The sequence below is a fragment of the Vipera ursinii genome (assembly GCF_947247035.1).
Source record: "Vipera ursinii genome assembly, chromosome: 3".
Lineage (NCBI taxonomy): Eukaryota > Metazoa > Chordata > Lepidosauria > Squamata > Viperidae > Vipera > Vipera ursinii.
Window position 1 is genome coordinate 176,233,785 of NC_139516.1, and position 237,488 is coordinate 176,471,272.

Sequence of the window (237,488 nt, forward strand, 5' to 3'; positions counted from 1 at the left end):
AGGCAGCTGTCTTTAGGGCCTGAGCTGAGTGAGGGGGAGGAACAGATGGGGCCCGCCCCAGATACGTGTATGTGTAGAGAGGAGAGGAGAGGAGAGGGGAGAGGAGAGGAGAGGAGAGACAACACCTTAACATGTGCTACTTTGAAGCTCAATATATATAGACTATTCAATGTTCAATATTTTTTGCAAAATATTGTGAAGGGTATTTTCTTATCTTCAATTAAAACAATCTCTCCATCACCCATCTCATCCTTTTTGATATAGAAGCACAAGCAATTGCTTGCTGAGGTTGCCTTAGCTGCAGAATGGCTGTGGTTTAAAGAAGTGTGAGCATCCCTTATTGCTAACAGTGAACTATTTAACTTGCGTACAACTATGCCTTTGGTGACCATACAAGAGAAGACAAGCTGGGCTTTGTCTTCCTTCTGAAAGGAAGTTTGTATTGGCTGCATTCAAGTAAATGACACTGTTTCACCCTTAATGATTCTTTTCCCCCCATTATTTTATATTTAACTTTTCAGGAGAATGGTACAATACATGACAAATGCTTCAATACATGACAAATTACTGAATGGCAGGACACAGCTAGATCTGTATCATTAGATTTGTACTACTCAATATGTAGTTTGCAGTCCTGTCCAAGACTTAAGATGTTTTGTGTGTTGGATTTTGACATTACAGTTCATATAGTTTTATGGGTGTTCTTTTCTTACACAGATTTATTAACACAAGCATTGCTTTCTACTTACTTTACAATTTTTTCTAAAATGCAGGAGATATTTGAATCCAGTTTTCTAGGCTGGAATTCGATTTTACTTCACGGTTAACCCTACAGTAAAAAAAAAATAAACATTATAATTACATTTAAAACTTTCTTTTCCTCCAAGCACTTAAGGACACTATTGTAAGTGCTTTATCCTCATTTTTCTGTGCAAAAAAGAAATACAAGCAGAAGGTCAGGTTGGATTTGTTCACAACTAATACATAGCATGTTTTCTGTCTCTTTGCTGTCAACTTCTGGGTGTCTGGGTTTCTGCAGCTGCTGTAATCCTGACAGTTACAGGGTTTATTATATCCATGGCTATTTTTCTTTAAAAGATTGATCTTATGTTTTCTTATGCCGATGCCTGAAAATTAAAACAACCAAAACAAACTATCCATATGCATTCTTTCCTGAAATTTATTTTTTATTTATTTTTTTAATTTGAGAGCCATAAGCTTAGACTGCCACCTAAAGGCCATGAAGGTAATTTTTATTACTGTCTTATGATACCACCACAGTCCTAAGTGTTTACTTTATCTCCATCAAGCAGAAATCTGGCAGTTATCAGTTATCACAATATTATGCAATATGGACATGTGCTCCATCCAGTTTGATTCCTGTTTTGGCAAGCACGTCTGATCAGGATAATAGCAATCATTTTATGCCATATAAAAAAAGAAGGAATCTTCTGTTTGGTATCAGACTTCAGCCTTGCTTGTGCTTTAGTCCATTTAATCAATTGATGAACGTCAGGGAGACTCTGGCTTGAACCAAATGCTTTGATCTGATGGGCTGTTGCAGGAAGCATGTAACAAAACTCTGACAACAGCAATTGTCTTTGGCTAATCTACCAGGACAGCCCTTGGTTGTTTCATCTAGTCAATAACTTATCTAACTTTGTATTTTAATCCTGCTGCTGCCATGATTACTGTCTGTGCATGTAACAGCATATTGTTTTATGTTCTTATCTGTTTTCCCAAATATTGGAAAGACTGCATCCTTCCTGAAAAAAAAGTTACTGATAACTAGACAAAAGAAGGGAAAGTACATTGCATGGTTTTCTTTTAATTATCAGACCAGTGTGGTAATTAAGATGCTGAATGTGGATTGGTGAGTCCAAGGTGCAAAGTTGCCCTCAGTGATGGGAGCTTATTTGAGGGAATGGCTCAGCCAGTTATTCTAAGACCACTTCACAGAATTATAATTCAGGGGAGAAAAATGAAAGACAAAGTGCCCTTGGATGAAATCATAATCATAATAGTAAAGTTGGAAGGGAACTTGGAGGTCATTTAGTCCAGCCCCCTGCTCAGGCAGGAAATCCTATACCATTTCAGACAAATGGCTGTCCAGACTCTTCTTAAAAACTTCCAGTGTTGGAGCATTCACAGCTTCTGGAGGCAGGTTGTTCCACTGGTTAATTGTTCTAACTGTCAGGAAGTTTCTCCTTAGTTCTAGGTTGCTTCTTTCCTTCATTCGTTTCCATCCATTGCTTCTTGTCCTGCCTTCGTGCGCTTTGGAGAATAGCTTGTCTCCATCTTCTTTGTGGCAGCCCCTGAGATATTGGAACACTGCTATCATATCCCCCCTCGTCCTTCTCTTCATTAAACTAGACCTACCCAATTCCAGAAGCCGTTCCTTATATGATTTAGCCTACAGATCTCTAATCATCTTTGTTAAGGTTAAGTATAAATCAACTGATATTAAAATGTTTTAAAGTAAGTGATGTTTGACTAATTGTTTTAATGCAGGGGTATCAAACTGCTAGCCCGTGAGCCGTACGCCTCATCCGGAAGCTGCGCCCACCCCATTGCCAGCAATGGCAAAACTGTCTCGATACGTTGCGCGACATCATGTGACATGTCTGTTTTAATGTAAATAATGTTTTATTCAGATGTTATTAGGAAATTATGTCAACTACTACACAAAACTAATCAGAAATAGACTTGGTCATTATCTGGTTTGGACACCAGGTTTAGGCTGATATGAAAAATTAAAAGATTTTTAAAAAGTCAAGAGGAAAAGAATTTCCCTATTATTAAGAAGAAAACTTCCATGAAATCACCAGGAGCTGAGTTCGATTCAAAGGAAGACAATCTGTTTCAATGGTCCGGTAAAACAAATCAGAACATGAGGCAGAAATGTAATTTGAGAAAAAATCTCTGACACGATTCTATCTAGTTGTCATGGAGGTGAAGGAGAGAATGGTGAAACACATTCAGACTTGCAAGAATCTGTTACTGTAACCTTATAATAAAGTAGTATTGGTATTCATAATTCTGGTGTCCTAATCGTGGTGTATCTTGAAGGTATGTCACCTAATCACCTGCAAATATTATGGATCACATTACTTTTTAAAGCTATTTTTTAAATCAACACCAATTAATGCCTCTTTAAATATGAGTTGAATTTCATAATAATACAGATAATTCTAGGTTATCATCTTGCATTGTAGCATTATCAGTTCTTAACAACAAGAAAGGATTTTATCTACTAATATTAGGATTTGAAGAGATTTTCCATGTTCTATGGCAGGGGATCTTCAAACGTGGCCCTTTTATGACTTGTGGACTTCGACTCCCAGAATTCCTCAGCCAGTGTGTTTGAAGACCCCTGTTCTATGGCAATGTTCTGAACCACTGAACCACATCATTTATGGAAACTGTAATACAAACTATCTGGGGAAGCACTAAATTAAAGAAGAGAAAGTACAGCTAAATGAAAACTGGTGATTTATAAATTAAATTCTGTGGATGCTATGGTGCTGGCAATTACTGTTATAATGTAACTTTTCTTTTTATATACAGATGTCCTAATGACCTTTTTTTTTAAACTTATCAGCATAATAGCTCCAACTAAACAGGACACAAAATACAGTATGTTGAACAATGTTAAAAAGATTGACTTAGTTATACCTCAAGGGAATATCATGTGATTAATCTGTTCAGCCACTGGGTGCCAATGTTGTCTCATATTTCATAAGCTGACATTTTTTTAAAATTAAACCTGAGACGTTCAATCTAAATACATATTCATATATTACAATATTTAGGGATCTAATATGATTAGAGATTTAAGCATTTTAAAGACAGGGCTGACATTCGCTTTTAAATAGGATCCTACCAAGTAGTTGTATTTTGATTTTTGTTTTTCTTCTTGTTCCCTCATTTTAAATAACAGAAAATATGTCTGAGCTTTGATGCGATTCTAGGAAAAATTATTTCAAAAGAAGTGTTTTTCTCCCCCATACTTAATATAGCTATTCTGTAGCTATCTCATGCAAAAATGAACATTGTAAAGGACCGCTAGAGGTCAGTGTATCTCAGTCAAAGGTGTTAACATTGTTAAGTAAGATTTAGCTACAAGTCCAAGCTTTTAAATCCTATCTGTTGTTCTTAATATTTCCGTATGATTTATCCATACACATCTCCCAATAAATTGTAAAACAGGATGCTTATTTAGTTGAATATTAGATTGTATCCCATGAATATCCAATGAAAATTATGCAGTTTGTGATGTTAGTGCAGTAAAAGGTGTTTAGACAAAAGACAAAAATAATATAGTTATGAGGTCAGTGGATTGGTCAAAATGATCACAAAGAGCCTCTTTATTCTTGTAAATGTTTGTCTGAAATCTTGTCTCAGCTTTCTGTAAGTTGAGCAGAGTGAGTTCCCAGAGGCAATGCCTCTTCAAACAGTCAAAGGGAGAGTTGATTGCTCGGATTATGTGTCAATAACCCCAGGATTTGCCCCGTCATGCCCAGGCATCTCCTGGGACTCTTGAATGATAAGTGACTTCTCCTTTTGTATTTCTGAGCAAATGGGAAGGGGACATTTTCTAGCCTGTTTCCCTTGAAATCCTTTGAGATGGAACTGTCTGAAAAAATTCTTTGTACAGTCCTCAACTTACAACTCTTCATTTAGTGACCATTCAAAGTTACAATGGCACTGAAAAAAAGTGAGTTATGAGCATTTTTCACACTTATGACCATGATCATGTGATCAAAATTTAGATGATTGGCAACTGGGCATGTATTTATGATGGCTGCAGTGTCCCGGGATCATGTGATCTCCTTTTGCAAACTTCTGACAAGCAAAGTCAATGGGGAAGCCAGATTCTCTTAACTAGCTTAACGACTCCAATGATTCACTTAATAACTGTGGCAAGAAACATCATAAAGTGGGATTAAACTCACTTAACAAATGTCTTACTTAGCAATTTAGGCTCTATTATGGTCGTAAATTGTGTGAGTTTCAAAAATTTGACAGAAGAATGGGTATTTGTTGGAGAGTAATATGAATTCTTCATTGACTGCTCAGCCTGACCTTGACAATGATTTATATTTTGCAATCCCTAAAACTTCTTGCCTAATGAGAAAGATGGGCTATGACAAATGATCACTATATTGTATTAGAAACATCTTTCCTTGAAAAATCTGCTTAGAATTGGAGGAATTTTTTTAGGAGAGATAGGTTAGAATGAAGAATTTCATGAATAGTTGATAATTTAATAAAGTGGATGTTGAATGGTATATAAAATACTATGAACAAAAGTATTAAATGTATAGTGACTTTATTTGATATATGTTTCTTTCAAGAGTTGCCGAACAGCCTTCTTAGAAATATTCCAGTTCAAAATATACTTAAAAATTTAATTTTTAAAAGCAGTTTCAGAAATAGCATCTTCCTTTACTGTCCTATATCCACAGTTTCTAAAATCTTCCCCTTCACCTGAAATCACTCTCCCCAGCTCTGGCCTCATCTTGGCTCCTGGGAGGGATGAGTGAAGAACATTGGTGGTATTTGCCAATATTCCCAATAGAGATCACCAAGGTGTAAAGGTCGATCCCAGCTGCTCAGATGAAGCAAGCAGGCAGAGCAGTAATGACATAGGAAGATACTGAGGTAAATTATCACTTCAATCCCAGTAAAAAAAAAGGCTAATTCATATTGTGTGAGAGAAAGGGAACTGCTTTTGTGTCTTTACCAAGAAGAAAATCCATATGGATAGAAAATTTAAAATAATATGGTATTAACAATATAGTGTTGGATGATGAGCCCCTTAGGTCAGATGGCACTCAACATGCCATTGATGAAAAACTGAGGATTTTTTGGAATAATGGTGGTGTTTATGGGGTAGGGCTGTATTAAGTCTTGGAAACTGCCAAGAAGATAAAGGTAAAGATTTCTCCTGACCAGTTGTGTCTGACACTTGAAGGCAGTGCTCATTTCCTTTTCTTAGGAGAGGGAGTCAGCATTGTCTGAAGACATTCCCATAGTCATGTGGCCAGCGTAGCTATATGCCAAGGTGCAGGGAATGCTGTTACCTTCCCACCGAAGTGGTATCTATTTATCTACCTGTGTTTGCATGTTTTCAAACTGCTAAGTGGGACAAGTAATGGGCAATCACCCCATTGTGCAACACTTGGGTCTTGAACACAGGCTATCAGCTTTCCAGCAGACAAGCTCAGTGTCTTTAACCACTGAGCAATCTTGCCCCCTTGCCAAGAAGATAGGTAAAAAGGTAAAGGTTCCCCCGCACATGCGTGCTAGTCGTTTCCGACTCTAGGAGGCAGTGCTCATCTCCGTTTCAAAGCCGAAGAGCCAGCGCTTGTCCGAGGACATCTCCATGGTCATGTGGCCGGCATGACTAGACGCCAAAGGCGCACGGAACGCTGTTACCTTCCCACTGTAGTGGTCCCTATTTTTCTACTTGCATTTTTATGTGCTTTCGAACTGCTAGGTTGGCAGAAGCTGGGACGAGGAACAGGCGCTCACTCTGTTATGTGGCACTCAGGATTCGACCCGCCAAACTGCCGACCTTCCAATCTACAAGCTCAGCGTCCTAACCCACTGAGCCACCATGTCCCTGCCAAGAAGATAAGAGAACCCAAAACCAAGAAAGGCAAAAATATTAGAAAGTAACTTAACAAATAATTTCAGAGAATTGTTAGAAGGGGGCAGGAAGCAGTATTACAACATCTGTAAAAACATTAAAGGTGGAAACAAACATGGAAAAACAAGGAAAGTCTTTCAAAAGATCTCCAAACTCAGAAGGCGATCCCAATTTTGAATTGGTATGTTATCGGTGCCAAGTAACAGAGAGCAACTGATTCAAAGGAGATCAAAGGAAGATGGAAGGGTACACTGAAACATTACACAGTAGAGATGTATAATCATATGATATCATAACACCCAAGATTCCTAAATAGATACTCCTTACTTATAGGAATATCTAGTAGTAAATCTTTGAATTAGATCAGCACTTCAGTCATTACCAAAGGGAAACTTAACAGTCTGCAAACTATCATAGAAAACCTTTTATTTCACATGCTAGCAAAATTATCTTAGGTTCATCCAATGCAGATTTAGGATACCTTTAATTATCATTTTACATGTAACAAATCATTTTACACACAACAAATTTTTCATATTATCAATAAAGTATGTTAACTTTTTAACCCTGTGTAAACTATTAACACTGAGGAATCATGGTTCCAATCCGTAGCTATTGTGCATCATTATAGATAGCAAAAACTTAGAGTAGGAACTTGTGGCCTTACACCAGAGAGGCTCTGCTTCAGGCATCACTTTTCATTAAGAAAATTTTGCTCTCCTGCATCATTTTGCAGAAACTATGTCTGACATCATAAATCATTTAACCACAGGGGTCACTGGTATTTCATTCACCACAAAATGAAAGCTGCCTGGTGCTTCTGGTGATCTCCAGGAAGCAATATTACCCACATTAATAAATTCATGCACACAAGAAATTGTGGTAATGATCCATTTAGGTTAAAATTACACAAAAGGCTGACAAATTTACTTATGTATTGCAAAAAAAATCAGAAATACTTCATTTTATGGCTCCCAAAGCAGTGTTTCATATGCAAAATATTATTAACTTTTTTTTAAGTTTCAGAAGAATGGAAACCAAGATGCTGATGTAGCTTATAAAATATAAATGGCATAAATATTGTTGGCATTTCATTCATCAGGGAGATAATACCTTCCATCACTATACATTTAGAAAAAGTAAGGATTATTTTTTTGTTATGGCAAAGCAGTTCCTTTAATTAGAAATTAAGTCTAAACAAGCTTAGATAACAACACAATTTATCCAAGTGTCAATTTCATTAAAACAAATGATACTAATATAGAAAGACTGTAGAGTAAGCAGATCTTCATAGGCTGTACATGCAGTCATCAATTTACAATCACAAGTTGAGATCAGAATTTCTATCATGTCAGTCGAATCATCATGTGACAGGACCTGGCTTTATGACTATTTTACCACAGCCATTAGGCAAATCACTATCATGGGGCTGTTACATGAGGCATGCTGTCATTAAGCAAATCCAGCTTCCCCAATTGACTGCTTGGGAAGGTCACAAATGGTGATCACGTGATCACAAGGCATTGCAGATTGGTTGCCAAGTGCCCACATTGTGATCATGTGTCTGCAGGGGCAATATAATGGGCTTAACTTGGATGGCGGGCGATAAGTCACTGCTGTAACTTTGAACGATTTGTTAAATGAATGTTGTAAGTTGAGAACTATCTATGCTGCCATAAAATGTAAGGAAACCATTTGATTGATTTGTTGTCTTCTTTGCTCAAATTCCCAGTCTTTATTGTGAAGACTCAATGCATTTTTAATAGCTTAAATTAAACCTGTGCAGCCATAGGTCAAAATTCCTTTCTACAGAGATTATTCTAGAGCAGGGGTGCCAAACTGGTGACCTGCAGGCCAGATGCGTCATGCGTAGGCCACGCCCACTCCGCTCCACAAAGGCAAAAAATGTCACAATACGTCACAGTATGTCACATGATGGCATTTGCCTGACTGGACAGCCCTTTGCCTGAAATGGTACAGGGTTTCCTGCCTGACCATGGGGTTGGACTAGATGACCTCCAAGGTCCTTTCCAACTTCTTCTTCTTCTTCTTCTTCTTCTTCTTCTTCTTCTTCTTCTTCTTCTTCTTCTTCTTCTTCTTCTTCTTCTCCTCCTCCTCCTCCTCCTCCTCCTCCTCCTCCTCCTCCTCCTCCTCCTCCTCCTCCTCCTCCTCCTCCTCCTTCTTCTTCTTCTTCTTCTTCTTCTTCTTCTTATTATTATTATTATTATTATTATTATTATTATTATTATTATTATTATTATTATTATTATTAAATCAAGTTTGACACCTGTGTTCTAGAGCTAGCTAGTTGTGAAATTCGGGTAATTAGTCTACACATCTTAAAGTTGCTGATGTTGAGGAACTCTGCTCTGGAGGATGATACAAGTATAACTACATTCTAATAATTTTGGGGCACCTATATTGGGAAATATTAATAAATAAGATTTTTTCAAAAATGTTTTTTAAACAAGGAATAGAAAAAAACTCTTTAAACAAGAATTAAGCAGGAAAGTCACCTTGCTCTGGAGGAAGGGGCAGAGAGACGACCGTCTTTCTGCTCTCTAAATCCAACATTGAATGGGCAAGTGATTATTTCCCAGAAAAATCTGCAAGACCCAGGAGAATCTTTCCATTATTGTAATGACACCCTCATGCATGCTTTTTAAAAGTCAACAGGCGGAAAATCTAGTTCTCTGCCTATCTCCTGATTGATCACAGGGGAGAATTTCCCCTCCTACCATATCTATGAGGATTTTAGAAGATTCCCCCACCTTTTCATTTGCTGCTTTCTTCACTCACATAGACCACATCTTTGCAAGCCAAGGAATGAAAGAGGAGCAAACAAGTTGCAAGTGTGGTCTCATAGCTAATTATTCTGCAGAGCTGTAATTTGAGAGGATAAAGATCCATGGCAATACCCTCATGTTGTCCTAAGCTAAGGATTTGTTTCCGTGGAGAATTTATTTTGTTTATGACTTATTGAATATATTTGTAGAATACTTTTAATTATTACAGCAATTGCAACAATGACACATTTATTTAATTGTTATTTGACTCTGAAGTGATCCACTTCACACTTTTTAAAGAGCAGTAACAGTGGGACAGAAAAGACACTGAGTGACTGAGACACCTATAACTCTGCCTGTGTGTGTGTGTGTGTGTGTGTGTGTGTGTGTGTGTGTGTAGTGGTATAAAAAATCATGATAAGTGGTTGTGCCAGTGTGATTAGAGTTCTGTTTCTTTTTAGGTGTGATACATATGACAAATAGGCACGAATTAAATTACATGGATATGGCTGCTGAGGTAGTATAGGCCCTCCTGCTTGAGCATGGGGGTGGACTAGAAGACCTTCAAGGTCCCTTCCAATCAGTGGTGGGATTCAAATATGCGAACAACCAGTTCTCTGTGTGGATGCCACTTCTGGAAGTCTGTTCTGGGCCTGGGCAACAAAAAATTAGCTACCAGTTCTGCCAAAGTGGTGTGAACAGGCTGAAACCCATCACTGCTTCCAGCTCTATTCTATTCTACTATCTGATTCCTTTGATTTTCCCTGTCAGTGTAAAATTGAATAAATATTTTTCCACTTGTTCAAGAGAAGATCTTTAGCTTATGACTGATCATGTATCTTACATTAAAGAGATTTCTAGTTTCTAAATATAAAGTTATTACTGGGAAATTCTAAAGAGCTGCTGTCAATCTGTACAACCAATAATGATCTACATGGATCAATGGGGTAACTGAATCTTAACTTTTACTGTTTTTATTAACCTCAGTTGCATTTGCTTAATAAGAGAAGAGGAATACCATGGCCTGGGGATATATGAAGACCAAATAGCGTTAATTAGTAAATTTTGCCTCTCCATATAGATATGTAGGCACTCATCAGTCTTGAAAATGCCTTCAGAGCTGTGAAGGGTCCACTATATTTTATTAAATAAAAGGGAAAAAAAGAATGCAACATATCTCAGTTGTGTTGCATAATGTGTTTAATAACAGCATTTACAACTAATGTACTAATAGTTCAGTCATTGTTTTGAATGCAAAAAATTCCAAACCTTCCCTATAAATTCACATTTCAAGCATGCAAAGATCACTCCTAAGGGAGATGGAGGCTAGCATTTCATATCTAGTTTCAGTGATGTTCCTTATTGCTTGTACAACAGGACACTGGACAAAAAAGGTCAAGGGTGTTCCAGCACCCCAGTCCCAACTGTTTCCTTCCCACTGACATTGTGGACCATATGGAAGTACTACAGAGAGACAGAAATAGCCAGGACTCCCAAAAAATCAACAGTTATTAAGGAAAGGACAATAGGAAATGCTAAACAGAGTGGTTGGCAGGGAAAGGAATAAGGATATATTATGCACAAAGTCAGATGGCTGATTTAAAAATCCAGAGTTCAGTAGTAGATGCAAAATGCCTGGTGCATTTAAATTATTTAAGGTGGGGGGTATAATTAGACATAGTGTGTATTGCAATTATGCAAATAGGCTAGGCCAGCATCACAGAAATTTCCAGAGATTCCTTCCTTCCTTCCTTCCTTCCTTCCTTCCTTCCTTCCTTCCTTCCTTCCTTCCTTCCTTCCTTCCTTCCTTCCTTCCTTCCTGAATTTGAGTGGTGGAGTCAGAGAGATTTTCAGGGGATACAAAAAAGGGGATTAGACAAAGGGGACCTGAGATTATAGGATATTCACTCTTAAGACAAAGAGATATATGATTTGCAAAGTGTAGTCCAGAGGTCAAGTGCAAAGCTAAAATATTGAAGCTACTATAAAAAATCAGAGGTGAGATCTATAAGCAGCTGTATGACTATTCCAGCTGGCTGTTGCACAGAAGTCTGTGATTGTGATATTTTCCCCCCCAAGTGAGTTCTAGCTGACTTTCATCTCACAGACTGCCAGTAAAATTGATTGATTTTTCCCTATTGCCATCATGTTTAGAAGAACTATTTGAGGAATGTCAATCACCATAAATGATTGACCATAAAATACTATGGTATGCATCAACCAATCAATTAAGAAATAAATTTATTCAACAAGAATGCTCAGCCTCACCTGGACTGAGTTGGCAAGCTTTGATTTGGCTCTTGTGCTTCCTCCAATTAATGCCTCTTTAGATATGATTTGAAGCTCATAATCATATAGATAATTCTAGATTATCATCTTGAATTGTACCATTATCAGTTTTTAATGAGAAGACAGGATCTTACCTACTAAGAATGGGATTTGGCAATGTTCTGAACCGCTGATCGTTTCGCAAATTAATAGAGAGGAGCACTTTGCTTTTCCATTCCTGGTTTCTTAGAAACCATGGAAAGAAATGCAGTGGCATCTCTAGTGACAGTAAGAGGCTTCAAAATGGAAATATGACAGACAATCAAAACTCTACGCCTTGTTAATGTGCATTGCATGAATGTAAAAAACAACACTTTGCCCAATCATGTCCACCATGTGGAAGCCAGTAACCACAGTTGTGGTTACCCCTAAGACAGGGGTCGGCAACCTAAAAAAGGAAAAGAGCCACTGGGAACCGGTTCCATCACAAATTAAAAAAAGTGGGAGCCGCGTGCGTGTGTCCATGCACACGCATGCGCAAAAAAGTTTTGCGCATGCGCAAAACGGTTTTTTGCGCATGCGCGGACTCACGCGGTTGCCATTTTTTAAAAAAGTGAGATGGAACCGGTTCCCGGTTGCCCGACGGCGACGGCCCGTCTGCAAAGCTGCCACTTTCAGCAGCTTTGCAGACGGGCCGCGGCAGCTTCCTCAAAGAGCGGCATCTCTGCCCGTTCGCGCGGAGGTACGCGCGCACCTATCCAAAGGTTTGGGGAGGTGCACGCGCACCTCCGGTCATTCGGAGACGTGCGCGCGCACCTCTCAGAATGGGCAGGGGCGCTGCTCTTTGAGGAAGCTGCCGCGGCCCGTCTGCAAAGCTGCCGAAAGCGGCAGCTTCGGAGACGGGCTGCGACAGCTTCCTCAAAGAGCGGCACCTCTGCCCGTTCGCGCGGAGGTACGCGCGCACCTCTCCAAAGGTTTGGGGAGGTGCATGCGCACCTCTCCAAAGGTTTGGGGAGGTGCGTGCGCACCTCTCCAAACGGGCAGTGCCACTCTCCATTTGGAGAGGTGCGCGCGCACCACTGCCCGTTCAAAGAGGTGCGCGTGCACCGGGTGGCTGGGAGCCGCAGCAGACGGGTCAAAGAGCCACATGCGGCTCCGGAGCCGTGGGTTGCCGACCCGTGCCCTAAGAGGAAGGTTAGTTAGACATAAATTAGTGCAAAAATGACCCATCCTAAGTAATCCAACCACTCAGTAGTCAGTGGTAACTTAGAAACTTAATAATTAAGATACCGGGCTGGAAATAAGAAAACCTAGATTCAAAACCTATAGCGTTCATTCTACAACCCTTGGGCTTATTGAGAATTCTAACTAAATTTGAACCTGATTAGTTTCGTGAGATCAGCCAAGATAAAAATGAGAGAATTAATTTTCAATCTTAATCTTAATCTTCCTCCTCCTCCTTCTCCTTTCCTCCTCCTCCCCCCTCCTCCCCCCTTATAAACATCATTCCACAAAACAATGCAACCAGCTAATCAAAAACCTATAAAATATTAAACTGATAACACTTCCCTATGTATTGTTATGTGCCACCAGCTTTAACAATATTTAATTTGTTTTGGGGTGCAATGATTACTTTGTAGAAGAAGGAAGGTATTTTGGCTGTTGTCCATGGTGAGAATGATTTGCCTGGTGATAAACCTTTTCAGATAGAGTCAGTTTGGAGTAGTGCTTAAGGTGCTGGCCTAGAAACTAAGAGACCATCAGATCTAATCCCACCTTAGCCATGAAAGCTGCAGGGTGACTTTGGGCCAGTCAGTCCCTCTTAGCCCAATCTACCTCAAAGGGTTGTTGTGGCAAGCAAAATAAGAGGAGGAAGGAGTATCAAGTATCTTTGTAGTCTTGGGTTATTTATAAAAATTATAAAGGTGAGAGATAAAAAAAATCTAAAAACTATTATCTCCCAAGACTGTTTAATTGGCTATCTCCCAATTGTGAGCCCCAGAAATCTGCCTGCTGCCAGATAGTGAGGCTCCTGGCTACTCAGTGAGGGCAGAGTATTGGAAATCAGTAGCACTGTGTATGTTGATTTTCTATTTCTAATCTACCCAAAACCCCAGCTGTCCATCTTCCTCAAGGCAACAGGCAACAGTATTATTTAATGGGTGTGAAAATCTTTCATTTTGCAGCCATTTCCAAATTAGTCAGGTTGGTGGTTTTCTAGTTAACTGGCAAGTCAAACTTTCCTGAGCGCATATGTTATTACAGCTATTGCTAACTTTCTTATTTTTAGTATATTTTCAATTTCTGTTATTTTTTACTAATTCTTGTTCTTCAGAATTGAAGAAGGTGCGAGAAAAGCAGTCATGTGAATTTGTAATACATGCCTCCAGCAGGGCAGTTTAACATTATGCACAATACCATTATGCATCTGGATAATTAATTAGATGATGTTCGTTTCTGAGAAAATGGCTTAACCCCTTATATAAAATAAATTTGCTTCTACAGTACATGAATGAATACCAAGCCGATTAAACATTAAACATGAAGCATTACTGAGAACATACTATTTCCCCAAATGCCTCAATTTTAATTGTAATGTATTTTATTTTGTTGCCAACTAAATTTTGAAGACAGTTTTGAAGTATAGACAGTGCTTTTTTTGTAAAAGAAAAAGGTGCTGGAACTCACACATGTCATACAACCCGCCTTGCCTACACTACAAGGTTCCATCCAAAAAAGTTGCCGGAACTCCGTTCTGAGTGTTCTATGAGAAAAAAAGCCCTGAGTATAGAAATACTTTTATATTGTACATGCTTTCAGCTATACTTTTTTCTAGCAAGCCTGTAAATGACAAATATTCTCACATTTTTATTATGGTGGCTATAGGGTGACGAGGTACCCATCATAGCTTATTTTTCACCATAATGCAGTATCTTTTGACTTCACACAATATCTGAACACAGCGAGTCATAGTTTTAAAACTATGGTATAGGGTATGTTATTAATATAGAGGTAATTAATATTGTGATTATTGTTATGGTCACTAAGCAGTACATCTCAATAAAAGCTATGATATCAATGTAATGATAAAATAATAAACAATAAAGCACTGTACAAATTGATAGTAAAAAATAGAACTAAGGAAAGATAATTAAATTTTATTACCTGGTTCTGCAGGCAATAAAAATAAATGTAACAACATATAAAATGATTGAATGTTATGGTATGATAGTAAATAAATGTAGATAAAATGAGTCTGAATGGCTGAGAACTTAAATGGTAAGACTATGAAACAAATACAGTATAAAGAAACTGAGTCACAAGTTTGACTACATCATATAGCCCTGCTACATGTGGGATTTTTTTTAAAAAAAGTCTTTTCCAGAATAACCATGTTGACATTTTGAATCAAGATAACAATAATATTCATCTAAATTGAGCCACTGTAGTTTCATAAAAAAAATCTAGTCTAGTACTAGCTGGAGTTATTGAATGATTTGTCTAGGGAGTGAAGGTTGGTTCAATTGCTCATCCACATCCAAAAACCATCACCTTAATAATAATTTGGCCAAAATGAAGGTTCTTGGCAAATTCTTAATAAGTGAAAATATTTAAACATATCTCCATCTCCACCTTCTTAGTAGGATATCTTAGTAGGATATCTTAGTAGGATATCTGGAGCAAGGCAGTGGTATATTGCTTAATGAGTTCAATATTAATGAAATAATGGCTTAGCAGGCAAACTCAGTCATAGTCCCAAAACATAGTAAACACAAATCAACACAAATTGTATTAATCTTCAGCTTCTGTTGGCAAACAAAGGGAAGAGAAAGGAATAAGAAGAATTCTGATTAACTTTGACTTTGCTTATCATAGTCTGATAAAAAAGAAATGAATGGAGAAGTTTCTCCTATGGCTTTAAATGTTCATTTTTCTTTGCATTAAGACAGCACCTCTATTCATGAAAATAGCTTGTCCATTTTAGGACTTCTGCACCAGCATGAAAAAGGAACAGTTACTTTAAATTAATTTCTGTGAATCTCTTTCCTATGTAGACTTAATTATTACGAGGAGCATTATTATTAATATTGCTTTATTGTCATTTGTATTTACAATACAAATTGTATATACTGTATAAAGTTCTTCTTGACATACAGAGCCATTCCTGATAATGTTAAATAGAAGCAGCTTGTGTGACTCAAAGAGCAGATTGCTGAAAATGAGTGTAGCAGGGCAAACTCCAAAGGGATGTACATCACAAAGAACAAAGTACTGCATTTCTCTACAGGAGGCAACTAAGAAGACTTCTCTGAATATATAATCGTCATGAGAAAGGAATAAAAAGAATAGCATTGTGGAGCATCGCTATTTGCGCACTTCCTGAAAGGGTAGGTAATACAAAGAATTAAATCTGAGGAATATTATATTGCATATGTTTAACACTGCAATTTGTAAGTGATTTATACTCTTCATTTCAACATCTTCCTTATAAATCTTTTTCCAGTGGATGTAAGAAATTTATATTTGGCTGTATCATTTTAATTAGAGAGGTGGCATGAATTTTATTTTTCCAGATTATTTATTATAAAATTTTATAATAATAATAATAATAATAATAATAATAATAATAATAATAATAATAATAATAATAAAGTTGGAAGGGACCTTGGAGGTCATCTAGTCCAACCCCCTGCTCAGGCAGGAAACCTTATACCATTTCAGGCAAATGGCTGTCCAGTCTCTTCTTAAAAACCTCCAGTGTTGGAGCATTCACCACCTCTGGAGGCAGGTTGTTCCACTGGTTAATTGTTCTAACTGTCAGGAAGTTTCTCCTTAGTTCTAGGTTACTTCTCTCCTTGACTAGTTTCCATCCGTTGCTTCTTGTCCTGCTTTCGGGTGCTTTGGAGAATAGCTTGGCTCCCTCTTCTTTGTGGTAGCCCCTGAGATATTGGAACACTGCTATCATGTCACCCCTCACCCTTCTCTTCGTTAAACTACACATACCCAATTCCAGCAACCGTTCCCTATATGTTTTAGCCTCCAGCCCCCTAATCATCTTTGTTGCTCTTCTCTGTACCCTTTCTAGAGTCTCGACATCTCACAGATAGCTCTGGTGGATTATAACCCACATAAACACTAATAGTTACAAACCATTTTATGTTGTTGTTGTTAGCTGCGAAGTCGTGTCCGACCCATCGCGACCCTATGGACAACGTTCCTCCAGGCCTTCCTGTCCTCTACCATATTCTGGAGTCCATTTAAGCTCACGCCTACTGCTTCAGTGACTCCATCCAGCCACCTCATTCTCTGTCGTCCCCTTCTTCTATTGCCCTCAATCTTTCCCAGCATTAGGTTCCTCTCCAGTGAGTCCTTCCTTCTCATTAGGTGGCCAAAGTATTTGAGTTTTAGCTTCAGGATCTGGCCTTCTAAAGAGCAGTCGGGATTGATCTCCTCTAGGACTGACCGGTTTGATCGCCTTGCAGTCCAAGGGACTCGCAGGAGTCTTCTCCAGCACCATAGTTCAAAGGCCTCAATTCTTTGGCGCTCAGCCTTTCTTATGGTCCAGCTTTCACTGCCATACATTGCAACTGGGAAGACCATAGCCTTGACTATACGCACTTTTGTTGACAGGGTGATGTCTCTGCTTTTTAGTATGCTGTCTAGATTTGCCATGGCTTTCCTCCCCAGGAGCAAGCGTCTTTTAATTTCTTGGCTACAGTCCCCATCTGCAGTGATCTTGGAGCCCAGGAAAATAAAATCTGTCACTACCTCCATTTCTTCCCCATCTATTTGCCAGGAATTGAGAGGGCCAGATGCCATGATCTTGGTTTTCTTAATGTTAAGTTTCAACCCAAGTTTTGCACTCTCCTTCTTCACCCGCAACAAGAGGCTCTTTAGTTCTTCTTCACTTTCTGCCATTAGAGTGGTATCATCTGCGTATCTTAGGTTGTTGATATTTCTTCCGGCAATCTTAATTCCAATTTTTGATTCATCTAGCCCTGCCTTTCTCATGATGTGCTCTGCATATAAGTTAAATAGGCATGGCGACAGTATACAGCCTTGCCGGACTCCTTTCCCAATTTTGAACCAATCAGTGGTTCCATGTCCAGTTCTCACTGTTGCTTCTTGACCCGCATATAGGTTTCTCAAGAGACAAATAAGATGGTCTGGTACGCCCATCTCTTTAAGAACTTGCCACAGTTTGTTATGATCCACACAATCAAAGGCTTTAGCATAGTCAATGAAGCAGAAGTAGATGTTTTTCTGGAACTCCCTAGCTTTCTCCATGATCCAGCGTATGTTGGCAATTTGATCTCTAGTTCCTCTGCCTCTTCGAAATCCTGCCTGTACTTCTGGTAGTTCTCGATCCACATACTGCTGAAGTCTAGCTTGTAAGATTTTAAGCATGACTTTACTAGCATGAGAAATGAGTGCAATGGTGCGATAGTTTGAACATTCTTTGGCACTGCCTTTCTTTGGAATTGGAATGTAAACTGATCTTTTCCAATCCTGTGGCCACTGTTGAGTTTTCCAAATTTGCTGGCAAATTGAGTGTAGCACTTTTACTGCATTGTCTTTTAAGATTTTGAATAGCTCAGCTGGAATACTGTCACCTCCACTAGCTTTGTTGTTGCTCAGCTTTTCTAAGGCCCACTTCACTTCACATTCTAGGATGTCTGGCTCGAGGTCAGTGACCACCTCATTGTGATTACCTGGGATGTTAAGCTCATTCTTGTATAGTTCTTCTGTGTAATTTTGCCACCTCTTCTTAATCTCTTCTGCCTCTGTTAGGTCCCTGCCATTTTGGTCCTTTATCATGCCCATTTTTGCATTAAACGTTCCCTTCATCTCTCCAATTTTCTTGAAAAGATCTCTGGTCCTCCCTATTCTATTGTTTTCTTCTATTTCTTTGCACTGTTCATTTAAGAAGGCATTCTTATCTCTTCTAGCTATTCTCTGGAATTCTGCATTCAATTGGGCATATCTATGTTTTTCTCCCTTGCCTTTCGCTTCCCTCCTTTCCTCAGCTATTTGCAAAGCTTCCTCAGACAGCCATTTTGCTTTCTTGCATTTCTTTTTCTTTGGGATGGTTTTGTTTGCTACCTGTTGTACAATGTCGCGAACCTCTGTCCATAGTTCTTCAGGCACCCTGTCTATCAGATCTAATTCCTTAAATCTATTTGTCACCTCCACTGTATATTCAACAGGGATATGATTTAATTCATACCTGAGTGGCCTAGTGCTTTTCCCTACTTTTTTCAGTTTAAGCCTAAACTTTGCAAGGAGAAGCTCATGGTCTGAGCCACAGTAAGCTCCTGGTCTTGTTTTTACTGACTGTATAGAGCTTCTCCATCTTTGGCTGCAGAGCATATAGTCAATCTGATTTCTGTGTTGACCGTCTGGTGATGTCCATGTGTAGAGCCGTCTCTTGGGTTGTTGGAAAAGAGTGTTTGCTATGACCATCGTATTCTCTTGACAAAATTCTATCAGCCTGTGCCCTGCTTCATTTTGTACTCCAAGGCCAAACTTGCCTGTTATTCCAGTTATCTTTTGGCTTCCTACTTTAGCATTCCAATCCCCCATGATGATAAGGACATCATTTTTGGGTGTTAGTTCTATAAGGTGCTGTAGGGCTTCATAGAACCGGTCAATTTCATCCTCTTCAGCACTGGTGGTTGGGGCATAGACTTGGACTACTGTGATATTGAATGGTTTGCCTTGGATTCGAACTGAGATCATTCTGTCATTTTGAGGATTGTATCCCCGTATTGCTTTTCCTACTCTTTTATTGACTATGAAGGCTACTCCATTTCTTCTGAGGGATTCTTGCCCGCAGTAGTATACCTGATGGTCATCTGAATTAAATTCACCCATTCCTGTCCATTTTAGTTCGCTGATACCTAAGATGTCGATGTTCAGTCTTGTCATCTCTTGTTTGACCACGTCCAGCTTTCCTTGATTCATGGATCTTACATTCCAGGTTCCTATGGAGAAAAAATCTTTACAGCATCGGACTTTCCTTTCACCACCAGACACATCCACAGCTGAGCGTCCTTTCGGCTTTGGCCCAGTCGCTTCATTCTTTCTGGCGCTACTAGTACTAGCCCTCTGCTCTTCCCCAGTAGTATATTGGACGCTTTCCGACCTGAGGGGCTCATCTTCCAGCGTCATATCGTTTTGCCTTTTGGTACTGTCCATAGGGTTTTCATGGCAAAGATACTGGAGTGGGTTGCCATTTTCTTCTCCATAAAATGGTACAATCAACAGCAAAAAGAAAGTTTACAAGCTTCCTGCTAAACTAGGATAAGGAGACAGGCTCCACCTGGACCATAAAAGCGTTAATGCCATCTTTCTCTTTCCACAAATTTGCTTTTATTCCAGAAGTTTGCTTTTATCATTTTATCTTATTACTATATTAATATAATGGAAACCCTTAGGAGTTTAAGTTACATAAATCTTATGCTGAAGAAATTCTGAAAACTTATAAAGGTAAAATGAAAAAAGAAATAATGCCACAATCTCAGTTACCCAATTTTCTTGTTAGTGTATATATACTTTGATATTAGCTATGTATAATCCTCAGTAGTTTGCCAAGTAGTAAGTAGGTTCTGTATGTTGCTGTTTTTTCTTTATTTTCTGCTCAGGAACAAACCGATGGGGGCTTTTAATACATAAACAGAAATTAGAAGGGTAGTGCATGCTACATATTTAATGTATCTTATATTTAAGCTGCCATCACTTACATAAATTCTAGATTATACCATGAGTCTACATATTAAGTGCACTGATGGGAACAAAAGTAAGAAGGGGTTATTTTGCTCAATCCTTTGCTTTTGGATTCTCAACTGGCATCTGTTTGATAACTTTGGTCCTGATATCACATATATGTTTTACACTTGTTGTGAGACTTATATTTCAGATCCTAGATTTTGTGTCTGAAGGAAGCGATAACCAGACAGGCAACAACAGACTTAATAGGCTGTTCCTGATATCAACATTAATCCAGTACTTCTTAAGGAAGACAGTTTCCATATACAGGAGTGAGTCCTCAAAAATGCCTAATCATCTTTTAATTATCTCATAGCATTAGTTGTATTTGTCTGCTTTTGCCTTCCTTCTTTTTTTGGCCAAGATCATGAAGAAGAATGTCAATTAATATAAAAATGTGATATGGCATTTGTTTGATGATGTTATAGGATAATACAGTATACCGAAATGTCTCTCAGCAGTCAATCCATGAGTGTTCATCTCTCTCTGTAAAAGAAGACAAGCTGTAGTCCTTTAAACTCTTTAATTGTGATGCTCCAGTTCCTATAGCATGTCTAGATTTGCAGCTAATTTTTTAAGAGTTTGTTTCCACAGAATGAAGAATTTTTCTCTTGCAACTCTCTGTTGCTCACTATGCTTTTGATACTGAATAAAGGATGGATGGATTGACTGATAGACAGACTCAAATTCTTATTTGTTGGGCTTATGTCTTACCTTTCAATCAGGAATTAAAGGCAATATACAGAGAGCTTATTTTACAACAGCTATAAGGTAAGTGGGGCTGGGAGAGATGGTCTCAAAGTATCAGACACAGTGATGTCTTATGGGGAAAGCTAGTTATTAATGCACTTGACCAGATACATACCTAAGGTTAGCAACACAATAATTTCTGTACCAATGCAAAACATATTCTTTCCCCCAAAGAAAAAAAAAGTTTATTATCATTCTTTACATACAGTGTCTAGGACCAACATCCAACAATGTGATGGAAAACTGCAAAAAATATACAGTATATTCTCTTTTCACAGAATGCACCATTTATCAACACGTCACCTTTCCCCTTATTCATGTCAGGGACAGTATGGAATTATTGGATGAGAATTTGGAAAGAATTTTGCATTACAGAAGGGTGAAATAGATGAAATGTAATGAATGATTATGAATTTGGTACTAGATTCCCTGTCCTATATGAAGAAGACAATTTTGCCACAATTATTAGTGCACGAATGGCATGCATGCTGGAGTAATATAATATGCTATATGTGGACCATATTTGAAAATGTCTGGAAACTTCAGCTAGTGTTGTAGATCCTGATTGTTAGGCTGAAGAGAAACAGTGGCATCAAAGGGGTGGGATAAAAAGTTAAGATGGCACAAAAAGAAGGAGAACGTTTATCCATACTCACAGCCTTCACCTCAATATTTAATAGCTCCATTCCCAGTACCTGTCCCTGAAGAAAAAAAATTAATGCATGAGTCATAACACTGGCAGTGCATTAAAAGTACTCTCTTAAGATTTTAAAACTTGAAAACTATTTTAGAGCCAAGTTACTGAAGGAGCATCATCACCAGTATGAACTTGTATCACATTTTGATATAAGTGATGAATGCTCCTTTTATAAGTTCATTTTTCAGGGCTTCATACTTTATGCATGTCAGAAATACTTTGAAATTATAGACATATAACCTTTAATACTGAGCAAATAAAAATAGGTCATAAAAGTATAACGTGCAAAATGTATGTAAAATAAATAGGATTAAAACCAAATGACATTAGTTCCGTATCAGGTCATGTTGACAGTTATACTGATAAGGGAGGAGGCCTTTGCTATATAGCAATAGCACTTTAACCTATCTCTCTAAGAAGTTTACATAGTCAGCATATTTTCCCCAACAATCTGGGTCCTCATTTTACCAACCTTGAAAGGATGGAAGGCTGAGTCAACTTTGAGCCAGTCAGGCAGGATTGAAGGAATTGAACTCCTGCTGTTGTGAGCAGAGTTAGCCTACAATACTGAATTCTAATCACTGTGCCACCATGGCTCTATATAACTCCCAAAGGTGGAACAATTAGGTTTCATTATCATAAACATTCATAAAAGCATGGAAGATTTCATTCTTACTCTTCTTTGACTGAATTTTATTGGATTGTTGAGGTAGTTAGCTTAGATTTAAATGCTGGCTTGCTTTTTGAAGTAGGCATTTCACAAATGTTTGCTACTTTATTATTTCATAGGCTTAGTGTATTGTTTTGAATTTTATTCATTCAAAACCCTTGAGAGAGTTTTTTATCCTTAAAAGTAGCAGAAAATGTTTAAAATAAATTTCTTTTAAATCTGCAGTAGCCATCTTTAAGGGTTTTGATTTATAGATCAATTATTCACCACCTTGTTTTCACTAGAGCCATTTGCTAATATCCTCTCTCCAAGATTTACCAAAGATGACAAATGAATCCTAGTCTACAGAAACCTAATTACCTTCCAATGACTGTGATACCTTATATGAATTGATAATCAAACAGGTGGAAATCCAAATAATTCAGAGGAGAAATTACAGTCCATAAGAACAAGCTAACAATGAGAAGAAGCTAATAAATAGTACAACAGATGCATACATTCCCTATGTTATTAGAGATTATCCAGCCTTACACTATTTTTAGATCACTCTTACTTTTGTTCAGTTTTATACTGAAATGAGAAAAATCTGATCCAGGTAGCAAAGTGACCAGTAAAAATTCTTAGTGAAATGCTAATGCCTGAATTAGCAAAATATTTCAACGTTAGTACGTCAGGCTATGCTTGTATTTGCCTAAACCGATGCCTACAAAAGAGGAATAAGCTATATTTGTTTAATAATGTACAGATTATTCCATAACACTGAGCTGCAGATAATCAAACTAAACTGCAATGTGATTTTTATCTAAAACTGATGTTTACCTTACAGACACATTTCAAAATAGCATTCATCTACTGTAGCTTTGTGGCTCAGCCTCTCATGCTATTATATTAATTCAGTAATACCAATTCACTAAGCTGTGTGGGTGTATTTGTATTGATTTAGAAAATCAGTAAGGAGGAACCATGACAGTGAAAGGCTAACTTGGGAGGGGGAGCTCTTTCCCCAAAACTAAGAATGATTTAAAAACTACAGTGCCAAATTCCTCCCCTAAACAATTAATCAAATAACAACCAGGAAAAATTGAATGATTAAAGTCTTAGTGAAGTAAAAATGTACAATTTTGAAGATCAACATAGCCAAACATGATAAAGTAAGGATGACTCAGGTAACTACAGATATAGTATAGGGGGTACCTTGCTCAATAGTAGTAACTGTGAAAGGGATCTCAGAGTCCTAGTAGACAATCACTTAAATATGAGCCAGCAGCGTGCTGCAGCTGCCAAAAAAAGCCAACACAGTGCTAGGCTGCATTAACAGAGGGATAGAATCAAGATCGCGTGAAGTATTAATACCACTTTACAATGCCTTGGTAAGGCCACACTTGGAATACTGCATCCAGTTTTGGTCACCACGATGTAAAAAAGATGTTGAGACTCTGGAAAGAGTACAGAGAAGAGCAACAAAGATGATTAGGGGACTGGAGGCTAAGACATTTAAGGAACGGCTGCTGGAATTGGGTATGTCTAATTTAATGAAGAGAAGGACTAGGGATGACATGATAGCAGTGTTCCAATATCTCAGGGGCTGCCACAAAGAAGACGGAGTCAAGCTATTCTCCAAAGCACCCAAAGGCAGGACAAGAAGCAATGGATGAAAACTAATCAAGGAGAGAAGCAACCTAGAACTAAGGAGAAGCTCCCTGACAGTTAGAACAATTAACCAGTGGAACAACCTGCCTCCAGAAGCTGTAAATGCTCCAACACTGGAAGTTTTTAAGAAGAGAATGGACAGCCTTTTGTCTGAAATGGTATAGGGTTTCCTGCCTGAGCAGGGGGTTGGACTAGATGACCTCCAAGGTCCCTTCCAACTTTACTATTATGATTATGATTAAGAGCCCAGTGATGTGCAGACCTTAGTTTGTGTGCATTTTCTTCCATCCTTCATATAAACCTATTTAAAAATGGAAACTTAAGATTGAAAATAATGCAAAACAGTGGGTCAAGAGGTGGAGCTCCAGTATGTGTATTTTATTCATTATTTTGCATATGACCGTGATATGAATACTTAAAATAAGGTGTTCGTAACACAGTCAGATGCAAAATAATGCTTCATGCCTTCCCTAATTTAGGAAACATTTTATTGATTGGTTTTATTGGAACAAGTGGAGTTAATCACCCTGTGGATCTATGAAAATTGCCCAATGATCTTTTCTTGGCTTACCTTCTACTTACCCTGATAACGGTAATATGACCTTAAAATAACCAATAGGAAATAGATTTCTTCACTCTGGACAAAATGGTGAGATAAAAATTGAAACAATAACAATAATTAACACCCAGACTCAACAATTGTCGATAATAGACGCAATGATTGCCTGGGGGAAGAATTTTGGTTATGCACTTCCACTTAAGAAATGGGAAGAGATTTGGTGGATTAATATGAGGCTGGTGGTTTCCACATCATATAAGAAGAACATATACAAAATGCTTTATAGATGGCATCTCCCTCCGGCTAGACTTTCCAAAATGTTTCCCGGATTGTCGGCCGATTGTTGGAAGTGTGGTAAAGGGATTGGCACGTATTACCACTTATGGTGGCCATGTCCAGAAGTGGTTAGATATTGGATAAGGATCCAAAAATGGATAGAGGAAATTACAGGGTGTTTAGTTGATCTTAAAGCAGAGATGTATCTGCTTGGCCTCAGGCCTGGAAATATTAAGAGGGGAATATCGTATTTGGTTTTACATATCTTAACGGTGGCGAGGATGGGGCATGCTCAATTTTGGAAGGCAAATCATACCCCGCCGGATGAAGCTATAATTAGGAGAATACTTGATTGTGCAGAAGCAGACACATTGACCAAGAAGTTGAAAGGTAAAGAAGAGACACCAGCATTTCTATCATGGAATAAATGGTATATTTGGATGGATAAAAGATTAAAGAAATGAGGGTGTCTTGGAGGTTGGTCAAAGATGAAGTGATATAGTTTTTGTTAATGAATAAGCTTTGGAGTTGGATAGTTATAAGAGATTTAGTGAGTGGAATATAATTGTCAGTTTAGAAGTAGATATAATTTGATTTTTTTTTAAAATGGTTTCCAATGTTTTGATTTCTTCGTTTTCTGTATATTGTAAATGGGGTTTTTTGTCTTTGTTGGTGTATGGTGTGTTTTTAACACGAAAGGTAAATAAAGACTTATTTTAAAAAAACAACAACAAACAATTGTCGATAATAAAGACAAAAAGGTTTGGATAGTGGATGTGACAGTACCTGGAAACAGAAGAAGAGAAAAGAAAGAAGTGAAGAAGATTAACAGAATCTAAAGACCTGCAAATAGAACAACTGTAGTAAAAGAAAGGAGAGGTCGTAACAATAGTAGCAGGTGCTTAGGGTACCATCCCAAAACATTTGGAGCACTACTTGAACACCATTGGCATGGATAAATTCAGCATCTGTCAAATGCAAAAGGCTGCATTGCTCAGAACAGCTTATATCCTGTGACGATAGCTGCCTGTCCCAGGTGCTCGAGAAGGACACTATAGACAGACAAAAATACAAATTCAGTCAGAACATCTGGCAGACTGTGTAATGAACCATAATAAAAGGCCATACATACCATTATGCCAAAATTATTGTTTGTGAGAAAGATAACATTCCTTTTATTTCTGTGAAAAATACTTATAGTAATACGGTATCCATCTGAGTCAGGCTTCCATCACTAGAGTTTGACTGTAGCAAGAAGCCTTGCCTGAAAGTCAGTGTTTGGTCTCTCCTTCAATTAGCCTCACCAGATAGTAGATTTCCGCGGTCTTGTCTCCATTCTTTACCTGGCTCTTCACACTGCGTGTTGCTTGTCTTCTACTCTACTCCCTTCCGGGAATAAAATTCAAAATAACGTTGACATACTTGCTTGACGTATAGCATTCTAAGGTATTTTTTTCTCCTTTATTATTCTTTGCACCACACAGAATATAAGAAATAAATGATATAAAGTAGCTGATGACTCTGGATGCCTTTCCTCGGGAAAACTGTGCAGCAATGCGATCAAAAGAAAAACTGAATAGGAATGTAGACTGGATTTAGCAGGGGTTGCAGAGACAAAAATGCAGAAAAATTCCCATAGTGCAGTTTCTCTCTCTCTCTCTCTCTCAGAAAGAAAGCTGGGCAACTGTTCAGGTTGTTGTTGACCACAGATAGTCCTTGATTATGAGTGTAATGAAGCCTGCTCATCAGGGTGATAATTCATAAACCTGGTTGGTCATGTGACTGATCTGATTTTATGAATTTTTTTAAAGCAGTTGTTAAGTAAATCATCATGATTGGAAAACAATATATCTTAAGCAAACCAATTATTTATTATGGGTTCAGTTTTGCAAAAATTGAAAGTAAGTGTGAGTTTTCAGCAATACCATCATAAAACATGGTTACATGACTGCAGGACTCTGCAAATGGTCATAAGTGTAGCCTGGTTGCCAAGTGCCTGAAGTGCAGTCATGTGACTGTGGTGGTGCCCTACCTTAGTACCCTCCAGGTAGGTCTGTTGGAACTTAATAGAATAGAATAGAATAGAATAGAATAGAATAGAATAGAATAGAATAGAATAGAATAGAATAGAATAGAATAGAATAGAATAGAATAGAATAGAATAGAATAGACCTTAGAAGTCTTCTAGTCCAGCTCCCTTCTCAAGCAGGAGAACCTACCATCTCAGACAAGTGACTGTCTAGCCTCTTCTTAACAATCTCCAATGAGGGAGCGGCCATGATTTCTGGAGGCAAGCTGTTCCACTGGTTAAGTATCCTCACTGTCAGGAAGTTTCTTCATAATTCCAGGTTGCTTCTCTCTTTGGTCAGTTTCCAACCATTGTTTCTTGTCCTGCCTTCTGGTGCTTTGGAGAATAGCTTGATGCCCTCTTCTTTGTGGCAGACCCTCAAATACTGGAATACTGCTATCATGTCTCCCCTATTTCTTTTTTTCTTTAGACTAGCTAAACCCAAGTCCTGCAGCCGTTCTTCATAGGTTTTAGCCTCCAGGCCTTTAAACATCTTAGTTGCTCTTCTCTTAATTTTCTCCAAACTCTCAACATCTTTTTTGTGATATTGTAACCAAAACTGGCTGCAGTATTCCAGGGGTGGTCTTACTAGGATTTTATAAAGTGGAACTAATAGTTTGTGTGAACTTGATTCTACAGTATGCCTCTGTTTATGCAATCCAGGATTGTATTAGCTTTTTTGGCGGCTGCTGCACACTGCTGACATACAGGTTGTTCTCAACTTATGACCACCATAGAGCCAATTTTTCTGTTGCTAAGTGAAACATTTGTTAAGTGAGTTTTGATCCATTTGATGACCTTTCTTACCACAATTGTTAAGTGAACCACTGCAGTTGTTAATTTAGTATCACGGTTGTTAAGTTGGTTTCCCCATTGACTTTACTTGTCAGAAGGTTGCAAAAGGTGATCACATGACCCTGGGACATTGTAGCCATCATAAATATGAACCATCTGCCAAGCATCTGAATTTTGATCACATGACTACAGGGATGCTGCAATGTTGTAAAAGTGAAAAATGGTCATAAGTCCCTTTTTTCAGCACCCTTGTAACTTTGAACGGTCATTAAATAAACTGTTGTAAGTCGAGGACTACCTGTATAGTCACCAAGGTGTCTTGTCTTAAGTTGAGGACTTCCTGTATTCCATTCTAAGCTCCCTCCCTCCTTCTGGTTTCATGAGCTTTCATAATTTCAGCAAGCATTACATGCTTTCCCTACGTCCATATTTTTTCACAATTCAATGAATTTTGGGGGAAAAAGAACAGGGGATTCTGGGCTTCCAGTGGCAACTTCTGATGGAAGAGCGATTCAGAAGTCTTTCTTTTTGTCAGCAGAATCCTTCTCCAAAAACTGAACAGAACAGGGTTGACAGACAGGATAATCTAAGCCAGTGTTGTACTAGCTGAGAAATTCTGTGAATTGAAGTCCACACATCTTAAAGTTGCCAAGTTTGAGAAACATTGATCTAAATAGTTCCCCCTTTTTTTCAGGCAGAGTGAAATGTCACACTTTTATGGCTTTGGCCTCTTTTTCTGACTGCCTGTAATGAAACAGCTGAGCAATTTATAAAGATGGAAGCTGCTTACACCACAGTGTTCCCTCCACCACCATGTCTTGGGATCTACTAGTCTGCAGACTTGTAATACTGCCATTCAGAACTCAGGATGATTTAAATCAACTTCATTTTAGCAATTTTAGTTAAACCCAATGTATACCTTCCTGTCTAGGAAAATAAAAATGAATGAATGCTGCCTTGAATTATCTGTAAAATAATAAAGTAGGATACAGATTAAATAATTAAAAATAAATACTAAAAATCTTAATGACTGAAATAACATGTCTAAGATGGAAATGACAATTACAATAACTCCATTGCACTTTCCAGTCTTCAGCTGGAAAATATGGAAAAGCGTCTCACATACCAGCACTAAACCCAAGATATTTATTTGTTTGTTTGTTTGTTTGTTTGCTTGTTAAATTTATTTATCCAATGACTATATTTGAATAGAAGCTAATATGAGTGGAAGTGGAAGAGGTATACTCATATTTAAAATTAGATTGTACATCTTCTTATACAGTGTGAAAGAAATACATTTTGTATACTATATCCTTACTTACTTCCATCAATACAATATTCCTGTTGAATTGCATTTCATACATTTATTCTAATTGGAATACATTATTCCAATTATTCTACGTTAATTTATTTTAAATTGAAAGAACTAAAACACTGGGAAAGAGATTCAGTATTGAACTATCACCTTCATTTCCTGTCCTATGTGGTGTTCTTATGCTGTAGTAGCACATTTATTTGTCCCTAGAGTATGGTAAGGAAAACAAATAATTCCTTAGGAGAGGTAAATCAGTATTGCTTTATTGACTTTCTATGATTTATATGTGAAAAACTGGCACACTGATTCTATTCAGCACAGAAGCTACTCAACCTCAATTGTATGAACTGCAGGGCTTTTTTCAAAAAGGGTCATGTTCTCCATCTGTTCATTTTAGTGGCACAATCCTCGGTATAATACAATCCTTCAACATTTAGCTAAATTGAAACTCTGAATGTGTATTTACATCCACATAAAGGTTTTATCCAGTAATAACTACCATGCTTTCTAAACAAAGCTTCATGAATTTTACAAAGCTCAATCAGTTTTTGGCGATACTGCTTCAAAATCTCTCAGCCACAGCCCAAATTTATCATATATATTGCTTTTATAAACAGCAGATACTGTACATACATTTAAAAATTATACAGTTTTAATTTTAAAATGCAGTTCCCCGGGGCCATTGCACTTCAGAATGCAGGGACATATTTGGGAAGCACCTGGTATAGCTAGCATGTTTTCTGCAGTATTTAGCAAAGAATAGAAAAGGAGCTTATAATCAGATTCCATTCTTCACAATAACTCCATTTGCTGTGACTGTTTTCTTCTCTTTCAGAGACCGGTCTTCCTAGAAAAATCTCCAAAGCACCTTAAATCCTCAGAATGAGTTCTCCTTTTTACTATCAGAGGCTGGAGAACTGTCACAAATACCTGGCTCACACATATATAGGTGTTCCAATGAATTACCTTTCTAGGTGAGTAAAGTATCAAGTTCCAGACAGCAAAAGGACATGAATATTGTTGGATTTAGCCACACAATTGGGAAGCTTCAGAGGAAGAACCATGACTACTTGATTGTAACAACAACAAAAAAAAGGTTTATTGTTCATTTATTTCTAATCTGCCCAATAGCTGAATGGATTGCAAACTAATTAAAAGTACAGAAAATTGCTAAAACATTTGCTAGAAATAGTAATATAGTAAAAATAATAAAAATAGTAAACATCATGAACGCGTCCAGAGGATACTTCAACTTGATCTGAGAAAAAAATACAGATATGTTTGGAAGGAGAGGTGCTAAAGCCACTGCTGTGAGCACCAAGATTACATCAGAGCATTAGCTCTTTTCTATTAACGAAAAACCTCAGCTGAGAAAATCCTTTGGATAATCCTTTTGAATAATTTTATCTGGCAAGGACATTTTTTTCTTCCTCATCTTTTAATACTAAACTAGAATATAAAAATATCATTCAGTCAGAAATTATGAGTGCAGGCAAGTGGGAGGACCATTCCAATACAAATGTGAAAGATCCATTGGTGGCAGGGAGGGTGGCAGCATTCAGGCCAGTGCAAGGGAGTTTGCCACTGTCTTCCCTTCCCATCATTCCACACTTGAAGCTGACAAGGCTATCAAAGAATCTTATTCTAGCCCTGGAGTGTTAGCAATCTGCTCCACTGCATTAAAATGCAGCAAACTAAAACAAGGATTAGGGTTAGGGCTCATACACAGCCTTTTTAGCTTTAAGGTTACTTCCCTCATAATTTGCTGTCTCAGGCAGTTATCCTTACTACGTTTAGGATGTGGAATTTCAAGAAAACCAAAGATTCTGGAAAAAGGAAAGAAGAAGCAGGCACAAACTCAAACTAAAGAATAAGCCAACACAAAATCTGTTCAAGCATTTTACACCTTCCTCATGAATGAAAACAAAGGATGTCAATCATACTTCTACTGTTATTCTAAGTCCAAAATTAAACTTCCAAGTTGTTGAATATCACACAAGATACGATTATCACACTGGAATGCCATCCACCATATGTTGGTCCATCCTCTAATGTAAAGGGATTCTTCAACTCATATTTTATAGGATTTACCATTACCTGAAACACATGTTTTCCTTTCAGAAAATAAGTTCTGGTTATAGTATGAAGGGAGAAAAATACTTTGTTCATCTGACTGGAAATAAAGCACTAAACATTATTCCCATTGCTTGTTGCGTATGTACAGCACACCATATAAGCTTTCCTTAGAATAACTATATTTTATATGCAGTACAATATCCACATATCTTCAAATTAACTTTTCAGGTTTATAATTCCACAGCAAGAAGAAGAAAAATGTCTGAGGCTATAGAATCGGGGTTGAAAATTCTAGATGTGTAGTATATTTGGATTATTTATTAGAAGAGTGGATGCTTCAAAGTAATTCAGGATTGCTTTGAATCTTGTGTAAACACAACATCATTTTACTATTTATTAAAGTGGTTATGAGATTTTTTAAACTTTCCTGACAGACTGAAAAAAGATACAGTTGCTTTAAAGATTTTATTGAAAATGTTTTTATTACTTCATTAAGACAGCATCATCTTTTTCTCAAGCTGAGTTCTTATGAACAGCAAAAAGATATTTGCTTGTACTTCTATGAAATTTAAAGAAATTTTTGAAGCATGGACTGCCATTATTCACTTTTTACTACAACAAACTGATAGTCTTTAAAATGAAACATTCCCTCTTCTGCTTCAGAAGAAGCCAGCGCCTTATTATCATTTGCTTTAGTGCCTTATGTAAAAGAAAAGATGATTAAAAGATGAACAAAAAAAAATCTCTGTAGACATTATCCTTAAGTATGTGTAGTCTTTCAAACTAGACTTGTTAAGACTATAACATTTGTTTTCCCTAACAAATATTTTCCTAAACATAACTCTCCCCAGTTCACTGGAGTTAAATGCCAAATCCAGTCTAAACAACTGGCCAACAGTGCAGCCTACCATAATATAATGTATATGTATTCTATGTATATTTGACAAGATTCAAAATTGCCTACCTACATCTTCTTTCAAAGAATGATGTATTCATGTAATAAGGTGAAAGTCAAATACCATCTGTACACTAAGTAACTCATCCAAGCTTTCAAGAGAAAAAATATGAGAGCAGAATTTGACGAGTATATCAATATTAAGAAAATAAAATGAAACAAAAATCAGTAGCATTATTATTTATTTATTACAATTGCAGCTTAAGTTAAACATACTTTATTTCATATGAGTTTTATATAGTACACTAATATATAGCAAGCCAGTTATTTAAAAATAACAAAGGATCATGGAAAGAAAGAGAAACTCTTTACAGAATTCTATATGCAGATATTTCTATCAAGGCTTGGAATTTTTGCATAATATCAACTGTACACTCAAACCTGATACTCAACTCAGGTTTACTCCTCCTCCTCCTCCTCCTCCTCCTCCTCCTCCTCCTCCTCCTCCTCCTCCTCCTGCTTCTGTATATTTTCTTAATCTTATGCTTCTTTAAGCAGGCATTTGTTAATACTACCTATAGCTTATCATAATATGTGAATCTAATAGTTGTTCTACTATACTGAGTTGAGATTTGGGCCATATTCCTAATTCCAAATAATATTTAATTAAGCATAGATGCCAACAATCATCAAGTTTGCAGGAACAACTTTAGTTCCCATCCTACCTTAGAATCCTGAATATCTACTGGTTTAAGTTTAAAGCAATGTATACCAACTTAAAGAAGATATGAGACCAGGAATGTTCCCTGAATATTAGAAGTGGATCGGATTTGTGGCACATAGACACAATACCCCAACCCCATTATTCAAATATTCCATATTTTAGCAATGTAATTTAGAGTATGGGAATCTTTTTTCATTGTTGTGAAATATAGGGGAGTTGGAAGTCCTTTATGCTACACTGCAAATTAGCCAGAATTCCACCATTAAATTCTGATTTTGGACTAAGGTGGAAATTTATCCCTGTAGGAATTCCTTGCATTTCCCCCCTTCTTTTATCTCTGTATATAGAGACCATGACTCTGATAATACAGCATTCTCCAATCTGATTGTATGAAGAAATTGTGTCTGGGTGAGAACCTGGAAGTTTCTTACTGAAAAAAGGAAGATGCTTTATGGAGATTTAATTTTTTGTCAGCTGCTGAATTTTAATGACATTTTAAATTGCTGGTTCTGAGCAAAATACATCCTTTGGGAACACGCAGTTGCTATGCAGATGGTGGTTTTTCCAGCTTTTTTAGTATTCTTCCTAACATGTAGCAATAAGAAAAAGAGATAATATTTCCATTCTCAGGATCATATCTCCAACTGCTTTAGCTTTAACAACAAACACACACAAACACTGAATTTATAAGAGTCGGACATTCAGCATTGCAGCAACAGGCTCTTTTGCATAAGGGCTCCATTCTCCTTTTTACATATCCCTATATCGTTCTCAGCATCATTCTCATGAACAAGCATTTCTGGAATCGTCTGCCACACAGGTGGGATCTTATTGCCATGTGTGCATTGTGTTCTTCTGTTGTAAGACTGGATTGAAGACAGAAGGTTTTTAGGACCCAGAGGGATGACTGCTACCGTGTGGAAAACCACATACACTCATCCGATCCAAAAATGCATAGCCCCGTGGAGGCAGAGCTTGTTCATTCACAGTTCTTTAGAGAGATCTTCAGTTGAGGCTGCAAAGAGCAAAAGCTGTCTTACACCCATCCCTATCTATGAGCCAAGAACCTCATCCAGGGTGGAGCTTTATGGCACTCTAAAGGTATTTGGATGCATCTTTTCTGTGCTTGCAGTAGCTTTTGTTTCTTCCCGGGTTTCTCTCTCCCTCCCTCTCCCTCCCTCTCCCTCTCCCTCTCCCTCTCCCTCTCCCTCTCCCTCTCCCTCTCCCTCTCCCTCTCCCTCTCCCTCTCCCCCCCCCCTCTCTCTCTCTCTCTCTCCCTCCCTCCCTCCCTCCCTCCACGCCATGGCTGCGGCGTTTCAGCACTATCTTATGTGGACAGCTCTTGTCTGAAATCCATCTGTTCTTAAGCTTTTCCTTCCCCCATCACCCAACTCTTCTTCCTTGTTTTCCCCGTGGCTTTTTTTCTCTCCCCTCTTTAAACTCCCACAGAGGTTAAATTCGAGCACCTTGAAATTCTCAGAGGAGAGCAGAAAAAATAAGCACATATGTACATGCATGCACATGTATATACTAATATTTCTAGGAGCCTTAAACGAGGAAGTTCAGTTGAAGGTTACAATTTAGAAAAAAAGGTCATAGTATAGGAGAGTTAGAATAGTGTGTGTGTGTTGAGAGGATGGATGTGTCTCTCAGCAAGGAAATAAGGTAATTGTAAAGTTCAGGAGGCAAAAGCTGCTTTTAAATAATTTGCTGTCTGTTTCCATGACTCTTAAATTTGAAGAGATGTTAACCCCCCCAAAAAAAGGAACAATTCAAATCACTTCTAAATAAGTAGGAGAGTGAATTTCTTCCACCTACCTCATTTTTTTACTTTACTGTAGAAAGTAATGATTTATTTTTCCCTTACGAGGTATAAAAGTCAAGATTTTAATAAATATAACTAAATGCAATGAAATAATATAATTATTTTACAATATATTTCTAATACTGGCAATTTTTTCTCTGGCTTGTCTTTGAGGAAAATGGATGAAAACAATAATCTAAAGTTAAAGAACAGATGGCTGCTCTTTGTTCTTAAATGCAGTTGATTTATATTTGGAAGGGACAGACGAACATGAGACACACATGAAGAGAGAGATTCCCTGTGGTTACATGGTATAATGAGACAATAACACAGATTGTCTAGCACATTAAAAGTTAGTGCAGAGCCAACAAGTAAAATGATGTTATGTAACAACATGATGTCATGCAGAACAGGGTATGCATTTTCTCTTTCAGCTAGTAACGGTATTGTTAAACATTTTTTTTTCCTGGTTTGAGTTCAGTGATTCAGCTCTTGTGCCCTTCATTTTTAATGAGATTATAGCAGGTATATTGATAATTCTCCTGTTTTGTTGACTCATCCCGCTTCTGAAAATCAAGAACCAAACAATCAAAATGCAAGATAGATTTTTTTTAAAAAAAGAGAGAGAGAATGCTTTCTGATCATTTGATTGTCATTGCATGAATAATTATAAGAAATTGTTTTGCTTTGGCTCTTTAACCTTTTTGAAACTAGATTATCAGTAACATATTAATGTAATTAAGCATAGTTTGTCAGTTCAGAATAGCAGAATTGGGCTTTCAAAACCATCACTGATTTAATATTACTTGAGAGATGGATTTTCTACATAGTACAGAACCTTTTTTGGAGTGTGTGTGTGTGTGTGTGTGTGTGTGTGTGTGTGACCATTTGTTTCTTTATTGACAAACAATTTATAACTGATGACTTCTAAACCAAAAAAAGCCTACTTGAAATTTCAATAAACAGCTTCAGTGTAGTATAGTGATATACAGTAATGGTTTAGAAGCAGCATGGTATGATAGTTTAGGACAGACATGTCAAACTCGCGACATCATGTGACGTTGCACAATGTATCGGGACAGTTTTCCCATTGCTGGCAATGGGATGGGCATGGCTTCCTGATGATGCATCCGGCCCGTGGGCTGGCAGTTTGACACACCTGGTAGGAGGAGCCAGATTTAAACCATAGAATCCCATTGGGTTACTTTGAACCAATCACTTCTTTTCAACCCAACATTCTATCTTGTGCTCCTGAAGGAAAAGTGGGATATAAATTGAACAAGCAAACCAATAACATCTGCCATTATGGCAACATTTGTTTGAATAGTTCCACTTAAACAGTGAATCACTGGCCTGAACTTATAATAACGACAAACATCAATTATTGCTATACAAATCTATACAGATCTATATATCTATATCTACTGTATATCTATGCCATCTTATAGTTGTTGTGGGAAAAATAGGAGGAAGAAGGTGTATTTGACTGTTTACCGCCTTGACGTATTTGTGGTAAGGCCACACCTGGAATACTGCATCCAGTTTTGGTCACCACAATGTAAAAAAGATGTCAAGACTCTAGAAAGAGTACAGAGAAGAGCAACAAAGATGATTGGGGGACTGGAGGCTAAAACATATAGGGAACGGTTGCTGGAATTGGGTATGTGTAGTTTAACGAAGAGAAGGGTGAGGGGTGACATGATAGCAGTGTTCCAATATCTCAGGGGCTACCACAAAGAAGAGGGAGTCAAGCTATTCTCCAAAGCACCTGAAAGCAGGACAAGAAGCAACGAATGGAAACTAGTCAAGGAGAGAAGCAACCTAGAACTAAGGAGAAACTTCCTGACAGTTAGAACAATTCTCCAAATTCATATATATATGAATGAACCTTTATTGTCAAAGTACAACCATGTATACATTGATATTGGCTGAGCCTCCCTTCGTGCCCCCACCCCCAACTTCCAGTGACACACACCCTCCTTCTTATTACACCATGTGAGCTAATTGCACAACACACCGGCCTCGCAAGTCAATCATCCATAAAGTTTATAAAATTATATCCTGTTCAAAAGCCTAACAGCCCATGGATAAAAGCTGTTCTTCAGCCTGTTGGTAATGCTGGCTATACTCCTATTATCTCCTACCCAATGGTAGGAGAGTAAAGAGATACCGTCCAGGGTGTGAGTCATCCCTGAGAATTTTCCTCACTCTTCCAAGGCAGCGAGCCCTGGTGATGTCATCCAGTGGTGTCAGGGGACAGCCCACAATGTTTTGTGATGTGCTTACCACCCTCTGTAATGCTTTCCTATCCACGGCTGTCAGACCAGCATACCAAACCACAATACAGTACGAGAGGACGTTCTCTATAGTAGACCGGTAAAAGAGGGTCATTAGCCGTTATTCTACCCTGATCTTGCACAAGACCCTGAGAAAGTGAAGTCTCTGTTGGGCCTTTCTGGCCACCTGGGTTGTATTAACTTTCCAGGTAAGATCTTCACAGAGGTAGACTCCCAGAAATTTAAAGGAGGAAACTCTCTCCACACAGTCTTCCCCAATGTAAAGTGGGGCAGGTTCCTCCTTTTTCCTCCAGAAGTCTAGCACCATCTCTTTTGTCTTGCCAATGTTCAGGTGCAAGTTGTTGTTACAACACCACATGGATAGTTTTTGTACCTCTGCCCTGTATGCTGTCACATCCCCACCTGTAATAAGACCCACCATGGTAGTATCATCTGGGAACTTAATTATTGCAGTATATGGGTCGGATGATACACAGTCATATGTGTACAAAGAGTACAGATAGGGGCTAAGCACACAGCCCTGTGGTGAGCCGGTGCAAAGCTTCAGGGGGTGGACAAAGCAGACCCAACCCTCACTGTTTGTAACCGTTCCCTGAGAAATCTTGAATTGAATTGCAGATGGAGGGGGAAAATTTCAAGTCAATCAGCTTCTCGATGAGAGTGCTCAGAAAAATGGTGTTGAAAGCCGAGCTATAATCAACAAAAAGCATCCTGACATAGCTTCCATGACTTGCTACAGAGCGTAAAGCAGTAGCTATGGCATTGTCTGTCGACCTGTTCCCCCTGTAGGCAAATTGATGTTTATCAAAATCCAGTGGGAGGCATGTCCTGAGATGTTGGAGATGTTTAGAAGCATTTCATGACTACAGATGTTAATGCAACAGGTCTGTAGTCATTCAGGCACTCAACTGCAGTTTTCTTGGGGACTGGGACAATGGTAGCTGCTTTCAAGCACGATGGTACACATGCCATTTGCAAGGAGATGTTAAAAAATCCTTGTCAGGATCCCTGCTAATTGGTTGGCACAGTTTTTAACCACTATCCCCAGCACCCTATCTGGGATTCATACCATTGGTTGAAAAGCCCTGATATATAAGACAGGGTGTATATATATATATATATATATATATATATGTGTGTGTGTGTGTGTGTGTATACACACACATATACATACATACATACATACATATATATACACACACATACACACAAACACACACATATACTCTGTCTTATATATCAGGGCTTGTACGGGTACCACCTGTTGTACATTGGCACCTGGCAGGTGGTACACGGCCATCCTAGAAAAGTGGTAGTGGGGGAGGGGAATGAGCTGAATTGGTGGCAGCACCACACAAGCCTGAGTAAGAGATGGCTGGAGCTGCAGGGCTGTGAGGGCTCAGCGGAAGCGCCAGGATCAGCGCCAGGCTCCAGCTGGAGTTCGGCACTGATCCTAGTGCTTCTGCTGAGCCCAGAAGAAGCGCCAAACAGCTGGAAAGTTACAGCATCTCCAGGGTCTTGTGATTTACATTCAAATGCTTGGCAACTGATTCATATTTATGATGGTCACAGTGTCCCAGGGTCATATGAAGTGACCAAAACCTGCTGCCACCCAGCAGACAGGTGGGGGGGAATAAAAACCAAACACCCCCCCCACCCCCGCTGCCAATCCTCAACAGAAATGCTCACAACAATGAAAACCTCGGACAGGAAGAAGAGCACTGCCAGGCAGGCAGGCAGGTGTCTTGCTCGGCTGTGGTTTGGGGGGCACTTTTTTAGTGCCATTGTAACTTCAAATAGTCACTAAGCGAACTGTTGTAAGTTGAGGACTACCTGTACTTCATCACTTTTTTCCTTTTTTTTTTGGTCATCAAGTTTTTGCTAGGTTACTGGTAGTACTCGGATGTTGCCGTATCCTAAAAGTGGTACAATGGGTGAAAAGGTTGAAAAGCCCTGTTATATATAACTATAACATATCTTAAACACTTTGATTTCTGTTGTTGTGAGCAGACAAATATTACATTAAGATACTGTAGGGTTTTTTTGTAAACACAGTTACTAATTTTTGTAGTATCAGTAACTATAACATTTAGTCAATTTCCAGTTAAATACTGTAGATATCTTCTCACAAGTAATCTTTGCAGGATTAAGTGATAAATGTGTGTGTGTGTATGTTCGTATTTTTTCTTTCTTTTTTTTGGCAGGGGGGAGGAGGTGCTTTCAAGTTAGTTCTGACTCTTGGAAACTGCCTAGAAAGTCCTGCAGTTTTCTTGAAAAAAATTGGAAATAATTTGCCATTGCCTCCTTTCTAGAGCTGTGAGAAAGTGACTAACCAAGGTCACCTAGTTGATTTTGTGTTTAAGCCAGAACTAGAACTTACTATATAATATTTTTGGCTGTACAGGAGCAAGCTATTCAAACTAATGCAATCAAGGCCAAAATTGAAAAAAATTAAGTGATTCAAAGTGCAGATTGTACAAAGAAGCAGAAGAAAGAGTAGATCATATATTCAGCTCATGCTAGAAGATCATACAAATTAATTATAAACAACATAGCACATTTGCCAAAATGATTCACTGGAACATATTTAAAAAAATATGTACTAATAATAGTTGAAATAGAAGTCAAAATTGAACATGTTAAAATATTATGGTATTTCTGACTGTAGACTGATAAAGTTCTGGCTCGTAACAAATCATATATAACTGGTTGAAAAGAAGAAAGTGTGGATACTTGATGTGGCAAAACCTGGGAATAGTAGTAAGATAAACAAAGAATCAGACAAGATCACAAAGTATCAAGATGTGAAAATTGAAACTGAAAGATTATGGCATAAACAAAAATCTTGAATGATACTTAGAAAATCTGCTCATTGATAAAATTTTCATCTGTCAATCTGTAAAAGCCCACACTACTTGGATCAGCTGATACACTATGACATCCTAGGTTTGATGGTTTCATACTAAAGACCTGGCAGCTGTGTCTTCACATTTTGTAAACAGATTATAATAACAAGATAGCTTTGTTAGGTTAATTAACATGTAGCAATTTATATTGTTAAGGATAAATGTTAATTGTTAAAGCTGAAAATTAATCACATTTTTGTGTAATTGCTTTATAGAATTCAAGAATTTTTATGAATGAAACAACTAAATCAACATATTATTATGGCCAATAGCAGTTTATATTTAGTACTACTCTCAGGAAACTTCAAAGGAATATTGATTATTCTGGCTGCCTTCATGTTGCCTTAAGGCCAAATGTTAGAATGAAAGAAGGATGTGAAAATGAATTTGTAGCATTGACTTTTTAGTGATTTTATATGTGCTCATGTAAAATGGGGCATTTCAACAAAACAGTAAACCTGACATTTCATTTACTTATGTGAAAATATTTAACTTCACGATCTGCTAGTACAAGTCAACCTCTTCGATACCACACATTCAGTTGGAAATATTATCAGCTGCCATCTATCTAGCACACCTTCCTTTACTCTCTTTTTTCCTTCTTTTCATCAGCACAATTGGTAAAGACTGACATTTCCTGTGACTTACTATGGTCTATTGAAATACCATCAAAAGCTGCTTAACAGCACAGCATTTACCCACAGATTTCTACAACTAGGCTTACATCTAGGCATATAAGTGTAGTAAACAAATAAACACTGACTTAACAGGGCTAACTCAGGGAAGGCATGTGAGCTGACCTTTCTGGATAGTTGAATAGATTCTATAAGACCCTCAGAGTTCAGCATTAATAATGATTAAGATGCAATACAAGTAAAACTTTTACTAAAGGTCCAGTCTGTCTTTATGCTTCTATGGATAAGACATTTATATGGAAGAACTTTGTACTTTTAAAGCTTATTAACCCCTAACAGGTATATCAGTTAACCCTGGATCCGGAGTTACCTCTGTGTTTATCAGGGGAAACTCACTTGGCTTCCTCAAGAAGGAATCGTAGAAGAAGAAGTCATTTTTGATGCAGTCTCACTGATTCTTGCCCTGAATTGTTCTTTTGGAAGCACTTGGTTGTTGTTGTTTTTTCAAATCTTGTGAGGATGAGTGAACATCTGGGTGCAATTTCTGCAGGCATAGGATCCTAAAAAAATAATCTTTTTTAAACTTGGTTTTTAACTTTTGTATTTTTGGTTTTTAATTACCCTGTAAACTGCCCTGAGTCCTCCAGGAAAGGGCGGTATATAAATGTAATAAAATATAAATATATAAATATATAAAATATACCTGACTAAATTCTACCTATAATCTAATATTGCATCATACTTGAGAAGAAAAAAATAAATCTTTTCTGATGAGTGGATTAGAGAGTAAGAAGGAGAATTCAAAAATGTGACTGTACCATTTTGGATATTCAACAGTCAATGACAATTTGATGAATGATCATCTGCTCAGACATGGAGGTGAGAGCTCTATGGGGTTGCCTACCCAGAGGATATCTGGCCCACCTCCAGGAACAGAGTTGCAACCCGTCGTGAGAGGGCGGGGGGTGGCCTGTCTCTGGGGGCACCCAACTGAGTGGCAGTGAAGTTGGGTGGGGACCAAGATACCTGTCTTTATGCTTCGATCCTCCCACTAATTGGGACGCCTTTCCTGGACTTGCTAGACTTATGCGGAAATATACTAGCACGGATTTGTGTGCCCTCAGGGGAGCCCCCCTCTCCTGGGTGCGACCCGCCTCTTTAGACACCTTCAACCTCGATGACGGGCCCGAGTTTTGGGACCCTGAGAGATGGCCGGGCAGGGGCAGGGGCCGTCAATATAAAGTTAACAGAAGGCCCCTGATTACTTTTTTATCTAGATTTTTTATAGGGTTAGGGAGGGGGGTGGGTGATAAGGGTTGTCTGGCCTCGGGGGGTGGCCAATCAACCATGGTTCAGGCCGGACTTGGGTCTGACCACGCGGCGGGAGAACGGGGTGTCGCTGTCTCCGGAGCTCACGAGCGGGTCGTGGGATTACCAATTCCCATGACGGGGAATGGCAGCAGGCGGATAGACAGGGGGCCGTATCGCTACCGGGAGGGCCATCTCCGCTACTTGCAAGCGGTGAGGCGCTCCGACCCTCTGCTTCTTCCCCGAGGTTCCGGGAGCGAGGATGTGCAGCCTCCTGAGCTCCGGCTGGTGTATCTGAATGCCAGGTCCGTGGTTAACAAAGCTCCCCTCGTTAGGGATTTAGTTGAGGGTGAGCATGCGGACCTGGCCTGCATCACGGAGACCTGGTTGGGCCCAGAGGGTGGGGTCCCTTTGGTTGACATCTGCCCACCAGGCTTCCGGGTGCTGCACCGGCCTAGAGCTCAAGGTAGGGGTGGGGGAGTGGCAGTTATCATTAGGGAGACCTTATGTCCGCGGGAGACCACCGTTTCTCAGATAGTCGGGTGTGAGTCTCTCTTTGTGAGATTTGGTTCTGGGGCGCAGTTGGGTTTGCTGCTGACGTACATTTCGCCTAGTCGTACAGCGGCAGCCCTGCCCGAGCTGCTTGATATCCTCTCAGGGTTGGTGGTTGAGTTTCCCAAACTTATAGTTTTGGGAGACTTCAATCTACCATCCCTGGGAGGCTCATCTGAGCTAGCTCGGGAGTTCATGGCTTCCATGACGGCCATGGACCTGACGCAAGTAATTTCTGAACCAACTCATGAGGGAGGCCACACTCTTGACCTGATTTTTTTATCTAGACGGTGGTTGGATGATCTTGGTGGGGGCTCTCCATTTATTATGCCCCTGTCATGGACCGATCATCATCTCCTGCGGATGGTCTTCCGTTTTGCCACCCCCCGCCGTGGGGATACGGAACCAATTAGATGGTACCGCCCCAGACGCTTAATGGATCCTGACAGATTCCAAGCGGCGCTGGGGTCCCCACCTGCCTCCATTGCTCACAGCTCGGCGGATGCCTTAGTGGAAACCTGGGAAAGGGCAGCCACTGAGGCACTTGACCGGGTTGTACCCTTGCGGCCCCTGACCCGGCGCAGATCCCAGCGAGCTCCATGGTTCTCCGCGGAGCTCCGGGAGATGAAGCGTCGGAAACGGGGCCTAGAGAGCTGTTGGAGGTCGAGCCGATCCGAACCCGACCGGTTGCGGTTAAGAACCTATATTAGGTCTTATCTCGCAGCGATGAGGGTGGCGAGGTGTAATTACTTCTCTACCCTCATTGCGTCCGCAGATAATCGCCCGGCCGCCCTGTTTAGGGTGACTCGCTCACTTCTTAATCAGGAGGTGAGGGAGGATCCCTTGCAGGGTCGTGCCGAGGAATTTAGTCAACATCTGTCGGATAAAATCGCTCGGATTCGGACCGGTTTGGACTCCAGCTGGGCAGAGTCAGGCGATCAGGACACGGACGGTCTTGTCAATGTTATCTGGGAAGAGTTTGATTCTGTGACCCCTGATGAAGTGGACAGGATTATGGGGAGGCTGAGCTCCTCCACATGTTTGTTGGACCCGTGCCCTTCCTGGCTGGTTTATGCAGCTAGGGAGAGGACACGAAGCTGGCTCCTGGCGGTTATATCTGCTTCTTTGAGTGAGGGTTATTTCCCCACCGTCTTGAAGGAGGCGGTGGTGAGACCTCTCCTCAAGAAGCCTGCCTTGGACCCAGCTGTATTGAACAACTTTCGTCCGGTCTCCAACCTTCGCTTTCTTGCGAAGGTTGTTGAGAGTGTGGTGGCGCATCAGCTCCCTCTGGTCCTGGATGAAGCGGATTATCTGGACCCCTACCAATCGGGTTTCAGGCCCGGGTACAGCACGGAGACGGCATTGGTCGCTCTGGTGAATGATCTCTGGAGGGCTCGGGACAGGGGATATTCCTCTGTCCTAGTCCTATTAGACCTCTCGGCGGCTTTCGATACCATCGACCATGGTATCTTGCTGCGGCGTCTCAGGGGATTGGGAGTGGGAGGCACGGTTCTTCGGTGGTTCTCCTCCTATCTCCTGGGACGTTCGCAGTCGGTGTTGGCAGGGGGGCAGAGATCGACCCCGAGGTCTCTCGTTTGTGGAGTTCCTCAGGGGTCGGTTCTCTCGCCTCTCCTGTTCAACATCTACATGAAACCGCTGGGTGAGATCATTCGTGGTTTTGGAGTTGGGTATCATCAATATGCCGATGATACCCAACTTTTCTTTTCGACCCCAAACCACCCCAGTGATGCCCTCGCTGTGATGTCCCGTTGCCTGGAGGCGGTTCGGGTCTGGATGGGGAGGAACAGACTTCAGCTCAACCCTGACAAGACTGAGTGGCTGTGCATTCCGGCATCCCGGGACATTCAAAATGTTCCATCTCTTTCTATGGGGGGTGAGCTCTTACCCCCCGTGGATAGGGCTCGCAACTTGGGAGTCCTCCTAGATTCACGGCTTACCCTAGAAGATCATGTAGTGGCCGTGACTAGGGGGGCTTTTGCCCAGGTTCGCCTGGTGCGCCAGTTGCGGCCCTATCTGGACCGGGATGCCCTGTGCACGGTCACTCATGCGCTCGTGACCTCTCGCCTTGACTACTGTAATGCTCTCTACATGGGGCTTCCCTTGAAGACCACTCGGAGGCTCCAACTGGTACAGAATGCGGCCGCGAGAGTTGTCTTGGGAGTTTCCCGGTACTCCCATGTTACACCTTTGCTCCGCGAGCTGCATTGGTTACCAGTTGTCTTCCGGGTGAGGTTCAAGGTCTTAGTTATGATCTTTAAGTCCCTACATGGCATGGGTCCGGGGTACCTCGGGGACCACCTGCTGCCGGCTTCAACTCCCCTCCGCCCTGTGCGTTCCCACAGAGAGGGCCTCCTCAGGGTGCCTCCGGTCAGGGAATGCCGACTGGCGGCCCCCAGGGGGAGAGCCTTCTCTGTGGGTGCCCCGGCTTTGTGGAACCAACTGCCGGTGGAGCTCCGGACGGCATCGGACCTCCGAACTTTCCGTCGTGGTCTGAAGACCCATTTGTTTGAATTGGCCGGTCTGGCCTGATGGGGGAGTTGGGTTTTAAATTGTCATTTTAGATTGTATTATTGTTTTTTAATTGGGCACTGATTTAATCTTTGTTTTAACTTTTGTATAGTATTGTATTTTTATTTATATGCCCTGTGAACCGCCCTGAGTCCCCAGGGAGAAGGGCGGTATATAAATTAAATAAAACATAAACATAAACAAACATTCTATTTGTTTTGGATACATGGGTCAAGCATAGGTTGTTCATGTGTAACACAAAAGGGAACAGATTTAAAAACGTGAGTGGTTTAATTGTTTATGATGAAAGACTGAGAGAATTAATGAGAATGGAAGGGTGAAAAGAAGTTCTGAATTTGGGACATGAAATTATATAGTACTTCAAGAATAAATGTAGGAGAAAAATGGACCTGAAAGAAAAGCAAAGAAATGAAAGAAAGTAGAATGAAAATGGAATTATTTCTCTTCCAGTAATAATTTCACTTTCACTATAGTCTCTCTTCCTCTCCCTCTTCTGCTCTCCCTTCTCCTACCCCTCTTTCAATCTACCATAGATATGTGAATTTGTCATCAATATAGATATACATTATTTGAGTCCTATATGTGTTGCAGTCCACACTCACACACATAGAAAGACACATAGAAATTTGTTTCAACAGAGGGGACTGATACCTTTGACCAGTGCTTTTTTTGTAAAAGAAAAAGGTGCCGGAACTCACACATGTCATACAACCTGCCTTGCCTACCCTACAAGGTTCCATCCAAAAAAGGTGCCGGAACTCCGTTCTGAGCGTTCTATGAGAAAAAAAGCCCTGCCTTTGACTCTCTATATTGAAATATGTGGAAAGTTGTGGGAGATTTGGGAGTGCAGGAATCTCTCCAGAAGGAACTGACTGAATCACCTCAATGATTCAGTGATTAGGCAGTTTGCATGTCTTTAATAGAAATCATTTCTAATCTTGCTTCAGAGTTTCACCAGAAACAATTATATAGGTTGCAATGCTATGCTTGTGTGATTCTCTAGAATAGTTTTCTTCCGATTGTCTTCAGCTAACGGCTTGTGGCTCTCTGAATAGATCAGGGGTGTTAAACTCAATTTCATTGAGGGCCGCATCAGCATTGCGGTTGCCCTCAGGGGGCCGGATGGCTAATGGCCAGGGTGGGCGTGGCCTACTGGGTGGGCGTGGCCAGCTCTACATCGTTCACGTCAAGGGTGCCTATGGGGGGCCTGGGCAGGAGTGGGACAGATCTGGGGGTCTCTGGCAAAGGAGGGTCTCTGGGCCAGGGCCAAGGCAGTGGGGGCCGGTCCCTCACTGTTTCCAGGATGGCTTTGCGGGCCACATGAAACCACTTCGCGGGCCGGATCCGGCCCCCGGGCCTTGTGTTTGACATGTCTGGAATAGATGAATGAATGCAATTCATCCACCTTAGTGTATGGGGGAGGGTAAAGAAGGAAGGGAGGGCAGGTTCTGGAGCTCTAAGGCTGTTTTGTGGATGTGATTGTTAAAAGCTTATGCCTACTAGAGGAGCAATGGTTTGCACACTGCACAAAGGATGAGTGCAAAGTGCATGTATATTTATGTTTTGTGTAAATTCCTTTCCACATGTTTGAAAGAATAATCTCTTGTTGAGAATTAGTAAGCACTGTGTAAATATTGGAAACTGTTCTGAGTATAATTCTTTGGAAATTATGATCTCAAATGGCATTAATTTCCATTAGCAAGAAAAATTACAAAAATTATTATTATTTCTCAGAATACATAAATCACTTTCAGTCCTCATTTTTAACTTTATTCTTGTTAAATAAGGAGCAATAGCATAATACTAAATATTAAATCAATGCAATATCTACAGTGCTGATGGCTCAGTGCAATTATATTTTCATCATGATGTATGGGAGGCACAGAACTGATGGCAATGTGTTACTCCATTCAAAATAGTTCAATTTTAATCAGATCCATACTGGCAATAAAAAGAGAGAGAGTTTTGAAATGTACTTATTCAATTTTTGTTTATTCACATATGATTACTGATTTTGATATATATATATATATATATATTTGTTTTACAGAAAATGCAAATTTGTACATTGGATGGCTTTCTGGGAATATGAATGGAATTACCTGTGAATTTTTCCCCCACTCAATATAATGCAAGAGATAAATGCACTTGAATGGATCACCACATACTCTTAATTGAATGGGGCCATCGCATATTCTGACCATATTTATAAAGCCAAGGTTAGAAAAGCAACTTTTGAAGACATGACCCATTTGCATACTGGACTCAATCCAGAAATCATAGAGAAAGCCCGTCTGGAACTTAATGAAAACCCAGATGTTTTGCACCAGGATATTCAGCAAGTAAGGGACATGATCATCACAAGACCTGATATTGGATTCTTGCGTACAGATGATGCCTTCATCCTGAGATTTCTCCGAGCCAGAAAGTTTCATCAAACAGATGCCTTCAGATTATTGGCTCAGTATTTTCAATATCGGCAGCTGAATCTGGATATGTTTAAAAATTTCAAGGCTGATGATCCAGGGATCAAACGAGCTCTGATTGATGGTTTCCCAGGAGTGCTAGAAAACCGTGATCACTATGGCAGAAAGATACTTTTGCTCTTTGCAGCCAGTTGGGATCAGAGTAGGTAAATGTAGATAGCATCCTCATCTATTTTAAAATACAACATTCATTAGCAAATAATTGATTATATAATTGACAATCCAAATATTTTGTATTATGAAGCTTATTCAAATGTTGCATTGTTTTGCCAATTATTTGACTGATCTAATATTCAACATGATACATGAAGAATGTGCTTAAGTCTTGCTTCAGAAATGTATTTAATATTTCACATGCATAATTCAGATTTCAACAAAATGTTTATAGGAAATATTGCCTAGTAAAATTAAAGTACTATTAGAATTGAGATGATATATTTTCAAAAACAATCCCTTTTGTAGTCATATTTACACTGTTGCATATTTTATAATATCATAATACAGCTGAACTACAATTGACTGTAATACTGTGTTTCCCTGAAAATAAGACCCAAAACGAAAATAAGCTCTACCATGATTTTTCAGGATGCCCATCTCCAAAGTAAACCCCACTTAAGATCATCAGCCAGACAGACACATTTAGTACCATATAAGACCTAACCAGAAAATAAGCCCTAATATGTCTTTTGGAACAAAAATAATAATATAAGACCCTATCTTATTTTCGGAAAGACATGATACTGGTGATTCTATATGACTAAAAGAAGTTTTAATAACCCAGATGTTGAGGGAAATTCTTCTTTGCTATAACCAATCTTTCCATAACAGTAGGTCCAATAACTTCTACTTTGTTAACCCAAGATGTCAAATACTTTTAACCATTTGAAATTGAATAGTAAATGGGATAGAAAGAGAAAAGCATTACTGTTATGTGAAAATGAAGAAAGAAGGGAGGGAGGGAGGGAAAATGAAAGGAAGGAAGAAAAAAAGAAAGAAAAAGAAGGAAGGAAAGAAAGAAAGAAAAAGAAAGAAAAGAAAAAGAAATTAATCGGACTAATATTTTTAAACTTTCTGAATATAAATAGGTGTTTAGAAATGGGTTTACCCACAAGGTCTATTAAAATGAAGAGTCATTTTAGTATTGCAAGGTTTCATTAATGGTAAAAACAAAGTTTGCAAAATCTGTTTTAGTTCTATATTGTATTATTATATACATAATGTCATACACAAGGTCAAGACTTCTGTCTGTAGTCTGAACAAAAACATTTGCAACATATTGAATCTTTAATTTAGATAAATGATATTTTGATTAAAACAATATCTTTTAGTCCATTGGATTAATAAAAAATAGTGGTACAGGAAAAAAAACAGCTTTAAACAAAACACTATATTGAAGGGATAAAAGTGCTTATTATGGGTAAAGTCTATTTAATTAATCCAGATCAATGCTCTTTTTTCTGTTTGATGAACCACAAATTACACTTCAAAATAGGAAAAAAGAATCTATGAGAAATAGCAAGAAAAATTTCCATTTCAATCTTTTACTGCCAAGATTAAAACCATTTCACTCTCACTTTTGTGCAGTTTTCAAAGATTTCAGTGGTAAACACAGACATTCATTTTTTTGCCTCTTGCCAAATAGCAAAGACATCATAAATGACAAGATTATAAGAACAGCAAGAAAAATGTTAGCAGACTCCGGAAATTAAAGCCACATGAAAATAGCTCTGTAATCAAGTTTTACAAAGGCTTACCCACACAATCCTTTCTAATACAGAATAGAAGTAAACCATTCTTTCTTTAAGGAATACATTAGTGTTTCTGAAACAAAAAAACTTTAAGATATGTGGACTTTTATTCCCAGAATTTCCCAATCAGCATGCTGGCTGGGAATTCTGGGAGTTGAAGTCCACATATATTAAAGTTTCCAAGGTTGGGAAACACTGAGTTAGATAATACAGATGGATCACATTCCGTGAATTTATTGGTTTTTCCAAATTTGTTTACGGTAGGTACATGTTTTTGAAAAATCTGAAAATTTTAAGTTATTAGAAAATTACCAGAAATATCTTTTGGTTTTTTTTAAGAAACAAAGAAGAGAGAGGTGCATTTGTGTGTTATATATTTATTCTAAGAATGAAAAATATCTATCAATTCCTATCAGATAAGCTCTGGAAAAAGGAAGCCAGTGATAAATTCATGAAAATGCTTTCTGGAGTGATAAAAAGTGATTTCATGTTTGGTTTTGTTAGGCTACAGGATGAATTAGTTCTAATCCTGTCATGATTTGTAGCTTTTCAGCTAAAAGGATCCAGAAAGCTAAGACAAACAGATACTGTGAAATGTGATGAGGTCTCAAGTTAAGAAAGTGGTCTGAAGTAGAGGTATCTGTTTTAAGGATATTCCTGGATCTAGTTTTGTCATTAGATTTCATGGTGTTTGCAATGACCAAGAGTATCTATTTTCAGTTTTAATTGATTTACTATAGTGTAAGAATCTTAGTAATTTCATGTCAATTATTCCACATCTCTTGAAGGTGATGCAGACACTTTAAATCAGAGGTCTTCAAACTTGGCCCTTTTATGACTCATGGACTTCAACTCCCAGAATTCCTCAGCCAGTGTGCCTGGCTGAGGAATTCTGGGAGTTGAAGTCCATGAGTCATAAAAGGGCCGAGTTTGAAGACCCCTGCTTTAAATGATGCAGGCTAATCATGTTCAATGACTGAGCAATGTGTGCAGTTAAGATGATACCATATCAATTCCCCATAATCTCCAAAGACTATCTCCTCCTGAAATTACTGCCAACTACTGCGGATGCTATTTAAGTTCCCAATTAGCTCGGAGCCCAAGTATTCAATGGACCAGTTCTTCTAATGTATATTAACTTATTAAGGTAACTGGTGGAAGGCTTGGTTATGGTGCCATTAATGGACAACATCTGAGTGACTGCTTTTATAATTTTTTGTGTGAAGTACTCTTTGATTTTGAGAACTATAATCCAACACATCTGGCTGGCACTATTTGGGGGAAGACTTTCCAAATCACAAGGAATAATGAAGTTTTTTTTTCTTGAGACAGGAATCATTGCAATTCCTTAAGAAAAGCCTAAATCCTTTATTTATTATAATAAAATATAATTCAGCACCTTGTCCACTTTTTAATAGCTGGGCATAACTATGTGGGCATTATAACACCTCCTTTAATGACCACTCATTCAGTGACTATTCAGATTCATAACAGTCCAACAAGTGGTACTTATATCTGGTTCTTGTATTTACATTTGTGGCAGCATCACTGCAGTCATGTAAATTGTGATTCAGACACGCAGCACCCAGCTGCCAGTTATGACATTGCAGTGGTACAGACTCATGTGATGCCCATTTGTGACCTTCTTTACAAGTTTCCTACAGGCAAAGTCAATGATGAAACTGATTGAAGATTGCAAATCACATGATGTCCTTGCTTAACAATCCATGGTGATTTATTTAATGGCAGCACCTGGAACTATTGGAGTTTCCATTGCTAAATGGTGCAATCATACTTCACAACTGATTCATTTAGAGATGGAAATTCTGGTCCCAATTACCATTGTTAAGGGAGGACTATATGAATCTATTATTTGATTTTCTTTGCAAATATCATGTGTAATCAATTAAATAGAATTAACTCTGCTGATTAAAAATAAAGGTCAGGATTTTTAGAATAAAATGTAAAACATTGCAAATTATGATATTAAAATAAGGATCAACTCCGTAGCCAAGACACTCATCTCCAGAACAAAACACCTAGCTGACGAACAACACCAAAAAACCGAACTACACACTCTCACTAATGTACTAACAGCCAATGGATTCCAAAGAAACACGATTACCAACTTAATCCGAGGAGAGACACCCACAAAAACCCAAGACAGAGAACAAGAAAATGGCAAAGCCCTCCTCCCATACTTAAAAGGGACCACAGACAGAATCAGCAAGGTCCTCCAAAAACACATCAAAACAGCATTCTACACATACAGAAAAATATCCACCATCCTAAGAAACCCCAAGGACATAATTAGCTTAGAAAACCAAGGAGTATACGAAATCCCATGCACCACCTGCCCCACCACATACATCGGACAGACCAACAGAAGAATAAGTGCACGCATTGAAGAGCACAAAAACTCACTCAGAAAAGGAGAACAAACTTCATCCCTGGTCCAACACTTTGAAGCCACGGGACATGAAATTGATTTTAAAAAAACCAAAACTATCGCCAAATTTGAACATTTTAACAACAGAATAATCAGAGAAGCCATTGAAATAGAAAAACGCCCCCACAGCAAACGAGATGATACCTCTCGCCTACCAACCATTTGGAAACCCGCCTTGATTGACAGATGAGTCCCAACCACCAAGAATGATAGACCCAAAGTCATGACAACACCACATGACATCACCACCACACAACCATTCAAAAAGCAAATCCGAACCCACAATGATAACGAGGCACAACCACAAAACAGAAACCTAACTACAGCTGCAACATCAGCCACTTTAAACCCCTCCAAACCACACAATAAGCAAACTGACACCCACTATAAAAACATGGCACCACCACAAACACGAAGCCGAACAAAAGCAGCACAACTCACCAGCTCAGGTCTAAGGCTGGCAGCTGAGACCAGCCCATCCACTCAAAACACACCCCCACCCAATCAGAACACACCCACCATTCAAAACACACTCCCACCCAATCAGAACACACTTACTCCCCCACCCAATCAGAGCACACCTCCACCCACAGAACACACCCCCTCTGGCAGTTTAAAAAAGAGGAACAAACAGCCACATGCTTCTCCCAGAAGAAGGAAGCAGAAGCCACCAGCCTGATGATGACGGATGGGATTCCGTCGAAACGTCGCCCCTACACCTTTAGTTCTACGCGGGGAAAAACCCGAATAACCAAAGATCCATATATATATGGACGAGGCCCAACCACCAAGAATGATACCAGACCCAAACTCATGATAACATCACATGACATCACCACCACACAACCATTCAAAAAGCAAATCCGAACCCACAACGATAAAGACACACAACCACAAAACAGAAACCTAACTACAGCTGCAACATCAGCCACTTTAAACCCCTCCAAACCACACAATAAGCAAACTGACACCCACTATAAAAACATGGCACCACCACAAACACGAAGCCGAACAAAAGCAGCACAACTCACCAGCTCAGTTCTGGAGCTGGCAGCTGAGACCAGCCCATCCACTCAGAACACCCCCCCACCCAATCAGAACACACCCACCATTCAAAACACACTCCCACCCAATCAGAACACACTTGGTCCCCTACCCAATCAGAGCACACCTCCACAGAACACACCCCCTCTGGCAGTTTAAAAAAGAGGAACTAACAGCCACATGCTTCTCCCAGAAGAAGGAAGCTAAAGCCTGATGATGACGGATGGGACTCCGTCGAAACGTTGCGCCCACACCTTTAGTTCTACGCGGGGAAAAACCCGAAAAACCAAGGATCCACATACAGGCACCCGCGAAAACCTCAGAAAACATATATATATATATGCAAATTATTCAAATTGCTAATAAAGAATTTGGGGAGGCAATTTGCAATTAGCAATTTGAATAATTTGCACAAATAATGAGCTGTCATAGTTGACTATATCCTGTGGATAAGCCTTGAGACAGGCCAAAGCAGGAATGAAAGAGTTAATTAGCAAGGTGCTTTCACAAAGCCTTGACAAATACTTTATATATATATATATATATATATATATATATATATATATATATATATATATATATATATATATATATATATATATATATGTGTGTGTGTGTGTGTGTGTGTGTGTGTGTGTGTGTGTGTGTGTGTGTGTGTGTGTTGATATATAATACAAATTGTAAACATGATGTAGGAGATGACCAGGCTGACCCTGGGAGAGGGATCAAGTGCATTATCAGTCTTGAATCACCACCCACCTTGAATTCTGTTGATTCTTGTCCATTACCAATTTGCTTTGACTGTTATTAGTTCAGCTACTTGTATAGCAGGGGTGTTAAACTGCCAGCCTGCAGTGAAGTTAAAATTGGAAGGTAGTAAGAAAAAAGAAAGAAAGAAAGAAAATTACTTCCTGAATTATTGAAAAGTGATATGAAAGAATCTCCAAACAGAAATGAATGGTGCTGACAGCATATTTCCAAAAAATGTGAACTTTTGTCTACCTGAATATTTTATAAACCATTAATAAGCTATGAATGCAAGGTTTTGAAAAGTACTTTCTGCCTGCAGCAAAGGCCTAACTCAATCTGTCAGCCAATTATGTAGCTGGGTATTGTAAACTATTTAATTAGCAGCTGTGCTGGTGTTAATTAGGCAAGCAGTAGGCATGATTTGATTTATAAATGAAATTCATCAAGCTGTCTCTTTAAATTATACTGGTGGGACAGGGCAGGGAGGAAAAAGGAGGAAAAAAGAGAGAAAGAGAAAGAGAGGGAAATTTAATTCAATCATTCCAACTTTTAGATGAATTTTTGTTCTACTACTAATTGGAAAAATTTCTCTATCCAATGTTTCATTAAAAACTAAATGGGACAAACTTGCACCCTGAAAGTGGGACAATTTATGAGGTAAAGGTATTGGGGTGAACAGTGATTACCATTTTGTTGTCACTTTGTTAAAATTGTATTGAAGTTATTTTTCTTGATTTGGACAGCAGTGATAGAATTCCTCATAGCATTTCTCTTTTGGGTGCGGCAATTCCCTCCATTACCATTATGAAATATTCTGCCACAGTTCCAAAATGCATTGCATAAAAAAATGAAGCCCATATATGTATATAGGCAGACAGACAGACAGACAGACAGAATTAAAACTTTCAACAAAATTCATTCTTTAAAAGTTCCCTGACCCTACAATTCTTCATCAATTTGCAGATGGATTTTTTGTTTAATGAGATATCTGATGTTATTAGTTACAAGGATAAAATTGAATTGACTATTCTAATTCATTGACCAGAATACCAATTTGTCCACTTATCTATTAACTCATATACTTTTATCACATATATTATTGGGTAAGATGTCATTTCGATGGGATTCCACCTGAGCCTGCCTAGAACTAGTCCAATTTAGGTCTGAAAGCCTTATTGCTAAGCTTGTTGTGTTAGCAAGAAAGATGTGGAAGGACAGAAGACATAACTGGAAATAGCTTTACTTACTCCATTAATTACAGTCCACTGACTGTTTCTAAAAAGTTTAACTTAATGTATAATATAATAATTATATTATTGCCATAATTTTATGATTTCTTGAACACATAGCTTTGAGGGTAGCAATTCCGATGATCAGGAGATAAAAATCTAGTACAAGGAACCACATTTATTTATGCCAGAAGATTAAAGTTAAAAAGTATTAAAAGTAAATTCTAGTATCATTAGCTCTGGTGGGAAGAAAATAACATTTCCTAGCCCTATAATTACTATATTTTTTCCTTATTCCTGACTTCTGTTTTGATATCCAAACACTATTTTCTTTTTGCTTTGGAAAATTCTATGGTTCATGGGACTCTCAATGCTCTCTATGGTTCATGGGGCTCTCAAAATACTTTGTATTAGTTGTTATATTTTAACATTCTAACAATGCTTATTATACGTAATAATGAGAAGGAACTCCAGAAATAACTTTGCACAGGTTCAAAGAAGCAATTCTTTGCCACAATTCCTACTGGTAGAAAATGAGCTGCATTTGTCTAGTGCCAGAAAAGCAAGTGGTTTTTTTTGTGTGTTTGTTTGCTTGCTTCCAACTTATGAAAAATGATTTTTCTCTTTTCTCCCATTCCTAGAAATTCCTTCATAGATATTTTACGTGCTATTCTTTTGTCCTTGGAAGTTCTGATTGAAGATCAAGAGCTTCAGATAAATGGCTTCATTCTAATTATAGACTGGAGTAATTTTTCTTTCAAGCAAGCCTCCAAATTGACTCCTTCCACCCTCAAACTGGCCATTGAAGGGTTGCAGGTATGTAGCACAGAAGAAAGTGTAATACCTTGAGAATGCCTTGAGTTGTTTTTTTCCCTTTCCCCCCCCAGGAATACTGTTGTCAAGTACAGAAACAATTAAAAAATCAATAGAAAATCATGTTGAAACTTGAGGCATACTTAAGAATTTCAGATGTTTGTTTCAGTGAAACAGTGAGCCATTTTTACCACAGGACTGTACTGCATGCAGCAGCAATTAGAAATGTTTAGAGATTTGAGATTTAATCCATGGGACTTCCGGGGGATTAATAATTTGCAACATCTGCCAGACAAAATATATACCACACATATACAGAATGTCTGCATATGTGCCGAATGAAGGATAAAATAAGTATCCAGAGACAGAGTTTAGCATCAGACTGAATTATCGTAAGGCCAAATGGCTTTTTAAAAATAAAATAAAATAAAACAAAACAAAAACAAATCCAAACTATTAAAGTCAGAGCTTGGGTGGAGATGTTGCCTATGTTTACATCCAGAAATAAGTGAACAGATATTCCTAGAATACTGGGAACAACATATGTAGTTTGCTTTTAAATATCAGATTCTGACAATAATAGTATTTGAACTACAGTGCTTTTTCAGCCAAAAGCAATTTAAGGGATATTAGCAAAAGAAACGCTGAATGTACAAGCAAATTTTATTCAGTTCAGAAAAGTTTGCATCACTAAGTGCTTTCAGAATAGCCAATCTGGGGTTCTTGGTACTTTCTGAGCTTGGTGGTTTTATTGCAGACATTTCATTACCAATCTAGGCAACATGATCAGTACTAGAAGGGAGTGGGATTTGATCTTATTTTTATATGCTAGTATATAAAATACTAGTGTGTAAAAATAAGAGCATTTTGTATACTTTTTATATACCGTATATTCTCTGACTACCAATCTTTCCTGCAATACTATCCCCACTCCTTCAGGGATGTCTAATTTGCCATAATTCTGATGGGAAGTCTCTAAATTATTGTATTCTAATAGCTAAGCAATATTGATTAATATTCCTAAACAGCTGCAACTATCCAGAATTTGCTCAGTTCATCTAATATTCATAAAAAGTACTTAGTTTATCTAACATTAAGATGCCATTAAGTTAAAATCAGGCATGTTTAAATGTTCTATCTCTGACACACTGAATAATAATATTATATAATATAATAATATAATAATATAAAATATAAATATAAAATATAATATAAAATATAATAATATTTTTTGAATATTATATATACTATGACTATATGTATATGATTATATGACTATATTTACTATGTTATTCATTTGATGTAATAGCCTTTCAGGAAACCTGGTTAACCAAAGTGGATGAACCAGTACAACTGCCAGGCTTTCAGGGATGGGCTTCCCCAGCTCAAAAAACAAAGGGAGACCCTCTGGTGGGTTATGCATTCTCATAAAGCAAGAATTGCAATGGCAAGGGAGAAACTATACAACGAAGACAAGTATTCGTATTTTCTAGCTGTTAAATTTGGATATAAAGAGTTTGAGTTAATACTGGTAAATGTGTATATTCCTCCAAACACATAACAGTGTTATAACTCCAAATAGTGGATGGGTCTGGAAGTCATTCTAGATGATATATATTCTATATTATTCACTTATGTTGGATTCCATAAGGATAAGGACCTCTCTCCTAGAAGTGTGGTTCTGCTGCTTGATGTTAATAATTATGTAATATTCAAAAAAGCTACACTTTACTACAGTAATACACAGTAATACTGGAATAATGGTTTCTCTTTTTCCCTGATAAATTTCCTTGTTGGGAGGAATGTTGTGTGTATAATAGATGATAGCTATACTATAGTAACATTATTGCATGTGTGTATGTGTGTGTGTTTGTACACAATTGGGTTCTTCATTAGACTGATTTTTTCCCAATGTTAAGTTGCAGTCCAAAATTGATTAGTAGGAAATGAGCCCTTTTGTGCAGAAAGTTACTATTTGCCTCTGTCTTATTTAATTTATTCCCCAATGTTAGTTAAATGTTACATTTTGCTCTAGATGTAAGAAGAGCAAACTAGCTACACTTTGCATAAACAGTTGATTAGTATGTAGGCAATGTTACCATGATTTTTAAACAAATTATGCATAATAATAGTCTGTAGTTTTTATATCATCAATAATAAAGGTTCACTGGGTTTTAAAAGCAAACATTTATTTATTATGCTTCTAAACATATGCCCAACATCCTTGTTGTGAGTGTTGAGTCCTAAAGTATTTTAAAAGCAGATAATGTAAACCTATGATTCCTCTAATTTTGGAGCATAAATCTACTCATTGGAAGTTTCCAATTAGCTGTTGCAATGTGCTTTATTCAACACCAAGTGTTTGTGTAATTAATAATTTTAATTTTGGATCAACACAGAATTCAAAATGTCAGTTATGCTGATTTTCTGTGTGTATAGAGCCCTTTTGTATGTGGGGCGGGGGAATATATAGCAATCCTATTCTGTCCATCCTATCACTTCTGAAAAGACAGCTGATTTCAATTTAAATCTGCTGCATGTAAGCTCAGCCTTTGCAGTCTTAAAAACCAATGATTGAAGGATAGAAGAGTGAATTATACTTCTCTTTGGTTTAAGGCTAATAGTAGTTTTGGAACCTTTTGTTTGGACAAAGGTTTAAAAACTCTGCTGTTCCACAGTTCAACCAACAGCTATTAAAAGTAAAGCTTTCTTCAGGTGAAGTTGCTCGTGTCATTTATATTTTGTTTAGCATCTGAATTATGCAGATACGTTCTCTATATAGCAATGTATTGAATAGTAATAAGCTTCTTGCCAGGAACAGCATTTGAAATAAATTTATTGTTCTTGGCTTTACCAAAGGCACAGGAAAATATGCACGCTTGTGCATTTTATTGTTATGCCTGTCACATTCTCAGTATAACATCTCTGTGCCAAGTGTTACTCTGGAATGCTTTGTTCTAGATGCTTGTCAACTTTAAAAGATTTGTTTTTAAAATGTCAGTATCAGAAGGACATTGGAATGTTGAGAAATTGTATGTTTTATTACATGGTTTTTAAAAAACCACACATTAATCTTTATCACTTAAAATTGTAACTTTATAGAAAGGGCTTCATGAGCTCTTATAAGATGCGAGAAGATGCTGGAATAATTAGCTATTAGCTATTGATACCCTGCTTAAGGAAACAAATCCTTCAAAGAGGCTTACGTAACTTACTTATGATAGTTACTTGAGGAGGGAAGAAAATGGGCAGCTGGAATTAGCACAACATTTCATTGCCTTTTTTTCTGTGCTTACATTGCAATGCTTTTCAGAAATCCTTTATAATTGTTCCTTGAATGGTGTAATCCTTCATATTTAGATTGTTTAATGGTGAAGTGAAGAAGGCAGAAATCAGTCTTGTTGAGAAAGAAAAATGGAAGAATGGAAGCAATAGTGTTTTCTCTTTCACAAACTGTTTATATATGCATATGCATGATTGGGAATGGCGGCAGACGGATGAACAGAGGACCATATTGAAATTTGGGATCGCGCCCCCGCTATCTTTGAGCGGTGGTGCGCTCCGACCCTCTGGCTTCATCCTGCTTCTCCGGGGGTGGGGGAGGACAGGTACCTGAGCCCAGGCTGGTTTATTTGAATGCCAGATCTGTGGTGAATAAAGCTCCCCTCATCCGGGATTTGATTGAGGAGGAAGGCACAGACCTGGCATGCATTACGTAAACTTGGTTGGGCCCAGAGGGAGGAGTCCCTTTAATTGAGTTATGCCCACCAGGTTTCCGTGTGCTTCACCAGCCTCGGGCTCAGGGTAGGGGTGGAGGGTGGCAGTTGTTATTAAGGAGGCCCTTTGTCCGCGGGAGGCCACTGCCCCTCAGATAGGCGGATGTGAGTCCCTCCTCCTGAGATGGGGCCCTGGGGGTCAGTTGGGCCTGTTGCTCACTTACCTTTCTCCCATCTGCGTGGCAATGGCACTGCCCGGGCTACTTGACGCTCTCTTGGGGCTGGCGATTGAGTTTCCCAGACTCATGGTTCTGGGGGATTTTAACCTGTCTTCCCTGGGTAGCGCATTGGGGGTGGCCTGAGATTTCATGGCTTCCATGATGGCCATGGACCTGACCCAGATTATTCAGGGTCCGACTCATGAGGGGGGAAACACGCCTGACCTTATTTTTATCTCTGGGCAGTGGCTTAATGGTCTGGGTGGGGTTACTCCAACCTCTCAACCCCTTTCATGGACAGACCATTATCTCCTGCAGCTGGGCCTCCGTCATGCCACCCCCCACTGCTGGGAGACGGAACCGACCAGGTGGTTCCGCCCCAGGCGCCTGATGGACCCAGATAGGTTCCAGACGGCACTTGGACTGATTCCTGCCTCCCTTTCCCACAGCCCGGTCGAGACCTTAGTTGACACCTGGTAAAGGGCTGCTTCGGAGGCTCTCGACTGCATTGTGCCTTTGCGGCCTCTGACCTGGTGCAGATCCCAGTTGGCCCCTTGGTTTTCCATGGACCTGCAGGAGATGAAGAGCCGGAGGAGGGGCCTAGAGAGCATTTGGAGGTCCAGTCATTTCGAGTCTGACCGAACACAGTTAAGATCCTTTTCTAGATCTTACCTTGTGCCAATGGAGGTGGCGAAGCGTGCTCACTTCGCCGCCCTCATTGCGTCCACATATAACCGCCCAGCTGCCCTGTTTAGGGTGACCCCTTTTAAATCAGGGGACAGGGGAGGACCCCTTGCAGGGACAGGCCGAGGAGTTTAGTCAGCATCTGCTGGATAAAATTGCTCAGATTCAGGCTGGTCTGGGCTCTGACTGGGCAGTATTTGATGAGGGGGAAGCTATGGGTTTGGCCAATAACATTTGGAAGGAGTTTGATCCTGTGACTCCGGATGAAGTGAACAGGATCATGGGGAAATTAAGTGCCACCACGTGTTTGTTGGACCCATGTCCCTCCTGGCTGGTTTATGCGGCTCGGGAGGTTACACGAGGCTGGCTCCTGGCAGTTATTAATGCTTCCTTGAGTGAGGGGTGCTTCCCTGCCGCCTTGAAGGAGGCGGTGGTGAGGCCCCTCCTCAAGAAACCTGACTTGGATCCAGCTATTTTAAATAACTTTCGTCTTGTCTCCAACCTTCACTTCCTTACAAAGGTTGTTGAGAGCGTGGTGGCACAGCAGCTCCCTTTGGTCCTGGAGGAAACTGAGTATCTGGACCCATACCAATCGGGTTTCAGGCCCGGGTACAGCATGGAGACGGCATTGGTCGCACTGGTGGATGATCTATGGCGGGCCTGAGATAGGGGTTATTCCTCTGTCCTGGTCCTATTAGATCTCTCAGCAGCTTTTGATACCATCAACCATGGTATCTTGCTGCGACGTCTTGAGGGGTTGGGAGTGGGAGGCACCATTTTACGGTGGTTCTCCTCCTACCTCTCGGGCCGTTCGCAGACGGTGTTGGCAGAAGGGCAGAGGTCAACCCCGAGGCCCCTTAGTTGTGGGGTGCCTCAGGGGTCGGTCCTCTTGCCCCTCCTGTTCAACATCTATATGAAGCCACTGGGTGAGATCATCCATGGTTTCGGGGTGAGGTATGATCAATATGCTGATGATACCCAGCTTTTCATCTCCACCCTGAACCAACCCAGTGATGCCCTCGACGTGATGTCCCATTGCCTGGAAGTGGTATGGATCTGGATGGGGAAGAACAGGCTCCAGCTCAATCCGGCCAAGACTGAGTGGCTTTACGTACCGGCATCTCGTTTAGTCCAAGAGGTTCCATCTTTGGTTATGGGAGGAGAGGTGTTACCTCCCATTGATAGGGCGCGCAACTTAGGCGTCCTCCTGGATACATGACTCAGTTTTGAAGATCATATAGGAGTTGTGGCCAGGGGGTCATTTGCCCAGGTTCGCCTGGTGCACCAGTTGCACCCCTATCTGGACCGAGATGCCCTACGTACGGTCACTCACGCACTCGTTACCTCCCGTATAGATTACTGCAATGCTTTCTACATGGGGCTGCCCTTGAAGACCACTCGGAGGCTCCAGCTAGTGCAGAATACAGCCGTGCGGGTAGTGATGGGAGCATCCCAATACTCCCATATTACACCCCTCCTGCGTGAGCTGAATTGGTTACTGGTTGCCCTCCGGGTGAGATTTAAGGTGCTGGTACTTACCTTTAAAGCCCTACATGGCCTAGGCCCGGGATATTTGCAGGACCGTCTGCTGCTGGGAATGACTTCCCATTGCCCGGTGTGCTCACACAGGGAGGGTCTCCTCAGGGTGCCGTCGGCTAGACAATGTCGGCTGGCGACCCCCAGGGAGAGGGCCTTTTCTGTGGGAGCACCAGCCCTGTGGAACCAACTTCCCCTTGAGCTCCGGATGGCCCCGGATCTTCGGTCCTTTTGCCGCAGCCTTAAAACATTCCTTTTCCATCAGGCTTACCTGGACTGATGACAGGGATTTTAAAAATGTTTTTAATTTTATTATTGGGGCTGCTAGTTTAATTCTTTTTTAACTTTTGTATTATTGTATTTTTTATTGTTGTTAGCTGCCCTGAGTCCTTCAGGAGATAGGGTGGCATATAAGTCCCAAAAATAAATAAATAAATTTTCTCTCTGCCTGTGCAATTATCTTCATTCAGAAATATGTACTATATGATGCTACTTTCAGGGATAGATTATATTTTGAGGGCAAAGGTTTGTTCTCTGACCTTGTGGGTTGGTTTCTGAACATTTTGTTACTGGGGTAGATAACATCTTCAGCAGAATTTAGGGCAGGGGTGGCGAACCTATGGCACGCATGTCACAGGCGGCACGCAGAGCCATCCCTGTGGGCACGTGCGCCATCAGCCAAAGAGGGAGGTGGGGCCAGGCTGCCCTGCCCCTCTTGTGCTCCTCCGCTCTTGCTCTCTTTCTCTCTGCACTGAGAGTCAGGGAGCAGCTGCAAGAGCTGGGCGGATCCAGGCTGGATGGTGGAGGCAGCTGCAGCACGAGCCTAGGTAAGCCGCTGGAGCGATTTCACACACCCACACAGCTGATCAGGGAAGCAGAGGCCTTTTCGAAGCCTCTGGAGTTTACATCCATGGCTGTGGGGCAATTGTGCGGTGCACCAGCAGCCTGATCTGGGTTCCAGAGGTCTGCAAAAGACCTCTGCCCCATGGATCTAGGGCTGCACAATGATTTTGTGCCCTCCCCACTGCCAATCCAGGCCACTGAGGCACCACAAAGTGCCCCACAGCCATGGATGCGAGCTCCAGAGGCTTCAAAAATGCTTCTGCTGCCCAGATCTAGGGCTGCAGAGCAATTTTGCTCCCACCCCATGGCTGATCTGGGCAGCAGAAGCATTTTCAAAGCTTCTGGACCTCGCATCCATGGTCGTGGGGCAATTTTACAATGCTCCATTGACCCGATCCAGGCATTGGAGACCCAGATCTATGGCTTTAGAGTGATTTCCCCCCCCAACAGCCAATCTGGGCAGCAGAAGCATTTTTGAAGCTTCTGGAGCTTGCATCCATGGCTGTGGGGCGATTTTACAATGCTCCAGCGGCCCAATCCAGGCATCAGAGGCCTGCAAAATGCTTCTGCTGCTCTAGGGCTGCAGAGTGATTTTGCTCCCCCCCCAATGGCTGATCTGGGCAGCAGAAGCATTTTTGAAGCTTCTGGAGCTTGCATCCATGGCCATAGGGCAATTTTACAATGCTCCAGTGGCCCAATCTGGGCATCAGAGGCCTGCAAAATGCTTCTGCTGCTCTAGGGCTGCAGAGCGATTTTGTTCCCCCCCCCTCAGCTGATTTGGGTAGCAGAAGGATTTTGCAGGCCTCTGATGCCCAGATCGGGCCACTGGAGCATTGTAAAATCACCCCATGGCCATGGATGCGAGCTCCAGAAGCTTCAAAAATGCTTCTGCTGCCCAGCAGCCATAGGGTGGGAGCAAAATTGCTCTGCAGCCGTAGATCTGGGCAGCAGAAGCATTTTTGAAGTCTCTGGAGCTCGCATCTATGGCTGTGGGGTGTTTTGTGGTGCCTCAGTGGCCTGAATCGGCAGTGGGGAGGATGCAAAATCCTGTGCAGCCCTAGATCCATGGGGCAGAGATTGAGCCAGCAGGGAAGCAAAATTGTGGGGAAAGAAAAGCATTGCAAAGTAAGCAATTTTACAAAAAAGGGATCTCTCTCTCTGTCTCTCTCACACACACGTCCCCATCCCCTTTAATATGTCTTCCCCACACACTTTAATATCTTCTCCCATCCCCTTTAATATCATGTCTTCCCCCACCCCTTTAATATCTCTTCTCCCACCCCCTTTAATATCAAGTCTTCCCCCACCCCTTTAATATCATGTCTTCCCCCACCCCCTTTAGTATCTCTCACCCACCCCCTTTAATATCATGTCTTCCCCCACCCCCTTTAATATCAGTGAGGCTTGAGGCTTCCGGTTTGAGTGCAGGGAGCTTCAGGACGCGCAGGAACAGTCTGCTTCCTGCCGTCCGTTCTTTCTTTTTTAGAGGATCCTGAAAAGGGTCAAAAATCTCCCTGGAAGGGCGACTACCACGAGAAGGCCTTCCCTGTGATTGCGGAAGGGCAGCAGCCCTCCGCTTGAATCCAGGACAGCTCCTTTGGCCCGAAGAAGAAGAGACCAGCCATAAAGATGGCCGATCATTAAGCCGCTCTCTGCTGAAAGCCAAAAGCACTACTTAGCAGTAAGAAGCAATCTGGAGGACCTGGGTGAGACTTTACCTTTCTTACTCCCTTAACTATTTTCCTGTGGGACTATCCTGAAATTTTCTTTCCCCACTTTTTGAAAAAAAACAAACAGTGAATATTTACTCTGGGAACAAATCTTAAAGCGTTAAAGAAAATCAAGTAATTCAGCAAAGAAATTAAGTAATTTTATCTGTATTTACTAAAAAGCTCCTATTTTTTGGTGGGGATCAACTACCCTATTTCCTCTCTAAGCTGTGAATTATGGGGAAAAATTGGACTAATGCTACAAAAGTTTTATATTAATTTGGAAAAAAAGAAAAAAATTATATGCTATTGGTGACATCCTGTGGCGAAACCTGGTACAACAAGTAAATTTTTCTCCTGTTGTGAGAGCTAACTGAATAACAGAGCTGTCCTTGACATTACTTTTAAAGATAAGTGTGGGAACACCTGGCACTGAAAACAACTCTTTTGGAGGTGGATAATCTTTGACTATTATTAAAATAGCCTGCATGGAAGATTTAGCTGCAAACAACAACAAAATGGATGAATATGTCCCACCACTTGATTATAAACTAATACTGGACACGATTTTGGCAATGAGAAGAGCAAATTAAAGCCAAACTGTAAGAAAAATCTGACAACTTAAAGCCACCAAATCAACTTCTGACCTTAAATGAGGAAATGATAATCCAAGAGCAAATAGAAGTGGAAACTAACACTAAAATAGGAGATTTCAAAGAACAACAAATGCAACCTACAGAGAACCTTAAAGTCCAAATTTCAATGTCAACTATAAAACTTACAACTCAAAAAGCAATAGCACCTGAAGAAAGCAATATTAAGAGTGAAGACACTAAAGGCCTTCAAATATACTATATTGAGAATTCAACTAATCAAATGACAACCATAACACCAGCTACTACTTTCTACCTAATCCAGATGGAATGGCAAGAAGAAAAAGACGTGACTGATCTAATGACAACTATATTACATCAATGAACAAAAACTGAATTATTAAAGCAAAACTTCAGTGGTTACAAAGGGGATACTTTCTTTACAAAACTGACATTTGGATACTCTCCCTGGATTCAAATAAGGGGTATAGGAAGAAAGGGAGATACATTTGAGAATTTAAAGATGCCAAAAGGGAAGCCTGATTGGCACAAAAGGAAGGCAAGAGTTAGATTTAAAAAACTGAACTTGTTTCTTTTTTGGGATTCCTAAAGATAGAGTATAAAAATACCTTTCAATGGATTTATTTATTTATTTATTTATTTATTTATTTGTTTGTTTGTTTGTTTGTTTGTTTGTTTGTTTGTTTTATATACCGCCCTTCTCTTGGAGGACTCAGGGCAGTGTACAGAGCAATAAAGTAAAAATACAATAAAGCAATAAAGTGAGAAAATTTTAAAACCCAAATCCATCAGGCCAGGCCGGCTTGTTGGAATAGATAAGTTTTTAGATCACGCCGGAAGGAGCGAAGGTCGGGGGCCATCCGGATTTCAGCTGGTAAGCGGTTCCAAAGGATTGGCGCACCCACCGAGAATGCTCTCCCCCTGGGGGTCACCAGCTGACATTCTCTGACCGGTGGCACCCTGAGGAGGCCCTCTCTGTGGGAGCGCACAGGACGGAGGGATGTTGACGCTGGCAGTAGGTGCTCCCGTAGGTAGTCCGGACCCACGCCATGTAGGGCTTTGTATGTCATCACTAGCACCTTGAATTTCACCCGGAAGGCAACTGGAAGCCAGTGCAGCTCACGGAGCAGAGGTGTAATATGGGAGTATCGGGAGACCCCCAAAAGCACTCGTGCAGCTGCACTCTGCACCAGCTGAAGCTTCCGAGTGGTTCTCAAGGGCAGCCTCATGTAAAGAGCGTTGCAGTAGTCAAGGCGAGAGGTCACAAGTGCATGGGTGACTGTACGCAAGGCATCCAGGTCCAGATAGGGTCGCAGCTGGCGCACCAGACGAACCTGGGCGAAGGCCCCTCTAGTCACAGCTCCTATATGATCTTCTAAGGAGAGCTGTGAATCTAAGAGGACACCCAGATTGGGAGCCTTATCTACGGAGGGGTAATAACTCGCCCCCGATATTAAGAGATGGAATAATCTGAATATCCTGACATGCCGGTATGTACAGCCATTCAGTCTTGTCCGGGTTGAGTTGAAGCCTGTTCCTCCCCATCCATTCCCGGACCGCTTCCAGGCAACGGGACATCACGTCGAGGGGATCACTGATGTGGTTTGGGGTCGAGATGAAAAGCTGGGTGTCATCAGCATACTGATGATAACCCACTCCAAAACCACGGATGATCTCACCTAGCGGCTTCATATAGATGTTAAACAGGAGAGGTGAGAGGACCAACCCCTGAGGAACTCCATAAATGAGAGGCCTCGGGGGATTAAGGGGAATCTCTAAAAAATATAACTGATTTTACATTTAGGTTTTAGATCTGTAAGGGAAAACAAAAGTAAGCTTTTAGAATATAATTCTGAACTATATTATAGAATTTGGAATGATATATCAAAAGATAGTATTTTAACAATTGATGTATGGTTAAGATGACGGGTTGAATCCCAAGTGCCGCGTAACAGAGTGAGCGCCTGTTACTCGTCCCAGCTTCTGCCAACCTAGCAGTTCGAAAGCACATAAAAACACAAGTAGAAATGTATTAACTTGACTATTTTGACTATGTGATAACTAAGGGAATCAGAGAGGGAATCCCTGTTGATACAACCTGAACTATTTACAACTTGTTATTTGTTATTTTTACTACCCAACCACCGTATTGCTTCACAAATACATGTATATGTAAATATTAAAAAATCAATAAAACTTGTATAAAAATATATCAGTGAGGCTCCTCCAGTGGACCATGACCCAGCGCTCACCCCGGTCCTATGCCCCCTCCGCCAGAGACCTCAGATCCGCCCCAGTCCTGCCCAGCTCTGAACATGTGCCCCTGATGCAAGTGATGTTGACCTGGCCACACCCACCCAGTAGGCCACACCTATGCCAGCTATGCTCACCCAATGGGCCATGCCCATCCGGTAGCTGATGATAAATAAGTGGGGTTTGGGTTGCAGTTTGGGCACTCGGTCTCAAAAAGGTTCACCACCAGTGGTTTAGGGAATGTCAGTGTCAGTGTTCTTCTGTTTATAAGGGCTTCAGGTGTGGGTGTGTCAACTGAGGGTCTATGATGGGTCTTGTGATGGGTCATCAGTGAGTCTTGTGATGGGGAAGTTACATCAGGTCAGGGTCATTGGGAGGCAAACTGCTGGTGGGAGGGGGAGCTTGCGTGGGTTGCTTGGGGGTCAGTACTGTCTCTGGTTGGCTGTGCAGTGGATTTGGATTCTTGAGGGTTTCATAGGCTGGTTGTAGGTTGTGTCTGTTGATGGAATTGCTTGTAGATGAACTCATGAGTGTGGGGCATGGTAGTGTGGCACATGATTTTTGTGTTGCTCCAATCGAACTGGTGCTTTTTGGTGTTGGTGTGGGTAGAGATTATGAATTTGGGATTGTGGCATTTGACTGCCAGCTGTTGTTCGTGGATCCTGGTTTTTAATTGACGTGATGTTTGTCCACATAAAATTGGTTGCAATGGTTACAGTTGATTTTGTCGATTACATTGTTTCTTTAATCCTTTTGTATCTTGTCTTTGGTTCTGGATAATTTCTGGCAGAGTGTGGTGTGGATTTGTGGGCTATTGCTATTCCTAGGAGTTGGAGAATTCTGGCTGTCATTTCTGATACCCCTTTTGTGTATGGTAGGGTTAGTTTTCGCATGGTGGTTGACTGTATGGTGTGTTGTGGCTTGAGTGCTGTGTGTCAGAATATGAAGTTTTTTGGACAGCAGGTACAGACAAAGATGTCGAGCAGCCATTTCTCATCTGCTTGTCTTAGTGTTGCGGTGCTGCAGGGCCCTTCTAAAGAGGATCTGGACACAGCTTCTTTTGTGTGCAGTGGGGTGGTTCCTTGCAAAGTTGAGGATCTGGTCCATGTGTGCAGGTTTGCGGTAGATGTGGGTTAATGGATTTTTTTTGATGATTTGTTTCAGTGGCAGTTTTACCTATATTTTAATATAAGATTAAAGACCCCATATTAAAGAAAGGGATGAGATTTTTGGCATAGTCAAGATGCTACTCAGTGTTTTGAATGGGTAAGAGGGGTTTCAGAACCTCAATATCAGATTGCCTTAATTTGGTAGTCTCTTCCTTTGTTCAGAATTAAAGATGATCCTAAAAATGTTCTTTGCCTAACAGTAGCTATGCTGACAATGACAATAACTGTAAAGGCAGTGTTGAAATGAATTGAAACTAAACTAAGGATATTAGATTTGATTATCTCTGTAATAGATAATTCCTTCTTTCCTTTTCCTTCCTTCCTTTCTCTTCCTTTCGTTTCCTTCCCTCCCTCCCTCCCTCCCTCCCATCTTTTCTTCCTGGTTTTGTTTTTTTTTTGTTCCTTCATCTGTGTTGCTTGTTAGCTTTTGTCAAGCCCACAGACTGGCTGTTTGTTTTCTTGTTTCCTAATTTCTTGCCATATTTGATTCATTTATAATGCTAACTTTCATGCAGAAATGAGTGAAACGGAATATAAATGTTCTAAATGGGAGCGTGTAGGCAGATCAAGCAAGTGCTTGATTTACCAGCAGGAAGTGAAGGTTCGCAGCTAATATTCTAGTGATATTCATGAACAAGGTGTGATAAATGTCACAAAAGTATTATGAAGAAAGACTTCCTGTTGTTTTTTGTCCTTGCTTTATTTCCTACAGTGAAAAGTATGAAGGAAATGGTTTAACAGGATTAATCATATGGTATCAGGTTCTGTGGTTCCATTTCCAACTAGGCTGGCAAAGATATTCAGAATGAAAAGGTTTATAACAGGATTTTTTTTTGAAGAGGTATAACCTAGCAACAGGCATTCTATTGGGGTTTCTTAAACAGAAAATCTGAAGAGCCACAGGGACATGCAATATACCTCACCAAGAACCTATAGAATACCTGCATCTGCTCTAAGGTGCAGTAGAAAAAGAGATCTGATAAAAGAGAATATTTGTAGCTCAGGGTTGAAATAAAGGGTCCTTGATGCTTTCTGAGCTTGGTTGTTTTCTTGAAGGTGTTTCATTACCCAAACTAGTAATATCATCAGTGCTAGCAAGGAATAGGGTTTGCTCTTAGTTTATATTCTAGTGCAGACATGTCAAACACAAGGCCCGGGGGCCGGATCCGGCCCGTGAAGTGGTTTCATGTGGCCCACGAAGCCATCCTGGAAACAGTGAGGGAATGGCCCCCACTGCCTTGGCCCTGGCCCAGAGACCCTCCTTCTGCCAGAGACCCTTAGATCTGTCCCACTCCTGCCCAGGCCCCCATAGGTACCCTTGATACGAACGATGTAGAGCTGGCCACGCCCACCCAGTAGGCCATACGCACTCTAGCCACGCCCACCCAGTAGGCCATGCCCAGCCTGGCCATACCCACCCGGCCCCCTGAGGGCAACTGCAATGCTGATGCGGCCCTCAATGAAATTGAGTTTGACACCCCTGTTCTAGTGGCTTGTCCTATCAGTGTTGGTGGGGGTGGTTTAGAGGTCTTTGTTTGGGCTGTTTATTGTTGGCTTGTTTGGCAATTCCTTGATTGGGGTATTTGTTGGTCTGATGTTAACCTTTGAGTTAATCAATACTCATCTGGGTGCTGATTGGTGATGCTTTGGTCTTTTTGTTCCCCTTTTGGCTTCTTGATTATTTCTTTTGCACAGTATAGATATTGCTTATGTGTTTATTGATGACTAGTTTGTCAGAGTGCCAAGCTTCTAGAAATTCCCTAGCATTTATGGACTTGGCTTGGTCTAAGATGGTCACAGTTTCCCAGTTGAAAATATGGTTAAATCGGATTGCTTGAATAGGGTGTTCAAATTACGCATTTCTCTTGAAACTGTACAAATTTCATTTACCTTTTAAAGAAATTTGGCCTCGATCCATCTATTCTTGCATGATGTTCCACACAAAATATTAGATCTGCAGAAAACATTCAACAAGTCTTTCCTTTCTCTGAGAAATCACAATAGAAGCCTGGCTGCCATGTTCTGGTTACCTGCAGTTTCTGAATTTTATATAGTGCTTTGTGATCTTAACTCTGTTTTTCTACTGGTGAGCTTTTCTTATTAATGTTTTGTTTTTATTTTGTAAATTGCTACTGTCTAGTTTTATCTGGAGCGAGCAGGTTATAAATGTGTTAAGCTATTTTAACATTTACTGTTAGTATATTCCTTGTTTTCCTATGAATCTTATATACTGATTTAACAGGATCTATGAGAAACATAATTTCAGATGCTGCTTCTTCATCTATAGGAGCATTATGCTTACCTGAAAAAGAATCCCACTGTTGTTGGCTCTGAAAAGCTTTATCTGCATACTAATTTGTTGGGTATCTCTTCAGAACCCCCAAAGCAAGCATTTGTGTCAGTTGCCATGGCGCTGTATGCTGTTCCTCCCTCTCGACAGCTTCATTTAACATCTTCCTCTGTCCTTTGCGCCCAGTTCATTCACCCAGAAAGTTCAGCTATTGAAACAATGCCTTGAAGAAGGGCTGAGGAAGGGCAAAGGCACCAGGTGAAGAGGTAAATCACGTCCATAGATGTCTAAGGGGACTTGGTTCTGTGAGCCGGTTGGGAATTACAAAACACAAACCATGCCATATTCATTCTGTGGTGCTTGAAAAGAGATTCACACATTCTTGTAGATATGCACATATACCAACTCTCATGGAAATAAAACTAGGATGAGGGTAAGCCCCACCTGTGGAGGTTTTCAATTTTGTTCTATTGTATGAAAGAGCAAATCAAGCACTAAAACACAATGTAGTATGGCCGGTGCTTGAGTTATCTCTCCTATGCACCAGTTAATAGCCAAGCCTTCTCCTCAGACTTCTTCTCTGACTCCTCTGACAACAGGCCCTGCTATTTATCTCTGCTAGTCTCTGTAATTACAATCTGTTTCTTTCTTCTCCACAGGACAGCTTCCCTGCTCGCTTTGGAGGCATCCATTTTGTGAACCAGCCGTGGTACATCCATGCTCTCTACACACTAATCAAGCCCTTCCTCAAAGACAAGACACGGAAAAGGGTAATGAGAAAATGAAACAAGTCTGTGATGTTGCAAGCCTACGAGTGATATTAGGGAATTTCTACTCTTCTCTGTCTTCCTTTTTCTCCTTGTGTTTGCAACAAGGGATGAAGTCTCAGCTGGATTTTGTCAGCAGTCTACATTTAATCACTATTTCAACAGGAGAGAATTATTTTCAGATTCCAAGCCAAGTCAGAAAATCTTTCATCATATACACATGGAAAAAGCAACTTTCTGTAAAATATAAAATTATCTATTTTTCAACCCAAAGCTTTTTAATGTCATGGACTATTCACCCGGTTCCCTACTTGCAAGAGATCTAGAAGACATCCAGGGCACAATAGGTTGTTAAACACATTGATAGATAACATTTCAAGTCTATGTTATCAAAGGATTGATCCTTTTCCCCCAAAACATTTTAACCTTGGGAGAAATCTCTGATTTTTCTGTTTAGCATATTGTCTTTTATGTAACCAGATGAGAACAAAATCACTGATAACAATTAAACTTCAAACTTCAAATAAAAGAAAAAACTTGGGATATTGATTTTTATGAAGCATGCATGCATACATATCCAGGGCTGAAAGATTTCTTATGTATTAGATTATCACATTCTAATAATATAGTCATACAGTAACATGATGACTATGCTTAAAAACATTTTTCAAAAGAGAACAAAAATGAAAAGAATACTAAAACAAGTAGGTAGAAGAGTAGGAATGCAATCAAATAGCTCATTTCCAAATATATGACTTCTTGTTAGTTGGAGCTGAAGTCCAATACATCTGGAGGAGGCTGAAATACATGCGAAGTTTGGCGCAAAGTGGACTGATTTTATCTGGAGTTGATAGTCAACAATGTAGGCACAATGGCAGGACTCTGTTTTTATTCACCACTGTCTAAGTTCATAAAACAAACCTCTTGATGAATGTGTGAATGTCCATATAGGGATTTATATTTTGAGACCAAAACCATTTGCCTGCAAACAAACCAGAAGGCAATGAAAACAACAAAAGGCTGGCTGAATTCCAATAGGTTAATGACTTTTTTTTTTGCAAAACAGTACAGGTAGTCCTCAACTAATGATCACTATTGAGCCCAAAATTTATGTTGTTAAGTGAGAAATTTATTAAGTGAGTTTTGCCCCATTTTACCACTTTCCTTGCCACATTTGTCAAGTGAATCACTGCAGTTGTTAAATTAGTAATACCGTTGTTAAGTGAATCTGGTTTCCTCATTGACTTTGTTTGTCAGAAGATCGCAAAAGAGAATCATATGACTCCCAGACACTGCAACTGTCATAAAAGTCAGTCAGTTGTCCAGCATCTGAATGTAAGTCATGTGACCGTGGGGATGCTACAACAATCATAAGTATGAAAAATGGTCATGAGTCACTTTTTTCAATGCCGTTGTAACTTCGAATGGTCACTAAACAAACTGTTGTAAGCCGAGAACTAGCTGTACAGCTTTGTGAACATTATTCAAAGGCAGACTTTATTTACATAAAGGTTAACTCCACGGTTCTTTCACTATTAGCATACCTTTTTCTTATTTTTACAAAAAACTTGATTATTGGAATGGCACAAACACATTAACAACTTCTAATATCTGTTTTGTTTTTCAAAAGATCTTTCTTCATGGAAACAATCTTAATAGTCTTCACCAGCTCATACACCCTGATTGCTTACCCTCAGAGTTTGGAGGGACTCTTCCTCCCTATGACATGGGCACATGGGCTCGGACGTTACTTGGACCAGATTACAGCGATGAGAATGAATATACTCACACATCTTACAACACCATGCATGTGAAGCATTCGTGTTCCAACCTAGAGAGGGAGTGCTCTCCAAAGCTCATGAAAAGGTAAGATCAAATAAAAAAAGCTTCCATCTAGAACACGGATGTCAAACTCGATTGCGTCACGTGACGTATCATGATGTATCGCAAGGTTTTTTTGCCTTTGCACAGCTGGGGTGGACGTGGCCTGCATGTGACACATCTGGCCCATGGGCTGCCAGTTTGACACCCCTGATCTAGAAGGATTTTGTTTGTTTTCTCTCTTTAGCTAGAGGATTAGGAAATATACCTGGGCTTGAAATCTTGAAATGATCAAGATGAGCAAGAAAGAGATGTTGAAAATTTTGCCATCTATTGTTTATACTGCATAGATTTTTGCAGCCAGATATGAATGTCTTTGGAAATAATGTTAATGGGTTCTCATTTTTCATCATATATACAGTATATAACATTTTTCTGAATGTTATTAATGATACCTGATCTTCCTGGGGTTACTCACTATCACTTTATGCTTTGTTTCAACATCAGTAGTTTATCCTGGGGATGGGGGACAGAGTCAGCTCTGTGTGTAGGCAACAAGGGCACAGATGAAAATACAAGGAAGCTACAGCAGGTGTGGGGTCAGGTTACTGCTGCTGTATCTTGACAATAGGTGGAAATGTGTTCCTTCAAGTCAGTTTTGATCCCTGGTGACTACACCTGCCGTTTCTTTGACCATATTTTTTGGAGAATGCTTGCCATTTATTTCTTCCTATACCTGAGAGAAATGTTTGGCTTAAGATCACCCAACTACCTAGGACTTAGAACTCATGGTCTCCCAGTTCTAGCCTGGTACATTAACAATTACACCAAAGTGCTCTCAAGAATAAAGGAAGGGAATATGATGTGCTCTGGGTGTCAAATATGCTAGGTACATTAATACCCTATGGAACCAACTTCCCACGGAACTCAGGACTGCCCCCGACCTTCGCTCATTTCGCCGGGACTTGAAAACCTGGTTCTTTGAGCTGTTTGGCCCAGACTGAGGGGTTTTAACTAATTTAATTTAATTGGGTTTTAGTTAACTTCAGGGACTGTAATTTAATCATAGTTTTTAACTGTTTGAATTTTTGTATGCTATGTATTTTAATTCTCCCTGTAAACCGCCCTGAGTCCTACGGGAATAGGGCGGTATATAAATTATAATAATAATAATAATAATAATAATAATAATAATAATAATAATAATAATAATAATAATAATAATAATAATACTTACCATGGTGTCATGTTATACATAAGTGATTTGGGTGCCTTCCGGTCACACCAAACAGGATTGAAAGGAATTTCTTATCATGGAGGCAGTGGAGTAAAATAAATTCTGATACTATAATGCTCTGAAAGTTAAAAAGTTAAATATACCCATGTACTATTCAAACCACACTTCTAAAGACAGTTATATTTCTTATAATAGTCTGATAACTGAACCATTCTAGAGCAGTTCATGCCATAATTGATCTACAAGCAGACTGAAAGCAAAGTGATTATTATCAGAAAGCTGCATGAGCAGCTAATGAATAAGTCTTATGATACATCATTTTTATTGCATGTCTTTCTTAAACAATTTTTGAAATGCTATATGTCTTGATATATCTCTTGATTTCAGTAAAGATTTCTTAATATGTGCTATTTGGGTTATTGATTCTGACAATGTTTAGATATATTTGTTTAGTTTGTTAGATGTACAGCATTACTTGGCAAATTGGCAGCCAAATCAATCAAATGCATAAATAAATATCCTATGCTACTTTGATTAGTAATCTAGTTAAGTGTGAGCTGCATAAAAGGATTATTGTTAGTATTGAGTGGGTTGCCACAAGATTTAATTCAATCCTTGTACTCATTAACATTGTAATTATGGACTTGGATGACTCATTTTTATTAATAATTGGAAATCAGTGCTTATCAAATTTGCAGATGATACAAAATCAGGTGGGCTAATATCCCACAAAACAGACATAAAATTCAAAAGAATTTTGGTAAATTTGAAATGTGTGCTAAAATTGAGAGAATGACATGGAACAAACTCAAATGCAAAATTCTTTGCTTAGAAAACAAGAATCAGAGGAACATATAAAAGGGGGTGGGCTGGAAATAGATTGTATAAAAAAGGTCTTGTAATACTGTTGATTACAAATTAAAATATAAGTTGATAGTGTAATGTGCTGCCAAAATACCGTATAGGTAAATACAATTTTAGGCTTCATCAGCAGATATATAATTTTCAGATGTGAGAAGTGACCAGAGTACATCTTGAGCACTATGGACACAACTGTTTAAGAATTAATCAGGCAAATTGGAACAGTTTCAGTAATGGCACCGAGGATGATTAGGGGATTTAAAAACTATGATGAAAGATTGAAGCAATTTGGAATGTTTTTTTACAAAAAGAAAGCTGATGGGGGAATATGATCACTCTTTAAATGAATATGATTTCTTCCACGAGAAGAAAGTCAAGAGCTGTTTCCCATCATTTCATGGATTTAAGTGTTAGTATTGACTATTGATACCTCCTGACCACAAAGAGACAATTGGGTATAGTTAGACAGTTAAGGATGTATTCATCTCTACCCATTTGAAGTATTTTAATGCACTGTACAGTGGCTGCTGTACAGTGGCTGCTGAAAAACCACTCTGAAACTACAGTTGGCACTAAATATGGTAGCTCCCAGAAAAACATCTCTGCTGAAGGAGCTGCATTGGCTTCCAAGAGTTTCTGGGTGAAATTCAAAGTGTTGATGTTGACTTATAGAGCCTTATATAGCTTGGCACCAAAGTACTTGCTAGACTGCCTCTTCCTATCGGAACCAAAACATTATGTTCAATAATCCTACAAAGAAGTATTTCTTTCCCTCATTTTCATGCACATATAGGAGCCAAGGCAAGAATCTTGTTGTTATTATGGTCCCACTCCTTTGGATTAGCCTTTATTTGGAAATCAGGCTTGCCACACATTAAGGCATTGGACTGGCACAGAGCATATCCAGATTATAATCTAGCATTTATTTGGGAGTGATATTAGCTGGATATCATGAGGCTTAATCCTGAATGAGTATACATAGGATTGTTCTCTCACTATTACAAGTTTTTCATCAATATGCATAGGAGAATAACTCTAAATCATAGAAAAGAAACACACAAACATTTCTCATGTTCAATTCTTCTTGTTGCTGCACATAACAATAAGTACAATACAAAGTATTATAGCTATTATTTGGTAATAACAAATATAGATGGCAGTTTAAATACTAAACTCTTAATTTTAATAGAAGAGAATATATGTAACTCAGGGTTGAAGAAAGAACCTTGATGCTCCCTGAGCTTAGTTGTTTGCTTGCAGACATTTTGTTAACATCTTCAGTGCTGGAAGAGAATGGAGTTTGCTCTCTGTTTATATACAGTAGCTTACCTTGTCAGTGTTAGTGGTGTTGTTGTTTTCTCCTCGATGGTGCCTTGTTTACTACTTGATTATTTGTCTAAGTTGGTAGTTCCTTGATTAGGGTATTGTTTATTGCTTGATTGTTTGTCTGATGTTAATCGTGTTAATTCTTGTTTATCTTAGTGTCGATTGCTGATGAAGAGGTAATCTAGTCTTTTAGTTTCCTTTTTAGTTTTTTATTGTCCCTTTTGAATGGTGTGTAGTTTATCTCTATGTGCCTGTTGATGGCTGATTTGTCTGAGTGCCAAGCATCCAGAAATTCCCTAGCATTTTTTTTAAATTTGGCTTAGTTTAGAATGCTTCCCAGTTGAAACTATAGCTGAGTTTGTCTGTGTGCTGTGAGATTAAGGAATTTTCACCACATCTTCTGACTGCTATTTGGTGGTGTTCATGAATGTGAAGACTGCTAGTCTGCCTTTTTGTCCTGTATAGTGGCTTTACAGTCCTATGCTGTATGCGACCAATGTTTTTTTCTTTCTTGGGCTACTGAGTCTTTTGATTTACTTAAGATGTTTTGGAGTGCTTTAGTTGATTTGTGTACTATGGTGATGCTGTGTGGTTTAACAGCCTGTTGGTTATTCCTGAAATGTTTTTGATGTATGGTACTATGATCTATTTTATAACTTTTGTTGGCTGTATTGTAATGAGTTGAGTAGTCAGACAGTTTTTGATAATGTTGCATGGGTATCCAATTTATGGTATCCTTGTGGGAGGTTGGATTGTTACTGTGGTAATGGAGCATGTGGTTAGTGTGGGTGGTTTTTTGATAGACTTGCTTTTCTAATTCACTGCCATTTCCTCTCCTGAATAAGATATCCAGAAAAGGTAGTGTGTGGTATTTTCTTCTTCCCTTTTGAATTTTATCTTTTGAAGATGTTGGTGATTGTTTCATGTGTTTTCTCAATTGTTCCTTATTATTATGACAAATGTGTCATCAACATACCAGATCTATACTTTGGTTGTATGCATGGGAGTGCTATAGTTTCTAGATGCTGCATTACAATCTCTGCTACGAGTGTTGAGAATGGTGTTCCTCTGAATTAGTCTGAATTATTTTTGTGTGGTAGAGTAGTGGAACCTGGGTGACACTTAAATTCAATTAGATTTCATTCTTATTTAATTAATGTTATGTATAAATCAATATTTTTCTCTTTTGTGAAATCAATATCAATTTGGTAAAAACAATTGTAGATACCAAGGTTTTGGGAGACCTTTGCTGGTCCTATCCTCATGATGTTTGTGAATAAAAATCTACACTGAAATGAATCCTAAATCACAGATGTAGAGATTTAGAAGCAGAAGTTTCTGCTGAAAGGGTAGTCAAAAAGTCAAAATGGTGAGCACAAACCTGTGAGAGAGATGGAGCTTGGTTTCACATCAATATCACACCAATTTTTTTGATCCCTATGTGGATATCATGGTTTAGAAGGGCACTTTCAAACTGTTATGCCTGGAAGGACCTTATAAATAAAATGGCTGAACAAATTCCATTTTTTTCCTGTGGGAAAATACTTTCTGCATTTTGACTCTCTTTAAAAGATTTCTTTTCCATATCTAGTTACTATGACAACTTAATTGTCCTCTGTATGCTGCCCACACTGCAAGAGAAAGAAGAATTGACAGTATAGCTTGTATATACATAGCTTGTTGGAGTACTAAAGGTATTGTTCAGCTCTTCTCTAACCACCACCACCTCCTTCTCTTCCTCTTACTCCTCCCTTCCTCCCTCTTCCTCTTCCTATTCTTCTTCCTCTCAAAGTGACCACAAGTCTTTGGGGATTTCTCCTTCTAAAGAAAGCCTAACATAGGTAAATATTGTTCTTGAAATCTCTTAGGGTTTAGACATGTGACACCATAAGCATATATGTAGGATGGTATTTGGCCTGCAGGGACGCGGTGGCTCAGTGGGTTAGGACACTGAGCTTGTCGATCAAATGGTCGGCAGTTTGGCGGGTCGAATCCCGAGTGTCGTGTAACAGAGTGAATGCCTGTTACTCGTCCCAGCTTATGCCAACCTAGCAGTTCGAAAGCATGTAAAAATGCAAGTAGAAATATAGGGATCACTACGGTGGGAAGGTAACAGTGTTCTGTGTGCCTTTGGCATCTAGTCATGCCAGCCACATGACCACGGAGACGTCCTTGGAGAAGCGCTGGCTCTTCGGCTATGAAACGGAGATGAGCACTGGCCCCTAGAGTTGAAAACGACTAGCACGCATGTGCAGGGGAACCTTTACCTTTACTTTTATTTGGCCTGCTCAATTGAAAATTCAAAGAATGTTGCCAGTGAAGGGTTATGCATCGCTTCTGGTCTTCCATGATAATAAACAACATCTAAAGGAGCAATGATTTTATTTGGGTTTGCTTGAACACCAACCAAAATCCAGATAAACTATGTTTATTTTCTCCAAATAATGATTATCAAGAACCAAACAGATGCAGACACAAGGTATAGGACTTGATCAAACACTCTTTGAGTGCCACATACTGTAACTTGAAAAACATTAAGATTCAATCTTCTCTACTTCAGTGAAAAAACATCTAAAATATAATACATTATTTTTGAACTGTAGATCATAAAAATGAAATGTAAGATTTTGATAGTATAATGGGATGTTTCACCGGGAGAGAGCCAGTTTGATGTAGTGGTTGAGGTGCTGGCTTGGAAACCAAGAGACTGTGAGTTCGAGTCCTGCCTTAACCATGAAAGCCAGAGGGATGGCTTTGGGCCAATCACTCTTCTCAGCCCAGTTTACTCATAGGGTTGCTGTCCTGCGGAAAAAATAGGAGGAAGAAGTAGAAGTATGGCTAAAACTCAGACACGTAATCAAAACAATAAAAACTTAGAATGAAACGAACCTGTAACACAGAAGAAAATTTTAAAATTTTGACAAGTTATCTTGACAAAGAAAAGATCATTTTTTGACAAGAAAATCAATAGCCACAGCTTGGAAAGGAACTCTTTCCCCCAATATTTTTTGTGGCAGGAATAAATCATTGGATGACAATAAGCCCTAATAAGCATGCATATACATAGAATGAAGGCTATTGCTAAGCACATTGATTTGTGCTTTAGATTGTAAGCCGCCCTGAGTCTTCAGAGAAGGGCAGGATATAAATGGGATTAAAAAAAAAACCTGGAGAAGTTGTATAATAGGTGAAAAATTAGACAGAAATGAACAGACTGGAGATGAGAGCCAAGTGAATGGAAGCTTTGCAATGGAACCTGATTGATTGGTCATAATTTAAAAGACATAAAGATCAACTAGTGGAGGAAACCAGGAGAATATATAATGGTTCCTGGTTCTTTCCTCCCCCACACATTGGTTGTAGTAAATAAGCCTGTTAAGAAGCTAGAAAAAAATATATAGGACAGAAATAAAAAGCTGGGAAATTGATGATTGAGGCTTTTACACAGTTTTTTTTTCTAAATTAAACTGAGACTAACTTTAAAGCTGAGTTTGATTTATTTAATATTTCAAGAAAAGTTGTTATATGTTTACAGATAAAAAAGAAGGGTTATACTGCAAATGTCAATGCTGCAAACATTGGATGTTTTTGTTTTGACAATATAAGAGGCAGCTTTTTCCTTTAAATTGTTTTGCTCTTAGAATTAGATGAATTTGGTGGGAGGAGGGAGAATATTTCCCCCAGTTGTTTTTAATAAGATAAGAAATGGCCCCTTACTGAAGAGAAGGGAAGCTTTGCCCTTCAAACTGATTGGAGAACGTGATTTATGACTGCTAATTGGAGGAGGGAATTGTGCCAGATATTAGGTGCTGAAGGGAGAGGAATTCAGATCTTGGCATTCCACCATGCTGTGCTGATGCTTTGTTTTTTTTTACAATTAAAGACTTTTTTAGGATAAACAATGCCTGAAAGTTCTTTGAAGTGTTTTGTTAGTCGGAACCATGACATCAAAGCTGTAATTATGCAAATTTATAAAGTTGATAAGACTGCTCATCTTTCTGCTCAAACAACTATGGACAGCTAACAAGTACATAAAAGTAATAGAAAAACCAGTAAAAGATACGGACAAAAAGTCTCAAATAATAAGGGCAGAACCACAACTCATGCTTTACTAACATTCTAGTTCTAAGGACTGAGGGAAGAGCTGGGTTTTTAGGCCTTTCAAAAGGCAAACAGGTTAGGGCCACCCAGTCTTCAGGGTGAAGGCTGTTTTATGGTGCCAGTACTAGAAAGAGCAGGCACACCTCCTAAGTCCTATAAGAGAACACTGTTTCATAGAAGGGATCTCGAACATGCTTACCTTGCTGAATCAAGTGAGATAGGTATTAGGCATATGATGATAGCCTACATATTGGGTTGGAAATATATAAGCCATGATGATGTTGTAACTTTAAGAAGGTAATTGATCCATGGGCATGTGAGGTTGCTCATGGCCATAAGAGGGAGCTAGAAACGTAGATTCTCTCTCTCACTGGATCTCTCTGAATATCTGAATTTGCTGATCGCTCTAAAATACTTTTTGCTCCTTATCTGCATAACTGTGTTTTTGACCTCTGCACTGGTAAGAAGACATTGTATTAGGATTTGTACTTGGACTGTTATTTTTGTGTATAACCTGGACTGATTATTTTTGACTGTGCATTTTTGATTTTACACCACCTTAAAGTAAAATACTTTTTGCTTTTACAACTTAGTGTACTCTTGTGGTTACTGTGTGACTCTTACTGCTCTTAGTACCCTTCCTTGTCTGTGCAACTCTTTGGTAGCACAAGGAGACCTCTGCACAACAATACCTATCACTGGTTATGGGCCCAGGCCTGTACTGAGAGTAAGTACACACAGTAACATAGCTGAGTTTGTGTTAGCTATTTGGTGTAAAATGGCACAAGAACAGTTGTCAGGCATCTCCTGGATAACCTGGTTGGATGGCACAAACTATGTTACCTGGTCCACAAAATGTAGCTTGCTTTTGCGCAAGGAAGGACTATGGACTGTAGTTAATAACCCACCAGATACTACTGCCTGGGATCCAGATGACGAAGACGATGCAAAGAAGATGGACGACTTTAAATGAAACAACAAGAAAGCACTTTGCATTATTGAACTAACACTGAATGACCAGCAGCTTGTCCATATTCGTGGTGAGGAGTCTGCTGCTAAGTGTTGGGACATTTTGCGAAGGCTTTATGTTCAAGACAGTGTGGGTGCACATATACACCTTACACGTAAGCTGTTTAGAATTCGTCTGCAAAAAAATGGAGATATGCTGACCCATTTGAACTACATGAAGGCATCTTTTCAAGAGCTTCATGAAAAGGAGCTGATTTTTTCAGAGTTGCATCAGGTCTACATTATTCTGTCATCTTTGGATGAAAGTTATGACGAGTATGTTTCTTTTTTGGAAGTCCTGACCAATATTTCTGCTTTTTTCAGGTCTCAATCTGTGGTGGAACCCGGAATACTAAAACATGAAGAACGGCATGTGAATGAGAACACCCAGCCACTACTAGCTCTAGACTGAGATTGAAATCCCTGCGAGATACAGCTGTATCCTCAGATTTCAGTGATCCACAATCCTCTTGAAGCAAAAGACAGGTTTAATACACATTAATGTGCATTCAGCTTAAAAAAACCCCAAGCACTCCATCTTTGTGGAGCAAGTAATGATTATCACCAGCCATGTGTCTGTGTCCAAAGCCAGAGGTAAAAGATTCCTTATGGCTCAGAATAACAAGTGAACAAGTCTGCTTGTAAAACAATTTTTTAAAAGAGTTAATTATATTAATAATGTCTGAAATACAGATTGCTTTCAGGGATCTGTCACTGAAAGATGGATTCATTGAAGTTCTCTCATATTGTTTAGGTAGAGATTTACAGTTTTGTTTAAATAAAAATTAGAGAGGCGTGCATGCCTGTGTATATACACATAAGTATGTATTTACACAGCCACTTTAAAAATGTCTTGAGTTTAAGTACTGCGGTAAGAAGCCAACCTTAATTTGCAGCACAGAAGTATCTCCTAATTATCTCCCATCATCACCACCAGCATGGTATCAATCATGTTTACTAGGCATAATAGAAATTATAATCTAATCTTTTTGGAGGGCACCCATCTGGGAAAAGCATGTGTGAATACATGCACATACAAGTAGGTGTCTTGAATGTCTTGGGAGATTAATATTCCAATTGATGATTTTTTGTTTAGGTCAATTGAGTTCAGTAGAATTTCCTAAGTATATTTTCTCCTGCAATCAGTTAAAGATATAGCCAAGTCAGGTTATATTTATAATAGAAATAAAAAGCTTGGGATGAGTTATTGAATATACTATCATTAGAAAGAAAAGCAGAACAAATAATAAAATACCCAGAGATCAAAAGCCAAAGAACAGGTTGCTATTCTAGATTTTGCTGTTTTGGGTCCCATCCAATTCCTATAAAGAAATTAAAACAAACGCTATTTTTTTTAGTAAATCAGCTGTACCAACATTTTTATTGTGCATTTATTTCTTCAAATACAGTAAATGCTTTAGTTGCATATCACAATATGACACAGCAGTATTTAGCTATCCTTAACCAGAGAACATTTAAGCCATATTCATAAAGAGGCTTAATCACCATCAACCAAGGATGGCTATGCAACTCCTAGGTGGTGCTCTGAAATAATGATGTTTTTCAGTGGTGGCCATATATGATGAATCAAGCATCTTTAGTGGGGAATTGATCTTTTAGAAACTGGCAAATCTATAGTGCTAAAAATGTTGCTTGTACATTTTTCTGCAGAGATAATATACTTTAATTAACTTTTCTATTGTCCCAGAGCTAAGTATGACTTACTTTCTTCTATGAAATCAGTTAATGCTCAATCAGTCCTTCCTTCTAAGTGAAATACAGGGTCTGTGTTCATAAAGAAAGCTTACTCTGGACCACAGCTTGTCCTGGTCAAAAATCTTTATATTTTTGCCATGGAGCCAACAATGAAAACTGTTAATCATAAACAAGCAAATGAGTTTTTTAACCAATGTATGGTTTAGGGAATGTGCTGCATTTATGTTTCAGTAGGATTTCATACCCTCCAAAAACAACGACCAAATGCATTGTAAATTTTGGGGGGAAAGACTGCAACAAGCATTAAAAAAATTATCTAAAGATCTGTGTAATTTATTTTCATAATGAAATATTTTGCACTTGTTCTTTTTTCACTCACCATTCACCACCCCCATGAATGTTTCTTGATTACATTCACCTATTTCAGCTGTCTTTCACATTTTTCTGTGCCACATGAATTAGGGTTATTGCTATTGATCAATGTTTGACAGTTAACTCTGTAAATTTATATAGCCATTCAATAATCACAAGAAGGATATTGTACCAATTGATTATGCCTGAGGTGGGCAAAAATGGTTGGACATGAGATTTAAAGTTTATGGTGGCCAAAACAAAGAGACAAGAGTCAAACATCTTATTGGTGTGTTATATATAAAATCCACAAACATCCAACACCAGCTGCCTGCAATTAGTGCAGGTTCGCATCCCACCAGGCTCAAGGTTGACTCAGCCTTCCATCCTTCCGAGGTAGGTAAAATGAGGACCCAGATTGTTGGGGGCAATTAAGCTGACTTTGTAATAATGCCGCTTGGGGTGTGTGTGAAAGCCCTAATAAGCAGGCATATACATAGAATGAAGGCTACTGCTAAGCTTGTAAGCCGCCCTGAGTCTTCGGAGAAGGGCGGGATATAAATGGAATTAAAAAAAAAAGTTAGTAATTTCAACTCACCTAATAAATCCTGAAAGGGAAAATAACAGGGAAGCCTAAATATAACAGGGAAATCTTTCCTAAAGAATCTTGGTATTACTTAGGGTTGAGTATGAATAAGCCTTCAGTTCTACAGTGCATCACTTTTTAAATATGCTTCTTCCAGTAACAAAGAGGAGTATAATATATATATAGTTGAAAAAAGTCAAAATTGAAACATGTATGCCGTGTGCATGCTCTGCAATTAAAGATTGCTAGCAGCTGTAATTCATGGAAATTGTGCTTCATTGCTATAAGCCAAAACTCAGATTTGATACCACAACAGAATATGATGCAGGTGTTAGGACAGTAAAATTATTTGGAAATAATGCTTTGGGCGTCACCAAAGTATGATCCTTGAGTCTTTATATATTTATTAATGCAAGCGTTCTCAAAATTTCTGCACCAGAATTAAAAATGGTGCAGCTACTGCTTTAATGCATTATTTCATGGGGAATCCTGAAAGAAAGAGGCCCTGCATCAATTAATATGATAGAGATGATGGTCTTGTTCCTCATATGATGCAGAGTTCCTCTTTAAAGGATACACAGCCCTAGGGCATATGTGTCTCTGTGTGCATCTGTACAACCATGTACATATACATGCAGCCATATAGTAGTTTGAAAGCTCTTGAATTTAAGGCACAGAAAGGCTTACTACAAGCACTCTTAATTTTTGAGATATCATCCTAAAATGATAATGAAATGAGACCCCCCCAGGAATTAAACTAATAATTTTATTTTGATTAAGGTTGGGCATGAAATCTGTCTGTGGAGATTCTCAGTCATCCAGGTCATGGAAAAAGCAGCTTTGGGATAATATGGAATCATTGGTACTCTCTCAGCTTGATTGTTTGCTTATAGATGAATCATACTGATGATGTTTTTTAGTTGGGTAAGGAAACCTCTGCAAGCAAACCAGGCTCAGAGAGTGCCAAGAACTCCACAGCTCCATCCTGAGCTATACTGTAGACATTCTTTTCTATAAAATAGACTATTTGTAATAACTGAATTACAAATTATATATCAAAAAGCAAGGACAGAATCTTGCAACTTTACTACATAAAATGTTTTATTTGAAATTTAAAAAAATCAAATGGAAGTCTATCTTTTTTAATGGGAAGGACACATAAATTTGCTTGATTTTGCATAATCCCTGAAATCAGTCCTGCATATTCATGAGAGGCACCTTTTGTTTTCTGTCCATCATTTACTATTGGCCCATATTGGTTTTTTATAGCAGCAATAAAACCATACTAAAAGGGTGGTCCAAACGTTAATCAGTAGATTGGGTATAATTAGCTTTTTGCTTTCTATATCAACCATTCCTAAAAATCCATTGTGAAAGACCAGTCATTTAAAATAATAAAAAAATACTGAAATTCAGTAACTTGCATACTTTTACAGGCATTCCAAAGAAACAGGTACACTACTGTTCGGCTACTACCAGTTCTACAATAGATATACTATTTGTTTGCCAGAGATGCCAGAGACACAAGAATATGTCTGAGAGAAGTCAAACAATATAATTTTCTGTAACTATTTTCTATAAATAATTAAAAAATAAGAAGTATTGTAGGCAATTTTTCACAGTCCTTGTGCCTGTGATAAGAAAAAGAGGCACCTGGAAAATTGATTTATACATTTTTAGTATTGAAAAGCCTGAGCATGAATATCAAGCCTCAGACAATATATATTATTTCAATACTGGTAATCCTTACAATGTTTCCAACCCTCAGTTTTACAACTTTTGCCATTGCAAATAACAAACAACACTCAATCTATGAAATGCTGTATTTTGCACAAATTATGACCAGATATTATTTCCAGGAGCACATGTTGGATTTTGAAGACCTACATTTGGAATGTGTACCTTGGCACATTTCTGTGCATAAAATTACATCAATCTGGCACCTTTTGGCAATGAGCAATTAATTGCTTATAACTAGTCCTAGTGAACATAATTTGAAACATCTATGCAACACTGTTTAAAAGTCAGTCTTGCTTATTGCATCACAGAGCTATTTTACTAAATCAAATAGGAATGTAAAAATTGTATAGCAGCTCCAAAAAAGACAGAACAGGCTCAAACGTTGGCACTGATAGGTTGAATGAAAATGAATCATTAAAAAAATCATGATCATTCATTAATGGGAAAACCATATAGACATCACTTAACAGAAGTATGACAGAACTATATTTATATACTATTTTTTCTATCTTACTTTCATGTAGGATATGAAATTAGCTGTAATTGACAACAAAATGTTACAAAATGGCTCTGGATAGTAATTATTTCTTAATCAGGCTTTAGATTATGAAGTTTTTTTTAAGTGCATTAAAAAGTTGGGTGTTTGTTTTTTTTAAACTGCATTAAAATATTGGGGACAAAAATTGCAGCCCAAAGCCTCTATGTACTTCACAGTTTTTTTATATTATAAAAAATTAGAAATAAACACAAATATCAAAGTTGGGTAAAATTTGCTCTTAACTAGAATTGAACAAAGGAAATGTTTATTCATCCTTTGACTTGGAAGGAAAAAGCCACCCTTGGTAAAATAGATTGCTGCTGTTATAAGGCTCCACTGTTTCTAAATTAATATAAAAAGGGAACTAAAAGAAAATTACAAAAGGAAAGTGGTTCAAAGAAAACAGAAAACGTGTCCGTACATACTGTATCTGATGGAAAAATGTCATTATCTATCAAATATAAGATACAAAGCCACCTGTTCATCTTATCTACAGCTCACCCTATAAATCCACTGAACAAAACCAAAGTAGAATTATAAAAGGTAACAATAATACATTTTAATACTGTTCTATAAGTTCTTATGGTTGCTTTTATTATGGGAGAGGTGGATGTAGCACTTGAAGACACAATCCACTGAATACTGTTTCTGAATAACCTTCTCATAATGATCAGAAATTGCACAATAATAGTGTCTGGAAGTCTGCATTCCTTATTATTACATTCAGGCTTTTGAAGGTGGCTTTTACGTCAAGGAGTTCCAAAATACATATAAAAGAAAAGTCTGGCACAAGTTTTCTTTCAAAACGTAGCACAGGATGTTCTTTGGCTGATAAAAGCATAGAATTCCAACTTGCAGCATGAATACAGAGCATTCAGATCAGTGCTGTAATGGGGGCAGTACACAGAACAGGATGCCTTAAAGTCCTTACACATTCTTGATACAGTTCCATTTTATTTTTGTTGTCCTTCTCAGCACACAATGTGAAGCTCAAAAGGGAAAAACTTCAAGCCCACTTAAATAGCTGGTAAGGTGCGTCGCTGTTGTGATGTTAACTCTGGATGCCAGACATCCACAATGAATATCAGCCGATAAGCATCAGCATCCTGCCACACTTCATGTTCAAAAGAATCATCAAAAATGAGAATCTTCCCTTCTTCCCAGAATCTGAAAGAGAAAACAAATTATATTTTACCTGCTGCCTATGAAAACTCAAAACTTTTCCAACTGTATCTACATTCTGGATGCAAAATCTAGCTGATCAAAGTCACCAGGTTTATCTATACAGGTATTCTTTGACTTACAACCATTTGTTTAGTGATTGTTTCACTGTATAATAGCAGTGAAAAAACTGACTTCTGACCTCACACTTAACAAGTGTCACAGTGTCTCCATGGTTGCATGATTAAAATTTGGGCACTTAGTAACCAACATATATTTATTAAAGGTAAAGGTTCCCCCGCACATGCGTGCTAGTCGTTTCCGACTCTAGGGTACGGTGCTCATCTCCGTTTCAAAGCCAAAGAGCCAGCGCTTGTCCAAGGATGTCTCCATGGTCATGTGGCCGGCATGACTAGACGCCAAAGGCGCACGGAATGCTGTTACCTTCCCACCGTAGTGGTCCCTATTTTTCTACTTGCATTTTTACGTGCTTTCGAACTGCTAGGTTGGCAGAAGCTGGGACGAGTAACAGGCGCTCACTCTGTTACGCGGCACTCAGGATTCAACCAGCCAAACTGCTGACCTTCTGATCGACAAGCTCAGTGTCCTAACCCACTGAGCCACCTGGGCTCACATTACTGCCATTCACCTTCCCATCTGGCTTCCAATGAGTAAAGTCAATGGGGGAAGTTGGATATTCTTAAGGACCATGTAATTCACTTAACAACCAGAGTGATTCACTTAATGAGCATGGCAAAAAGGTCATAAAATCAAACATGACTCACTTAACAACTGCCTCACTTTGAAACAGACGTTCCAGTCACAATTGTAAGTTGAGGATTACCTGTAGTTATTATTTCTTTCATTCCACCAGGTGAAAAACTGATAACCTTGATGGAAGCCAAGCTGCTTATACTGACCCAGAGGCTTTCACAGAAAAATGTACTATGTGCACTATTTCTCCACAAGGGAAAAAAAATCTGAGATAGTATTTGATACCATGTCTTATTCCTTGGAATTTTTTTTCATTTCCAAATGTACAAAGATTTTCAAACTGTGGTCCAGAAGTCCCATCTATTGAAGCACTATGGAATACTAGGTAAGGAAATAAAGGCAATGTGGGAGATGCACATGATAAGAAGGAAGGAACTATAATACTGTGTGAAATAATACAACCATTTTTGAAGTTGCTGAACACTCAAACAGATATTATAGTGAGAACAGCTGAAAAAAACAATCAAGACTAGGCAAGACAAAATTGTAAAGTACACTACAAAGATTTCAACACATTTACATTATGTAGAGATGAAATGAGAGATGTTTCAGCTGTTAAGTGACACTGCACTGCCAAAAAGATTACCTCTCATTTCTTGGGCTAGCCTTTAGTCATGAATTAAGAACAGTAACCCAAAAAGGTGAGGGTTTTTTTTGTTGTGCCACTAGACACCAGGAATTTGGAGAGCCTAACACTGGTGCTCTCACAGTTTGGCCAATCATATAATTCCAATTTACCAGGAAGCAAACACTGTGATCCAAGCGTATGCATGCATGTCAAAACAGTCAAGAAGCTAGCTGCAATTGTGTGACTGAAATTCTTCTCTCTTTTTTACATTCATTGCAACTGTACACTGCACTTACAAAGGAGCAGGGCTCTGATCACACTTTTGCAGCTGCCATATTGTCTATTTTGACCTGCTAGCTATGCATTCCCCTAATTTTCACAGTGTCATCATCACAGCTTCTTAGGATACTCTTTACCTTCCCAACTCAATTTCACTTTTTTTAAAGGAGGGGAGGGACATCCATGCAAAGAAAAGTTTGGATTGCAGCCACATACCATAGCTTTGTTATAAACAGTTAAAAGGCTAAAAGCTGTGCTTCACTTTGCTACACCAAACTGATTTTATTGATAAGATCCTCAAAATCATATGATACTCAGATGAAGTAGGAACTTGGATGATGCCAAATTCAATGCCTGTGTAGATATTGTTGAGTACAGATACCATAACATATAGCCCCAATTAGGTGGAGATATGCAGGGTTCTAAGCAATATGTCTATACTACTCTCTATAATGGTTCTTTGCTGGTTTAGCTTACAATGGAGATGCTTCTCTTGCCTTCCATACTATCTCTTAGTATCCTGGCTCTTGACACTCTAGAAAAAATGTTAAGGAGTGGAAAAGATACCTGGTTTCTTGAGCACACCGTATCCTGCAGCCTTCTTTCGGAATGACCAAGCCTAAATGCATCCTCAGCCTACAGTTAGTGGGCCCTGTGTGAGGCCAGACGTGAGTCCCTGGGTGCATGACAGAATACTTGATCTGCAAAAAGATGTACAGTTGATTTTAAAAAACTGATGTCAGTTATGTTAAGCTTCTAGAAATATACTACATCTAGTTGAACCCAACCAAAATGATAAAAGTTTATGTTAGGGTCCCTACCTGCACTTTTTAAGTAATTTACTTGTGAACAGCATTATGGATAAAATTAATTTCAGCGCCTCAGACTACACGATACCATCTTAATTAACACTGAGTCTCCTAGAACTATTTTAATTGTATTTAATTATCATACATACATTATATGCTTTTATGTATATGTCATTAATCTCTATTGTGGAGAGATATTTACTAATGACTTTATTTGGATGTATTAATCACAGTTGAAAGAGACATAAATGTCTTTAATTTTCTCCACTCCTCTCATATAACTAACAAGAAGTTTTAATTTCAAATTGCAAACTATAATTAGTGATTATACATTAATATATATTGTAACGGATTAAACAATTTGTTAACTGATTTCTGAAGCTGAATCATATGGTTGGCATTAAGCACAATTCCAGAAGCAGATCAGAAAGTAATTCAATCAAGTCAGTTTATGGTCAGCACATTTTTCTATAAATAATTATGTTAGTATAACCCTATTTGAAATAAACTTGATTTTAGCTATGCTATGCATAATGTAAAGATTTGCATCTCCAAAATTAGTTGTATCTCCTTCTCTATCAATTGTGCCTACTGACAACTTTGGCAAACAATTACAGTCCTGTTTTCAATCCTACTGTAGACTGTAGAAAACTACATCATTGCATCATTTGTTATAACAAATATCATGCTGACTCACTCATAAACATTCAGCAAAGGTAAACTGGAGAGGCAGAGACTTCGTTTTAGCATTTGCCTCCAGATGTAACCAATTAATTAATAATTAATTATCCTGTTCTTCTTAATATTTTTGTAAGTCATACTTACAAATATACATCTACATCCATTCCTGCCCCCCTTCCAATATATACAATACAAGGACTGTAAAGAGAACTTAAAATTATTTATTTATTCAATTTGTATGGCCACCCATCTCAAATCCATGATTCTGGGTAGCTAACAACAGCTGAAAGTGCCATAAAACATATAATAGTAACCTTCCACCTCATGTAATCAGCAGCTGAGTAAAAATAAAACCACCACCAACAAATCAACATAATAGGTTCTGCAACACATCTGGATCCTGAAGCTTGATGACAAAACCATGTCTTTAAGACCAGGAACATTAGGATCAATCTAATCTCGGGCATCGGTGTGTGTGTGTGTGTGTTTGAAGGGCAGCATGTGATTCAGAGCACACATGGCTGCAAATGTAGCTGCTAAAAGCAGCCGACGCTCCTCAGCTTACTTGGCTGCCTTCTGCAGTGAATATGCAATCCCAGGAAAAGACCCGTTTCCTTTAAGATGTTCAGAACAGGTGCTGTATGCAGGCCCACATGTCCTCTGAATCACACTTTGCCCTTTGAAGTTGGATCGTTGCCCACTATACATAGATGCTTCTTCATATCTATCTATGGACCTGTTCTACAAACTAGACAGTACCTGCCCTCTTCGGCATCCAGTGGCATCTGAGAAATGTTCTAATAAGGCACATGTTTTTGGAACACTGTTGCAGGCATTCCCATTTTTTCTTCCTAGAGTGAAACAGGAAAAATATAGTTTAAACATAAGTAATCTGAACTTCACACCCCCAAATCTAAGTATAGTCATACAGGAGATTTGAAAATGTCAACTCAGTAGGCGCTTGAAAGAGATTTAGAGTGTAATCATCCAAATTGGCCTTCGTACCTAATTATAGCAGTGGAATACTTTGTATTTCTTTTTATGTAGAATACAACTCATAACTCCCAATTATTATAATTAGTATCCATCTAAAGAGGGGTGGATAACTTTTTCTTTAAAAATAATTTTGCTTTGGGACTAAATGGCACAGATTTAACACTAGACTGTCTACTATTTTATGATACCTATGGATATTTCATAATAAATTTTCACTGATCCCAGAGAAAATCATTGCATACTCCTTGCATACTCCAGGTTTTATTGAACTGAGAGGGAAACATTATAGAGCTATTTGTATATTGCATAAAATCTAGTTGTAGGATCATAAATATACATAAGGACAAAGTTCCCTGAGTAACTTTGGTCCAGTTACGCTCTCCTTTCCATGGTCTCTCTTACCACCTAATATACCTTGGTTAGTGTTGTGAAAGAGAATGATGTTTAGTTCCCTAAGGAAATCCAAAGAAGGATTTTGTAAAATTGTAAGTGAAATTCTGTGTCTTTTTATAATAGTGGTGATGGGCTCATGATTTGGAGAATATTAATTTTCTAAACTGAATATTATGACCAACTGAAAGAAAGTTTTTGTAGATAGCTAGAGAAGCAAAAGCAATCTTATTATTTTCCAGCACCAAAATACGTTTTATACAGCATCCCATTTTTACATTGCCCTGATAGGTATATGCCTCATTCTAATCATAAATGACAGAATTGCATCTCACTTGTAAGAAGAAAATATCTCTTCTTTGCCAGCGCACGTTCCATCAGGTAACTTTGTAATCTGTACACCATCCACTTTGTTAGGTGTAAAGCAAGTATAAGTTTTCTACATAAGAGAAATGCAAAACGATACCTTGCAGATAAATACAGAAATGAGGATTTCTTTTTTTAAAAAAAATAGAGCACCTTTTAAATCTTTTTAAAGCTACATAAAGTAGCATGCTCAAAAAACACAGAAATAATTCTGGGAAGTGCCCTGAAGTCATTCAGTCTTGTCCAATTTCTCACTCCCTTGCCTCTCCCCTTCAAACATGAAACCAAGAATCCACTACCAGTTTCAAGTGGAACTCTTTATTTTACTTAGACTTTGATAAAAAGTTGAAAAAAGAAGCCTTCCTTTTATGTGAGTCTTTCCAAGAGCTAAAATAATTTACATGTGGCTCATTAACAGATTTCCAGCCAGGCAATGATCAGGTTTTTACCTGTTCAGCTTATATTAAGTATGGTCATGCACACTTCAAAAACAATTTAGAAGAATTAAGAGTTATCTTCTTAATGTAGTAACGTTTTTCTTCAGGCTTGGATGAAAGCCTGAAAAAAAGACAGTCTTCTTCAGGGATAGGGGTGCTGTACTTGTATTTGTGGGGACTCTGATATAATTCTTCTCAATCATTTAAAGTGTCACAGTTCTAACATTAAGTGCCCTGAAGTTCATCCCCAAAAAGCCAGAATTTCTCCACAATTTCAGAATAGGTCAATTATGGTTTTGTTTTCTCAAAATGAATATGTTTTTTTCACTTGATTTAGTCAGTTGATGTTTTTACTCTCTCTTTTTTCCTGTAGGTATTATGTGCTATGAATGTAGTTGGAACCTAACTTTTGTTCTGTGAATAGGAATGAGTTTGCACACATGGAAGAAATGTTCCCATTTTCCTCTTCCCATTAAAATTTTTGTTTCACATGTTTAGGATCCTCCAAGGTCATGGAACTCTTGTTGGAAGGAGGAGTTTTGGTAATAGCTCTCCTCTTTTACATGAAGAACAATTTAGAGTTCATATCATTACATTTGTTTTATTACGCATATTTTATTAGCTTACCACTGGCTGCTCTGATGTTTAGTAAGGAAAGACGGAATATAATATACTATATTTCACCCACTAAATAACTCAGTTAGTTAGATGTTCATGGCGTTGGATTCCAGTTCTTGTGATCACCAATTTGTCCATATTTTTGAAGCTTTTCTAAGAAACAAATCTGTGTTGCTTTGATCTCAATCATCCACCTTATTACTGTCTTCTTCCTCACCTTTGCCAAGAACAGCCTTGCTTGTATCACATATCTATAGCATGTGAATTTCTTCTTCTTAATCTCAAGGGAGCACTGGGCCTTTATTTGGTCCATAACTGGATATTTTTGGAGCCTATGATATTCTTACTAAACTTCTTCACATCAATAATTTAAACATTATCTTCTTTCTCAGTACCTAACTTTCACAGCTAATCATTGGCATAGCTGGAAAGACCACTATTTTAAGTATTCTGATCTTTATTGCACTAGAAGAATCCTTATTTTTCATTGTTTTGTTTGTCATTGTCTTCCTTTCCAGGACTAGATTGTACTTTTCCTGAACATGTTTCATTTTTTTAAATCTCATCTTTTATCTATGTTTTTGACTTCTTCATTAATTAAGCCACTTGACATTCTGTTTCTCCCTAATATTTAATATTAACCCAGATTTCTCATTTTCCATTTTTACATTCATAACATAAGATAAAGGCTTTGATGTCTCCTTTGCTTTTATTTAACAAAATTAGGTTATTTGCATATTTCAGAATATCAGGGTTTCAGCCTCTCAATTATTTTCAATTATTGGTTTTCGAGCTTATGCTTGCAGTATTTCACTTCTGAATTGTGATATATTGCTCAAAGTGTAATAGTCCATTTCTGTTTTATTTTATTTATTTATTTATTTTATTTTAATTCCATTTATATCCCGCCCTTCTCGAGTCCCTTCATAAGGTCTTTCATTGTGGACAGTATATTTCTTGCAGTTATATTTTGAAATTCAAAGTATTAATTAACATGTAGAGCAGAATGTATATTATAACTCTAACCAGTAAAATATTACCAAGCATCCATGCCAATTTACTTTATGCAGGCAAAGCCACTAAACGATTAAAAAAGTGGCAATAGACATAAACACACAAAGACCCCTTTAGTTAAACATTGTATCAGCACACTATTTCAGGCTTTTCCTTTTGGCATTCCTTTTGGGTCCACATCAGTATGTACAGAGTAAGGTTCTTCTTTACACATGATGGATATTAAGATTAAAATGTTTGGTCTCTAAAGGTGTTAATGAAGACCTCAGTGTGACAATTACTGTGATGATTTTGTCATTCAGTACTTATATAATAGATATGTTATTTATTTTTAACATTTAGAATTTGGCAGTATAATTTTTAAAAAATATTTTATTATTTATAGGATTATTCTCAAACAATCTTTGTAGTCCATTTCCAGAAATTACATACATGCTGTACATGAATTGTTCCTCTCTTTGTGTAATTAATGAGCCATTATTTAGTTTGGGTGCATCTTTGCTTTAAATGTCATTTTAGAGCACTCAGTGGGTTATATTATTGCTTTTTAATCAGTGGCTCATCATGGGAAATGTTACATATGTTTGTTTAATCTTTAGAACAGAGTTGCATGTTTATATACTTGTGTAATTGGAAACATTTTTATATTATTGCCAAGAGTGGGGTAATAGTATTGCATTATTGATTTTATTTTGCTAAACTTTTCTAATTTATTTGCACTCACTGAGACATACACATTTATGAAGAAAATTTTTATTTCTGTTTTAATTTATTAATAGTGGTTTCCTTTTTAGCTTTTGCTTTATTTTGTAAAATTTCATCATCGTCCCTGTTCAATTCCAGAGTATCTAGTGTGTTATTTACGTGAGTTACTGTCCTATTCATGTGTGTTATAACATTGATAGATATCTTATAAAGAAGCAAATGCAAATCTATTTCTTTTATTCCCTTGAATTATTAATCATATGTTAACTATCTGACCCTTTGCATTTTTTGAAACTTACCTGCTTTTGAAATTCACTCCATATACTGCTCCATTTCTGTTTGTAAGAACATAGCCAAAATTTTCCTTGTGTGAGAAATTAGTTTATTGACATTCTCCTGCAATTTCCTTCTTGAGTATAGCTATATGCATTATTTTGTAATCTCTAGTCCATACAATCTTTTTTCCATATTTGTTGAGATATACAGTTTAACTCCCTTCTGCAGCTTTAAAAAATTCAACAGATACTTCATCAGTATCTATATTTCCGATTTGGCTTGGTTTATTAGTATAAACCTCTCTAGAGAAGTTAATTCCTGAATAAATTATCTTTCTCTGCAAAAGTTTTGATAATTTTATAATCCTATTTGTAAAAGAATTCAGTATAGTCTTTTCAACATTTTTACATCTTTTAATACATTTAGTTTTATTTGCCTCTATTTCATTTCTTGCATGATTAAGTATTTCTGCCTTACATAGCTGGTAGACACCATGATCAAATTAAAATTACATTGTATTTTATGACAGCGGTCCCCAATCCCTGGTCTGTGGACTGGTACCGGTCTGTGTCCAAGTGGGAACTGGACCATGCAAGCGGCAGGTGAGCACGCAAAGCTCCATTTGTACATGCGCTGGATTAGATTGTGTATGTGAAACCATCCCACACACACTACCACTGCTCGGGGACCACTAAATTATGACATAAGTATATAGGATTGCTGGCCTCCATCCATGTTACCGTAGCTCTAAATTTTCCTGAAATTTTTTATATCAGCTTAAACATACTTTGTAACCTTTTTCTTATTATTGTCCTAATTTTGTTGACAGTGATTGAGAGCATGCTTAGTTCTGAGTTTCTTTTATGAAATTGTAAATATTTATAGTTTGTTATTTATTTCAAATATCCCCTACGTAAGAATAACTACTCTAAGAATAATAAAAATAGTAATTCATATGCTCTGAGACAATTTGCAATTAAGTAAACGTAAAAACCCTACTCTCCTTTCATGAGGATTTCAATGATATTGTCCTCTTTTGGGAAGAAATAAAAATATTTCCTTAAACTGAATATGAACTAATAGTAAAAATGAAAAAAAATGGTTTTGCTCAACTATAGTAATAATGGTAAGAGCAGCATGGATCCATGAAGAGCATCTTTCCCTCCCAGAAAAAAATATGGCTGGCACTTCAGTTTTCATAATCCTGATCTTTAGCATCATAAAACATATTTTCTTTTTAACATTTCAGTTGTTTTGTTTTGTTAGCATGGAAAGGGAATAATGGAAGAGACAAGAAAAGTAATTAGTTGCGTACCTTGCTGCCACAGAGTAAACTGGCTCCAGTCACCCTTTTCTCGTAAATTTTCATCTTCTGGAAGAAAGAGGCCCTTGCTTCTATCCATTACAGCAAGTCCTTCATCCCGGATCACCTTCCAGTTTTTTTCTAAAGACTAACAGGACAAAAAATCACGTACATTGCATATTCTTTTAACTAGTTCTCCTCAAAAATAAATATAGCCTCATCTGTCACAAAGCCTCCCATAGTTTCTCATTTTCAATTATTTTTGTATCATAACTATTCCAATAATATCAAATACTTACCAGAATGGCTTTCACTTTCATTTGCTTTCGATTTACCTAGGGAAGGGGTTACTTGGTGGACAATCCGATAATATGATAATCATTCAAATTTATGTTATAACCACTGATGCAGAGGAAGATTGGACTTTATGATCAAGTCCAATTTGAAATCAACAGAACATGCAAGCAAGATGTGCTAGTTGTGATTGGTGATTGGAATGCCACAGTTGGAAACATGAAAGAGGAAAATGTAGTTGGATTTTATGGATTAGGAAACTGATAAAACAAAATAAATATACTTAACAGGAGCCTGAAGCAGGAGCCTGACATAATAAATTATGCCACTCCAGTGATTTCTTTATAGCTAACATTGTCTTTAAACAACCAAAACTGTTGTCTCCAAAGAAGGTCTTCTTCAGATGGGCTTTATAGAAATCAAATCTACTATATTATTGCTAAAAATGCATGGCCAAGTATGAGTGTGGATGAGATCATGAACTGCATGGACAGACTTAATCATAATGAGTGGTACCTGGCTCAATAGTAGAAACTGTGAGAAGGACTTTGGATTCCTAGTGAACAATCACTTAAATATGAGCCAGCAGTGTGTTGCAGCTACCAGAAAAACCAACACAGTCCTAGGCTGCAACAAAGATGATTAGGAGACTGGAGGCTAAAACATATGAACAACAGTTATAGGAATTGGGTATGTCTCGTTTAATCAGAGTGAAAAGAAGGACTCAGAGTGACATGATAGCAATGTTCCCATATCTAAGGGGCTACCACAAAGAAGAGGGAAAAGCAAAAAAGGCAGAACAAGAATCAATGGATGGAAACTAATCAAAGAGAGAACCATCTAGAACTCAGGAGAAATTTCCTGACAGAACAATTAATCAGTGGAACAACTTGACTACAGAAGTTGTGAATGCTCCAATCCTGAAAGTTTTAAAGAAGAGATTGGACAGCCATTTGTCTGAAGTGGTATAGGGTCTCCTTGAGCAGGGGATTGGACTAGAAAACCTCCCTTCCAACTCTGTTATTCTATTACTATTATTGAGCCAGGTGCCACTGATTATAATTTAGTCCAGGGCTTTTCAACCTTTTCACTCATTGTACCACTTTTAGGATATCCAAGTACCACCAGTCGCCCAGCAAGGTGTCAAAAACTTGATGACCCAAGTTCAGTTACAGTGGCACTGAAAAAAGTGCCCCCCAAGCCACAGCTGAGCGAGACACCTGGCTGCCCGGTGGCCCTCTTCCTCCTGTCTGAGGTTTTCATTGTTGTGAGCATTTCTGTTGAGGATTGGCAGCAGAGGTGGGGTGAGGGGGGTGTTTGGTTTTTATTCCCCCCATCTGCTGGGTGGTTGCAGCAGGTTTTGGTCACTTCACATGACCCTGGGACACTGTGACCGTGATAAACATGAATCAGTTACCAAGCATGTGAATGTAAATCACAAGACCCTGGAGATACTGTAACATTCCAGCTGATCGGCACTTCTTCTAGGCTCAGCAGAAGTGCCAGGATCAGTGCTACTTTCCAGCTGGTTGGTGCTTCTTCAGGGCTCAGCAGAAGTGCCAGGATCAGTGCCGAGCTCCAGCTGGAGCCTGGCACTTCCACTGAGCCTTGACAGCCCCGAAGAAGTGCTGATCAGCTGGAAAGCGGCACTGAGCCTGGCGCTTCCGCTGAGCCCTGACAGCCCTGCAGCTCCAGCCATCTCTCACTCAGGCTTGTGCAGTGTTGCCACTGGTTCAGCTCATTCGCGTCCCCTGCTACCACTTTTCTAGGATGGTCGTGTACCACCTGCCAGATGCCAATGTACCACAGGTGGTACCCGTACCACTGGGTGAAAAGCCCTGATTTAGTCTGTCCATGTGTTTAAACATGCTGACTGTTTAAATCCATCAACAGCTATTACTAATTAGTGACTTGTTGGAACAAATGACACAATCCACTCATGGCGCTACTGACACCAAAAAGTCAGCATATTGGACAGAAAGATAAAGGACATGGGGACTAATTTCATCCCTACCTTTTAAAAACCATGCCCTAGGTCAGAAAGAAACATAATTACTAGTTATGGAAATGGTACAAATGAAATAGTTTAGATTCTTTTATCTTATCTTTTATCTCATTTTCTTTAAATATGAGACATTTCTCAGATAAAGATTTCTTATTATGTGGATTGTATTTGATTATGAGTAGCATTTTACATACTATATAAAGTTAGAAAATAAAGTTTTGATGCTGCAATATTGGAAAGCTTTTTGCAAAACTGCAAATGATGAAGTGATACACTTGTAAATTTAGATTGCGTGAACAACAAACTTGCCTACATTTCTTGACATTAAAAATAACTGAAGTAGAAGCATGAAGCCTTTTCAAAATTAATTAAAACATCATCTTTATTAAGCTTGTTGTTTTCGCATATTTTGTTTGTAGCAAAAGCAATGCTCCTAATTAGAATTGTTTTTTTGTTGAAAATTGCAATAAGTAACATGCAAAATATGATAGTTACAATATTCTTTTCTAATGATTCCACAACTTTGTTTATTGATTCCTTAAGCAACCTTCCAGTTGTATTATCTATTTTAGGCACCCAACATATAATGTCAATTAAGCCAAAATAGACATTTGCTGCAGCAGGAACTTTTGCTGTTATTCACATAAAGCAGTAGAAATAGCAATAACACTTAGACTTATATATTGCTTCATAGTGCTTTATAGCCCTTTCTAAGTTGTTTACAGACCCAGCAATCTGGGTCCTCATTTTACTGACCTTGGAAGGATGGAAGGCTGAGTCAACCTTGACTCGTTCAGAATCAAACTCCTGGAGTGAGTAGTGAGTTACCCTGCAATACTGCATTCTAACCACCACGCCACCATGGCTAGATAAAATCAGTTGTCAGTGTTGCTTAAAGAGTAAATTGTTTTAACCACTGAATTATAGTATTCAATCACTGTATTATTTATTGTTATAGTCCAAGTACTGTATGTTACTTATATTTTTCTTTTTTCAAATAGTTTGCACATATAAGCTAGATCTGGCACAATGGGTACCAGTGTTTCTGTAAACATCTCCCTTAGTGGTTACCAGGTTCTACAACATTTAATTTAAAAAATAATTTAAGACGCAACGTAAACTAAGTTCTAGCTTTCAGAAACCTCTTTATTTCTAGGAATGCCAGATTATACTTAGGCTTCATAAATATCTTTTGAACATAAACATTGGCTGCGACCCAATACGTTGTTTCTAAATATGCCCATAAAAATGGTAATTACAAATAATTGTAAAATATTGTTGATTTTTAATCATTTTTAATTGATTTTATAATTCTTTTTATGATAAGATGCCTAGAGTTATTTTATTGTGAGATTGATAAAAAGTAATAGTGAGAAGACTAGATAGTGTGGTAGAAAGTAAACTCCCCGGTCTGCATAAACTAGACAAAGCCATAATTTTTATTTTATCTTTCATATTTGTAGTAAAACTAGAATACATTTTCTTTAAAAAAAGCTCCCTGATTGCTTTTAAAACTCAGAATATCTGAATATTTCTGCTCATGCACACTTACCCCATTATTTTGTCATAGAATTATAGAATTGGGGGAAACTGTTTTGACTTTCTACCTTCTGCTTCTTGCAGAAATCCAAACAGAAGCATCTCTAGCAGAGGACCTTCCAAGCTCTGCTTGAACACATGAATGAAAGTCAATCTACCTACCTGAGCAATTTTAACATAAATCTGTGACAGGAGATGGAGATGCTTAAGAGCATCTCAAACAGTCATAGCCAATTATATAGACAGGCTAGTGCAGAAGGGGGCTGGGTTTGCATTTCATTAATCAAAATTGAATACCTGATCATACTCAACCACTGTCCTCAGGAAGACAGATGGAAGACTTTCTTGATCAACTGATTGTTTTTGTCTTTGTGGGAATTATTCCCTTGTGTTTCATGTTTGTTTGTGTATGCATACTTTTCTTGTCATATGAAACACCTGGAATGGGTATCTAAAAGCTATCTATAATAAAAGTCACTTAACCCTATCCAAGAAGAATAAGTTGAAGAGGAAACAGACTTCTTAAAGGGTCTGGTGGTTTCCCCCCCCAATACCTCCCCCCAAAGGATTTTGACCCTTTGCAAAGGTTCAAAGGTTGGGTGTAGATATTTATGGACACATAAAATAGCAGGTAGATACCAAGGCCAGGCTTTTCCATATAGTTGTTGAAAATGCAGCATCTCAGTTTCCAATAAATGTCTTTATATATTTGTACAAGTAGACAAAAATGGATACGTAGCTACTGGAGGGAGAAATCACTACATCTGCAACCTTAAGAACACACTAGCCGTATTAGATATGCAAATCAATTATCCTTACGAAAAATAACTTATTTCTATAACTACGTATTTCCTGAAAAGAACAGGAGGCTTACATATCTCTTAAATTACAAGAGATTAATTTACCAGAATGCCAGGCAATTTTCCAAAACACAGTTACTGCTTTGAAACAGATGCTTATTGGGTCTGTCTTACCATCCTTTTCTACATGAAAATGTGTTGATAATAATAATAATAATAATAATAATAATAATAATAATAATAATAATAATAATAATAATAATAATAAGAAGAAGAAGAAGAAGAAGAAGAAGAAGAAGAAGAAGAAGAAGAAGAAGAAGAAGAAGAAGAAGAAGAAGAAAGTTGGAAGGGACCTTGGAGGTCATCTAGTCCAACCCCCCGCTCAGGCAGGAAACCCTATACCATTTCAGGCAAATGGCTGTCCAGTCTCCTCTTAAAAACTTCCAGTGTTGGAGCATTCACCACTTCTGGAGGCAGGATGTTCCACTGATTAATTGTTCTAAATGTCAGGAAGTTTCTCCTTAGTTCTAGGTTGCTTCTCTCCTTGACTAGTTTCCATCCGTTGCTTCTTGTCCTGCTTTCAGGTGCTTTGGAGAATAGCTTGACTCCCTCTTCTTTGTGGCAGCCCCTGAGATATTGGAACACTGCTATCATGTCACCCCTCACCCTTCTCTTCATTAAACTACACATACCCAATTCCACCAACCGTTCCCTATATGTTTTAGCCTCCAGTCCCCCAATCATCTTTGTTGCCCTTCTCTGTACCCTTTCTAGAGTCTCAACATGTTTTTTTACATCGTGGTGACCAAAACTGGATGCAGTATTCCAGGTGTGGCCTTACCAAGGCATTGTAAAGTGGTATTAGTACTTCATGTGATCTTGATTCTATCCCTCTGTTAATGCAGCCTAGCACTGTGTTGGCTTTTTTGGCTCATATTGAAGTGATTGTCTAATAGGACTCCAAGATCCCTCTCACAGTTACTACTATTGAGCAAGGTACCACCTATACTATACCTGTGCATTTGATTTTTCCTGGCTAAATGTAGAACCTTACTTTTTTCACCATTGAATTTCATTTTGTTAGATAGCACCCAGTGTTCGAGTCTGTCCAAATCCTCCTCTATTTTAAGCCTATCTTCTGGAGTATTGGCTATTCCTGCCAGCTTGGTGTCATCTGCAAATTTGATGAGTTCGCCTTCTATCCCCTCATCCAAATCATTGATGAAGATGTTGAAGAGCACTGGGCCCAGAACAGAGCCCTGGGGCACCTCACTACACACTTCCCTCCATGTAGATGCAGTTCCATTGAGGACCTCACACTGAGTACGGCCTGTCAGACAGCTATGAATCCATCTGGTGATGCTATCTAACCCACATTTTTCTGTCTTATCAAGTAATAAGTTGTGATCTACTTTATCAAATGCCTTACTGAAGTCCAAGTAAATTATTTCCAAAGCATTCCTCTGGTCTACTAATTTAGTCACTTGGTCAAAGAATGCAATAAGATTTGTCTGGCATGATCTGTTTTTGACAAACCCATGTTGACTTTTAGTGATGACTTTGTTTGCATCAAGGTGTTCGCTGATTTGTTGTTTGATTATCTTTTCCAGAATCTTCCCAGGTATTGAGGTCAGGCTGATAGGTCTGTAGTTTCCTGGATCTATTTTTTCCCCTTTTTTGAAGAGGGGAACTACATCAGCTCTCTTCCAGTCCTCTGGTAGTTCTCCAGTGCTCCAGGATCTTTGAAAAATATAGTTCAGTGGTTCTGAGATCACGTCTGCCAGTTCCTTGAGAACTTTGGGGTGTAATTCATCTGGTCCTGGTGATTTGAACTCGTCTAGGCTGGACAGGTGCTCACTTATCATTTTCTTGCCTATCTTAACTTGCATTTCTATTCTGTTTTTATGGCACTGGTTTTGGTAGGTTGGACTGTTTCTTCCCTTTGTGTAAAGACAGATGCAAAAAACGAGTTAAATAGTTCTGCTTTCTCCCTGTTGCTTGTCACCTTTTTGCCATTTCCCCCCACTAATGGACTAATCATTTCCTTAACTTTTTTCTTGTTTTTTATATGTTGAAAGAAGCTTTTTTTGTTATTTTTGACTTTGGTCGCAAGCCTTAGTTCATTTTGAGCCTTAGCTTCCCTCACTTCATCTTTGCAGGCACGGGCTATTTGCTGATATTCTGCCTTAGTTATGTGCCCCTCTTTCCACTTCTTAGACTTGTCCTTTTTATCTTTCAATTTATCAGAGTTCTTTATGCAGCCATGCTGGTTTCTTTTGAGAGCTGTTGTTTTTCTTCTTTGTTGGTATTGTGCTAGACTAGGCCTTTATTATCTCACTTTTCAAAATTTCCCAAGCTTCTTGAGTTGTTTTCCCCTTTAGGATTCTTATCCATGGAATTCTTCCCAAGGTCTCTCCAAGTTTATCGAAATTAGCTCTTTTAAAGTCCAAGACTCTAGTTTGGCTGTGTTCTATTGCTTGTGCTTCCAGAATGTTGAATTCCAATATTGCATAAACACTTCCCCCCAAGGTTCCTGTGGCTTTGACACTTTCTATCATTTCATCTCTGTTAGTGAGAATTAAATCCAATATGGCTAATCCCCTAGTTCCCTTCTCTACTTTTTGGGAGAGAAAGTTGTCTGCTAGTTTTGTCAGAAATCTGTTTGATCTTCCACTTGGTGCAGAGTTTGTCTCCCACATGATATCAGGGTAATTAAAGTCCCCCATTACTATTGTGATGTGCTTCTTACATACCTTAGTTAGCTGACTAGCAAAAACTTCATCTATTTCCTCTGCTTGGTTGGGCGGCCTATAGTATACACCTATGACAATGTCATTCCCCCCCCTTTTATATTGACCGAAATGCATTCAAGTTTACAGTTTTCATCATTGTTATGCTCTATTTCTGTAGAGATAAAGTTATTTCTTATATAGAGAGCAACTCCACCTCCTCTTTTGTTTAGTCTGTTTCTTTTAAATAATTTAAATCCCTCTAGCTGTGTGTTCCATTTGTGGGTTTCATCCCACCATGTTTCCGTAATGGCAACAATATCATATCCATCTTCATTTACCTGAATTTCTAGTTCACCCTGCTTACTGTTCATACTCTGCACATTGGTGTATAGACATTTGAGTCCTTTATGACTGACCCTGTGTTTACTTGCTACATAACTTGTGTGGTGCCTGACTTCTTCTATTTTCTTAGATTGCCGGGGACAGTGATGTTCTGTATCAATTAACTTACTGTCCCCGTTGTTTAGTTTAAATGTTCCTCCAGAAAAGCTGTGAATTTATTGCCAAGTAACTCAGTCCCTTTCTTGGATGGATGCAGACCATTTCTTTTATACATTTTTTCATTGGACCAGCTACAGACATCGTGACTTATATAACCAAAGCCTTCTCCTTTACACCACTCTTTTAGCCACATATTAAATTCTGCTATACCCTGGCCTTTTCCATTTTGCTCCTTATACACTGGTAAGACCTCTGAAAAAGTGAGCCTACAGCCTATTCTGCTGAATTTCTGCCCCAAGCTCTGGAAATCATTCTGCACACAGAGTACATCCTTTTGGGACAGATCGTTAGTGCCAAGATGTACAATAGCATCCACATCACAGTCCTTGCTGGCATTCTTGATTATTTTAGAAACACGCTTCTTGTCCCTACTGGCAGTAGCACCTGGAAGACACCTGACCTCTTTCAAAACCTCTGTGTCCTTTCCTAAATTTACATCCCTTATAATTGAATCAACAACCAGAAGGTGGCTTCTCTTTTTGGGTACCTTTCTTTTCTTGCATGACCGATGTGTAATACCTGATTCACACTTCTCCCTGTCAAAAACAAGTTCATCTCGGACCATGGTCCCCTGCTTATTTGAGTTATCTTTTTTGAGGTAATTTTCCTCATTTCTGATCTTGAAACTTGCCATGCTTATAATATTAGATATCCTCTGGGTGCCAAACTATGGTTAAACCCAAGCACTGAAACTTCCAAATCAAAGATTTCTATTTAATTTAAAGAACTCTCAGCCCTTCTGCTATTTTCATTAAAATAAAATGAAACTAATAGTTGTAAATAGAATGGTGTATTATGTGGCAACCTATGATGGGAGATACAGTAGAAAGGAGCCTTTGATTTTTTTCTTTTTCTTTTATGCATAACATTCCAAGAGGTCTAAATTGAGATGCTAGAGAACTACAGTGAGTAGCATTCAGGACAAAAAACAAAAGCATTTCTGTCTCTGATATTTTTCTTGCTGCTGGAAGGACAGAACTTGTTCTGGCCTCACAGGACGAGAAAATATCACGTCAAATTAGGGTGGCGAGGCAGAACTATTTTGAATATGCCAATAAACCAGGGAGATGGCTTAGCTATAGAATAAGGAAAGAGAAGGAAAGTAGAAGAATTGAGCAGTTAGAGGATAAGAGGGGGACACTGATAGGGGATAAAGAAGGGATAGAAAAGATAGCGATTGAGTTTTTTTACAGAATTATATCAGGAAGAAAAGGTTCCTGAGGAGAGGATTAAACAATACCTGATGGAGTCAGACCTTCCTAAGTTATTTCCTAATGAGAAAGAGGTCTTAGATCAGGAGATAACAATAGCAGAAATTGAAAAAGCGGTCAGACAACAGGACATCTGAGTTACTGCTGTAATAAATCCTCTGATCGTAAATCCAGTCTAACTTAAAAATACAAAAGTGAGCTCATTGGGAAAGCAGCATCTGAAGGACTAAGCAAGAGGATAAGTCTGGAGATGAGTCAGAGTCAAATGATGGAGCTTCTAGCGGTGGTCAGACTTGTTTTCCTTCAACCCTACCCTGCCTGATTCAACTATTTTCTAGCCTATCTGAGCATTCCTACATGTCTGTTTTTCTGCAGACAGCATTATTATCTAATGCTGCATTGACTGTAATAGGAAGATTTTTTTTTAAAAAAATCACAATTCTCATACAGATAGAATTTAATGTGCACATGCAAATTAAGTTCTCCTTCACTTTCTTTCACAAGGAAATCTGCTGAAAGTATCAGCTAAAACAATAAGGAACTGGACTTCTAATATAAAAGAAAATTCTCTCCTAACATTTACACTGTAAATATATCTTGCTCGTGAAAATCGGATCATTTTGTTTTTAATCATCACTCCCCTCCCAAATAATGTGAGCATAGTTTTGTTACTAATACAGTTGGGACAATCAGTTCCAGGTAAGCCTGTCCTAGATATATTGCAAGAATAAAACTTCCACCAAATGATATTCCAAACATTAAGATTAATACTAGAGCAAATAAATTAAGGAACAGCAGTACAGTAATCACAAATACTTTTCTCATATATCACAAGGACTATACATATTGCCAAGTTCTTTCAATCTAGCCTGATTTCTCCATTTCTCCAGCTGATCTAATATTGCCTACCATATGCAATTAAATGTCCCACTGAAACCTTTAAGAGTTATGAGATCATGAGGAAACATAGACTGGTCTGTTATCCACTAATTATAACATTCAGCAATTAAAGGCTTGCCTCCTAGTAATTAGTGTAAATTATTGAGTTATCGTAGCTATCTTTGTCCAACTCAAGGGCCGAGCATGCAATTCATTGTATTTGCTACTTAATATACTTCTGCAATCTAATCCTTCCAATACATTGCTGTAAAGCAATTTTAACTTCTAGTGAAGAAAGAAAATAAATTTTATTAGTTATAAGGGAGACTTGCCTGGGGCAGACTTATATTTTGAATGATTATTTAGGAATAGAAATACAGTAGTGAGAAATTAATCTGTTCTCATTTTAATGCAAACCTATGTGGGAAGGTAACAGCGTTCCATGTGCCTTTGGCATCTAGTCATGCTGGCCACATGACCACGGAGATGTCCTCGGACAAGCGCTGGCTCTTCGGCTTTGAAATGGAGATGAGCACCGCCCCCTAGAGTCGGAAACGACTAGCATGCATGTGCGGGGGAACCTTTACCTTTACCTTTATGTAACTAGATTCTAAATCAAAATCTTTTCTATTTATATCTTTGGCAATGTAGCAGAAGAGAGCCAATTTGGTACAATCGTTAAGACATCACACAAACTGGAAAACTGTGAGTTCTACTTCTGCCTTAGGCACACAGTCAGCTGGGTGATCTTGGGCCAGTTATTCTCTGTTAGCTCTAAGAAGAAAGCAATGGCAAACCACTTCTGAAAAGCTTCGCCAAAAAACTACCTCTATGTTTGGATTTATAAGGGGTTACATCCAGAGTCACATTTCTTAGAGGACCCCCGGCTTATGTTGTGTGCGCAGGAGGCAGATGGAAAGGAGATTCACCCAAAGAGAAATATGCACACAATATTAGTTTTTTTTTTAAAAAAAAATCACAGATTAAGCAGAAATTAAATTAGAGAAAACAAAAATAGAAATAAAAAAACTGAGACCAAGACAGACACCAGACCTGACATACTCATTCAACTCTGTTTAGAACAGACATGTCAAACACAAGGCCCGGGGGCCGGATCCGGCCCGCGAAGTGGTTTCATGTGGCCCACGAAGCCATCCTGGAAACAGTGAGGGAAAGGCCCCCTCTGCCTTGGCCCTGGCCCAGAGACCCTCCTTCTGCCAGAGACCCTCAGATCTGTCCCACTCCTGCCCAGGACCCCATAGGCACCCTTGATGCCAATGATGTAGAGCTGGCCACGCCCACCCAGTAGGCCATATGCACTCTAGCCACACCCATCCAGTAGGCCACGCCCACCCTGGCCATACCCACCCGGCCCCCTGAGGGCAACCACAATGCTGATGCGGCCCTCAGTGAAATTGAGTTTGACACCCCTGGTTTAGAAGTACATTCCATTATGTTCATTGGGCTTATTCTAAAATACACAGAGCAGCAATTTTAAAATCAACTTAGTATAATGTTTCTATGGAAGAACAAAATTGCGCACCTTGATCAGTTCAGTGTAACCAGTTTCCTTTGCTGTCCACCATGGCTGAGCTTTTAAGCCCTTGACATTATACAGAGAACGCTGCCAAACAGAGGCAAAGTGACCCCGTTGGTACCCAAGTTCATACCACTTGTAGGCCTAGAAGATTGAAATTTGACAGGATATTTTTCAATTGTTGCATTTCAACTGAAAAATTAAGTTAATAAGAAATAGAATAATCTAGTCATTATTTCTGACTTTCTAATGATACTTATTTCTTGCACAATAATAAAATATTAATATTAGTTATTAAAACTGAAATTATAATGTTGTTCATTAGAGCAGAAAAAACATTTACTCCATTGTATAGTTTATCCAATACATTTTAAATCCATTTTTTAAATTATTGTCATTTACAAGAAAGCAGTGTTAATCTGGGCTGGAAAAATTAGTTCCAAATTATTACTGCAGTTCAAATTCCCAAAATTTTATAATATCACTTTAACTGTCATTATATTTAATGAGTATTTATATAACTATGAGTCAACTAGGAATGAGTGAACTTTTTCTTTTGAGGCATTGATGTAATAATTCCATGATCATATATAGAAACTATTGTTACCCATGAAGCAGCAGAAATACATTGGAAAGAAAGGAACACAGGACTCAAAAAATTCAGAGGAACCGGTATGTCTATCATTGATGATCTATAGCCAGGAGGAAATAAAAGATGAAACAGAATTTCCTGCACTGTGGCCTCTAATTCTATTTGGAATAATGAAAAGCTAGATGATTTTTTCATCCTCTTGTTCAGTACATCTATACATCTCCCCAAGGTTCCCTATTTGCAACAATCCATACTTCCTTATGCTTCATAAAGTTTCTGAGGGCTCTCTGTATCCTTTATGCCTCCTCTTCTGGCAAAACAAAGACAAGCAATACTCTGTTCTGAATAACATTGTCAGAACCAAAAGAATGAATAGCAGTTATCTGGACTGGAATCAAATGTAAGAACTCCTTCATGTGGTTTTAACTGAAATGTCAAGCGTGAAAGGCAAAACTCTGCTTCTCTTTTTCAGACACTGCAAAGGGCTCTGAAAAGCCTCATCTTACACCACCTATTTATTTTCTATGCCAATTTTTATGGAATTTAAACCCCATCTTAACTATAATTATGGAGGGGGAGAAAAGATTTATGCTTCACTTCATTTCTATTACTACTGATCTCCTTGATTTTACCAGGGCAATTTGAAGGTGAATTACATTATATTTTTTTAAAGCATAGGATTCAGAATCCTTATAGTATAGGGTTCTATATTGTCTAGGGCAGTGATGGCGAACCTTTTAGAGACCGAGTGCCCAAACTGCAACCCAAAACCCACTTATGTATCATCAGGTGCCGGGTGGGCATGGCCCTTTGGGTGGGCGTGGCTGCAGTGGTAACGGCAGACTGGGTGGGACTAAAAAGTTCAATCAATCAATTCCAACTTTGCGAGATCTTTTTTTTCCCCACGAGAAGTTGACAGCCTAGGACTAGGGCGACGGCATGTGTGCCCACAGAGAGGGCTCTGCATGCTACCTTTGGCACTCGTGCCATAGGTTCGCCACCATGAGTCTAGGGTAATTACTAGCATATTTGTCCAGAAGCATTTAAAACTATTTTTCAGACCTCCTTATTCATATGGTAAGATTGGAGTAAAGGGTCAGACCAGAAGCATACATTTCCAACAACTGCAGTTAAGAATGCTTGTATCCATTTTGGCATTACATAGCTAAGAGCAGTTTAACTAATTCCATGAATTTAAAAACCTTTATCCAGTTACGTAAAAGTATTCATTTGGAACTAAACTTTCAAAATATCAATAGCTTAATTTTTAGTCCTGACTGCAAACCTAGGTATGAACATGTATCTTCAGCGATGGGGATTACAAATGCTTGTGTACTGATTTGTTTCTTTGATTAAATCTTGAATTTGAACAAATTCAGGATTTTTTTTCCATTCATTCAGAACTGACTCACAGTGACAAATTCAGATGTTTTGCCCAAAGAAGATCATTTTTCATTAACTCTATTTTTGTTCCAAACTAGAGTACCCATTGAATAACATATACAATATAAATCACACTGAAAATTAATGAATATACCAAATCAACACAGCTTGATTGCCTGATTTGTCAGTGTTCGTAACAGGAGATAATTTGAGCCGGATGCGACTGATTTGTGGGAAGCTTCAGGGATAAATATTCTTCTGCCACCATTTAACATCTTCATAAGATGACCTGAGTCAGGTCATCCATCATTTTGGGAGCAGATATCCTCAGTATACCAATGATACTCAATAGTATTTCTCAGTCATGGGCTGGCCAAATGATGCTGTTGAAGTCAAATCCCAGTGCTTGGTGGCTCTGAGGATTTGGATGAAAAGGAACAAACTGGACCTTAAATGTAGGAAGACTGAGTAACTGTGCATGTTTGGGCCCAGATACGAAAGATCTTTCCTCTTTGGGCTTTAATGGGATTGCAGAATCCTGGTTGAGTCTGGCATGTAATCTCCAGGTCCTTCTGAACTCACACTTCTTTGAACAGCACATTGCAGCAGGTGGCCAGGAAGACCTTTGCATACTGTAGATTCTCTTCCACATCAAGGGTGCCCTTTTCTGGATTAAGAGGCCATTCTAATAGTCATTCATACCTTAATCACCTTGTGGTTGGACTGCAATCTACATAGAGCTTTGCCTAACAACCAGGCGCAGTTGGTTCAAAATCTAATGGAACAAACATTAATGTGCAGGCCATGTTATGTTTATATAATGTCTATGCCTTGTGGTTTGTACTGGTTGTCAATTGGATTCTAAGTGCAATAAGGCTAGTTGTCACCTTTAAAGCCTTATATGGCATGGGGTAGATTATTTCAAGGAACATCTGTCTCATATGGTTTCTGCCTATCTACAACATTCTGAAAGAACTGACTTGTGTGGGGATCCCATTGATTAAGCAATGCTATTTAGCAAGATTCAGATAAGGCCTTCTATGTTTTAACATCTATCTTCTGAAATAGCATTGCCTCTCCCCTGCCCCTTACTAGTCTTAGCACCAAAAACATGTCTATTTGCTCAATCTTGGGCTAAACTTAACCTGACCAGGGGGGAGGGGATAACTTAAGGCAGGGGCATCAAATTGGCGGCCGTGGGCCAGATGCATCACACGAAGGCCATGCCCACCCCGGCTCCACAAAGGCAAAAAAGTCACGATATGTCACGATACATATCGTGATGCAATTGAGTTTGGCACCCATAACTTAAAAGAAGGGAGTTAAGGAATGCTACATCTCTGTTCAACTGCAACTTTTAATAACTAGAAAACAAAATTTATAGCATAAGGAATAAATACTGGGCAGAGTTTTATCCAAGTTAGCTATTTATTCATTTGTTAAACTTTTTTATAGGTACAGAACAGCCACTGCAGTGTTAAAGCTATGAATAATATTACCTCTAGTTAAGTTCTGAGTGTTGACCAAAACATACAATTGAAGAGACAGCAAAGTACCTCTTCTACAGCATGATAGAGATGTTCATCCTCTTTTTTCAGGTCCCTGGCCATTGGGACTAAATTATCCCTACCCTCTGTGGCTGTGGTGTGATTTGCTTTTTCAGATGAAGTCAGTAGACCCCCCTACCTCTTTGTTTCCAACTCGCTGCATGGCATCGCCCAAATGAAAGTAAAAGCGGCCATCATCAGTGCCAGGATCTCCTGATTCTAGACCTTCCTAGAAAAAAAGGGAACCACATCAACTACTTCTTAAGTCATTTTAACTTCATTCCTAAGGTTATCAATGTACTGAGTTCTACAAGAAATTGTGCCAGCCAGCCAGCTATTCCCTTTTCTCTCCTTTTTCACCCTGCTATTCACTTGCATAACTATAATGATTTTTCAAATTTTCTGCTTCCAACATTTCAATCTCATAACTCAACTTCTGTTTTTTCTCTTATGGTATGTTTGCACTGTTACCCCATATTTTGATAAATCTTGATTTTCCCTATATTTGCTGATACCGCTGATGTACATGGTGTCATTTTGGCTAAAGAAATTAAATTCAAAGAATGAAGTCATTGTTACCATAACTGGATTTACACAGTTCCTTCCTGCTGAGCTTTATGAACCTTAGCTTGGCATTCCTATAATTCTGTATCTTACTTTTCTTATTTCCACACTTATGAAATTACTATTCTTTTTCCCCCTGATCTTTTCAGCTGCTAAACTGCTATGCCCAGAGGCATTTCTAGTGGTGGAGATGAAACACAAGATGCTTCTTTCTCAAGTGTTCACATCTGAAAATGATTGTTGCCCATAACTCAACATGTACTAATCTACTATATAGAGGATTACTTCAGAAAAACCATCACAAAAAGAGATATATGAATTAGCTTTTGAACAGAGTAGGTAGAAAAAACATTATATGACTTACTGGAAACCCAGAATCTGGAAATATGTAGCACCCATCAATGGTCTTTAAGACATCTCGAGTGTTAAATATACTGCTCAAAAAAATAAAAGGAACACAAAATAAGACATCCTACTATTAAATAAAGTACATTGTGTTGTTTAAGTGTTCCCTTTATTTTTTTGAGCAGTATACTTCACCCCTATAATCCTATACAGTACGTGACATTCCAATTGCCCTCTTTTGGGCAGCAAATGCCTTTTGCTTTCTCAAACAGAAAAAGATAAAAGTCCTAATGTAAATTTTACTTTCAAATAGGGAATGCTTTCTTCAATCTTGTTCTCTGCCTTCAGAATGAATCCATAATGCACTTTTGCAAAACCATCGTTAGGAGCCAGGCTTAGAACCTAAGGGAGAGCAAAACAAATAATAATTACGACTTCATCTCTGCAGCTTTCTAAAACACTGATACACACTTTCTTAAGAAAGACCTAAAAATGTATTTGTTTCTGTCAGTCTTTTATATTCTTTTTTCTCTATCTGGCAGCAGTATGGAATCTGGAGTTGGACTAGTACCTGACAGACTCAGGTTCTAGTCCCTCCTCAGCCCCTGGGGTACTCTGAGCTAAGTGCTCTATTTCAGACCGTGAGTATACAGGTTAAGGTGCTGGACTATGAACAGGGAGGCCCAGACTGTACTTTACCCTACCCCATGGGTCTTCAAACTCGGCCCTTTTATGACTCATGGACTTCAACTCCCAGAATTTCTCAGCCAGGCATGCTGGCTGAGGAATTCTGGGAGTTGAAGTCCATGAGTCATAAAAGGGCCGAGTTTGAAGACCCCTGCCCTACCCATAGGACCCGTCACTCTCTCTCAGCCCAGTCAACCTCAAAGGGCTCTTGCTGAAGAAAAATAGGAAGGGAGACCACAATGTTTGCTACCTTCAAGATGGACAGTATTATATTCAAGATAGACAGTATTTAATATTTATTTGTTATGTATATGTAGGGGGGTAGTCTATACATAGGTTGTATATAGTATGGTTAGGTGTGTGTCATGTATGTGTTCCACTTTGAGAGCGGGCAACTAAATTTCATTTTTTATGTGTGCTGTTGTGCCCACAGTAAAAAAAAATGCCAATAAAGGTTATCTTATCTTATCTTATCTTATCTTATCTTATCTTATCTTATCTTATCTTATCTTATCTTATCTTATCTTATCTTATCTTATCTTATCTTGAGTTCCTATACAAAAAAGGGCAGGTTGTAAATCCAATAAATAAAAAAAAACTCCATAAAGTGATGTTGTCATGATGTACAAGTCCTTGCTGTATAACATTTTCTGCTCCAGTAGAAACGGAGAAATTCAAACGTGGTAGCAGATGTGAAATGTTACAAGAAAGAAGAGAAAAACTCATTATCAATGAGTCTTGGTAGCATTTTCTTATTGCCTCTAAGATGGAAATTTCTCATAGAAATGAAATTTATTAAAATCCATTTTAAAAATTCTGAATGTTGGATTTGATATTTGTACAATGGATTTAATGGAAGGTGAAGTGCCAAACAGTACAGAGAACTGTGGAGACATGACATGTCTGTTGGATATGGGAATTTTCCTTGTAACCAAATCACCTGACTCCATTAGCTATAATATGCATAGTTCAGAGCATTAGCATAACTTGAATAAGTGAGAACATGTCTTCAGATTTCTTGTACTACAGAGAAAGCCCTTGCAAAAAGTAAAAACAAGATCAATTGCTGTTTGAAAACAAAAGCAGCTTTGATTTCTTACAAAGACTATCTTTAATGTATTGTGTTCAGTTCAGACTATGACAGTCAAAAGAAAAATATATAACGGGGGAAATGCTACCCCTTTTTTGACATTGCTTCCAAGCTGTGATACAATGGATAGTCTGATAAAACATTTCCCAGAAATAGGGCACATTTCCCATCAGACTGATTTCCAGTTAAAGACATATAATTCTTTGATTTAATTTTTACTACTTGGCCTTCTTACTGAAGAAAGAGTGAGATTTTTTTTAAAAAAGGTCTGAATAATTGAAGGGATGAAGAACACTGAAGTCAAGCTGTTAACATCTGGCTCTGTAGCTGCTGATAGATTAGAAGTTCAAGCATCCTTACCATTGCTAATTAAAGCTAATGAGAACAATAGTTAACTGCATTTTAAGATGACAGAAAAGATTTCTGTAAGTTTGACTGCAACTGACCTACAATTTCTTATTCCAATTCATGGATGTGAAGGAGTATACTATAGTCAACAGTATGGCACCCAGAGGCTGCCATTATAATAAATAACAACATTTCATAAAATCTGATGATAACCATGTAAGATTTATTTTGTGAAATAGATAGACAGACTGAGATGACTATGAGGGGTCATTTGATGCTCTCTGAGCTTGGCTGTTTACTTGCAGACGTTTCATTACTCAAACTAGGTAACATCATCAATGTTTTTATGTTACCTAGTTTGGGTAATGAAAGAAAATAATCTATCTCAGAGAACAACAAGGACTACTCATTTCAACCATGAACTACAAATATTCTCTTTTATTAGGACATGATTATTTCAAAAGCACTATTTTCATTCTCAACTTGAGAATGAAAAAGAGCCTTGGTGGAGCAGTGGGCTAATGCCTCCTTAAGTAACACCAGCTGCCTGCAACTAGTGCAGGTTCGCATCCCACCAGGCTCAAGGTTGACTCAGCCTTCCATCCTTCCGAGGTAGGTAAAATGAGGACCCAGATTGTTGGGGGCAATAAGCTGACTTTGTAATAATGCCGCTGGTGTGTGTGTGTGAAAGCCCTAACAAGCAGGCATATACATAGAATGAAGGCTACTGCTAAGCTTGTAAGCCGCCCTGAGTCTTCGGAGAAGGGCGGGATATAAATGGAATTAAAATTAAAAAAAATTAAAAAAAACTTGCTTAATTTATTTGTAGCAGTACTGTCACAAAGCTGTGTTCGATTGACTAAAGAAAGCTATGGTGTTGCCCTGAATATGTCAACCTTATCTAAACATAAGAAGAAAAGAATAAAATAAAAATAAAATTGAAGACCTAGAATTTGAAAAAAACATATAAATAGGAAAGCTTACTTTTAAGGGTTATAGGGCTTGCCCATTAATACCTTAGGAGAATATCAAAATGATGTTTTTTAGATTTGTGAAAATAAATGGGCAAAGCAATTAATAATTACTTATATCTAGGTTTTTTTATCCATCTATTTAGGTTATTTTCAATGCATGGCTCTTATATATAAAGACTTGCATAATCACACATATAGTATTTTTGGAATCATTTATCTGTACTTAATAGAAGCTCACCTTCTCGTAAACCTTCTTGGCATTATTATTGTCTCCAATTAAAAGATAACCCACTCCAAGGTTGTTCTTGAATGAAGTATCATTAGGGAACAGATCAACTAGTTTCTGTAGTGTAACTAATGAACCTCTCATGCGACCTAATTTGATGGGAAAACAATAAAAAAGCAACTTGGCTACATACATGAAGAAGCAGCTTGGAATACAGGAACTACGCTAACAAAATAAATTAAAATTGTTAAAACATAAAATAGACTATGTGCCATTAAACAGTACAACATGTGTAAATCTTACATTTCTAAGTCATGCCTTAGAAAACTGCTTGCATTGCCTAGTGTTGTGGAGACCTCTAGTGCACAATCAAAGCATTTTCACTATCTTCTTTTTGGACAATAATGCACATTCCAAATTGTTGGCCTTTTTCTCAACTGCATCCATTCATTTTATAAATGAACTGAGTTTAATTCAAAATTATCACATTATTTAATGAAAGGCTTGCTGCTCTTTGGGATTACATAGGCTACCTCAGAATAAAACTAGGACAATTACTACCTTTAATTATTCAAGTATAAATTATATCTGTAATATAATGTTCCTGGGAATGATTAGTAATTGAAATGCATTTTGTGTCCAAAGATTTATTTTTGCACAATAAAACTTCAGCTTTTAAGCCTGTACACTCCAATTTCAGCCACTGGAAACGGACAGGTGTATTTGCATTAGGCTTGTATTTGATTCACTTTAACAAAGAGATTTGTACAAGCAGGTGACCTGATTCTCTTTATAAATGTGAGAGGTAACATGAATCACTTTGACAAAACAGTTTATATTACTTCTAATTGCTTTGAGCTGGAGGAGAAGGTTCATCTTACCATTCTCTATCCCCATTGGCCACTTGTGTTCTGGACAGCTTCAGTACATGCTGTGAGGATTACCCACAGCCTTCCCAAAAACACAGTCTGGAAGACTTTCAGCATGAGTCAAGGGTTCTCCAGTCTGGCAGCTTCAGCACACCTTCAGATTCCCACAGCATTTGCCATAGCTGGCAAGAGTGCAGCTGCAGCACTTTTGTACCACAAATACAGAAAAGCATTTCTCTCTACCTATTCCCCCATCATGAGTTCTTTGGGGGAAAGGTGAGAAGAGTTTCCAAAATCTGCTACTTGGAAAGACACTGCGGTTATTAGACTACCTGACTTGAATATGCTTGACCCGTTTCTTCAGTTACTCTCTGGGACATTCTGAGGTATAATTTGAAGAAGACAAGACCTAGGCAGAAATTCATGACGACAAATACTTCTCAGAACTAATGTGATTTGTTTCAAATCTCAGGCAGAAAGAGGGTAACATTATGCATTTATGCAGTGAAAAGAAGTAAGGCCAGATTATACACTGACTCCTCACAAAATCCTTTAATTTTAATTACTAGTTCATAACAACATTATGAATTATTGAATTATTGAATTGAATTGAATTATTGAATTGAATTATTTCATTTTTTATTCAATTTAATTTGTTTGTTTATTTACTATTTCATTTATTTTTATAATTAACTCAAGGTGGCAATCATACCTAATACTCCTTCATCCTAATTACACCTTTCTCTTCCTACCGTGTTTCCCCCAAAATAAGACCCGGTCATGGTGGGGGTTTTTTGCCTCCAAAAGAAGCACCAGGTCTTATTTTCGGGGGGTGTCTTTTCCATGGTCTCATCTCGTGGTTGCGGCACTAACAGTCCCACCCCATCGGCCCATTTCTTCTGCGGCTGAAGGAAATGCCTCTGCAGCTGAGAATGGAGCTCTGGATTGACGCATGTGGTGTCCCCCCGGCCTGCATTTCGCCACCAGAAGGCTTACAGAGAACTGAACTACAGATTCAATCTGTAGCTTGGTTCTTGGCTGCAGAGGCCTTTCCAAAAGGCCTCTGACAGTGAAATATAGGCTGGGGGGAATCGGTAGCTCCATTCTCAGCTGCAGAGGCATTTCCTGAAGGCCTCTGACAGTGAAATGCAGGGAAGGGCAGGGTGCCGCAAGAGTGGGCTGGCAAAACGAGGCAGGCATCAATTCATGGGAGGCCAGGCTGTAACAGTAAGTGGGTGCAGAGCGCGTGAGACAGCTCCACCCCCACCCCCACCCTAGCTTGCCTCGCTCCAAAACTAGGGCTTATTTTTGGGGTAGGGCTTATATTAGGCCCACTCCCAAAAATCAACCTAGGGCTTATTTTTGGGGTAGGTCTTACTTTCGGGAAAACACAGTATTTTCTTCCCAACAACAGTCCTGTGAGGTGAGGTGAGCTGAAAGAGAATGACTGGCCCAAAGTCACCCAGTTGACTTTCATACCTAAGGTGGAACTAAAACTCAGTCTTCTAGTTTCTAGCCTGGTCCTTTAACTATTAGACCAAACTAGCTCTTAGGAACTGTTGAATTTAGGAACTGTTGAATTGCCTGTCAGTTAACAATTGCTAAAGTGATAATTTGTCCAATGCAATATTCTTCAAATATTACTGTCAGATTCAATAGATATTTTGTTGCAGAATATCTATCTATCTATCTATCTATCTATCTATCTATCTATCTATCTATGCATCTATCATTTATATACCGCTCATCTTACCTAAGTGACTCTAGGTGGTTTACAATAAACATTTAAGAGGTTGAGAGATATTTTGAGAGTGTTCAAATTAATTTACCGTAATAGGTTTCTATCCTACCTTGCTGCTCATAAGTTTGGAAGCTTGGGAACTACACAAGAATATCTAATTCCTGGATATAAAAACATGGCACATTTTTCAACATTTGAGCCACTGCTAAGTCTGGTTTCAGAAACCTACCAAGAAACTGCTGCCTGTCTGCCCGCCGTTTCAATGTCATCTTTACTAGATCATCAGGGACATTTGGCAGATTGGCTACTTCACCATAGGTGGTGATAGATCGCTGTAGTATTTCATTGCTTCTCATTTTTTCAGCCAAGTCATCCTCACTCTGTGTGTGATAATAAAGCATTAATTAGTACTGAAATTGCTATCAAACTTAAAGCACAGATTAATTAATTAATCGCTGTTAGATTATAAGATTTATTTCAAAATCACCATTATGTGAGTTCTAAAGTTTTGATGTATAAAAACTGAATATGGCAGATACATAATTCTTGAGTACAAAAGGAAGAATGAGACTTTAACTCTGTAACATGGTTATACCATCAAAAACTAAGAAGTTATTTTGAAAATATCGACAGTAAGATATGATTGTTGCTTCAAAACAATCGATACATTTTCAGTGCAGGTCTTCCTTTAGTTGATTTTTTTCTAAGATGCCTGTAAAGTAATTTTGAACTTAAGATGCTCTTGTCTCCCCCTCCTTGCAGCAAAAGGGACATAAGACTGAGGTCCTTAAAGAAACAACAAAAGCAACAGCAGTAACAAAACAAAAATAATAATAAATAGAGCTAGGAAACCCTATACTATTTCAGACAAATGGCTGTCCAGTCTCTTCTTAAAAATTTCCAGTGTTTGAGCATTCACAACCTCTGAAGGCAGGTTGTTCCACTGATTAAATGTTCTAACTTACACAGTACAGGTAGTCTTCAACTTACGACTGCAAGTAGGATCAGAACTTCTGTTGTTAAGTGATCCATGTGTAAGGTAATATGCAATTGATTTTATGACTTTTTTGTTGCAGTCATTATGCAAATTACATTAAGCAAATCCAGCTTCTCCCATTAAATTTGCTTGTCAGAAGCCCCCTGGGAAGTTCACCAATGGTGATCATATGACCCCAGGACTCTACAACCATTATAAGTACATATCAGTTGCTAAATGTCCAAATCATGATTATGCAACTGCAGGAATGCTGCAACATTGTGACGTGTAAAGACTGATTGTAAGGCACTTTTTTCAGTGCCTTCGTAACTTTGAGCAGTCATTTAAAAATGGTCATAAATTGAGGACCACCTGTACATGTCTTACATGTTCACCAGATAATTTCAGGCATCAGGGTTAGGAAGCATACTCTCATTTTAGGATTACATCACCTGAGAAGGGTAGAAGAGCGAATACCGTGTCTTAATCCTTGAAATGTGAGAAGCTCAAAGGCATTCAGAAAAGGAAAGCATGAGCTAGCTAGCTTCTTCTACTCATTACATTATATGACCTGTTCCCTTCTTTCAGGAGAAGCCTTAAAAATGATGAAGTAGGATCAAAGTGATCCTGCTTTTAAAAATCATACAGTTAACCATTCAATTTTTACAGGGCAGGGGAAAACTCTAGCTCTGTCTGCATTATGTAAGGAATTATTATTATTTTTTCCAAATCACCTATGTAACTTGGGCCCTTGATAGTTGCAATTTATACTCAACTCCTTGCCACTTAAGTTATCTGAACCATTCAAATATCTCTCTCTTTCTGCCATCTTTGGGGCTGATTTAAAGGGGTGTTTTGGCACTTAGTTTCATTCACTCAGTGCAATATAAGCAGTAAAAGATAGAATTCATACTGAACCCAAATTAGTACCTTGTCTGTGTTTAGCCAATATTATTGGGATAAATTCCAATGCCATGAAATAAACATCTTAATTTCAATTATTTAGATCCAAAAATCTGAACTTTGTCATCACTTCTCCATTGTTGGGTATGACTAGCTATCAAATACTCCCTCACACATAAACAGGACTATTCAGCTTCAAATGCCTTTAAAGCTTCTTCTGCTTGGTGGCACAGTGGTTAGAATGCAGCATTGCAGGCTAATTCTGCATTCCCACTGCCAGGTGTTCAATCCTGACTCAGCCTTCCATCCTTACAAATTTGGTAAAATGAGGACCCAGGTTGTTGTGCGCAATATGCTGACTCCTTTTAGAGAGCTGTAAAGCACTGTGAAGCAGTATATAAGTCTAAGTGCTATTGCTATTGCTATTCTCATTCACAAAATAATGTAATGGCAATTCTCTGCTAGAAAGAATCCGTAAAGAAACTTTCCATGTTTTCTCTTAGAAATCCAGAGGTTTGTAACATGCAGAATCAGGACTACATGTGCCACCAATCCTGAAAGTATGAGCTTGCTGCCAAATCCATACAAAAGTTAGTAGCAAATTGGAATTTTCAATACGACAAATAACACTTAGAAAAATCATTCACTATTTACTAACTTTCCCCCTCCCTCCCTCCCAATCCCAATTTTATGGGAATGTTTTCTTTCAAAGTCAGATTTTGGCCTCAAAAAAGGTGGTCATTCCCACCATGGTCCTTTTTGTGCCATGCTACAATTTGTCCATTAAATTCCACAATTCACTATCTTCTGCACTTGTTTTTTTTTGCAAATTCATATGATCCATATAATTTTCTGATTAGTGTATTTATTAAAAGAGAGAAATAAAGGAAGATAATCTCAGTTCAGAGAAATTTGTCAATGTCCAATCAACTTAGTTACAACAAAATAATTTACCCTTAGTCTATCACCATTAACTTATGAGACAATATCCCATTTTTCCCTATATATACAGTGGTACCTTGGTACTCAATTGCTTTGAAATTCATCAAATTTGGTACTCTATGCATTTTGATGTGAAAATTTTGTCCTGGTACTTATCGTTGATCTGGTATTCAAATTTAGCACAGCTAAAACCTGTCAGTGTTAGCTGCCTTGTGACATTTTTTCCTTATGGGTACTCATTGCACCTCCTGGAACCAATTAATGATGAATGCCAAGGTACCACTGTATTTTAAAGAATTAAATAACTGATAGATTTTGAAATTAGAGGCTGTTTCCTAATACAGTGTATCAATTGTTTACTTTACTTACTTTACTTTATTTGCAACCAGTAAAAAAAATTAAGTACATAATGAGATACACCATGGTTTGATTTTCCATGCACATTTTTTTGCTTTTAATTTTACCTGGGCTTTTCCATATCTTGCTCGTGGACTTTGGGGATACTTGCTTACCAAAGCTTCAAATGCCTTTAAAGCTTCTTCTGTTTTCCCCTGAAAGTCAGACAGAGTTATGCTATAAATAAGGAAAAGAAATCCTTACAATTATTATTTATAGAAATAACGCACTCCTGATATGTTGGATGCTGACTCCCACAAGGCCCAAACAAAGACATATAAATATTGAAATCCATCACATATAAATGGCAAAAAGTTGGGGAAAGCAGAACCTACAGTGTCAGGGAATTGTGGTAGAATATTTTGTACTTAAGATATAATACACAGTTTTAAGAACATGTACAATGATATTTTGACAAAAAATATTAAAATATCACTAAAAGAAATGCAAATAATAGTATAAATTCAGGGAGGAAAACAAATTCTGTAGTTCCTGGGCTTAAAATGAATGCTGTAGGAAAAATAAGAAAAGGCCTAGATAGATATTTAAAATATAACTATTTAAGAGGGGATTAACTTTGAATAATTTCTGATCACTTTGTTAAGAAATTAACATGAGCCATTTGTCATAAAAATCCTCTTTATCTGAAAGAGATTATGACAAATGGCTCGTGTTAATTTCTATAGTTGCAGGAATATCATTCCAAAGACAAGATTGGTTCCTATTGGTTGTATATCAATTCCTGACATGTCGATGTTGATGAATGTTCAGAGATATTAAAACATTTCTGCTAAGTCAATGCCCATTCTCATACTTCCCCCCCAAAGGAAGTTTACTATCAATTAATTTAGCTATCTGGCATGATGCATGGACAGACACGACAGACAGACAGACACACACACACAAGTACACGCTAAATTACAGTTTTAATTTTGCAATATAAATTTTACCTTTTTGCGTAGCTTTTCTGCAGCATCAAGTTCAACTTTAATACTTTTATCAAATTTATTGAGCAATTTTGGTTTCTTCTTCTTTACTATGAAAGAGCATAAAAAATCCACAAAATTTCCACCAAATTCAGTAATATTGGAGATTACTTTACAGCAACTCAAGAACTCTGGTATAATAAATCAGTTTTCCATTGGAAGGCAGGATACATTTTAGATCCATAATCATTTGCAAACTAAAAATTGTATCTTGGTATGAGTTCCTGCTTTCCCATTCTCTCTCTGCCTCCTCCTTCCTTGCCCCAAACCTGTCCCACACTTGTACCTCCAAAGATCTCTCTCCTGTCTCTCTGCCAATCCCATCATCCTATCTGGTTTTTACAATTCCAAATGTGGTAAGTAGAAGAACTATAGTTTTATTGTTTGGAGGTCTCAACATACACATAGTGGATCAACATGAGCATAAAATATAAATAAGTAGGAAAGCCTCCTCCTCCAAGAAGTGGGTGGAATAAAGATAAAAAATAAATTTGATGTAATAAAATCTAAATTATTGAATTTAATATTCTGTGTACAGTATCTTTTTTTGCCCTTTGGAGTCCTGAAATTTCTAGTTATGAGTCTCTACCAATGTTAACATTGAAAAGTTTACATCAAGAAATAAGGATAGTATACTTTGGGGAGTTCCAAAACTTTTGTATGAGGCAAATTAATCTAGAACAAACAAAAATACTTAAGGATATTACCATTATAGAATTCAAGACAACTATGGCAGATGAGATGAATAGACATTTTTAACCAGAACCGCAAAGCCATCTCTGGCTAAAACTGTTAAACCAGTGTGTCTGTCAGAATCCATTTATATCACATTTCATAATTGTATAGGTAGAACAACGTGCTATTACTGGGGATTCTGCCATCTCTCCGAGGGGGGGGGGAGAGGATGGTTACTAAAGCGATTTTCAAACAACAGGGGATGTTTTAACGGGGGAAGGGAGGGGGACAGACAGATCTGGTTTGTGTCTTCATTTACAACTGAAAAAGGGAAGCAATAACCATAAAACCAAGGAGAGTTCCCTTTCCCATGAAAGGACCTGACACCTAGCAACTGACGACAGCCTGACCAAATGGATGAGGGGAGGGACTGGAATGGGAATGGTTTATATAGGATTGAAATGTAACTTTTCTCAGATTCCGTCTTGTATTCCCACAATCGATTCCTTCCTAGTAAACATTTTCCTTTTGGACTAAACTTGCATCCAAGAGTTCTTATTTCCTAAGATGTGGATTGAGGTGGGTCCTGACAGTAGACGGAGCTTCTGAAAGACTTAATAATATACTTGAACAATATCTGAGATGCTATATTAATTTTCAGCAGTCCGACTGGACGGACCTACTGCCTTTTGCAGAAGTAGCATATAATAATGCAGTCCACTCAAGCACAGGTTACACTCCTTTTCAAGTAGATTGGCCAGAGTTTCAACCCAATACCAGAACTAACCCCAAAAGAACCGGTTATCCCTGATCTGAAGGAATGGATTGCTCAATTACAAAATACATGGCCAATCGTTAGGAAAGCGTTGGAAGATGCCAGAAAAGCATACAAGACACAGGCAGACAAAAAAAGAACCGATCCCACACCATTTAGGGTAGGAGAGATGGTATATTTATCCACAAAATACCTGAAATCACTCCAACCCTGTAAAAAACTAGGACCAAAATATATTGGACCCTTTCCAATTAAAAGAATCATAAACCCAGTAACAGTTGAATTAGAACTACCCAAAAATCTTAGACGAATACACCCAACCTTCCACTGCAGTCTATTAAAGAGAGAACAACAATCTCCACTACGAGAAAAAATCCCACCACCACCACCCCCCATCATGGTGGAAGGAGAACAACATTTTGAAGTGAAAGAAATCTTAGATTCCAGAAAACACCATGGAACGATACAATATTTAGTGGCATGGAAACACCTCCCCTCCTCAGAAAACGAGTGGGTTAACAAACTCCATGTTAAAGCACCTAAGTTGCTTAAGAGGTTTCATACAGAATATCCAAACAAACCAGGCTAACATTTATATGTTTTCTTTCCCCACAGATGGACTCATCTTTTTTCTGAAAGGAGAGCCGAATGTCAGAATCCATTTATATCACATTTCATAATTGTATAGGTAGAACAACGTGCTATTACTGGGGATTCTGCCATCTCTCCGAAGGGGGGGGGAGAGGATGGTTACTAAAGCGATTTTCAAACAACAGGGGATGTTTTAACGGGGGAAGGGAGGGGGACAGACAGATCTGGTTTGTGTCTTCATTTACAACTGAAAAAGGGAAGCAATAACCATAAAACCAAGGAGAGTTCCCTTTCCCATGAAAGGACCTGACACCTAGCAACTGACGACAGCCTGACCAAATGGATGAGGGGAGGGACTGGAATGGGAATGGTTTATATAGGATTGAAATGTAACTTTTCTCAGATTCCGTCTTGTATTCCCACAATCGATTCCTTCCTAGTAAACATTTTCCTTTTGGACTAAACTTGCATCCAAGAGTTCTTATTTCCTAAGATGTGGATTGAGGTGGGTCCTGACAGTGTCAAATGAAGTATTTACAGCTACTGTAAGCTATTGCCCATACATATTTCTCAGCTGTCAGAACTGTAATATTGCATTTGTAAGATTTATTTACTTATGTAACAGTGTGAAAGATGAAATGCTAGTCCTTCCATTCTTAATATTTAAACACATCTGTATTTCAGTATTTTGAATACTACAGCATTTTAGCTGAATATGAGTGATTGCATAGACATGAAAAGAAAATAATAGAATAATTTGCTGTCATTTTTAAAGATTTGGGAGATCTGTTGTCATAGATTGCTTCCAAGAACACCCATGTGATTTAGGACATTTAGTTCACATTCTACAATATGGTATCCTGTTTTTGGACAATAAGGAAAAAATGAGAGATGTCCACATTGGCCAATGCTGTATAATATTCTGGTGCATTTTGAAGAGGATTCAGAAGAAATGGTTGGATCTGGTACAAACAAAATGTCTCAATGGTCCATTAAAGCAGTCTGTCTTGTGTATGATGCAAAAAAAGTATATGCACTTTCAGGAATCCATTCGTAAATGTTAATTTCTTTTTTTGTGAACTCATGTAGAAATATAAAAAAAGGTTGGGCTGCTTCAATAAATAGTAAAGTGGGGGCATTTCATGCTTGCACAATTCAGTTGTTCTTTTATTTTTAAATAATGCATATTTTATGGTGTAACTTTTACAATATATATCAAAATCAATAAACTGCTATCTTAAGATAGCAACCTCTACAGAGATCTTCTTATTTCACTAGAATAGTTTACTTAGTAGTAGCCTTTTTTCTCGCTATATTTATAAATATCAATATTGCCAGCTAAAGCTTTTCATCTCTTACCCATTTTATTTTAAATGGAAAATGTAGCTGTCTCAACTCGTATAGCATGAGATTATATTTAATGATAGGACACTTCAGAAATTTGAAGGTTTCTCTCTTTCTCTCTCTGTTTTAGCACGAGAACAGCATGCTTCCAAATTCCAAATGCCAAGGAACAATGGTTTGTGAAGCACTATAGGCACCTGGTTGGCCAAGTTTTTAAATTATTATCTTCGTTTGGACTTTTAATTTGCATGAAAACTTGAAATGTGAAAAAGGATATATTTCTTAAACCTTAAATAAACAAAAATGGTGGGAAATCAAGAAGTCTAAATGATATATTAGGGACAAGAGAAGTCTTAGGATTTTCCTGAATACCATTTCCAATGGAGAAGATGAGATATGTAGCTATGCAGACCATATAGATAAAAGATTTTTCTCCCAAATCCTAGAATGGTATCCAAAGTATTTTTAAAGATATGATCATTACTTTCTCAGGTTGACCCTGTCTGACTGTAGATGTCAAAGTACCCCCCCCCAAAAAAAAACAAATAACAATTAGACTATTTCAAATATGTTCTTACCAATGCAGGAAATTTAGATTATTTGAACTGTATGTATTTTCAGGTGCTTACCTTTTTCTTTTTGCAGAGTTTCTTTTTCACCATGTCCTGGAATAGGTAAACAGATTTCTTATTATCCTGATCCTTTTTAAAATCAAGTTCAAGTGTATATTCACTGAATTATTAAAATGCTGTCTTCAAATAAATAGAATGTAACCATAGTGTGCTCAGAGTAAAATATACATGTGTTGCTAATTAAGGATGTGTTTAAATGGGTTGCTTTGCTTTGACAATGCTTTGAGCAAAGCATTCCTTTGAAATGCTTCCAAAATCAGCGTGCTTTCCCCAGCTTCTAATATCAAGCTGGCTGCATTGATTTGCTTCACCTCATTTCTGAGGCTTGCCTTGGTAACACCAGTAAGTGAAAAAAGCTTTTGCGCCTGTTAAAGCATACTACTGCTGGCTATATGAACTGCTGGCTGAGGCTTTGACATGACACAAAGTATCATTACCATCATCAGCTCAACAAGAATCACAACACATCTGCAAACCAAGTTTGAAATAAATTCAAGTTTCCCCTTAGATGCAAAATGAATTATAGAATTTTTTTCAATTATGATTACTGTAGCGAGATTAGTATACGTGCAGGATAGAAAGATTTGACACCACCCACTTGAGAGGAATGCTTGGTGAAATGGACAGATCTTGCTGAGGTGGCTAAATTAACTTCTTTGATTAGAGGAAAAACAAAGTCATTACTAAAAGCCAACATGGGTTTGTCAAAAACAGATCATGCCAGACAAATCTTATTGCATTCTTTGACCAAGTAACAAAATTAGTGGATCAGAGGAATGCTGTGGATATAATTTACTTGGACTTCAGTAAGGCATTTGATAAAGTAGATCACAACCTACTACTTGCTAAGACAGAAAAATGTGGGTTAGACAGCATCACCACCAGATGCATTCGTAGCTGGCTGACCGGCCATACTCAGCGTGTGGTCCTCAATGGTACTGCATCTACATGGAGGGAAGTGTGTAGTAGGGTGCCCCAGGCTCTGTTCTGGGCCCAGTGCTCTTCAACATCTTCATCAACAATTTGGACAAGGGGATAGATGGGGAACTCATCAAATTTGCAGACGACACCAAGCTGGCAGGAATAGCCAACACTCCAGAAGACAGGCTTAAGAAACAGGAGGATCTGGACAGACTTGAACACTGGGTGCTATCTAACAAAATGAAATTCAAAGTAATGTTCTACATTTATACAAGAAAAACCAAATGTACAGGTATAGTATAGGTGGTACTTTGCTCAATAGTAGTAAATGTGAGAGGGATCTCAGAGTCCTAGTGGACAATCACTTAAATACAAGCCAGCAGTGTGCTGCAGCTGCCAAAAAAGCCAACACAGTGCTAGGCTGCATTAACAGACGGATAGAATCAAGATCATGTGAAGTATTAATACCACTTTACAATGCCTTGGTAAGGCCACACTTTGGAATATTGCATCTAGTTTTGGTCACCACGATGTAAAAAAATATGTTGACACTCTAGAAAGAGTACAGAGAAGAGCAACAAAGATGATTAGGGGACTGGAGGCTAAAACATATAAGGAACGGTTGCTGGAATTGGGTATGTCTGGTTTAATGAAGAGAAGGGCGAGGGAGGACATGATAGATATTGGACATGTTCCAATATATCAGGGGCTGCCACAAAGAAGAGGGAGTCAAGGTATTTTCCAAAGTGCCTGAAAGTGGGACAAGAAGCAACGGGTGGAAACTAATCAAGGAGAGAAGCAACCTAGAACTACGGAGAAACTTCCTGAAAGTTAGAACAATTAACCAGTAGAACAACCTGCCTTCAGAAGCGGTGAATGCTCCAACACTAGAAGTTTTGAAGAAGAGACTGGACAGCCATTTGTCTGAAATGGTAAAGGGTTTCTTGCCTGGGCAAGGGGTTGGATTAGATGACCTCCAAGGTTCCTTCCAACTTTATTATTATTATTATTATAACAATATCAGCAGCCATTTTTTGTATCTTTTTTTCTATTTTTAACTTTTTTCTTTTCTTGCACTTTTTGCTCTTTGACTTTTCTTTTTTTCTTATTTGATACTCATTAGTATTAGTTTTTATTTCTCTTTTAAAAGTTTTAATAAAAAGTATATATTTGAAAAACTTAATTCTTTTGAATAGTCTTTTCCTAAACACATTTATACAATAGTAAGCCAATTGGCTTCTTTGGTGCCACAGAAATTTTAAATATTTTATCAGACTGTAAAAGGTCTAATTTTCTCTAGAATGGACCAATGGTTCCTATGTGTAAAAGTTTCATGGAGCACCATTTCCTAATGTATTATATACCCCAATCTTAGTTGTTTTCATAATACAAGTAATCTTCAATTTATGACCACAATTGGGACCAGAATTTCGCTCTTAAGTCATTGTGGTTATAAATTGAGGAATTATGTGACCACCCTGTTTTATGATTGGTTTTGCGACAATTGTGAAGTGAGTCACCGTGGTTAAGCAAGCCATGTGGTTAAGTAAACCACATGATTGTAAGTGTAAACCCATTTTATCCAATGGTTGTTTTTTGTTAAAAAATGCAATAAAAATAAAAATGCAAAAAGCAATGACTGTGGGATGCCATAACCAATCATGAACTGAGCCAATTGCTAAGAGCCTGAAATGTGATCATATGACTGCATGGGTGCTGTGGCAGTCTTAACTTCAAGGACAGGTTTCAAGTAACTTTTTTGAGTCTATCTTAAGTTCGAACGATCATTAAGCAATTGGTCATAAGTTGTCTAGCTGTCTGTCTATCCATCTTTCCAAACCACCCAATTCCCTCCAACAGTGGCTCTGGATATACAATATAATATAACAGATAGTTAAAAAGTTTGTGAAATAAATTCAGTAACGGTTGCCTAGATTTAGTTCTACAGCACATGCAAAGATTGGCATACTATGTCATATTATCTATTGGTCTTTATGCCACAAGTCTCTGCAATCTCCATAGGAAGCAAATGGTCCTAATATGTTCAACATCACTTTCAATTATATCCTTAGTATAATACAACTCAAGACATATTCTGGGAGTAATATGGTTAAGGCCACATTATTTTATTTCTTTATGCCTCCATGATTCTAGTCCTATTTTCCTCCTGAATGGTCTTTTTCTTACCTTTATAATGATTTAATGACCGATCACTAAAGTGTATGTCAGTATTTTTGAAAATAATGACTCCACTAGTGAAACATTCTTCTGTATTTTATTGCAGCAAATGTTAACACAGAATAAAAGGTACATATTTTAATAGTTCCCTTCACCTTGTCTCCATGGCACACTTATGTAAACAAGAAAAACATATAGTAGTAGTATAACAGAAAATTTGATCACAGCATAATCATCAGTATTTCAAAAATACAGATTTGCCGTACAAAAATTCAATTTATTTTACCCAAAATGATCTTAATTATCCTTAAAATTATGGCTTTATTAAAAGTATTGCTGTCATTTAGAAATGTGCAATTTTAATTCCATGAAAAATAATACTTTGCCTTGATCTGTATGAACAGATTGTTTCCTAAATATAATAAATGTATATGGCATAATCCTTCTAGTACAATGTTCTCATTTGCTGCAGCGCCTGTGCATACCCAACAAATAGGAGAGACCAAGGCAATTACAGCTTATGGGAAATCTTTCATGCATAGATTAGGAGAGTGAGAGAGAGGAGTAGTAGTCCACAGAAATACCTGATAAAGTACTATGTACACACGCAAACTATGTAGTCCTTGTTATCTTGGATTTCAACATAATAAAAATGCACTGCATTTATCTCTATTTTTTTTTAAAAAAAGTTACGTCCAATCACTACCTAAAATATACAAGCCACATATTCTATTGCTATTCTAGTGAACCCTCAAAGATTCAAATAGTATGTATTTCCTATAAAAATCTCAGTTTTAAATGTAACTGCTTTTTATTTTTTCTGAAAGAATATCTTTAAATTCTGCAGGACTGATAACAATTCTCCTACATACTGCCTCAGTTAATATTCACCATTTGTAAGCAGAGTATTTATTAAGAAATATATGTAGCAAACTATTTTTGGTAAAGCATGTACAAGCAGTAATAATTAAACTGTAAGCCTAAAATCATTTACTTTTGAATCTTATTTACTGCAGAAGTTTTATTATTATAAGAAGTTACAAGGACATCACTTACATAGCAGAGATAATAATGAGGCCAAAAGACAAAGGGAAATCCTGTGTTTTAATATTAAAGTTTTACCAGAAGAATCACTCCATCAAAACATAAAAAAATAAAAAAATATATTTACCGGTAATGATCCTTTTGGAATAGGTCCTTGGTTAAATTATTTGCTTTATCTGGGCTAATGTCAGATAAATAATGGCATACAAAATTACTATGTAGAAGTCCAAGTCAAAATTATTTCACAGTCCTATTTCACTTGTTTTTTTGCCATAAGGCATGTAAATATACCAAAATATTTTGTTCACATTTTAAAACTTTGTAAAATCAGATTACATCCATATTTTAATGTTACACTATAAATAGCACACTTACAATTATGTGAACACCACAAATTAAGATTCAAATACAATTGTTTGTCCACTAAGAGGGGAAAAGTTAAAAAAAACATATATACTAAATGCTACAAAAATATTAAAAGTGAATATTAGTATCCTAACTATATGCTAAAGTTAACTGGCTTACTAAAAAAATCAACTATGTGCTGTGGTGCTCTCTAATACTTCACTGTTTTAGGAATTTTCGGAAGTATCTTTTGCATTTCTTGTATCATTTTAAGAAATGAATTTGCCATGCATATTAAGCACTTTTTAAAAGGTTTTACATTTTTATGTCATATTAGTAGTTATGGGAAATGAATTAAAAATGGAATTTCTAAATGGAATGGTCTCGTAATTTGTAAAACACTTTTTAGTGCCTAGACCCGCCACTAATTTTCTGAGCTCCATTAATTATGTCATAGAAAATATTTTAACAAACATCTGCTGCCACTGTGTAGAATATGGTTTAAGCTGTCCTCCTGATGTAGGGAGTCTTTTTGAAGCGTTAAGTATCTGAAAAAATAAGGGGAGATCTAAATTAGAGGACCAACCATAAAACAGGTGATTGAGAAATAATCTTTAATATAAATATGCAACTTTGTAATACACTTAATTTAGCTATGTGTTATTAGAAATACTGTTTAATTAAACACAAAGTTGCTATCTAGGGGGAAAGGTAGGCAATAACAGAATTAAAGGACAGTCCCTTGGAACTAAAATGATCCCAGAAACCCAAGAATCTCTTACCCCACCTTTCCTTGATATACCTATTGGATATACATTTTAAAAAACACCCATTATGATGGGAAAAGCACATGTGGAAGGAAAATTTGCCTAAGATATATTCATATTTATGAAAGCTGGAGTACCCAGTGTTAACATGTTATGTCAAGATGTTTTCCAAAATCCTCATTTTCCCTCTTGGAAGATAAGAGGGAAATAACCTAGAACTAAGGAGAAACTTCCTGACAGTTAGAACAATTAACCAGTGGAACAACCTGCCTCCAGAGGCGGTAAATGCTCCAACACTGGAAATTTTTAAGAAGAGACTGGCCAGCCATTTGTCTGAAATGGTATAGTGTCTCCTGCCTGAGCAGGGGGTTGGACTAGATGACCTCCAATGTCCCTTCCAACTTATTATTATTATTATTAAGTGGCAATCATTTGCATGTGAGAGAGACTGCCTTTGGCACTATAGCAAGAGTTGTTTCTTTTTGTTTATCTTAGAAATTGTGGCAGAATGTTTGAAAAAAAAATGGTGTATATATGTGTGTGTGTATATGTGTTTGTGTGTGTGTGTGTGTATGAAGGGCAGAAGGAATAAAGAAGTTGAAATCAGAGATATTGGAATTAGGTCTTTATATCCAAATCATAATATATTATTTCAGCTACCAATCTGCAAATCATGAACATAAAGGTAGAAAAAGTGGCAAACCAATGTTTAAATAGAAAAAAAATCTAAAATCGCTTATGTTCTCCTCTGTTCTATCATGTCAAACATTTCATATAAAGAGAAATATCTTCAAATAGCACAAAACTGTGCCAAAAAGAAAGAGTCAAGGGAAATATCATGCTGGGAATGGCAGGAATTAAACAAGGAACTGGATTAAACAAGGTGTCTGTGCAGGGATAGTGATAGCATCAGATATGGAACCATTACAGATGTCTCAAGATCAAACAACAGAAATACGAGTAGTTTATTTCTTGGGGTCCTTTGAGAGAAATTATGAGAATGCAGCTACTAAAAATCTAGTTAATGTTCAAATATGTCAGTTGCAGCTGAACCACTCATTCATATTCAGACCAATGTAATATAATAGGATACAATAGAAGTTGCTATATCACCAAAACTACTGTTGAAATACTTAGCAATTGTTCTATGGGCTCCCCACAAAGCTTTCACATCAACTCAAATTCATTTCTAGTTAAGAAGGTAAGATTCATTCAAGCAGTTGTGTAGTCTTGCATCCTATTCCCATTATAGCCAAGCTAGACAAATGTCCCAGTAGATTGTGTCCTAAGAAGAACCATCCCCTTTATATATTTCTCAGCACTTGTACCGCAGGAAGGAGCTATGCTATAAAATGTAAACTGTCATATATATACCTGAATACCTAAAATACCTATATTAATTAATACAGGTATTATATAAATTATATATTAATACTTTGTGCTTTCCTGACTAACTCATAAAAGGAACTACATCTTTTACAACAAAATTCATTTTCCATTTGTATATTTTCAGAGATATGTAAATCCGTACAATAGTTACTGAATAAATCAAATTTATTTACAACAATAAATATAATGAAAAAAATAAACATCTTCATAGTTTGAAGCCATTAATAACACTAATAGCTGTTTTCTATAAACTACTTGCTCTTGATTACAAGGATACACACATACACACACACACAAGGAATTTATATATACAGCCAAAATCTTTTTAGCTGTGGATGGGGAAAGAGAGAAGAAAATACAAGTGATTTCTGTAGGCACTCTCTTGCATCTGATTCATCCCCCCTAACCTCTTTGCAGAGTGGAGAGATTGGAGAGGAAGGGATTTCAAGAGAATAAGCAGGCACACAATGGGGCATATACTGGCTGTTTGCTGAACGTATTCACAGCTGCCTGCAATTGTTTTCAAGGTGTATTCCTCATAATGTGCCTTACTCTCTTGTAAACCCTTGTTCTCCACTGAATATAAAATAAAAAAATAATTCCCTTCTTATTAATTATGCCAACATCTGAGTGAATATTCCAAAGGGCCAGGGAGTTAGGAGTCAAACAAAAGCGAAAGGTGTGAAACCAATTGTCTTGTCAGTTTTGAAGCGTCTATCCTAGCATTGTTGTGGAGAGAAGCATTTCAAAGGGCAGAGAAGTGGAGAAAAGGAAAGCACAGTTGTGGTTATGTGATTGACCACTTAGTGACCATTTCACTTAGCAGCCCCAACTCAGCTATGATCACTAAATGACGACAGTTATATAGCCATGATTCAAAGCTTGATTTTCACTTGGCATCTGACAATGTTGCTCCAGCTAAGCTTGTGCTTCAGGATGGTCAGCCTTAAGAATCAGGAAGCCAGGATTCAATAAAGCCTGATCAACCACAAGGATCTCCTGTTCAAATGGAGCAGCCAGATGATGAGGAATAACCCCCAAGACCCAGGTTTAGACAAATCCAAAGGTGAGCTGAGCCACATTCCTCAAGGAGGCTTCGCACTAGGAAAAGGGCAAGGCATGTGTAATTGCAGCCAGTTGGTTATCCAGGTTTTGTTTGCAGTCTTTGTTGGAGACATTTGTTTAACTTTCTAGTTCTTGCTTTTTGTTCCTGGCCACTGGACCAACTGACTACCCAATACTGCTGACTGTGGTTATCTGTCCAAAATTCAGTAAATGTGCCAGCTTTGAATACGCTCTCTCTCTCTCTCTCTCTCTCTCTCTCTCTCTCTCTCTCTCTCTGTGTGTGTGTGTGTGTGTGCGCGCGCGCGCATATAGGCAACCCTGAAACAGAACATTACCTGTAGTGAACTATTACTGTTTAATAGTATGGATGATCCATACCACAATGGATAAGAATTGCCAAAGTTTAGATTATTACTTCTAAACTTTACGTGTGAATATTAGCAAAATTAAATGCAATGCAATTTGCTCATTTTATTTATTTATTTATTTTAATCCCATTTATATCCCGCCCTTCTCCGAAGACTCAGGGCGGCTTACAATTTAAGCACAAACCAATGTGCTTAGCAATAGCCTTCATTCTATGTATATGCCTGCTTATTAGGGCTTTCGCCCCCGCGGCATTATTACAAAGTCAGCTTAATTAACCCCAACAATCTGGGTCCTCATTTTACCTACCTCGGAAGGATGGAAGGCTGAGTCAACCTTGAGCCTGGTGGGATGCGAACCTGCACTGATTGCAAGCAGCTGGTGTTACTTAAGGAGGCATTAGCCCACTGCTCCACCAAGGCTAATTTAAAATTAAAATATTTTTTAAAAACTAAAAGAAATAATGCTCTTAAAATGCCCTTTGTAGTGCTTTTTAGACAATGAACATTATATATAAAAAATTCCAAACAACACTCTGTAAGCCATAATTTGCCTTTCTCATATGGAAAAACGCAGCATTAAAATTTGATTAAACAGCAGTTTCACTTCAGTTCTTGAAGATCTATAAGATATGTGGATCTTTGGTCATTCGGGATATCAATCTACTTTTCAATGATAACAGTTCAAAATTTGGAGTATAGAAAGAATACAGAAAATGAAAGGAGTTTCTGGAATTTCAGTTCACTATATTTTCAAATCCTGAAAAACATGCAAAACTGATATGGTTGTTTTACAGGAAGTTGATTACACAATTCCTGTTTCCTGACAATCAACTTTCTAACAGCAGGCTAAACTTATAGGAAAGAATTCCATGATTATCCATGCAATTACACTAATTAAACTGCCCTGCCACGTGTGTCTGCCCCTTATTAAAGTACTGCTTAGAATTCATACCAATAGGAGCCACAAAACTAGAAGATTTGAAATGATTTTGCTATATCGTAGATGATGGAAAAATGCAGTGAATGTAGGAGGGGTAATAAATTATGCTATATCATATTTTGCTATATATCTTATAAAAGTATGGCTATTACATGCCATATTAAGAAGTAAACTGAATTTCTGGCCTCACAGAACACCTTATAACTATGTGCTTTCCAAGAGTATATTTTGAAAATTAAAATAAAAATCATTATGGAATAAGTTTTGAAAAGTTCCTATTGAAGATCAGTAGTTCACAAAAATGGCCATAACTTTAACACTCTTCTATAGACATCTGTTTTTTATTGCAATAAGTTAATTGTTTAATGGTATCTATTATCCTACTTTATACATATCTCATTTTTAATATAATTTTTGTCCAAAGACTTTAAGGCAGGCCTCCTTTGTCCAAATTTCATGGTTTTATCTATACCATTATTTAAAGACTAATTGATATTGTAAAAATTTTTATCTACTGTCAGCTGTTTTATTAAATGCTTATTAAATTAGACGTTGAATTGCCAACCTGAATAAATACAATAAAAAAATAGAATTCTTAGGAATAAAAAAGAAAAAAGTGCTAGAAATACATAAAAATATCAACCTGACAATTATTGCCTTGTTCTAATTGCTTGTTCTACTTGAAGAAAAATAATTCCTAAACTCTATGGTTCTGAGTTGGTCAAGAAAAAAACTATTTATCTTTTTAACTTCTACTACAAACCTCAAATTTGCTTATGAGTTTTATTTCTACTTTTATGTAAAATGTCTCTTATGAGCACTGCGTGAAAATTACTTTTAATTAAAAATAAGAATCTGAAGAGGTGACTTACCAATTACATCATCCTCTGTATAGTCTTCTGTGTGAACAGGAGCTTCTGTAATTCAAAGATTTTTACTCAATTAGTATGACACAAGCTTATATTTATTTATTTATTTATTTTATTACATTTATATACCGCCCTTTCCCGGAGGACTCAGGGCGGTTTACAGGGAATTAAAAACCAAAAATACAAAAGTTAAAACCAGTTTAAAAAAGATTAAATTTATCCCTGTACAAATAAAACCCCAATTAAAATAAATTAATCCTCAGCCTGGGCCAGAGAGCTCGAAGAGCCAGGTCTTCAGGCCCCGGCGGAATGAATGGAGGTCGGGGGCAGTCCTCAGCTCCACTGGCAGCTGGTTCCATATAGATGTTATTACAATCTCTTATGATTACTAAAACATTTTTTCCTCTCAGAACTGAAATGATGCAAATATATTTAAGATCCTTACATGGCAAAGAAGGGTAACATTCTGCCAAAATTGGGATTATTCAAATAGGATAAAATTCCTAAATAGAGAGGACACAATCCATAGACATATTGTTTTATTTAATAAGTTATATTGGCAACTGACAAGTGTTACTATTCACACTCAAGTTGCCTTTTTTTCACAAACATCTTCTACTTTAGGTAGTAATTTTCTTGATAAAAAGTAACTCAAATGTATATTGTTATAAATCTGCTCATACCATATAAATATAAAAGCAGAAAATATATTTACTTATTTTTGCACAGATTTGGTCACATCTAGTTACTGGTGCTAGTATATACAACGTACTAATTTGAATGGACAAATATTGTACTAACCTGTCTCATGTTGTTGAGCAGCCACATGATCTTGTGTATGTTCCTCCTCATGTACTATGAATAAGTTGAAAAAAAATGGTATTTTTAAATTATGTATACTTGTTTCTTGAAATATACTCAGTAATTTCAATAAAAGAAATTGATGTTTAATCTGTTTTACAGTATATGTAACCTTATTCTGAATTACCTGGGATAGATTAAACAAATTACATAGATTATAGAAAAATAAAAATAGAGATGAAATATGAAATAGAGCACAATTGCTAACCATAACACCCCAACCAAGATAGTGTCTGGTCTAGTGGCACATATCACCTTTAACATTAACAGAAACCAAAAGATTCAATTCAGGTGGAAATGGGAATTTTAGGTGTTCCCAAAATTGCTGCAAGGCCATGGAAAATGAAATGAAATGAAACCCACTTAACCCTTGCTGTTAAAGTGATTAATGTTCTTTGCAGAACTTCTATCCACTCAAATTTTATTCTTTTTTGTTTGTTTGTTTCTTTATACAGGTAGTCCTCAACTTAAAACCACAATTGACCCCAAGTTTTTTTTTGCTAAGAAGATAGTTAAATGAGTTTTGTCCCATTTAACTTGGGACACACAATTGTTAAATGATTTACTGCAATTGTTAAGTTAGTACACAGTGCTTTTCCATTGACTTTGCTTATCAAAAGGTTGCAAAAGGTAATCACGTGTCTCTAGGATACTTCAAGCATCATCCACACAGGCCAGTTGCCAAATATTCGAATTTTGATCAGATGACTATGGAGATACTACAACACTCTAAGGTGACAAACAGTCATAAGCCACATTTTAAAGTGCTATTGTAACTTGAATGGTCACTAAACAAATGGTTGTATTCAAAGATTACCTGTTCATATCAAAGCTTGGGTCCCAGAGCTAAATCTTTGCAATAATCTGATTTCTGGGTACTCGTGCCAAATAGTAAAAAAAAGAACACAATTTCATATCTAATCTGCTTTCAGTAAACATTGAAATTTCCGTCTCCTACTTCATTCAAGGAGCTACAAAAGGCATATATTTGTTGTTTTTTACTGTTTTTCTGACAACTCATAATGCCCTCTTTCCCATTCAAACAAGAATTAACTCCAAATCTATTCCGAAGGACTTCACACATAAAAATAGGAAAATCATGCTTATTTGCACGCATTCAAACATATAAAACAGAAATAAATGTCAAGGAATATACAAATGTGATCCAAATAACTGCAATGCTTGCTAGACAATTAACCACATTTACAGCTGTTTGCAGCATCCTGCAATTACATGATCACAAGTAAACCTAGAGTTTACTTACTGTTTTTGGCAAAAGTGCCCATAACAAACAATGGGTTTGCATTTGCTCAATGACTTAATGATAATGCTGAGTTATTTATTTATTTATTTATTTATTGATGGGATTTATATCCCGCCCTATCTCCCGAAGGACTCAGGGCGGCTAACAACAAAACATATACCGGTAATAAGTACATAAATCAAGATAAAATGAAATTGAGAACATCAGTGCAATAAAAAATTAGAGAATTTAAAAAATGAATTAAAAATACTAAATATAAATTAATTAAAATGCCTGTCAGTCTAGGTCAGCCTGGTGGAACAGGTGTGTTTTGAGGCCGCGGCGAAAGGATTGGAGGTTTTGGGCCATCCGAAGCTCAGGGGGGAGCTGATTCCATAGGGTTGGCGCTCCCACAGAGAAGGCCCTCCCCCTGGGGGTCGCCAGCCGACATTGCCTAGCTGACGGTACCCTGAGGAGGCCTTCTCTGTGTGAGCGTACTGGACGATGGGAATTTGTTCCCGGCAGCAGATGGTCCTGCAAGTATCCCGGACCTAAGCCATGTAGGGCTTTAAAGGTAAGTACCAGCACCTTAAATCTCACCCGGAGGGCAACTGGTAGCCAATGCTTAACGATTACCACAAAAAAAGTAAAAATTAAACATTAAATTAAAAAAAGGTAACTGCAGGGTTTTTCTGCACTGACCCATTTTATGGAACACTAGATCAGGGCTTTTCAACCTTTTCACCCATTGTACCACTTTTAGGATATGTCAACATCTGAGTACCACCAGTCGCCTAGCAAGGTGTCAAAAACTTGATGACACCCCCCCCAAAAAAGGGAAAAAAGTGATGAAGTACAGGTAGTCCTCAACTTACAACAGTTCGCTTAGTGACTGTTCAAAGTTACAATGGCACTGGAAAAAGAGGCCCCCAAGCCACAGCCGAGTAAGACACCTGCCTGCCCGCCCGGTGGTGCTTTTCCTCCTGTCCAAGGTTTTCATCGTTGTGAGCATTTCTGTTGAGGACTGGCAGCAGGGGTGGGGTGGGGTGGGGTAGTGTTTGGTTTTTATTTCTCTTCCCCCCCAATCTGCTGGGTGGTTGCAGCAGTTTTTGGTCACTTCACATGACCCTGGGACACTGTGACCGTCATAAATATGAATCAGTTGCCAAGCATCTGAATGTAAATCACGAGACCCTGGAGATGCTGCAACATTCCAGCTGATTGACACTTCTTCTAGGCTCAGCAGAAGCACCAGGGTCAGTGCTGAGCTCCAGCTGGAGCCTGGCGCTGATCCTGGCACTTCCGCTGAGCCCTGACAGCCCTGCAGCTCCAGCCGTCTCTCGCTCAGGCTTGTGCGGTGCTGCCACCGGTTCAGCTCATTCCCCTCCCCCGCTACCACTTCTCTAGGATGGTCGCGTACCACCTGCCAGGTGCCAATGTACCACAGGTGGTACCTGTACCACTGGTTGAAAAGCCCTGCACTAGATGATCAGAATGAAACCTGTTAAGTCTTTCATAAGGCCCTAAAAACCTGGCTATGTTCTTCTGCCTGGGGTGCTAAATGTGTTGAGGGCCCCATTTCCTGGCTGTATTGCTAACTGGCCAAATATCTTGGCTATTATGTGTATTTATTTAAATGTTTTAAAATATTTTTAGTGTTTTAATTGTAATATATTTTTGGAACTGTAAGCTGGCCAGAATCATTAATTGAGATGGGTCGCTATAGAAATTGAATAAATAAATAATAAAATTTGGTCAGACACGTGATGATCTGTTTTATGACTGTCACCATTGATGAATACAATGGGCAGGCTCCATTACGGTTGTAAGTCAAGGAATATCTTCACAGGTTCCAAATTATACAGTGAAGCTTTCTTCCAATACTGCATTTGTTTATTCCAAAATTGTTTGTATAAAATGCATATAAATGAACTTAACAAAATATTTACAATAATTAATAATTACATTTCCATTTTTTATCTTAAATAATTCATGGATATATACCTGGTTGAATAGGTTCAGTAACAGAATCTGGAACATCTGCATTACCTAATAATTAACAACATCTCTATTAATAAATTATTAATAATTTATTAATAAAACTCATAAGGCACAATAAAACATATTTCAACTACTTTTTTAAAGACTGTTGCTAAGGTAAATAGTCATATCCTTGCCATCCAAAATGGTTAATGCAATGAATAAGGCTTTTCCATACTCTTAATTGTAACATTTGCATTTACTTCTTTATTTGATATAAAGCTGCGCATCTCAGGTTACAGTATTTAAAACACTATAAATAACAGAATATAATACAAAAGTATACTTTTTCTTTTCATTAATATACGTAAATACATTTTACTAATATATATAAAATATATTTAAACTTGGCTCTGATTTTCATCTGAGTTTGGTTTAAACAAGTAACAGTAGGAAAACCAGTGCCTGACAGGTTTATTATTCAGTTTAATATTTATTCAACAATCCTTTAAAAAAAGAACATTTCATCTATTTCTGTAAACTTGAAGCACTCAAATATTTCAGCACATTTAAAAATCAATTACTTCTGGTAAGAGAAAGAATACTTTCTTTTATTCAACAGTGTTTAATTTTGGGGACCAGAGAGGAATGGGATGGTGGTTCGTGCTATAGCTCAAATGTTCAGTTTATTCCTGTTCTATGTTCCTCCACTGGAAAGAATTACCAATATTTTCAAGCAATGTTCATTCTTTATTTTCTTTTGTGTAGCTCTATTCTATGCATACTTATTTGAAAATACAACCTATTTGATTTCATGAGACTGGACTTCCAGAGAAGAAACAGTGACTTGGAAGAATTCTCCACTAAAAGCAGAGCTGATGACAGTAGAGGAATGAAGAACTGGCCAGTAGACTAGCTCTTTGTAATCCTCTTTGGATGAAGAGCACTTGAGATTGCCTATAAGTTCTCCACACAGCACAGGGATGATTAGAACTTTGACTTTGGAAAGATGAGGGAAAAGCCATCTTGCTCAAACTATATATTCCACGTGTTCTGAGCATCATAATTACATGCACAATGCTTAATCATGGTGTCATGATGACATCTGCAACTGTGGATTCAAGGGCCTTCCTTTTAACATGTCACACTTGACATACATAAAAAGAAGTGGAATTTCAATCAAATGATTGCAACCCTATCTAGATTTCTTTATTCTTCTGAAGCAAATGTCTCTGCAAATCAGGTATCACTTGGATCTTGTTCATTAGGAGTCAGAATGTATTTGACCACACATGATATTCACCAGCATCAATTTTACCTACTTTGCTTGTGTGAATCTTTGCTTTAAAATGTGGTGGGAGTAATCAGAAAGTGAAAGTTAAAAATAAATATTTCCTAATAATGTACTGCACTAAAATCCTTAGAAATAAAAATGACCAAATTATACTTACGTTCATGTATTTGTTCTGGATGATCAGCAGATTTTGTAGATTTATTATAACAAAAAAAATGGAAATTTTAGGAATACATAGCTAACAATAAAACATTTCTGAAAGCAACTTATTTTAAAAAGTATGAAGCTATAGCTAGAAGCACTTTATAAGTAGAGTTTTCAGTTGATTGTATTACTGATGTTTGAAGTATTTTATTACTTCCACTAATTCCCTTAAAATGTTATTATATTTCTACCTGTAAAGTAGTACTGTTCAAGAGATATTATTCAGTATGTCCTTGCTTACCAATATATTCAAAAGCAGATTTTTATATATTTTATTTTTTTAATTTAATGTATGTGTTTTATTTCACTTTATGCATTCGCATAAGAATCCTTAATTAATGGATGTTTCTTACATTTTCTACTCTATAGAGGATACAGAAAACACACATATGTAGTCATCCTAGAATATGTACAATTTCCTGTTTTTGCTATGCTTTTTGCAGGAGTTGAAAGTAAGCATTGTAGCTGTTGCTAAATAGGGTACCTGCAATCCAGCAATAAATAATTCTATAACAGCTACAATTCCTTGTTCTAATTATAGTATTATTTTTTCGCTTTGCCTACATTTATATAAGTGTCCAGTTAAATGTTCTGAATCTGAAATAACAGTGCCATCACTATCTATTTGAAAACACAGTATAGATACAGAATTCACAGATGAAGAAAATATTTTGTGTCCCATACAGACTGCAGTTAGAAAACAAATGGATTCAGAAGGCCACAATTTGGAATGTAACAGCTTTGTATTAAAAATATTACTTTTCATTAAAAAGAAGGGAAATTTTTCTATAACAAAAATTTACAAATAAAATGTAAATCAGTTATTAGAATTACAGCAACAGAACATTTCCTATCATTGGCTAAAACGTTGATAGCATTTTGATTTTCTTGTAATTGAAAACCTTTTTTTAAAAAAAACCCTTTTTATTCTATGCAAGTAAAATCACACATGAGAGAGTACTTATACTTATTTCTGAAAACTGCAGAGGAATGTATTAAATATATTTCTTGGCCAATTTACATCCAAACGTTGAGTAGAGTAGATATAGATATTATAAATATTTAATGCACAGTAAGTCAATAGGAATCTACATACCAGAATGTTCAGTGAAGTCTTCCCTCTCTAATTCTAAAAAAAGATTGCACATCTTAATATTAAACATGGGAAGTTGCTATGAATTAAAATTTTCTGTTATTATGGACCAAGTAGATCATATGTTAAATACACATCATTTGTCTTAGTTACAATAATCATTAATAATTATAATAAAAATAAAAATATATAAAATAATAATTAATCATTAAACATTGTTTACAACATGTTTTTTTAAAAATTCCATTTATATCCCGCCCTTCTTCGAAGACTCAGGGCGGCTTAGCAGTAGCCTTCATTCTATGTATATGCCTGCTTATTAGGGCTTTCACACACACCCCAAGCGGCATTATTACAAAGTCAGCTTAATTGCCCCCAACAATCTGGGTCCTCATTTTACCTACCTCGGAAGGATGGAAGGCTGAGTCAACCTTGAGCCTGGTGGGATGCGAACCTGCACTAATTGCAGGCAGCTGGTGTTACTTAAGGAGGCATTAGCCCACTGCTCCACCAAGGCATGTTAAGTCATGCATTAGAAGCAAAGTGTCTGCTCTATGGAATCTGCAATAAAAATGGTAACTGCCATTTCCTTGTGTCTGTTTCAACATACTTCACAGCACATTGAAATTCTTTGGGAAAAGTGGAAGGGTACCAATACCTTTGGCCACAATATTGTTTCTAGTTGGTTTGGCATGGCAATTTATTTGCACTGACATATTAAGTTTTGCAAAGTTGACGAGCCAGCTCTTTCCTACCCACTCAGTGCTCTATCATTGTTTCTCTACATAAGTCTCACGTGTTCAGCAACAAAACAGATCAGCAGAAGATACCAATCAGCTGGAAAAATCTATGTAAACATCACATAACCACAGAATTTATAGAGTCAAATAGGGCAAAACCTTGGGAACGCATAAGTAAGCTAGCACTCACTGAAAGAGACTTAAAATACAGCATTATTTGTTTGATATGACAGATGAATGATGGAAAACAATACCCTGCTAATAATTACTACTGAAATCCTATTAGAAAACCATGAAAAACATACCAACTTCTTCTACATAGTCAGGCTGTTCTGTATTTTCTGGACCAGATTCTGTAAATGAAAAGAATATTAAGATCTGTAAAAAACATGGAGAGTATATCCTTTCAGGGGTAGTTATGACAGAAAATGGAAATCATGACCTCCTTAAGTATCATAAAAAGGTAAAGGTTCCCCCGCACATGCATGCTAGTCGTTTCCGACTCTAGGCGCCGGTGCTCATCTCCGTTTTAAAGCCGAAGAGCCAGCGCTTGTCCGAGGACGTCTCCGTGGTCATGTGGCCGGTATGACTGGGCGCCAAAGGCGCACGGAACGCTGTTACCTTCCCACCGTAGTGGTCCCTATTTATCTACTTGCATTTTTACATGCTTTCGAACTGCTAGGTTGGCAGAAGCTGGGGCGAGTAACAGGCGCTCACTCTGTTACGCGGCACTCGGGATTCGACCCGCCAAACTGCCGATCTTCTGATCGACAGGCTCAGTGTCCTAACCCACTGAGCCACCGCGTCCCTTTAAGTATCATACTGACTCCTAAATGGCTGAACGCCACTGTTCTTTCACAGACGTGTTCCTTACTTGTACTTGCTATCTAGAAAGTGTGATACAGTATTGACTGCAATTACTATTGTCTTTTGTTTAAATATGTAATTTTCTCCCCAACTACTAGTTACCATTCCACACACTTATACATAGTTTCACATTACTAATTCTATTTGATTCACAAAACTGGAAATGAACACTCTCTAGGAGTAGCTTAAAAGATTGAGTGCATAGGCTTTCTTTCCTGTTGAGTCACATTCTTCAAAGAAGTCAGAAATTATCGCAGTTTTATAAGATCATGAAGTAACTTTTGGTTCCCCCAAAGATGAATCTGTCAAGAAAAAATAACTCCACTTCTTCAGGGTTAAAACTACTGACAAATAGCAAGGAACATACTTGGGAACATGAACAATTCTCTTTTACATTTATTTCCAAATATAAAGTTTGTGTGTGTGTGTAATTTTTTATTCTGCCCCTTAAGATGGAGCTAAGCAAATTAAAGGTTGAAATCAGTGCATGTAACCGAAGGGAGTTTCTTCTAAATTCAGAAAGAAATCTTAGTCCCAGTTTCTAGGTAGAAGAAGTAGATGTAACCCTTTTCTGTCAACATTATTTTGTGTGACCAAAAATAAGCAAGATACTTATTACTCTTGATCATTCAAATAGAAAAGGCAGGTTTTACAACTAAATGATAGTAAACACTTTTTATTAACCAATCTATTATATACTTTTAACAATTTACTTTTACAAATCATTAAATATATTGCTTTTAGATGAATATAAATCAGACATACCTGGGATTTCTGGCTTGTTTGTGTCTTCTTCCACATGAGAATAGTCGTTTAAATCTGAAAATTAGGAATGCCATATTATGTTACAAAAGCCATTAATATAATTAAGGAGATGCTTAATATTGCTGCCACAAATCTCAAGCCATAAGTAAAAAAAAATTAAGAGAAATCAGGTAACAAAAATCTGTATTCGACCCAGAGAAAATCTACAAAGATTCGACTAGTGCTCACAGTAACAATTTCCCACGTGTGAGATTCAAGCACTGACAATTTTTGTATGGATAGCTGAAACATGTATGCCTTTTCCTAGCGTTCTCAATCAGCAATTTTACTTAAAATAATATAAACTAAGTTTATTTTAAGTTGTAATTAAATTGTTGAAACTCTTTATCAAAAATAGATTCAAGAGTCCTTGGTCCTTTAGATTCACTTTTTCTCTATATAAAAATTTCACTGAAAGTGCTGAATATAATTTGCAGTTCCTGCATATTCAGTACTTAGTCACTTTGTGGCACAAGTAAGTAAGTAAGTAAGTAAGTAAGTAAGTAAGTAAGTAAGTAATTTATTACATTTATATAGCAGTCCATCTTATATAACTCTTATATCAAATTATGAAAGACATTAGATACCATCAGTGTCATATTCTTCTTGATCTCTAGGTTGGTAGTTACTTGCAGGTTCTGAAAGTAAAATGTTTCTTTTTAAATATGTACAAAGATTACAGAAAATTCTGCAAAATTTCAAATTCACTAAATTAAATTAATCTACCAAGGTACAAGCACAGAGGCCCATTCTATATGATACACTGGTATTAGAATTCAAGGATTGTGAACGAGTCTGAGAACTGTGCAAGTTTTCTTACAATCCTTTTTTTCTTGCACTTGAATACTCTCACGCCTTTAGGTGTAATATCAATTTAAGCATGAATCTAAACATAAAATCAATTCAAGCAAAGGCACTCCTAAATTAATACCATTTATTTACAAGTAGAAATAAATAAATAAAATGACACATTTCCTGCCAACATCTCTACAAAGGCGAGTAGTGGAGGTGCAAGCAGGGGAAGACCCCAGGTGGTACCCCCCTCAGCCCGGGAGCCTTCCTCCATCAGGGTCTCCCTATCAGCACCCAGTTGGGGGTCTCTGGTTGAGAGCTCAGGGCTGGGTGTGTCACCAAACCCAGCCAGCCCCCAGCAGCCTTGGAGTTCTGCTTTTACTGGTCTCATCTAGCAGAACCATGACATTATGTGTGTGTGTGTGTGTGTGTGTGTACACACATATGTATGTATGTATGTATGTATGTAAAAAGGATATATATAAATAAATAAAAGTCTGGAAAAAGATATATAAAAGCATATATATTATATATTGCCTTAATATATACATAGGTACATGCACACACACACACATTTTACCCACACACAGACGTAAATTATCATATAAAAGACAATAGCATAGACAACATCACGAAGATCTAAGTGAATGATTATAACAAAGCTGAGCTACATACACATTAAACATTAAAACCCTTAATTGGTTCAGAAAATTAAATGCTACATAAATATCTGAGAAATATATTTATTTTTCTTTACACCTGAGATACTTTCTTGGGTAGAACTTGATTTCTCTGATATTTCAGGTACTTTATCTTCTATTTCTTCATCATAACTCTGTTCTGTTGTGGGTTCTACAGATACTTCATTATTGTCTTCTTCTTCTTCTTCCTCCTGGAAATCTGTTTTTTCATGATCTTCATCTATTTCACCTTTTTCTTTAAAAAATTGGAAAAAAAGAAACTTTGAATTCCAGTAAACAGCCTTAATTTCATTAAATCAAACATCCATTTAATAGCGTAACAGAAATTGCATCTTTCCTTTTAAAAAAGCATAAATAGTGGTGCTTAAGTTTGTGAACTCTTTATAATGTTCAGTATTTCAAAATAATTTTCAATATTTCTAATATTTCAGGATAAATATGACGTAAATGTAATCTGTTCTCCACACAAATCCTTAAACTAGTCTGTACATTTTTGTATATATCTTTCTTTAAACTGTGCTTGGCTATAAAATTAAAGGGTATTAAAAATCAAAATTAAAAAAGGGTAATATTGGCTTCTTAGTGAATCATTCATTCATTCACTCACATACTCACATCAGGTAAGTCCATTACATAATAACAGAATAAGGAAAGTTGGAAGGGATCTTGGTGGTTTCTAGTATAATCCCCTGCTCAGGGAGGAGACCCTATACCAATGCAGACAAATAGCTGTACTATCTCTTCTTAAAAATCTCCAGTGATGGAGCACCCACAACTTCTGGAGACAAGCTGCTCCACTGATTAATTGTTCTTACTGTCAGGGAATTTCTCCTTAGTTCTATGTTGGATAGAACCCAATGTTCAAGTCTGCAAAGATCCTTCTGGAAATTAAGCCTATCATCTAGTGTTGCCTATTCTCCCTAGCTTGGTGTCATCTGCCAATCTGAAGAGTTCCCCTTCTATCATTTATGAAGATGTTGAAGAGTACGGAGCCTAAGATAAAACCTTGGAGTGCACCACTGCTTGCTTCCCTCTATCTCACATTATCAAAAAGTAGGTTGTGGTCTACCTTGTTTAATGCCTTATTAAAATCCAAGTATGAATAGAATATGCCATAAACATTTACTCTTATCATGGGAAAGTTCTATATGCTGTGCAAATACAGGTGGAGTAGGATAACAGCTAGTACATTTTTCCACCTCAGAAAGAAATAATTGTCAAAGCAAGAGAGGAATAAACAGTAAGATATGTTACATAGATCATAGTAGTGCCAAGCATTTTTTTCTAGGAAAAAAAAGGAAGAATCCATAGATTTGAAAAAAAGGAATCTAGGGTACATTCATACCAAGTTGTGAGTCAAGAACTTCATGTAGTAAGGCCTCAATTTCATCTTCAGGTTCTGTTTTAACATGTATGTGTTCTGTATAAGTTTAGAAAATATATCAACAATTACCGAAAAGAATGAATAGAACGTGAACTAACAGATAACAGAAAATAAATACCTAGAGAAACTGTATGTATGTATGTATATATATATATATATATATATATATATATATATATATATATATATATATATATATATATATATATATATATATATATATATATATATATATATATATATATATATATGTTTCAAATGTTAACTCTTTAGATTACCTTGCTAGGCCCCAAACATGGGGCAAATCTTTATTTCCTGTTTTCAGCCTATCTTGAAGGCTATCGAACATATCTTCCCTTGCAGAAAAAAAGCTAACAGAGCGAGAGAGACCTTGTGGCTTAGAGGCAAATAACACTGCCTCATATGCAATCAGCCCATGGTTCGAATCTCAGAAGGGTATGGCTGGCTGATGACGACTAATAAGTCAGAAATGCATTTCAGTTTCCCTTTAATTCTTTGTTAGTAATTTACACAAATATATATATATATATATATATATATATATATATATATATATATATATATATATATATATATATATATATATGACAGGAAGGCCTGGAGGAACGTTGTCCATAGGGTCGCGATGGGTCGAACACGACTTCGCAACTAACAACAACAATACACATACACATACATACTGCTCAAAAAAAGGGAACACAAGATATGACATCCTACTATTAAATACAGTACATTGTGTTGTTTAAGTGTTCCCTTTATTTTTTGAGCAGTATATATATATATATATATATATATATATATATATATATATATATATATATATGTATATATATATATATGTATGTATATATGTATATATGTATATATGTATATGTATATATGTATATATATGTGTGTGTGTGTGTGTGTATATATATATATATATATATATATATATATATATATATATATATATATTAATATACATTTTATTCATTCAAGCTATCAGTCCATATATTTTGCAAATGTGTATATTAAATAGAAATAATAATAAAAAACTTCAGGTGAAGAAAAGAGAGTAAATTGGATAAGGCAACGTATCTCAATCTATCCATTTTATAGGGCTTGGAATGGAATTTGTTGCCTAATGTAAAAATGTACTCATGAAATTTTTATTTTAATGTATTTCTAGGTTGTATTTTGACATATCCGAGGATAAGCAAGCATAGCCTGCAAGTAAAATGCTTAATTATAACTTATCTTTGATAAGACAAAAGGTTTTAAGGGAACCTTAAGATCTGTGAACAGACTCCAGGATTAAAATAATGTATCAGTAAGGTAAAGGTAAAGGTAAAGGTTCCCCCGCACATGCGTGCTAGTCGTTTCCAACTCTAGGGGTCGGTGCTCATCTCCATTTCAAAGTCGAAGAGCCAGAGCTTGTCCGAGGACGTCTCCATGGTCATGTGGCCAGCATGATTAGATGCCAAAGGCGCACGGAACGCTGTTACCTTCCCACCGTAGTGGTCCCTATTTTTCTACTTGCATTTTTACGTGCTTTCGAACTGCTAGGTTGGCAGAAGCTGGGACAAGTAACAGGCGCTCACTCTGTTATGTTATGTATCAGTATGGAGCCATAAATAGAACTTATGTTTCCAACAAATTATTGCATCCCATGAGCATTATACTAATATGGCTATGTGATGTTATGTAGATTACTATATTTTTACATGGAGATTTCTTGAAAATTATTTAGCAGTTCCAACAACTGCAAAATCAGTCACATCTCTTCCTTGTGATTTACAATGGTTACCAGTTTATTTCAAAGCCCACTTTAGCTGTTGCTTTATAAAGCTCTAAATGGCTTTAGTCCAAGTGTTTACTAGAAAGCCATTCATAATATCTACAGTTTGGACATTAAAAGCTTTGGAAAGTGGCTTGCCTTTTAGCTCCACCAGTGAGCAAGGCCAGAACCTTCACAGTTGTATATTCTTGTTATGTAGTTTGCAGCTTTTGGAAATAATTCTAGCTTTTTCATCTTTACAATGTCATCAATTAGTCAAAATTTCTACATTTGACCTGGCTTTTTAATTTCACTCCCTTCATGCAACATTCTGGCCTGATAAAATGTTTTGCTATATGTCTATATATTAACTAGGATATTTTATTAATATTTCAAAGTATCTATTTAAAAACTCTTTATCATTTCATGTATAACTATTAAATTGTTATTCATCCAATTTCCTCTAACTGTAGCTTCCATTTTGCATCTGGAATAGGTATTATATTTGACTTGCAATTTTCTATGAAATATTGATTTTGGAATCATTTCTGAAGAAATATATAGATGATTATTTCAACCAGGAAAAAAAATTTGTTCACTGCTTTTATTTTAAAGAAAAACAAACAGCATGTTAAATAGAAATGAACTATAATGTTTTAAGGGCTGAAAAAAATCACAGGAAGCACAGAATAAATTCTGTAATTATAGATCTCATATTCTGAAGGTTTTGTATTACTAAGCCTTACCACCAAGCCAGACCACCTTGCCCCTGGTAATCCCATACAGACGCTGACCTGGAACATGGCTGGTTGGAAAAGGAAGGCTGATAGTGGACTAATGAACCTCCTCTCTAGATTTGATGTAATAGCCTTTCAGGAAACCTGGTTAACCGAAGTGGATGAACCAGTACAACTGCCAGGCTTTCAAGAATGGTCTTTCCCAGCTCAAAAAACAAAAACAAAGGGAGACTCTCTGTTGGGTTATGCATTCTCAGAAAGCAAGGATTGCAATGGCAGGAGGAGAAACTATACAACAAAAACAACTATTCGTATTTTCTAGCTGTTAAATTTGGATATAGAGAGTTCAGGTTAATACTGGTAAATGTGTATATCCCTCCAAACACATCATGGTAGTATAACTGCGAATTTGATATGGTAAACAGAGAAGTACTATGGAGTAAACCAGGGGTCTTCAAACTTGGCCCTTTTATGACTTGTGGACTTCAACTCCCAGAATTCCTCAGCCAGCTTTGCTCAGCCAGGATTTCTGGGAGTTGAAGTCCACAAGTCATAAAAGGGCCAAGTTTGAAGACCCCTGGAGTAAACTGACAGCTCTTAAAATAGAACCTAGACTGCTGGCTTTGATTAAACCCCTTTACACAAGTACCTGTTTGAGGGTGCAGTATAAGGTCAATGGGGCTCTGACTAACAGAATTCACACAAATAAAGGGCTAAGGTAAGAGTGTGTCCTGGTCCCATTGTTATTTAGTTTATGTAACAATGATTTGCCAGGGTTGATGAAGGATCCCATGGTACATAAGCCAATGATACTAAATACATGTAACAGCTTGCTCTATGCTGATGATATGATTTTATTATTGTATTCACAAGTAGGATTCAGCTCTTATTGCCAGGATAACTCCCTAACCATTAGTAAATCTAAATAAAAAATCATGGTGTTTGGAAAACATCAACAGAAACATGGCAATTAGACAGTGAACCAATTGAACAGATTATCACCTTTGTATATTTAGGCATAACTTTTTTCCAAGACTGGATCTTATGCCTGCCATCATCAACAGAATACTCTTAGAGCAAAAGCTTGTTTGAATTTACTGCTTAAATTAAAGAATCATAGTTACCCAGGGTCCCTAGCCCCATTAATTGAAGTATATAAAGCTAAGGTTATCCCTATGCTCTTGTATGGAGTATAAGTTTGGGGTTTATACTCAACCACAGTCCTAGAAAAAACACAGTCCCAGCAGTTGAAATGTAGATCTAAGAACATCTTCTTCAGCAGTTAGAGCTGAAATAGGAATTCATACAATCCATGCATTATCCAAAATTAGAGCATATAACTACTGACATAAAGTCAGTGAAATGGAGACTGATAGACTCCCCAAGTTATGTCTATTAGAGGAAATAAGATTACAATCACAAATCTCCTGGATCACCAAACTAACAAATTTTGTAAGAAGTTATGGCCTTACTGACTCTTGTGTAACAGGAATACGATTTAAAAAAACAGCTGCCCAAATAATTAAGGATATAGAAACAAAATAAAAATACATAGCTATCCTTTAGTAAGGTGGGTAACTTGAAATGGCTGAGCAAATACAAACATGCTTTTCAAATAGACAGCTATTTGAAGTTACAACTGCCAAAACATCTAAGGCAGATATTTACATGAGCGAGATTCGAACACCTCAACCCAATGGTTAGATACGGGAGATTCCATTCCATACCCTATAATGAACTTCTTCTGTATTTGTGGAGTGCCAGAGGTAGAAGACCTGGCTTACATCCTATTTGATTGTTGCCTGTATAAGAGGGTGAGAGACAGGTACCTCGGTCTAAACAACTTATCTTATGTCTGGCCAGAATCTGAAAATAGCATTTAACACAGCACAGTACTTAAGAAAAATGGTTCAGCTGAGATATGCATATGTGGGACTAATTGGAGTAGATTGCAGGGGTGACACCAAAATATAATTTTATCGTATTTTATCTATATTTTAAATTATTGCATCTTATTCCAATTTCATTTTAGACTGTATTTTATTCCAATTTCATTTTATTTTATTCCCATTTCATTTTAAATTGTATTTTATCTAATTCCATTTTAAATTGCTTTTATCAAATTGTAGTAATTTGTTTCTGGAACTTTACACTTTGATATTGCCCAAAGGCTAATAATTAATTAAATAAATAAAACTAAGGGCTTACCTGTTTTCACATATGGCTTTTCTGCAGGTTGGATAACCTCTTCAGCACTTCTTGGCATTGACTGTTCTGGGACAGATCTTTCCTTAAGTCCTGCATTGTTTAGTTATAAAGTTAACTTTAATTTCTGCATCAAGATTTTGATCCAATTAGGCATCATTATTAGCTAACCACCCAGGGTCACGTAGTGAGATGGAAGGGGTAGAAATTTAATTAATTAATTAAGATGGGGACACCAACCCTGGTGGAAAATACTTACCACCTCCAGAAAGTCATGTCATCTTCAATTTAAGTTTTAAACATACATTTAAAATTTTTAATACATTTTTAAAAAGATATTATGCTTTATTCCCAACTTCTTTGAGCATTTTGTATATCATATTCCCAAATTTATTTCTAATATAGATGCCTAGAATACAATGGAAGAAATTAAAAGACCACTGTGTCATGGAAATCTCTTTAAAATTATGTCTGTATGTGTGCATGATTTTGTGAGATCAAATATCAACCCACAGTACAACTTCATTTAGTACAACCTTGAATTTGTTACACCCAACATTTTCCAGCTTTGTCCTTCTTATTCACTGATGAACAAAGTACAATAGATTAAGGGATGTTATAGTAGACCTCAACCTGCTGGAAATGAACAGAGGAAATCCTTTGCTTCACTTAACAGAATAATTCCTGAGGTTTCTTGGGCATTGGAGATGATGAGTTATCTTCATACAGTACTGCATACCCAATAGCAAGAAATACAGACAAAAAAGAGCTATGTACACAATACAAAAAAAATGATTATGTACTGTACTTCTATAGTTAGACAGGAAAGAAAAACAGCATTTTTTTCAGTGTTCCCATATATAACAAATTCCCAATTTTACTAGCTTTTATCTTAAACTATAGTCCTTGCTTAATGTCCACACATTCAGTGATTGTTCAAAATTACAACAGTGCTGAACAAGAAGTCTTACAACCGGTCCTCATAATTATAGCCATTGTAGCATCCCTGTGGTAACATGATAGCAATTTAGTGTTGGCAACCAACTCACAAATACAAAACCTGCAGCATCCCATTTTCACAGGACCACCATTTTCAGCCTTCACCACCAGCTTCCAACAGGCAAAGTCAATGATGAAACCAGCAGAGTCAATAAAGAATATGTGTAGTTTAGGGTTGAAAAAAGAGGTCCTTGGTGCTCAGAACTTGGTTTTTTTCTTGCGGACATGTCGTCATCAGTGCTGCTGCTGATGTCACCTAATTTGGCTATTGAAACATCTGCAAGAAAACAACGTAGCTCAGAAAGCACCAAGGACTCCTCACCAGCAGGAGGTTGCAAATAACGATCACACGAAGTTGTGCTTAATCACTATGCAGGATTTGTATAATGTTAACTGGAACTGCTACATTTCAATGTAAGTCAACAGTCACACTTAATGAAAGAGTTGCCATTCCTAATTACCACTGTTAAGCCAGAACTACCTGTATTGCCCTGAATACTTAGCCGATTTGTAACTAAATATTCTCACATTGAATAAAAAGGAATTGAACAATTCTTCTGCTCACATATTTTTATTGAATTTCATCACTCCAAATAAACAAACTGAATATGCATAAGTGACAGGAACAGGTTTCATTACCTTATTTCCAATATAAATGTAGAATAACATGTCATAAAAAGTCAAAATTCATTCAAAACTCTTTAAATTCTTCAAAAATGAATTAAAAATATTTACAGTGAGACTCCATGGACTGTCTATACATCTAAACAAGGCAACCAGGTGCCTTCCATTTATTACAGAGCATAGTGTCTACCGGTCCTTGCTGGTGGCCAGGCAAAAATGCCTTTTGAAAATATATCTGGAAGCAAATGACTGCTATTCCTAAATGTTTTCTGAAAATGTTATATAATCTTTCACTTCCCCCACAAATGGCATCACCGCTGGATGAAATTTCTGAATTTCATGTTCTGAAATTTTTGAGGCAATTTAGTGCTGGCAATCAACTCAAAAATACAACACCTGCAGCATCCCATGTTGTTGTGGAATTCTTCTTTATCTATCTCTATCCCTTATATGATTTTAAAATATATATTACAGAGATACTAAGATCATTGTGGTTGCGTATTACTTATTTTGTTCCCCCTTGTATGCCTCTATTTCAAGTTAACATTTTTCATTCAAGAATTTGAATCAAACAACTAAATTATATAAATGCATTCCTCAAGCACACACCTATACAATTTTTTCAGTATTTTTAGATAAATATTGCTACCTTCTTATAAATAAAGCTACCTTCTCAAAATAAAAAGTATTCCACATTCCTTTCTAAATTGCATATATGTAGTTACTATTTTTCATATCATAACCTAAAATATAATAATTTATGCATTGCAAATTGAGTGCATAGCTTCAAAGTCATTATGGAAATGCTTGCTTTATTTTCATGTTCAAAATATTTACTAACCATTTAAAGTGCTTCCAAAGTGCTGTCTGGGTATCTTCACTATTTTTTCATATATGCTTCTGAAGTACATCTTTTTTTTTTCTAAAAGGCTTTCCTTGGTTGAAAGGAATTCTAAAAAGTCACTAAGTACTTTTTGCACATGACGACTCTGTTCAATGATTTTTTTAAAAAAAACTGTAATATAATCATAAAATTCAATTTTCTCTTTTAAAAAGATCAAATTGGTTTCCTAAGCAGCAAACATTGTGGAAACGTTATTGTGAAAGGATACTTTAAATCAGTATTTTGATTGTTTATCCATTCCGAATTCACTATCATGGTTTGTATTTTCAAACCACTTGTCTTTGATACATTGAAGTAATTCATTAGGGAAAACGTTATGGAGTACGTAATCTAATGAGGTTATTGTGATGAATCTCTAACAGGAAAAGCAACCTACCGCATCCCAGTTATTATAGAAATTGCATTCTAGTAGTCCCAGCCAACAGACCTTAATAGTGACGAATACTGGGAGTCAAAATTAAGCAACAGCTAGAATACCACAGGTTATTGAATCCATGCTTTATATAATGGATGTTTGTTCACTGCATACACACACACACACACACACACACACAAACACACCAACCTGAGAACCAGATCCAAGTTTATTTTCTATTACACTTCTAAGAATTGGTATGAAATATTGTTGTAAATTCAATACTACTTTCAAATATTTCAGTCTCTTTATTTTTACAATAGCCTTTTTTGTGTGCCATACTGAGTAGCAAAAATAAGATTCCATTGTATAACTGATTACAATATGAGTAAACAAGCTATGTACAACTGGAATACTGTATGTTTATTAATTCACACATACATTAAGGCTGGATGGAAATAAACATGTTTATTCCAACAAATTCAAGAAAAATTGCATTATAGATGAAATATCTATGGTTTCTTTCGTTCTTGACTAAAGCACTATTCAGACATTAAAAAAATGTTACTTTGGTTTTTTTATTTTATCTTCTTCAGATGCTTTAGAAAGACTCTTTGCTAACTTCTTTACTTCTTTATCTTTGTCATTAGGTAATACTTTCATATCTTTATCTTTATGATTTTTGTCTAGCTCTGATTTTTCTTTTCCAGGTTTTCTATCTTGCTTAATTTTATGAGAATCTTTTTTTGATTTATCATCAATTTTCTCATCCTTTATGTCAAAGTCCTCAATTTTTTTCTTTGTCTTCTTCCTTTCTTCTTCTTTGGCTTCTTTCTTTAATTGTTGCTTTTCTTTTGTTTTCTTGGCTGATTCTTTGATTACTTTTTCATTATTTAAAAAAGGAAAATATTTTTTTAAAATTAAGAGACTATGTATCAGCATGCCAAATGCATATCCATTCCAAGTTCAAATCATGAATTATGTTTCCACTTCAAAATAAGTTGATCACACAATATTAGTAGAAGCAGAAAAATATATAATTTATAGCCTTTTCTGACTTTTGTTTACTTTATGGGGAAGTGCTCTTAGGGTTGCTTTATTGTTCTTGTTGATGTCCTTCCTACTTAAGTGTTTACAATTAAATTTTGCCACATCTGTATTCTTTACTAGTCGGGTTATCTTATCCAAGACTTACACAACATAATGCAATTTAATCCTTATTTAATGACCATAACTGGGATATGCACTAAGTGACATGGTTGTTAAGTGAGACATCATGTGATGTCTTGCAATTTACTGAAGGCTATTCCATTGACTCTGCTTGTCTGAAGCAAACTGTACAGTGCACAAATGGCAATCACGTGACTGAACTGCAAAACTAAAACAATTACAGGAAAACTACTGAATGGAAGTAGGTAGTATAAGCATATTATCTCAGTCTTCTATTACTTTCTGCTCTTCCTATTCTTTTACAATTTTGTTATATGTTCTTTTACGTACACTGAAATCAGAGGTATACTACAGGTATAGCCGTTTACTCAAGGAAGGCCTTTTCAGCAGCAGTCTATGGCAGTGGTCCCCAAACTTTCCAGCTCCAGACTGGCAGTGGTGACGGAGGGCGGGGGGAGGAATGGTTTTGCATGAACACACACTGCTTGCACAAATAGAGCTTCATGCGCTCTCCCATGCTTGAGCGGCCCGGTTCCCAACAGGCTGTGGACCACTACCAGTCTGCAGATGGGGGGGGGGGGGTTTGAGGACTCCTGGTCTATGGAACATCCTTTTCAGTGAAGTATACTTAACATGAATTTTACTATGCTTTTTAATGTCAAGTAAAGAAGTTTGGGTCATAGGTCACTGCTCACATATTATTTAAGCTACTACTCTGTTATTTTAATTACTGTTTTTATTTTAAAATTTTATGTTTTAAAATTTTTACTGTATTATAAGCTACCCAGAACAAAATTTAACATTACTATTATTTTGATTAATATTTGGTTATTTATATATTATATTGCTGGGGGGTTAGTTTAACTTTGCCTGTGCCATCCAGATTCACAGCTACAAGATGGATGGCTATATTACTTGTTTAAATAAAGAATTAAATCGTGCCAATGACTATGATAGCCATGATGTATAGATTCTATACATCCACAGAGAACCTGCTGGGGAAGGTTGATGTCAAGTCTTTTTTAAGAAAATGTTAAGTTCAGCATTGGCATTAACTTCAGCAATGACACGTGGACATGTTGTTAGTCCAACAACAAAAATATCCTCTCATATCCAACTTCAATTAGCATTATTTAATTGAACTTAATCCTGACCTAGTAAAACATACTTGGAAATCAGTGTTTTATGTTGATAAAACAGGAAAAGAATGCAATATTTTAATAGGTTTAGGCAAATTATTGAAGAGACCGAGATGCACATCTATGTTACCCAGGTTAAACTTGAATATGTTATTCCCCAATAAATATTGACAAGATTTTTTTCTGACTACAATGTGAGAAATTTAAAATATAAAAAAATGTGTTATACAATTGTTAGTACTACAAGGCATATCAAATTTAAATTTACTCAAATACTGGCTTCCATGCCTAGAGTATCTCAAAATACACAATATTAGCAATCATGGAAGTGAGGTAAGGGTGAACAAGTGACAGATGCATGATTATTTTCTGAAAATAGCCATTTTGCATAATTTTCAAGTACTGTGGCACTCCAAAACTCTAAAGTGAATTCAGCTGAAGGAAAAATAGCCTGGAATCATCAATGTTAAAAAAAGACTGACAAATAGAATCAAAGACATTTCCAAATTGTTCTTCTCACTAGGCATGCATCCAGCCCAATATTCATCAAAGGGAATGAATATCCTTTGTACTCACAGAGTGTGGAAAATCTTACATCTGCCAAGATATTATCAATCCTTAATTTTTTTCTAGTACACTGTCTGAGACACAAAATCTCTTGAAACTTTAAATATGATTGAAATTAAATGTATTAATATCAAATGACATTATAAATAAAATGTGTATGATCCATCATATAGTTTTTCCATACAAAAATCTTCATGTTTATATGCTAACTTGTTTAAAATAATCATTGTTACATCCTAAATAGAGATATAAAGCAATTCTCAACAGTATTATACTTTATTCGGAAAGGCTGATTACTTACTCATAAATTTATTACATATTTTCAGATTATTATATTACTTTACGTTTTCATTTACCATATAGAAATGGGGAACCTATCAATTCATGTGATTATATTGCTTGCCCAAATGTTTTGCAAGAGTAAAATTATCAGGCAAGAGTTTACACATCTGATAGACAAAAAAGTAATTAAATATCTGGCAAGCACCAGGATAAATAAGTCCAAAGTCTTGTTTATATCATTAGAAAGATAATTTATAAGAGTAGTATGTATGTTTTTGAGACTATAATTATATATAACTCCAGCTGATAGATCTCAGTAAAAGCATCTTATTTTTTTTCTCTCTCCAGCTAGTTGATATGCACTTAAAAACTTGCTTCTATACATTTATAATAGAGAACTGTTTTCAGGAGAAGTTATACTATGGCATAGAGGTCAAAATGTTATATATTAGGAATGGGGTAATTTAGTAGTATATGCTGGAGGCAAAATGCAAAGTATCTTGAGCTATTGAAGCAAAAGCAGAATATAAATATAATAAACTGCTTTAATCTTTTGAAAAACTGTTTAGTAAAATAGGCCACATATGAAATTTATATGATAGTATCAAAAAGTTAGTAGCCATAATTATTAACATGGCAAAACTCATGCACCGCAGGCATCAATGATCAATATGCAATAATCATTGCTAAGGCTTGGTAGTAAAGTACCTTTGACTTTGCTCTTGATTATCTCTCCAGGTTTTACTCCTGAATTTTTAAAAATGGAAATAGGTTGCAAGCATTATTTTAGGACATTTCATACACTAATTAAAAAATAAAATTTACACCAGAAATATTTCACAATGAAGCTATTAATATTCTACATTTAAATTTTTCATTATTTTGTAAAGCTAGAAAAAAAACATAATACACAAGATTTGTTTAATATCTCCTTTTGACAAAGAAATTTTTTACAGCTAATAAAGCAGGATAAGGAACCATCCCTATTTTTATTCCAGTAGACATTAGTTTATTTATGTTACTAGACTTGGAATTCCAATTTCACTTTTCCTGGTATTAATTATCTCGAGTTATAACTGTACTGAGATTTAATTTGTTGCAGTCATTGGATTGGATTGAAAGGTATGGTTAGGGTCAAATATGTTTATAAACAAACACAATCTGGGCTCTGAAAATATATCAACTACTTTAGAAAAGTATGCTGGACACTTGAATATATGAATATCTGTAATAGTTCACAGAAATCTGATTTGTGAGTTATCAGTTGTGAGCAAGTACGGCATGAGTCGTAGAGATAAGTACAGGATTGAAATTGTTCTTTTCTTTAGAAGTGTTAAACAAGCTGCACAAGTAATAGCTACATCACACCTAGCCTGTTTTAGTTTATGTTTATTTAAGATATATAATTACCCATCTTATGTATCAAAATATTGTATGGCTTACAAAACAATATTAAAAAAACAAAAAACATAAAACCTACATTAAAAACTATTGGTGCCCCTAAACAACACATGCCTCATAACCAACAGACAAGTTTCTTAGGTGCCAGCCATGAATTATCCCAATGCTTATGAGAAAAGCCAGGTCTTCAAAGTTTTTTGGAAGGTCATGAGGGTATGGGCCTGTCAGAACTCAAAAGGTAAGGGTGTTTGAAAAGGCAGGAGGCCACAAGTTGTAGACAACCTAATACCCCCCCATTCATGCTTCTCTCAGCCCTTGTCAGTACTGCTGACTGCAGTTGAACTGTTGAAATTAAACAGGTTCCTCCTTTCCCACAGCATTTCACCTATTATCAAAGATTTTCATTATATTTTAGACCAAGCTTAGAAGATCCTTGAAAATCTTGGGTGTGAGCATTGCCAACAAATTGTTATATTTAAAATGTGAAAGAAAATATTATGCAGATGCAGATGTAATTTAAAGTTTTGCCATGATCTATAGTACTTACTTTTTAGAGTATAGCCTTTATAACCTTTAGATGGAGTATAAAGGCAAAGAAAGCCTTCAGCATGGAAAATGCTGTTATAGACAGATTGGAGGCTACACCCACACTGTATATTATCAAATTCTGAAAAGCTCAGTTAAGTTCATTAAATTTTCTCTCCCATTCTACCTCAAATCTAATTGGGCTCTTAATATTCAGTGCTTGGGGCCCAAGTGCCATTGTTTCAAGTGCAATTTAGAAACAATTCTAAATCAATTTCATGAAATAATAGATCACATCCCTGAGCAAAATAAATCTGCGGCAAGGTATTTTTAACATTCTTCCACAAGTTAGTAAAACTGATATAAACTTAAATTATATATATATTTAATCCCCCCAATAAAAAATAAAGTAAAAGGTACACAGACAGGAAAAATATCTTATAGTTTTTCCTAATGAAAAAAGTAACACTAAAGTATATTTTAAAATTACTTTCTAAATTCTAAAACAAAAGTGAATATGGTATGTTAACAAATAATCTAGAACCAAGACTGGTTCCAAGACTGCCTGACTTATTTGTTAATAGGTTGTGAATAAAGACCATTTACAAACAGGAATTCAGTTCTATTTGCATATTCAGACTTACCTAATAGGCATGAGTGGAAAGAATCTCTCATAATCTGTAACCTCCAATCAACCTCCATCAATTTCTCACATATTCAGAAGAGATCTTGCTCTATTTTTGTTAAGTTTCATATGCAATTTAAAACCCCATTTATAGAGAGTTCTATTTCATGAGCTTTCATAAATAATCCAGGATGCCTATTTCAAGCCTTGCTCTATAAATGTGAATGGAAGAACGTAACATGAGAATATGAATCTAGCAAGTTTATTCTAACCTAATGAGACTGGGAATTTTTGAATGCAACTAAGATAAACTAAACATCAATTTAATGTGCAGTATTAATGATATAAAAATTTGTGTATATAAAAAGAGTTAGCAAAGTGAATTCTAGAGTACAAATATTTTGTTACAACACATTCACTATTCATTATTTATCGACTTCCAAGATCTACAATTAAGATGTTCTAAGGTAGCTAATGATACAAAGTATATACTAGATGATCAGAATGTTTATTTATACAACTCAAAAAGTTACTTTATAATGTGATGGGAAACTCATTGTTTTTATCAGATACAGTTGAAGGTGGTCACAGAAATCCAGGGTTCAGCTGATAAATTTCGATTTGAACAGATAAAATGAAAAATTTTATGCAAATTATTTACATATTAGCATGATAGCAAAATAAGCAGAAGCTAAAAGCAGCTGTTCACAATTACACGCTCAGTATTATCAAGTAAGGCAAGCAATAAAAATGACAGATCTCTTTTGTAAGCTGTAAATATTATTTAAAACAGTATAGCAATATCAGTACAAATAATTAAAGCTGCTACTGTTCACAAGACTAATCCTTGATCTGCAAAGTTGAGCATTTATTCGATGATGTGCCTGTAGTGCAGGAGATTGGATTCTCTCCTTCCCAAAGTTAACATTTTCCAGAAAGGGATTACAGTGCACAGAAACATAGGCATTGAGAAATAGTTGGATTTCAAGAGTCTGAATAATCAATTATCTCATTATGAGACCAGGGTTAAGACGAGGAATAAAATCAAACCCAAGTCAGCCACAACTTTGAAAGTCAGTTTGTACTGACTATCTTTAATATGTTCAGCATTACAAAAACAAATATATACACGGATGGGCACGGGGGTATACTTACAGTTCTTATTCTCATAAAATATTCACTTTTTTAACAAACAAACTGCCTTTGAAAGAATAGTAATATACGAAGAAGTGACTGAAACCTGTTTTAAAAATATATAGACATTGCATGCTTGGTTTTAAATAATGAATAGTTTATTAGCCAGGTAATAGATGTTAACTATTTTCAATATATGTTCTCTAAAATAAAAGAAACTAAAAAATTAGGAAATAATTACTGATACTAAATTCAGTAATAGTTCTCTAATTTAATGTTATGGTAGGCAGAATCTTAAAATGTAGAGTATCAATATATACACAATTAGACATGCCTGAATATTTACAGCCAATTAACATTTCTTAGAAAAAAGAACGATTTACAGATTAGTAATGTATGCTATTACTATAGAGCTTGTGCATTTTAGTGCAAAAGCAGACATAAACCAATCACGCTGGTTAGGATACTGTTGGGTTAATACAGACAAAATGTTATTTCACTTTGTCTTTTGAATGTGTATTTCTAAAAGAGTTTAGACAGCAGGTCTTCATGCAACTGATCTGTCCATAAGAGGGATTTACCCTGTTTTACTCCAGCACCTTTTTGCACTTAGTTAATGTTATGGACATTTCCTTTGATCAATGAATTGTTCCATGAACCGAAGTCACTGATTCTGCAAATCCACAATAACACATGTCTTTTTTCCTTGAACCCCTTCATTCTGTGACGTACCATCAACATCATCTGTTGCATCGTTTTCCTCTTCTTCTATTATTTCAAAAGGAGTCATTACATCATAGAGAAATGAGAGGAAGCCATAAAACCAATCAGAACTTTCCTCTGCTAAAATATTAAGGACTTCCTCAAGTGAATCAATATTTTCATTATTGCCATCTTTGGTTAAGCCTAAGCAAGAATAAAGGGAAAAGAAGAGAGAGAGAAAGGCAGTATTAGATAGAAAGAAAAATCTTGATCTAGAAAGCTTTTAGAGACCCTATGATCACTAGATTAACAAGAACAGAATATTTTAAAAAGATATTTGAAGAAATTAGTAAAAGAAAATGCAAAAAAAGTGTCAAGGAATGAAATGGTTCTATTTATGGGTTATGAGAAAACATCCAACAGACATATACACATATTCTCTCTCTCTCTCTCTCTTTCCCCCCGTCACCCTGACAGACATGTATACATACTGTACATTGCCTTTACTGAGGTGACTATATTTTGCATATGACAAAGTATTTTTATTTATTTTATTTATTTATTTTAATTCCATTTATATCCCGCCCTTCTCCGAAGACTCAGGGCGGCTTACAAGCTTAGCAGTAGCCTTCATTCTATGTATATGCCTGCTTATTAGGGCTTTCACACACACCCCAAGCGGCATTATTACAAAGTCAGCTTAATTGCCCCCAACAATCTGGGTCCTCATTTTACCTACCTCGGAAGGATGGAAGGCTGAGTCAACCTTGAGCCTGGTGGGATGCGAACCTGCACTAATTGCAGGCAGCTGGTGTTACTTAAGGAGGCATTAGTATAATTTTGCTCATGAAGATAAGTTTGTTTTCAAATTGCTATTGAACTCTTACTACTACAAAACAGCTACTCCATTAAAAATAAACTGTCCACAGGTGATAAGCATATGCTTTCATGAGACTTTTTTTAAAAAAAACAAGGATAACACTAAAGCATGGGTATCAAACTCGCTGCATCATGTGACATGTTGCAACGTATTGTGACTTTTTTTGCTGGGGTGGGTGCGGCTTCTGCATGATGCAACCAGCCATTGGCCAGCAGTTTGACACTCCTGCACTAAAGGAAGGTAAAGTTTAAAACAAAGTAATCATAATCATAATAGTAAAGTTGGAAGGGACCTTGGAGGTCATCTAGTCCAACCGCCTGCTCAGGCAGGAAACCCTACACCATTTCAGACAAATGGCTGTCTAGTCTGTTCTTAAAAATTTCCAGTGTTGGAGCATTCACCACTTCTGGAGGCAGGTTGTTCCACTGGTTAATTGTTCTAACTGTCAGGAAGTTTCTCCTTAGTTCTAGGTTGCTTCTCTCCTTGATTAGTTTCCATCCATTGCTTCTTGTCCTGCCTTTGGGTGCTTTAGACAATAGCTTGACTCCCTCTTCTTTGTGGCAGCCCCTGAGATATTGGAACACTGCTATCATGTCACCCCTAGTCCTTCTCTTCATTAAACTAGACACTAGTACTCTCAACGCCAATGCAAAGAAAGATCTTCCTGAACAAGGGCTGAATTAGTTCACAGTCCAGTGGCTGCACTAGACTAATCCAATCTAGTTCTCTCAAAAAATGATGAAATTTCAACTGGCACAGATACAAGAAAAGAAAATATCTAGCCTAGCTCTTCCTGGTGTTGCACTAACAGAATACTAAAAAGGCTCAAGATTAGGCTAGGTAAGTCTGCAAAATCTTTCATCCATCATTTATCTCCAGCAACTAGCATTCAAAAATATATCTAAACTTGAGAACTGCACTTAATGTTCCATGACTAATTATCTGTAGATCACGCATAATTTTTAATTCACTTCTGAAGACATCACATAGATTGAAGAAGACTTTTTAACAATGAATAAAAGATCATAAGTCCAACAAAAGATGTACTATTTATTTCCCTGAAGTGCAGGAAATTTATTTATTTATTTATTTATTTATTTATTTATTTATTTATTTATTTATTTATTTATTTATTTATTTATATACCACCCTTTTCCCGAGGGACTCAGGGCGGTTTACAGGGAAAATTAAAACAGTATAATATATACAGGTTAAAATAAAATTAAATAGACCCAAAATAATTAAAAATTAAAACCTTAACCCAAAACCCTCAGTCTAGGCCAGCAAGCTCGAATAGCCAAGTTTTTAGGTCCCGACAAAACAAGCGAAGGTCGGGGGCCATCCGGAGTTCCACAGGCAGCTGATTCCAAAGGGCAGGCACGCCCACCGGGAACGCTCTCCCTCTCGGGGCCGCCAACCGGCACTCCCTGACCGGTGGCACCCTGAGGAGGCCCTCCCTGTGGGAGCGCATAGGACGATGGGAAGTTGATGCTGGCAACAGGTGCTCCTGAAGATAGTCCGGACCCATGCCATTTAGAGCTCTATAGGTCATCACCAGCACCTTGAATCTCACCCGGAGGGCAACTGGAAGCCAATGCAGCTCGCGGAGAAGAGGTGTTACATGGAAGTATCGGGAAAGCCCCATCACAACTCGCGCGGCCGCATTCTGCACCAGCTGAAGCCTCCGAGTGGTCCTCAAGGGCAGCCCCATGTAGAGAGCATTGCAGTAGTCTATCTGGGAGGTCACAAGCGCATGAGTGACTGTATGTTTATTATTACCATAATTATGAATGAATACTTTATTTGTGTGTGATTAGACACAAAAGAAATTTGTCTCTGGTGCAGAAGCTCTCAATGTACATGCAAAGCAACAGAATAATAATAATCATATTATGATTAATAATTATTGATAATTATTGAAGATACTTTTAGAACCAGGTTTATGAACTATGTATTTCATATTTTCATAAATACATAACATTTGTACAGCCTACAGACTACCTCTCTAAAATAATCTTATTTTCCATGAGTGCTTGTTCTATTTTTAATTATTCTATCTTAAACATGTTTTCCACCAATTAATTCATTATAAATTAAGTAGCTGATCTCTAATTCTAATTATTTGGCATTTCCATTTTAAAACATATATTACAATGGCTATTTATCTATTCTGCTAATTTAATATTCTGTTTTTCCTAGGAACTCAGCAATTTAATATTTCAGTTCTTAGTTTTGGATATATAATCAGGCACTAATCATTTGTTAATATTTGTTATAGCTTTAAAATAGTATATCATCTGCAATTTTTATCTGTTCTTATAGATTCCTATCAACATCTTTTCCAGTGAAGAGTGATAGAGATGCCAGTTGTGCTCCCCAACGCCACATCATGTTTCTCTCAATTTTTGAGGGGTCCTTGGTGCTCTCTGAGCTTGTTTGCTTGCAGATGTTTCATTATCCAACCTAGGTAACATCATCAGTGCTAGCAGGACAGAGCTGCCCAACCTTTTCGGCTTTACGGACCGGCAGGGGAATGAGGGAATGGTTCTGCATGAGTGACGGGCAAGTGCATGCACAGCTCTATTTGCACAAGCGATTCATGCAAATGGAGCGCATGCTCATCTGCCACTTCCACAACCGGTTCTAAAAGGTTCAAGGCCTAGTAGTGGGCCGCAGCCCAGGGGTTCGAGGCCTCTGTAGTAGGGAATGGGGTTTTCTTTTAGTTTATATTCTAGTGGCTTGCCCTGTCAGTGTTGGTGGAAATGGTCTTGGTGTTTTTTGGTTTCTCCAATCTAATAAATGCATTACTCCTTGTTAGTTCTCAGCTTTTTAAAAAAATATTATTTCTGACCTTCCATTAATTTCAAATTATTTTTCTTTATTCATTTTAATTCAACAATAATTCCTAAAAAAGACATACTTATCTTTTATAATTTCCTTGATCCTGATGGTCTTTTTGTACTTTTCCTAGCACTATTTTTTAAAAGAATACTATTCATTTAAAACAAAGAGATAGTTACAGATAATACCATTAAGTAGATAACTAATATTTCTGAAGTTATGCAATTAATGCTCAATATAACTGTAATAAAAGATAAAACATACCAAATAAAATACAATGAATGCATTTCCTGAAATTATCTATCTTATCTTTGAGTTTAATGCCAAAATCTTCACAAAGTACAAGGAAGGAAGGAAGGAAGGAAGGAAGGAAGGAAGGAAGGAAGGAAGGAAGGAAGGAAGGAAGGAAGGAAATGCTTGTTTGTATTCAGAAACTTACCAATAACCAATGCATAGCCTACAAAACTGATGTTAATATGCTCCCACTGCAGGAGCTATCCAGTAGGCAAGCTGCCACATTCTATACATTTGCAATTTTGGAATAAACTATACAGGTGGGCCTAGATAAAATTCATAGTAATAAGAGCACAGATTGCTATAGCCAGGTTCTTTGCATTAGGTAGGACTTCAACTGGCATATCAGCTACCACAAAGTTCTCCTTCTATATAGCCTCTATCTGCTGTTCTAGCAATGTTTTACTACATTGGGTAAAAAGGACTTTCTGATAAGCAGTATGGGTAATGAAGGGAAGTGTTTGCGAAGCAGTAGGACAATCCATTTCACCTAGTGTCCCATAGTTGGGCCACTCATCTTTCTGTTTATTTAGTCACGGTTTTCATGACTAAACTAAATACCCTGTGACCCTTTGGGTCATTTCAGAGAGATTTCCTTACATAAACAAAGAAAAAGAAGGAGCAGGAGGGAGCAAGATCAACTCCCAACTTCCTGCTGGCTTCCTCAATGGCTTTGCTTGCATGGGACACTGGCTTCTTTTTCTTTCTTTCTTTCTTTTTTTCCCTTTCTTCCATCCATCCATCCATATTTACTTGGTTTTTGGCAAAATGCCCCATCGTGAACAATGGAGTCTCCTAACAACCATGGTGTTTCACTTAACAATTGCCATGAAAAAAAGGTTGTGAAATCAGGTCATGTGATGATCTGCTTTATGATCATCACGGCCTATGACTGTAATGGGCAGGCTCCATTGTGACCATAAATTGAGGATTATGAACAATTGACGATAATTGGAATGGTGTACTTCTTGTAAAGCTTATATATTACTTTGCCATTTAAGGAAAATGAATACAATTATCCTGTCTGTCAAGCTGCAATTTAGTTACAATCCATGATCAATATTTAGAAGGCAAAAACATGTAAGATATAAAGCAACAATATAAAGCAACAATAAAATAAAACTTATAAAGTCTGAAGCAATTAATAGTATAAGAAAAGCACCAGATGATTTCTTTTAAGTCATAGCTAATGTTAAAATTTAACAACTTTACTGGTCATATCTGAAATTTAATTGCCTAGGAGAAAGCTCTAACTTCTTTCTCTGAAGAACAATTAAGATTTCTAGCAACTGGTGCTATAAGGTCTGTCCTCCATGTGTTGCCCTTATAGGTAATTCACTGATTTGGGCAAAGGTGAAGCATGAAGTATGAGAAATGTTATAATATCTGGGAATGGAGTAGGACAAGTGAATGACTGAACTATAATGGAGGTGAGAAACTCTGGTTCGATCACTTTGGACATCTAGGTTTCAGAGTCTCCAGGGAATAGTATGGCTTAATGGGAGTATATTAAGAAAACTCAAAACTATATCTTTCTCTCAACACAATATTTTTTTAATTTCTTAAACATTCTTAAAATTAATTCAAAGGAATTTTAAGGTATGAGTTTTTTTAAACACTAGCAAATATGTCTGCATGATGTTTATGGAGATTATAAATCATCCAGGTTATGGTTGTCCCAATGGAACATGTCTGCATGATATTAAACATAAAGTGCCTATAAAGCAGAACATTTTTTCCTTGTTATTTTCCATTCTTAGTTGACTTTATGTTTTGAGTGAATAATACAGAAGAATTATATAGTAATATTGTGAGATTAGCTTTTCAAAATTTAAGGGATTACAATGTCTCATTGTATTATTCATAACTGAAGAAACTCAGATTCGAAGTGCTTTAAACTACACAATACAGGGGACTTACTTCACCTAACATATAGTTATAAAATAATTTATTGCTTAGTCTTATCACCATATCAAAAAATAAAAATAAAATAAAATACAGGATATAATTCTTGGGTGATATAGATAAAAGAAAAAAACAGTAATATAATATATATGTGGCAAATACAAAGAATCAATATTCAAAAAAAATACACCCTCTTTACATGATACCCCAATTCTGTTCGATATAATGGGTTCTTAGCTCAACTGCCTTAACTATAAACTTTTGCTCACAATGTATAAGGTAAAGCCCAGGAAGAAATAAAATAATCTACAATTTAGATTCCAATGGGCTCTGAAGTTCTATCAGATGGGGATGCTATGTATCTTAGCTTAAGAGTAGCATATAGTTGACAGTCAAACAAAACATAAGCAAAACATATAGTGAATAATCCTGCACATCATTTTCAAGTGCTGGATATCAACAAGTGATGTTGCATAATAGCATGTCTGATTTTGCAAAAATATGCCAAATTATATGAACATAAACCTGTGATGTCATAGGTACTCTGAGTATCTAGTGCTTGCTGTTTACCCCTGCCGAGCACAGCTAAAATGTTTCTGCTTCTACCCTCTATTTTACTCAAGTCTTAATTGAGGAACAATTTACTAATATCCATGCTACATTAGCACTGACAACTATGTTCCCATAACCATCACCAAAGTTAGGAAACTATTATTATATGTGCAGATTGAAATTGCTTGCAGGAAAATGCTTCATTTGAGATCTTAGGCCTCTTCAATAGGATATGCAAAACATTCTGAATCCAAAAGGTTGTTCCAATTTTATTCACCCTTCTAGAAATATTTTGAGTTGTGAACATTTATAGTATGATTATAACATAAAACCAGCCGTGATAATGTTGAAACAGTTACCGGTATTTGGAATAGGATACACTGAGCATGATATTTTCCAATTCTGAAACATTTTGCACTAGTTAAATTGCTCATATAATTAACTACCTGACTAAATTTCTATCATTTCTTTCTTTACTGTTAGTGGAAAACAAAAGGACTTAAACCATGATAGCAAATAATTTTTATGTCCCATTTTTCCATAGATTGCAGAAGTAAATCAAATTATGAGGAGTGCTGAACATGCCACTTTATATGACAAAAATAAACTGATAACGATCATGCACTGTCAGGTTGGTGCTGAATCTTAACAACCACATAGATGGATTTTCTTCAGGAGAACAAAAATAGACTAAAGTATATATTCAGTGCAAGTACTTTTGCCTTTTCCTCTATAGTTCTTGATGCTTTAGTACTTCATAATAGTGGTTCTGAGTATAAGGCTACTAGATGTATATTTTCAGAAAGACAGGGCAAAAGTTTGGATCAAATATGTTTATGTTCTTAGAAGACCTGTAATCAATGCAATGGGTAAATTAAGCAGGTAATTAAATCCAATTCATTTTAACAGATCTCTCTTAAGCATGATCTAATTTTTGGTCAATACTAGTGTCAATTTCAAAGTCTGAGGGCCCTTTATCTTCAATATACTTCATTGTGACAGGGAGCATTGAAAGTTAATCATTCAGTAACCCTTACATGCCAGGAAGATTTTTTCTTTTCTTTTTGGGGGGTGACTGATTGCAGCTAAATGTTTATTAGCCAGATGCCCTTTTGGATGCCTAGGTGGATATTTTCTCTTTGCACCCTAAGAAACATCTGTTGCTACCCAGGATTGAAGACTCAACCTTTCCGAATAGGAGGTGAGTGTCTTCACCACTAGGCCACCACACTGCCAGGAATAATAAGTGACAATGTGGTAGGTGAAGAATTGACAGCATCTTTTTTTCCCCTTTACCCTACCCAAAGTCTTCAGAAATTGAAGACTACTTAATGAATTAAGGGATTGGAAGGGAGAAATCGGCCTAGGACCAAGCATATCGTATTTTTCACAGTCCGCTTATTTTATTTAAAAATAAATAAATAAAATAAATGCATATAAAATGGGCAACTCCCACAAAAATCTTGAACATTATTTTACTACTATAGATAAAAACGTGAGTTCAACATCAAAGAAAAAATATTCTTTTACAGCAAAACACTGTTGGTATCACAGACTTTTACCAATACTATTAAGATTCCAGATAACTTTACAATGCATTTTTTTAAAAATCCCACTTATATCCCGCCCTTCTCCGAAGACTCAGGGCGGCTTACAATCTAAGAAGCACAAATCAATGTGCTTAGCAATAGCCTTCATTCTATTTTGCCCCCCCAAGCGGCATTTTTTTACAAAGTCAGCTTATTGCCCCCAACAATCTGGGTCCTCATTTTACCTACCTCGGAAGGATGGAAGGCTGAGTCAACCTTGAGCCTGGTGGGACTCGAACCTGCACTAATTGCAGGCAGCTGGTGTTACTTAAGGAGGCATTAGCCCACTGCTCCACCAAGGCATTACACTTTTTATCTGAATGTCACATTTTTGAATGGCATTTTTAATATATCTACTTGCCTAGCAAAACCTTGGCATCTTCCATATCAAAATCACCATCACCATCAGCATCATAAATCCCAAGTTTTCCTAAAGGGAAAGAAATGAATCTGTTTCAGAATCTTTGAATAGTGAAAAGTTAGCGAAGAAAAAAAAAAGTAGTGTTGGATATTTTTTACTAGAATTTTAAATGCAAATGTAAGCCATTTTGAATATACATGTTGTTTCTTCTTAAAATAAAGTATATTAGCATTTGAACCCAAAATCCCTTCATAATGCTAAAATGACATCACAGTATCTGCTAACATTAAAGAAACAATTTTGTATTTGATATATTTACACAAAATAAATGATATAACTTTGATCCTATTTTTTTACATCAGTGGAGACTTTTCACTTCAACAGAAATATGACTCTTCTTAACAAATAACTAATAATATATTGTGTACTATGTATATATGATTGTGTACAATATATTTATATATCTAGTCCCTAAATATGCAGATTCTGATTTCAGAAACTTCGCATTCAGGAACAAGGTAGATATAAGCAATGTAAAGATATACTTGCTTCAAATAAAATTTGCATCTGGAATAGCTGCAGATATCAAACACCTTACTTAATGAGGAACATGTCAAGTTGGTGAACACTAGGGATTACTGTTTACTGAAAGGGAAAAAAAAACTTTCCAGAGTTAACAGATTTGCTAAAAAGTTGTCCAAGAGGCAACTTATAACCATGGTCTAGCAATAAGAGAGGTTTGAATTATTTTCTGGCCTTCAAAGGCCAAATCACATCAAAAAAGGAACAAAACAGAAAGAAAATCAGGAAACTGCACTAAAATATAATTTGCTATACAGTTTAGAACAGGCATGTCAAACTGCTGGCCTCTGGGCCGGATGCATCACGCCAAAACCATGCCCACCCCATGGCCGGCAATGGGGAAAAAGTCGACGTCACAAGTTTGACATGCCTGGTTTAGAACTAATGTCATAATTGAGCTTCCAAACAACATGCCTAAATTGAGAGAGCTGTTGGATTTCACAGATTTCTCTACTGATGGATTATAGTAACTCTCAGCTGCTACTTGCACTTAATTTTTCTGTATTGTGTTTAACTGTTTTTATGTCTATGGAGATTCTCAGTCATCCAGGTCATGGTTGTCCCAAAAGTGTTTTTTCAAGAGGCAACTGGACTTTCTTTGTTTTTCCTTAAAACATCTTCAAGGAAAAACAAAGAAAGCCCAGTTGCCTCTTGAAAAAGCACCTTTGGGACAATTGTTTTTATGATTAATTGCTGACCAGAGTCATTGGTCTGAAATGGATAGCTATACAAATTGAATAAATAAAGAACAAAAATAAGAATACAATCATCCTTTGGAAAATTGAGTAAATCACAATTGACTGAGTTTACAGAACACAGATGGATAAAATGAAATGTACTATAATGGCTTAGTAAGGTTGTCAACCTAGTTAATTGCTGCATACATTTTTTTAGGGAAGTACAAATCATCTGAAATAGGTACCTTTATAAAAGTGTTAGAATGAGCAAAGAATTTCCTCTTAAATGCATTAAAATGACGAGTGGAAGACTTGCACAGCTGTTTCAACAGTTGTTCCTTGTGGGAACCATAAGTAAAGCAAAGTGGCTGTGCATGACAAGATGCAAAAAAGAGCCAGGATCAGCCTTCACAGAACTGTGAAAATTATATTGCTTTAAGGGTGAACACATTATTAGGGCAAACATTTCTAGAAAATATCTCTTTTAAATGTTTGTTTATCCACATTGTTTTGAAATAATGCAGAATAGCACTTATTTTAAAACTTTTTTTCCATATAATCATTTCTGTATAATCTCAAAATACAGATAAATTATTAAAATCTGAAGAACCAGGGCAAATGTTCCACAGATTCTGCCAAGAACTCCTACATTGATTTTCATAGCCTTGATATTGGAGGTTTGTTACAATTTTCCCTACAGCCATTTCACAACAATATACAAATATAAAGTTTGATACAGGAAAGCAAAACGCAGTTTCATTTCAGTTCTCAAATTTCTAGTCCCCCTGCCCCAATTAAAACCAAGACGATTGGCAAACTATTTCTGTATTATTTAGGCAATTAGTGTTTTGACAATAGGAAAAAGAAAACAAAACATCCTGTTAAGCTATTCACAAAAGTTTGCCAATGGCATTAAAATATGGAACAATCTTATCTACAGAAGTAAATATCAACAGCAAAACACTATTCAGATGATCTGCTTCTTCCTGCTACTTATTTACTCTTTTCTGTATCAATTCCACAAGCCAGGGGAAAGAGGCTAAATATTCAAAAATAATGAAAAAGAAGGAAAAGCAGAAAGATAAATCTGAAGAAAATCAATCCTATCCTCTTCAGAAGTAAAAAAAAAAAAGATGGGGTAACAGCACATTTTCTTACTAAAGTTAATTTCACCACAGCTTCAAAAGTTATCTGGAAATAAAAGCATCTTGTCTAGAGAGAAAGAAAAATAGCTGTATTTTTTAAAAATAAAATTTTATAAATCAATCCCATCAAGTATAACACATAATGTAAGCATCCCTTTATAATCCTACCTTGAAGTACTTCTGACAAGTTATAACGGAAGTCCTTTGCCTTGGCTGCATGCATGGCAAAAATACAGATACCATTACTCACATTATCAGAACCCACAAAACTGTCCACCCTTTAAATCTTCAAATTCATCTTTTCTCTGCCCCCTTGGACTTAATATAATAGTAGTTATAAATACAAGATATCCAACTCTACTTTCCTAATCTAATTGCTTGCATTTTAATATTTATTTTGTGCCTTCAAGTCAGTCTTATTTTCTGATGACTAAATAGACAGGTTGATGCAGTTTTCTTGATACCATTTTCAGAAGTGTGTGTCACTGCCTTATTCCTAGGGCTCAGAGTGAATGGCTCCAAATCACCCAGATGGCTTTGATGCCTAAACTAGAACTTTTGTTTCTCTGTTCTTAGTTCAACACTTTAACCTCTCCTCCAAACTGGCTTTCTTGCTTTGTTTTTACTAAATGAAAAATGAATAAGAATTTACTATTGCTAAAGGTTTGAACCAGATTTGTTAGTTATTAGTAGGAGGAACTGGAGAAACACCTGCAAGGCCACTGTGAATAGTATTCTAGGCATCAGTTGAATAAAGTTGTGTAGATTTGCACTAAATTGGAATCAAGCTGAGCAGGTCCTACAGAAATGACTGAGGTCCATCTTTGCTTAGTTAATCCAAACAATTTCAGACAGCTGATCCTAAGGAAATAGTCAGAATTTTTACTACTGTCAGCTCTGCCACCTATGTTCTGGATTCTGCCTTTCCTGGCTGTCTAAGGCCTTGTAGGAGGTGACACGTGACTGCGTCCAAGCAGTAGTTAATGTCACTTTGAGAAAGAATATGGTTCCACCCGGCTTGAAGAATGCAGTGATTTTCCCCTTTCTCGATGTTGTTATTGAATCCAACAACATTGCCTAACTTTTTTGTAGTGAAAGTAGTTCAGAGAACAAAAAGCATTGGTATTCTTCTGGACTGGTTTAGGGAGTTAGAAATGAGATATTGTTTTGTGATGGTTATCCTCTTTCCTTCATAACAAGTCCCAGTCACTGTTGGTAGAGGGAAAGAAATCAAGGCCCCTCTTACGTGGGAGAGAGGGCTGTTCTCTCACCCCTCCATTTTAACACAGCATGAAGCTATGGTGAGATTATTTGGCAGCATGGGGTGAAGTATCATAAGCACACTGATGTTAGTTAGTTGTTCATCTCTGACAGACTCAGTGCCTGGAAGCCAAAAGGCTTGGATGAGGAGGAACTAGCTATAATTCAATTCTAGAAAGATAAGTGGCTTTGTGTTTCTGTGTCCTCTGCTATCTTTAAGTCTTGATGGAACAGCAATTCCCTGCACAGAATTTGAGGGTCCTTTTGGACTCATGGCTCCTGCCTGAAGAACAGCTGTCAGCCATGGTTCAAGGGGCTTTGCAAAAATTCATTTTGTGTGCATACTGTATTTAGTGTCCCAACTGAGAGCCAGTTTGGTCTAGTGTCTAGAAAGCCAGAGGCAGTGAGTTCTTGTCCTGCCTTAGCCATAAAAGCTGGTTGGGTGACCGTAGGATTCACAGGATTGTTGTTGTGGAGAAAATAGGAGACAAAAGTGTGTGTTAGATATGTTTGCCACCATGAGTTATTTGTAAAAATAATAAAGTTTGGATACAAATAAATAAACAAATATTGTGCTCATTCCTAGGCCAGAAGTCTCAGGTCACAGTCATTTGTGCCTTACTCATGTCCTGTGTGGACTACTGCAATGCGTAATACATGGAGCTACTCTTGACCACCCAGAAACCTCAACTGGTCCAAAATGCAGCAGCAATTCTGGGCTGCCCAGAGTTTGCCAGTATTACACCACTACTGTATAAGCTGCCTGGCCTCCTTTTTCTTTCTAGATGTAATTCAAGTAGCTGTTCATTAACTTTAAAGCCTTGAATAGCACAGGGTCAGTTTATCTGAGCAAATACCTCTTCCTGAGGACATCCTCCCAGATTGGATAGGTGGCAGTGTTCCAGGTCTATTAAATCTTACCATCTATTGGGACCTAGGAAGCAAGCCTTTTTCCATATTGGCACTTAGCCTCCATGCTGAGATACCCCTTACCCTCATGACTTCTTTCAATGATAGGCCAGGAGTGTAATGGCTGCCGGTGGTATATAAGAATTTTTAATTTTGTTTTATTATATGTATGTCTGCTGTAGGTTATTTTATATAACATGGGAAACCATTAAAATGTTTTACATAAATGAATAAATATTGGGGAAATTGAATCTTAAGATATTACTATGACTGAATTCTTACCTAGTACTTCCTCGTAATCAACAAGTTCAAACCAAACTACTGCAACTGATGTCCATACTCCCAGAAGTGCAATTACCATGAACCATGTAAAAAAAGAGCTCCCAGAAACTCCTTCTTTCTTGGCACTCTTGTTTCCACCATGTTTTGCTTCTGTAAGACATAAAAATGAAATATTATCAGAAGTTAAAAACTTTGGAAATGAATTACTAAATAAAATGTACATAAAAGGTAATGTTACTATTAAATACTGTACATGACACTATTTCTAAAGTTTGTTCATAGATTAAAAAATTAAGAGCAGGCAATAAAATCCAAGTGGTGAGATGTGCATGGCAAGAGAAAGAGATGGAGTACTCCTCAGGAGTAGCGCTTACTGGTAATCTTAATTCTCCAGTGCCCTACCTCTTTGCCTGGTCATTCCAGCTTAGGTGGTCCTGATCCACCAATTGCTGCAACTTAACTCCTAAGAAAGTAGAGAAGGTCCTTGGGACTGTAAGCCCAGCCACCTGTATTTTGAATCCATGTCCTTCCTTGTTGGTCAAGACCTCCTAGGAGTTGACGTGTGATCTGATCCAAGTACTGAATAGATCCTTGGGAAAGGGGATGATTTTATTAGGTATGAAGGTGATGGGGTCTGCCCCCTTTTCAAAAAACCATCACTCTAACAGAGCTGGATAATTTTAATTTAATTTAGTTTGTAACCTTCTCTTTTCAAGGTGATTAGGCTACAATCTCAAAGGACCATGAAGGCAATGGATTTTCTGTATCTCTTTAGGTCTGGCTTCTAACCAGGCTATAAGGCTGAGATAGCATTGGCTGCATGCACTTTGTGATGACATGGCAGGCTCAAGATAGAGAGAGTGCATTCCACTTCTGGCTCTTTTTGATTTTTCAGCAGTCTTTCATGCCGTTAATCACTGTATTATTTTTGAGTAGCTTAGGGGATTGGAAGCATGGTGTTCTAGTGATTCCTCTTTTTTCCAGGGCCAATTGAAATCGATATTAATAAGGAAGAAATCTATTTCTAACATCTGCTTTTTGAGTTTTCTGAATTAAATTTGTTTTAATTTAATTACACAGAAAACATCAATTTTTGCATTAATTTCGACATGCAAATTCACTTCTTTGGGACAAGATAAAATTCATAGGAATGTTTTCAGATCCACTTTTATTTATCAGAAACACAATACCAACACTTAAAATATATGAGAAATTATTGACCATGTCAATACAAAATTCTAAAAACCCACTTGTTCAAAAATTAATTGCTTCATTTATATTTATTTAACTTTAATGCTATAGTTTAAATCTGAGTGGAAGTGACTTTTCTTCATTGAGAGTAATGTTACTGGCAATATAAAGAAGAAAAATAAATAACAAATAAATATAAATTATTTTCTCTGCCTATTTTCTTTTCTATTTTCTTTCTACTTCCATTGTTTCACCTACTGCTGAAAAATACCATTTATGTTTGTTCTTTCTAGAAAACACCATTAATGATATTTTCCTCCTATTAACTCATATAATGCATGTGCATACAAGACTTGCACCAACTAATTTAAATTTAAATTATGCTTACTCCTAGTCTGGTTGGTGCATCAAGTTTCCTTTTTTTAGGTCACACACATATAATCCAGTATATAGTATTTTTAAACATATGTTTATATTTCTTATCTTTTCAATCAGTTTAAAATATACTGGAAAACTGCAGTTTTATAATGTCCCCTACCTTTATTATTTACAGTATCATAAAAGTATTCAATATTATAAATGTTCATAGAGAACACTGAAGAGGAGAAAGTGAAAAAAGAGAGAACTGGTGTATCTTGAATATAAATATCTAGGTAAAATATGATGTGTTGGGGTTTTTATTGGATTTTTATATTACTATCTATTGTTTTAGCTCGGGCTCCTATTTAATTCTTTTTTAATTTTTGTACTCTGTATTTTTATATGTGCCCTGTTCACCGCCCTGAATCCTTCGGGAGAAGGGCGGTATACAAATAAAATAAATAAATAAATAAATAAATAAATAAACAAACAAATAAATAAAAAAAACATTTTCACATAATATTTTCTGAACTGAACTATTTAGTATTTCTAAAGATATCACAATTTTATATTTATTTTTAGAACAGTGAAAACTGCTGCTATGGGCGTGCATATCTCTTAAGCCTTCAAACATTTACTGGGAAGATTAGTTTCTGTTTTGGTCTTCTCTTAGAAATCAAATGAAAATCTCATTTTTTACCCTGCCTTTAAATTTATCAAATGATATTTAACAAAGCCAAAAGTGCTCAGTAAAAACTCCTTTACGATTTAAACTTAATTTTTCAGAGCTAAACAAAAATTACTATCTTTCACACAGACACTGCCAGTAATCAGAAAGTAGGTCAATTTCCAAAACTGGTATGCTTTTGCTTTCATCCACCACTTGTCTACAGCAATATAATTAAGCATTAACATGTCAAGAAACATATTTTAATTGCTTTAATTGTATGATATTAATTCTGCTGTATTTTTATAATATTGTATTTTGCTATTAAAAATGATCTATGTTCAATCACTTATTTAAAAATTCTAAAATCAAGTATCTTGTGTAATGGGGACATACAATAAATGAGATAACATTTCAAATTTTTAAACTTAAAAATTCCATTTAATTTTTAGCTAACAGTATTTTAAATTTTGTTGCTCAATTTGAAAGTCATAAATACATTCAATATTCCAAGCTATCAGAGACATACCTGAATATTCAGCCATGGTATCAGATCCTTTTTTCCATGAATAAAGTACACTTTAAAATAAAACCAGTGTCTAAGATACAAACAGCAAAATTCACTCTCATATAAGCCTTGGGACAGCAGCAAAGGAAGATCTTTATGGCGAACTCAGCTAAACCCCGAAATTGGACCCGACTGCAAACTCTGCTCAAAAGCTATTTTTAGTGCAGCCATCACAAGCTAAATGCTTTTATGTACCCATATTGAAACCCAGTGCTGGCTGTAATCAAGTTTACCCTCTCCTACTAACAAAGCATCCTGGGTAATGGGTTTTTTCTGTCTCATTTAATCTCTAAACATCAGCATACCAGAAAAGCAAATGGAAGAGATTTTTTTTTAAAAAAAATGCATGCTTCAGCAAATAAAATCTAAGAACATTAAATCTTCTACACAAACTCAGACAAAAGTCCAGGAACAAAGTTTCTCTGTCCAATCTGGGCATCAGACAGTCATTCTTACCTGATGCTGTTATTCAGTCATCCCATGTCTTTGTTTTTGAGTACCGGTAACTTGTTTACAAACTTGCAAACAACTGATAGAATTTCATGTCTAATTACAAGATAATATTGTTCTTAATAAATAAAATTTCCTTCAGTGGCAGCAGTGAACCACAACTGGTAATAAGTTAAAGCACAACCTTCATTACAAAAAATCCAAAAATATATCCATAAAATTTCACAATATGTTAAAATTTAGAGATTGCTTTGTTACCAATTTGTGAAGTAAGAAAGACAGGAAGCTAAAATACATGTTAGTTACTATATAAACCAAACTTTGAGTGAGAAATGTAATAGAGAATGAGTCCACACTACAATATTAAGCAATCTTCAAGGTGTTCCTGTAAGAATCCTCTCCCCTTTCTTTCTAACACTCCTTCTGTTTTTCCCCTAAAAAGACATTAAGATTACTTCATAACTACTGAATCTGGACTGTTGAATTACAGCCCCCAAATGAAAGATTCAGCAATGGATGGCCTTTATACTGATCCCCAGAATATACTTTGGTTGATTTAATGCTATTATCAACCTAAGTTAGTCCAGGTAGTCCTCAACTTATGACAATGGAGCCCCAAATTTTTGTTGCTAAGCAAGATAGCTGTTGTGTGAGTTTTGTTCCATTTTACAACCTTTCTTGCCACAGTTGTTGCTAATCACTGCAGTTAAGTTAGTTACACAGTTGTTAAAGTGAATCCTGCTTCCCCATTGCTTGCTTGTCAGAAAGTCAAAAAGAGATCATATGACCCCAGGACACAGCAAGTCATAAATACATGCCAGTTGTCCAAATTTTGATCATGTGACCATGAGAATGCTGCAACAGTTGTAAGTGCGAAAAATTGTCATGTCACTTTTTCCAGTGCCTTTGTAACTTTGAATAGTCACTAAATGAATAGTTGTAACTTGAGGACTACTTGCAACAATTCTTAATGTTACAACAAATAATAAAATGCTTATGCATTTGATACAAATTACGGAAGTCCTACCTAAGACATCAACTGTATATTTAGCTATAGACCCAGGAACTTATTTCAGAATATAGTACCATAAGGCCTCAGTTCTTAGGGATATTTTGGGCAAACTCCCCAAAACAAAATGAACATTCTACAGTAACAGAGTACAGTATCAGAAAAAAACATAGTTTAATAAAAACATATTGGCTCTAAATAACTCAAATTTTATTTTTTTATTTATATCACACCTTTATTATTGTCCAAGTATCCAGCTTTTCCAGATTTCTTTCAAATAAGGGACTATTGTGCAGTTTTTACATTATTTGCAAGCAAATATTACTTTGATGTAATGTTTCTTGTTCAATCAGTCATGATGTTTTGGTCTCCAAATATCCAATTCCCTATTGCTGCAAAGGAGAAATGTAATTTCTCCACTTAGTAATATCATGATGATTTGCTGGCCAATCTGATAAACATAAAATCATCAGATAAATATTCCAATTTTGGGGATTTTTAAAATTTAAATTGATCTGGTTTTTTTAAAGATGCATTTATACTTCTAAATGCATAAAAGCAAAAGGAGATGTCAAATACATTTCCCAAAGTGTATGTTTGTGGGAAAACTAATAAATATTACTTGAATTTGAATGTAGATGAAAGCATACTTTTCCCTACTTCAGAAGAATAGTTCCTAATTACAACTGAAATATTTTTGTTGCATTTTTGACAATCATCAACATGACAAGGAATATACAAACACAGACAGAAATCAGTATTAAATACTAGTCTTTCAACTGTCCCAAATATGTTTTTCCAAGAAGCAACTGGACTTTCTTCTTTTTTCTTTGAAGGGACACTGCAATGCAACTTTGAGGACCAGTTGTCTCCTTTTTCAGCACTATTGGAACTTTAAACACTGAACAACTGATTAGTAAGCAAAGACTTTCATTAGTATTCCCTGTACATTGGTCACATTAGCCTTAATTTGCTGCTGTTTTTCTTGATCACTTCAATAAAACAGATTACAAATTGACTTTAGAGTGAAAGAATGACTCAGTACCTCCAACTATGATTCTTTTCATTTTTTGCAACATTTTTATGTTACTAAACAAGAACAGTTAATAAGGGTAAGGGGGTGAAAAATTAATAAATTTGTTGTTGTTAGCTGCGAAGTCGTGTCCGACCCATCGTGACCCCATGGACAATGTTCCTCCAGGCCTTTCTATCCTCTACCATCTTCTGTAGTCCATTTAAGCTCACGCATACTACTTCAGTGACTCCATCCAGCCACCTCATTCTCTGTCGTCCCCTTCTTCTATTGCCCTCAATCTTTCCCAGCATTAGGCTCTTCTCCAGTGAGTCCTTCCTTCTCATTAGGTGGCCAAAGTATTTGAGTTTTAGCTTCAGGATCTGGCCTTCTAAAGAGCAGTCAGGGTTGATTTCCTCTAGGACTGACCAGTTTGATCGCCTTGCAGTCCAAGCGACTTGCAGGAGTCTTCTCCAGCACCACAGTTCAAAGGCCTCAATTCTTTGGCGCTCAGCCTTTCTTATGGTCCAACTTTCACAGCCATACATTGCAACTGGGAAGACCATAGCCTTGACTATACGCACTTTTGTTGACAGGGTGATGTCTCTGCTTTTTACTGTGCTGTCTAGATTTGCCATGGCTTTCCTCCTGAGGAGCAAGCGTCTTTTAATTTCTTGGCTGCAGTCCCCATCTGCAGTGATCTTGGAGCCCAGGAAAATAAAATCTGTCACTACCTCCATTTCTTCCCCATCTATTTGCCAGGAATTGAGAGGGCCGGATGCCATGATCTTGGTTTTCTTAATGTTAAGTTTCAACCCAACTTTTGCACTCTCCTTCTTCACCTGCAACAAGAAGCTCTTTAGTTCTTCTTCACTTTCTGCCATTACAGTGGTATCATCTGCATATCTTAGGTTGTTGATATTTCTCCCGGCAATCTTAATTCCAACTTTTGATTCATCTAGCCCTGCCTTTCTCATGATGTGCTCTGCATGTGGGAAAATTAGGAGGAGGAAGGAGTATTATGTAAGTTTGCTGCCTTGAGTTCTTTATTAAAAAGTAATAAAGATGGGATAAAAATAAAATTATATTTGAACAATTATTATAAAATGCAACACACAGTCTATGGTGTTCTCTGTATGCAAAGAGAATCTATGACAGGCCTTTTCAACCGGTGGTACGCGTACCACTAGTGGTACGGGAGCACATGGCTGGTGGTACGCGTAGGACCGGTTCAACAGCACTGTAAAAAAAAAAAGTAAAAAGCGTTTTTTTACTAACCTGCTTTCAGCTGCATTCCGTTTCTCCATTCACTTCTTTTCGCATGTTTATGGGACAAAAAAAGTTCCATGAGATTTTCTAACTTCTCGCATGATCTCGTGAGAAGTTAGAAAGTCTCATGGAACTTTTTTTGTCCCACAAACTTGTGAAAAGAAGCGAATGGAGAAACGGAATGCAGCTGAAAGCAGGTTAGTAAATAAAACACTTGGGGGTGGTGAGGGCAACTGGGTGGGCTTGGGGGCTGGCAGAACCTGGATAGGCTTGTCCCATCCAGACATCTTTTGTGCTTGCCAAAAGGAGGGAGCCCTGCCTTTCCTCCCAAACGCTTGAGCAGGGTTTCTGGCGGGGTCTCCACTGCAGGGAGGTCCATGTCTGCAGCCACGAGGACAGCACTGGGATTCCCCTCCCCACAGTGTGATGCCGGATCAGCCCTTTGCGGAGAGCTCCCGGCAGTCTGCTGGCTCCCTGGAGGCGACCCCAGCCAGTGAAGAGAATGGGGGAAAGGCAGCAAGCCTGGAACTGGACCTGACTGCTCCGGAGGACTCCTGGCATTCTGCTGGCCTCCCGGAACAGTCAGGGCTGGTTCCAAGCTCGCTGCCCCCCTCCTGCTCTCTTTGCTGGCTGGAGCTGCCACCGGGAGGCCAGCGGAATGCTGGGAGCCTTTCTCCCATTCTCCTCACTGGCGACCCCCTGTAGAGCTCCGTCAGTGACATAGCTGAGCCGGCGGGGCACACAGCCGAAGAGGCGCAAAGCAGCGGTGGTTAGTCCATGGGCAGCCCCGGAGCTGAGGGGGCACAGGCGACGTAGTTCCGACAGCCGGCAGGGCCCGCAAAGTTTGCCCAGCCTTGGCCCGACTTCTCTAACCGGTGGCCAGCAAAGGGGGCGGGCAGGTGGGGAGGGAGCCACTCCCTCGTGGCCAGGTAGGGGAGGCACCGGGCCAAGCGGGGGTAGGCATCCACCTGGCTCCGCTTCCCTGCGCTCACATGGTTGGTGCAGGTGGGAGCACCGGGCAGTCCGCGGACACCACTCACCCTCTGGCAGCCGAGCCCAGGAAGCCAGAGTGTGCCGCCCCCAAAGGGACCTTGCAGTGGCATGGCCGAGCTGCGGAGGGCCGGGCCAGATGCCCTTGGCTCTTTGCCCCCGGAGCACTCCCAGGCGCCCTTTCCTTGAACTCCCCGGCCAAAGCCCTCGGAGGGTCCCGAGGCAATGCGGCAGGAGGCCTTCCTCTCCTGCAAATAAGGCCGGGAGCAACGCGCTGAGGAAAGCAGGGCTCTCTGGAGTGGGGAGACGCATCCTGCGCCCAAGTTCCATCTTTTTTCCTCACACACACACACACACCCCTTTTCCCAGCCAGGATCAAAAAGAGGAGCAGCCCCGAGTCTCTATCTGTCACATAGTAAGGTGGAATCCTGACGTCCCCGGAGAAACCTCCTTGTCCTTCCTGGAACATTAAGGAGCTCTGGCAAGATCAGGTTGTCCTCCAGGTCGCCCGATTCCCACAATTCTTCTTGGCAAGAGAGGACACCAAGTCCCCCACCCGCTGGAGGGTGTCCGGTTGAAAAAGCTGCCTTGTCTCTCCTTTTTTCTTAACTCCCTTGGAAGGATCTGTCAGACAATTTTACCGGCTGAGCAAATGGGGAGGGAGGGAAAGGAAAAGTACGTGGAAGGGGAAGGGAAGGAAAAGAAATAAATGGATGAAAAAGGGAAGGAAATAAAACAAAAGGGAAGAGAAATATGAGAGAAAGCAAGGAAGAAGAGCGAGTAGGAAAAAGAGAGAGAAAGGTGAGGAAAGAAGGAAAGAGAAAGGAAAGGGTGAAAGGTGAGAGGAAGCAAAGGAAGGAAGGAAGGAAGGAAGGAAGGAAAGAAGAAAGGAAGGGACAATGGGAGAGAGGGAGGAAAGGAAGACACCCAACCCAGTCCCACCCCCCTCTACCAGAGACCCACGGATTTCCCCCCACAGGCACCCTGCAACCTGAGTGATGAGGTGGCCACGCCCCCCAGCCACTGACTTCGCTTGTCGAAAGGTTGCAAAAGGTGATTACGTGTCCCTGCGATACTGACCGTCATAAGTATGAATCAGTTGCCAAGCATCCGAATGTAAATCACATGACCCTGGGGATGCTGCAACAGTCATAAGTATGAAAAATGGTCATAAGTCACTTTTTTCTGTGCCGTTGTAACTTCAGTCACTAAGCAAATTGTTGTAAGTCGAGGACTACCTGTACTTTATATATTTTTTTCCTTTTTTTGGTCACGTTTTTGACACCTTGCTGGGCGACTAGTAGTACTCAGATAGTGCCTTATCCTAAAAGTGGTACAATGGGTGAAAAGGTTGAAAAGCCCTGATCTATGAGGTTCCTGTGATTTATGAACCATTTGGTATCCCGTTTTAGTTGGACATTAGTTACAACTCAGCTGAGTGGAGGGTAGCTGTTAATCAAGGGGAGAAGTAAGAAAGAGAAAGATTAATCTCAAATCTTAATAATTTATGCTTTAATTCTTGTTTGTATCATCTGTGTGACTGAATTTTCCCAATAAAGATTTATATCTCTATCACACTTGAAAAAATAAACAATATTAACAATGTTGTGACTTGTAAAATAGAAAAGTAGTTAATCATATTTTATCATTATTGCAATTTTAATTACTTTTCCACTATTGCAATTTCAAGGTAATAACCTAAATTCCAAATAGTTCTAAGATAGAAATCCCGCCTGGTCACTTATTTCCAAATACATGTTTAAGAGAAAAAATGTTTCACAAGCAGCTTTTGGCTTTGACTTTTGCCCAACATAAAGTCTGTCCAATCAGATTAAAATGCCTAATATATCATAGTGACCTATTAATATGACAAGAAAAAAGCTTGTGCATATACTGAAGATGCAATATGCTTCAAGAATGGATATCATTAAAACATTCCCCTATCACCTAAATGAAGAAATTGTAAAACCTTACTAGAGTGAAGTTCCTATCAGTAATACACATTTAAGAATTTTTTTTAATATGGAGAAGATCTTCAAACGAGGCCTCTGTTATAATAGTTATGAACTTAATCAGCACATCACAGAATTGTTACTAAAATAATTATTAGAGCAAAACTATATTGTTAGATTTTTTTGTATTCAGAGAAAATGACCATTCTACAATCACACCACTCTTTAGTAGCTTTTAAATTAGAAGCTAGAAGCATTTTAAAAATTAATTAGATGCTTAACAATCCAAGCAATATAAATGAACAAGTTCATAATACAACTATTATAACATAGCTTTAAAATGAAGAGACCACACAATAATTCTGTTATTCTCTTCAGGCTGAAAAATCAAATATAATTTGCTATCATGAGTTTAGAACAAAGTTGATTGGAAATCTACAAATGTACTAATAAAACAGTAGACTCAATAGCATTTAAACACTGTCACTTGCAGTTAAAATTAGCAAAGATAAGATTTACACATGAAGCTCTTGAGAGCTGCTGTCAGTATGATCTGATTTGACATAACACAGGTCTCTTCATAAAGTTATTCAACTTTTCCACAACTAAAACTTCAAATTTCAATACTGACATTTGTGGATCTGAAGGATTTTCCAGCCTACTTTTTTAAAAAAATAAATAAATAAAACAAAATTAAAACAAAAGCTTTTCATGCAGCACGTCAGTCTACAAATGTGGTTACAAAATAAAGTGCTCATACTCCATTCTTATCACACTTTACCAGTTTATGATGTTGATCGGGAAACAATCACCTTGATGTAAGGAAAACTTCAATGAATAAAAAACCTACAATGAAGAATCCAACAAACCATGTTTAAGATGCAGCACTGTTTATAATTCTAATATTTAAAAATAAGAATATGCAAGTATTTCTTAGAATTATTTCTAAAGGAAAAGTCAAAGAGCCATTTCAATTACATAGTAAGCAGTGGGGGGGGGACTTTTTTCTTCTGTCATATACTGCAGACATGTCAAACCCAAGGCCCGGGGGCCGGATCCGGCCCGTGAAGTGGTTTCATGCGGCCCGTGAAGCCATCCTGGAAACAGTGAGGGAACAGCCCCCACTGCCATGGCCCTGGCCCAGAGACCCTCCTTCTGCCAGAGACCCTCAGATCTGTCCCACTCCTCCCCAGGCACCCTTGATGCGAACGATGTAGAGCTGACCATGTCCACCCAGTAGGCCACGCCCACCCTGGCCACACCCACCTGGCCCCCTGAGGGCAACCGCAATGCTGATGCGGCCCTCAATGAAATTGAGTTTGACACCCCTGATATACTGCATTTCTATTTTTATGTCTTTCGCATCTTTATACCTAGGTTTAAAGTGCAGGTAGGCCTGCATCGTTATCTTTAAAAGCAGGATAACAAAGCTATATAAAGTGAAGTAATACAACTATGAGAAGAGGGAAAATTTAAAAAGTAAATATAGTATATTTGTTGTAATGTAAAGGCAGCCTGTTAATTTAAATTCACTAAGTTTTCATATCTGACTGACCTAGTTAGTCTGGTGCTATTCTCTGTCCTTTTCAATGTGATGTCTTCTTCCCATCTAGCTGTATTTCTTGTTGCAAGTTTCTAGGAGGAAACTTGTCATTTAAAGCTTTTTTTTTAACCTTTCAAGTTTTTCTGAACATTTTATCCTATTTTGCAATAAAAGAGATAGAAACAATTATTACTGTCATTCAGAAAACAGAGCTTGTTTTCTTTTCGTAAATAGTTCCTTATACAGGATTTGTTTCTGGGACAGAATAAAAACTGAATGATAAAAAAGTGAGAATAATCAGTTTTAAAAAGGGATTTACAATAATTTAACAGCAATGTATTCTAAAATATAGAGGAAATGAGAAATACACATTTGTTATTTTTTTTACACTGCAACTGAATACAAGACTACCCCAAATGAATATGTAGCAGGAGATATACTACACTTTTCAGTAATCTAATAATTTTTTAAAAAATTCTTGGCAAAAATTATATAATAATTGTACCACTTTGAGGCAGACTGCTTTGAAAGTCACTATGAAAACAATGTTATTCAGGGGGAAATATTTATTTGGTCATAAACATTTTATGTGACCTTACTATAATATTAAATTAAATTAGTGAACATTCAAAAGAAATGTACACAAATCCACATCAACCTCATAAGTCTTTTATAATGAAGTTTAAAAATACAAGAAGGTGAGAACCATTGTAGATTTAAGAAGGGCTTGGTGGTATGCCAAAAACTTGTCCTCTGGAATAAGATTTTCTTCCAAGATCCAGGTGCCTCCCATTTTACTAGTGTTTCAGAGAGCCTTAAGACCTGGATTTTTGCTTAGACTATGGCTAGGATGGTGTAGCCCAGGGGTGTCAAACTGGTGGTCTGTGGGCCGGTTGCATCATGCTGAGGAAGCGCCCACTCCAGCTCCCGCAATACGAAAAAGTCGTGATACATCACACACGTCATGTGACATGGTGAGTTTGACACCCATGGTGTAGCCTCATCTGAGAAGATGTATATTTTGCCACCAACTTTTGTTATCTTTGAGTTTTGTTGATGATTTTCCTTCTGTTGCTGTATTCTTATCATTTTGCATGAATTGCCCAGTCATAGGGAGTCAGAGTATACAAATTCAACAAAATACCATGCAAATGCTAAGCTTGTAAGCCGCCCTGAGTCTTCGGAGAAGGGCGGGATACAAATAGAATTAAAATAAAAAAAATAAAAATAAAATAGCAAATTACCTGAAAAATCATTTTCTTGTAATGTGTACAAATCTGTCTACTGAGAACACATTCATAGTGTCTCTTGTGTCCTACAATGTTAGCAGAAATGTATGTAATAGGAACCAAAGAAAAGATTATTTTCAATGGCTACAATCAGGCATGCGAATACTATCCAATACTATCTAATAGTAGGCTTGCTTTTATTTATTTGTATCCCACCTATTTTTACAAACAACCAAAGGCAGTGAATGTATCCAACATATCTTTCTCCTCCTATTTTGCCCACAATAGCAACCATGTAAGGTGGGCTGGACTAAAAGAGAGTGACTGGACCAGTGTCACCCAGCTAGCTTTCATGGCTAAAGCAGGACGTGAACTCAGAGACTCCTGCTTTCTAGCCTGGTGCCTTAACACTAGACCAAACTGATTCACAATCTTATATCAGTCCTTTCTGAAAGGCAAAATTACTTTGCCAATTTCACCTCCTTCCGCCATTCGGCTTATTCCACAGTAGTAGAAAATTTCATGAAACATGGCAAGAAGCAATCATATCCCTCTTCTTTGTTCCATTAAGAGAAATTTCTTTGAATCAAAGAGCACCAATGAACAGAATTCCAGCCTATCTTGGCAAATAAAAGAAACATCTGAGAAAGGCAAAGATAAATTCTGTTTTCTTCCTACCAAATATTTTAAAGATGGTTTGCTCAACTGATTTACTACAATTTTCTGACTTTGCATTATACTTTAATAAACTAGATTCTCAAAGCACGGTAAGATTAAACTATGTATAAGGAGATTACCATTGAGTAATCTTTTGGTTAGAGGGACGCGGTGGCTCAGTGGGTTAGGACGCTGAGCTTGTCGATCAGAAGGTCGGCAGTTTGGTGGGTCGAATCCCGAGTGCCGCGTAACAGAGTGAGCGCCTGTTATTCATCCCAGCTTCTGCCAACCTAGCAGTTCGAAAGCACGTAAAAAATGCAAGTAGAAAAATAGGGACCACTCCGGTGGGAAGGTAACAGCGTTCCGTGCGCCTTTGGCGTCTAGTCATGCCGGTCACATGACCACGGAGACGTCCTCGGATGAGCGCTGGCTCTTCGGCTTTGAAACGGAGATGAGCACCGGCCCCTAGAGTCGGAAACGACTAGCACACATGTGCGGGGGAACCTTTACCTTTAATCTTTTGGTACCATTGAGTACTATATGCACGCACAGCCAAAATCAATGAGCAAATTACATATCAACTAGAACGTTCTGCAAGAAAGATCGTGTTAAATTCCTTTAATTATGGAAAAACTAATTTAAGACTATACTTTGCACATATACCTCTTTCGAAATATGCATTCTAAATAAGTTAAAAATAAAATCTCCCTCAAGTCAAGCTTGATTATAATAATCTTGATGAAAATAAAAGAATCTTTTTACTAATTACTGAGAAAAGGCTATTAAGATAAACCAGATTTTAAGTTCCAGTCACACAAAGAATTATTCGATAACGATTAGAATTTTGTAAATATCATTAATATCTTAATTCCAACATAAAACCCCACTCAGATTATACTAGGAAATATTTTGAAAACTAAAGGTTTTTGCAATATTATTAATGTTTTGAAATTTTAAAAGAGCACTAATGTTATTCAGCAATTGGGGTGGAGAAGTGGAAGAAACCCCCAACCTTAAAACAGCTGATTTATTATCACTAACCAGAGTTAACTGCTTATTGTATGAACAGTATTCCAAACATTTACATATGCACTACACATGTTTTGAGAGGACAAAAATTTCCTTACTACGGTAGTAAAGTGCCAGTACAGACGATGAAGAAGAAGCATATTTAAATGGAAGTAGATGTAAAACAATCTGGCCCTAACTCATTCTCTTTTCATCAGCAGTTGACATGTAAACATTTCAGAAGAAATCAAGGATTGACCAAACTGAAGGAGCAAAAGTACGCTGGGAGCAAGGCAAGGGATATAAGAATGGATATAAGATTTGCCTAAAAAGATTAATTAGAACAATAATCCTAAAGTTTATAACTTAGGAACATAAAATGGAGAAAAATAAAAAGATAGCAGCTGCTGATTTTTCTACAGCATGTAAGCATAGATGTAACTTCTTTCCCCATGACTTACATTTTTCTGTATTCTATTTTTTTCTAATCATCAAAACCATTTATCATAATTTCATGTTTTTCCATTTCACCAAAATGTCTACAAGGGATTTTCTGTCACCATTAAACTTAGATAATGTCTTTTTTCTAATCAAATTGTCAACTAGTCATCTCAGCAAGTTCCATCTCCTCTGTTGTGGGTAATGTTGAATGTTTCTACTTTTGTGCATATAAAATAATCTTGCTGTAGTTATTATATGTAAAGACAATATATAAAGACAAAGTTCCATTAACTTTTCCAGCTGCTTTTCAATCAGACCAAATAAAAAAGCTACTGGTTTCAACTATATATTAATTTTTAAAATCTTCTAAATTAATATATGTAATCAAGTTCAAACCTTTCTGCATTTTGGTTTTTGTATGAAAACCAAGCACGATAAAATGTCCCCTCTTGTTTACATTTCCAACATAAATTGGAAGTATCTTTATACATTCTAGACAATTTTTCTGATGAAATATACCAATGATACATCATTTTATAAAACGTCCCTTGAAGATTACAACATAATGTACATTTCAGTTCTTCAACCACACATTCTGCCATTTTTCCATTTTTAAATGTTAAGTAGAATAGAATAGAGCTGGAAGAGACCCTGGAGGTCTTCTAGTCCAGCCCCCTGCTCAAGCAGGATTTATGCATAAACATTTTTAGCCTGTGCTATCATACATTTTTCTCTTGTTCTTGTGTTTGAAATTTTAAGAGACATTTATACAATTTAGCAATAACATGTTCATCATCTGCACACAGGTCTATCTGAAACTCAGCTTACAATACTCAAAACCAAAAACTCTTTTATCTACTTTCTAGTAATTGTAGATAAGACTTGTCACTGACAAGTGTAACCTTCTGCCTCCAGATCTTCTCTTGAATTTACTTTGCATTTTACATTTTCCTTGATAAAATTCTAATATGGTTAATAAGTTAACCACTTGTGCATAATTATCATTTCTCTTCTATGAGATGCTTCTTGTGCTTAGAGCCACAAAGGTATTTTTGGACCCAACCTGGATTTATATCTGTTCCATTCTCTCAGTATGCAAATCTAACAAAATGGTTTTTAAAAAGCACATTAAGCTTAGGTGGATCATACCTTAAAAATCCATATCACCCAAACTCAGGCCTTATCCCTCTAGCTCCAAAACTCTTTTATTTCTCAGCAAATATCCACTTTTTAATCAAACCAAAAAATTCAGCTGACTCAGGAATTCTGGGAGTTGAAGTCCATGAGTCATAAAAGAGCAGAGGTTGCCTACCCCTGACCTAGGGCAATGCATTTATGAAGTTGGGAGTAGAAGGTAAAAAGATATAAAATAACAAATGTTTTGTGCTATTTAAAATTCTATTCTTCTAATTTCATAATAGTTTTAAATCGGCTTGTTTCATTTATCTTAGTTCATCCAGGTACAAAAATTATAACAAGCTTTGATTGAAAAATGGAAACAAAGTTTCTGAACACCTCATGCACATAGTTCAAAAAAACTAGAATGAAAGTCAGGAAGGCTGCTAAGATAATTGTAACAGTATTAAACTATATTTTAAAGATACAACTGAAGCAACCCAGTAACTTGCATTTTGAGCAGAATGCAGAGTATTCTTTTGAAGGGCAAAAATACCTCATTTAAAGCTCCGTTGGTCTCAGCTACAATTTGAATAAAATACCATGGTGGTTTAAAGAAGCCACTGATGGCTCAGTAAAAAAAGTATGGTGGGAAAGAGAAAGTTGACACATAACAGTAGTATACAATACTTAATATTCATTATTGGATTAACCTCCACAAAATATGTAAAACAGCCCTTCCAGACCACATTAAAGGTTAAGGTAATCAGCTTAATTCCTGTGGTTTTCTTGCAAAAAATACAGAAGGTTATCACTAAATCTTTGGGAATATTTTTCAACCTTTCCCTCCTGTTTATAGCCCCAGATTTCCCTTTTTCTCTCTCCATGCAAATCCTAAACAGGTCCAGCCTGGCTTGGGTTTCCAACCACAGACAGGATCAGCCAGTAGAACTGCCATAGCATGTTTTTAATCTTTAAATGTGAATATCAGTGTACTCTTGCAACAGAAATTTACATTAATCCGTTTGAAAATAAGTTCCCTTATGTGCATGTAAAAGATTTGCTGACCAGATAAACTCACCATTGCACAACCTTTCCTTAAAACCTCCCAACACAGGTGTGACCTGAGTACATCGCGGAGGAAGAAATGACGTGAAGCTCCTCCTAGTGTTGTCTCTCTTTTGTGTGCGTTTAGGGAGGAGGTCAAAAGTAGAAGGGTAGGAAGCCCTTTGAAAATCTGCAGCTTAAACGCTGCAGGAAATGAAATCCTAGAGCCCCATCCTACTTTCCTTCTGTAATTCTAGGTCCTGTCCCACTCCAGGACTGAGAACACCATTTCCCCCCTTGGGCAGAGAAGCAAATTCAGCCCATTTGGGGAGAGGAAGGTGCAAAGGAACCCCAAAGCGCCAATTTCGAAATCGTGGCGCGAGCAAAAACCCGACCTTCTGCGGCTTCCTAAAGCGGCGACCAGATGGCAACCCCAAGCAGCTTCGGCTCGGGGAAACCATCACGTTTCCAGCAGCAGAGAGAAGAAAGATGGGAGACGCTTCTCTTCGCCCCCCCCCTCCCTCCCTCCATCCCCACCCGCGTCCGATCCAGCTGCTCTTGAGGCCCAGCGAGCCGACAGTTACTGACCTCTCCGGGCTCCGGGTCCGGGACTGCCGCTTTTGGGGCTCCTACGTGGAGCCATGTCTCCTCCTGTCAGGTAAGGCTGTCTGGGAGCGCAGGAGCCAAGGGCTGGGCGGGGCCGACACGAGGGTGAGGATGACAATACTACCCCTGAAGCAGCCCCGCCCCGCGGGTTAGACTGACCCGGCGGCCACGTGAACCAAGCCGTCTGACGACACGAGATTGGCAGCCAGGTTCGACCAATCGCGAGGCGGAGATGGAAAAGCCGATCAAAACCTCATTGGTGAATGGAAGAAACGTCGAGGACGTTGAAGTTCGCCTGGGCGTGGTCGATAGCCGCCGGGAACGCTAATCGCCTGGAACGTGGCACGGGGGAAAGTGGGGTGCAGGGTGAGAATGTGTGTGTAGGGGGTGGGGGGTGGGGGCTGGCCTTAGGACGATTGTCGCGAAGCTGCGGCTCTTTGGACGATCCGTGCTTGGTGCATAGAGAAAGAAAACAGAGATGCTATTGCTGTAGCATCCTGTTTTGTATCTTTTCAGTTGCACTTTTATTTAATCGATTCCAAATCTTTGCATGCAGCCTTCTCGGAGAGCTTTCTGCTCTTGCGAGGACCCAGGGACAACAAAAGTAAAATATATCTGAAAGTGAAAAACTGCGATTAACTTCATACAAAACCTAGGTGGTAACATCGTATAATAAATACTTGGCGGAAGAGAGGAGTTTTGCAGATTTTCCTAATGCTCGGTACATTTTGTCAGATTCAAAACCTGAGGCGCTATGGTCTGTAGCTGGAAACGGAACAGAAGGCCTTCCCTCCCCTGCCATAAAATATGTCTCTTAAAAGGAGATGGAGAATTTTGAAAAGAGCTTTCCTCTTCTTTTCACTGTAATAATACATTAAGGCATCCAATGCGGATTATTTAGTGTCAGTTTACTTTGCACCAGTTGCAGCTTTCAGACTTTCCTAGACAACACTTGCAGAATTTTACCTTCTGTCTCGGTCTGTAAACCAGAAAACACAATTTCAGATTAACTTTCTCCTTCCTGACTTGAACAACATAGGAAAACGAGGTTGAGATGAGCCATCTCCCACAAGCTTGAGTAACAAAAATATACCTTAATTATAATTTGACTTAAGGTCTCAGCTGAAAGACATACACATTAGCCTTAGTGTGCTGTCCAATATGAGTCAATTAGCATAAGGTACCTAGTCTTTACCTAAAGTTAGTTGGAAGATTGCTTGTGATATGATGTAACTATGACCATATAAATGTGTATTCAGACAGATACCATCTTGATTCACTCAGATGCAGATTCATGAATATGAGGGAAACCTTGAGATATGAGGATGATAGGACATGGTTTTACACATGTGGACTTGGAACCAAACTAGTAGTAATCAGTACTATGCACGGGGCAAAAGAGAATGTAACCATTACCCTTGAGTCCTATCCCTTCTGTTTCTCCTAAGATTGCTATTTGCCCAAGGTAAAACACGCTGCCTCTACTGCTAGTCACAGGTGTAACTCCTAGATTATTTTGGCCACCTTCAACAAATTCTCATGCTGCTGCCACCTGCCACCATCTACTTATGAAATGTTTTGTGCATGTCTGGGATAGGATAACTAATATTCTGCAACATGAATATCAAATTCAAAATGATTGTGTTTGAGAGAAGCAATAGACAATATAATGTTTAATAAAGATTAAGGCAAGATTTCCATTTAGGAAATGCATCAGATAAATAGATTTAGAGCAGGAGATAACTAGTATAGCAAAAGTACTTCTGAAAAAGTTTTGATATTAATTTATATTATTATATAAATTAATATATTATTAGAAACTGGATATGAATCAGCAGTGTGGCTACAAAAAACAGAGGCAGTTTGAATAATGACCAAGTTGCTGGGCTGAAAACCAGGAGACGAGGTGTTCTAGTCTTTTCTTAGACATGAAAGAGTCTAAGAAAGCAGTAGGACCATTATTTGTGTGTGCTACAAGAGAGTGATAATTTAATATGAAAATATTAGTCTGAATGAAGAGACATATAATTTCCAAATCAGAGGGATCACTGTTCCTTCTTTATTTGGCATTGGCCACAGATCTTTAATATTGAGTCCATAGTTCAAGAATTCAGTAATCTGGAAAAAGTTCAAAGAAGGGTAATGAGGGTGCTTGAGGGACTAGAAACCACATTTTATGAGTTTAAAGGAACTAGGTTTGTTTACTTGTGAGTCCTTGGTGCTCTCTGAGCTTGGTTGTTTTCCTGCAGACATTATATTTATTACCTGACTATACATCTTCAGTGCTCTTCTTTAGCTTAGCCTATAAACATCTGGCTGACTGTGCACTAAGCCTAATAAATGAATATGCTCAAAATGTCTCAGTTTCATTAACTTAATTGAACATTTGCTATGTAAAGAATAATCTTTCATGTGATAAGCAGTCTTTCAAAATGTAAAGTGATTTTTTTTCTTCCTTTCCTTAATCTCCCTACTCCTAGTAAGAAAGAACTGGTAGAGGAACATGTAAGAACTACTTGTAAGAAGATCAAATATGATACTTCAAAACCAGCATCAAGATACCCTTTACAATTCTGTAAAAAAAATAGGGTGAATGGAGAAAAAAAAAGACTTCACCAAGGAAGCACTGAAAGTCAGAATATTTGAATTTAAATTAAAGGGTTTTTTAATCTCAGGAACAGACATTCAATTAAAATAATTCTTTGTAAATCAAAGTTTTTCATGTAACAGTTCTGTGGATTAAATTGATGCTTACAAGCAGACAGAGGGAAAAGGATTACAAAAAAAGTAAGCACATAAACAGTGAAAATTGATCCATATCAATTAATTGGTGATTACAGGGGGAATATTCTGTGATGCAAAAGTATTTGTTCAAAATCTACTTTCCAGGCTGAAGAAATAGCCAGCATTGCTTAAGTCAAGAAAGCAAACCAGCTACTGTTCAATGGAATTTGCCCTCTGCTTTTAGTGCTGTTGAAACCAGAACAAAAATTGCAAAGTATTCAGACTTCTCTGTAATGTTAAGAAAAATTCCATCCACATTTTAGTAAATAATTAACTTCTATCCCTGAAGCGAATGCCCTTATGTAAGTCAGGTTTTCTTATATTCTTACTGTGTTTTGCTGTGGGTGAACTTAAATAACTATGCAATCTTATAGTAATTTAAAAGACAGTACTTTCTTTAATGTAAAAACATTGTATAGTTTAAATGTTTATTCCTCATAAAGATATTATAATTTTATTCACAAATCATGTATACTTTAATGCTAAAGGTAATTATTGTATATATAAGGAAGTATAAATCTGTTAGATAATTTAGATATTATCAAAGACTGCAGTGGTTTAATGGCAGTTGAGGTTATTTTGTTTTTGTTTTCTTTCACACTTACAACCTTTGTACTTTGTCAATATCTGGTTACTCTGAAAACAGGATTGGCAAATGCATCTGCCCAAGACTTTCTTCTTTAACGTTATTCTTTATTTGGGCAACAAGATTTGAGCTAGATAGTTGAGATTCAAATGGTTTGAACAGCCGTAAGCTTTATATTTCAAGGACTGCTTTCAAGGCTTGGCCTAAAGCCATCAGTCAACTCTAAGCAGTGCACAAAGTGAATTATTTATGCAAATTTTGATCTAGTCTGTGAGCATGTATTTTGAATGAAAATATTATTAATTTTCATGACATTGCATTTCAGAGTAGGATGATGCAGGTTACCAGTGAATGTACCATTACTAATAATTCGTTAGAATATTATGCAGATTCATGAGAGATAATTAAATTGCAGAAATAAATTCTATACCATTTTCCCCTTCTGAAAAAAAATGCTTTAGTGAAGATACATTACATTTGTATACAGAATTCCCTCTGTGCAGATTTTATGACAGATTATGTACAGGAATGTCACACAATGCCTTGCACGAATGCCCCTCATGATTGACTGCACAGCACACCAACATTATATGAGTTCGGAATAAAATACCTGTGGCTATTTACAATGAGTTAAGCAGAAGTTTTAATCATTAAGAATATTAACATCCAGATATGCAATTGAGTCTAAAGGTTAACTACTCCAAAATACAACTCAGAAACCAATGAAGCTACGTGTAAGTTACTGTGATAGGGTTCAGAAAAGTATCTATGCATTGCTAGAAATGTATTGTTAAGCCAGGCCAATCTTAGCAAGTTAGTAAAATGCCAATGTGCATTGCACATGGGTGTGACTAACTCACCAGAATTAACAGTGAAATAAAAATTTAAAGCACTTTTTATAGGAGTGTATGCAATTCTGATTATAGTACTTGGTCCCAGATATAGATTATTCTTCATCTTCCTGGCCCCTACTCTAATTAAGACTTTGGGAGTATCCAAGTAGACCCTGGTTACAGATGAGAACTACAGTTCAGCAAAATTGGGTAGGCCAGCTTGATTTACATTAGAAGTGTTTTGGACAGAGCACCTTGGTGAATGATGAGATAAAAGGTAATGCTGCAAAGTGAAGAATAGCTAGAAATTATTGAATTATGTCCCTGATGATACTTAAATATGTCATGGTAATGAACTGTTTTATTTCTTGATAAATACCATTCTTCCTTTTTAGAGGAGAAGAGTGTGTATTTGAAAGCTGTTGATGCTACTTAACATCTGTTTGGTAGATTTACACTTAGATGATAATAGTGAAATCACCCAACTAAATTTTTTTCTAGGTCCATACGACATTATTATTAATATGGCTTGATTACACAAAACATTGAGCTAAAATATATATTGTATGAACACAACCTTTCTTCTTTAGGAAATATGACATTGGAACAGGCTGGCATTTGTCTGAGAAACAAAAACTGCAATATTGACTCATGTCAAAACACTATTAGTAATGTTTCATTGGGCTAAAGCTATTCAGTCATTTGTCCATTACTTTGGGGTGATTTTTATATTTTATCTGTGTGATTGGTTGGTTATTTGTTTTGTTTTAAACAAAATGCAGGGATATTATCTTAGCTTGAGAAAAAATATGTCTTAATCCTTTCTCTTATCACAAATATTCTACTTAGAAATTCCTTCCAAACTACTACTCCCTTCTCTCTGGAAACTGTTAAGAGTACTCTTTTCTTCTTGGCTAATTTCCCTGTGCAAATGTTACTATGCTTGTAAAAGGGAAAGGAAAGAGACAAATCCCAGTGATAAATGAGCATGAGTCAACACATAAAGATTGGTTATAGCCCATGGTCATATATTTTTATTTCAACATTGCATGCAAGCAATGCAACCTGAGCTTCTGGTGATTTCATATTATTTTCTTGGCAGTAGTATAGAAGCAGTTGGTTACTGCGTTCTTCTAATATTTTTATTTTTCAAGCTAACTGTAGGCCTGAGATTTCCTTGAGGTGTAACATCCAAGATCTAAGCAGATCCAAATCAAGCAGATGTTTCCACCGTTTTGTTTATTAACTCCACTGTGACATAGGTTAACTTAGATATCATACTAATTAACCATAATGATGATTGCTAAACAAACTGCAATATCTATTATGGTATAAATAATGCAATTTCTGTACTATGAAAGTGAGGAACATGTATAGGTGGTTACCATCTAAATGTCATTGAACTCAGATTATAATTGGTTTTATAAGAATTATATAGAAACTTGTTATGAAAGACTTATAGTATAGTATGCACTTCCTGTCTGTCCAGGTGACAACTGTCAAAGTTCTTATTCAGTGCCTGAAGGTTGTTAGGGCCTGAAGAGGGAGAATAGGCTGCAGTTCAATCTTGGCAAGGCTTTGGAGCCCCCTAGACCTGGTGCATTTTTGTCTTAACTCTTGATGGGGGTAGGACTCCCTCAGACAAAATTGGTGCACAATTTGGAGCTTCCCTGTACTGATAATTGCTGCTCAAAGAACAAGTGACAGTCATGGCTTTGGGCCCTTCATGTGAATTCATCTTGAGCACCAGTTGTGCCATTCCTGGACTGGAAGGCTATGCTGTCATTCACTCACATCCTAGTCAGTTCCTGTTGGATTACTGCAACGTGGTCTGTGTGGTTCTTCCCTTTAAGAACACTTAGAATAGCGATAAACAACACCTACATATCATTCAAAAGAGACAATCAAAAAGCCAAAACAGAAACAAAAAGACCACAACACCTCATCACCAGCAGTCAACACCCAGATGATCAGGAATTAACACCAAGAATAACACTAGACAACAATCAAGAAGTAAATAATACTTCCTTATATACCTTAAATTACTTAAGTACAACTCAGACAAACAGTAAACAATACTCTAATCACGGAACCACTATAAATAATCCCACCAACACTGATAGGGCAAGCCACTACTATATAAAATGAGAGCAATCCCTGCTCCCTTCTACCACTGATGATGTTACCTAGTTTGGTAATGAAACATCTGCAAGAAAACAAACGAGCTCAAAGAGCACCAAGGAAATCTCAGTTCAAAATATGATTCTTCATTGATTTACTCTGATCTTCATTTATTGTTGTTTATAGGAATTTCCGAGTCTTGTTGAGTGCAAAGAGCAACTTCAAGAAGAATTTGCCATTGTAATTTTAATTTTCCATTTTAGGAAAAAAAATGTAGACTTGATAAATTTGGCTCTATATAGTAATTGCTCAGCAGAGGTCAGCATTGTTGCATGAGAGAAAAGAGAGGTTGTTTTAGTTCTAGAATTGAAAGCAGATTTTCTCTTTGAAAAAGAATGAAAGGGAAATTTACTCTGAGCTATAAATCTATTTCATTAAGCACTGTATTCTTTTAGCTTTAGAATAACAATTTTGAGCAACTGAAATCTAAGACAGTTAGGACTTGTTTCTAGGTCCCCTTTTGAATTTTTAATTATACATTTATTTTGTCCTAAAATGCCAGAAAACATCTACAACGTATACATTATAGGAGTGAAATGCTTCAAATTGTTTTAAAGTATAAAAACAGTTTCATGAATTATGGTAATTTATAATGTAAATGAATTTAACATGTTGTATTACCTGAATGAGGTGATAGGAGAGCTTTTGCACAGCTCTGGCATGTGCACCAGCTATGACCTTTCCTGGATCATGACTCCCTGTGCTCAGTTACTCAGGCCCTGGTCATTTCTCATCTGGACTATTGCTTTACATGGGGATACCCTTGAAAACCATTCAGAAGCTTCAGCTGGTGCAAAGTGCAGCAGTGAGAGCAGTCTTTGGGGCCCCTTGGGTGGCTCATATTAAAACCCTGTTCCATGAACTTCACTAGATACCACTCTGCTTCCAAATGCAGGCCAAAATGTTGGTTATGACCTTTAAAGCCCTTAATGGCATAGTCCAGGCTACCGGATGAACCACCTTGCCCTGCTAAGATAAGCCTGTCTTACTCGTGCTGGCAGATAGGGCCTACATTGGATCCCATCAGAGCCTTCTCTGCTACAGCACCTGCACTTTGAACATCCTACCCACTATAAACCACCCCCTACCCTCCTATCCTGCAAGAGCTTGAAGATCTGATTCTGCCAGTTGGCATGGAGAACAAATGCGGGAATTCTATGCTGGAAGTGGCTGCTGGATTGATGACAGCCTTCCCCCTTGCTCTCTATTCTCTAGTCATCCATCTTTTTGGTTATCATATTAATGTATTCTCATTGTGTTATTTTTTATTCTTTATTTTATTGCTCTGTTATTTTACTTCTGGAATGAAACTATGACTAAACCTGGATGTTCTGCTTTGATACCACAAAGCCTCCTCCCAGAAGGTAACAAGGAAAACAGGGCATGAAGAGGATGTGTAGTGTCCCAGACATGGAAAGACAAAGATTAGAATTGCTGGTGGCTATCCCAGATCAGCAAAGGATAAACTAATGTCCCCTTCTAACATCTGACTCCATTTACAAAACTTAACAGGACTCATAGTTGATCTGCTTTTAGTACCAGCTTTAGGAGAATGGCACATCACCAGGTTCACCTATCACACTGACCTATAGGGCTGAGTTTGCATTTTCTTCAGCCACAACCCATCAAGTCACATTATATTGGTGGAATCACTTCTGGGTAATCTGTTTGGGTCAGTGAATATATGCTAATCTTTTGCCAGCCATTTTTATTCAGAATCTGAATGTGGCAGCAAATGTCATGTCTTTCTACACTACCTGTGTTCAGTGAAGCAGAATGGTCACAACTAGTGACCACTACATTGATTACAGTCAATATTTCTCCCTCTCCAGTTAGTTAATGGGTATTTCTTCCCACTGAACAAAAGCAATGGAATATACGGATGCAACATCTATTCCCGAGTTCACTCTCAGATCTACTCTGAAGAAGTCAGAACCATGGCAAGTAGAACATCAGCATCCATTTATTGTTTAATGAAACATTATGCAGAAATAATTTCACTGATGAATAGCTGCAGTGAACACCAAAATAGTATGAAATCCCATTACACATTTATGTAACATCTGAACACAATTCTTGCATCTAAAGACAAGTTAGCCAAGACATCCCAGAGCTTTTATCATTCTGCACTTCTCAGTGTCTGCCACCTGAGGTAATTGTCTACTCTGCTTTATGGAATCAGCTACTGAAATGGTTTTAATACTCTAAATATGTATGAATGGTAGATGTATGATGATTCATCTTTATGAAGACACTTGCACCACGTATGTTCCTCTCAGAAAAAAGGAAGGCTGGAATCTTGTATCTATTTTTTCTGGAAGTAAATTTTATTTGCATCTGAATAAATATATATTAGCCTCCAAGTTAGCATACTGACTGTGAAGGATATATTCCAATATTTTCACTGGCAGTAAAAATAACTTTTTAAAAATCAAGAAGTCAAATCTGTTATACCTGACTGACTCATACCAAGCTGAAACAGCTGGAAGTGCTTGAAAAAAATCATTTATCAGAAGAGGCCTATTATCATTAGTCACACTAATGACCAATTGCACCATTAACTTAAGCAAACTGCATGAGCAACATATGCTGTAGTTTCCTTTCACTGGTGATTAGTGCAACCAATTGTACTTGGTAAATTAGAGAAGGAAGAGGGTGTTGTCCATCTCTGGGAAAAGCAGATAGACAGAAGACAAAATATGCTTTGCATCTTTTCATTTGTATCTTTTCCCTTTACAGCAAGTGGTTCTTTAATTAAGGCACATGGATGGGTCTATGTACCCTAATCCATAAATCAAGGTTATAAACTACAATGGCTATATTCTTACAAAGCATGAAGGCAAAAACAAACAAACTACTTTACTGAATCACAGAATGTGGTTTCCACATGTTCTTATGGGTTAAATGTAAAAAAGGAACTTTGGCTAACAGAAAATCTTTTTAATGTGTCTTTGAGTTCATCCTGACTCCTGGACTAGTCCCTACCATTTTCTTGGCAAGATTTTGGAAGTGGCTTTCCATTGCCTCTTTCCTAGGACTGAGAAGGAATGACTGGACCAAGGTCACCAAACTGACTTTGTGCCTAAGGTGGAACTAGAACACACACTTTCCCAGTTTGCAGCCTGATCCATCAAACTGACTCTATGTTTATCCAGATTTATTTTAAATCAACATAGCATAGCCATAATCTGGCTATCATCTGAACTGAGATATCAAATTAACCATTGTTTAACTCTGTTCCATTCTCCAGAATAAAGTTTGTTACTTCTCTCCACAGGTATAAAATATCTATGGAGGGGAAAATAGTGCGATCTTAAACACATTTAGTCACAAAGAAGTTGCACTGGCTTGGCTCATTCATTGCATTCAGTCAAGATCTAGTTAAAAGATTAAAAATAAGGCACAGTGACCTAGGATAGTATTAAAGATATAATCTATCACCTATAATGGTTAGGTTCATGTATCACAGTATAATGAGGGCTGCTTTTTACCTTAGCATCTCTGGCTCTTCATGTACTAGTAGCTATGTAGACACCCCAACAAAATAAAGGTGGAGTGGGAGGCAAATTCAAACTTGCTTCGTGAGCCATTGTATCTTATACTGTATTTTATTTTCTAGAAATCTTACAATGGATAAACTATACAGAAGACAAAAGATAAGGTATAAGACAGAAAAAACAATTAGTGGAAAGAAGTGTTTTCATGCAACAAATATGTCATTGATTACAGTATAGCCTATCTGGTATCCAAAAATTTGAAGTGGCATATGCTGTATTCCATAATCACAACTCCTATTTTACAAACCTTATGAAAATGAAGGCACGTAAACATTGTCTTTCATTATTATTCTAGCTATTCAGTTATCATTACATATGGTATATTGAAAAATTATATAATTAGAATTTTAGTCAATTTCAACCATTTAATTGTGCTCCTAAGAGGAAAATTAAAAGTTCATGTCTGCTAATAAGAGCACTAAGTGAGAAATAAAATCACATTATAGCTTATCATACTCACAGCTGCACTATGAATTGTGAATAGTCTTATCTTCCATGAATTTGTCTAAATGCTTTTAAAGCCATTCAAGTTGATGATGACTACTGTAATTCTTACTGTATACTCTCCCATAAAATGATTTGTTTAGCTTTACCTTAAGCATGTTGGATCAACCAAGATATTCTACTGTGTAAACCTTTTATGTTATTGGCTCATTATGTTGTTAAATCCCAGTCAATTGCAACTGTTTCAAAAATCATAAATGTCAGGACCCACCCCAATCCACGTCTTAGGAAAGAAAGAACTCTTGAACCAGGAATTGTCCAAAAGGAGCTTTTACTAAAACATGATTGGCAATGGAAATATTAGACAGGATCTGAAACTGTGTTACAGTTTGGTACTTTTTAAAGAGTCCCCGGGTCAAAACCCCTCCCCTTAAACCATCTGGTCAGTCCCGGATCAATGAAAATTCAGGTGTCAAACCCTTCCATGGGAAAAAGGGATCTTCCCATGCCTTTACGACAATTAACTCCTTCCTTTCAGATTCTAATCAGAGATACAAACCAGATCTCTTCCCCCCTTCCTTTGTTGTTATCAGTTCAAAGGTTCTTCCCCTGGTCTTTGAAGACAGCCTCCCGGCAGGCTGAATAAACAATCCTTGCACCTATTAACATCTTCTCTTCTCCTCCTTGGAAAAATGGCAGAATCCAGGGAGAGGTATAAGATTTTAGAACATACAGATAGAGTTTTATGAATGGGATATAAATGGATTCTGACAATCTGCTCCCCTTAGAAAAAAGATAGGTCCATCTGTAGAGGAAATAAAACATAAATGTTAACCCGGTTTGTTCGGATATTCTGTATGAAACCTCTTAAGCAACTTTGGTGCTTTAATGTGGTGTTTATTGACCCACTCATTTTCTGAGGAGGGGAGGTGTTTCCAAGCTACTAGGTATTGAATTGCTCCATGGTGTTTCCTGGAATCTAAGATTTCCTTCACCTCAAAGTGTTGTTCTCCTTCCACCATGATGGGAGGTGGTGGTGGTGAGGTTTTTGTTCGCAGGGGTGACTGTTGTTCTCTCTTTAGTAAACTGCAGTGAAAAATTGGGTGTATTTGTCTAAGATTTTTGGGTAGTCCTAATTCAACTGTTACTGGGTTTATGATTCTTTTAATTGGAAAAGGTCCAATATATTTTGGTCCGAGTTTTTTTACAGGGTTGTAGTGATTTAAGGTATTTTGTGGATAAATATACCATCTCTCCCACCCTGAATGGTATGGGATCTACTCTTTTTTTGTCCGCCTGTGTCTTGTATGCTTGTCTAGCTTCATCTAAAGCTTTCCTAACAATTGGCCAGATGTTTTGCAATTGAGCAATCCACTCCTTCAGTTTGGGAATTACCGGTTCGGTTGGAGTTAGTTCTGGCATGGGGTTGAAACCTTGACCGGTAGCTACTTGAAAAGGAGTGTACCCTGTGCTGGAGTGGACTGCATTATTATATGCCACTTCTGCGAAAGGTAGTAGGTCCATCCAGTTTGTTTCCTGGAAATTAATAAAGCATCTTAAATATTGCTCAAGCACTGAGTTAGCCTTTTCACATTGACCGTTCGATTGAGGGTGATGACTAGATGTCAGTCCTTGGGTGGTTCTGACTAAGCCAGAAAAAAATGGGTATTGTAATGAAATGTGAACCAGACCTTGTGCTAATGAATTCCAAAGTTCATGTATGCCATTATGTAAAGAATTGTTTCTTGGTGTCAGTTCAGAAACTCAGGCCATTTAGTTTTCTATTGTACATCTCTATATGTATGAAAATAAAATCCAAAATTTCATAATAAATTAGTACATGTAGTCTTTGACTTACAGCTAGCCATTAATTTGGCTATTGTTCAATGTTACAATAGTACTGAAAAAAAATTACAACTGATCCTCATTCTTATGACTATCACATTATCCCCACAATTAAGTGACCCTAATTTGGGCACTTGGCAACCCGATGTTCTTACAGCAGTTGCAGCATCCTGGGGTCATGCAATCTCCATTTGCAATCTTCCCAGCTGGCCTCCAACAAGCAAAGTCAATGGGGAAAACTAGATTCACTTAACAACTGCAGGGATAGCACTTAACAACTATGACAAAAAGGTTGCAAAAGTGGGCATCACTCATTTAACATCAACATAGAATAGGATAGAGTAGAGTAGAGTAGAGTAGAGTAGAGTAGAGTAGAGTAGAGTAGAGTAGAGTAGAGTTGAATTGAATTGGAAGGGACCTTGGAGGCCTTCTAGTCCACCCCCCTGTTCAAACAGGAGAACCTATACCATTTCAGACAAGTGACTATCTAGCCTCTTTTTAAAAATCTCCAGTGATGGAGTGCCCACAATTTCTGAGGGCAAGCTAATCCACTGGTTAATTGTCCTCACTGTCAGGAAGTTTCTCCTTAATTCCAGGTGTTGTTTTTTTCATGCAGAACTCATCCCAGATAGATAATCTTTTTCATGCCATCTAGAGATTGTCCAGATTTTTGCTATCTTGAAATAAGTCTTGCTTTTAATAAGGGCAGGAATTTTTTTCAGTGAAAAATGCTTCTAAATCTAACATTCTCTACCTGCTTGTTTAGGAGAAAGGTTTATACCCAAGTCACTTATAATTCACTAGCAATATACAATAAACTGTAGAGGAAGGTACTATAAAACTTCTTTATGAGCACTCAGAGGGCAAAAAAAAAGGTTTATTTTTAAATTGTGCACAAGAAGTGGCACTTTATAAGCTCATGATCCGATTGTATGTTGCCCTGCAGCTTGTAGCCTCAACTGAAATATGCAGGGGGTACATGAGATAATGTGAAATTGAATGATGGCTATTTCTCCCACAATATTTGAGGGGATGTATGGAGACCCTACAGTTGAAAAAAGTGATCTGAACAGACTTCGTCTTTTCTCCATGAATCACTAGACCATAATCCTGCTACTAAGTTCAAACATTTAATGTGTTAATCATATAACTCCATTTTGTTAAAATTGAATGGCTTTTTTTACAGGAAAGAGAAAACCTTATTCTTTTTTAAAATGATTACATGTCTCTCTGATGAAAGGGAAACACCAGCCACCTTTTGATTAAATCATGCAGCAACAGAGCATGAGTATCTGCAGGTTCAGTGCCTACTGAGCACCCAACAAAGGTGGTTCTGATAAAGGAACAGGAGAGAAGGTTGATGGTAGGTGCTTGAGGTAAAAGAAGAAGAACTTAGAGAAAAAATATTACCTTTATCAGGCCTGTACAAACTTTCTGCACCATCAGGCCTTGACTATTGCCCAAGCAGAGAAATAAGTTGAATCCTCAAGTGTTCATCAGGAGGAGAGGCAAAGACTACACAAGTAAGGAGTTACCTACTATATATACCTGTGGCTGAGGTTGGAAGTTTTATTGAGGCTGTTAGTGAGAAAGTTGGACAGCAAGTTACAACTTGCTGCTATACTGCCAGAAGTTATTCCTTGATGGGTTTTTTTAATAGATTATGTGCCATCATGTTGTTTTTAACTCCCAACAACCGCATAGATTTTCTCATGACAATCTATCCCTAACCTGGTCTTTCAGGTGTTCCAACACTCATCTCTGTTGCTGATAATTGTTATGTACCAGCCTGCTACCAGCCCTGCAGAAAAGGAAGGGACAACCCCTTTTACAAGAAGGCAAGAGGCTGGAATTAAGCCTGCCAAATTTATTGATACAAAAACAAACAAGACACGAACCAAGAAACAGGAGCTTTTCAAGCGGTTGCCTTCAGCAAACCAGCCCTCCCACACATTCCCTTTTATAGGGCGTGGCTTCTCTCTGCCTCCTTCCGAGGTGCCCCATTGCCTTCCTCTGTTTACTCCTGATTGACTGCCTCCTGCGTCGGGCGTCCTTGAACAGGGCCAGCTGTGGGTCATCTTCATCCACGCTGTCAGGCTCACACAGCTGGGTCTCCGTCGTGACCAGGTGGGAGGGGCCTGGCTGAGGGTTCTCATCAGCAAGCTCTTCAACACCCCCTCCTCCTCCTCTGAGTCATCCGACCCAACTGCCGAACCCACAGGCTGACCCTGAATCACAACAATAACAGTTCAGTCACCTTGCTGCTGGTTATTGTCTTATCTTTCTTTTCAAGTTTCTTTTCTGGATTCACAGGGAGCTAGGTGTTTGTATAATACAGTATATCCAAAAAAGGATAATTTGAGTCTGGTCATTTGTACCTCAAGTGAAAACTCTGGGTTGATTTGTTTGGTGATCAATCTGTTTGTTTACTTGGATGTCCAAGGTATTCTCAGGAGTTCTCTCCAATACCAATGTTCAAAAGCATCAATACTCTACCTATCCTGCTTCTTCAAATTCCTACTTTTGCTTCCATTGTGTGGACAGGAAATATCGTACTTGCAGGATTCTGTTTTTTGTAGGTATCATAATATCTGTTTCAAGGCCTTCACTCCTACTTTGTCAAGCACTAGTCCGTGCTATATTTATTGATGCCTGTTCCTTTGCTATTGAGTGTCCTTGGTTAGGCATTTTATTTTGAATGTTATTGTGAGTTGTTAGTTTGGAATTCTTGTCCGCTTTTCATCTATCAATTCCACTTGATTCTTAGGATAAATGAAACAATCCAAACACTATCTGAATCTACGATTCATGAGTTTGTACCATTTATCTACCAAAGTGATGGCAATTCTCAACAACAGACTAAGCTGCTTTTCTTCTGTGCTGTTCCTGATTGTTCTTGAAGATGTTTTTAAAAAATCCAGTCTGTACCGCAATAATTTGGCAAGGCGGTGGTGCTCAATCCAGACAGTTCCCAGAGGCCTTGATTGCTTGTTTCCCTCTTCCTTGCCCTTCCCATCCATGCAGGGAAGTCAAGCCTCACTGATTGGTTCCTGCATGGGATATCTTTTAGATATTTGTTTTCTCCTCATTTAATTCCTGCTCTTTTCTTATGCATTCCAAGATGTTTGCAAACATGAATAGATGGATGAATGTTGCTGATCCTTTCTTTCTTTTCTTTTCTTCCTCATATCTTACCATTTTACTCTAAAAATACAGTGATCAAAGGAAAGAGAACAGGCTGTTCCTTCATTCTAATAGCCCACTGTAGGTGCACAGAAACCAGTGGCAATGAAAGTGGTTCAGCTTTACAGAAACAATATAGCATTTATTGAAACTTCATAGCTTTATTGTAACATACCTACATTGTAACTAATGATTAAACCATATAATCATAATTTAACTATTAAAGGGTTTAATAACATTTTTTTAAAAAAGGAAATGGGGAAGTTTTGCAGTACTGTAGACAAATGGGGTTAGGAAAGGAAGAAGAGTTGCTTCACCCAATGTGCGCAGAAAGTGAAAGGATCCCTACTAGGACATATAACATTGATTGGAGGGGTGAATTTCTAGAGGTGGTGAAATCAGAGAGGTTCTTTGACATATAAGACCATGTGGATCAATTGCAAGAATAGTAAAACTTTGGCTTCTACTAGCCAGTAGAAAATATAGCGACCAAACATTGCAGGATAAAATGGCTGGCCAGGGCAGTGACCAGTTGCTGGAAGAAGGGGAGATTCTAGGTTGTTTGATATCAAAGTTGAGGCTGTTACTCAGATTGTAACCAACTTTTCAGAATAGCTTATAAGAGACATCCAGAGAGAAAATAGCAGTTTTGAAGCAGAGCTTTTAAAAATGTGTAGGATCAGTGCATTGGCAATGGGTTAGGAATGGATAAAGATGACATCATCCATTTCTGCAGTGAAGTTGTCTATGCTGGTGATTAGGCAGATTTGCTGGCAGATTTGCTGTGAGTTATATTACAGTATTATATGAACTATTGAGCGAGACACAGGTATTACATAGAATCAACCTGGGGTAAGATGTTGTGGGAGTTTCATCACTGGAAGCTTTCAAGAAAATACTGGACTGCCATCTGTGAGAAATGATGCAGGATCTCCTGCTTGGGCGGGGTGGGGGGTGGGGTTAGAGTAGATAACCTACAAGGTCCCTTTCAACTCTGTTATTCTAATTCTAATGATTGACTTGTCTTCTTTTTAGTTTCACAGAAAGGTCTCAAAATGAAAACTTCCTCATTCTTAGGAAAGAGGTAATAAAATTAAATGTAATGGTTACATAGGGGTTAGGTTAGGTTAGAACCATCACTTAGTTAATTCCTCCCCCCACAGATTCAAACATGAAATAATTTTATGAATTATTTTATGGTTAAAAAAATTAGCATCCAAACCCTCTTCCCAAAAAGGGGTAAGAAATTGCAAACAAATATATACAGCATTCTCCATTGATACTAACAATTTCTACCTCATTTTCTGTGTTTTATATGTAGAATAGTAGTAGTAGTAGAAACATTCTCTCTGATAGGCTGCAACAATGGGAGCCAGGTGGAAGGAACTTTAAAGATCTTTAATCATCTGTTTAAACCTCCTTTAAATTTTGTGAAAATTTAGAAAAAAAAATTAGAATTTTTTTAAAAGAAATTTTTAGAAAAATCCAGTGAAAAATTAAAATAAGCTTTTGTTTATGGCATCAAATCAAGTCTTGCTGGTCGGCTGTGTTTCCCATAGCAATAGTTTTTCCCATTTTCCCATATTGGCAAATCTTCCCACAATTGGGAAACCATTGCTGTGGCCTGGTGTGGCCATCTCTCCAGCGAGAATACTCATGCCCACAAGTACAGGCACCAGTGTGGCAGCATTGTCCTCTGCTAAAAAGGAGGAAATAATTTTATAAGCATGAAAAACCTGCTGGGTTTCAGGGAGTTTGTGACAGATGAACAAGCATTGGGCAATGGCTGTGAGTGAATCCTTCGGGAGATTTAAATATTCTCCACACATAATAGAGCTCAACATCACAGCTAAAAACAAAGCATGTGGAAAAAGTGTGAAACTGAAATTTGGAGATTTGGCAGTTCTTACTGGCCCATTCTGAGAGTTTTATTTCTATTTTCAAAACCTCTGAAACTGCCCTTGTGTGAGTGCTTTCGCTGTCAATAGCAACAGAAGCCACTTCCAAACACTTAAAAGTTAGATTTGCTTTCCACTTCCCAGACACTAAACAGCACCGCAGAGTCATTAAGAAGGCTCATGAATCAGACCTCACCGCAGAATCTTAAATTAGAATGGAAGCAAGTATGTGGCTCATTATTCAGCTCATGGGGAAACCTTTATTAAATTCACTTTCATTCCCTCTGTTTTCAGAGTGTGTTCTTTGGACACTTCAAAGAAAACATTCATTTTAAAAGGTGCACATGCATTATTAAGTAGTTATGTAAGACTGAATAGATGTTTGGTTATCTGCTGTTTGGTTATCTGCTGACAGAAATAACATTCAATGAAGCAAGGCAGTGTTTAATAGAGATGGACGTGACATGCTATTATTGATATGATATTATAGGGCCTTAATTGCAAGATATGATCCTTAGAAATGAGAACTAGGCTAAATGCAGTGATGCTGACAGTATGTACTTAAGCAAACAGCATCTGATGGAGTAGAAAAGGCTGTGCAGACTTTCTGAATAAGTCTTAACTTTGTGCAGATGTTCAGCTTTCATTGCAGAGAACATGGGAGAAAGTTCATTTAAGCATTTTGTCACCTGCTATTGCCTCCTTGTCCTTCTTTTCTGAGCAGTATTCTCATTTTCCGAGAAGGAAGAGGATAAATACAAAGTAACATTTCTGGAGAGATGTTTGCTTTAATTGAAAAAAAACATGTAGCTCAGGCTTTAGAATTTGGCAGTGGTTTACTCTCTGAGCTTGTTTCAGCTTAGTTACTGAACATTTCATTACCAGCTTAGGGAACAACATCAGCAGTATTTTTTTTGTTCTATTCCTGTTTTGCTTATATATATCTTGTGTGCCAGTGTGGTCAGTTGATCATGTGATTGGTTGTTCTATATTTAAATTCCGAGCAGCTGATTGGTTCTCTTATTAATTGGTCGTTCAAATGGTCTGGTTTCTTACGTATTCATATGCAGGTTCTAAATCAATATGCTTGTTAATTGCTCCTTTGTTAGAATACCAGGCTTCAATAAATTCACCTGTGTGTGTGGGTATTGGTTAACTAGGATTGTTAGTTTTTATTATTTTAAATAGCACGACCAAAAATCCCTGATCTCGAGCCACATTGATAATGAACAACACCAGTTTGATTGGGAAGGAACAAAAATCATTGGCCATGCCAACATCCGCCATACAGTATATGAATATGTAACTAACCAGTCCATTCAAATAACCAATCAACAAGAGAACCAATCAGCTGCTTAGAATTTAAATATAGCTCCAAATGAACAACCAGTCACATGATCTGCTGACCACGCTGGCACACAAGACATATATAAACTAAAGAGGAATAGGACAAGAAAATCCTGCTGGTGTTATTACCTAGTCTGGTAACAAAATGTTCAGAAACTAAATTGAAACAAGCTCAGAGAGCAAAGCACTGCCAAGATGTTTGCTTTCCCACCCAAGGAAAATGTTCCATTTCCAATGTCCTGAATCTTGTCAATAGATAGAAATTCTCTAGTGGTTCAACCTACCTTCTTAATAAACGTTAGTGGAATCCCAAAGTGACGGTCTTATTTCATTTGTTCTGCAATTGTATAAATGGAATAGTATTTTGCAATAAACAAAAACTAAAATCCATTTATTCAGATGTTTCAACATGAAGATAGTTTATCAGACATGGTAGGGAACATTATTGTGCCAAGCTACAGGCTTCTCATAGAAAGTAAATGAGGAAAAAAGTTTTGGATCAAGATTTAGTTATATGTATAGCTGATTTTGTCAGTTTCATTGTCTAATTTTTAGTTTTATAGTTCACAAGTTGTTTGTCTTCATTGCTGTACCAGTTTATGTTTTTTGATAAAAAATAGTTAGCAAAAGTATTCATAAATCATTCCATGTGCATATTTACTAATGTATGCATATGGTACAAAATACCCTTTTTTTGCAAACAGTCTTTTCCGTAACAAATTGTGGTTTGTACATTTTAACTGGATATTTGTGTTTGTGTGCATGTATGTTAATTGCAAGCCATATTGCAAAATTCTGTGGATTTTGAAATGTATATCCATAGCAGCTTTCCTCTGCATTGAGTGATTTAGAAACATATAAATTTTTAACAGAACAAATTTCTTTCTTAATGCAATTTGACTGGTCCACAGACTTACTATCAATACTAAAATTAAGTTTCATTGATATCAATGGCCTGGTGACACATCACTCTAAGATGCATTATAATTAGTTTGTTTAGGATAATGTATTAGCTATCTATCTATGATGGTGTAATATTATAAACATGCCTTCATGTCTTATACATTAAATTTTGGCTTAAAATATCCTACATTAGCATCAAATTCTAGATCCAATCCATATTATACTATGTTTAGTTAGATATAGTGCTGCTACACTTTAATTTTCTGTGTAGCAGCTAATAGGGTAGTATATGTATACATTTCTAGATAAAAAAATTCCTTGCTTCAACTGTAAAGTGTAAATTACTCTTTCCTCTAATGAAATTTAGGACTTTCAAAAGCGACCAGAGTATGGTTATATGGTAGCATATTGCACCATTTTGTAAAGTTCGATGCCTGCATCTTGCAGAAACTATTAGCAGTCATGCTTATATCTCCTCCCTCAGGCATATAATATGCAATCTCAGTTTGGTTAACTCCATCAACCCTTTTAATTAGGCTATTAAGTGCTCATAAAAATTATAAACTGTATAGCACACAAAGCCAAACTGCACAAGTTATTTGTATATTTGCCTAGTAAATGGCCTTCTGCCACTGTCCTCCAGTGCCAGTCCTTCTCTTTTCAAACCGTATCACTCAAATTAATTATATATTATTCCATTTGTTTTCTGTCTATTCTTTCTTTCAATTGAAGCTATATATTCCAAAAATTACTAAATGTTTATAGCAGCACTTGGTTTCTGTCATTTATTGACTGGCATATTGCTGTTCTTTTCTGCACTAAAGCTTTATTCTGTAGCTTTTTTTATATTTCTAACCTTGAAGGCTGACATTTCAGATGATCTCTTTTTCTGCCTCCCTGTATAATAAATCAACAGAATAGAAAGTTTTAAATGTCTCAACATTGTTTCCATTCCTGCTCTGTACATGCAAAGTTTATGATAATGAACTCCTCTATTCAGCTTTGAGGAACTGTAGCATGCCCATTAACACTGTGATATTTGTTTATTTTTGTTCTCAGCCAGAGCAAATTATCTGTACAGATTGTGTAAGAAAAGAGAGAGCCTGGAGACTAACAGTATTTATGTTCTCATTTCTTTTGATCTGAATATTGGATATAAACTGATACCTACATCATCTTTATATTTAGTTCATAACCATGTTTATGGAGATTCTCAGTCATCTAGGCCATGGTTATCTCAAAAGTGCTTTTTCAAAAGGCAATTGGACTTTGTCTTTCCTTGAAAACATTTCACTTCTCATCCAAGAAGCTTCATCAGTTGGTAACCATTTTGTGGCACAGATCTTGAGGCACATAGAGTATTCAATTTAATTTAATTTAATAATTTGATTTCTATACCGCCCTTCTCCCGAAGGACTCAGGGCAGTGAACAGGGCAATACACAGTAAAAATCTAATACAAAAATTAAAAAGCCATTAAACATCATGCCCATAAAATCAATCCATATTAAAATTAAAATTAAAACTAGTTTTAAAACCCAACCCCATCCCGTCAGACCAGGCCAGCTTGTTCAAAAAAGAATGTTTTGAGATCGCACCGGAAGGAGCGAAGGTCGGGGGCCATCCGGAGCTCAACCGGTAAGCGGTTCCAAAGGTCTGGCGCGCCCACAGAGAACGCTCTCCCCCTGGGGGTCACCAATCGGCATTCTTTGATCGGCGGCACCCTGAGGAGGCCCTCTCTGTGGGCCTTATTTAAGAGTTCTAGAGAACTTGAAAACTTGTGCACTCTTTTGAATCATTTTGGCTGACCCTACTTAATGTATGATCCAGTTATAGATGTAATAAATTGAAGTTGGAAATGCAGCCAAAGTTTTGTGTTCACACGGAAGTTCTGTTTAAAAACAATACTTGTAATATTGTTTACAAACTTGCTTTTAAGGTACAGTATGCAATCATTTATTGTATATTTAGGACTAGCACTATGTTTTAGATATGTTTTTTAGATATGGATACTAACGATTCTTCACAGTTAGAGAAATTGCCTTCTAATACAAGCATATTTAATATATTTTTGCCAATAAATAGCATCCTTTAGTGAATACATGTGTATATCAAAAAGAGCAAAAAAAGCATGGGATGACACAATTTTAAATATGAAAACAATTGGCAGGAAAAAATGATGTTTGTTCTGTTACATGCTATTTTTGCCTTCACCACTTCTTTTTTTATTGAAAAGTTTTACAATACATTTTTGAATACAAAAAACTCCCTCCTCCCCCTCCCCTCTCCCCAACCCTCCCCTCCCCCCCTCCCCGACTTCCCAGAGCTGAATACAGGGTATAGTGATACAAACATAAGCTAAAATATGGAGCTTCCGGTGGCGACGCGACGTCGAAAGACAGCCGTTTTTGGGCTGCCCGCTCCGCAGCTGTGTTTTTCCATCGTAAACAGCGTCTATCAGCTGTTTAGATGGATTTGAAGCCCCCTCCTCGGGAGAAGAGGAGGGGGTGAGGCCCCAGGTAGGGGTTGAGCTCTCTGGGGCCGCCTGAGCTGAGAGCTTGGGCGGCTGAAGGATGAGCCCCCCCGAAGCCTGGGTTGCTCCGAGCTGCGCAGCGCCTCTGCTCTGGGATTCTTGGAGCAGAGCCAGGCGTTAGCAACCACCCCTGCCAAAAGGAAATACTTTTGATTATCAAGATGCAGGCAGAGCGGTACAGGAGGTCAAGGTGAAGTGGACTCTTTATTTTTACTCTCTAGCTCAATGGATTTTATAGCTTTAAAGTGAAAGTGCGTAATAAGTGAAAGTGGGGGAAGATGGCGGCTAAAACTTCTAAAGCTCTTCGGAATGCGGGGTCTTCCCTGGTGCAAGAGACCTCACTGCAAGCTTTGCTTCCTCCTGCATCTCCTCCGGTATTGACGCTTACGGATTTACAAGACGCTCTTGGAAAGCACGCACAACTGATGTCTGATATGATGGATGAAAAGTTGAAAAAGCTGGAGGAGAAATTGGAGGAGAAAATGGAGAAATTGGAGAAGAAGATGGAAGAGAAGCTGAGAGCAATGAGGGTGGACATCTTGTCTAAGGTTGTATCCGTAGCTGAATGTGTGCAACAGCTGGATGTAAAAGTGGAGGATCTCAGTCAAAAGAACTCTATATTAGAAGCAAAGGTATTAGAAAATGAAAATATAAGGGATAAAATGGATGAAGAATTGAGCCGTGCTCAGTATAATCAGATGCAGAATGCTATTAGAATTAGGGGTTTAAAGGAGAATGGTAAAGAAGATTTAAAGCAGCTGATTTCTGAGGCTCTGGAAGGGGTACTGGGCCAGTCAGCATCTGAAATTGAGGGAAATATGGACAAAGTTTTTCGTGTAAATTCATGGATTGCAAGACAGAGGAAGTTACCCAGAGATGTGGTGGTCTATTTTACAAAGAGAGTAATTAGAGATGAAGTCATTCAAGCTGCTTATGATACTAATTTGGTAGTGGCTGAGCAAGAAGTTTTGGTTTTAAAAGAGATTCCTCCGAAGATCCTAAGGAGAAGGAAAGATTTCGCATTTCTAGTACAGGAACTTAAGAAACGTGATATTAAGTTCAGATGGGAGATCCCAGTTGGGTTGGTGACAACGCACGAAGGTAAAAGACATCGTTTGGTTACTGTGGCTCAGGCACGTGATTTTTATAGTAATGTGTTAAAAGCAACCCCCCTATCATTTTTGGAAGCTGCAAAAGGACACGGTGTGGGAAAGTTTCAAGATGTTGCAGACAGACAGACAGAGGACAATGGTGGTGGAGGGGATCAAGCTACAGTCTCATCGGTTGCTGCAGGAGGCCAGAAGATGACGCGTGCCGCCCTAAGAAGAGCGAGACGAGAGCAAGAGCAAGACCAGCGGAAAGTTATGGAATCTTCAAAGTGTGCTTACAATGAAGATGTAGGAGGAGAGCGGTCTAAAGAAGTTTTGGGGGTCATGACAGAGGTGCTCCAAAAGTTTTGGGGCGTTAAGATTGTTGATTAAATTTTTAGATTAGAATCTCAATGGAGTAAAATTATTATAGAGGAGAAAGAAAGTTTTTTTTTCTTTTTTTAAATATTTTATATAATTTAAGATTGATGTTATTTGCTTGCTAGAAAAGTATATTAGGGTTACAGACTTAAAGTATGTGTTGAACTAAGAGTGGGTATGTAAGCACCTAATTAATAACAAGTTGTCTTAGAGATTGCTTAAAAATTTTTTTTTATATATATACTCTTTTTATTTGAACTTTTATTTGAACTTAAGGATGATTTGGAACTGTGAGACATTTGGCGTGATACACGCAAGAACTATTTTAGATTATAGTTTAGTTTGGTTGGAGATTATTAAGATTAACAGAGATAAGCGCTTTTGGTGCGTAACTGAGAATTTGTTTGGAAATTAGAGAAAGGTGGGAGAATGCAAATAGCAGGTGAAAGTTTTTTTTTCTTTTCCCTTTTTTTTTTGAAATTAATATGAATAAGGACTGGGATTAAGAAAATTTATTTTGAGTAAAGATTTTTTTTTGTTTTCCTCTTTTTCTTCTCTACTTTATTTGTAATATTAATATTGTTTGTATTTATTTTATATGAACTAGAGAGAGATAGAATTTATACTTTATTGTTGATAATATAGGGGTGTTTATGTTTGTTTTTTGATTTTATGCCCTGTATTTAGCTCTGGGAAGTCGGGGGGGGAGGAGGGAGTGGGGGAGAGGGATAGGGGTGGGGGAGGGGGGGATTAAAGTCAAAATGTATTGTAAAACTTTTTAAATAAAAAAAACATAAGCTAAAATATGCTAACAACAAAAATAAAACATTAAATTCTATTGCACTTTAACTCTCGATAATCATAATATTAATGAAATAACAACTAATTATAAATCATAAAAATCCACTACTTATTCAAATGCTAAATGAAACTTTTTAGTCCCATATTTATTCTGAATATATTCAATCCATCTTCTCCATTCCACAATATATCTCTGTTGCGATTGGTCTTTCAAATATGCTGAAATCTTTGTCATTTCCGCCAGGTTAGAAACTTTCAAAGTCCACTCTTCTATAGTCGGCAGTTCCTCCTTCTTCCAATATTGCACTACTAAAAGTCTTGCTGCCGTAATTAGATTCAACATCAACTTTGTGTCTATAACAGTAGTATCTGTAATAATACCCAATAAAAACAATTGCGGAGAAAACTTTATCTTTTCTTAAATATCTTTTGCATATTCCACCAAATTTTAATCCAAAAAGCTTTAACCTTTTTACAAGTCCACCATATATGAAAATACGTTTCATCCTCACAACCACACCTCCAACATTTGGGCTGGGAGTTCGGATACATACTTGCTAATTTTTTAGGGTCTAAGTGCCACTATAAAACATTTTATAAAAATTCTCTCTTAAATTTTGGGCCTGCGTAAATTTTACATTTCTAACCCAGTTTCACCACTTCCTTATATCCCCTAGTCTCCAAGCTACTGCATGGATGCATTTACTATAATAAGTCACTTACCTATGAAGCTTTGGTGTGTTTCTATCACTTCCACTTGTAATGACTGGCTATGCTGGTGTCATCTTCAAGAGAAGCATTTAAGTTTGATTTAGTTGTTGTCCTGGAGGAATCCCAAAACAAATTATTTTGATATGGTTGACAGTTTCCCAGTGGTGGGAACCCTGCATTGATCCAGCTCCTCAATCCTTATTTTTAAGGTAAAGCATTATGACAGCAAGTAGCCAACCAAAGAGAACTTGTTCTTCTCACAGAAAGTGGCCAGCTTTTTAAATAAAGAGCAGAGAAAGCACACAGTATGGGTAAGGACAGGTATTTGGATGCCTGATTTTATAGTCCCCCATTGGATAGTTAGAAACACCATTTGCTAGAACAACCTGCATAATTAGCATTTTGAAATTGCGATGGTGAAAACACCATTGTCTAGAAGTATTTCTAAGGGTTTGCCTTATGTAAACTGTGTTGGGGTGGAAGTGTCCTAGAGAAAGCAGCAAATAGCAGTATAAAAATAGGGAGCAGCATAAGATTTTGCATCATGATCCCACTTTAGCCATCATTGTTTTTTGGCACCTTTTATTAAAGGAACTAATATTTGAACAAATACTTCCAATAAGCATATAATAGCAAATATAGGTGACTTTAAAATATGTGTATGCACAATAGGCAAGGAAACCACATTATTTGTCTAAGGAATTCTACTTTGCTTTCTACCAGTTATTGATTTTGTAATTAGAAGGAAAAGTTGGGAAGCATAGGCAGCAAGAGGAATGGAAAAATTGTTGCATGAGTTTGCCCTCCACTTATACAATTGGTAACACTGTACCTTCTGATGCTTTGGGAAAATATACTTCACATAAAACATCACAAAAACACATTACCTTTTTTTAGAGGAAGGAAACTTTTAAGCAAATTTACAATCAAGTCATAGGAATCAATAATGCAATGAAAGGGGAAGCTTAAAGAAAACCTGATTTACATGTATTGTTCCTGAATACAACAATCCTTACTGATCAAGCCCATTAGCATGATTTTGCATTGGTCAATGTTAGTAATTTTGTTGTTGTTAGCTGCGAAGTCGTGTCCGACTCATCGCGACCCTATGGACAACGTTCCTCCAGGCCTTCCTGTCCTCTACCATCTTCTGGAGTCCATTTAAGCTCACGCCTACTGCTTTAATGACTCCATCCAGTCACCTCATTCTCTGTCGTCCCCTTCTTCTATTGCCCTCAATCTTTCCCAGCATTAGGCTCTTCTCCAGTGAGTCTTTCCTTCTCATTAGGTGGCCAAAGTATTTGAGTTTTAGCTTCAGGATCTGGCCTTCTAAAGAGCAGTTAGGGTTGATCTCCTCTAGGACTGACCGGTTTGATCGCCTTGCAGTCCAAGGGACTCGCAGGAGTCTTCTCCAGCACCAGAGTTCAAAGGCCTCAATTCTTTGGTGCTCAGCCTTTTTTATGGTCCAGCTTTCACTGCCATACATTGCAACTGGGAAGACCATAGCCTTGACTATACGCACTTTTGTTGACAGGGTGATGTCTCTGCTTTTTAGTGTGCTGGCTAGATTTGCCATTGCTTTCCTCCCCAGGAGCAAGCGTCTTTTAATTTCTTGGCTACAGTCCCCATCTGCAGTGATCTTGGAGCCCAGGAAAATAAAATCTGTAACTACCTCCATTTCTTCCCCATCTATTTGCCAGGAATTGAGAGGGCCGGATGCCATGATCTTGGTTTCTTTAATGTTAAGTTTCAACCCAACTTTTGCACTCTCCTTCTTCACCCGCAACAAGAGGCTCTTTAGTTCTTCTTCACTTTCTGCCATTAGAGTGGTATCATCTGCATATCTTAGGTTGTTGATATTTCTTCCGGCAATCTTAATTCCAACTTTTGATTCATCTAGCCCTGCCTTTCTCATGATGTGCTCTGCATATAAGTTAAATAGGCAAGGCGGCAGTATACAGCCTTGCCAGACTTCTTTCCCAATTTTGAACCAATCAGTGGTTCCGTGTCCAGTTCTCACTGTTGCTTCTTGGCCCACATATAGGTTTCTCAAGAGACAAATAAGATGGTCTGGTACGCCCATCTCTTTAGGAACTTGCCACAGTTTGTTATGATCCACACAATCAAAGGCTTTAGCATAGTCAATGAAGCAGAAGTAGATGTTTTTCTGGAACTCTCTAGCTTTCTCCATGATCCAGCGTATGTTGGCAATTTGATCTCTAGTTCCTCTGCCTCTTCGAAATCCTGCCTGTACTTCTGGTAGTTCTCGATCCACATACTGCTGGAGTCTAGCTTGTAGGATTTTAAGCATAACTTTACTTAGCATAAGAAATGAGTGCAATGGTACGGTAGTTTGAACATTCTTTGGCACTGCCTTTCTTTGGAATTGGAATGTAAACTGATCTTTTCCAATCCTGTGGCCACTGTTGAGTTTTCCAAATTTGCTGGCAAATTGAGTGTAGCACTTTTACTGCATTGTCTTTTAAGATTTTGAATAGCTCAGCTGGAATACTGTCACCTCCACTAGCTTTGTTGTTGCTCAGCTTTTCTAAGGCCCACTTCACTTCACACAATGGTATTAATACAAACAGAATTACAAATTGAGGACAATATATGATATATTTAGCAAATTGGCTGATAAGAATACAAGTTATTCACTGTGCATGTCTGTGAATATACAAGTGTGTATTTGCAAATGCGTATAAATACACACATACATGCAATATGCTTAGGAATACACAGACTGATACTTCTCATATTTTGGGTTACAATGCCTATACACTCTAGTGATATGAGGAAATGTGGAAAATATATTTCAAAGTATATGGAGAATATTGACTTTATATTCTTGATATAATATCCCTGTACTTCTACTTTGTCTTTGAAATAACTTCCAAATTTTATTCTGGGCACTAAAACTTAAAGCAACATATTGTGCAGACATACTTGGTTGCTACATAAATCCTGCACTCTCCTGTAACATGGAATTAAAAAACAAAGTAAGTGTGAAATGACATCTGCTTTTAACTATAGGTTTCTAGCTGATATGGGTGAAGATACAAGTCAATAGCATCTTCAAGATTCTCTAGCATATGGAATTTGAACCAGAGAACCTAACTGTCACTAAAGTGTTAAATGTAGAAGAACATTAGCACTTAAATAGATATGTGAGAAGAATGCTATGGTGATGTAATTATCACTGACATTAATGGGGAAAGTAGATTGAAGTAAAACTATATTGATTAAAAGTGAAAATAAGTTTATTGCCACAAGGATGGTGATACTTTTCTGCCTGTACCACTGAATCCTTTCAGTAATTTTGCAAAGATAAAGGAAAATAGTGGCATTATATCACCTGTGCTTAGAATTGTTACCTTTTTTTTTAACTGATCCGATTGTTCTGCATTTTATAGCTGCTGAACACAGAGGCGGAAAAGGCAGATGAACTGTTTGTCATCATTGAGCTTAACAGTGAAAAAGACCGCCTCATGCAATTGCATTCTTCCCATATATTAACATTGTTGGAGTAGAATAACGAGGTGTTTCCTTCTGAAAGGTTGTAGGTCAATTATAGCGTACATGTTTTGCATGCAGAAGAACCTAATCTTGGTATCTAAGTAGGCCTGAAAACACTGAAAAACATGGCCCATGATCACACAATACGAATGTAATATAGAATTTAAGTTATTGGGCTTGGATGGGGATGACACTGGCAATGGTGATAATTGGAAAAAAGACCAAAATTATGGAATAGTTCTTTCTCCCCCCCCCACCTTTTTGTACCTTATGGCACAGAACAGCAGACGGCTATAATTCCCCAGTCAACTGAGGAAGTTAGTTTATTCCCACCCCCTCAAAAAAGTCTATTATCTCAGACTTCCTTGTGCAAAGCACAAAGCACCACAATAATCATGCACACTTATTCCTAAGACAACAAAAACTTGTATTAGTGCAAGGATATATTCAATATTCAGAACATGTCTTTAGACATCAACTCAAAAATAACTACAAATGAAATAAGCATGCATAGAATTAGGGTCTTAAAATCTGATTCATATACCAGATAAGTATAATTCAAGGTAAATGAACAACAAATAGAATGAATGTTATATATATACTGTTAGTTTCTCCTCTCCTTTGTAGCCGTCTACTGTTCTATGGTTCACAGCTCTTTTTTTTTCCTAGTTGAGATTTTGGTCATCTTTTAGCCATATCTACTGCACTATTTAATCCATTGTCAGATAATATTATTTTGATCTTCTCAGAGACAATTTTTAGCTATCATTTGCCTGGCAGAAAATGCCATCACAAATTGGTGAACTCTGTCTCAATTCAGAACATGTATAGTAAAGGATATTTTTTTCATCCACCAGAAAATAGAAGTGTATAATAATCCCATTTCCTGAAGTAGCAGACAGAACAGCAGTGTTATTGACGGCCTCCTCTATTATTTAAGTAGTAGCCTATTTTTCTCAAATCTGTTTTTTTTCCCTCAATGTGGGGGCATCACCCTTCTTGTTAGTTCCAAATCACTGTATACTATGAATGATTTTCCCATGAGGTACAAAAAGGGGGGGAAAGAACAGAAAGAACTATTCCATAACTCTGTTCTTTTTTCCCCAATTATTGCCAGTGTCACCTCAAAAGGACATTGCTTTATGTGCAAGATATGATTGTAGAGTATTTAGAAATTTGCAAGATAGCTGGACAGAATTGAAATGAAGGAATGAATGAAGAAGCAAAGAAACAAATAAATTAAGTGTCTTAAGAAGGGATTCCCTAATCTTAAAAGGAAAAAGATTACATTAAAAAAATATGCAGATGAATAGTAGACAGAGAAGAAACTCAGAAAGAAATCCCCCCACCCCTCAAATCTATCAGGTTGTAAAAAGAGATGGCAGGAGATTTGTGCTCTCAGACTTGCAAGATTCTGTTAATGTAGTTTTATAATAAAGTAAAAAGGGACGCGGTGGCTCAGTGGGTTAGGACGCTGAACTTGTCGATCGGAAGGTTGGCAGTTTGGTGGTTCGAATCCCGAGTGCCACGTAGCAGAGTGAGCGCCTGTTACTCGTCCCAGCTTCTGCCCACCTAGCAGTTCGAAAGCACGTAAAAATGCAAGTAGAAAAATAGGGACCACTACGGTGGGAAGGTAACAGCGTTCCGTGCGCCTTTGGCGTCTAGTCATGCCGGCCACATGACCACGGAGACGTCCTCGGACAAGCGCTGGCTCTTCCGCTATGAAACGGAGATGAGCACCGGCCCCTAGAGTCGGAAACGACTAGCACGCATGTGCGGGGGAACCTTTACCTTTACCTTTATAATAAAGTAGAATTACATCATCTGGTTGCGTTTCCTGTCTGGTCTACCTAGGAAGGCTGACAGAATCCTATACAAACCAGAAATCAATCATGGTTGTGCTGCCAACTCTAGGATTCTGTTTTTGTGAGAGGGGAAATCAGGGAAAAGGTCCTGAAACAAAAAGTGTGTCATCTTGTTTACAGATCTATAATTATTCACAAATAAGATGGCTATAAAGACACCAATAATTTAATTAAAATAAAGTCAACATTCCTAATACAGATCTTGCATTTACATTAAAATATATACAACAATTTTTATTACATTTTCTTATATTGCTGATAACAGTATGACACAAAATTTATTATTTAAAATATTTTAGGCCTTTTTTTGCTTTAGTACAACATTTACCAATGGGTATAATAATCTCTGGTATCTTGACTTCAAATGTTCTTTAAGAGTTTAGTACCTAAACTAAAATAGAACTTCAGTTGTAGATTTGTGTCCTGTGTAATAGCTGTTTAGCCACCTGTCTAATAAATCACAACCATACTGGGCCTACTGTATGTTTGTTTTATGTTTCTGTTGACATCTGTAGCATACAAGAAAAATTGATACATCTGCACATACTTTTTGTGTAATAAGAATAAGCTTTGTAATGTTGATCGTAGCTTTTTCAATTTGAATCACAAAACATATAGCTATTGAGTAAGAACAAGGACAAATAACCTGTTTTGTGGCATACCCTCTACATAGGCAATTATTACAGGCGCTGGGAAAGTGTTTCATTTTTCCCAAGATTCATGATAGTTGGTCCAAATCTTGCAGAAGTCAAAATCTGAGCTCAAATTTTCTATCAGACACACTAATTATTCTTTATATCTCTTGTTCCACCTCTACATGTAATAGGACAAGTTATGCAACTTTACTACTAACCACCGGGAGTTGGAGATCTCATTCATAGATCTGTATATTTATTTTAAAAAATCATTCATTCTTCAATATTTAAAGGCTAACTTTGCCCTATTACATGCTTGTATGAAACTCAGATTTGGGCTTCAACCATGCCAGGGGGCTTCATGAATAGCATCAAAACCAATTGAAAGAAACAAGGTAATGCTAGATCATATCCAAATCTCTAATCCCTTAAAAAAACACCCTAAAAGTAGAATTTCAAACTATGTGGAAATCAGCTTTTAAAGTAGCCATTGTTCCAATATATACTGAGTACATCGTACTGTATATTGTCCAAAGGGAAAGAATAATAATTAAGGATTTTTCTGAATACAGTTTTTTTCCTAAACAGAACTCTGGCAAATATCTGTCATAATATTTATGTGTTTTCACTGTTACCACATGAAATACAACTATGCCTTAGAACTCTATATTTTAAGATCAATTATGCTGGAAATTATTCATATAGAAAGCCAGTAATAGAATACTAATGCACTTGTTTTTTCCAATTTCTTTTTTAAATGTATTACAGCATTAAGGAGGAAACAAATATGCAAGGTAAAAACAATTCACAAATATTCTGACGAGATAGGTATGTGAGCAAACAACAAAATGAGCCTAAGCGTTCAGGACTTAAAATTCAGTTCATACGTTTATGAAACAGTCATATTTTGTATGAATTTATCAACTTTTCAGTTACGAACAGGAGTGGAGATGCATTTTTTTGCATTAAAACAAGGAGCTGATTTTTAATCTTGTCAGACTTTGCAGTCCAGCTCTCATTTCTCATTCCACTTCTGCAGAGTACCCAGAATATGAAATGTGTGAACTACCTATTTCTAGCCCTTTCTCTCCATACAAACAATCATAGTATTGGGCAGTTTTCCCAATTACTAAACTTGGGATATTAATTGATTTGTAGTTGCCTCTTGAAAAAAGCACCTTTGGGACAACCATGACCTCAATGACTAAGAATCCCTATAGATATTCCCACCTCTTATTGCTTTTAATGGCCTTGAAATAACTTAATGTGACTCACTCTTGATATGAACTTATCACTAGTGACTAAAAGCCTATCTGTCTTGTTTCTGAATATGTGCCCTTTCCCTTCCCATTGTGTTGCGAATTCAAAGCTTACAAGTGTCTTAAGACTATATATTTTATTTTAAGAATGTTTACAGCATTAATGTGGTTAATGATTATCTCACACTTATTTGTCAGGCTAACTCCAAATAATTGCACTCATATTTTGACATTGATGTTATCTGTAATTATATATCATATTTTTGAGTTGCTGCATTTATTTTCAATCAGCTGATATGCTGTTGGCATTTGGGACACAATCTTGTGAAAAAGTAGCATTCAAATAAGTGGTTGTTGAGGATGAGCATTAGCAAGTCTGACTTGAAGGAGAGACATAATCACCCGACCTATTTCGCTATGACAGTAAGGATAGCTCATTGTTGATCTACATTGTTTGCTTCCCATGTGCCCTACTTTAACCAGATACATACATTTTGAGGGGATAAAAGGCTACACCTGGCCTTTGAGTAGTAGGTTGCACCTTCCAAAGTGGGCAGGGCAGGACAGGACAAAGAATTAGATAAAGGAAAAAGAAAAATACATTTGATTTAAATGAATGTATTTACAATTAAAACATACCTAAATAGTTACGATGCTAAATTTTTGCTGTGAAACATTTCCACCTGCTGAACCACAGGATGTCTAGCCATGATCTATAATTCAGAATCTACTCTCTAGTTAAGTCCTGCCTATTTGTACAAAGGATGTTTCACATGGCTGTTCAAATCTTTGATTGAGAGCTTTGCTTCCTCAAGACTTCCAATGAAATTGCTCCACAAAATAAGTCCACTTCTCTAACACCAAAGCAAAGGGACCATATTGCTTCCCACTGCTTTGGTATCCAGACCCTCTGAAACTTTTTTGTACAGAGCTTGCACTACAGGAGAAAGCCGAAAGGAGTTTTGTCTTGCAACAGTTCTGAATGACATGTTTACTGACCTTGTGAGTTGGCAGAAATTTTAGAGGGTCTTTTTAACATGCATTGATGATAACCCAGGCAGGATCCTTCTGTTTACTTACATGCTGTCCCACAGAATCTGCAAAGGTTCCCAGTTCTTGCATTATATACCAAAGATCTTACAGTTGGACTACTATGTTGTGGGATGAAGGTGAGAAGAGCTGCCCAGTTTGGAAGACCTTTAGTCTACACTGGGAGAGGAAGAAGAGGAAGTTTTTTTTCCATAACATAAACTCAAAGTAGCTCAAGACAAGATGAATTACTTTCTCGTGGTATATTATATTACTTCATCAAGTTGTTAAAGGGAATCATGTTGAATCCATGGCACAAATTTCTTAAATGAAGCAAATCTAAATTGTTTTTCAGAGGCCTAGTAATAAAGAGATAATAGCTCAAAGTAACGCTACATCACTTAGAACTGTAATGACACCACATGTTTTAAATTTCCTGCAACTTTATTAAAAAGCGGATATTGTTGAAACTGTATGGACAAATGTGACAGATATGAAATAATTAACTTTTTAGCATAATTCTCCCAATTTCTTGAGATACCCTTCTCAATTTTTTTCAGACTGAAGCAGAACAGATTTTCTAGTAATTATGACTACTTTTTCTACCTAAATTACAATGTCTGCAACAGATGTGTTCAGCAATTTTTCTTAAAGAGTTTGGCAATTTATTTAGTTTATTCATTACAAAACAATTGCTACTAATGTCTTCTCAGATAACTCACTGAATTCAGTAAAATACTGGTGTAGCAAATAATGAATTGCTCATTAAGTCCAGAAGACTCACAGATTATATATATATAATTTCAAACTTTATTTATTCAATCTTCAATATTACATAGAGAGGAAAATTTGAACTATTTTATATATATATACTTAATTTACATCCTAATGATATTTTGTAGATGCCTTGGAAAAAATTATTCAACATTTCTGTATCTGTATATGAATTCCTAAACTTTCATGTTTTAGAATTGAGCAATTTATAGACAATTGGTTCACACGTAACAGAAAATCTGTACTTTTCAATGAGAACTAATTAATAACAGTTCTTAAAGATTGAGAAATTACATTGAAGTTTTATTTATTTATTTATTTATTTTATTTTTATTACATTTATATCCCGCCCTTCTCCGAAGACTCAGGGCGGCTTACAAGCTTAGCAGTAGCCTTCATTCTATGTATATGCCTGTAATAATGCCAAGCGGCATTATTACAAAGTCAGCTTATTGCCCCCAACAATCTGGGTCCTCATTTTACCTACCTCGGAAGGATGGAAGGCTGAGTCAACCTTGAGCCTGGTGGGATGTGAACCTGCAATAATTGCAGGCATCTGGTGTTACTTAAGGAGGCATTAGCCATGTATTCTTCAAGAAAAATATTCTCATTCCAATAAATGTTCATGTCATGAATTAAAATGTTTCTATCCCATTGGAAAAATTCCTAATGCTTACAAGGACAGTGGCTCAGGCTTCAAGACTAACTCTCATAGGTGAAATTGTTCTTCTTTGTACGTTTAATACAAATATCTTACTTGGTTGTACTTTGATTCATTTACCATTGTCAAATTAAATAAGTCATGAGGCTAAGTCATTTTCTCCAGGGGCCTTTCCAAAACCAAATCTGTGAATCTATGATTGCATTAATCCCCTGAGAGTGAAGGAATTCAGGCATTGCCATGGAGAAAAAAATCATGTCATGCTCTGCTACTAATTAGTCAAATGAAGAAGCTAAAAATCCCAGCCCAATGAGAGCAACACTAAAATAAGTATTAATAATTAGGTTAATATTGGGGCAAAAAAATGTTGCAGCAGCTAATTCATACAATACAATGAAACCATAAAAGAGAGATCTACTATAGGACCAAAGATCTCCTATACCAGGCATCCTTAATCTGATGCTCTTTATTTCTAACATGAAGATTGTTACTAGTAGAAGCAGTAATACATTATTCATGTATTACTATAGGTCCATTTTACACTCCAAGAAAAAAGAGGTATTATAGACTGTTCCAAACCTGTCTAATTCATTATGCTTGAATGAGCAAAGGGACATTCTGCGGAGATGAAGACAAGGCAGAGAATGGTAATAATGAAGGGGGATAAAACAAGATCCTTAATCAAACTTGTATGACTCTTTTTAAGTACTTAACAAAAAGTAAAGAGCCGGGTTGTTATTTTCTAAACTTTTGATGGTGAGAAACATTTATGGGAACTAAACTTATTTAAATAATTTCATAGCCCCATTTTGGATGACTGCAATGTGATTGTATGATTTTTTTCAGTTTCTTGTATAGGTATGTCAGTGGTGGGATTCAAATATGTGAACAACCAGTACTCTGTGTGGATGCTGCTTCTGGAAGCCCATTCTGGGCCTGGGCAACAAAAAATTAGCTACCGGTTCTACCGAACTGGTGCGAACCGGCTGAATCCCACCACTGAGATATGTGTATGACAAGCAGCAGCCCAAAGCTGGCAGAGTAGTGTAAATGTCCAGCTTCTTATTCTTTTCTATGTTCTTTGGCTTGAGATATGTCATGTGTCATGTTTGTCAGTGCCTTACTAGTTCAGAAATAATTCCTTTGTATATAATTGAGCTGGATATCATAGAGGACCCCCTCCTAGAATATGGTTTGGGATATTCAAATCTGATTGTAGTATTCAGCATCCTAATTTAATTACATTTATAATGCATTACTATTTTCCAGAAAAAATATAATTTTTATTAGAATTATGACTTGAGAACATTTATATTAAAATAATAATTATCCCGTGAGCAAAATATTGTAGACACAGATTATATAGAGGCATTCTGCACATAGTTTAAGATTCAGCATGATAGCAACATTTGAGCAACTCACTTTCTTGACTGACCTTTGTTACAAATTTTACATGGGTAAGGAACAGGAAACAATTACCAACTTCAATGCTATTTTATTAAGAGCCAACATCACATGAGTCTTCATAGAACTCATGCAAAATCATGAAGATCTGTGCTTTAGATCTACACCTTTGCCTTACAGTGCACCCAAGTTGTTGACTCTTTGACTCTCACTACTTGTATGTTATAAGAAATGCTTTTTAATTTAACAATGCTTCCATGAAGATGCCACATAAACATAATAGGAAACAAATTAATATGAAAAAATAAGATCCATGGTGCTGTCCAAAATGATCAGATGTATGATTACTAGGTTTAATATGACACAATATATTATAACAGTTTTGTCCAGTCACTGTAAAACTGATGGGACTGAGCTATATTAACAAATAACAAGAATATCAACAATTTTCTTTTCGTATTAATACTATACAACTTATGTAATGAAATGCATAGATAACCTTGAGGAATGAGATGAAGAAAGGCTGCCTAGGAAACATTCAAACAAGAGATGGAGGAGCCTCCAAGGGAATAACAGTCAGAGAAAGAAATTTAGGAAGGACATGCCCTATTTGATCAGTTAAAAGTGGTGGTGGGACTTTGTACCTTCAGACTGCCAAGATTCTGTTAATGTAGACTTATAATAAAGTAGAATTAGCTCATCTAGCCTTCCAGTCAGAGCTGAAGAAGCTTCTTGGATGAGAAGTGAAACGTCTTCAAAGAAAAACAAGAAAGTCCAGTTGCCTCTTGAAAAAGCAGCTTTGGGACTCATCTAGTCTTCTTTCCTGTCTGGTTTACCTGGGATAGCTGGGATATCAATGTCATCGTTTCCTAGGCAACATCTCTTCCTCTCATTCCCCCAAGATCAACCCCACATTCTATTACACAACCTGTGACCTGTTGGCCCATTGTTTCAAAGATATTTCCTTACCAAAATAAAGAAACAGAATGAACATATGCAGGAATAAAAGCAATGGGAGAGGAAGCAACTTCCAACATTCTATCAGCTACTTAGCTACTGGGTCTTATTACAGGTGAGGATGAGACAGCATATAGGGCGGAGGTACAAAAACTATCCATATGGTGTAGTAACAACAACTTGCACCTAAACATCGGCAAGATGAAAGAGATGGTGTTAGAAAAAAAGGAGGAAGCTGCCCCACTTTATATCGGGGAGGACTGTGTGGAGAGAGTTTCCTCCTTTAAATTTCTGGGAGTCTACCTCTGTGAAGATCTGACCTGGAAAATTAACACAACCCAGGTAGCTAGAAAGGCCCAACAGAGGCTTCACTTTCTTAGGGTCTTGTGGAAGAACAGGGTAGAACAACAGCGTCAACTTCCCTCCGCCCTGTGCGTTCCCGCAGAGAGGGCCTCCTCAGTGTGCCTCCAGTCAGAGAATGTCGGCTGGTGGCCCCCAGGGGGAGGGCCTTCTCTGTGGGCGCTCCGGCTCTATGGAACCAACTGCCGGTTGAGCTCCGGACGGCACCGGACCTTCGCTCCTTTCGGCGCGGTCTGAAGACCCATTTATTTGAACAAGCTGGCCTGGCCTGATGGGGGACGTTAGGGTTTTTAATGGGTTTTTATATTGTTACTGGTTTTTTATCTGGGCAATTGTTTAATTCTCTTTTAATTTTTGTATTTTCTATTTATATATGCCCTGTTCACCGCCCTGAGTCCTTCGGGAGAAGGGCGGTATACAAATTTAATAAAATACAATAAAATACAAATACAAATAATGATCCTCTTTTACCAGTCTACTATAGAGAGCATCCTCTCATATGGTATTGTGGTTTGGTATGCTGGTCTGACAGCCGCGGACAGGAAAGTATTACAGAGGGTAGTGAGCACAGCACAAGACATTGTGGGCTGTCCCCTGACACCACTGGATGACATCGCCAGGGCTCGTTGCCTTGGAAGAGTGAGGAAAATTTTCAGGGATGACTCACACCCTGGACGGTATCTCTTTACTCTCCTACCATCCGGTAGGGGATATAGGAGTATAGCCAGCCATACCAACAGGCTGAAAAATAGCTTTTATCCGTGGGCTGTTAGGCTTTTAAATGGGACATAATCTTATGCAGAATTGACTTGGGAGGCCGGTGTGTGGTGTAGTTGGTTCACACGGTGTGGGGTTTGTTGTCACTGTGTGTTGGGGGGAGAGCACGGGGGGAGGCTCAGCTAATCTCAATGTACACATGTTGTACTTTGACAATAAAGGTTTATTATTATTTACTCCATTGACTTTCCTTACAGGATGCATCGCTATTACATGACCATGCCATACAATGATGCGGCAGTAATGAAGCAATCAAAACTTTGCCAAATATGGCTTCCGATTCACGTGTGTGGTGCTTCTGGACGTGCAGGGACAGTCTGTCTCCTGCTGTCTGTTTCTTTCTTGTTTGGAGGACCCTGAAAAGGGTCCAAAATTGCCCTGGAGGGGCGATTACCGAGAGGAGGACTTTCCTGCGATCGCGGAAGGGCAGCAGCCCTCTGCTGGAATCTGGGATCATCTCCTTTGGCCCGAAGAAGAGACAGGCCATAAAGATGGCTGATCACTAAGCCGCTCCCTGCCAAAAGCCAAAAGTACTACCTAGCATTAAGAAGCAATCTGGAGGACCTGGGTGAGCTTTTACCTTTCCTATTTCCTTAATCATCTTCCTGTGGGACTTCCCTGAAAATCTCCTTACCCATTTTTTGAGAAAACGGCAAATATCTACTTTGGGAACAAATCTTAAAGCCTCAAAGTCACAAAACAAATCCAATTAGTGCAGCAAAGAATTTAAGCAATTTCAGCTGTATTTACTAAAAAGCTTCTATTTGTTGCTGGGGACTCACTATCTTATTCTCTCTTTAAACTGTGAATTAAAGAAAAAACTAATCCTACAAAAGTTCTATATTAATTTGGAAAAAGAAAAAGAAAACCTCTTACATTGCATGTTATATGTTATTGATGACATCTTGTGGTGAAACCTGGTACAGCAAGTAAATTTCCTTTTTCTGTTGTGAAAGCTGACTGAACAATAGAGCTGTTCTTGAAGATAAGTGTGGGAACATCTGGCACTGAATACAACTCTCCAGGAGGTGGAAAATCTTTGACTATTATTAAAACAGCCTCTATGGAAGATTTAACTGTAAACAATAACGAAATGGATGAATACATCCCACCACTTGATTATAAACTAATACTGGATACGATCTTGGCAATGACAGAGCAAATTAAAGCCAAGCTGCAAGAAAAATCTGACAATTTAAAGCCACCAAATCAAACTCTGACTGTAAATGAGGAAAAGATAACCCAAAACCAAATAGAAGTGGAAACTAACACTAAAATAGGAGATTTCAAAGAACAACAAAAGCAACCTACAGAAAACCTTAAAGTCCAAACTTTAATAGCAACTACAAAACTTACAAGACAAAAAGTAACAGCATCTGAAGAAAGCAACACCAAGAGTGAAGACACTAAAGGCCTTCAAATACACTATATTGAGAATTCAATTAATCAAATATCAAACATAATACCAGCTACTACTTTCTACCTAACCCAGACAGAATTGGAAGAACAAAACGATTTGACTGATTTAATGACAATTATATTATATCAACCACCAAAAACAGAACTACCAAAGCAAAAGTACAATGGTTACAAAGGGGACATTTTCCTTGCAAAACTGACATTTGGATATGCTCCCTGGATTCAAATAAGGGGTCTAGGAAGAAAGGAAGATACATTTGAGAATTTAAAGATACCAAGAGTGAAGTATGATTGGCACTAAAGGAAGGCAAGAGTTAGATTTAAAAGACTGAACTTTCTTTTTTGGGATTCCTAAAGATAGACTATAAAAATATCTTTTTATGGATTAAGGAGAATCTCTAAAAATATCACTGATTTTATATTTAATTTTTAGATTTGTAAAGCAAATATAACTCCAAACTATATTATAGAATTTGAAATGACATATCAAAAGATGGTATTTTAATAATTGATGTATGGTTAAGATGCCTTATAGAATATTCAGTGGCTATTTTTGAACTATAGTATAGAATCTAGAATTTTATATATAAAAGATAGCATTTTAATAATTGTTGAACTGCTAAGGCAAAACATATATTTCTAATAACTGGTGATTTGCTAAGATGAAAATTAGACTTTAATGGTAAAACATAAAAATGTTTTGTAATGAACAATCTAAGTTTTGTAGACAAAAGAATTATTCTTTATTGAAATAGGGAATTGTCAGTTACTCAAAATTAAGCTTTTTCTATATACTATGTAGGCTATTCTAGAATATCCTATTGCAATTTGATAAAATTTAAAACCAGGATATTGATATATATTAGTGAAAATATATTTTGAATTTTGTTGATTGACTAGGTTATAACTAGAAATATATTAACCTGCTTATTTTGACTATGTAATCACTAAGGGAATTAGAGAGGGCATCTCTGTTGATGTAACCTGACCTATTTACAAATGGCTATTTCTTATTTTAATTACCCAACCACCATATTGTTTCACAAATACATGTACATGTAAAAATTAAAAATCAATAAAATTTGTTTAAAAAAAACTTTGCCAAATATCAATCCCATAGAAGTCATGGGTCCTGAGCACATTCTGTATATTAACTCATTTGAGATATAACAATTCAAAAATTGTTGCCCTATGCTGCACTGTTTTACAAACACTGATTACAAACAATGAAACAGACTCAAGGATTTAGTAGTACAGTGACATTTATAAACTTCATTAGAAGTCAGAGAAGCAGTTACTATCCAATATGATGATTATGAGCCAGAAACACTGTAATAACCAATGCATATATATAATAAATAAGAAAACTTATCAATACTAGAAGCCTCACCAACTGAACAGGTAAAGGTTAGGAAGACTGTGATGGCAACCACATTTCTTTTTGTAGGCATTACAACTGTTCTGAGGCAAAGGTGAGACTGAGTTCCATTTGCTTTCCTTTTCTATCCAATGGCATCATTTTTGCCTGGATATTGTACAATATTGTATTGTACCATTAAACAGTGTGGGTCCTGGCTTACCACTCTGTAGTAAGTTCTAGTTCTGCCTTAGGCATGAAGGCTGGCTGGGAGACTTTGGACCAGTCACCCTGTCTCTCAGCTAATCTCCTCAGGACTGTTATGGGGAAAATAGGCGGAGAAAGAGTATTAGACATGTTTGCTGCCTGAATTTCTTTTATATATAACAAAGGCAGAATTAAAATCTAATAAATAATTTTTAGCAAGTTAATTGTTGCTATTCAGCTATAGAGATGTCCCAAAATAACAGTCCCAAGTGTTCCATTGGCCTTAAGATCATTTTTTTTAAGAGAGACAAAGAGGTCTATTGTCTTCTTGGGTTTGGAAGTATGAACACTGCATCTGTTACTAGCGTATGCTACACATTTTGAAGGAAACATTGACTGGTTGAAAAGAAAAGCCAGTACATATTGCTGATAAAAAGAAGTTGATCCTGTTCACACAAAACATCTCCAAATGTTCATTGTGATTTATTGAAAACATGGATGTGTAATGTACAAAGGCAGTCTGAAATATCCATGTGATATGACAAAAAGATTTCCTCCACTGCTGCAACGTACTTCAATTGATTATTTAAACAGAGTTGTGCACATTTTGTGGAAATCACGCTCTTTCCATTGTTTTGACTTGACAGCTGGCTTTTAGATCAATATGAGGTCAAAATGTTCAAGCAGCATTCAAAATTGAATGTTTGTTTTGTTTTGGTTTCTTTGCAGCTTTGAGACTACAAGATGAAATCTCTGCTCAAAGCCTGGATATTTCTTTGCAAAGTTATGTTAAGGAACACACCTGTGATTTCACATTTAATGGAAATCTGTGACTTTCAAGTTCTTTCTGGAGATTTCTTTTGTTTTCCCATGTCAGACAAACAGTAGGACTGTGAGAAAAAAAGGACACATTCCTTGTTATTCTCTTACCAGGTGGGAATATTTTGTTCTGAAAATTTTATTTTATTTATTTATTTTAATTCCATTTATATCCCGCCCTTCTCCGAAGACTCAGGGCGATGTGTCCATACCCGCTGCATACTGTACACAAAGGCTTGTACACCATCCTGGCCCTGCATAGTGCGCACTTTGGTTTGCGGTAAGCAAATGGGAAATAAATGGCATGCACACTAGTTTTTTTTTTTAAAAAATCTGTGGGCTTGTTCCTTTTATATTTTTACGGTAGGTGGATGGAGAATCCACTCTTAGAAATTGGTCTCCTTGAAAGCACTGCTCCATTACTGGATTGTGCGAGTTTAGTTCCCGTTAGAATAATGTGGTCTCTTGCTTCACCGACTCATAGTTGCGGTTGGCTTAGTAGTTAAACGCGAACTGTAGAAGAGTTCAATATTAGTTTAGGGCAGCGTTTCCCAACCTTAGGAACTTGAAGATGCGTGGACTTCAACTCCCAGAATTCCCCAGCCAGCATAGCTGGCTGGGGAATTCTGGGAGTTGAAGTCCACGCATCTTCAAGTTCCTAAGGTTGGGAAACGCTGGTTTAGGGTTCAGCTTTCCGCCGGAGCCTCGCAGCGACCAGAACCCTTTGATCCTGCGGGGTCTTTCGGGCCAGCCCTTCGCCTTCTTCGCCTCTCTTGTCCTTTAACTCCCACCCGCCCACCTCGCAATTAGGCACGCGCGCTGCCTCCGAGGCGCACTCCACCCCCGCCCACCCCGT

General features: G+C 37.4%; 2 protein-coding genes across 2 annotated transcripts; one reads left to right on the forward strand and one right to left on the reverse strand.

Annotated features, from left to right (window-relative positions):
- Positions 1-47,248: 47,248 nt before the first annotated feature.
- On the forward strand, positions 47,249-82,089 carry CLVS1 (clavesin 1; the record flags this gene model as incomplete). Its single annotated transcript, XM_083361229.1, has 5 exons — positions 47,249-47,637; positions 55,353-55,527; positions 71,216-71,326; positions 72,954-73,189; positions 82,002-82,089. The coding sequence occupies 5 exons, from the start codon at positions 47,249-47,251 to the stop codon at positions 82,087-82,089; spliced, it is 999 nt and encodes a 332-aa protein (XP_083217355.1).
- Positions 82,090-86,651: 4,562 nt separating this feature from the next.
- Positions 86,652-194,660, reverse strand: ASPH (aspartate beta-hydroxylase). The gene is made up of 26 exons (XM_083361234.1): positions 194,502-194,660; positions 177,405-177,554; positions 172,550-172,618; positions 153,704-153,793; positions 148,940-149,014; positions 147,653-147,829; positions 146,689-146,739; positions 146,063-146,116; positions 144,736-144,783; positions 143,694-143,726; positions 142,551-142,565; positions 141,124-141,168; positions 137,817-137,870; positions 137,019-137,063; positions 127,127-127,162; positions 123,077-123,162; positions 122,195-122,281; positions 119,139-119,289; positions 116,312-116,448; positions 113,278-113,376; positions 112,205-112,294; positions 108,550-108,687; positions 96,998-97,133; positions 91,640-91,731; positions 89,958-90,091; positions 86,652-87,775 (listed from the first exon to the last, which is right to left on the reverse strand). Exons 1-26 carry the CDS (start codon positions 194,554-194,556, stop codon positions 87,625-87,627), a joined length of 2,298 nt encoding a protein of 765 aa, XP_083217360.1. The 5' UTR covers positions 194,557-194,660; the 3' UTR covers positions 86,652-87,624.
- Between the last annotated feature and the right edge of the window lie 42,828 nt (positions 194,661-237,488).

Bases quoted from the DNA above. Each gene is read 5' to 3' on its own strand.
- ASPH (XM_083361234.1), bottom strand. From the start codon at position 194,556: ATGGCTCCACGTAGGAGCCCCAAAAGCGGCAGTCCCGGACCCGGAGCC. The intron at 122,282-123,076 runs GTAAAATTTATA...TCTGACTTTCAG, and splicing joins CAGAAAAGCTACGCAAAAAG to GGGAAAACAGAAGAAGCTTT. The intron at 97,134-108,549 runs GTGCGCAATTTT...TTGTCCTGTTAG, and splicing joins GTTACACTGAACTGATCAAG to TCTTTAGAAAAAAACTGGAA.